This window comes from Mobula birostris, chromosome 15 (assembly GCF_030028105.1).
Source record: "Mobula birostris isolate sMobBir1 chromosome 15, sMobBir1.hap1, whole genome shotgun sequence".
NCBI lineage: Eukaryota > Metazoa > Chordata > Chondrichthyes > Myliobatiformes > Myliobatidae > Mobula > Mobula birostris.
The window spans coordinates 49,569,065-49,857,422 of record NC_092384.1 but is presented as its reverse complement, the minus strand read 5'-3'; the positions used below and the strand labels follow the sequence as shown (position 1 = coordinate 49,857,422).

The following is a 288,358-nucleotide window of genomic DNA, read 5'->3' as shown; positions in this document are numbered from 1 at the left end:
ATTTCTACTTTATATAGGCTGTGTATTTTTACATGTTATTTGGTAGATTTAGCAGCTTCATAGTTTAAAGGTTACTGGAGAGCGCGTTTATGCCAACAGCGCTTGCGTGAGATTTTCGCTACGGAGATCTGTGCCGGCAATCGTTGTAGAGAAGTATTTCTACTTTATATAAGCTGTGTATTTATCATATCATTCCTGCTTTTACTATACATTACTGTTATTTTAGGTTTTATGTGTTATTTGGCATGATTTGGTAGGTTATTTTTGGGTCTGCGAACGCTCACAAATTTTTCCCAGATAAATAAATGGTAATTGCTTCTTCACTTTACGACATTTCGGCTTACGAACCGTTTCATAGGAACGCTCTACCTTTGGATGGTGGGGGAGACCTGTATTCAATCCTTTCTAATGAAATGTGATATTGTTGATGTCTGGTGTTATTTTCACCTGGCAGAAAGGGAGTATTCATTCTTCTTTCATATCCATCATTCCTATACCAGGATTGATTATTTTTTTTATTTGTAACGTTCCGTTATTTTGGCTCGTGTATGTCTAGGGGAAATCCCGCCCAGCACCTGCTTCAGCAGTCCCCTCAGGGTCAATCGTCGCCCGAATCAATCACAAACATCAATCATCAGCCAGCACACCCAGTAAATTTTAACACATACACTTTATAGATATTACTAATTCTAGGGCATTAATATACATGTGATACAGAGAGGAAAGTAATGAAAAAAAAGGCGCCAACACTTATTCAAAGTCCAAGTTCTTCGCGCGCTACCGTTGGAGCTCAAGTTCGACGTCAGACGACCACCCGAATTCCGTCGACCCACGGCTCGGGACCACCCGAAGTGATCGACCGGAGCCTCTCCGCACGTCCGCCGTCCTCCTCGTCTCTCCTCCCGACTCCCCGCCAAAACTCAGTCCACAGTCATATCATACAGCATGGCATCCGAAAACAAAACGATACATAACCACCCATTGGCTAATAGCACCCTCTTATCACCCTCTAAACCACAATAAGCTGCTAGCGCAAACTCTCTGCAGCGTTAAAACACAACAAAGCCGCATTCCACAGATTAACATAACAAAAATCGCCATTTTAAATGTAACAAAAGAAAGACCCCGTACATATTGATTATCAAATGATTCCATTAGTTAGAGCTATTGAATATAGTGAAATAGCTGTATCCGACCATTCTGCTGTATCTCTATCTTTAAATCTTCCTGGTTTTACTCATATGAACAGATCCTGGCGTTTTAATTTAACTTTGTTATCTGATAAGTACTTTATAAAATTTCTGGAGATTCGAATTACTCTTTTTTTTGAAGAAAATACGTTGGAAGAGACTTTTAGTCTTATCATTTGGACGATTTTAAGGCATATATTAGAGGACAAATTATCTCCTAAAATGCATATATTAAGACAAAAGCTAATAAAGAAAGAACTGACTTAATTAATTAAAACAATTAGACCAGAAATATGCTTTGGCACCAGACCCTGAACTATACAAAAGGCATATTGAAATTAAAACTAAATATGATCTTCTTATAATGTATCCAATTGAAAGCCAATTTTTAAAAGATAGAAGCCAATTCTATATACATGGAGAAAAAAACTGGTAAGCTATTGGCTAATCAGTTGAAGACCTTTATAGCTAAACAGCAAATTAAAGAAATTTGTAAAACCAGTGGTGATTTGACAACTGACCATTTTGAAATAAATGACGCTTTTAGAGAATTTTATTCTAAACTGTATAGTTCTGATTTTCTTAAAGATAATTCTGCAATGAACAATTTTTTAGACCAATTAAATATTCCTGGACTTACGGTTGATAACCAAAAGCAGTTGATTCAACCTATGTCTCAGGAGGAAATCGCTGAGGCTATACATTCATTGCATTCTGGGAAATCTCCAGGGCTATATGTTCATTGCGTTTTGGGAAATATAGACCAATTTCTTTACTCAATGTTGATGCTAAGATCCTATCTAAAGTTTTGGCCCATAGACTCGAGAATATTATACCTTCTATAATATCTGATGATCAGACAGGATTTATTAAAAATCGATATTCCCATTTTAATATACGGCGATGGTTAAATGTTATGCATTCTCCATCCAAGGAAATATTGGAATGTGTGATTTCTCTGGATGTGGAGAAGGCTTTTGACCGAGTTGAATGGAATTACCTATTTAAAACCTTAGAAAAATTTAATTTTGGGCCCAATTTTATTTTTTGGATTAAATTACTTTACTTATCTCCCTCTGCTCGGGTCCTTACTAACCTTCACAATTCTAAACCAATTAACCTCCAACGTGGAACCAGACAAGGATGTCAATTAAGCCTTTTGCTTTTCGATTTGGTATTGGAACCTTCAGCAATTGCCTTTCAAGAGCCTAAAGATATCACCGGTATCTTAAGAAAAAGTACTATTCATAAAGTTTCGCTTTATGCTGATGACCTATTGCTTTTCATATCTAATGTTACAACTTCTTTACTCTCTGTTTCTTTTACTGACTAATTTTAGTCAGTTTTCAGGATATAAGTTGCATTTACATAAGAGTGAATTGTTTCCTTTAAATAATTTGATACCATCCGATATTAACCTTCCTTTTAAAATTGTAAGAAAACAATTTACATATTTGGGTGTAACAATCACTAAGACTTATGAAGATGTATTCAAAGAAAATTTTCTAACCTTAATGAATTATGTGAAAAAGACGCTTTCTAATTGGTCACCTCTCTCTTTATCATTGATTGGTCGAATTAATTCTATTAAAATGAATATTTTACCTAAATTTATATACCTTTTTCAAGCCGTACCTGTTTTTATTCCTGTCTTTTTTTGATTCTTTAGATTCAATTCATTCTTCCTATATATGGACAAACAGAAAACCCTGATTAAATAAAGCCCACCTTCAAAAAATTAAAAAGAATGGAGGCCTTGCTCTACCCAATTTTAGGTTATATTATTGGGTAATTAACATACAAAATCTCATGTTCTGGTTATATTATATTAATCGTGAGGATTGTCCAATATGGGTCTTTTTGGAAGCCAACTCTGTTACGAAATTTTCTATTATCTCTCTTCTCGGATCCTCTCTTCCTTTATCTTTAAATAAATTAACTAACAGTTTGGTGGTTAGACACACTCTGAGCATCTGTTTAGAAAACATTTCTGTTTATTGAGATTTTCTCCTTCTAGTCCTTTTTTTTCTAATTTTTTTTAAAACCATCTACGACCGATCTGTTTTTTAAAGAATGGGATAGATTACGCATTACACGATTTCAGGATCTGTTTGTTGGAGGGAATCTTTCTTCTTTTGAGTAGCTGTCAGTGAAACATAACTTATCAAATACCTACTTTTTGCCATATCTATAGGTTAGAGATTTTTAAAGATCTAAACTACATATATTTCCTACCAGCCCGGAAAAGAACATAATAGATGTATTTTTTAATTTGAAACCTTTTGATAATGGCTCAATATCTTATATTTATGATCTGTTGTTGGGACTGAGAATGGCTCCTTTAGACAAAACGAAAAAAGATTGGGAAAAGGATTTACAGGCTTCATTATCTGATGAGACCTGGAGGGCTATTTTCAAAATGGTTAATTCTTCATCGTTATGTACTCGTCATTCCCTCCTACAATTTAAAGTGGAACAGAGAGCTCACATGTCGAAAGACAAGCTCTCTTGTTTTTTTTTCAGATATATCTCCTTATTGTGACAGATGTAATAATGGACAGACTTCATTAATTCATATGTTTTGGTCATGTTTGAGCCTTGAAGAATATTGGAAAGATGTATTCCAAACTTGTTCTGTACTTTTTAAAGTTAATTTTAAGCCTAATCCTTTGACTACCTTATTTGGTATTGTTGAGGAAAGAGCTATAATTTTGGAGTCTCCTCAGTTGCGGGTATTGGCTTTTATTTCTCTTATGATTAGGAGGGTGATCTTGCTTAAATGGAAGGAGGTTGCCCCCCCCCCCACACACATGCTCAATGGTTATGCGATGTTATGTCATGTTTAAATTTTGAGAAGATTCGTCGTTCAATTTCTGATCTAATCAAGATTTTCAAACATTATGGTGACCTTTCTGAACTTTTTTGAAAATCTTTGAATTGTTATTGCTATTAAAATATAAATCTGGGCTATTATTATAAAACACTATATGGTGAAGTACTCTTTTTTTTGTTTTTTTTTTTACCAGCCAGCTTTGTCTTGGTAGTGGGTGTAGATTTTTTTATAATATAATTAACCATATTATTGTATTTCATAATTCAATTTATTTCATTTGATTGATCATGAATATGGGATACTGTGATTGTATCAGTGTGATTTATATATAGTGCATTATGTGCTACCTTATTTTGATTTATAAATATCCTTATGAATTCTGTATTTATGTATATGAAATTTAATACATTTAATAAAAATATTGGAAAAAGAAAGAAAGATACTACCACAGAATCTGTGTGGAGCTATTTCCTACAGTTTATGCTGGCCTGGGCAGTATCTTTCATCACATGAATGGTGAAGTCATTTGGTGTCCCTGATGTGAGGAAAGCATTTAATTGTTAATGTGGATAAACCTGGAAGTCCCTGGTCCAATCATGTTCCTGCTAAAACTATATCTATAAGTCCCCTGTCCTCCCCGCCCCCCCCCCACCCCTTTGATTTATTCTGGGTAAACTTGTAATTGGATTGTTCTGCACTTCAATTTTTAAGCTACAGGTAGTTCATTTTAAAAATTACCTTTGAAAGTAGTTTCTACATGATACATAAATTTCACTGTCATTTCCTTTCTATTGAGAAGTAATTAAAGATGATGCAGCAACATTTTACATTATTTTACAATCGAGGGGTTCTCACTAACTGATTCTTGATTATTTCTCGGTTATGAAGTTTCAGTCAGTAGACCTCTCATGTGCAAGTTCTTGTGCTTCACTGGTGTTCAATGTACTGACTGCTGAGAACCTTTGCTGACTGTCAGATGGAAGCAAACAGAATCAAAATGAACTAATCTGCGAATGTACAATAGCAGAACCTGGGGATTGCCTTTCCAACAACACCATAGGACAATGAACATAACTATTCAAACCATTGATATGTATGGCCAATTAAATAGATTAGTAACGTGCATTAACTCATAGCTTGCAATTACTGACCATGTAATGCATTAAACATTGCTTTTTGTGATCATTAAAAACACCTGTTTTGCTTAGTATGACCAAAGCAGATAACAGCCAAGAGTAGCCAGCTCTGGAGCAAAACAGTTTCCATGGTTACCGATTATATCTGGTTAGGCCTCAAAACATAATTGTCAAGGACTAAAATAGCTTAAGGCAATTGAATATAATCAAATTCAATGTAGATAAAATATTAAATGGAGGATCACCCGGTCTATGGTTCTGTTTTGTGATATTAACCATCAGTGGAAACTTTTTAACTTTCATTTTGAATGCCACTTATTAGAAGATCTAATGTTGTGTGGAAATGCAGTTAAAAATACAAATTGAAATGGAAGTGTGACCATACAGCAGGCTAGCTTTATGTTATGTATGGGTAATATAGAGACCAGTGGATTCTTAATGTTGAACAGGTTTTGGCTTTTGTTGGATGGCTGGTGCAAGAAGGTAGTTGTTGGAAAAAGCAGGTGCTCTGTTGTGTTGTGGAAAATGACCAACGTCTCCCCCTCAACATCCCCACCCAGTGCAGAGGCTATGGCGTCATTTAACATTTGCCAGACAGTCACAGTGTCCAGCTTGCCAGATCTGGCTGAGATAAACAGGCAAGAGTTGTTGTCAGCAAGGGACAGTGTATGACTGAAGAGGGTGGGGCCCAGGGGGAGAACAGCTCAGATTATTTATGTGTGCCAAAGGAGTGTATTGTTCATTTAATATCCACAAATATAAATCAATTTACCCTTGATGCGATCCTTCCCTTAGATTGCTGGAGATTCAAACCCGTTCATACTTGGGTGTTCGGACTCAATCAATACTCATCCTAAACAGGGCCTATCATCAGTTTACAGGGAAGTAGTCACCCCTAAGATGCAGGGGTTGGGTAGCTGGGTGACTGTCGGGAGAAGGAATGGGAAAGTGAACAGGCAATTAGCGCAGTGCACCCTTGTGGCCATTCCCCTCAATAACAAGTGTACCGTTTTGGATACTGTTGTGGGGTGGGGGGGGGGGTGACCTCCCAGGGAATGCCATGGAGACCAGGTTACTGGCACTGAGCATGGGCCCGTGGTGCAGAAGGAAAAGAGGGAGAAGAGGGGAGTGGTAATGATAGGGGACTCAATCGTCAGAGGAACAGACAGGAGAGTCTGTGTATGTGACCAGACACCCAGATAGTAGGTTGCCTCCCAGGTGCCAGGGCCAGGGATGTCTCCGATTGTGCCCACAGCATGTTGGAGGGAGAGGGAGAGCAGCCTGATGTCTTGATACATATTGATACTTATAAGATAGGAAGGAAAAACAAAGAGATCCTGAAGAGAGAATTTAGGGAGCTAGGCAGAAAGCTGAGAAGCTCACTCTCTGGCTATCCATCCCATAGGATGATGATGGTTCCTTTCAGTGAGTTAGTGGGGTGGTAACCCACTCCTCAGAAAGGAACAGCGTGTGCATGAGTGGATTTTGGGGAGTTGCACAGGTCCAGACCCATCCTCTCGACATCCCCTCCCGGATCCAGCGGCATGGGGAGGGTCCAAGACGGCTGAGATGCAAGACTTGCAGGGTAGTAACTTCTCGATTGCTACCTGCGTCATGCACCAGTGAGGGTAGAAACAGGATATTTCAGCAGATCAATGCGTGGCTGAGAAGCTGGTGCAGGGGGCAGAGCTTCAAGTTCTTGGATCACAGGGATCTCTTCTGGGGAGGTATGACCTGTACAAAAGGGATGGGTTGCACTTGAATCCAAGGGGTCTATTATTCTCGTGGGCAGGTTTGTTAGAGCTGTTGGGGAGGGTTTAAACTAATTTGGCAGAGGAGTGGGAACTAGAGGGAAGGAACTCAGGATAGGACGGATGGTGAAAAAGCAAAGATAGCTTCGCAGTCAGACTGTCAGGAAGGGCAGGCAGATGATAGGACAAAATTGCAGCCAGCAGGGTGAGTACCAGTGTATTAGGGATGCAGAATCAAAAAGGGGTAGCAAATACAGTACTCAAAGTGTAATATCTCAATACATGGAGAATAAGAAATAAGGTGAATGATCTTATTTCACTTTTACAGATTGTTGGGTATGATGTTGTGGCCATCACTGAATTGTGGCTGAAGGATTGTTGTAGTTGGGAGCTGAATTTCCAAGGTATAGGGGGTATAGGAAGGTAGGCAGAGGGGGTGGTGTGGCTCTGTTGGTAAAAACATGATGTGACCTAGGACCGGAAGATGTTGAATCTTTGTGGGTTGAGTTAAGAAACTGCAAGGGCAAAAAGACCCTGATGTCAGTTATCAGTTTCTCAAAACAGCAGCTGGGATGTGGACTACAGGTTACAATGAGTAAAGGAACCCTTCAGAGACTGTGATCACAAGATGATTGAGTTCAACTTGAATTTGAAAGGAAAAAATTAAAGTCTGATGTAGCAGTATTTCAGTGGAGTAGAGGAAATTACAGTGATATGAGAGAGGAGTTGGCCAAAGTAAATTGGAAGGAGATGCTGGCAGGGATGACAGCAGAGCAGCAATGGCTTGAGTTTCTGGGGAAAATGAAGAAGGTGCAAGATCGATGAATTCCAAAAACAGAGAAATACACAAATGGCAAAATAGTACAACCATGGCTGACAAGGAAAGGCAAAGCTAATGTAAAAGCAAAAGAGAGGGCTTACAACAAAGCAAAAATTAGCAGGAAGTTAGAGGATGGGGAAGCTTTTAAAAACCTACAGAAAGAAACTAAAAGAATCATTAGGAGGGAAAAGATGAAATATGAAAGCAAGTAATATCAAGGAGGATAGAAAAAGCTTTTTTCAAATATATATAAAAAAGAGGCAAATGAGAGTGGATATAGGATCACTAGAAGATGAGGCCAGAGAAATAATAACAGGGGACAAGGAGATAGCAGCTGAACTAAATGAGTATTTTGCATCGGACTTCACTGTGGAAGATGCTAGCAGCATGCCAGGTGTTGAAGGGTGTGAGGGAAGAGAAGTGAGTGCAGTTACTGTTACAAGTGAGAAGGTGCTTAAAAAGCTGAAAGAGCTAAAGTTACATAAGTCACCCGGACCAGATGAAATGCACCCTAGGGTTCTGAAAGAGATAGTGGTAGAGATTGTGAAGGCATTAATAATGATCCTTCAAGAATCACTGGACTCTTGCATGGTTCCAGATGACTGGAAAATTACAAATGTCACTCCACTCTTTAAGAAAGGAGGGAGGCAGCAGAATGGAAATTTTAGACCAGTTAGCCTGACCTCAGTGGTTGGGAAGATGTTGGAGTCAATTGTTAAGCATGAGGTTATGGAGTACTTGGTGACACAGGACAAGATAGGACAAAGTTAGCATGGTTCCTTAAGGGAAAATCTTACCTGATGAGCCTGTTGGAATCCTTTGGGGAGATTACAAGTAGGATAGATAAAGGAGATGCAGTGGATGTGGTATATTTGGATTTTCAGAAGGCCTTTGACAAGGTGCCACACATGAGGCTGCCTACCAAGTTAAGAGCCCATGTTATTACAGGAGAGTTACTAGTATGGTTAGAGCATTGGCTGATTGGTAGGAGACAGTGAGTGGGAATAAAAGGATCCTTTTCTGGTTGGCTGTCAGTGACTCGGGGTGTTCCGCAGGGGCTAGTGTTGGGACTGCTTCTTTTCATACTGTACATCAGTGATTTAGATGACGGAGTAGATGGCTTTGTTACCAAGTTTGCAGATGATATGAAAATTGATGGAGGGACAGATACTGCTGAGGAAACAGGAGGGCTGCAGAAAGACTTAGACAGAGTAGGAGAATGGGCAAGAAAGTGGCAAATGGAATACAATGTTGGAAGATGCATGTCATGCACTTTCGTAGAAGAAATAAATGTGCAGACTATTTTATAAACAGGGAGAAAATACAAATATCTGAGATGCAAAGGGATTTGGGAATCCTTGTGCAGTACACCTTAAAAGATAACTTAGACCATAAGACCATAAACTTGCTCCACCATTCCATCATGGCTTATCCCGGCTCTCACTCAACGTCATACATTTGCCTTCTCGTCATACCTGTTGATGCTCTGACCGATCAGGAAACTATCAACTTCCACCTTAAGTATACCCATGGACTTCGCCTTCACCACAGTCTGTGGCAGAACATTCCACAGATTCACTACTCTCTGGCTAAAAACATACCTCCTTACCTCTGTTCTAAAAGGTCGCCCCTCAGTTTTGAGGCTGTGCCCTCTAGTTCTGGATATCCCCACCATAGGAAACATCCTCTCCACATCCACCCCACATCCACCCTATCTAGTCCTTTCAATATTTGGTAGGTTTCAATGAGGTCCCCACGCACTCTTCTAAGACTTGCATGTTGAGTCGATGCTGAGGAAGGCAAATATAATGTTAGCAATCATTTCAAGAGGTCTGGGATACAAGAGCAGGGATGTGATGCTAAGGCTTTATAAGGCACCAGAGAGGCCTCACCTTGAGTACTGTGAACAGTTTTGGGCTCCTTATCTAAGAAAAGGTGCTGGTATTGGAAAGGGTTCAGAGGAGTTCCAAAAGGATGATTCCAGGAATGAAAGGGTTATCATACGAGGAACATTTGATGGCTGTGAGCCTGTACTCGCTGGAATTCAGAAGGATGAGGAGGGATCTCATTGAAACCTTTCGAAAGGCCTGGATAGGATAAATGTGGAAAGGATGTTTCTCATGGTGGGGGAGTCTAGGACAAGAGGGCACAAATAGAGATGTGGAGAAATTTCTTTAGCCAGAGGGTGGTGAATTTGTGGAATTTGTTATAGCATGCAGCTCTGGAGGCCAGGTTGTTGGGTGTATTTAAGGTAGAGATGAATAGGTTCTTGATTAGCCATGGCATCAAAGGCTACAGGGAGAAGAACGGGGAGGAGGCTGAGTAGGTGGGGCGGGGGGGAAGGATCAGCCTTGATTGAATAGTGGATTAGACTCAATGAACCTAATTCTGCTCCTATGTCTTATGGTCTTATAGTCTTATCTATAACACGCAGACACATTAATACCCACCGATAACAGCTTTAGAACATAGTGCCAGGCATCTAATTTGATAGTAGGTTGGAAAGTCTAACCACCCCATTTCGTAATCATTAATGCCAGGCAGAGGTCTGAAAGTCGATTCCATTAAACTCAAATGCTCTCAATTATATTTCACATAATTTCACCAGCATTATTCAAGTTCTTTAATATAGCAACCCTCTGATGAATATATTGAAACCATACAATTGTGTAAAGACGAGTGTCTGTGTGTGTGTCTATGTGTATGTTCTTGTATGTGTGTGTACAGTACCTATAAAAAGTATTCACCCCTCTTGGAAGTTTTATTGTTTTACAACATTGAATCACAGTGGATTTAATTTGGCTTTTTTGACACTGATCAACAGAAAAAGACTCTTTCATGTCAAAGTGAACAGAGATCTCTACTAAGTAATCTAAAATTAATTACAGATATACAGTGGCATGCAAAAGTTTGGGCACCCCTGGTCAAAATTTCTGTTACTGTGAATAGCTAAGCGAGTAAAAGATGAATTGATTTCCAAAAGGCATAAAGTTAACGATGACATTGCGGCCACAAAATTCTATTTTAACTTCATCAGTCCACAGGACTTGTTTCCAAAATGCATCAGGCTTGTTTAGATGTTACTTTGAACTTCTTGAATAGAACTTTTTGGCTGCAATGAGCAAAGGTATATTTGGAGAAAAAAGGGGGCAGAATTTCATGAAAAGAACCCCTCTCCAACTGTTAAGCATGGGGGTGGATGGATCATGTTTTATCTTGTGTTGCAGCCAGTGTCATGGGGAACATTTCACTGGTAGAGGGAAGAATGAATTGAATTAAATACCAGCAAATTCTGGAAACAAACATCATACTGTCTGTAAGAAAGCTGAAGATGAAAAAAGGATGGCTTCTACAACAGGATAACGATCCTAAACACACCTCAAAATCCACAATGGACGACCTCAAGAGGTGCAAGCTGAAGGTTTTACCATGGCCCTCACAGTCCCCTGACCTAAACATCATAGAAAATCTGTGGATAGACCTCAAAAGAGCAGTGCATGCAAGACGGCCCAAGAATCTCACAAAACTAGAAGCCTTTTGCAAGGAAGAATGGGTGAAAATCCCACAAACAAGAATTGAAAGACTCTTAGCTGGCTATAGAAAGCACTTACAAGCTGTGATACTTGCCAAAGGGGGTGTTACTAAGTACTGCCATGCAGGGTGCCCAAACTTTTTCTTCAGGCCCTTTTCCTTTTTTATTATTTTGAAACTGTAAAAGATGGAAATAAAAATGTTTTCTTGCTTAAAATATTAAAGAAATGTGTCATCTTTAACTTTCAGTTCATCTTTTACTTGCTTAGCTATTCACAGTAACAGAAATTTTGACGGGGGTGCCAAAACTTTTGCATGCCACTGTAAAACACAAAATGATTGATTGCATAAGTATTCACCCCCCCTTTAATATGACACAGCAAATCATCATTGATGTAGCCAATTGGTTTTAGAAGTGACATAATTAGTTAAATGGAGATCTGTTTTGGGAGACCTGTGTCCAATCAAGATATTCCAATTGACTGTAGTAAAAATACACCTGTATCTGGAAGGTCCTGGCAAAAATGACACCATGAAGACAAGAGAACACTCCAAACAGCTCCATGAAAAGGTTATTGAAAAGCACAAGTCAGGAAATGGATACAAGAAAATGTCCAAATTACTGAATATCCTTTGATATACAGTTAAGTCAATCATCAAGAAATGGAAAGAATATGACACAGCTGTAAATCTACCTAGAGCAAGCCATCCTCTAAAATGGAGTGACCATGCAAGAAGGGGATTGGTGAGGGATGCCATCCAAGGGGTCTATGGAGGAGTTACAAGCTTCAATGGCTGAGGTGGGACAGACTGCATATACAACTACTGTTGCCTGAGTGCTTCAGCAGTCGCAGCTTTATGGGAAAGTGACAAAAAGAAAGCCACTGTAAAAAAAAACTCACATGAAATATTGGCAAGAGTTTGCCAGAAGGCATGTGAGAGACTCTGAAATCAGTTGAAAGAAGGTTCTATGCTCTGATGAAACCAAAATTGAGCTTCTTGGCTATCAGACTAACTGCCATGTTTGGTGCAAGCCAACAACACACATCATCAAAAACACACTATTTCTGCAATGAAGCATAGTGGTGATTGTTTTATGCTGTAGGGATGCTTTACTGCAGCAGGCCCTGGAAGGCTTGTGAACATAGAGGGTAAAATGAATGCAGCAAAATACAGGGAAATCCTGGAGGAAAACCTAACACAGACTGTAGGAGAACTGTGACTTGGGAGAAGATTTGTATCCTAGCAAGCCAACTACCCAAGCATAAAGCCAAAGCTACACAGGAATGGCTTAAAAACAACTAAGTTAATGCCAAAGGTGCATCTACTAACTACTGACATGAAGGGGGTGAATACTTGTGCAATCAATTATTTTGTGTTTTATATTTGTAATTAATTTAGATCACTATGTAGAGACCTGTTTTCACTTTGACATGAAAGAGTATTTTTTCTGTTGATTAGTGTCAGAAAAGTCAAATAAAATCCACTGTGATTCAGTGCTGCAAAGCAGTAAAACATTAAAACTTCTGGGGGTGGGTGAATACTTTTTATAGGCACTGTATGTGCTTTTCTGTGTGTGTGCGTGAGTGACAGCCTGTTGACTTTCATAGCCTTCTCCACCTTTCCTTCATCACAGTAAGGCAAGAACATTATGTTGGAGAGGCATCATTTAAGGACAACTTCTGAACTTAGGACCATAAAAAACAGAAGCAGGAGCAGACAATGTGGCCCCTCATACCTACTCCACCACCCGATAAGATCATCGCTGACCTCAGCATCACTTTCTTGCACTAATCCCATATAACGATTTCTCTCTTGCATAAGCTGAGTGACTTGAGACTTCCAGCAGTTTTGGATAAAGAAGTCTAAAGATTCATTCTTCTCTGGGAAAAGATCTTTATTTTCTTCTCTCTCCTGAACAGCTTGTCCCCTAATTTTGAAACAGGCCTCTCAACAGGAACTAATGATAAAATCCAACATTTTCCTTCCTGATGTCTAAACAACTAATGGTTGTTTACGTATATGTTCATCCATTTGTCCCTCTTATGGCAATAAGCAAAGCTATTAGCTTTTTATGATTAATTTAAGAAGTCTAAATGGTCAATGGTCACATTGGTGGCCTTCTGAAGTGTTGGCCCACCATGGCTCTATGTGCTAAGTGACACAATAATTTTGCGCCATCACATGGCATTGTGAGGAAGTTTCAAAGGTTTCAGAGGTACATTTAATGTCAGAGAAATGTATACAATATACATCCTGAAATGCTTTTTTCTTCGCAACCATCCACGAAAACAGAGGAGTGCCCCAAAGAATGAACGACAGTCAAATGTTAGAACCCCAAAGTACCTCCCCCTAGCTCCCCTCCCTCCCGCATGTAAGCGGCAGCAAGCAACAATTCCCCCTCCCCCCCATTGGCAAAAAAAAGCATTGACACCTGCCACCGAGCACTCAAGAGTGAGCAAAGCAACAGCAAAGACACAGACTTGCAGTTACCCCAAAGACTTCGCGTTTCACTCGGTATTTGACATACCACAGGCTCTCTCTTTCCCTAATAAGGGTGAAGGAGGTGTCTCCATTTTCACAGCGAGGGGGGAGACAGAAAAGTAATCAACTCCTAGATAAATTTAATTATGGACCTACCAATCAAAGTGGAACTATGCTAATTCTACAAAAAATAATTTCATCTGACTTTTGTATTTGTAGTCTAAAAGAAGTCCCATGTTTTAGGAATCTTGGAATCAGAGTGCTAATAATAAGCACTGTGTATTCTATTACGCATTCTCATGGTTAAATAAAACAATATTGTCAAAGAAAGTAAAACATTGCTAAAGAATAGCAAACAGAAAGGCTGCAGAACTAAGGGGAAATGGGAGCGCGGTGGGACTAGTTGATACCTCTTTCAAAGAGATAGTACAGACACAATGAGGTAAATGGCCTCCTCCCGTGCCGTATCCATTCTATATTTCTTTGACACAACATCATCGATGCAAACAAACATAGAAAATGCTGGGACCAATCAGCAGGCCAGGCTGCATCTCCGGGAAGGAAAACAGAATCAATGTTTCAAGTTGGAGACACGTTGTCAGAACTCAACAGACCTGCTGACTATTTCCATCACTTCTTGTTCTTGCCTTAGATTTCTTGAATCTCCACTTTTTTTAATTGCCAAAGTAATTTTCAATGTTTAAGCCATTAACACTCTAACTATGTGTCCAGAAGTGGAAAACACATTGTTTTTTATCGATTATATGCTTTGGGAAAGAAACAGGAATCGTAAATTAATCAGTTGCGCAGCAATGCAATTGTTAGGGTTTCACAAGGTGAGTAATGAATTGCATTAATCTGCAAAGAGGAAAAGACCACTTTATAATACTGAATTACAATCTGTTTGAAAAGATTGTCATTAACAAAACAATCAGGACTTAGCAATGCGAAGGAAATTAAATGTGATTGATGAAAACATTACTTGAAGCAGACTTCAAGTGTGGTTTTATTAGACTTGAAAGGAATTTTAAATCTAAAGATATTTAAATATGCATTAATACTCTTTTATCAGGTCTAACACAAACAGAATTTGAGACCTCTCCCTTGTGCCGTGGCCAATATTTATCCCTCAATCAAAACCCGGCAGATGATCTGATCATTTATTTACACACACACACACACATACACTCAACTGAACACCACTCCACTCCCTTTGCAATTTTTGCTCATTTCTTTCTCAATTCCTGCTAAAACATTGTTTACATTTACATGTACATCATTTATTATTATATTGTAATTTGTCCTTTACTATGCCTACTGTCTTGTTTATTAATTATTGTACTGTCTTGCACTGTTTTGTGCACTTTATGTAGTCCCGTTTAGGTCCGAAGTCTAGTGTAGTTTTGTGTTGTTACACGTAGCACCATGGTCCTGGAGGAATGTTGTTTCGTTTTTACTGTGCACTGTACCAGCAGTTATGGTTGAAACGACAATAAAAGCAACTTGACTTGACTTGACATGACTTTCCACCATATTTCTTACATTGTTACAGTTTCAAAATTAAAAGTTACACATTAATGCACTTTGGGAACTTTTGACAGTAAGATTTTTTTTCACAGGTCTATCTTGCATAGATAACAGTATCTGTAAGTTGGACTCCTATATCAATGCTTAGTGATACTCTTCACTCTATTCAAATTCTCAGTTTCTCCTCTACTCGAAATTACAGAATATTATGTCACAGAGAGCAGCCCTTTCTCCTATCAAGTTTTAATTGAACAATCGTGCCAGCCCCATCTCCTCCTCTTTTCCTGCAGCAGATTATTCTGTCTTGTGCCTGTCTCTTCCCCTTTGAAAGCTTTGTACGATCCTCCTTCTTCACAGACACTGGCCACCTCTCCCACTTGAAGGAAGCAGCCATCCGTCTGCTTAGCTGGGGCTAATGGAGGAGCACTTCTTGGAAACGTTAAGCAAGGCAAAGGCTGTTGGAAGACGGCCACAAAGGAAATACACAAGGGTGGTTAATTATTGATGCTCCTTTCCTGCTGTTGATTGAACATATAAAATATTGCTCGGTTCTGGCTTTCATGATTTATGCAGAAAGGGGTACTGTGACGTCCATTAGCAGTGATGGAACTGAGCAAGACGTGTTCTAATCTGTGTTTCTTTTTACTTAATGGCATTGGTGGGTGTGAATAATCATGGGAGAATTTTCCAACAAGGGTAAGGAAGAGTCACTTTCCAGACATGTTGTGCCTGTTGTTGTGTTCAGGCTGAAGGAACTTTGACATTGCCACTATTGAGCATCTCAAGGCAAGGGAATGAGTAAGCCCATAACAAAGAAGTGTATGCTTCCAGATGAGGAGGCTGTTTATCCTGGAGTACAAATTACAGTTCTCACCAGAAGGACAGCAATGTTGCAAAGGCAGTCAAGGATGGACAGAGATATAGGCCTTGGTGGTAATGGGCAGATCCCAAGAAATTAATAAATATGATTAAATGCGGCTGGCACCATTGTTGCCAAGTGGATGGAGCTCATGGAAGGTTTCCCTTATGATGATAATGAAACTTTCACACGACGCTGACCTCCAGTTTGATGTCAGTCTTGGGTGGTAATGATAGTCCAAGGCAGGTTATTGCACTTTCTGTGCCAATTGTCCACTGACGTGGAGATTTCATCAGTGCCATCAGAGTTTCAATCTTAGGGCCTAGGACCGAGTCTGTGTTGATCTCTGGGATGTTTATGATGTACACAGCAGACACTGAGATGGCCCAGGGATCTGTGAGGTCACACCTGACCCACTGTGTTACGTCAATGTAGCCAAAGGAGAAGGTATCATAACTCAGTCACCACTGCTCTCCGAAGCAGAGTACCTGGAGCGATCTAGAGATCGAGATTTGCTTTACTTGACGCATGGATATTGCAACATGTAGAAAAATGCATCACTTGCATCAGAGCAAATCAGCAAGTGTTGCCATGCGACTGGCGCCGACATCGCATACTCACAATTCACTAACCCTAACCATACGTCTTTGGAATGTGGAATGAAACCAATGTGGTCACAGAGGGAACATATGAACTCCTTACTGATAGCTGCAGGAAGTGAACGCCGATCTTACAGCTGGTACTGTAATAACATTACACTAACTGCTACTCTACCGTGCCATTGAAGACTGAAGTTTTAATCTTTGGTGACTCTGAGGAATTGGTTCTCCCAGCCACAACTCCTTGCCTTTGCTCCTTCAGTCTCCTTTGGCAAGGCTTATATGCCTTCTCAACCTCTTCACTTGGTCCTGATCAAGCTAGCAATCCAGCGGGAGCATTGCTAATGGAACCAATTTTGATTGACGGCCCTTTTAAGTGGCACAGTACTGTGCCTGTGAGTGTTAGTGTTATTTCTGTATTTCGAGTTTCACATCAGCAACTCCCACTGTGCCCAATAAGTTGTTTTTTTCTTCTTCCAAGTTGTGTTCTGGGATTAAATTTGTGTGACAATCAACTGTGCAATATTTAAAGCCATGTGGAATTCATTTAAGTTTGTATTGCATAATGCTTTGACTGCAAAAAGTGGCGATGGCCCAGGTAACTGACGAAGACTGGAACAGCGAAGATATTCCACACTTTCATCCACACAACTCTTCAATTCATGGGGAAAGAAACAACGGAAAAAATGTGTGTTTACAGAACTGAGGACAAACTGTCATAGGCCATGTATCATTTGCAGATATGTGTGCAAGCTTGTGAAAAAAAGATGTCTCGCAGTAAGGCTCACAGACATTGCCATAGTAACTCTTATGAGAACATCGCAAAGATTTTAGAGCTTTATTTAAAGAGTAGGTGGTTCCCAATTTTCAGGCAGAAAGAAATGGCAGTGATGACAATGGGAGACAATATCACTAAACAGAATGGGAGACAAAGATAAATCAGGATTTCATGTGAAAGCAAGGGGAACCAGAAGGGAAATATATTTAAGCTTACTTGTTAAGTAATGAGTAATGGCCTTGGCAATGAGGTGGGCAGAAATAGCTTTTAGTCATCACATGAAGTAATATTGTAAGGAACAGAATCTCATTTTACCTTTGTGCACTCCAAATTCTCATCTTCAGATCTTAGCTCTCCACAATTACCTTGTGGAGTTCTCACATTCACAATTTGTTGGTTTCTTGTTCATTTTGGGGCAATCTAGTCTTGCTTTTTCTTCTGATTTTTCAGCCTAATGTTATCTCTGTTTGCCTTTGAAGATGTTTCAACGTTTCAAATCAACTTTAAAAATATTAAAACAATCAGCCTTCTTAAATGTGGATAATTTTTCATATATTCATGACCTAACTATTGTAACATCGATTCTTTGATGTGGTTAATCTGCAAAAGGGTTTCTCCAACTTGCTCCTGAGCGGGTACAATGGAAGGCTCTATGTAAAATATAACAACATTGGATACAGCTTCCTCCTAAGATTTAAGACAAATTGCATTGTTATTACAATCACAATTCAGTTACAAACAATTTGTACCAAGGAACGAATATTAATTCAATTAGTCTTAATTTAAAATAAAAAAAATACACCAGTAGATAGCAGTAGGTCTTCAAGTACTCTTCCTGTAGGAGAGGGATATAAGCATCTTCAGCAGGTCCTTACAGACCAGCCAGTGGGCATCAAAGGACTGCCAGTCAGTGCAGAGCAGGCAAATCAGGATGGATGGTCCAGAAAACTACCAATTTAGACAGATTCTTCTCTTCATTCTGCTGCTTTCAGCCAGCCAGGCAGATGATCCATGAGAGAGATGAATCCAACATCAACACAGAATGAAAATCAAAACTTTTGGACTTTTAAAAACCAAAATAAGTTGACATTTCCTTCCTTCACACTATGCATTATAGGGTTAGGCTGCAGAGGTTAGATGTTGATGAGTAAGGCAGCGATATCATTTAAATTTTTTATTTGTTCAATTTATTTCCACTGTTCTTAATCTTGTGTAATGACCTTTGCCCCAACTGACTCCCGTTGCCTAGGGCAGACATCCCACCCTGCAAAAACTCATTTCAGGGAGGTACCACCACCATTTCAGGGAGGTAGCACCCCCCCCCCCGCCCCTGTCGACCTTCAAGGGTGTATGTAATACTTTGTTTAGTGATCTTGTCTAATCTGTAAACCAAGTTGGGTATATGCAGAAAATGTGACATTAAAGTATGTACTTATATCATATTATCAGGTTTATTCTATTACAACTTCAAGCAAGTCTACAGGGAGTTTGGCCTCATCACGTAGGACATCAATAGCGTAGCACCTTGGCAGCCAGCCAGCTAGTTTAAATAATGTTAGCTACGCTAATGAACGAATGACACCTGTTAAACTCACCTCAACATGTCTTTTACATTTTAACCCACCATGAACAATAGAAAAGTCACTGTTGTAAAAAGTGCAGCGAGCAGCACCGTCATTATTTTTGAGGTCGACTGTAAAACCCACCCACAGAGAAAACTGATAGGTCTACTTAGCAGGGGTCCCCAACATTTTTTGCACCGCAGACTTGTTTAATATTGACAACAGTCTTGCGGACTGGCCAACCCCGGGGGGGGGCGGCGGGGGTGTTAATCATGACCGGAATGTAAGTGATAAGTCAATAGCATCATAACATTTTAAGTAACGTTTGGATATTAAGCACACAGCGCATATTTTCCCCGTATGAACATATAAAATCATTGCAACACACCAATATCACTGAGTCAGTACAAGCCCTGGGCTTGTTTTATTGCAACAAGACGGTCCCATCAAGGGGTGATGGGAGACAGCGATACTTGAAGGGGGTTCCTTATGTCCAGTCTATTCCGCAATTTAGTTTTCGTTGCATTCATTGCAGAAAACTCCGCTTCGCAGCGATATGATGTTGGAAATGGAAGCAACGTTTTCAGTGCTTTCGTGGCTATCTCAGGATATTTAGCCTTGACTTTGATCCGGAATGCCGGCAGAGATGTTATGTCAAACAAACTTTTCAGCCCGTCGTCATTTACAAGCTCGAGGAGTTGATCTTTTTCCCACGCTGACATGGATGACGTGTGCGTAATGACCTCAACAGTACGTGACAGGGAATGAGGAAAAGTGCAAATGACTCATATCGTTTCATATCGCCAAATCATAGTTTCCTCATGGCCCGGTGGTTGGGGACCACTCTTAGCATGAAGAGAGACCAATCAGGATGCTCGCTCTCCCTCTCCCTCTCCTGCACAAAAAAATCTATTTCCGGGATATTGTATATAATTTCCGGGCGTCAGGGAGCCACTATCGATATGCAGGAGACTCCCAGATCTTCTGGGAGAGGTGGGATGTCTGCTGGGGTGAATAGCCGTCGACCCCGCCAAACAGTGCAAATGCTTTGGTGCGGATACGGTGTGAGGCGCCCAATGATCAGCCATGACACAAATATCAAACAATATACCAAGTGCGAGTAAAGAATTATACTTTATAGCAAGTTTTGGTGAGGGGTTAATAGCAACAACTAAAAGAAAAGGCGTCACATAAGTAACTTATCAGTCTTGTGCACATAATATTTTAATACGTTGGAGCTCACGCTTCCAATTCCATCCACAATGTCCTTCCGAGACCCCGGCCACCATCCGAACCCCTGAGGTCCGGTATCTGCTGCCCTGGAACCGCTGTCCATTCCCTGCACGTCCGTCCTCTCTGCTCGCCTCCCGAAAAAGCCCGTGCTCCTCAACTCAGCACACATATACAAGATAACATAACATGACTTCCATTGGCTAGCAAATGAATACTCTTCTCATTATCAGTAATATAACCCAAACAAGCTGCGAGAGAGAGAACTTTCTCAGCAGTGAACATACGAGAAGCCATTTTGGTAATAAGCGATTAACAGTTAACAGTCCAGCTGATATTACTGAGAACCCTACATTCTCCCCCCACCGAAATACGTCATGCCCTCATGACATTCAGATAATTAGCCATCATTTCCTGCAGGGACACCTGGGGGCTCTCCCTCCGAGGGGCTCCCTGCCGCTCACACTCCCGCCTGAAGTGCCCCACTTTCCCGCAGTTATAGCACACGCCTCGCCTCGCGGGACCCCGGCCTCCACCTGGCCTCAGTGCCATCCATCCCGCCCGGGAGGGGCCTTCTCCACTAATCCCCTCCCGCGGAAGGACCCCCTTTTGTATCTCCCACGAGGAGCTGGCCCCAGTCATTTCACCACAAGGAGCTACTACCGAGGACTGTACCTTATTAACGGAGCCCCCTCCTGCTTCCAATTCGTCCTCCTCCTCCCTTACCTCTCTGAACAACTGAACAAAAGGGGGGGGGGATGCGCTCTACAGGACTGCCGGAGGCTCGTAGCGATCGCATCATGTCTCTGCACACCCCTGGCTACCTGGTTGATCCTTATCCGATCCACCTCATTCCCCGAAATGGCCCCCGGCGCCTCAAGCAACTTAGCCTACACTCAGTCTAGTCGGAGAAGATACTCAGAAAGCTTTTCCCTTTTCTCCTGATGCAGATTCTGAATCCCCCCCAAAAGATCCACCATGCTTCCCATCAGCCCAAGTGCCTCCTCTAGGGAGGCTAGACACTCCTTCCAAGAAGCCAAGAGCTGGTTAACTCTCACCCCTTTTACCACCTCAGCTGCTGCCTCTCTCAAACGTTCCCCCAATCTTTGCCGCTTTTCCTCCTCAGAGCACTGCCACTCACCTAGCAACTGAGAGGCATGTTCTACCCAGGACTCATAATCCTCTTCCTCGTTGGGGATGGGGATCCTCCCTGAGAAAATTCTTAACTTCTGTCGCGGACCCACCACCCTGTTCACCAGGGAGTTAATGGCTGAGGCCAACTCAGAGCCCTCCCCCTTCCGTGGGGAATGAGAACTAATTACATTCTCCAAATCCGACAACTCCCTTCCTTCATCCTTCAAAAATGATTGGACCCGCTCTCCAAAAACTCCGCCCCCAGCTTGCCTTCAAACCCTTCATCCGTGACTGCGTGCACGCCCCATAGCCCCGGCTCACCGAAGTCACCGATACGCGGTAGCAGTCCCATCTCCTTGACGTCAGCACCAGTCTGTACCAGCACAAAGGCTGAGTCCCCCGTTTTACCAATCTTTCTGCTTACAATCTTAACCTTACCGATAGCTCTGACTGTACTCAAACATCGAATTAACACATCATTTGGTGTATGTATATACACCCTACTTAATACGCAGGCATGATTAACCGGGACATCCTCGATCTCACACCAAAGTTCAATCTTATCCGCGTCCATCTCTTCTAATTTAACCCGGGCGACTTCCACCATACCTGACAGAATTCAAATCCACGTGTCGAGCCCCCACAATGTAACGGCCTTTGCCCCAACTGACTCCTGTTGCCTAGGGTGAATAGCCATCGACCCCGCCAAACAGTACAAATGCTTTGGTGCGGATACGGTGTGAGGCACCCAATGATCAGCCACGACACAAATATCAGACAATATACCAAGTGCGAGTAACAAATTATACTTTATAGCAAGTTTTGGTGAGGGGTTAGTACAACAACTAAAAGAAAAGGCGCCACATAAATAACTTATCAGTCTTATGCACATAATATTTTAATACGTTGGAGCTCACGCCTCCAATTCCATCCACAATGTCCTTCCGAGACTCCGGCCACCATTCGAACCTCCGAGGTCCGGTATCTGCCGCCCTGGAACCGCTGTCCGTTCCCCGCACGTCCGTCATCTCTGCTCGCCTCCCGAAAAAGCCCACGCTCCTCAACTCAGCACACATATACAAGATAACATAACATGACTTTCATTGGCTAGCAAATGAATACTCTTCTCATTATCAGTCATATAACCCAAACATGCTGCTAGAGAGAGAACTTTGTCAGCAGTTAACATACGAAAAGCCATTTTGGTAATAAACAATTAACAGTTAAAAGTCCAGCTAATATTACTGAGAACCCTACACTTGTAATTTTCATGTGTAGTAGTAAGCACGAAGGAAAGGAGGTACACCGATTGCCTGCCGGTCTCCTACTTGCTGAGATCACCGGCTGGAGCTGGTTGTCTGAAGTTATTACCAGGAGAAAGGTTATGAAGCATGACATAGTGGGAGAAAGGATATGAGGCAGATAGCTTTCCCCAGGTTACTCACTGTGCCATATACCAGTGTAGATAGAATAGACGACGGGGGGAACAGGGGTTGCGGTTGAAAGGTGCCAGGGCATGGCTTTAGATGCTAGGGGCATTGGGACTAATCGTGGGGACAGTGGATCCTGTATAGATCAGGTGTGCTGTATCTCAGTAGGGTCAGGAGCAATGCACTTGATGGCCATATTTAAATAATCTCAGCAAAAGATGGTCAGCTCAACAGTGAGAAGTGAAGAGTGAAATGGGTGGCAAAGCCTTACTGAGAGAGTCTGAAAAGCAGAGAAAACTCAAGTTAAAAAATTGACAATAAGAAGTCTGGTTGTGCTTAAATGTATCTATTTGTGCTGGAAGTGTAGAGAATTGAGATAACAGCAACAGTATGAAATTATAAGTATTGTAGAAATCTGCTTAAAAGATGGGCAAGACTGGAAGCTTAATTCTGAATGATTTTAAGCAAATTTCTAATCAGCATAAAAATGCAAGGACATTAATAGTGAAGGATTTAAATAGATAGATAGATAGATAGAGAGATAGATACTTTATTCATCCCAGAGGAAATTACAGTGTCACAGTAGCATTACAAGTGCACAGATATACAAATATTAGAAGAGAAGTATAAAAGAATAAAAAATAAATTACCATAAACAGTCTAACAGGAGGGGGTCATCACTCTATAGGTTGGCTCATCATAGAGCCGAATACCTGAGGGTAAGAATGACCTCATATAGCGCTCCTCGGAACAGCACAGTTGTCTTAGTCTGTTACTAAAAGTGTTCCTTTGTTCAGCTAAGGTGGCATTCAGAGGGTGAGAAACATCGTTCAGAATTGCCAGGATTTTCCACAGGGTGATCCTACTACCAACCCAGATAATGTGTAGAGAGCACAGAATTCCTGAATATTTTTAGTCAGTTGGTAGCAAGCCTAACAGGAGTAAATGTACTTTTTTTTTGTAGTGATAACAATTAAGATAGATTTAGCATAGTCATAGAAAAGGGCAAAGGTAAAATTGGAGTAATTGTTCTAAATTAAGGTAAAACTAGACTGGGGAGTGATTCAGAAAAGGCAGATGGCAAACATCATCTTGGCGGCAAATCAAGCAATGGGAGCCATTTAAAGAGAGTCAGGGAGTTCATGGTCAACATGTTCCTATGTGAGAATGACCCTCAGATGACAAAGTGCCAAGAGGATATCATAAAGGAAGCTTATGTCTGACAGCAGGAGGTCATTGTAGCAGCAAGATAACTAGAGTGTAGAAAGTGTAAGAGAAGATTTAAAGGGAAATGAGGACCAGAAGGATACAACATGAATTGAATATTGGCATGTAAAATCAAAGAAAGTCAAAAGATATTTTATAACTACGTAGGAATGAGTAAGGGCCTTTGTAACTGAGCATGGAGAAAGAGGATGGGGATGCAGTTCTTAATGAGTATTTTGCAGCTGACTTGGCAAAGGAGGTTGATGATACAGACCACATAGTTCAGGCAATTAAGTGAAATAAAGGATGGGAAGAACACAGCATAAGAGCAAGTAGCAGGAGGTTTATCCTCCTCAAGAATTGCCAGGTCTGGCTGTTAGAAGAAGCAAGAAATGGAAGTGAGGAGGCTGCAAGTTTTTCAACTCTCTGCTGATAGCAGTGGTGCCAAAGGGCTGGAGGAACATCAATGTATCTTGTTTGAAACTGGAGCAAGGTGCACCTTTAGTGGTGCACAAATGATTGAAATTCTGAAGAACAGTATTAAACTTCACTTAGGGTAATCGGGGTAGTCGGCAGGCAAACATTTAATGGAATGCTGTGTTGCTAACAAGATTACATTTTATGATTAGGTGATAAGGAAAGTTGTTGAAGGCAGAATGTTTTCGAAGCCAATGTAGATTTTTGCAAAACTTTCAACAAGTCCTTACATGGCAGGGTCATTGGAAAAAATCAAAGGGCATGCAATCAAAAGGAAAGTAACAGGTTGGATTGAAACTGGTTCAGTGGCGTGAAGCAGGGAGCAATGACTAGTGGGTGCTTTTGTGAATAGAACTCTCTGGGATTCAACGTAGGGAAGATGTTTCTAATAGTTAGAGAGTCTACAACCACAGGACACAGTCTCAGAATAGATGTGCATCCCTTTAGAGCAGAAATGAGGATAAACTTCTTTTAGCCAGTGGCTGGTGAATCTGTAGAATCATCGGCGCAGATGTCTGCAGAGGCCATGTCATTGGATATATTTAAAATGGAGGTTGCTAGGTTCTTTATTAGCAAAAGCATCAGAGGTTACAGGGAGAAGGCAGGAGAATGAATATAGGAGGAAATGGGAAAATAACAGCCATGATTGAAAGGTGGAACAGATTCTATGGGTCAAATTGCCTAATTCTCGTCTTATGTCTCGGTACTTGGACCATTGCCTTTGGTAATATATATCAAAGATTTTCGGTCAAGATAGTGCCTACGTACAATGCTCCTTCAGTCAACATTTTCTGGATAGATCATGAAACCATATATTTCACTTCCTTTATGTTTCTTTCATTTATTTTTTTATTTTGAATGTGATTCTGGAACTGTTGGAGCCCGTGATTTGCAGATTGGAGGTTGTTTGGGTGTTTCAGCGCTCTGCATTCTCTGAGAGGATTCCAGGAGGCAGAGGCAGCGTGAGCGAACCTCGTGGTGAGAAGGGGCGTGAGCCGATGTTTGACTCCATTTTGCCAATTAAGGCTTCCATTATTCGCTGATTAAAGTGACGAGGGAGATTGAAACATTGAGGCCAATGCAGAAGGTAAGCACCAGCTGACTACCTTTTGATCGCAGGTGGTATCGCTCTGCTACAGAGAGGGGAGACTGCCTTTTGATCACTCATAGTATCACTCTGCTACAGAGAGGGGAGACTGCCTTTTGATCGCTGGTGGGATCACTCTGCTACAGAGAGTGGAGACTGTCTATTGATCGCAGGTGGGATTGATCTGCCATAAAGAGGGGAGACTGCCTTTTTATCGCAGGTTGGATTGATCTGCTATGGAGAGGGGAAACAACATTTTGATCACTGATGGGATTGCTCTGCTATGATCACTGGTGAAATCACTCTACTGCTGGAGAAGAGAGACTGCCTTTTGATCGCAGGTGGGATCGCTCTTCTATGGAGAGGGAAAGATCGTGGAGAATGTTACCCAGGTTTTCAGTGTTTTGGATATGGATTTAGACTATAGACTTTTATCAGTCTTATAATGTTTTATATTCTGTGTTTTCATCTGATCTTTCTCATTTTTTTGTCTGTGGGGGGAAGGAGATTTGGGGGTTGATGTGCCTTTTCCATTTTTGTTCATGTTTTTGTGTGGGGAGGAGGGATTTGGGGGTTGTTGAATGTGCTGCCATTCTTTTCTTTCTTGGTTTCATGGCTATCTGGAGAAGAAGAATTTCAGAGTTGTATACTTTGCTAATAAACTGAACCTTTGAACCTTTGATTCAAACGCAAATGTAGGGAGTACAAGAAAGAAGTTTGCAGGTAACAGAACAAATGGCAGAGTGGCTGACAGTTAAGAACAAAACTGCAACTGCAGGAAGACATAAACTGAGCATAGAAATGGCAAATGCAAATTAATCTAGAGAGCTACGAGGCAATTCACTTATAGGGGTACTACAAGGGAACAGAATATACAATAACTGGAGTTTATTGAGAGGTATGGAGAAACAATGGGGACTTGGATCATTAGTCCACTGATCTGTAAATGTATCAGGAGAGATAAAAGAGGTTTAAAAAGGCACGCAGTATAGTTTCCTTTATTAGCTGAGACTTGGGGACATAAGAACAATGAGGATATAATCGAACACTAAGTAGCCACAACACGAGTACTGTGGACATTTCCGGTAATCAGGTTACACTAAAGGTGTGATTGCACAGGAGTGGCTATGAAGGAGATCAACAGGGATTTCTACGACTGGAAAACTGCTGAAAAGACTCAGCAGTATCAGTGAAAAGAGAAACTGAATTAATGTTCAGGTGAATAATGCTTCCTGACCTGCTGAGTGTGTCCAGCATTTCCTGCGTTAACTTAAATAAGTTAGAATTATGCTCTTTAGAGAAGAGGGAAGGAAGGAGACTTAATTGAGATGTATAAAATGATGAGGGGATCAGAGCTATAGAATTATTTTCTCTATGGGAGCATCAAAAACCAGGAAGCATGGATTTGAAATAATTAGTAGAAGCACTAGAAGGGAGATGAAGACACATTTTGTCACCTAATGGACCCTGAAAGTGATTGAGACTGAACCTCATGTCACATATAAAACATAGTCGGATATCTACTTGGAAAGCTGTGACTCTAGGGCTTTGAACCTATGTGGAGGGTGAGATTAGAGATTAGTCTGCGTAGCTTTTTCATGAAAGGCACAGACAATGGGTCGAATGCCTGACTCCTGTTTGATAAACCACCTATGATTCATGCCGGAAAATGAACTAGAGAGACATGTCTCAATCACGGGCTCAGCAAAACAGAATAAACTTGGCGCAACAGGAGGAAGAAGCTGATAGGTTGTCACATTGCACACACAATGAAGGCAGGAACTGATTTACAAAGATCCTATTTTCGTTGATAAAAAAAAAATCAGCTCTGCAATGTTGCACAGGAGTTGGGACGGAATGATGCAAGAATGCTTTGAGATTTGAGTCAATAAGGTGAAGATTTAAAGCCTAGGTAGGAGGGGCAATGTTATCCAGCACCAAGTGTTAAGATGAGTCACATTTGGGTTTTAGAAACCTGAGAAGAGGAAGATAGAAAGATTTATTGATAGTTTTATTTTACATCCCAAAAAACATCTCCAAGTACCTCACTACAGCAGGCACTTCCTTTGAAATGAAGGCATGTTCTCCAATGCTAATTTGGCTGGCAACAAATGAAGGGAAGTCGGAATCAGGTTTGTTATCGCTGACATATGTCATGAATATTGTCGTTTTGTGGCAGCAGTACAGTGTAAAACAAAAAATTACTTTAAGTTACAAAAATAAATTATAGATGATGCAAAAGAGGGAGTCAGGGAATAGTCAGGGACCGTTCTGATACCTGATGGCAGAGGGGAAGAAGCTGTTTCTAAAATGATGAGTGTGGTCTTCAGGCTCCTGTAACTCCTCCCAGTGATAGTAACGAGAAGAGGGCACGTCCCAGATGGTGAGTTTCCTTGACGATAGATGCTGCCTCCTCGCTATGTGAAGATGGTGGGTCAGGTTGTGCCCATGAAGAGATAAGTGAGTCTGCAACCCACGACAGGCAGTGATGTAGCCGGGCAATGATTGGATAGAAACATGTAACTCTGGGCCGAATTGCCTATTCTCTTAGTTTGAATTTGCTGGAGATAGTCATAGTCATAGTCATTGTCATACTTTATTATCCCGGGGGAAACTGGTTTTCGTTACATAAATAGTAATAGAACCATAAATAGTTAAATAGTAATATGTAAATTATGCCAGTAAATTATGAAATGTCCAGGATCAGCCTATTGGCTCAGGGTGTCTGACCCTCCAAGGGAGGAGTTGTATAGTTTGATGACTACAAGCAGGAATGACCTCCTATGACGCTTTGTGTTGCATCTTGGTGGAATGAGTCTCTGGCTGAATGTACTCCTGTGCCCACCCAGTACATTATGTAGTGGATAGGAAACATTGACCAAGGCGGCATGCAACTTGGACAGCATCCTCTTTTCAGACACCACCGTGAGAGAGTCCAGTTCCATCCCCACAACATCACTGGCCTTACGAATGAGTTTGTTGATTCTGTTGGTGTCTGCTACCCTCAGCCTGCTGCCCCAGAACACAACAGCAAACATGATCGCACTGGCCACCACAGACTTGTAGAACATCCTCAGCATCTTAAATAGATACCAATTTTACAGGTTGACCACACAGGTGCCAATTAAAAGGAGCTTTCATTGGCCATTAAATAGAAGTAAAAGAAAGACCTGCATTTATATAATGCACTCGAGTGGCCCTGGGTGTTCCAGAGCATGTGACAGCTGAAGAAATATATATATAAAACAACTGAGATTTCATTGCCCTCTTAATCAGAGAATCCAGTGATTTTCTACTCTCCAGGTGAAGATGCTTGTTTTCACCTCTGCGCTGAATATCCAGCAACATATATGGTGAGACTATTAATGCTGGTTATAGACGCCCCAGCAAGTGAAAATATAATTGCTGAGCTTCCCTTTGCTTGGGATTTTAATTTTTCATCCCACTCCATCTCTGACCTCTTTAGTCTATGCCCTCCTTAGCTGTTACACTGTTGGCTGTCTATCAGACCAGCTTGAATCCTGGGCACTTTCCACAGCCCTGATATTACCAACCGATAACGAAGTGTTGTCAATTGCTAACTGACCCATTAACCCATTCCACTGGAAAACTGGGCCTCACCATATCCCAAATATTCCCTGTGTTCCATCTATTCCTTCCCAAAGCTCCTCTGCAATTTTTGTTTCAGTTTTTCTTTCCTGGTTCCAATAAATAGTCTCAAAACTTACCATATTGACTTTCAACACGAGCTGCCTGACCTGCAGGGTGGTCTCAGCCTTTTCTGTTTTTATTGTGGATTGCATTTGCTAAGTAATGTAAACGTTCCGTTGGAAACCATGATCTCACAAATGACGGTGGTCAACATATTTAATAGATGAAAAAGGACTCATAATGAAGACATTAAAGGCATCATTGCTCTTTATGTTGAACAGTAAATGTAATTGTTGGTTGCAAATGGTTGTAAGTGACTGATTTTTAAATTGAGGAAAATTCCTTCCACTCTAATGTAGTTCGATCCATCTTGATTTGTGTTGTTAGTGCCTAATTTATTAGCATTGATTTTCACAGAATGCTGACAATTATTGTTTACTTGTATTAAGATAATTTCTATTGGCATTGAACAGTTCTCTCTGTGATAAATCAATTAAATAAGAGTTTTGAGCAAGAATTGACTCCATGATCCAATGACATTTCTCCAGTCACTTCACGATTGCATGGTCTTTACTAAGGGTTCCAGACAGGGACAATTTCCTGTTGGACTAAAATTAAGTAAGGCTGCATCATTGCCTTGACATTTTTACCCATATTTCCCACTGCAAGGCTGTGCCCTCCAACAAAGTTCCTCATGGAATGAGCTAATCTTTAGAAATGATGACAAACCTCTCAATCTATGGAGTTTACACTCCAGAAGCAATGCCATTCCAACTCCAGGTGTAACAGAAGATGCATATGTTTGTATGGATTTGGATGCCGAGTTCCAAATCATAATTGATTTGATCATGGAAGCAAAGGACAGATTAAGTCTTTTGCCCCAAATCCACAAGTCAAAGATCTTCTCCCATCCTGCCCGTACTTTTGAAAATTACAGGTTCTTGGTGAGACCAGGGAAAACTTGAACCATTCAGAGGCCACTAGTTAATGAAGACAGAATGGATGGCGAAATTCATCCTCGGTATACCCGTGTAGCCTTTGGCCTTCTGAAGAAAAGGTCCTTAAACTTGGCAAAAAAGAAGTTTCTCCTACCAGACTATTATTTCTGTCTTCCTGCATTCTGAACTAGCTATAGCAGGCGCCCCAGTGCACTGGGAAAATAGAATGGAAAGAGTGAGGTTGTCTGCTTTGGGACAGATGTGGTTTTACCTCAGTTTCATTTGTCCTCTTTATTTCTCTTCTGCCTCTCACGGCATGATCTTTAAACTAATTGCTATGTTGACTTCTATGGTCTGCACCCTGTAATGGACACTCTCTCAGTTTCTTCTACTCGCCCCCTTCTGCAAATGCATTTGTTTTTCTCCCTTTCCAGTTCTTTAGAAAGGTTGACGCATAATAGGCTACAGATGCTGGAATCAGGAGAAACAAACAAACAAAAAGAGGCTGGAAGAACGCAACAGATCAGGCAGTATCTGTGGAAGGAAATGGACATTTAACGTTTCGGGTTTAGATCCTTCACCTGGACTTCTTTTGACAAGGTCCTTGGTATGAAACTTTTACTCTGTTTCTCAAGTAACAGAGGCAGAACCATCCCTGTATTGCCTGTTTCTGTTAACGAGGATATAAAATTTGGCACTTGGAATATTCCCAAGGAATTCCGTTCAATTGGTATTCACTGGTGAATTATTGCTGAATGACTAAAATTTTTACTCTTTCATTGGCATATCCCATACCTCTTCTACAAGGTGAGGTAGTGGGGGAAGGGCTTTTAAAGACTTCAGGGTTTGGTATGAGGCTTAGGAGCCAATGTGACATCTGTGGATGATTTGGCAGCATCTATATTTGTGAGACATAGTTGTGCAGCCCCCATTCAAAGAACTAATCACAAACCCAGAGGCTTGTAGCTCAGTGGAATGCATAACATTTCAATGAGCTCTTAAATTGTGACAATACAACACACAGTACCTCATAGTTCAATTTTGAAGACCAATGGGTTATTTTCAATAGTTTGGTTTACGGTTATCCCTCAACTAAAGTAATACATCAGGTTACTTGATCAATCTTTGTTACCAGCAGGATCTTGCCATGTTGTAACAGGCTGCAGTCTTTCCTACATTGAAATTGTGTTTATATATTTTGTCTTTAATATAAGTGATAAAATCAAATATGTATTGTAACTGTAAGTCCATATTGTGCTATGCATGTGACACGAGAAAAAGGCAATCAGTGAAATGTAGACATCCCTAATAGAGCTCTGCTTCCTAATGATACAATTTGTGTTAGCTTTAAATGAAACAGTCCTGATTGAAAACAGTCAACTGAATGTTTCAGAGATCCTCCTTTAATCGAAACAGCACTTCACTGGCTGTGGAATAGCCTGTCATTTTGTTCTGGAAGTCACTATAAGGTAGAGATCCAAAAGGATTGTGACTTTTACACGATAAATGTGAACCAAACAAGGAATTATGTGCTTCTTTAAGAAACCGAGTTGTAAGAACGGAGTATTGTAGTCTGTAGATTATTAGTTTGAGCAATGAATATGGTGTCAAAATCAAAACTAAAAGAGGTAAAGGAACCCTTGAATAAGAGAGGGATTAAAAAAACAATAAAATAAGAAATTGCACAATTAAAAATATTGTATCTGAGGGGTGAGGCCCATAATTTTTAGTCAATGGAAAAACTGCAATATTTTCAAATGCATTTGATAACAATTTCTCGTTAAAATCTGACAATGAAGCTGCCCTTTCTGAGCTTCTGGCTGTTAGGGGTCTGTTCAAAGTGAATTAGCTGTGAAATAATTAAGCCAGTTGAACAGTCAATTATGGAATAAAATCTTCACAGAAAGGAAACTGAGAAGAAGTTTTTAATTAATTGAATATAGACTGCTAAGTAAAGATATAAATTTACATGCATTGTAACCTCAATATCACAGTTTTGGACACACTGTGGGGAATAATCATGATCCCAAGACAGAGATTAGGCAAACATTAGTTTTTGTGTTATATAGAAACTGCATTCTGTTAGAAGTAAATGAAATATCTTAAATTATTCCATTTTGAACTTGGTTTGTAAAAAAGTTGTAATGCATATTCTTAAAGTTAGAATATTGGGACAGATAATTTGATAAGCAGTAATTATAAGTACAACCTAATTAAAAGTTAGCTAGACTTTATGTAACTAAGCATGGCTTTAATGGATGTTTTCTAGAAACGTTGCCTTGTAAATTGCTGAAATTCCTGCCAGCTTAGATAATACCTTTGGAGAAGTATGCAAGCAATGCGGCCTGAGATGTTCAAGAAATAAACCACACAAGTGAGGCAATCTCAGCATGGTTATCACTTTTTTTTAGTGGTGGTAGTGATCACTGGCGCAACAATGAAGAGTTGTGGATGCAGTATGTTGGAAATAGCAGATGTTCAAATGATTCAACAGCGGGGAGGAAAATTCTGATGATAACGGATCACATAATCAGAGGTTGGATTATGTGATTTGTAAATGTGTCAAGTCAACTCAGATCAATGCAAGGGCAATCCACCTGGTCTTACTACCTGTATGCTCCCCATAGTCCTGAAAATTCAGATATTTATCCAGCTTCCTTTTAAACACTAGAATCTAATCTGCCTCCTTTGATACTCTGGCAGGGTGTTCCCCACTAACTACTCACTGTGTAGAAGAATTGTCACCTAATTTCTTGACCTCTTCTCCAAAGGGAACAAGCTCTCCCTCAGTTTTCCCTTCCTCATTTTGACAACTCTGTCAGATTTATTCTGTTCCAAGGAGAAAAGCATTAGGCTCTAAACCATCCACATAAGTGGCACTCTATTTCCTTAAAAGTTTGCGAAGATTTGGCTCCACATCTAAAACGTTGACAAACTTGTATAGATGTGTGGTAGAAAGCATATTAACTGGTTGCATCATGGCCTGCTATGAAAACATCAATTCCCTTGAACAGAAAATCTTAGAAAAAGTAGTGAATATAGCCCAGTCCATCACGGGTAAAGTCCTCCCACAACTGGACACAGCTACACGGAGCGCTGTCGCAGGAAAGCAACATCCATCAGCAAGGACCCCATCATCCAGGGCATGATCTCTTCTCACTGCTGCCATCAGGAAGGAGGTACAGGAGCCTCAGGACTCACACCACCAGGTTCAGGAACAGTTATTACCCCTCAACCATCAGGCTCTTGAACCAAAGGGGATAGCTACACTCAAGCTCACTCGCCCCATGACTGAAGTGTTCTCACAACCTACGGACTCACTTTCAAGGACTCTTCATCTCATGTTTTTGATATTTATTGCTTATTTTTATTTTTTTTTCTATTTGCAGTTTGTTCTCTTTTGCACACTGGTTGTCCATCCTGTTGGATTGGGTCTTTCATTGTGTTTCTTGGATTTACTGCGTATGCCTGCAAGTAAATGAAACTATGGTGACATATATGTAGTTTGATAATAAACTTACTTAAACAATTGAACATAATTAAAGAGGTTTGCTCCTGAACTCACTTTGACAAATATCTTCAGCACCTGTGCCAAATCTCTGGTAAAGCGAGTGTCTGGAATTGGAGTTTGGTGGCTGAACTGGAGTTTTATCTGGTATTTTTTCATGCTGTTCTTGCTCTTGCTCTCTCTGCCTCTATAAACCCAGGATATGCTTATGCTGTTTTAACTACATTCTCAATCTGCCCAGCACCTTTCAGTAATATCCTCTCTTACTGTCTACCCCTAGAACTTTCTGTTCTGAAACTTTATTAGAAATTCATCTCTGGTTTATATTACTTTCCATTCTTTAATCAAACATATATTCCTCATCTGTAAATTCCATTGACAACCTTCCTGATCATTCCATATATCCATCTGTATTACTAGGAGATACGTTATAACAATACTCACAGATAACTGCATTTCCAAGTTGTGTATCACCTGCAAATTTTGAAATTAGCTCATGTCCAAGTCATTAAAATATATTAAGAAATACTAAGAGCTAATATTTACGAATTTTTGTCATGCTGTGCTATTCCATGGTCTTCAATCTTGATGACAATCCTTTTATCTGCAACCTTATTGAATGGATTTTGAATACTTCTGTTTTCAATCTCCCTGGTACTTCAAGTAAGCTAGTTGCTGTTCAGTTAGTTGGACATAATCTCTCAAGGCATATGCTGCAAAATCCAAGCCATGCATTAAAATCTGAAGGAATAAAGGAACCAAAGGCAGCATGGTAATGTAGGGATTAGTGTAAAGCTATTACAGCAACAGTGAGCCTGGTTCAGTTCCACTGCTGTCTGTAAGGGGCTTGTACATTCTCCTCGTGACCCGTGTAGGTTTCCTCCGGGTGCTTCGGTTTCCTCCCATGTTCCAAAGCCATATGGAGTTAGTGGGTTAGTTGGTCACATGGGCCCATAGGGTTGTACCCCACTTTATTTCTACATAAAAAAATCTCCCACCTTGCTATTTACCAAATTGGCCCTCAATCCCCTCGTTTAATTTCCAATCATTCCCAGGTTCCACTAACTACACACACCTGCTTTCCATCAGAAAATACAGGATAAAGACCCTGTGATCACAACAAGGAGCTGTCAGTTTGTTGGTTGACTCTGGTGTGAGTAACCTTGTTTCATGGTTCTTAGGACTGTCAGTTCCAAGTCTAGCATCGCTCCTGGATTCTCTCCAAACCCAAGGCCTTGGGTGAGGACTCTCCTGGAAACTGATTCCACACTTGCTACAGCAATAATGCCTCCCGACTCTGCCCCCGTGCCCGTGTTCTGCACTTGGGTTCATCCACTGTCACGCTGGTGTAACAGAACGAACTGGCCACAATGAACCCAGTGGACATGGATCCCATACAACAGGCCCTCGCTAGCCAGGGTGCCCACGACCAACTACTTAGGGAGGTCACTGAAAACCTTTGGGACGCTCTCCACGAATGTTTGGGAGGTCAGTGAGCAGGTGGACCGAGTTTCGACTTCCCTTTCTCCATCCCCTCCAGGAACCCCGACTACGCAAACTGCACCGCTTGGGATGGTGTAGCCCCTGGGATCAGCAACACAGTCCCCTCGAGAGCCATACGTACCCATGACCGAACCCTATGCTGGGGACCTAGGGAGGTGCCGCGCCTTCCTGTTACAATGCTCTTTGGTCTTTGAGCTACAGCCATGTACCTACACTTCAGATAAATCCAAGATTGTGTACATCATGGGGCTGTTACAAGGGGATGCCTTGGCTTGGGCAACCGTAATATGGGATAACCGACTAGAGGTTCGTTCCTCCTTCCCCTCCTTTGTTGCTGAAATGAGGAAGGTCTTCGAACAATCCATTCATGGTAAGGACGCCACTAAATGCTTGCTGACTCTGTCAGGGTTCGCGAAGCGTAGCAAGGTACTCCATCGAGTTCTGAACCTTAGTCGCAGACTCGGGGTGGAACGACGAGGCCCTACGGGAGGTGTTTCAACAGGGTCTCGCGGACAAGATAAAGGATGAACTGGCAGCGTGGGACGACCCGGACTGTCTGGACTCTCTGATCTTGCTAGCCACTAGATTAGATTATCGACTTCAAGAGTGGCTGAGAGAAAGAACCGGTCACCCCGCTCCTTGGGGAAGCCCACGGTCCACCTTATCAGTCTCAGCCAGCCTCTCTTCCCCAGCCACTCCAAGTGTAGCTCCTGCTCCAACCGTCCCCACCCCCCTGGGGGAGGAACCGATGCAGCTGGGACGGAACTGTCTCTCCCCGGCCGAGCGACTTTGGAGGTGGAGAGCTGGGGATGTTACTATTGTGGCCTGCTGGGACATTTTCGGGATACCTGCCCTCAACGGCCAAAAGGGAAGGCCCACCAGTGAAAAGGGGGGGGCCTGGTGAGCTGGACGATACTCCCTTCAGCCCCCCAGACTCGGATGCAGATCACGGCTACTGTGAATTACCAACGACAGTCCCTGTCCCTACACCTCCTCTTACTTACCCCTGGAACAGGACCCCACCAAAAAACATCAAACCATTGTCTCCCATACCATCACCACCCTTATCAACTCCGGAGACCTTCCATCCTCCGCCACTAAACTCATAATTCCCACACCCCGTACTGCTCGGTTTTACCTCCTCCCTAAGATCCACAAGCCTGACTGTCCAGGCAGACCCATAGTTTCTGCCTGCTCCTGTCCCACTGAACTTGTATCTGCCTACCTGGACTCCATTTTGTCACCCATAGTTCAGTCTCTCCCCACCTACATCTGGGATACATCCCATGCCCTCCACCTCTTCAATAACTTCCAGTTGCCCGGTCCCAACTGCTTCATTTTTACTATGGATGTCCAAACCTTATACACCTCCATTCCCCATCAAGAAGGCCTAAAAGCCCTCCGCTACTCCTGAATAACAGACCTCACCAGTTCCCCACCACCACTACCCTCCTCCAGTTGGCGGAACTGGTTCTCACACTCAATAACTTCTCTTTTGGCTCTTCCCACTTTCTTCAGACCAAGGGTGTAGCTATGGGAACTCACATGGGCCCTAGCTATGCCTGCCTCTTCGTTGGTTATGTGGAACAGCCTGTGCTCCAAACCTATTCTGGTACTGCTCCCCAACTTTTCCTTCGGTACATTGACGACTACATTGGTGCTGCTTCCTGCACCCATACTGAGCTCGTCAATTTCACCGACTTTACTTCTAACTTCCACCCAGCCCTCAAGTTCACTTGGTCTATCTCGGACACTTCTCTCCCCTTTCCCGATCTCTCAGTCTCCATCTCTGGAGACAGACTGTCCACTGACATCTTCTACAAGCCCACTGACTCTCATACTACCTCAACTATACTTCTTCCCACCCCACCACATGCAAAAATGCCATTCCCTATTCCCAGTTCCTCAGTCTCTGCTGCATCTGCTCCGAGGATGAGGCTTTCCCTTCCAGGACATCTCAAATGTCCTCTTTCTTTAAGGATCGTGGTTTCCCTTCCGCTGTCATCAATGATGCCCTCACCCGCATCTCCACCATTTCCCGCACTTCGGCTCTCACCCCATCCTCCCGCCACCACAACAGGGACAGAGTTCCCCTTGTCCTCACCTACCACCCTACTAGCCTCCGGATCCAACACATTATCCTCTGCAACTTCCGCCACCTTCAACAGGACCCCACCACTAAGCACATCTTTCCCTCTCCACCCCTCTCCGCTTTCCGCAGGGATCGGTCCCTCCGTGACTCCCTGGTCCACACGTCCCTCCCCACGGTTCTCCCACCTGGCACTTATCCCTGTAAGTGCAAGTGCTACACCTGTCCCTATACCTCCTCTCTTGCCACCATTCAGGGCCCTAAACAGTACTTCCAAGTGAGGCAACACTTCACTTGTGAGTCTGTTGGGGTCATCTATTGCATCCGGTGCTCCCGGTGTGGCCTCCTCTACATCGGTGAAACCCGACACAGATTGGGGGACTGCTTCGTTGAGCACCTCCGCTCCGTCCGCCAAAACAGACAGAATCTCCCAGTTGCCACCCACTTCAACTCTGCTTCCCACTCCCATTCAGATATGTCCATACACGGCCTCGTCTACTGCCATGACGAGGCTAAACTCAGGTTGGAGGAGCAACACCTCATATACCGTCTAGGTAGTCTCCAGCCCCTTGGTATGAACATAGAATTCTCTAACTTCCGGTAATTCCCTCCCCTTCCCTTCCCCTATCCCTATGTCACTCTGCCCCCTCCCCCAGCTGCCTATTACCTCCCTCTTGGTTCCGCCTCCTTCTACTACCCATTGTGCTTTCCCCTATTCCTTCTTCACCTTCCCTGCCTATCACCTCCCCCACCCCTTTATCTTTCCCCTTACTGGTTTTTCACCTGGAACTGACCAGCCTTCTCCTTCCCACCCTCCCCCCACCTTCTTTATAGGGCCTCTGCCCCTTCCCCCTACAGTCCTGACGAAGAGTTCTGGCCTGAAACGTCGACCGATCTTTTCCATGGATGCTGCCCGACCTGCTGAGTTCCTCCAGCGTGTTGTGAGTGTTGCCCTGTCCCTATCTGCTTTGGTGGATTCCAGTGCCGAGGGCAATCTGCTGGACGAAGACATAACCTCCCAGGCTGGAATACCTCGCGAGCCGCTAACTGTCCCCCGGAGGCCCAGGCCCTGGATGGAAAACTGCTGGCTCTGGTGACTCACTGTATGCAGCCCTTGACCTTGATCCTATCTGGCAACAATCGGGAGGAGGTACAATTCAATCCCATTCATTCACTTCAAGCTCCGGTAGTTCTAGGGTATCTGTGGCTGACCCACCACAACCCCTACATCGACTGGTCTACCGGGAGGATAGCCAAATTGAGCCCATCTTGCCACGCCAACTGTCTGCTGTCAGCCCCATCTCCCAGGGAAGCTACCGCGACCCTGCCTGTCCCGGAACCCCTTGATTTGTCCCGAGTCCCCACAGAATACCATGACCTGGGCCTGGGCCAGGTCTTCAGTAAACAACGGGTCCTTTCCCTGCCTCCGCACCGCCCTTATGATTGTGCCATCAACCTTCTCCCCCGGGTCCTGCTACCCACTAGCCGCTTCTTTAACCAATCCCGACCGGAGAGAGAGGCCATCGCGGCGGGCATTATTCGACCTTCATCCTCCCCGGTAGGCGCCGGTTTCTTCTTTGTGGAAAAGAAGGACGGGTCGCTTCGTCCTTGTATTGATTACAGAGGCCTAAACAGTATAACAGTTAAGAATAAGTACCCTTTACCCCTCATTAGTTCGGCTTTTGAACCACTGCTTGGAAGCCACCATCTTCTCAAAGCTGGACCTTTGTAGCACCTACCATCTAGTCAGGATGAGGGAGGGGGACGAGTGGAAGTCGGCCTTTAATACGCCTCTGGGCTACTTCAAAAATTTTGTCATGCCGTAGGGCTTCCCCAATGCTGCTGCCGTTTCTCAAGCCCTAATCAATGATGTACTGAGGGATTTTATTACTCGGTTTGTATTCGTTTGTCTCGATGATATCCTGATATTTTCTAGCACCCCCCCCCCCACCAAGAACACGTTCACCATGTCTGTCAAGTCCTCCAGAGACTGGGAAAAACAATTATTTGTGAAGGCGGAGAAATGTGAGTTCCACGTTCCTTCAGTCAGCTTCTTGGATTATATCATTGAGAGCGGGCAGGTGAGAGCAGACCCCGAGAAGATCCGGGCAGTGGAAGAATGGTCTAGGCCCACAACCTGCAAACAACTTCAACAATTCCTGGAGTTTGCAAACTTCCACCGCTGACTTATCAGAGACTACAGTCGAGTGGCGGCCCCCCGCCACCACCGGGCTTACCTCGCCTACTACCCCCTTCAGTTGGGACTCCAAAGCTGACTTGGTGTTCACCGACCTGAAGAGGCGTTTCACCACTGCTCCCATCCTAGTCCATCCAGACCCAGCCCGTCAGTTCATTGTTGAGGTGGACACCTCTAACTCCGGGATAGGAGCGGTCCTGTCCCAATGATCAAGTTCGGGGCAGAACAACCGTTTGTGGTGTTGACTGATCATAAAAACCTGGGGTATATTCAGACAGCCAAACGTTTGAACTCCCGCCAGGCCCGTTGGGCATTATTTTTTGGACGGTTCAAGTTTTCCCTCACATACTGTCCGGGGTCCAAGAATGGGAAGCTGGATGTGTTTTCCCGCCAATACGTCTCCAAGGCGGACACTTCCAGCCCAGGGACTATCCTCCCACCATCCTGTGTGGTTACCACCCTCACTTAGGAGATCGAGTCCAAAGTAAAAGAAGCACAACGGGACGACCCCGACCCTGGCAATGGACCCGGCGATCGCCTGTACGTGCCCATTTCCGTCAGGTCTCAGGTTCTCCAGTGGGGGCACACATCTCTGTTTGCCTGCCACCCAGAGAGTGGTCAGACCCTAAGTGCTCCTGAAAAAAAACACTTTTGGTGGCCGTCCATGGAGGTGGATACCTGTTCCTATGTCTTGGCATGTTCCATCTGTGCCCAGGGAAAAGCCTCTCATCGGCCACCTGCGGGTTTACTTCATCCTCTACCTGTCCCTGGTCACACATCACCCTAGACTTCGTCACCAGTCTACCCCCTTCACATGGAAACACCACCGTACTCACCGTGGTAGACCGGTTTTCCACAGTGGTGCACTTCGTAGCCCTCCCTAAACTCCCTTCCTGTCAGGAAACCAGAGATCTTCTCGTCCGCCACGTTTTCCTCCTCCACGGAATCCCCGCGGACATCGTCTCCGATCGAGGTCCCCAGTTCGTCTCACAGGTATGGAAGGCATTCTGTCAAGCCTTAGGTGCATTGGTCAGCCTGTCATCTGGCTACCACCCCCAGACGAACGGGCAGACCAAACGGGTCAACCAAGACCTGGAGGCGACGCTACGTTGTGTAATGGCAAACAACCCGTCAACCTGGAGTGACCACCTCCCGTGGGTTGAGTATGCCCACAACTCTCTGGTGAGCTCTGCCATTGGAAGGTCGCCATTCACGTTCTCCCTGGGGTAACAACCCTCGCCATTCTCTGTGCAACAAGAGGAGATTGTGGTACCGTCGGTTCAGGACCATATCAATCGGTGCCTTAAGGTTTGGGTGGAGGTACACACGGCCCTACTCGTATCAGCAAATTACAATAAAAAGATGGCCGACCGACATGGGACTCCAGTGCCTGAGTACCAACCGGGGCCGATGATGTGGCTTTCATCCAAGGACATCCTGCTCAAGAACGAACAGAGGAAACTCACCTCTCGCTTCCTGGGACCATTCAAAGTCAAAAGTGTTATCAATCCCGCAGCAGTCTGCCTAAAATTGCCAAGATCTATGCGCATCCACCCAACTTTTCATGTTTCCCAGTTAAAGCCAGTTTCCGTCAGCCCCTTGTGTCCCCCGGCTGAGACTGCCCCACCTGCCTGTATCATCAACAACCATCCGGCATACACCGTCTGACGACTACTGGATGTGTGCCGTTGGGGCAGGGGTTGCCAATACCTGGTAGACTGGGAAGGGTACAGTCCAGAAGAGTGTTCCTGGGTCCCCCGCTCCTTCATCCTAGACCCTTCCCTCATCCAGGACTTTCATCGGGATCATCCAGACAGGCCTGGAGGATCACCTGGAGGCTCCCGTTGAGGGAGGGATACTGTCATGGTCCCTTCTGGCAATCCCCCACCTTGCTATTTACTTCAGGAATTGGGCCTCAATCCCCTCATTTAATTTCCAATCATTCCCAGGTTCCACTAACTACACACACCTGCTTTCCATCAGAAAATGCAGGATAAAGACCCTGTGATCACAACAAGGAGCTGCCAGTTCGTTGGTTGAATCTGGTGTGAGTAACCTCGTTTCATGGTTCTTAGGGCTGTCAGTTCTAAGTCTAGCATCGCTCCTGGATTTTCTCCAAACCCAAGACTTCGGGTAAAGACTCTCCTGGAAACCGATCCCACCCTTGCTATGGCAATAATGCCTCCCGACTCTGCCCCCGCGCCCGTGTTCTGCACTTGGGTTCATCCACCGTCACGCTTGTGTAACCGTGTCCACACTATATGGTCTTGGAGAGCAGGAAAAGTTTACTGGAGGAGTTTCAAGATTGCAGGATGAGTTATTTTATCTATAAAGCCAGACTGAAAAAGCTGCGATTGTTCTCCATCTAGATCATTCTCTATCTGGTAGAAATGTTGTACAGACAAATGCTGAAAGATTATGATGGGATTAAACAGATTTGGAAAACTGTCTCGTTGGTGGACGCTTTGTGAACCAGTTAGTACAGATTAACATTTCTGAGTCGACGATGCAGTGAAGATCTAATAATTTGACATCCTGTTGTTTGGAAATCCTGAAGGTTTGGCACTATGGAGGAGACATAAAGGGAACCAGTTAGGCATTGCATGAACACAAGAAATTCTGCAGATGCTAAAAATCCAAAGCAATGCACACAAAACGCTGAAGTAACTCAGCAGGTCAGGCAGCATCCATGGAAATGAACAAACAGTCAACGTTTCAGTCTGAGACCCTTCTTCAGCGTCATTAGCAGGGATGACGGTACAACGTCAATGGCTAGAGTTTCTGGCAGTAACTCAGAAGATGCAGGCTTGGTTTGTACCAAAGATGAAGAAGCATTCTAAAGGACAGATGAGACAACCATGGCCGACAAGGGAAGTCAAAGGCAGCATAAAAGCGAAAGGGAGGGCATATAATAGAGCAGAAATTAGTGGGAAGCTAGAGGATTGGGTAGCTGTTTAAAAAAAAACCAACAAAAGGCAACTGAAAAGTAATAAGGAGAGAAAAAAATGAAAAATGAAGGTGGGCTAGTCAAAAATATAAAACTTGGTACCACAAGTTTTTCAGATATACAGTATAATGAGTAAAAGATTTGCAAGTTTGTACATTGGACTGATGGAAAATGACACTGGAGCAATAGTAATGATGGAGAAAGAAATAGCAGGTGAACTGAATAGGCATTTTGCTTCAGTCTTCACTGTAGATGACACCAGCAACTAGAATCACTAGGTTCTGGGTAACTGGAAAATCGCAACTGTCTCTCCACTTTTTAATAAAGGAGGGAGATTTAAGACAAGAAATTTTAGGCCAATTAGCCTGATTTCAGTAGTTGGAAAGATGTTGGAGTCTATTACTAATGATAAAGTTTTGGGGTACTTGAAAGCACAAGATAAAAATAGGCTGAAGTCAGTGTGGTTAAGGTAAGTCTTGCCGACAAATCTGTTGTAATGCTTTGAGAAATTAACAGGTAGGATACACAAAGGAGAGTCAGTGGATGTTGTTTACTTGGATTTTCAGACGGCCTTTGACGAAGTGTCACACATTAGGCTGCTAAACAAGATAGGAGCCTCTGCTATTACAGGAAAGATACGAGCATGGACAGAAGATTAGCTGACCGGAGGAAGGCAAATAGTGGGAATAAAAGGGGCCTTTTCTGGTTTGCTGTTGGTGACTAGTGGTGTTCCTCGTGGTGTTCGGTAGGTCTGATACTTTTACCTGTTATATGTTAATGATCTGGATAACAGAATAGATGGCTTTGTGACCAAGTTTGCAGATGATACAAGGATAGGTGGAGAAACAGATAGTGTTGAGGAAGCAAGGAGTCTGCAGAAGGACTTGGATAGATTAAGAGAATGGGCAAAAAAGTTGGCAGATGAGATACAATGGAGGGAAGTGTATGGTCATGTACTTTGGTAGAAGGAATAAAGGCATACACTATTTTCTAAACGGGGAACAAATTCAGAAATCAGTAATACAAAGGTATTTGGGAATCCTAGTGCAAGATTCCCCAAAAGTTTAACTGGTAGGTTGAGTAAGGAAGCCACATACAACATTGGCATTAATTTCAAGTGCACTAAAATATAAACACAAGGATAGCTAAGGCTTTATAAGGTGTTGGTCAGACCACATTTGGAGGATTGCAAACAGTTTTGGACCCCATATCTACGAAAGGATGTGCTGGCATTGGAGAGGATCCAGAGGAGGTTTATCAGAACGATCTCAGGAATTAAAGGTTTAATACATGAGGAGTATTGGGCCCCTATCACTGGACTTTGTGAGAATGAGGGAGGATCTCATTTAAACCTACTGAATATTGAAAGACCTGTATAGAATGGACATAGAGAGGATGCTTTCAATGAAGGGAGAGTCTACGATATGCTTTTAGAAAAAAAGATGAGGAATTTCTTTACTCAGAGGCTGGTGAATCTGTGGAATTCATTAACATGGACAGCAGTGGAGCCCAAGTATTTGCAGTTTAATAACTTCTTTCCTATAGCAGGGTGACCAAAACTGATTGCAGTATTCCATGTGCAGCCTCACCAGCATCCTGTACAACCGCACCACAACCTCCGAACTGTTATCCTGATTGCCCTGGCTGACGAAGGCTAGCATGTCAAAAGCTTCACCACCTTCTCTACCTGTGACTCCACTTTCAAGGACCCTCTGTTCTTCAACACTCCTAAGGCCCTGCTGTTCACTGAAAATCCAACCAAGATGTGACTTTCCAAAATTCAACACCTCACAATTACAGGAAATAAACTCCACTGGCCCATTTACTCAGCTGATCAAGAGCTTGCTATAATTTTGATACCTGTCTTCATTGTCTACATACCACCTATTTTAGTGCCATCTGCACTGTATTCTTTAATAATACATTAATGAACATAGAACATAGAATAGTACAGCACAGTACAGGCCCTTCAGCCCACAATATTGTGCTGACCCTCAAACCCTGCCTCCCATATAACCCCTCACCTTAAATTCCTCCATATACCTGTCTAGTAGTCTCTTAAACTTCACTAGTGTATCTGCCTCCACCACTGACTCAGGCAGTGCATTCCACGCACCAACCACTCTCTGAGTAAAAAACCTTCCTCCAATATCCCCCTTGAACTTCCCAGCCCTTACCTTAAAGCCATGTCCTCTTGTATTGAGCACTGGTGCCCTGGGGAAGAGGCGCTGACTATCCACTCTATCTATTCCTCTGATTATCTTGTACACCTCTTTCATGTCTCCTCTCATCCGCCTTCTCTCCAAAGAGTAAAGCCCTAGCTCCCTTAATCTCTGATCATAATCTGTATTCTCTAAACCAGGCAGCATCCTGGTAAATCTCCTCTGTACCCTTTCCAATGCTTCCATGTCCTTCCTATAGTGAGATGACCAGAACTGGACACAGTACTCCAAGTGTAGCTTAACCAGGGTTTTATAGAGCTGCATCATTACCTCGCAACTCTTAAACTCTATCCCTTGACTTATGAAAGCTAACACCCCATAAGCTTTCTTAACTATCCTATCTACCTGTGAGGCAACTTTCAGGGATCTGTGGACATGTACTCCCAGATCCCTCTGCTCCTCCACACTACCAAGTATCCTGCCATTTACTTTGTACTCTGCCTTGGAGTTTGTCTTTCCAAAGTGTACCACCTCACACTTCTCCAGGTTGAACTTCATCTGCCACTTCTCAGCCCACTTCTGCATCCTATCAATGTCTCTCTGCAATCTTCAACAATCCTCTACACTATCTACAACACCATCAACCTTTGTGTCATTTGCAAACTAGCCAACCCCCCCTTCTACCCCCACATCCAGGTCGTTAATAAAAATCACGAGAAGTAGAGGTCCTAGAACTGATCATTGTGGGACACCACTAGTCACATCCCTTCAATCTGAATGTACTCCCTCCACCACCACCTTCTGCCTTCTGCAAGGAAGTCAATTCAGAATCCACCTGGCCAAACTTCCCTGGATCCCATGCCTTCTGACTTTCTGAATAAGCCTACCATGTGGAAACTTGTCAAATGCCTTACTAAATTCCATATAGATCACATCCACTGCACTACCCTCATCTATATGTCTGGTCACCTCCTTAAAGAACTCTATCACGCTTGTTACACATAATCTGCCCTTCACAAAGCCATGCTGACTGTCCCTGATCAGACCATGATTCTCTAAATGCCCATAGATCCTATCTCTAAGAATCTTTTTCAATAGCTTTCCCACCACAGATGTAAGGCTCACTGGTCTATAATTACCTGGACTATCCCTACTACCTTTTTTGAACAAGGGGACAACATTCACCTCCCTCCAATCCTCTGGTACCATTCCCGTGGACAATGAGGACATAAAGATCCTAGCTAGAGGCTCAGCAATCTCTTCCCTCGCCTCATGGAGCAGCCTGGGGAATATTCCGTCAGGCCCTGGGGACTTACCTGTCCTAATGTATTTTAACAACTCCAACACCTCCTCTCCCTTAATATCAACATGCTCCAGAACATCAACCTCACTCATATTGTCCTCATAGTCATCAAGTTCCCTCTCATTGGTGAATACCAAAGAGAAGTATTCATTGAGGACCTCTCTCACTTCCATAGCCTCCAGGCACATCTTCCCACCTTTATCTCTAATCAGTCCTACCTTCACTCCTGTCATCCTTTTGTTCTTCACATAATTCAAGAATGCCTTGGGGTTTTTCTTTACCCTACTCCCCAAAGCCTTCTCGTGCCCCCTTCTTGCTCTTCTCAGCCCCTTCTTAAGCTCCTTTCTTGCTACCCTATATACCCATCTGATCCTTGCTTCCTAAATCTCATGTAAGCTGCCTTCTTCCACCTGACTAGGTTTTCCACCTCACTTGTCACCCATGGTTCCTTCACCCTACCATTCTTTATTTTCCTCACCGGGACAAATTTATCCCTATCATCCTGCAAGAGATCCCTAAACATCGACCCCATGTCCATAGTACATTTCCCTGCAAAAACATCATCCCAATTCACACCCGCAAGTTCTAGCCTTATAGCCTCATAATTTGCCCTTTCCCAATTAAAAATTTTGCTGTCCTCTCTAATTCTATGCTTTTCCATGATAATGCTAAAGGCCAGGGAGTGGTGGTCACTGTCTCTGTTATGGACAACCTTTAGCTCATACTGGAGAATGAGGAGGTGATAGGTGCTACAGGAAGGTGGTCATTCTTTAAGTTGCAGGAGGCAGGTAGCTGAGTGACTGTCAGGAGATGTAAATGAAATAGGTGGACAGTGCAGTGTTCCCCTGAGGCTGCTCCCGTCAATAATAAGTATACTGTTCTGGATACCATGAGAACCTGCGAGGAGAAAGCTGCAGTGACCACGTCTCTGGTACAGAGTCTGGCTCTGTGTCTCAGAAGGGATGGAGGAAAGGAGGAGTGCAGTGGTGATGGGGGGGGGGGGGCGCAGCCTTAGAGTACCAGGACATCCTTTTAGAACGGAGATGAGGAGGAATTTCTTTAGCCAGAGTGGGGGGGGGGGGTAGTGAATCCGTGGAATTCATTGCCAGGGACAGCTGTGGAGGCCAAATCATTGGGTATACTTAAAGCAGAGATTGAGAGGTTCTTGCTTAGTAAGGGGGAGGTCAAAGGTTATGGGGAGAAGGTAGGAAAATGGGTTCGAGAAGAATAATCCGCCGTGATCGAATGGGTAGAGTACTTTCGATGGGCCGAATAGCCTAATTCTGCTCCTATGTCCTATAACTTTATTTAGAATGACTTTGCAGCAGCATCGGTGTGTGTTTTTTTAAAAAAAAACGGATCAGGCTTCATATGTCAACTGGGAAAGGAAGGCATGTCCATTTTTACTGGAGGATCAAGAGAAATCGGCTGTTTTCCAGCGTAGTGGCGCGGCTGTTGGTGGTAGGTGCCACTGTGCCGTGGAGACTGAGCGAGTGAAGTGCGGTATCTGAGATCCGCAGCTCCCCCTTCATCACTCAGTCTTTCACTCTGCCTCTCACTAACTGGGGATCTGATCTCTGAGAACTGAGAACCGACACGACTGAATTCGGGACTCGCCCTCCAGGTATTTTTGGTCCGAACCGTGCTTTTACCGTGATGGCATGCTATAGGAGACCGCTCGAACTATTAAATCGGGTACTGTAACGACGAAATCAAAATAAACCGGGAAAATCTGAATAATAGAATTACCCTCCCGGCGGGGGGTAAAATTTGAAGTAGTTGTAATTTTTCAGTAAACGCAAACAAATCGTCGCTTTTTATAAAATTAATCGCCGTCATATATATCATTGTATCGTTTTAACTTCCCCACATCAGCTCGGACTGTACGTCGTTTACATTTGATTATTGAACTACTTCAGATTTGGTAGCGATTTTTCCGCGGCAACTTACAATTTTTTGTTTAAAACGTATCGACTTCGGAGTGTTAGGAGCACGTTGGTATTGTTTATGATTGTGTTTACGAAGCCTTTCCATTAAAAAAACTTATTTATTGTTCATAATATTTTGTACCTGAATGGTTCTAAGCGCGGTATTTCGGCATTGGGGATCAGGACTGTTCCCTTAAGAAACTATTTTAACTGGCTGGTGATTGTTGTGGTTTAATCCGAGTACAAAAGATCGGTTCTAAAACATTGAAAACAAATTTAAACACAATCTTGTAATCTAGTGACTTTGCTCAGAAATAATCACGGAACGAGGGAAATGAACATTGCGGTGTGCAGAAATGCCACTATGTTACAGAGCAAGAGGAAGTAATGCATTTCAGCGCAGAATTTGCAATGTGGGATTGTCTGCTCATCCTCTCTTTCCTGGCACATTAATGTAACTTTTTCATCTCATGAATGAATGGTTACTATTCTGCCATATATGATACTAAACTGGTATCGGGATGTTAGCTCACAATTCAGGCTTCGGGAAACTTGCATATTGATACACACACAAAATGCTGGAGGAACTCAGCAGGTCAGGTCGCGCTCATGGAAACGAACAAGCAGTCGACGTTTCGGGTCGCGACCCTTCCTCGGGGCTTTAATTTCATACCCGAGCAACTAATCCGATGGAAGAGGGGTAATTCAGTTCTGCACCGGCTCCGGCGCTCACCTGCCCCGTTGTTGGAACTAATCTGCTCAATGGCAGTAGATGGAGACCTAAACACGAAATGAAACGGAGAGAGAAAGCGCTGGAAATACCCAAAACGCCGGGCAGCCTCGGCGGGGAGATTAACAGCATTGGGTGTTTCAAATTGACGACCTTTCAAGTTTCCCAGTAATGATCTGTGGAAGGAACTCAGCGGGGAGGGGAGAAGAGGGTGGGGGTGTGTTGGGGAGATGAGACGGTACACCACAGTTGCTGTTCAACTCGCAGACTTCCTCCACCAGATTGTTTGTGGCTCCGGATACCTCCATCTGCAGCCTCCAATGTCGCCATTTCACATTTCCAGCATATGTAATAATCTGTTTTTTTTTTGGGGGGGGGAATATAACAAAACAAATTCAGAACTAAATCACAGAGGTGATATATTAACCAGCATATTTAGCAGGATTCGGTGTGATTAAAGACAGCTTGAAACATCCCATGTTGAGCTTTGGAGGCAGAACATGCAAGTTTATCTTGAATTAATGAGAAGCACTTGCTGGAAATACCCTGCATGGACTTAGATGGAACAATGTTCCCATTTCAGTTGATGTGATGGGACAGTTTGTCCAGCCCTATGAAAGGCAACCGGAGAGATGTCACTAAATGCTGCAGTTGCCAGTAACAGCCATATAACAGAAAGTATTCCTCTATTTGCAACTGGGCAACATTGAAAAAACACTTTGGATCGCTTTCCTTACTCTTACCTCAACACTCAAAATTCTTTAATACTTAATGTAAAAATAATAAGATTTGAATTTTACACTACAAGAATCCATACCATTTTCTGATCGAGCTATGATCCCCAAGGAAAATAATGCTTTTCATGACGATGGACATTGTGAAGGTAATCCTCTCCTTTCACCAACCTTGCTTCAGATTTATCTATGTTGCATTTCTCTGCACTTGCTGAAATGAGGCTCAGTGGTCATAACTGCCCCTGCTGATGATCAAAACTTCTGTTCCTTCTGCTTGAAGTTTACGATGGAAGCCACAGTTTCCCTGAACCGATCATCCAAAGTTGTCAGAGTAACTGCTGAAGCATCAGTTGGTACCTTATTCCCGAAAGTGTTCTCTGCTTTTTTGGCTGATGTGTTCCAGCTACTTCACCTAAGCATTCATGTTGTTTTTGGTAGAATTAATCAAGTGATGCAGTCACACTGAATAAGAGAAATCACATGGAATTTTGCCATTTGCTAAACCATTACCATGTTTCTTCAGATGCATGTCTTCAACGCAACATATGAAAGAGCTCTTTGGTTATAAAATATCTGTTGAACTAAAACTACCAAATCTACAAGGGATAAGAAGGGAATGTGGTTTCATTATTTGGTAAAGAGTTTAAAAACTCTACTGATAAGCCGCATAGATTGTATTGCACTACGGCATTCAGAAAAACACATTTGCTGCTTTAAATTCAACTTTTTTTGGTTTCAACGGGCATGGTCTTCTCGAGGTAAACAATTTTAGATTTTTTTTGGTTGGAGAAGGTATGGGCTCAAGTTTAATTGAACAGAATTATTTTTCCTTCTCGCTCCTGCTTTTTAGTCAGTTGTCTGTACTTTAAATAAAAAATGCATATTTCTGCTTTTCTTAATACCCTCTAGTGTGTAACTTCATTGAAGACCTTTGGAAATTCATATATAAACTTTACCATTGTACTGGTCTCCTCATAATATTTAGCTCTGTTGGATTGCCGTGACTTAATAACAAATCCTTCTGGCTCCCTTTTGTCATTTTGTCCATTCCTCAGTAGGATTCTAGTTAATTTTCCATCTCCATCTTCCTTAAGTAAAAAAATAATTAGAAAGTTATCTGAATAGAATAAAGCAAATGCTCTACACTTTTGGAATACTATTAAAACTACTATTTTGCTATATAATTAATCTATTTCTTAACCTAGTTAAAAAAAAACAGTCATTAATTCTCTGCTGGTAATTTTATGCTCACAATATAAATTCCATTGAGATTGAAAGTTGCAGAATTAAATAGAATCACTTATTTTTCAATTATTAACCTTGAGTTATATTTAATTTACACACCGATAACAAAGTCTTCCATAACAATTAACCATTTGAGTCTCATGAATATGAAACATTCCTGTGTGTGAGAAAAATCTAATATATACAGTATGTATTAGACTTAAGTTTTTTTGGACATTACAAAGCAGGTCATGGCCAATGCACATACAGCAAAGTCACAGTAGAAACAAATGAGAGGTATATATGAAGAGTAGAGCATGAGAGATTTTTCAACTCCAGGGCAACACACACACAATGCTGGAGGAACTCAACAGGGAGTATCTATGTTGTTCCTTTTCATGCCTTGGATAACATTTTTTTTGCCATTCCCTTTGCTTGTCTGGATGTTACAAGGCCAAATTGCTAGCTCAATGCTCAACCCAGCACCAATGGAAAGTGTGCAAGGAGACAGCAGGATTTGAACCCAGGACCATTGGCCTCAAAGTTCGGTACTGATACCACTACACCACCAGCCAGCAATGAGCACCTCTATGGAAAAGATTAGACAGACAATGTTTCAGAGACGACTTTTTCAGGACTGTTAATAGGTGGGGGGAGGGAAAAATGGTTTGGCACAGCCAAGAAGGGCCAAAAGGCTTGTATCTGTGCTGTAATGTTCTATGGTTCTATGGAAGGAGGCTAGCTAGAAGTTGTTAGGTGAAGCCAGGTGGGTGGGAAAGGTCAAGAATCTGATAGGAGAGGAGAGTGGACAATAGGAGAAAGGGAAGGAGGAGGGGACACAGGGGGAAATAATAGGCAGGTGAGAAGAAGTGAAAGGTCAGACTGGTGAATAGAGGAAGGAAGGTGGGGGGAGGAAATTTGTTCACCAGAAGGAGAAATCAATATCCATGCCGTCAGGTTGGAGGGTAACCAGATGGAATATAAGGTGTTTTTCCTCCACCCTGAGGGTGGCCTCTTCTTGGCGGAAGAGGAGGCCACAGACTGATATGCCGGAAAGGGAATAGGAATCGGAATTAAAATGTTTGGCCACCAGGAATATACAGTTGATTGGCCAGAACACCATACACATTTAGAGCATTGGAGAGCATAGTAATTTCAGATTTATTTATTTATCACGTGTACACTGAAACATACAGTGAAATGCATCATTTGCATTGACGACCAACACAACCTGAGGCGGTGCTGGGGGCAGCCCACAAGCATCGGCCCACATTTCAGTGCAAACGTAGCATGTCCATAATGTTCGCAGAACAATAGCAACAAAGCAACAGCAAAAACAAGCCTCTCTCCCACCTCCCCACCAACCCTCACCCTCTCGCTCACACACACAGATAGCTCTCTAACCCCAGGGCATGATAACCAGCTGTGTGACACTCAGATTCCAATTTGACTAATTATGAAATTGAATTGAAATAAAATCTGTTAATCTGGTGGGGGAGGGGGTGGGAAATCAATGCAATTGCTTGTGGTTTGATATAGACCAAGTTTATTATTGTTTCTGCCTTCAGATAACTCTATACCTGTTGGACTGTTAATGTCTCCTTAAAAGACAATCATGTACTCAGTAATCTATTGGGTGCTAAAGTAATGATATGGCTGATGGGTTTTGATTTCTATCAACGTGTTAAAGCATTTGAGTGAAGAGCCAAATGCACCCTATTAATTGTCCCTATTATGTAATACGGAAGAGGATTTATGTTGGATTATCAATCATTCCTAAAAGAATTTAGTTCATGTGGTAATTCTTCACCATGCACAAGAATTTGTCTCATGTCAGTTCATCAAATGTATCAGCATTTTGTAAATCACTACATCTTAGTTGTAATCTTGGTATCAGACCCTCAAAAATATTGACATTTTTGAAAAAAAAATAAGAAAGTGTATCTTGCCGCTAAATTCTGAAGAATAACTGAAAAATGTTAGTAGTGAAAAATGTGATGGGGCTTGAAATTTAATTGCTTAAATCATGGACAATGCAATATATTGAACTTAGATTGCACTCACAACAGTAGAGAGCATTCAAAATTAACACGGTTTTCCTCAAATAGAGGTTATATGAATTGATCCTCAGCAAAGGAAATTAATGTCAGGTCATTTGGCTGTATTGTGCAAAATAAAAGAGCAATACAGAACAGAATGATCACTGGGATCACAAAACTGTCAATCATGGCATGCAGCTGTTAGCGATATCGTGTAGCGTGACTTTATTGACTTTATTTTAGTCTGTATGGGATGAACGCTACAGCCTTTGAATCTCTACCTGTGTTTCTCACCGAATGTGGTCGGGCATATAATGAGACAAGCTTGTTAATAGTCTCTAACAGAAATAACCTTAAAAGGCATTGAATAACCCTTTCAATATTTTGTGACCTTGTCTAAAGACTCCCAATAAATCAGAGACCATGCATTTTTAATAAGGATACGATAATATAAGATGCAATTCAGTGTATTATTCTGCTGTTACGTTGCAGTTGTATCATTTAAGGTATCCACTATCTAATTTCACTAAAAAGGGATGTCCTCTGAGTAATGTCTCTGAATCAAACTTTGCGGATTGCCACATAATTTTAAATCAAAGTTTCCTTCCCTAGGTGGTATACAACAAGAAGCAATTATTTATTTGTTTTGTTTTCTTTTTGTAGAGCATAGCAGTGTTTGTAGAACGAGAATTGCATTGCGGTATCTCAGAATCACGAAATAGCTACAGCATAGAAGTAAAACATTTGCTGCTTTGATTCTGCTCTGGCTCATTGATTCTGTATAAAAGCAATCTCACTTTTTCCAGTCCCAAGCCTCCCCCCCCCACCCCGCCCAACACTGCAACTTATTTCCTTTAAGATACTTCTCCAGTTTTCCTTAAAATCTATTGAAACTTCCCCCACCACTGCCCCTTCTCTTAGAAAAGAGAGGGCAGCCCCAGGTTCTCAACCACAATAACTAAATTCTCCCAACCCTGGAGTCACTCTAGTGACATTTCCTTGCACTATCTCTAAAACCTTTACATCTTTCCTAATACGTGGCACACAGAACTGAACATTATGATCCAGCATTTTAAAAGGTCTTTCCTCATCTTCTTTTTTTGCCTCTCTGATTTCCTTTTTTATTTTCTGTCTGTTATCTTTCTGATTCTCACTTGTTTGAAGCCATCTGTCAGCTGCGTTTTCTCTGTTTTACTCTCTACCTTTTTGTTATTCATAGCTTTAAGTTTCTTACTCTTCTCCCTCCTGTTGAAATTGTCCCTTCTCCAGTTGACCATCTGAGGTACAGGAGATGCAGAACTTTAATATTTGAAGGAAAGTGTTTGTGATACTGAATAAGATGAGTTGATCCATTGTAAATATAAATAACAGGAAATTAAAGGCAGATGATACTAGATTGTAAACACAGACAATATGAATGAACGGTTGATTTACACCTGGGATTTTATTACATCAAAATCAAGCAGGATGTAATTTTGTAATTCTGTACAAAGTGAATGAATGCATGAATCAAACTGATGAGAGCAATGAATGAGTATATATAATGAAATGAAAGCTGTAGCAGGCTATTTCTCCTCTTGTCCCTGCTCCACCATTCAATCAGATTACCGCTCATCTTTTACCTTAGTACTGTTTCTCTTTTAACTCCATATTCTTTAATTTCCTTCAGATCTACAACTCAATTGACCATTTTGAATACATAAGAACATTAGAACATAAGAAATAGGAGCAGGAGAAGGCCATCTGGTCTGTCGAGCCTGCTCTCTCATTCAATAAGATCATGGCTGACCTGGCCATGGACTCATCTCCACCTACCTGCCTTTTCCCCATAATCCTTAATTCCCCTACTCTGCCAAAACCTATCCAACCTTGTCTTAAATATACTTACTGAGGTAGCCTCCACTGCTTCATTGGACAGAGAATTCCACAGATTCACCACTCTCTGGGAAAAGCAGTTCCTCCTCATGGCCTTCCTATATCTACTCCCCCAAATCTTGAGGCTATGTCCCTTTTACAGTCAGCCTTTTAACCTCCACAGCTCACAGTGGTGGAGAACTCCAAAGATTCACTGCAGTCTGAATGCTGAAATTCCATCTCATCTTTGCCCTGAATTTTCAGCCCCTTATTTTCATACAGTTACTCCTTGTTTTGGATATCCGTGAATCAATCTTCTTAAGGCCTATGAGAATGTAAGGCATTGTCATTGATGTTAATTGATTTTCTTTCCACAGATGCTGCTTGACTGGCTGAGATCTTCCAGCATTTTTGTTTTTGTTTCAGATTCCTGTATTTGTTTTCCATAAACATTTTGCAACTTTCACTGAGATCACCGCGTATTATTCTAAACTCTAGGGAGTACAAGACCCATTTGTTTAATCTTTTCTGACCAGCTATTCTCCGGTTTCAAGGATTAATCTAGCAAGCTTTCATTGAATTTCATTTAGCACTTCCTCAGATAAGAGACCAAATCTGTGAACACCATTTTGGATACAGTCTCACCAGGTCCCAACATAATTTCACATAAAGGCTTACTGCGTCTGGACATTAACTCTTAATGATTTATGCAGAAGCTCTTCCAGGGCCCCTAAAATATCAGAATCAGAATCTGGTTTATTATCGTCGGCATGTGGTGTGAAATTTGTTAACTTAGCAGCAGCAGTTCAATGTAATGCATAATATAGAAGAAATAATAATAATAATAATAAATAAATCAATTACAATATACATATATTGAATAGATTAAAAATTGTGCAAAAAACAGAAATACTGTATATTAAAAAAATGAGGTAGTGTACAAGGGTTCAATGTCCATTTAGGAATTGGATGGCAGAGGGGAAGAAGCTGTTCCTGAATCACTGAGTGTGTGCCTTCAGGCTTCTGTACCTCCTACCCTGATGGTAACAATGAGAAAAGGGCATGCCCTGGGTGCTGGGGTTCCTTAATAATAGACACTGCCTTTTTGAGACACCCCCCATGATGATGTCCTGGGTACTTTGTAAACTTACAACCTTCTAAAACTTCTTTCGGTCCTGTGCAGTAGCCCGCCCCCCCCAATACCAGACAGTGATGCAGCCTGTCAGAATGCTCTCCATGGTACATCTATTGAAGTTTTTGAGTGTATTTGTTGACATGCCAAATCTCTTCAAACTCCTAATGAAGTATAGTCACTGTCTTGCCTTCTTTATAACTGCATCGATATGTTGGGACCAGGTTAGATCCTCAGAGATCCTGACACCCAGGAACTTGAAACATCAACACCTTTCAGTCTCACAGCCACACTCCCAACAGATATTGTAGTAAATTTGATTAGATTGAACTTGATCCCCGCATCCGGATTACAGATGTGGTGTGAACATCTGCAGTCCCAGCACCAGTCCCTGTAGCACCTCATTATTACAGTATTCCAATGTAAAGAAGATCAGAGTCTTCCAACCTCATGTCCTTTAACTTATATCCTGTCCTATGTCTGTTCATTTTGCTTCCCTACATTGACATCAGGCTAATGGTGCATAGTTCTCTTATATCTATAGGGCCGTCTGTACCTGATCAGTTCTGGTTATTATCCACCCTGTATATTGTCTTACCCATAGGTCTAATTTGCTAGGACGCCTGCCCCAGTTCATTCAAGTGAAGCCAAACCCAACAGAACTGTTCTGCCTCCCCAGTATTAGTGCCACTATCCCATAACTGAAACCTGCCTCTCCTGTTAGAGTGTTTTCTGGGGGTTAGCACATGTAGCAAATAACTTCAGCAAATTACTTCAGTTACCAGTCTTTAGATGTGAATTTTAACAGTGAATTAAATCTAAAATGCAGCTCTGAACAAGGGGCTCCTAGAAACTGTGAACCAAGTTAATTGGAAGACCAGAGAACACTGATTTAAATTCATTATTTGTGTATATTTGGGTGTCTGTTGTGTGAGTGCCAAGAGGGAGGTGTGAAGGTGGTGGGTAGTTCAAAGGAAGCATTGTAAATGAGGTATTGTCCTGAATTTTTCTTTGATCTTTAGCATATAAAATAGCTTGTAGTGTTGGGTCAAGCAGACATCTTGCTCCAAAAGGGTCGCTTTCTTTCTCCCCCCTTTCCCCTTCTCTCTCCCCTTTCCCCTTCTCTCTCCCCTTTCCCCTCTTCTCTCCCCTTTCCCCCTCTCTCTCCCCTTTCCCCTTCTCTCTCCCCTTTCCCCTCTTCTCTCCCCTTTCCCCTCTTCTCTCCCCATTTCCCCTTCTCTCTCCCCTTTCCCCTTCTCCCCTTTCCCCTTCTCTCCCCTTCCCCTTCTCTCTCCCCTTCTCTCTCCCCTTCCCCTTCTCTCTCCCCTTTCCCCTTCTCTCTCCCCTTTCCCCTTCTCTCTCCCTTTCCCCTTCTCTCCCCTTCCCCTTCTCTCTCCCCTCCCCTTCTTCTCCCCTTTCCCCTTCTCTCTCCCCTTCCCCTTCTCTCTCCCCTTCCCCTTCTCTCTCCCCTTCCCCTTCTCTCTTCCCTTCCCCTTCTCCCCCTTTCCCCTTCTCTCCCCTTCCCCTTCTCTCCCCTTCCCCTTCTCTCCCCTTTCCCTTCTCTCCCCTTCCCCTTCTCTCCCCTTTCCCCTTCTCTCCTCCCTTTCCCCTTCTCCCCCTTTTCCCCTTCTCCCCTTTCCCCTTCTCTCTCCCCTTTCCCCTTCTCTCCTCTTTCCCCTCCTCTCCCCTTTCCCCTTCTCTCCCCTTCCCCCTCTTCTCTCCCCTTTCCCCTCTTCTCTCCCCTTTCCCCTCTTCTCTCCCCCTTTCCCCTTCTCTCCCTCTTCCCCTTCTCTCCCTCTTCCCCTTCTCTCCCCTTCCCCTTCTCTCCCCTTCCCCTTCTCTCCTCCCTTTCCCCTTGTCCCCCTTTCCCATTCTCTCCCCTTTCCCCTCTTCTCTCCCCTTTCCCCTCTTCTCTCCCCTTTCCCCTTCTCTCCCCTTTCCCCTCTTCTCTCCCCTTATCCCCTTCTCTCCCCTTCCCCTTCTCTCCTCCCTTTCCCCTTCTCTCCCCTTTCCCCTTCTCTCCCCTTTCCCCTTCTCTCTCCCCTTCCCCTTCTCTGCTCCCTTCCCCTTCTCCCCTTCCCCTTCTCTCCCCTTTCCCATTCTCTCCCCTTTCCCCTTCTCTCTCCCCTTTCCCCTCTTCTCTCCCCCTTTCCCCTTCTCTCTCCCCTTCCCCTTCTCTGCTCCCTTTCCCCTTCTCCCCCTTCCCCTTCTCTCCCCTTTCCCATTCTCTCCCCTTTCCCCTTCTCTCTCCCCTTTCCCCTCTTCTCTCCCCCTTTCCCCTTCTCTCCCCCTTCCCCTTCTGTCCTCCCTTTCCCCTTCTCCCCCCTTTCACATCACTCTCCCCATCACGCTCCCTCACTCTCCATCTCTCTCTCTCTCTCTCTCTCTCTCTCTCTCTGTCTCCCCCCCCCAAAAGACTATCAGTTTATTTACGAGTGAGTATATCAAATCAAACTACTTTTCATATCGACCAAATGCATCCCTCTGGTGACCTTGTTCCTGCAACAATGTCTCCTACACCGACCTTTGAGTTATGAATCTAGCTCCCTGAACTTGTCGATGCTATGCCAATGTGCATATGGCTCTAGTTGTAATTTAATTTGGATCCCTACCTGATCACAATCTTTCAGCAGAATGACCCTAGTTCTAACCATATGATGCGTTTCTTCATGGACTAGAAAACGGATCTTTACTCTCTCACCAAGCTCCTCCTCAGCCTCATAAACCTTACTCTGGGTAAGCAACATAGTTCCTGAGACATGTTCTCACCTGCAAAGCACTGTGCTTATCTCCTGACCGATCCTGTTTCCTATCACAACTGCATTCCTTATGAACGTCTCCCCCCCACAGCCATACCACAGTGCCGTGATGGGGTTGCTGATCTTCTCTGCAGACCTTGACTTCATCTACATGAACTTGGTATCTGCAAAACATGGGCTTGGATTTCTCTAATTCTTCTTTCTGGATTTCTATACTTACTTCACATGTGGTCACAGCGTTCTGTTCCTCTAGACTGACCATTTCTGCTCCTCAATCTAAGTGGAGTGACTCTTGAACCAAATCTTTAGCCAGCACCCACCGTCAGTGGACACATCAGAATCAGGTTTATTATCACTGGCATGTGGCGATCGCAGTTCCATCAATTCTGAGCTGAAGTTGGTTAAACTGTAGACGCTTATTTCTGCATGGTTCTTAGTGGTTGCCATTAGCTGTCAGTTATTGCATCACATCGTCTGTCCGGCCATAACCATTCTAGTTTAATTAATTTATTTAATGAGTTATTAAGATATCAGCCAATAATTAGTTAATAAATTATTAATATAGTTTTATTTTATAATCTGATGACATGAACATCAAGGAGATTTGTTTAAGTGAGTTTGTTTGTCTTTATTTCCAACATCTTATCTGCCGATTTCCTTTGCTTATTTTGTTCTTCCAGCAGGGTTGAACAGATTATGTTCAGAGCAATGCTGGATAAATGTGATCGATTTAAGGAATGCAATTGTTTCACATAATTTCAGTCTAGTAACTTGAGAAAAATAAATTCACCAGAACATGAGTTTTATGACAACAAAATCTTTGTTTGATTTATTTCCAGGTGCTTCAGATTCCAGCTGAAGTGTTCTATTGTCTGAAAGTATTGCTGATGATCCAAGTTACTCTTTAATTCCTGGACTTTCAAGATGGAAGAATCGAGATATTAGCAGAGGCTGGATTGGGGGATCCTAGAGTGGATAGAAACTGATTCCAATGAAACAATCTCTACCATTTTCATATCTTCAAATGGCTTTATAGTCATTCTGCGGGTTCAACACTCCAATACAACGCCTGAGTGCTAGAATCATAGTAGTAGACTGGTCTCCGTTAGTCTCTTGTTAAGATCTTCCCAGTGCTGCTTCCTTGCTCCTGATCTGGTGCGGAGATGACTGAGCTCACAGGCAGAGTGTCGCCAAACCCGCTTGGTGTTGTTACAGCTCCCTGTGTGTCCAAGGTGGAGCTTCGTGTTGCCTGCAAGTCTTTGCTGGACAGAGATACCCTCAATAAATCTGATCCTTCTGTGGTTCTGCTGATGCAGTCTCAGGGACACTGGGTGGAGGTAGGTGACCATCAATGGCTATTACCCGACTCGAACAGTACTTCTTCTAAATCTGATTTTGCATGAGAATATATGAAAATACCTTTGAAACAACTGATTATGAAAGCTGACCAGAAATTTAATACAAAAATACCAGTTAAAATGGTAGCTTGACTTTGCCGATTAATAGACTATGAAATAATGTTAATACTTCTCGAGGGTGTAAAGAAAATAATATGATTACAAGTTCTTCTTCTTGTGAATCCTGCATGTGAGTGAGATGGAGGTGTGCAGTGCTGGTTAGTGCACCATCTGACATCCGATCCTTTAATATCCAGATTCCTTCTGCTTTTGTAAGATTCTGTATCGGAATATAAACATGGAAAGGTTTGGAAAGAGAGATGGCGGTGGACTACCAGTTGATGGACTAGTGCATGAAAATGATGAATTGAGTGGCCTCTTGATTGTTATTAAATGAGTGACTGTAATTGTTATATGGTTATATTGATGTTTTGTCATTGTAATTACTCTGTGGTTTCTAAACCGGCATTTCCTTATATTGCATTAAAATGGTTAAAAATTATGCTTTAGAAGTTGTAGTTCAGTACTTTGCATTTTTAATAGAGTAAACCATTTTCCAGGCTGTGTACGTAGTATGGTCCCTTTCATTTAGAAAAAAGAAACAACAGTACTGTACCATGTTCCATTGGTGAGGTAAAAAGAATTTACCATGATAATGGAATGCCACATTAGCTGGAGCAATTCTTACCACAGGAGATTATAATTTTAGGGAAGATTTTTTTTTCATTCTATCCCCTGATACGTTCTGAAATGTCAGTGAAAAATGACACACTGTCATCTACCAGCATTATCCGCTTATGGAGTGTCCTCAGTGAAATTATGGCTTTCTGACATTTGATTCAAACCGACATAGATGTACACATTAGACATTAGGCATAAGAATTAGAATGAAGTATGTTCTCTAGTTACATTAGGGACTACATAATTAATCTTTCTTAATGTTGATTGGATCAATTTTGTTCTCACAAAATGATCTCCTGTCAAATTTTATTGCCAGTCAGCCGAGGCAATATCAGGATATGCTTTAAAAAAATACAGGAAGGGACATCTCAAGCAAGAGAAAGTCTGCAGATGCTGGACGTCCGAAGCAACACACACAAAATGCTGGAGGAACTCAGCAGGTCAGGCAGCATCTATGGAAAAGAGTAAACTGTCGCTGTTTTGGACTGAGGGACATCTGATGGGAAAGAGGGCTTTACTCCGACTGAACTGGAATGCTTTAGGTACTCCAGAGCATAAGATCAGGATTAGCCTCTTGAATTTAGAGTATGCCGTCACTCATTTAAATTATAGGTTATCCACCCATTGCTTTGTTTCAATATTGCTTTATGCATAAAACTGATAATATTCCTTTTTCTACATGGTTAACATTCCATTAACTACACTAATAATGACTGATTCTCTGAACCGATTATATTCTATTTTCCATCCTGATAATATTGCACTTTGTACACTGAGATATTCCATTCTCCACACTTACGATAGTTCCATACCCCCATGATGACATACCACTCTATAACCTGATCATATTTCGTCCTTCACCTGATGAGATTCAATGTTCACTCTGATACTATTTCATTTGGTGCAGGTGGTGATAATGTTAATTCTACAGTGTGATTATATTCCTTCCATACACAGTGGAAATATTCCATTTTCTGTACTTCCTCCATTCCACTCTCCAACCTGATAGTATTTCTTTCTCCACATGGTATTCGTTCAGTGTACTCTACCCTGTATTCCCCTGTGCACACTGAAAATGTCTCATTCTTCAGCCTGATGGCATTGCACACTCCAAATGCTAATGTTCCGTCCTCTACACAGACACCATTTCATTCTCCACCCGGCAATATTGCATTTTCTTCATTGATAGTGTTCAATTTGCCAATCTATATACAGTATATATTGATATAGATATACCTTTCTATATATCTATATCTACACACACACACACGCACACACACACACACACACACACACACACACATACACACATATATATATATATATAAATGCATACATTTCCTCAATTTTACAACTCATCATAAACTTGGCACGGCTGATACCCTTCATCAGAACTCCCCCTTCTGAAATGGTCAATTGCATTGTCACCTTCGAATCTATGGAAGCCATTTTAGATTTCTTTAGTGTGGTTGAGTGCTTGTTGCTGTCACTGCTGCTGCACTAAAGCCAGATTCAAAAGAAATACTGGGAATTAGAAAGCCCACTCCAGAGATCATGGGATCATTGTGTTAGCTTCTACCTTGAAGCTAGAAGACTGTTGAATGGTTCTTTAGTAAGATAAATTGGACCCCTAACCTCACAATCTACCTCAGTGTGATCTTACACCTTACTAGCTAGCTGCACTGCATTTTCCCTGGAGCTGTTGTACTTTATTCTTCATTCTGTTATTGTTTTACCTTATATTACGTTAATGCACTGTGTAATATGTTGATCTGTATGAACAGTAATGCAAGACAAGCTTTTCTCAGTACCTCAGTACATGTGATGAAAAATTCAATTCCATCTTCTTGAATGTCAATGATGAGCAGTGTCACTTTGCTGCCAAGCTATTTCTATAGTCTGAAATGTTCATCCATTATATCAAATAGGATCGTTCCAAGAACTATGCATCCTTGGAATACTTTGGGTTATTATCAGGCAAATCCATTAGTGCAGGAAAATACAAATTTACTGCAAGGTAGAGAATCTTAAATCTCTCTTTAGCCAGCGCTCAGTGCTCGGGGCCAAGGTGCTGACCTTTCCTGATAAACCCAAAAATTACGGACTGAAGTTGAAGTCTTGCTGAGTATTATACCACAGCAAGCCCACAGATGGCTCTGCTACTTGTCACTGCAATTTCAAATCAACCAAGCACAGTACCTTACATCACACTAAGCTATTATATTTCTGTTTGTTTCTTTGTAGTCGCAAATACTCCAATAATGATGTTTCCTACATATTCTGGACCTTTTTTCCTCATCCCTTTAAAGATGACTAGGTTAAAATACAAAACATTGGATTTTTAGGATTCCCCAGAGGTGCTTAATTGACGAATAGACACTTGAATAGATCAGAGGTGCCCAAGCCTTTTTTATGCCTAGGAACCCCACCATTAACCAAAGGGTCCATAGACCCTGGGTTGGGAACCCCAGGTATAAATGATTACCTTGAGGGTCAGGTATAGATGTACAGAATTTCTGTTAAAGTATGCTGTGGAATGTGCTCAAGGGTAGTTTAAGCTTTATACGGTATACAGAAAGAGTAATTTGAAAAGTAGTAATACAGTAAAAGCTGGAGGAACTTGGCGGGTCAGATGGCTTCTGCAGAAGGAAATGGACAGTCAATGTTTTGGGTCAGGGCCTTTCATCAGGACTGGAAAGAAAAAGAGCCAATGTAAAAAGGTGGGGGCAAGGGGCAGGGCAAGAGCTGGGAGGTAACAGGGTGATCCATGTGAGGGGGTTAATAGGCAGGTGAGGGAGAGGAAGAGCGGGAATGATACAAGAAGCTGGAAGGTGATAGGCAGAAGTAACCAATAGCTGAAGAAGGTAGAATCTGATTGGAGAGTACAGTGGACCATGGAACTAAGGGGACAAGGTAAGGAGGGAAGTCAGTTAGAGGAATGTGTGGGAGGGGAAAGAGATGGGATGATAGGGGTTGAGGGATAAGGGAAATAAAAGGGGAGAGGGGAGTGGTTACAGGAAGTTGGAGAAATCCTTCTTCATGACATCAGGTTGGAGAGTAAAAAAAAAATTCTCCCCCCCTCACTCCTTCTTCTATCCCCTGCTCTGAATTCATACGTTTTCTCACCTGCCTATCACCTGCCCACTGGATCCCCTCTTCCTTCCCTTTCTCCTATAGTCCACTCTCCTATCAGATTCCTTCATCTTTAGCCCTTTACTTTTCCTACCCAACTGGCTTCAGTTATCTCCTTCTGGCCATCCTCCTTCCACTCCCTCATGTCCTTTTTTATTCTGGCAGCTTCACCTTTCTTTTCCAGCCCCGAAGAAGGGTCTTGGCCTGTGTATTCATTTGCATAGATGCTGCCTGACTCGCTGAGTTCCTCCAGCATTCTCTGTGTGTGTTGCTCTGGGTTTCCTCTGTAGACTTCCTGGTGTATATGAGGTGCTGCTCCTCCAAAATGCTTCTAGTCTCAGCTCAGCAGTACAGGAGGCCGTGGAGAATAGGAAGTGGAATTAAAATGGCTGGCCACCGGGAGATCCTGATTGTTATTTCAAATGGAGTGAAGGTGCTCAACGAAGCGATTTATGTTGGATTTCACCGATGTAGAGGGGACATTGGATACAGTAAGGGACACCGATGGATTCACATGTGAAGTAAGCCTCACCTGGAAAGACAGTTTAGGGCCCTGAATGGTGGTGAGGGAGGAGGTGTAGGGGCAGATGTGACACAGTCCATTTGCATGGACAAATACTTGGAGGGGAATCCATGGGGAATGATGAACGGACAAGGGAGTCGTGGAGAGAATGATCCCTGTGGAGAGAGGGGAGGGGATGGAAAAATGTGTGAAGGGGTAGGATCAAGTTGAAGATGGCGAAAGCTGCAAAGAATAATATCTTTGATGTGCAGACTCTTGGGGTGGTAGCTGAGGACTAGGGAATCCTATCCCTGTCATGACTAGTGGGAGATGGTCTGAGGGCAGATGTGCGGGAAATAGTTGAGATGCAGGTGAGGGGTGCAGCCGGAGAAAGACCCTGTTTTCTGAAAAATGGAGGACATTTTGGATTAGGGAAGAATATTTCTACCTTCATGTGAATTGTAATCAAGCATATTCTCTTGGTAAAGAAAATTGACACATACTGTAAGTGCAGCTCTCCTGAACGGTTACCTAGAGAACAACATGTAGTGAAGGAACAAAAAGAGTTTAACCTATTGTACAATAGCTACATTCATATCAGCCCTGTATGTGTGAGACATGAAGAGTAATATCCGATGGAAATATGGTTGGTTATGTGAACCCTTAAAGGACTTGTTGAGCAGAAACCTTAAAATAACTGAAATACACCATAACTGTATTCTTAACAACAGCACAGATGTATGTAAAAGAATATTTCAACAGAAACCATTCCTAAACTGCAACATCACTCCCTTAGAAAAAGCCGTGTATATCCAGCTAACCAGATTCATTTTGAAGTACTTCAGCAGTGCGCTACCAGGTTGTAGTTGGTATCAAATCCTCACTTTCCAGGTGGTAAGTTTTGTCCTCTGGCAGATTCCCAGAATGTAAAAATATTTACAGAGCACCAATTATATTTAAACAAAAACAAAAGAATACTTGCTGTTCCTGTGAATACTTAATAAGATGAAAGGAATCTGTGGTCTATGTACTGTTATTTTACTGATTGTTTTGTTTGATGGTTTCATACATTGAATAAAATTAGATCAAGGCACAAGACAGAAATAGCAGGCACCAATGTGATTTACCAAATACTGAGTAATTAATTTGTCCCTTTTAAAAATCAGCAGGAAAGTATAATATATACATTATTGACTTAAATAACTAGAGAAATACCAAGTAGCAATGTCAGATATGGAAGATCAAAGTTTCATAACAAGAAGGTTTATCCAGAAAGCTTTATTGTAAGTGTTGCATTGAATAAAGATTTTATATTGAGTTAAAATACTGTAAGTGTACCGAAGAATGCTTAGGCCCTTGAATAGAATTCTTCCTTTTCATTTGTCCTTAAACACTGCAGAGCTAAGAAAAGACAAAAATTAAGTAAGAACAAGAATACATCTGGCAGGCTTTGAACATCATATCTCCTATTTTGAAAGCAAGCAGAAGTCAAGGAACAGATGCAAAATACTGGATGAACTCAGCAAGTCAGGCAGTATCTACGGAGGGGAATAAACATTCAGTGTTTCAGGGCTGATGAAGGGTCTTGGCTCGAAACTTTGACTGCTTATTCCCTTTTTTTCCCTCCATAGATGCTGCCTGACTTGCTGAGTTCCTCCAGCATTTTATGTGTGTTGCTCAAGATTTCCAGCACCTGCAGAATCTCTTGTGTTCAGAAATTGAAGACTGTGCATGCAGAACTTTTATATTACATAAGAACATAAGAAATATAGCCGTGCGTTTAAATCAATACCCTAAATGATTTTATATTGCTGCTTAGCTCCTGACTTCTATGGTGCAGGTCTTCTACAGCTGATGGGTAAACAACAGAATATACTTGTACATAAATTTCCGAGGAATATTTGTTTATTTGAATATGTATGTTGGACAACCCTTTTTGGGTAGAATTAACCTTTATTTAGATAGAAAAATACATTGCTGCAAGTATGGCTAAGCTTCACAATTTGCTGTTGAACAGATGAATCATTTAGTACTTCACTGACAATCTAATAAGTCATGTTCACTCCAGCTTAGTGAAGTGGTTCTAATTTTATATGGCAAATGGTGTCTATAAAATGTTTAATGAATAAAATATTATTTATGTTTCCTTCCAGCTGAAAGTTTAGTTCAAATAACTAAACTCCTTTGTATAAGAATATACATGAAATGTAGAATCTTGTGACCATTAAATGTGACCTGTAATTGCATGACATGATTGGAAAAGGGGCTGAAAAAGAGGTACAAATTTTGGAACTGAAGGCTGTGTGACTCTATCTGCTCTTACCAGTAGGCAGGGAAAGAATACTTCACTCAATAAAAAAGTCCAGTGTATGTCTATACAGGCAAATCTGTATTCCACTGCCCACAAAAACATTGCAGAATCAATATCTATAAAATCTCTTCTTCCTTGTCATTAATTTGAGCATATCCTGTATGCTAAAATGCAAAGACATGTGCCAGGACATATTAGAGTCCAAGAACATTGTGCACGATGGTCACCAGGAGATAAAGTGAGTTTGAAACTGGCCATATTCTCAAGAGTAGGTACTCTATGAATTCCATAATCATTATTATTGTTATTAGGAGTCCATTCTTTTTGGTCCCAATAACTGATGTTATGGGTGAAGCCAAGCAGAGCTGCAGAACGGATGATGTTAATGAGAGAGATAATGAGAGACAACGGAGTCATTCAAAATGCTAATAAGAGAGAAGAGAGAGATAACGAGAGAGAGACACATAATTCAGTATGTTGGCGTCTGCCACAGACAGTTTGCTTTGAACCTGAACTGTTCATTAACAATCCTGCTGAGACAATAGGAAGTGTGAAGTTTGATGGACAGGTGATACCCCATCAGGATGATAAAAATAGTGGGTTTGCTAAGGCACAAATCACACGCCACGAGACCCTGGAAAGAACATTGTGCCCCACAAGTTGGTGGGAGCTTGGAGGACCGATTCGCGGGAATCAGCCAGAGGCTCACAGGGTGTAAATGTACAATCGGTGGGGACCTGTTGTGTGTCCGCCCTTGCCTGGGTGCCGGGTTCACCACGGAAGTACGGTCACATCCAGAACGGAGGGGGTCACAGTTGGTGACCACAGCGGGATCAGAAGGCATCGAAAGGTTTGCCTGAAACCTCAACTGTATCTCTCACTCACTCTCTCTCTCTCTCTCTCTCCCCAACAGTACAACAACAGCGATTGCTTCGAACTACACTAGACTGAACTGAACTCTGCTTCACCTTAAGACTGATCATTTTACCCCTAGACTGCGATAGAGTTTGGTTGATTCCTATTACCCTATGTCTGTGTATATGTGTATACTATCATTGCTAACCTGTTACATTTATATCCTTGTGGTTAGTTTACTGTATTACTTATTTTTGTTAATAAAACTTTATTAGTTTCTAGTAATCACCGACTCCAACGAGTGTTCCATTTCTGCTGGTTTGACAACCCAGTTACGGGGTACGTAACACTGAAAAAGATGTAGCATGCAGTTTCACTGTTGATATGGCCAATTCAGGCTAATGCAGACTATCCATGTTTCAGTAATATCTTTAGCTTAGCTTTCACCCTATATATATTCCATCACAGGTCTGCCATTGAATAGGTGAAGGGATTATTCTAAGATATGTAGAATATTCTCCTTAAGGAAGTTTGCTTTGCAAATCCTTACAGAGATCAATCAAAATGGTGTCTAACAAAGAGCAAAATAAGATAAGTTTGAGAGCTCAACAAACCCTATTGGCTTGGAGGAGAGTAATTATCACAAAACTATACATTTAATTGCATGCATTTCTTGCAATACTCCTCCTATATCTAGATAATAGATTCAAACACTGCAGCCAATTTGGAGATTATCCATCTCTGCAAAGATCTTGTGACTGACCTCCAGTCCTGCATTACACATGAAATTCAGCTCATCCACATCTCTCCTGTTTGATCCAATCCTTCTGGTCTCACTCACCCTTTGATCCTGCCCTCTAATATATCAGATTTAAATTACACCTTTAATTTTACTCTTGGTTCTCACCAAGGCCAAGTATATAAATTCTTGCAGTATAGTTCTCTCCTCAGATTATATTTTTCACCCATCCCCCCACACTTCATCTTACCACTGACCACAGGCATGTTCACCTTCCTGGGTCCCACAGTCTACAATTCTCTCTTTAAACCACAACTTCTCATTTTTTAACACCCTCCTTAAAACCACCACCAACCAAGCCTCAACTTGCTATCTTCTATCTCTTTCCTTATGCCCTGGAGGCTGTTTCTCTTTTTAAAGGCACTAATTAAATGCAGGTTGTTGTTTTTGTTGCTGCTGCTTTAAAATCTTAAATTCATTTACCAATTGGTTTAAAAAAAAGGTTGCTGTAAGGACAACAATATCAAATTTAGAAAGACTGGGATATCCACCAATAAAAGCAGCTGTCACATACTCAGGTGACAACACTTCTTGCTTTCTTTATCATAACAGCTGTTGTGTTACACCTGTCCTGACATATTTTGAGAAGCCTGCAATGCATGTGAGATGGGTTTGCTTCAAAATAATGCAGTGTTTCATATTCCTTAAAATGTGCATATTTCTGTGTGAAGACTTTCTTTCAAAATGAAACTTTTCCATGTGGTTGTCCTAAAACAGTCTTTGAGTGAGTCAAGAAAGAGCTTTGTTTAAGTACTGTACTGATTCGGAGTCATTGCCCTGCATGAATACCCAACCTTTGATGCTCTTCACACCTAACAATATATCAATCTCTGTTATGGTTCGACTGGGTGATTGAGCCCCCACTGCCTTCTTGTCTGGTAAATTCCTTAGATTCACTATCCTCTGGGTGAGTAAATTTCTTCTCACCTGAATGGATGATTCTATGGTTTTGAGTCTGTGACACTGGGTTCTAGATTCTACAGCCTGAAGAATCATTAACTCTACAGCCAGCCATTCAAGACCCATAAGAATTTTACGTGTTTTACTTTGATTACGTCTTATTTAAACCTCCAGAAATGGTTATAATTGCAATTTAGTCCTGATAATGCCAATTTTTTATTGCAGAGTGCTGAAAACAAAAACCTACACTATACATCTAGTTTCTAGGGTCTTGATTGATTTAAATTGCCAAGTTGTTTAGGAGAAAGACAGAAAACTTGGCCTCGGTCTGACCTACATGGCAATATTGGAAGGGGCAAAGCATCAGGCGGTCATTTTTGTTGGGTCTGAGACATTTATTTGAAGAAACATTTTAGCTTAAACTTGCAAATTTATGGACTCTTCTTCATTAAATTGTTGTGAGTGCTCTGATTTGTACTGTATTCAAAGTCAAGATTATTGTTTGGGGTAGTTAAAGGATTTGGGTTTATGGGGACTGGGCAGGAAAGTAGATTTGAGGTAAAGGGTCAGGCACAATTTTGTTGAAAGATGAAGCAGGGACAAAGTCTGGATGACCTATTTCCCCTTCTGCTTTATTGTTAAGTTGTTATATTTACTGCTCAAAGTGTACGAAACATCTGATCTGGCCTATTGCTTCAGTTTTCCTATTGTATAATTACTTTCCTTTGTTGACCCTGAAGATAACATTCTGCTCATTGTTGACTATAATATACATTTGTGTTCTTACTTTATCTGCCAGGAATGTAATGAATCACTAGTGACATTGAGAACTTGTTTATTTCACTCTCTGCTCCTGCAGTGTGAATGTTTGCATATGTCACATGTATACATTAAGAATTTACATACACCGCACTTCCTTCCCTTGTTATAAAGCGGGATTGATTCCTATGTTCACATTATTTATAGATTTAAGCTCTCCGCATGTTTTCTAAGAAACATCCATCTTCTAGTATTATTGATGTTGCACTACTAATTGAGGAAAATGCTGCTTCTTGACTCAATTCAGTAGAATTTTGCATCATTTCTTTTAAAAACTCCAAGTATCTTCTGGGCTACACTTATAATCACACAACCCTTTGCTCCTTGTAGAATTGGATGCATTGCACACCTACGCTCTGTCCGCCAGAGAAAGCAAGATCTCCCAGTGGCCACACATTTTAATTCCACATCCCATTCTCATTCTGACATGTCTATCCACAGCCTCCTCTACTGTAAAGATGAAGCCACACTCAGGTTGGAGGAACAACACCTTATATTCCGTCTGGGTACCCTCCAACCTGATGGCATGAACATTGACTTCTCTAACTTCAGCTAATGCCCCACCTCCCCCACGTACCCCATCCATTATTTATTTATATACACACATTCTTTCTCTCACTCTCCTTTTTCTCCCTCTGTCCCTCTGATTATACCCCTTGCCCATCCTCTGGGTTTTTTCCCCCCCTCCCCCCTTTCCTTCTCCCTGGGCCTCCTGTCCCATGATCCTCTCATAACCCTTTTGCCAATCACCTGTCCAGCTCTTGGCTCCATCCCTCCCTCTCCTGTCTTCTCCTATCATTTTGGACCTCCCCCTCCCCCTCCCACTTTCAAATCTCTTACCAGCTCTTCCTTCAGTTAGTCCTGATGAAGGGTCTCGGCCTGAAACGTTGACTGTACCTCTTCCTAGAGATGCTGCCTGGCCTGCTGCATTCACCAGCAACTTTGATGTCTGTTCCTCCAGAATTTCGTGTGTTTTGCAACAATTTCTGAAATTCAAATTTGTTTGGAGTTTGACTCTTCATGCTTTTTTCTTCCTGTGCCTTGAGTTATAATTTTTTTTCAGGTTCAGTTGTTTCCTTCCCACACTCCCCTCAAGACTGAGGTTTGATTGTTTTCTGTTCATTAGTACCTCAATAGGAATATAACATACCCTGGAATTTTATATTGTCTTCTCTGTTTAAAAGTGTACTAATTGATGACTGATAAACTTGAATAGCTTTGTAACATTCCCTTTTCAATGCTTATTTGATAATATTCTGTTATTTGAAACTAATCTATTGCTAAGCCGTGATATAAGAAAATGTATCTGATATTTTCAATAGTGTGCCCATTTGCAAATGGTAATTACAATATATTTCACTCCAATCCATTTTGACTGATTCCCTTTGAACTGGTGCAAGGGGCAGCGTTTCAGATTTCTGGATCAGTGAGATCTCTTCTGGGGAAGGTATGGCTTGTACAAAAGGGATGGGCTACACCTGAACCCGAGGGGGGACTAATACCCTTTTTGGGCAGATTTGCTAGAGCTGTTGCGGGAGGGTTTGAACTAATTTGGCAGGGGGATGGGAAACGAATGATAGGGATGTTGGTTTACAGACAGAGGTAGTGAGACTATCAGGAAGGACAAGTAGATGAGAGGGCAAAATTGCAGTCGTGGGATGAACTGCAGTGTAACATGGGGACGAGATTGAAAAAAGTGTCAAATACAGGACTGTTATATTTGAATGCATTCAGTATATGAAATAAGGTTGTGCAGTTAGAGATTGGCAGGTATACATTGTGGATATCATGGAGTCATGGCCAAAAGACAATTGGAGTTGGGAGCTTAATATCCAAGGGTACAGAGTCTATTGAAAGGACAGGCTGGTAGGCAGAGGAGAAGTGACTCTTCTGGTAAAACGGAAATAAAATAAGGTCACAAAAGATGGGAAGGTGTAAGAAGATGCTGATGAGAGTTACTTACAGGCTTCCGAACAGTAGCCAGGATGTGGTCTACAAATTACAGTGGGAGATAGAAAAAACATGTCAAAAAGGCAATGCTACATTAGTCATGAGGGAGGGATTTCGATATGCAGATAGATTGGGAAAATCAGTTCGATGCTGGATCCCAAGGGGGTGAATTCGTGGAATGCCTCCGAGAGGGCTTTTTGGAGCAGCTCATAGTTCAGCCCACTAGAGGATCAGTAATTCTGCATTGTGTCTTGTGTGACGAACCAGATATGTTCGGAAACAGTGATCATAATAGGATAAAATTCACCCTGCAATTTGAGGGGGAGAAGCTAAAGTCAGATGTATCGGTATTACAGTGGAGTAAAGAGAATTACAGAGGTGTGAGAGGGGAGCTGGCAAGTGTTGATTGGAAGGGGACACGAGCAGGGATGATGCCAGAGCAGCAGTGGATGGAGTTTCTGGGAGCAATTCGACAGACACAGGCTAGATACAATACATCCCAAAGAAAAGGGAGCCTTCTAAAGGCAGGATGAGACAACCGTGGCTGACAAGGGAAATCAAAGCCACCATAAAAACAAAAGAGAAGGCAGATAATTGAGCAAAAATTAATGGGAAATTACAGGATTGGGAAATATTTTAAAACCAACAGAAGGCAACTAAAAAAATGTAAGGGGGGGAAAAGGTGAAATATGAAGGTAAGCTAGCCAATAATATCAGGAATGATACCAAAAGTTTTTTTCAGATATATAAAGAGTAAAACAGAAGAAAGAGTAGATAATGAACTGTTGGAAAATGATGCTGCAGAGATGGGGGAACAAGGAAATGGCAGATGAATTGAGTAAGTATTTTGCATCAGTCTTTACTGTGGAAAGCACTACTAATATGCTGGAAGTTTGAGAGTGTCAAGGGGCAGAAGTGAGTGTAGTTGCTATTAATAGGGAGATGGTGCTTGAGAAACTGAAAAGTCTGAAGATAGATAAATCACCTGGATCTGATGGACTACACTCCAGGGTTCTAAAAGAGGTAGCTGAAGAGTTTGTAGAGGCATTGGTAATGATCTTTCAAGAACCACTAGATTCTGGCATGGTTCGAGAGGACTGGAAAATTGCAAATATCACTCCACTCTTGAAGAAGTGAAGGAAGCAGAAGAAAGAAAATTATATGTCAGTTAGTCTGACCTCAGTAGTTGGGACGAAGTTGGAATTGATTGTTAAGGTTTTGGGGTTCTTGGAGGCATATGACAAAATAGGCCAAAGTCAGCATGGTGTCCTTAGGAGAAAATCTTGCCTGACAAATCTGTTGGAATTCTTTGAAGAAATAACAAGCAGGACAGACAAATGAGAATTGGTGGATGTTGTGTACTTGGGTTTTGACAAGGTGCTGCACATGAGGCTGTTAAACAAGATAAAAGCCCCTGTATTACAGGAAAGATACAAGCATGGTTAGAGCATTGGTTAATTGGCAGGAGGCAAAGAGTGGAAGTAAAGGGATCCTTTTTGGATTGGCTACCGGTGACTAGTTGTCTTCCACAGGAGTCTGTGATGGGACCACTTCTTTTCACATTGTTTGTCAACTTTTGGATGATGAAATTGATGGCTTTGTGACCAAGTTTGTGGATGATACGAAGATAAGTGGAGGGACAGGTAGTGTTGAGGAAACAGGTTGCAGAAGGACTTATACAGATTGGGAGAAAGGGCAAAGAGGTGGCAGATGAAATAGACGTGCACTTTGGTAGAAGTAATAAAAGCACAGACTATTCTCTAAACGGGGAGAACATTTAAAAATATGAGATGCAAAGGAATTTGGGAGTCCTTGTGCAGGGTTCCCTAAAGGTTAATTTGCAGGTTGAATTGGTGGTGAGGAAGGTGAATGCAATGCTAGCATTCATTTCAAGAGGACTAGAATATAAAAGCAAGGGTGTAATGCTGAGGTTTTATAAGACACTGGTGAGGCCTCACTTGGAGTATTGTGAGCAGTTTTGGGCCCCTTATTTGAGAAAGGATGTGCTGACATTGGAGAGAGTTCAGGAGAGGTTCACGAGAATGATTCTGGGAATGAAAAGGTTACCATATGAGCAATGATTGAAGAACTAGGCATTGATTCACTGACATTTAGAAGAATGAGGGGTGTCTCACTGAAACCTATTGAATGTTGAAAGGCCAAGATAGAGTGGATGAGACGAGGATGTTTCCTTTGGAGGGGAGAGTCTAGGACTAGAGGGCACAGCCTCAGAACAAGGAAATATCCATTTAGAACAGAGGAAGAATTTCTTTCAACCAAAGGGTGGTGAATCTGTGGAATTTGTTGCCACAGATGGCTGTAGAGGCCAGGTCATTGGTTGCATTTAAGTTCGAGGGTGATAGCTTCTTGATTTGTCAGGACGTAAAAGGCTATGTAGAGAAGGCAGGAGGATGGGACTGAAAGGGAAATGGATCAGCCATGATGAAATGGCGGATGAGATGAAATGGCCTAATTCTGCTCTTACGTCTTGTAGCCTTATGGTCATTTAATATTAAGTAGTCATCAACCTTTGATTTGCAATATTCAATATGTGCTCTTTGGAAAGACCAGGTTGACTATTCCAGCTTCGTAAAGTGTGCCGTTAAATTGGTTTGATTTTGCAATCTTGAATGTTTTTGCACTTCCTTGTCTTCACAAATTCTTCCAATTAGACTGTAATCCATTTGAACCCACTTTTAAGTAACTTATTTCTATGAGAAGTGCATTTCTCTCTTTGAGCTATAATGTATGCTGCATTTCTTGATTTGCCTCTCATGATATTCAAGATTTTTGTTTGCATTTCCAGTTTTTATTATTTCATCTTGATTGGACAGACAAAGATCTATACCCTGCAATGCTTGCAATATCTTGTCCATTGTAGTTCAGAAGACTTTGGGTGTGATTTCACACCATCAGTGGCTTTCGGTTCTGAAAAACAGGGCCTTATGTGCACCAATTTGTCTTATCCATTTCTAAGTGAGTGTTTGTTGAAAACTTTGGGTCTTGCCAACTATGTAATGGGCACTGGAACCTGTAATACACTTTTATGAAGATTTATCCACTGTATTTCTTACTTTTCCAATAGTACAGGTGACTGTTATTTTGGAGAACACCTTCATGCTGAACACCTTTCCCTAGTCTAGCTTAAATTCAGGAGATAATATTTATGCATCAGTATTGGTTTATCTTTGTAAATAACCACAAGAATTGGTAGTTCTGGTTGCTGAATATTATGACTTACTATATGTATCCATGGAGAAATCTTCAACAATTTACCTGAAGATATTTTCAAGTTCACTGAATGTCAGTGGTATTTTGCTAAATGTATCAAGTTTTTATCTAATCCATGACTGATTAATCTATTACCACGTTGTTGATATTGCAGTAACCATATTTCTGCCTTGATGTTGTTCGATTTTTTGCCATTGCTGTTGGTAGTGAAAATGTTACATAAGCCCAATTCTCCAACCTGATGAAGGGTCTCGGCCCGAAACGTCGACTGTACCTCTTCCTAGAGATGCTGCCTGGCCTGCTGCATTCAGCAGCAACTTTGATGTGTGTTGCTTGAATTTCCAGCATCTGCAGATTTCCTCGTGTTTGCATCTCTATCATTTTCATTGGTTTTAATCATGTGTGAATTTTATTTCCACTACTTTTTACCTAAAATATCTTCCCTCTGTGAAGAAATCATTGTTCTTGGGTCACTTTGACTATCTCAGCTTTAGACCTGTATGCTGAAGACATTGACCTTTTCAGTTAGTTTAAGGCTTTTTGATGTTTATTTGTTGGCTGTCTTTCATGGCACCTATCACAGAAATTTGTGCCAATCTCACTGGCTTGCTTCAGATTCTGCTCTGGAGTATTTGTACCTTGAGTTGGATACAGTGGCTCAGTATTGCTCAATGCTTCTTTAATAAGGCATTGCAGCCTTGCGTGTAAGGTCAAATGTGAGCATCAGTGACTTTGGTTAAATTTGCTACATGATTAAATCTCAAAATGACATCATGCTGTACATGGTCTAAGAAAGTGCCAAATTTTGATGGTTTGGATGAGGCGATTTGCTCACTTGGAGCCTCATCTAGTTCTGACACTTAGTCCCACATTTGTAGCTCTCCGCCAAGTCTGAGGGTTTAACATTTAAGTGATGCTGTAATACTTGCACTGTTTTCATTTAACAAGCCATGTTTTGTTTCTGTGGTGTTAGGAAATTTGTTACCATACTTTAAATTTCTGAACTCAATTCAATGAATAGTATAGATTTTTAGTACAGAAATGTTGCAGGTTCTGAATTAACTGAATGAAATCACATTATAACAAAATAGGTGACTGAATGCCATAATTAAATGGTTATGACCTAAAAGCCCAGCCAGAGATATGGTTGAAGAATGACCAAGGTTAGAAAATAAAATTATCTAATATACTTAACGTTTAAATGAGATAAGCAAAATAATAAAAGGAGGTGAGATGGATATAGAAGAAGGGAGTAGAAGTAACAAAGAGGAAAATCAACTTGAATGGAGCTAAGAAAGAATAATGTATAGAAAACACTGTTGAGAGTTGTACAAAAAGCTCTTGGAACTGTAGTGATAATGTGAGATGTGGTACAAAGAAGGGAATTACAGGTGCATGTAATAGGAGTACTGTGGGAGACTTTAATTTACAGAGAGGCTAGGCACATCCAATTGGCAGAGGAGGAATTTATGAAAATATAGGAACTTTTTTAGATCAATTTTCTTTTTATTTTTGTGCAATGAGAAAGAGTTAATTGATGTTCTGGTAGTTAAGGGGTCTTTAGGCTATAGTGATCATATGATATCAGGACAATCCTGATCCTCATCGTATCAGGACTTTTTACGAAGATTGAAATTGATTTATTTCAACCTGAAACCAAGGACTTAAATCAGAATAAAGAAAATTGTGAAAGCACATGACATGAGTTGTTTCTGGTAGGTTTGGATTCTACATTAACAGGTATGAGAAAAAACAAGGAATGCCTAACTTTTAAAGAATTAATACATTGAACACAGAAACATAGAAAACCTACAGCACAATACAGGCCCTTCAGTCCACAAAGCTGTGCCAAGCATGTCCATACCTTAGAACTACCTAGGCTTACCCATAGTGCTCTATTTTTCTAAGCTCCATGTATCCTTCCAGGAGTCTCTTAAAAGACCCTATTGTTTCCGCCTCCACCACCACCACCGGCAGCCCATTCCACGCACTCACCACTCTCTGCGTAAAAAACTTGCCCGGACATCTCCTCTGTACCTGCTAGCAAGGCAAGTATTCTTTTTGGTCCAGTTGTGGCTACCAAAGGAAAGGTACTATTAGGCTAAAAGAAAAGGTGCACAGTGTTGCCAAAAACAGAAGGAATAAAGCTGAGGACTGAGAAAATTTTAGAATTCAGCAAAGGAGAAATAAGAAGCTGATAAAGAAAGGAAAAAAAAAGATGACTTGGTCAGCAAGAAACAGAAAAACACTTGTATACATATGTGAAAAGGAAAAGATTAGCAAAGTTAATGTATAGACTTTGCAGACTGAGAGGAATATATTGGGGAATTAGCGAATAAACAATTATTTTGAGTCTATATTTACAGAAGAAAACAGAAAATCTGCTGCAAATAATGTAGGTCTTCAGTACTTGAGTAAACAAGGAGCTCAAGATAATTTAACATTTGTGAAAATAACTATTATTGGAAAAATTAATGCATCGAAAACCCCTAGGAGCTCATGAGCTCCAGAATTTGTTTTGCAGAAGATGGTTATGGTTAATGCACCTTAGAAAATTCCATGGATTGTAGAATGGTTTTCAGATCAGAATATTGTAAAAGTAATCCCTTCACTTCAGAAATGAGGAAGGGATAAAATAGGGACCTGCACACCTGTAGCGGGATAATGCTGGAACCTGTCATAAGGGAAATGGTCATAGAGTGCTTAGACAATATGAATAGAACAGAACAAAGTTAATATAGACTTTTGAAAGGAAAGTACCATTTGATAATTGGCAGAAACAAGTTCGTAAAATAAATTACATCAATTTCATATATGGGGTTATTCATAGAATTTCTGAACAAACTTTGATTTATTTTGCTTGCATTACCACCCTCAATGGTAAGGGGCCTAAAGAGCGTTTTTATATATCATGCTCAGTTAAGGCTTTCATATCACTATCGCTAAGTCTTCAGTCTGACCCCAGTACATTTTCAGAAAATTTCCTGTGATCCCAGCTGCTTCCGTCAAAATTTTCGAATGTTTTGGAAGATCAAGGGCTTTGGATTCTCAGATCATTTACAAACACTAATAATGTCCATGGTCGCATCTGTTAGGGTAAGCAAAAGGAGAAGGCTCACTGGAATTCTCCTTGCAAAGTCTTCTGGTTGAAAACTGTATACTAGCTGTTGTGTTGTGTGCGTATAGACCATAAGACCATAAGACAAAGGAGCTGAAGTCAGCCCATCGAGTCTGCTCCGCCACTTTATCATGAGCTGATCCATTCTCCCATTTAGTCCCACTCCCCCGCCTTCTCACCATAGCCTTTGATGCCCTGGCTACTCAGATACCTATCAATCTCTGCCTTAAATACACCCAATGACTTGGCCTCCACTGCTGCCCGTGGCAACAAATTCCATAGATTCACCACCCTCTAGCTAAAAAAATTTCTTCGCATCTCTGTTCTGAATGGGCGCCCTTCAATCCTTAAGTCATGCCCTCTTGTACTAGACTCCCCCATCATGGGAAACAACTTTGCCACATCCACTCTGTCCATGCCTTTCAACATTCAAAATGTTTCTATGAGGTCTCGCCTCATTCTTCTAAACTCCAAGGAGTTCAGTCTAAGAGCGGACAAACATTCCTCATATGTTAACCCTCTCATTCCCGGAATCATTCTCGTGAATCTTCTCTGAAACCTCTCCAACGTCAGCACATCCTTTCTTAAATAAGGAGCCCAAAATTGCACACAGTACTCCAAGTGAGGTCTTACCAGTGCCTTATAGAGCCCCAACATCACATCCCTGCTCCTATACTCTATTCCTCTAGAAATGAATGCCAACATTGCATTCGCCTTCTTCACCACCGACTCAACCTGGAGGGTAACCTTAAGGGTATCCTGCACAAGGACTCCCAAGTCCCGTTGCATCTCAGAACTTTGAATTCTCTCCCCATTTAAATAATAGTCTGCCCGTTTATTTCTACTACCAAAGTGCATCACCATACACTTTCCAACATTGTATTTCATTTGCCACTCTTTGCCCACTCTCCCGATCTATCTCAGTCTCTCTGCAGACTCTCTGTTTCCTCAGCACTACCGGCCCCTCCACCTATCTTTGTATCATCAGCAAACTTAGCCACAAAGCCATCTATTCCATAATCCAAATCGTTGATGTACAATGTAAAAAGAAGTGGCCCCAACACGGACCCCTGTGGAACACCACCGGTAACTGGCAGCCAACCAGAATGGGATCCCTTTATTCCCATTCTCTGTTTCCTGCCAATCAGCTAACACTCTATCCACGTATGTAACTTTCCTGTAATTCCATGGGCTCTTATCTGGTTTAGCAGCCTCATGTGCGGCACCTTGTAAAAGGCCTTCTGAAAATCCAAATACACAACATCCACTGCATCTCCCTTGTCTAGCCTACTTGTAATTTCCTCAAAAAATTGCAATAGATTTGTCAGGCAGGATTTTCCTTTAAGGAAACTATGCTGACTTCTGCCTATCTTGTCATATGCCTCCAGGAACGTCATAACCTCATGCTTGACAATCGACTCCAACAACTTCCCAACCACCGATGTCAAGCTAACAGGTCTATAATTTCCTTTTTGCTTCCTTGCCCTCTTCTTAAATAGCGGAGTGACATTTGCAATCTTGCAGTCCTCCAGAACCATGCCAGAATCTATTGACTTTTGAGGGATCATTGCTAATGCCTCCACAATCTGCACAGCTACTTCCTCCAGAACACAAGGTTGCATTCCATCTGGTCTGGGAGATTTATCTACCTTTAGACTATTCAGCTTCCTGAGTACTTTCTCTGTCGTAATTGTGACTGCGCACACTTCTCTTCCCTGACACCCTTGAGTGTCTGGTATACTGCTGACGTCTTCCGCAGTGAAGACTGATGCAAAATACTCGTTCAGTTCCTCCGCCATCTCCTTATCTCCCATTACAATTTCTCCAGCAACATTTTCTATTGGTCCTATATCTACTCTCACCTGTCTTTTACTCTTTATATACTTGAAAAAGCTTTTAGTATCCTCTTTGATATTATTTGCTAGCTTCCTTTCATAGTTCATCTTTTCCCTCTTAATGACCTTCGTTTCCTTTTGCAAGCTTTTAAAAACTTCCCAATCCTTTGTTTTCCCACTAATTTTTGCTTTCTGTATGCCCTCTCCTTTGCTTTAACTTTGGCTTTGGCTTCTCTTGTCAGCCACGGTTGCATCCTTTTTCCATTCGAAAATTTCTTCTTTTTTGGAATATACCTGTCTTGCACCTTCCTCACTTCTCGCATAAGCTCCTGCCACTGCTGCTCTGCCATCTTTCCCGCCAGTGTCCCTTTCCAGTCAACTTTGGCGAGTTCCTCTCTCATGCCACTGTAATTTCCTTTACTCCACTGAAACACCGACACATCAGATTTCAGTTTCTGTTTTTCAAATTTCACAGTGAACTCAATCATGTTATGATCACTGCCTCCTAAGGGTTCCTTCACCTCAATCTCTCTAATCACCTCCGGTTCATTACACAATACCCAATCCAGTACAGCCGATCCCCTAGTGGGCTCAACAACAAGCTGTTCTAAAAAGCCATCTCGCAGACATTCTACAAATTCTCTCTCTTGAGATCCAGTGCTGACCTGGTTTTCCCAATCCACTCGCACGTTAAAATCCCCCACAATTATCATAACACTGCCCTTCTGACAAGTCTTCTCTATTTCCTGTTGTAATTTGTGGTCCACATCACTGCAGCTGTTTGGAGGCCTGTATATAACTGCCATCAGGGTCCTTTTACCCCTGCTATTCCTTAGCTCAACCCATAAAGATCCTGCACCTTCCGATACTATATCACCTCTTTCTAATGATTTAATATCTTTCTTACCAATAAAGCCATGCCACCCAATCTGCCTACTTGTCTATCCTTCCGATACACTGCGTATCCTTAGATGTTCAGCTCCCAGAGACATGCATCCTTTAGCCAGGTCTCAGTGATGGCCACAATATCATACCTGCCAATCTGTAGCTGTACAACAAGATCATCCACCTTATTCCTTATGCTGCGTGCATTTAAGTATAACACCTTAAGATCAGTATTTGATACTTTTTGCTTTGACTGCACTGCAACTTTATTGCACTGCAACTCATCCCAATGGCTACACATTTGCCCCATCACCTGCCTGTCTTTCCTGACATCTTTACTGCTCACTATCTTAGATTTATTTCTGTTTTCCCCCTCCTCCGCTCTATCATTCCGGTTCCCATCCCCCTGCCAAATTAGCTTAAACCCTCCCTAACAGCTCTATTAAACCTTCCCACCAGGATATTGGTCCCCTTCAGGTTCAGGTGTAACCTGTCCTTTTTGAACAGGTCATACTTCCCCCAGAAGAGATCCCAATGATCCAAGAATCTGAAGCCCTGCCCCCTACACCAGTCTCTCAACCATGGATTCATCTGCCTGATCCTACTATTCTTGCCCTCGCTAGCACGTGGCACAGGTAGCAATCCGGAGATTACTACCCTGGAGGTCCTGCTTCTCAGCTTCCTTCCTCACTCCCGGAAATCTCACTTCAGGACCTCCTCCCTTTTCCTATCTATGTCATTGGTACCAACACGTACCAAGACAACTGGCTGCTCACCCTCTCCCTTCAGAATATTCAGGACCTGATCTGAGACATCCCGTACCCTGGCACCTGGGAGGCAACACACCATGCAGGTATCGCTATCAGGCTGACAGAACCTCCTGTCTGTTCCCCTGACTATGGAATCCCCTACGACTACCGCATTCCTCTTCTCCCTCCTTCCCTCCTGCTCAACTAGCTGCTCTCAGTGAAGCAGTGAATAAGGAAGCTGCACTTCCTTGTACAGGCTGTCACGGTGCGGTTACTGCCTGAGTGAGACCAGTGGCCAACAGCAGGAGCTGGCACAGCATTGCTTCAGTGAAGGTCCTCATCTTCAGCTCCTTTCATGTTACCACAGGGCACATTAGCAAAATTAGACTGAAGGGAATTCATGCTTTCGGTGATCACATCATTATCAGAGCAAATTACTTCCGCGTGCTCCCAGTAGACAGCAGGAAACAGCAAGACAAGTTTCCGGGGTTCTGTAATCTCAGGCTTTTTCTCCCTGGGACATCATTTGACTGCAGCCGGCGGGGGTGGGGGGGGGGGAGTTTCATCAGACAATCTCACTGCCTTTGTAAACTGCAAGCGCTTCCACTCGCTAATAAGCAGTCGGCATACAACAGACAGCCATGTATTATGCTGGGTTTTTTTTGCCGACTTCAGTGCAGCTGCCACAGTACCCTTTGGCCATGCTCGCACAGCCTGGCAGGTGTTAACAGTAAATGAACAAGGCCACATTCTGCATGGTCAGCACAGGATTCTTACAAGTGACCTCCGAACTGATCGGACCAGATGCACATCTCGTCCCAAACCCTTGATAAGCATGAAAGTCAGTCGAAAGGAATTGAGGGCTGAGCTGAACTGATGATATCCTGTTAGCTGCATAGACCAATTGTTCATCAAATATTGCCTTGAGATCTTTAATAATAAATTAATAATCCATTTATGATATAATCCAATAATAACTGGCTTCAGCAATGCCTCAGTGTTATACCAGAGCATTATTCTACGTACTAACATATGTTATGGAGAAGAAGGTAAAATTGAAATCTGATCTGCAGATCAGGGTTCTATCAAATTATCTAAGCTTTTACAGGAGCAGGAAGCTGAAAGGCAGGATGAATCAAATATAGAATCCTTTGAAATAAATCACAGCTCCAACAAATATTGGCAAATTTAATAATACTGCATGTAAAATAGCAAGTGTGATTCATAATGTTTTATAATGCAACAACACAGGTTACAAAATGGGCACTGGAAACACAATGTGAACGGCAAAACATTATAATATCCTGAAACGTCTACAATATTAACATATAACAGATTGCTATAGAAAGATTTCTTCTTGCATACATCATTTTTAAGGTTTGTTCATTCTCAGATTTTTTTTCCATTCATGAAGATGACACAGTGGGAGAGAGCTTTTTTGCAGCTTAAACCGTTTAATCATCCCACATGCTGTTGAATTATCCAGAGAATAGACCTTAGGCTTCCGATGAACATTCTCCATTAAAAGAATATTATCACTCACTGGGGAGGATCAGACTATGTTTGTTTATGTTCAGGAAAAGGCTATACTGCTCCCAAAAGTAGCACGTGTTCAACAAAATCATTAATCCACAAGATAATTATAGCAATCACTGTGGACCTTGTCCTGCATCTCTTTATGAATTTTATACCATAAGCCTTTTATCAAGTATATTGATCATGTTTGAATTCCAAGGAGTTACCAAGTATTGATTCATCAATGGAATTTGTACTAGAATTTTCCCAGGGCCTGTAGAGCCTAGTCATGTGACTTAAGAAGTTCAAATGGTGTATTTTCATGTCTCTGTATATACACTATGTGCATTGCATTGATGAATAGTAAAAAGTAGTAAGGTGAAGAGTAAAAGTGGCAGGCAGGCAAATCCAGGGCAAAAATCAAAAAGGGCCACTTTTCAACATAACCTTAGAAAACAAGCCTGAAGGCTTTGTGTGTCAATGCAAGGATCATTCGTGACAAGGTGGATGAATTGAATGTGCAGATAGTTATTAATGAGTATGATATAGTTGGGATCCCAGAGACATGGCTCCAGGGTGACCAAGGATGGGAGCTCAACATTCAGGGATATTCAATATTCAGGAGGGATAGACATGAAAGAATAGGAGGTGGGGTAGCATTGCTGGTTAGAGAGGAGATTAACGCAATAGAAAGGAAGGACATAAGCCGGGAGGATGTGGAATCAATATGGGTAGAGCTGCATAACACTAAGGGGCAGAAAACGCTGGTGGGAGTTGTGTACAGGCCACCTAACAGTAGTAGTGAGGTTGGGGATGGTATTAAACAGGAAATTAGAAATGCGTGCAATAAAGGAACAGCAGTTATAATGGGTGACTTCAATCTACATATAGATTGGGTGAACCAAATTGGTAAGGGTGCTGAGGAAGAGGATTTCTTGGAATGTATACGGGATGGTTTTCTGAACCAACATGTCAAGGAACCAACTAGAGAGCAGGCCATTCTAGACTGGGTACTGAGCAATGAGGAAGGGTTAGTTAGCAATCTGGTCGTGCAAGGCCCCTTGGGTAAGAGTAACCATAATATGGTGGAATTCTTCATTAAGATGGAGAGTGACATAGTTAATTCAAAAACAAAGGTTCTGAACTTAAAGAAGGGTAACTTTGAAGGTATGAGACATGAATTAGCTAAGATAGACTGGCAAATGAAACTTAAAGGATTGACAGTGGATATGCAATAGCAAGCATTTAAAGATTGCATGGATGAACTACAACAATTGTTCATCCCAGTTTGGCAAAAGAATAAATCAGGGAAAGTAGTGCACCCATGGCTAACAAGGGAAATTGGGGTTAGTATCAATTCCAAAGAAGAAACATACAAATTAGCCAGAAAAAGCAGCACACCTGAGGACTGGGAGAAATTCAGAGTCCAGCAGAGGAGGACAAAGGGCTTAATTAGGAAAGGGAAAAAAGATTATGAGAGAAAGCTGGCAGGGAACATAAAAACTGACTGTAAAAGCTTTTATAGATATGTGAAAAGAAAAAGATTTGTTAAGACAAATGTAGGTCCCTTAAAGTCAGAAAGAGTTGAATTGATCATGGGGAACAAGGACATGGCAGACCAATTGAATAACTACTTTGGTTCTGTCTTCACTAAGGAGGACATAAATAATCTTCCGGAAATAGTAGGGGACCGAGGGTGTAGTGAGATGGAGGAACTGAGGGAAATACATGTTAGTAGGGAAGTTGTGTTAGGTAAATTGAAGGGATTAAAGGCAGATAAATCCCCAGGGCCGAATGGTCTGCATCCCAGAGTGCTTAAGGAAGTAGCCCAAGAAATAGTGGATGCATTAGTGATAATTTTTCAAAACTCTTTAGATTCTGGATTAGTTCCTGAGGATTGGAGGGTGGCTAATGTAACCCCACTTTTTAAAAAAGGAGGGAGAGAGAAACTGGGGAATTATAGACCAGTTAGCCTGACATTGGTGGTGGGGAAAATGCTAGAGTCAGTTATCAAAGATGTGATAACAGCGCATTTGGAAAGCGGTGAAATCATTGGACAAAGTCAGCATGGATTTGTGAAAGAAAAATCATGTCTGACAAATTTCATAGAATTTTTTGAGGATGTAACTAGTAGAGTGGATAGGGGAGAACCAGTGGATGTGGTATATTTGGATTTTCAAAAGGCTTTTGACAAGGGCCCACACAGGAGATTAACGTGCAAACTTAAAGCACATGGTATTGGGGGTAAGGTATTGATGTGGATAGAGAATTCGTTGGCAGACAGGAAGCAAAAAGTAGGAATAAACAGAACCTTTTCAGAATGGCAGGCAGTGACTAGTGGGGTACCACAAGGCTCAGTGCTGGGACCCCAGTTGTTTACAATACATATTAATGATTTAGACGAGGGAATTAAATGCAGCATCTCCAAGTTTGCGGGTGACATAAAGCTGGGCAGCAGTGTTAGCTGTGAGGAGGATGCTAAGAGGATGCAGGGTGACTTGGATAGGTTAGGTGAGTGGGCAAATTCATGGCAGATGCAATTCAATGTGGATAAATGTGAGGTTATCCACTTTAGTGGCAAGAACAGGAAAACAGATTATTATCTGAATGGTAGCCGATTAGGAAAAGGGGAGGTGCAACAAGACCTGGGTGTCATTGTACACCAGTCATTGAAAGTAGGCATGCAGGTACAGCAGGCGGTGAAAAAGGCGAATGGTATATTGGCATTCATAGCAAGAGGATTTGAGTACAGGAGCAGGGAGGTTCTACTGCAGTTGTACAAGGCCTTGGTGAGACCACACCTGGAGTATTGTGTGCAGTTTTGGTCCCCTAATCTGAGGAAAGACATTCTTGCCATAGAGGGAGTAAAAAGAAGGTTCACCAGATTGATTCCTGGGATGGCAGGACTTTCATATGAAGAAAGGCTGGATCGACTAGGCTTATACTTGCTGGAATTTAGAAGATTGAGGGGGGATCTTATTGAAACGTATAAAATTCTAAAGGGATTGGACAGGCTAGATGCAGGAATATTGTTCCTGATGTTGGGGAAGTCCAGAATGAAGGGTCACAGTTTAAGGATAAAGGGGAAGCCGTTTAGGACCAAGATGAGGAAAAACTTCTTCACACAGAGAGTGGTGAATCTGTGGAATTCTCTGCCACAGGAAACAGTTGAGGGCAGTTCACTGGCTATATTTAAGAGGGAGTTAGATATGGCCCTTGTGGCTAAAGGGATCAGGGGGTATGGAGAGAAAGCAGGTACAGGGTTCTGAGTTGGATGATCAGCCATGATCATACTGAATGGCGGTGCAGGCTCGAAGGGCCGAATGGCCTACTCCTGCACCTATTTTCTATGTTTCTATGAATACATTAAATATGGACAATGGCATTGGTGTTGATTCTCCAGAGAGCTTTTCCTGATTGTGTAGGGGTGCTGCAGATGGACTTAAACAGATTTGGAGAATGGGCAAGTCATACATTTTGGTTGACGGAATAAAAGCATAGCCTATTTTCTAAATGAGGAGGAAATTCAAAAATCTGTGGTGTAAAGGGACTTGGGAGTCCTCGTGCAGGATTCCAGGATTCCTTCAAGGTTAACTGGCAGGTTGAGTTGGCAGTGAGGAAGGCAAATGTAACGTTAGCATTCATTTCGAGAGGACTAGAATATAAAAGCAAAGATGTAAAGCTGAGGCCTTGTAAGGCACTGTTCAAGCCTCACTTGGAGTATTATGAGCAGTTTTGGGCTCCTTATTTAAGAAAGGATGTGCTTATGTTGGAGAGGGTTCAGGAGAGGTTCATGAGAATGAAAGGCTTATTGTATGAGGAGTGATTGATAGCTCTGGGCCTGTACTCACTGGAATTTAGGAGAATGAGGAGGGATCTCATTGAAACCTATTGAATGGTGACAGGCCTAGATAGAGCGGATGTGGAAAGGATGTTTCCTATGGTAGGAGAATCTAGGACTCAGAATAGAGGGACGTTTATTCAGAATGGAGGTGAGGAGAAATTTCTTTAGCCAGAGGATGGTGAATCTGTGGAATTTTTGGTCACAGGTGGTTGTGAAGGTCACCATTGAGTGTATTTAAGGCAGGGGTTGTAGGTTCTTGACCAGTCAGGGGGTGACACATTACTGGGAGAAAGCAGGAGAATGGGCTAAGAGGGAAATGGATCACCCAAGATGGAATGGTGAGCAGACTTGACAGACTAAGCTGTCTAATTCTACTCCTATATCTTATGGTCTTACTTCAATCAGTGTTAATGTGCCACTCTTTATAGGTCTTTCAGAAATTTGGGTTGGATTTCCCTGAGGCCTCAGTGAGCCTGTTATGTTAGTATAGTCATTTTATAGGTTGGACATCCTCATTGCCTGACGGATCTAAACTTTGTGTTCTTGCTTTTTACAATGATGGGAAAATGCTGTTTGGTGTTTGTAGAGTTTCAATAGCACTTAAACTCGACTTACAAGATAAGATGGACCCTTGGCCTCACAATCTACCTCATTATGAGCAACACACATCAAAGTTGCTGGTGAACGCAGCAGGCCAGGCAGCATCTCTAGGAAGAGTTACAGTCGACGTTTCAGGCCGAGCCCCTTTGTCAGGACGAAGGGTCTCGGCCTGAAACATCGACTGTACTTCTTCCTAGAGATGCTGCCTGGCCTGCTGCGTTCACCAGCAACTTTGATGTGTGTTGCTTGAATTTCCAGCATCTGCTGAATTCCTCTTGTTTGCGCTACCTCATTATGATGTTGTTTACCTGCACTGGGATTTTTATACTTTGTTCTGTCTTGTTATTGTTTTACCTTACTCCAGCTCAATGCACTGTGCAATAATTTGATCTGTGTGAACAGTTTTTCATTGTATCTTTGTGAAAATAGTAAACCAAGATCAATACCAATCCCTTCACCTTAGTCTTATATAAGTTAGGCAAAGTAACAATTGATCCAATTATCATGAATGAATGCCTTGTGTTGGCAGACCAGCACAGGTAACACTGTCATTATACTTACGCACAATGGCTTGCAACTCTCTTGTTTATGAAACTCCTAATATGCTGTAACTAGGTCTTTCCAAATTTTTTATTATTAAGCATAAATGGGAGATTTGTGATATTATTTTACAATATTGAAAGGTAAATGGGAGAGTCATGCACTCCCAGAAACACGTGCTGTGCGGTCATTTATGGTGCTGATCAAGTGTGGAATTGCACACTGCTACTTACCTTGTGTTAGTATCATGGTGACAAAGATAACTAAGTTTGGCTGCAACAATGGATTGTAGTACTGCTTTAAAGTGACGATTTTTAAAATAAATTTAATAGTTCGGTTTCTTCTATTAAGCAAGCTGCTTCTCAAGTGCATAATATCGGTAAAATTTGAACAGTCAGTGTAAGGGTGAAGTAAATGTAAGTAACAGAAGCCACAGGGTGCTGTGGTGGAGGGTGAAGGATTGGGTGTCAGTTATGTGGATTGCCCTACACTGGGTTGCGCCAAGCTTCTGCAGTGTTTTAGGAGCTTCACTCGTTTGGCAAACGGAGCATATCCCAGACTTGCATCTTACACATTTTAGGGAATCAGGAGGGGGAATGAATCAGGGCAAGATACCCAGCCTTTGACCTGCTCTTGAATGCACAATGTTGGTGCCATTGGCCAGGTGTGCTTCTGAATTGTAATTATCGTGTTGTTTAACTCCCACCGTAACACTGAAGGGAGCATGCATGAAAGGCCAGCGAGATAAAGAAATCATAAATTGTGAACGTGTGATATTCCGCAGACTTGTATGGGTTAAAGGAAATGCAATTCACCTGACCTCCAAGATGACAACCCCAGTGTCGAGGATGTTCCTGTTCATTTTAGAAGTGTGTCCACAAACTGAAGTAATATGAGATGTGATATGAAGATATGAGTAATAAGAGATGGCGGCACGACGCAGCCTCTCAGGTGAAATGATATCGTATTTGTTAAATAGGGTACCGTGCGCAATTCTGATTTGATGGAGACAGCCGTGAGAAGCATGGAGGAACATCTGGAGAGACTTCTGAAATGCCCAGTTTGCTGCCGCTGCTACTGTGCGATCAAGAATCTCTGGAGGGAAGGCCCCAAATCCTCAGCTTTGCCTGCTGCTGGCGGCCAGGGCTGGGGTTGAAGCGCTCAGCAGAGATGGTGCTCGGTACTCAGTGTCGGAGGACTGGTCAGAGGCTCGAAGTTTTCGGACGACTCAGAGTCAGACTGTGGTTGGGCATGGCAGGGAGAGTTTTCCTCCTTCTCCCATCTGCGTGAGATGTGGGACTTTCGAGAGACTTTGAACTTTTTTTTTACTGTGTCCATGGCCTGTTCTTCATCAAGTTATGGTATTGCTTGCACTGTTGTAACTATATGTTATAATTATGCGGTTTTTGTCAGTTTTTCAGTCTTGGTCTGTCCTGTGTTTCTGTGATATCACACCAGAGGAATATTGTATCATTTCTTAATGCATGCATTACTAAATGACAATAAAAGAGGACTGCATGTCCTCATAATCTAATATCCTGGCAAGGGTAAGCAAGGGTACTGCTGTTACTGTAGGACCCTCCAGTTGGGAAAGATCAGAAACTTTCTATTGTGGCTGAACTGAAGATAACACACCATTCTGCAGGCACTTTTAGGTGGGAGTTCCCTTCTTGTTTGTGGAATAGGGAAGCCTTGGTAGTTGGCTGTTTTCACACCTCTAGAAGCTGCATACCGATCTCACTATCTTTAGTTCTGTCTCCTGCAAGACCAGGAATGGGAGTAGAGAGCCAAAAGTGAATCCTCCCTCACAGCGGAGGCCATGACCGAGGGCAGGAGAGCTCTGGCCAGGCCACCCACCCGCCAGCTGATCCTGGGAGCAGTCCTCTTATCTTATCCTGCCTGAGGAGCAGCTCGTCTGGAAGCTGAGAGCCTTTGGGCCGCTGCAGACAACTGCAGATGATGTGTCCCATATGCCCCCGATTTGCAGGTCACTGCTGTACATGAGACATGGTAAATATTTGTTGCAGGAGAGGGAACTTTGTCTCCATTTGAGAAGAGGCCAGCTGGCAGTATGTGGATGTCGTTGTGCCACAAATGGTCAAATTTTCAGCAAGTGATCTTCATCTGCTGGAAAGCTCGTTGCTCCTATAATGTCCATATACAGTCTGATTGGCAACAAACTACCTTGTGGTCCATATCAAGGCACGGTTTGTTGATTGCTCTGTGCACCATAACTCAGCTGCCATGTCAAACACCATGTTGGTTTTGAGGAGCAAGGCTTTCCTCTCTTCCCTTTATTCCTCACTCATCTGGGCTTCTAGCTATTGCTGAAAATAACATCTACAATTGTGTTTGCAAGAAGCTTTATGGAGAGTGATAGTCGTGCTGGTGGACATTGCCCTACTGGGACAGGGAAGGAAGGTTGCAGGTAAAGGGGGAGCCCCTGCACTAGATGTGCTGACTTTCAATGGCAGTAGTAGTAGCCCAGTCACAAACAAGAGAAAATCAGCAGGTGCTGGACATCCAAAGCATAAAATGCTGGTGGAAATCAGCAAGCCTGGTAGTATCTATGGAAAAGAGTAGCAGTTGTTGTTTCATCAGCACTGGAAAAGTCAGAGTAAGAGGGAGGGGGAGGGGAGGAGGAAGTACGAGGTGGTAGGTGATAGGTGAAACCAGGAGAGGGGGAGGGCTGAAGTAAAGAGCTGGGAAGTTGATTGGTGTAAGAGTTAAAGGGCTGGAGAAGTGGGTATCTGAAAGAGAAGACAGAAGACCATGGAAGAAAGAGAAGCTTGGAGGCTACCCAGATGGAATATGAGACATTGCTCCTCCAACCTGAGTGTGGCCTCATCACAACAGCAGAGGAGGCAATGGACTGTCATGTCAGAAGGGAATGGGAATGGGAAGTAGAATTGAAATAGATGGCCACCAGGCGATCCCACTTTTTGAGGCGGATGGAGTGAAGGTGCTCTGCGAAGCGGTCTCCTAATCTGCGGTTGGTCTCACCGATATACAGGGGGCCACACCAGGAGCACCGGATACGGTATACGACCCCAGCAGATTCGCATGTGAAGTGGCGCCTCACCTGGAAGTGGTAGGTGAGGACAAGAGGAACCCTAGCCCTGGTGGGGTGGCAGGTGGATGGGGTGAGGGTAGATGTGCGTGAAATGGAAGAGATGAGGGTGAAGGCAGCGTTGATGGTGGAGGAAGGGAAGCCCCCTTCTTTGAAGAAGGAGGACATGTCAGTAGTTCTGGAAAAGAAAGCCTCATCCTGAGAGCAGATGCGGTGGAGACAGAAGAACTGAGAGAAGCAGATGGTGTTTTTACAAGTGACGGGTGGGAAGTGGTATGTTCCAGACAGCTGTGAGAGTCAGTGGGTTTATAAAATATATCATTAGATAGACTGTTTCCAGAGATGGAGACTGAGAGATCGAGAAAGGGGTGGGAGGTGACAGAAATGGACCAGGTAAATTAGAGGGCTGGGTGGAAGTTGGAGGCAAAGTTGATGTGATTGATGAGCTCTGCATGGGTGCAGGAGGCAGCACCAATACAGTTGTCGATGTAGCGTAGGAAGAATTGGGGAGAAATGGCTGTGTAAGCTTGGAACATGGACTGTTCCAAGTAACCAATGAAAAGGCAAAATATAGCTGTGACCCATGTGAGTGCCCTTGCCAATTACCTTTCCAGTTCTTTACCCCCTCCCTCTCCTCCAGTTTCACCAATCACCTACCACCTTGTAGTTCTTCCTCCCCGCCCCCCACCTTCTTACTCTGATTTCTCTTCCCTTCTGGTCCTGGTGAAGGGTCTCATCCCGAAACATCAACTGTTTACTCTTTTCCATGGATGCTGCCTGGCCGGCTGAGTTCCTCCAGCATTTTGTGTGTGTTGCTCTAGATGGCAGTGCCTTGCCAAATGGCTGTTGCCCGGATCAGCTGATCCTGGGGCAGAGTTAGAGAGGCAAACCCTACTGTGCAGGAATAACTCTTCAGATTCAGACTCAACAGAAACTCTAATACTTCCGCGGGACCCATGTGGGTTAGGTAAGAACATCTGAGAGATCAGTTAAGAATAATTGAATTTCTAGGCAGCAAATTCTGTTTAATAGCACAGTTTAACATAATATAATTTATCCAAGAATACAAAAATCAAGTTTTATGATTGAGGTTGGGGAAGTCAGTAACCGCTAGTAAAACTCTATAGAACAAGTATGATTATGTAGGAGTAACTTGGCTAAGATACTTCTAAAGTAATTCATTTTGTGTAGTGAAGTGTGGCAATTGCTAATTATGTTTGTGTTCTGTGTTACATTATTTATATATATTCACATAACCACTTGTGTGCCCCTTGAGCATAAATAAAAGGTATAATTCAAACAGGTTATTATTATAATTCATAACACCTACATTATTATTGATGCTATTTTTCATTAATTATGCTTTGTTCAGGTATATTCTTCATTAGTTGAAAGAAAATACCAATTTATTCAGAAATAAGAGCCATTAAAACTGAAGGGAAAATAACTGTAATAATGGAGAGGCTTGCAAAAATTTACCTGTAGAAAATAGGCACTATATTGAGAGTATTCCTGCTTTATTTGAAAATTAGCCAATTTTGCAGTGTTGCTCCTGAAGAGGCGTGATGTAAAAGGGGGAATCTCTTATTACCGGTTAGGTCACCTCTATGATTAGGTTTGTACTGAAAGATTTTCTTTGAGAAATGATTTAAAAGCTTGGCTAGGGAGAGGGAGAAATCAATATTCAGGGAAGAGAACATAGGACAGTAGAGCATAGTATGGACCATTTGACACACAATGTGGACCAACCTATCTAAATCTATATCACAATCATTCTAACCCTTTCCTTCTATACAGCCCATATCCCTCCATTTTTCTTACATCCATGGTCCATATTGCACCAGCCTCTCCCATCACTCCAGAGAGTTCCAGGCACCAAGAGAGTTTAAACAGCTTTAGTGTTCCTAATATTAACTGGGAGAAATCATCTAGTCCCATTGGATAACCTTGAGACACTGGAAGAGCCAAGGGAGACAGTGGCGAACTAAAGGAGGTGTTATCAGCCAGCATGTGGAAATGATCCTGCATTTTAAGAAGATGTCACCGAGGAGTGATACATAGCTGAGAAATGTTAGCAGGCCAAGAATAGGTCCTTAAAGAATTCCAAAGACAATGAATTGATGGGGTTAAGAAGAAAAGCAATTTCTAGTGATTCTTGGGCTGCCCTGGATGCATAGCAATGAATGGGCATGATTCTGTCCAGCTGCACAGTTGTAGAGAGGTGCTGGAGAACAATATTGTGGATACTGAAAGTGTGCAAAAGGATAAGAATGGGAGGAAAGACAACCTCTGAGGAACAGTTTCATAGTTTTTCCTTACTGTGGCTCGGATAGAATCCTTACTGGTGGGATTCAACATGTGTTCTATATAAGGTCGGTTTGGAATCCCAAGAACATTCCTTAAATCATAAGACCATAAAATACATGAGCGGAGTTCTGCCATTCGGCCCATCAAGTCTTCTCCGCCATTTGAACATGGCTGATTTGTTTTCCCTCTCAACCCCATTCTCCTGTCTTCTCCCTGTAAACTTTAGCACCCTTCTTAATCAAAAGCCTATCAACCCCTGCTTTAAAATTTGGTCTCCACATCCGACTGGAGATTATTTCCATCTGTGGCAATTAATTACACAGATTCACCACCTTTTGGCTAAAGAAGGTCCTTCTTACTTCTTCTCTTAAAGGATCTCAGTGCCCTCTGGACTGAATACTGAAAACATCCTGTCCCTGTCCACTCTGTCTAGGCCTTTCAAGTTTGGTAGGTTGCAATGAGATTCTAAACGTCAGTGTGTACAGGTCCAGAGCCATCAAACACTTCTCATACATTAACCCTTTCTTTCCTGAGTCATTCTCGTCAACTTCCTCTGGATCCTCTCCAATGCCAGTACATCTATCTTCGATAAGGGGCCCAAACCTGCTCACAGTACTCCAAGTGCAATCTGACCAATAAATGCTGTATAAAGATTCAGTATTAATGGAATTAGTCCCATGTTTGTCTTTGTTTTTCTCCTCAGAACTTTTTGGACAGTGAATCCCAGATTATTATCAGTCTCACCAATTGTGTGAAACATACGACACAGAAAGAGGTCATTTAGGCCATTATGTCCGTGTCAGTTGAGAAAGAGTCACCCCAAACTAATCCCATCTACCAGTTCCAGATCTGTCAGCCTACAATCTCAACTCTTCAAGTACACATCCAAAGGACAGTTTCAACGTGATTAGGGTTTCTGCCTGTACCAACCTTTCAGTCATTAAATTGCAGACAACTGCTGCCCTCATGGTGAAAAAATATTTCACCATTTCCCCACCTAGTCCACGGTCAATTGCTTTAGATCTGAGTTTTTGACCTTCTGCTCAAGGAAATTGCTACTTGTGTTCACTCTGCACAGATCTGTCATATTATACAATTCAACTGTGTGTTTCCTCCAGCGTCCCTGTTTGAAGGAAAATACAATCAGTCCTCATGCCCACAATGTTCCAGTGTTGACAGTGCTTTTGATGATCTCCTCTGCATCCTGTCCAGTGCAGTGACTATATTTGTGTAAAGCTCTCTGGCTGGTGTAGCAAATGCATCCTGCATAACACCCCTGTTTAATGAAAGAAAATATTCCACATGCCTCTTTAAACACTCAGCTAACCTGTTGCGGCACCTTATGTCTACCTCTACACTTCTCCAAAGGCAAAATCTCATGTTTGTGAATTAAATTCTCCTTGTCATTTCTCAGCCCAATGAGCAAGACCAGTAGATGTCATCATATAATTAAAAAAAATTAACTTTCCTCAGTTGTTTTGCCAAGAGGTTAAGTGAATAAACTCTGATTATTGGCCAGTTTTCCATTCCAAATAACCTATTTGCTTTTCATGATTCTGAACAACTCTAATAAACCTCCTCTTAACCTGTTATTCTAAGAATTAGCTTACTATCTATAAAGAATTGCTGAACGATTAGACTGGTAGCTTTTGGGGCCAAAACAGAGACTGCTGGGAACATTCACAAGGCCAGGCAGCACCCATGGAAAGAGAAAAAGAGTTAACCAACTTCGAAATCCGCGTCCAATCCTCCATCATAAAAGTCAAATTGAGTTCCTTTTCCCAATCCTGTTTAATCTTAGATAAAGGACGCTTATCCCATTGTAATAATAAATTATAAATTCTTCCAATAGAACCCTTCGTCGAAGGGTTCATACTCATAATAGTATCTAACAGGTCAGTCTCCAATATATAAGGAAAATTACTTAAATATTTAGTAAGAACTTGAAGGTATTGCAAAAAGTGTGAGTATGAAACAGAATATTTATCAATTAATTGTTCAAAAGACATCAATCTATCTTCTTTAAATAAATCCAAAAAAGAATTAATACCTTTATTTTTCCAAAGTAAAAAAATTGGATCACTCAAAGAGGGCTTAAAAAAGTAATTTCGATAAATTAAACTGCAAAACTCTTCTTCGATTTCTGCTGGTCATTCACTGATTCAATTTAAAATTGTACATCATTACCATTTGACGAAGGAGAGACTTTCTAATATATTTTCTAATGTTGATAGTTATTGTGATAGATGTAAAACTGAGATAGCTATACTGACACATATATTTTGGTCTTGTTCTATATTGGAACAGTTCTGGAAGTAAGTTTTTTCAACAATTTCTAAAGCACTTAAAATTAATCTACAACCTAATAAATTAACTGTGCTTTTTGGAATAATTCCTCAAAATATTCATGGTATTTCTGTGCCTGACCAACATGTTATTGCATTTGTTACATTGATAGCTAGGAGGCCATTTTGTTGAAGTGGAAGGATACATCAGCTCCCACTTTGTCACAATGGTTCTCTCAAGTGATGCTATGTCTTAGTTTGGAGAAAATTAGAAGTCGAACCTTTGAACCTTTATTTGATTTTGAGAAAAGATGGGGCTCATTTGCTGGTTATTATCATTTGAGCTAATTGATAGATTTTCTCCACGATCTAATTGTAAATTTTTTGGTAAATTTTTCTTTCTTGCTGGCGGTTTGATGTTTATTTTTAGAAGCTTTTTGTATGACGCATGATTCAGGGTTGTACACCTAATGGGTTTTTTTTTCTTTCCCACTTTTTCTGATTAGTAGGGTTCTTTCTTATTTTCACAAAATTTTTTTTCAGTCTTTAAGATAATGTTTTTTTGTTTGAGACATTGTAAGTGTTGTTACTTCAATGCACTTGTGTTATTTCTTTTGTATAATATAACATAAAAAGATTTGAGAAGAAAAGAGCTAATGTTTCAATAAGTGCTGGTCTTGCCAGCAATGTCACCATCCTGTGAACAAGTTCATAAAAGGACAGCTTTTATCCCACTCTTATCAGACTCTTAATCGGACCACTTCTATGATAGTCTTCAGTAAGATGAAAGAGATGATTGTGGACCTCAGGAAGGGTAAGACGAAGGAACTCATACCAATCCTCATAGAGGGATCAGAAGTGGAGAGAGTGAGCAGTTTCAAGTTCCTGGGTGTCAGGATCTTTGAGGATCTAACCTGGTCCCAACAAATTGATGTAGTTATAAAGAAGGCAAGACAGCGGCTATACTTAACTAGGAGTCTGAAGAGATTTGGTATGTCAACAAATACACTGAAAAACTTCTATAGTGTACCATGGAGAGCATTCTGACAGGCTGCATCACTGTCTGGTATGGAGGAGCTACTGCACAGGTCCGAAAGAAGCTACAGAGGGTTGTAAATCTAGTTGGCTCTATTTTGGGTACTAGCCTACAAAGTACCCAGGACCTCTTCAGGGAACGGTGTCTCAGAAAGGCAGCGTCCATTATTAAGGACCTCCAGCACCCAGGGCATGCCCTTTTCTCACTGTTACCATCAGGAAGAAGGCACAGAAGCCTGAAGGCACACACTCAGCAATTCAGGAACAGCTTCTTCCCCTCTGCCATCCGATTCCTAAATGGACATTGAACCCTTGGACACTACCTCACTTTTTTTAATATACAGTATTTCTGGTTCTTGCACACTTTTTTAATCTATTCAATATACGTATACTGTAATTGATTTACTTGTTTATTATCATTATTATTTTTATTTTATTTATTACTATTTTTTCTCTTCAAGGTTATGTATTGCATTGAACTGCTGCTGCTAAGTTAACAAATTTCATGTCACATGCCAGTGATAGTAAACCTGATTCTGATCCTGATAACATGGACTCTTGGCCTCATCATCTACCTCATTATGATCTTGCACCTTATCGCTTTCCTGCGTTGTACTTTTTCAATAACTTTTGCACTTTATTCTGCATTGCTGTTGCTTTACCTTATACCAGCTCAGTGCACTGTGTAATGGGTTGTGTATACATGCTATGTAAGGTTAGAATTTCACTATAAGTTGGTACATGTCACAAAGCCATAATCAAAATGGAGGGTGAGATTTGAGACAAGAGGTAATTCTCCTTCAGAACGAAAATTAGTGAGAGATATTATTCATAGTAACAGTTGAGAAAATATTATAACATGCTTCAACACCGTTGCTGTTGAAAGAAGATTGTCATTAGCTCTTCAGGAGACTCCATGTGGTGGTTTTGAGGTAACCCTTTCAATTTGTGGATGTCAAAACCAGAGTATGGTCTATTGATATTTTGGAGTCTGTTTTAAGTGTTAGTGAAAGGATGTAGATAATGATAGAAGAAGAATGGAGTTCCCTAATTCAAGGTTTAATGCCTTATGCTGAGCACATCGCACCAAGCACTTGAAAAGATTAATAAAGCACTGTTATAGTATAAGGGCCTCGGATTTACACCACTCTACTGCTCTTGCTGCAATAGTTCTGCTCCAGATGTAGAATTTAACATAGAAACATAGAAAACCTATAGCACAATACAGGCCCTTCTCGGCAGTGTGGAGGATCAGAGGGATTTTGGGGTCCATTTTGACCTACCAAAAGGCATACAAAGCTATGCCGAACATGTCCTTATCTTAGAACTACCTAGGCTTACCCAAAGTCCTCTATTTTTCTAAGCTCCATGTACCTATCCAGGAGTCTCTTAAAAGACCCTATCGTATCCGCCTCCACTGCCGCCGCCAGCAGCCCATTCCACACACTCACCACTCTCTGCGTGAAAAAACGTACCCCTGACATCTCCTCTGTACCTACTTCCAAGCACCTTAAAACTATGCCCTCTCATGCTATCCATTTCAGCCCTGGGAAAAAGCATCTGACTATCCACACAATCAATGCCTCTCATTATCTTATACACCTCTATCAGGTCACCTCTCATCCTCTGTCAGGAGAAAAGGCCGAGTTCACTCAACCTATTCTCATAAGGCATGCTCCCCAATCCAGGCAACATCCTTGTAAATCTCCTCTGCACCCTTTCTATGGATTCCACATTCTTCCTGTAGTGAGGAGACCAGAATTGAGCACAGTACTCCAAGTGGGGTCTGACCAGGGTCCTATATAGCTGTTACCTATTACCTATTAGCTCTTAAACTCAATCCCACGGTTGATGAAGGCCAATACACCATATGCCTGCTTAACCTGCGTAGCAGCTTTGAGTGTCCTATGGACTCGGACCCCAAAATCCCTCTGATCCTCCACACTGCCAAGAGTCTTACCATTAATACTATATTCTGCCATCATACTTGACCTACCAAAATGAACCACTTCACACTTATCTGGGTTGAGCTCCATCTGCCACTTCTCAGCCCAGTTTTGTATCCTATTGGTGTCCCACTGTAACCTCTGACAGCCCTCCACACTATCCACAACATCCCCAACTTTTGTGTCATCAGCAAATTTACTAACCCATCCCTCCACTTCCTCATCCAGGTCATTTATAAAAATCACGAAGAGTAGGGGTCCCAGAACAGATCCCCGAGGCACACCACTGGTCACCGATAGAAGATCAAATCAAATACTAACCTTTCTCAAATACTGTATGTGTTTTATGTTATGTAGATTCTCATTCTATTCTTGGGGAGAAAACAGTCAGAACAATACTCAGCGCATATGTCCAACTGGTACTGAATAATGATTGCATTCAGAGGCTAACTGGTTTGTAAAAGTGATGTGGTCACTGTGATATGGAATTGGGCATCCCAGTGGACATGGCTCCACAAGACAGGCTGTACTGAGGATTTATCAGGAAGTCGTGACTGTTAATAATGACTGTAAGTAAACAAAATGAAATTATCTCCATTAACCTACAGATGCTAAAAATTGCATTAATGTGCTGTTTTTATGAATAAACTCGAGCAATGATTCCATTAAACTTCAGAGGAGATGCATTCTCCAATGGTTCCATATGGTGGTTCAGAATTAGCTGAGCTGAAATGCACATATATGGATGTTACAAAACGATCCTTCATTCAATTGCTTTTCTCTGATTAGCACTAACCTTCTTCGTTAATCTTCCAGATTCCAGCTTTGGTAATTAAGATAGAAATCAAAATCTCTTTTTCTGCCCCAAGGAGTGAATCCACAGCTGCTGCTGAGATATTATTACTATTGTTATTATGTTTTTGTGAGTGGTTAAATATTTTATTGTTTAAGAGAATTGTGGAGCCATGTCCAGTTCCAGGCAATTCTGAAAGGCTACACTATATAGTAGAAATGAAATCAGACATTTGTATTGTATGTATCACATATTTTTTCACTAGCAGAATCAATAGTCCTGAATTTCTTTCTCTTTTTTTACAGGTTGATCGGACTGAAGTTATAAAGAGTAATTTGCATCCAGTCTTCTCTAAGATTTTCAATGTGGATTATTACTTTGAGGAGGTTCAGAAGCTTCGATTTGAAGTGTATGATATACACGGCCAGTGCAGCATTGGCACCCGGGATGATGACTTTTTGGGTGGCGTGGAATGTACACTTGGGCAAGTAAGTAGCAAAGGAAATTGTATGTCTTTTATATCATAGATAAACCCAGTTCTAACGTCTGTCATCTTTTTATCTTTTCAAACTCTTTATTACCCCATCACATTGAACTAGCAGTTAAAGGAGATGGTGCTCAAAGTTGGAAATATGCCTCTTAACCACAGTATTGCAAAAATACAATGTTTCGAATTGCCATATTTAATAAATAAAAATAGAATTACAGACACATATTTCAAAAAACAAAATTATTTGAGCAGAAAGCCAAAAGAAATAGAAGCTGCAGTAGGCATCTTTATTTGAAATGCTATTAGCTGAGAACTTTGTCCATCTCCACTGTGTTCAAATATTAATTGACTTCAATCCTGTGAATGCTCCAAGTGCACAGTCCTCTTGGTAAAGAATGCTGAGATTAATTATCCTCTGAGTGGAGAAATGTGTCCTCATTTAAGACCACCAGGGAAGTTTCCTCTTCCTGATCCTATGCCTTCTCACTGTTCAGGCTTCTGCCTTTGAAAAAACATTCTGGTCATGTATGAGTTCTTGCAGAATCTCATCTCTGTTTAATGAGATTGTCTCTAATTATTCTAACAGCAGTGAATACAGGCCTATCCAAGTGAATCTCTCCTAACAGTTCAGCCCCATCTTCTCAGTTATACTATCTGTTGGACAAACTGGACGAGCAAACCAACATAAAAGGAAATGCTTATTCTCGTACTCCATCCCATTTGCAATAAGCACAAGCATAGTGTTTCCCTTTCAGATTGATTGCTGTACCTGAACTATGATTTGTGAACCAACCCTTCGGGTCCCCATGAATACCAACAGATGCTACTTTTTCACTCTTCAGAAGGAATTTACCACTCTATCCCACAGCTCCTCTTGTATCTTTCAGCTTCTTGCTACCCATTTAACCTGATGTTATATACCTTCACAGACTCTTAATATGTTCCTTGTCTCTTACCTTCTCACCTAGCTTTGTATCATTGGTAAACAGAAAAATTAACACCTGCTCCCAATAAAAATTACAAACAGCTGAAACGTTCACACTGATCCTTGTGCATTTACCCTGTAGCATTGGTCATTACAGCCTTCAAAACCAAAAATGATATATTTGTTCCTAATCTCTGTTTTTTTCCCCCGGTAACCAATCTTCAATCCGTGCTTGATACTTAAACGAATTGTGTATCAAACTTCCCTGTAACACCACGTTAAATGCCTTCTGAACTTCTAAAGGACCTATGTGCCTTTATCCTCTCTGTTAGTTACATCCTCAGCCATCTCAAATAGGTTTGTTAAATAAATTGGAACTATGCTCACTCTGCTTAACCATATTGTGATTTTTAAGTCTCGTGACACACTTCTTAGCTTTGGATTCGTGCGTTTTCCCAAACGAGGTCAAACAGGCTGTAATTCAATCACAAAGAAGATAAAATCTGCAGATGCTGAAACAAAATGCTGCAAAGACTCAGCAGGCCAGGCAGCATCTATGGAAAAAAGTACAGGCGATGTTTCAGGCTGAAACCCTTCGGCAGGACTGAAGGAAACAAGCTGAGGTGCAGCTTTAAAAGATGGGCTGAAGGGAGAGAGAAACACCAGGCAATAGGTGAAACTGGAAAGGGGAGGGATGAAGTAAAGAGCTGGGAAGTTGATTGCCGAAAGGCGGAAGGCTGTGGAAGAAAGAAAAGGTGGGAGGAGCACCAGAGGGAGGTGATGGGTAGACAAGTTGAGATAAGTTGAGAGAGGGAAAAGGGGATGGGAAATGGTGATTTGGAGGGGGTTGGGGGGTCTTTACTGGAAGTTTGAGAAATCAATGTTCATGCCATCAGGCTGGAGACTACCCAGACTGAATAGAAGGTGTTGTTCCTCCAAGCAGAGTGTGACCTCATCACAGCAGTGGAGGGGGCCATGGATAGACATATCAGACTGGGAATGGGAAGTGGAATTAAAACGGATGTCCGCTGGGAGATCCCACATTACGGACTGTAATGTTGTGCACTTTCTGCATTTAGACTTTTCCCCAGTAGTAGCTGCTTGGGAGTTCATGCCTCCTCCACGGTACTAATTGGGCTGTATAGCACCATCGTGGTGTTATACTCTGCCTCTGAAATCCAGTTCCATTCAAGTCAATAGAATTAACACAACAATCTGATGCTACAACTTAGCATGTTTAGCTGTTCCAAACTGGGATGAATGCCTGAACTGCTTTTCATTGCCGCGTGATATTTTACTGCAAGAAAGGTTATTTAGTTTAACCTGCTTGGCAGGAAACACACATTATTAGCCTACTTCAGCTACTGCTTGATTTTATTTCGTGTTGAAGTCAGTTGGAAATAAAATGATGTACCAGGTAAAATGAGATGCTGATCTGATTATGTCAAGTTTTTCCTAATATGGGTTTAGACCATCATTAACCCCCTAGAGGTTGTTTTTGTGAGTAATGTTACAAAATTTTAAAGTGAACTTGAGGCTGTCTGTTTAGATATAATTTTCATTATTTCATTGTTTCATGAGATGTAATTACATTTTATCTTAATATCTAATTCTAATATACAGAGAGAACTGGGGACGCAAGTACAGTTACATAAGTGGATAAGGTGGTCTAGATGGTGTAAAGCGTGGGTGTTGAGGATGAAGGTTGGGAAATCAAATTGCAAGTGTATCTAACCTCAGTTTAACTACATTTGGAGTATTATGTTCAGTTCTGGTTGCTACACTTCAAGGAGGATGTGCAGACTTTGGAGGGGGTGCAGAAGAGGTTCACCCAGATGTTGCCTGGATTCAGGATTATTAGCTTATAAAAAGAAAGTCTGGACAAACTTGGATTATTTACTCTGGAGTGTGAGAGGCTGCTAGAGGTAAATAAAATCTTGAGAGGAATAGACAGGGCAGATAGAGTTTTATTTTTCTCTAGGGTGTCAAATACTAGAGGGCACAAAGTGAGACAGGGGAAGTTGTAAGGAGATTTACAAAGCAAGTTCTCTTGCACAGTGAGTGTCTGGACTGCACTGCCAGAAGTGGTGGTGGAAACAGATCTGATAGCAACATTTAAGAGGCACTTAGGCAGGCACATGAACAAGCTGGAAATCGAGGCAGCTCCAAAGTTAAAGTTGGCACTTGTTTGGCGCAGACATCACGGACTGGAGGACCTGCTCCTGCTCTAATGTGAGGGGCTTTTCCAACACACAGTTGCTTCATCCACACAGATGGGTGATTTTATAATGCTTACACTCGAAAAACGCAGACGTTTCTCTTCCACCCTGTTGGACTTGAGCTTCACAATGGGCTTCTATACCATCCATTTTAGAGTAGCTTTGATCAATATGTTTTTGCCAGTTGGGCGATTTCAATCCTCATCTCCAGACACTGAAAACTTGATCTATCCAAGCACTCCAAACTTGTATGCAAGTTTTCCAGGAACATATTTTAAAGAATCCATGGAACTATTCATATAAAATGCTGTTCAGACTTGCCAGAACCTCTTTCTGATAAATTGCTCCTTAAGGCACTTGGTCTACAAAAATACTTTCCCTTCCTTACAATTTTTTCCCTCTGTTTTTCAATAATTACTTTTGGAGAGAAATATTTAATCAGAACGATGTTAAGTTTTGAAAATTAGGTTGTGTTTCTCATAGCTTAAGAAGTAGAAATAGCTTTGCTATTATTGATCTCTGTTGCATAGGGAGATTATCAGTTCCCAACATAGATAGTTCTATGACATTAAATAGATCTGTAAACTTGTAACAAAATCACTCATTGAGCACTGGGAGAAGGAGATGTAGACTGATGAATTCAGAATTATCTACAAAATTATCTTTATATAATCACATCATTACTTGGCACTCTGCTAAAGAAATTCTTTTCATTAAGTCATTGAAAGTATTTTCAGAGACGGAGTAACATCTACTGATATCACAACGTCATATATTTAAATGATCAAGGATGAATTCCCAGGCTGTTATACTTTTGTTACCTAATTGGTTTGATCAGTTACTTCCAGAAAGTTTGCCATTAAGTTAATTAGAAATTCTCAACATTAAAATGATCAGCAAGGAGTTACCCAAAATTTTGATGCCAGATTTTTTAGAAAAAAATTCAGAGAGAAGCTTGAAGTGCACATTAATGCTCCTGATTTCACTGACACAAAGTTGATATATTAATGGTGAAACTTGGAAGCATTGTAGATGTAAACTTCCAACTATGACCAGATGGTTGGCAAACCATGCACAGAATTTGTCTTGCTAGGGTGTGCTTGAGGCTCCTCATTAACTGCATAAGCTTGGAAATTTTCTATTATTACAGAATGAACTAATGTGTTTACTTTCAGATAGGCTCTTTGCCTCCTCTTGTTAACAGTTCCTAATCTCAAACTCAAAACACTTAAGTTTGCTGATGATACAAAGATTGGAGGTGTAGTAGACAGTGAGGAAGGTTTTCAGAGCCTGCAGAGGAACTTGGACCAGCTGGAAAAATGGGCTGAAAAATGGCAGATGGAGTTTAATACTGACAAGTGTGAGGTATTGCACGTTGGAAGGACAAACCAAGGTAGAACATACAGGGTTAATGGTAAGGCACTGAGGAGTGCAGTGGAACAGAGGGATCTGGGAATACAGATACAAAATTCCCTAAAAGTGTCGTCACAGGTAGATAGGGTCGTAAAGAGAGCTTTTGGTACATTGGCCTTTATTAATCGAAGTATTGAGTATAAGAGCTGGAATGTTATGATGAGGTTGTATAAGGCATTGGTGAGGCCGAATCTGGAGTATTGTGTTCAGTTTTGGTCACCAAATTACAGGAAGGATATAAATAAGGTTGAAAGAGTGCAGAGAAGGTTTACAAGGATGTTGCCGGGACTTGAGAAACTGAGTTACAGAGAAAGGTTGAATAGGTTAGGACTTTATTCCCTGGAGCGTAGAAGAATAAGGGGAGATTTGATAGAGGTATATAAAATTATGATGGGTATAGATAGAGTGAATGCAAGCAGGCTTTTTCCACTGAGGCAAGGGGAGAAAAAAACCAGAGGACATGGATTAAGTGTGAGGGGGGAAAAGTTTAAAGGGAACATTAGGAGGGGCTTCTTCACACAGAGAGTGGTGGGAGTATGGAATGAGCTGCCAGATGAGGTGGTAAATGGGGGTTCTTTTTTAATATTTAAGAATAAATTGGACAAATACATGGATGGGAGGTGTATGGAGGGATATGGTCCGTGTGCAGGTCAGTGGGACTAGGCAGAAAATGGTTCAGCACAGCCAAGAAGGGCCAAAAGGCCTGTTTCTGTGCTGTAGTTTCTATGGTTCTATGGTTCTATATTCAGCTTAGGGTGCATGTATCAAAGGGGAAAACTTATCAGTGATAGCTTGATTGAATCAAATAAATTAATTTTAGATATTACCAATATATTTTTCACCTGCTCAGATGCATCTTCTATTCAGCAAGTTACATGCCAGTACTCCTGTTGGAACATTTTCTGTCTGACATGCTACAGTAGCTCACACATTAGTTTCACTCCTTTAAGGTAGAGGATATTGACACACAGAGCCACGTGTTTTTACTGAGGAGAAGTCTCTGTCCTCAAGCAAGGAAAAGATATCTGGCTGCCCTTTTCTGACATGGGTGAAGGGCTACTTCCATTGACTTCCATTCTCTCAGGTCTGCAATTCATTTCAGAAGCCACCGGTACCTCGCAATTGCTGAGAAGAGTTGGCGATTTTCATTTTCCAATGACAGAACATTCTTACATCTATAGTATCAGGTCAAGTGTAAATGGGTCCTGGATGATCACCAACAACCTGATGGGCTGAAGGGCCTGATTTTGCACTATATGACTTTATCACTCCATGACTGTTGGCGAGTAACTACACTTGGAAGAGGCCCTGCACAGTTTACGATTCTAATTGGCCCCCCTTTCTAATGACAACCTAAGTGCTTAAGGTGAATGTTGTCTTAATTGCTGCATTTTATGCCCCGTTGACTGTACTCCCAACTGACTTACCTGGCAATGCAGACTTCTTACAATGTGTCCAATGAGACAGTGGATGGCTCCACACATTTCTGTGATGACATTTTGAGAGATCTGTCCAACGAGCTTCCACCAGGTTAAATCTATTGTAATTTAATGCCCCTACTCAAATGAGTGGGGAAAATGGGGTGCTGGCAGAAAGGCAAGAGGAGCTTTTATTAACTAACTGCATTGCTTCAGATGTTTTGAACAGGTCCCTAGTGGTTTTGTATATTTGTGAATGTTACATTATATTGACTCCATTGACTGCCAGTGAGAGAGAACATCATCTCACTACTGGCCATTCTGCGAGTGCGGGCGGCCACCTGTGCCAAGCAGACCTTCCAGTGCCTTCTACCATTCAGTCTGCTGGAAGTTCAGGTCCCAGTGAGGACAGTGTAAGGGCCAAGTTGGACCAAACAGCAAGACCCAGGGGAAAGGAGCCAGCAGTCTGCACCGTTTCCATTTGTTAAAGACCTATGCTGACCATTGAGGCTCTGTTTTGAATATTATGAAAATGTACAGAGACACTCTATTACTCCTATGTTCTCATAAATTAATTAATTCCTCCTAGAGTCTCCAAGTCTAACATTATAAAACAATTGCTCTAGTTTTTCAATCAGAAATCCTTTAATTGGTTAACATGATTGTTAGAAAGATATTCTAATGCAATATGCTTTGATCAATAATAATTGCCAGATTTTACTTGATCATTTAATTTTTTTTCACCAGCAGTAATCATTTTTAATAAATAATAAGGATTTCCTATAGCTGCAGCATATCTGAGGCATAATGATTAGTCTGGATTGGTACTTGATGGTTGATAGGACATGATGGGCCGAAATGTCACTTACTCATTTTATGTTTTCATGACATTTCACTCATTCAGTTTTGTGCAATATGATTTTATATTTTACAGATTGTTGCTCAAAAGAAGATGACAAAGCCTTTGTTCCTAAAGTATGGAAAATACGCTGGAAAGTCTACAATTACGGTGAGCATTGGTATTTGTCGCTGAGAGGAAAATATAATAATTTTAGTAATGTTACTTGTCAGGCCTGCACAGGCAGGCCTCTCCCAGTCTCCGCCCAGCTAACAGGAGTTACCTGCCACTCGTTTCCAGCTCATCAACCTGCAGTCTATGTAAACCCAGCTCATCCACAGTCCTTGTTCACCCATCGAACCAGCCGGTCTCAACCAGTTACTCCTAGACTTGTTACTTTGCTGACTGGTGTGTTTCGTATCTGTCCTCTATTGTTCTGTGGCCCTTTGTAGCTTGTTAATTTTTGAAGTTATCGCTCATCGCTGAATCGACTCCACCGCTCTGCTTTGGGTCAAGCCTCCTCTGCAGGCCCCGACAGGACGGGTGAACCAGCGACTGACTCTGCAGCGTTTGCTCGTTGAAGGGAAGTCATCTGCCGACACGAGGAGCTGCAGGAAGCCATTGACCATCTACTTGCCACTCTCAACCAGCTCTCCGCCTCCTTACAGCCACTCCGGGCCTGCCAACTTCGTCCCTCTGAGCCCCGGATTCCGCTGCCCGAGTGCTTCAGTGATCCTCAACTCGATGCTGCAAGTGGGTTTTTGCACTTTGAGCTCCTTCCATCTCTGAATTCTACAGACTGAGCCAAGTTTGCCTTCACCATCTCTTGCCCGAATGAGCCCTGACCTGAGCCGCCTCTAACTGGAACAATAAAACCACCATTTACAATAAATACGAGGACCTCACCGTTGAGATGCGGTGGGAAGTGGAGGGGAGGCAGCAGATTGGATACTTCACTGTATTTGCGCTGGAATTCAAGGACGCTCGCGACGGAGTGCATCTGGACTGCGGAAATGCTGCTGGCCCATTATCATCACAGCCTCACTTGAAAGATGAGCTGTCTACCCGGGAAATATTCACCGACCTTGAAAGCCTCATTGCTCTGGCCCTCTGGATTGACGTGTCTTGTAGGGAGGCCCCCAAGATGACCAGCCAAAACCCCAGTTCCCCTCTCAAAACCATTCCAGGCTGCAGGACCCTCATCTGCAGTGCCTCCAGAGCCAACACAGCTATAGAGAACCCCCTTAATCCCCCAAGAGCGTGAGCATCGGTGGAGAAACAACTTGTACGCTTGCTGTGGACACCCGTGCATCAAATGCCCACTGTGTACAGGAAACGGCACCTCCAGGTAGAGGCAAGGATGCTGGAATTGAGAAAGCGGCCTGAATCACTCTCCCTGTCCTCCTGCATACCCCAACGTGCACAGGAGGCCGTGGTGGATTCCGGCGTAGCAGGTAACTTTCTGGACCGGACTCTGTGTGTGCAGCTTGGACTCCCGACTGAGCCTACAGGTATCTCTTACCCCTTCAGCCACTGACCTACATCCCTTGGGGTCCGGGATGGCCAGCGTGTGCACGCGAGCATCGGAGATCACCATGAGTCCATTCAATTCCTCCTTTTCAACTCACCCCACACTCCTCTTGTCTTGGGTTACCCCTGGCTCTCCACTCACGACCCTCACTTCACCTGGTCATCCGGTTCACTGCTGAGTTGGGGACCCGCCTGCCTGCAATGTGCAGTCGATATGCTCCCGGGCACCACACCTCCTGGGATCCAAGCCACGAATGTCTACATCACTGAAGTGCTACGGTACAGCTTCATTTAACTAACCCAGTCCACAGCCCATGCAGGATTGTTAAAAGGAAAGATGGGGGGCCTTGCCCCTGCATTGATTACCGTGAACTCAACAAAATCACCATTAAGAATTTTCACCTTCTCCCCTCGATGGGTGGCGCATTCAAAACATTCCACGGGGCCCAAACTGAATCTATGGAGCATGTGCAACTCGATCCACATCCGCCAGGGGGATGAGTGGAAGACATTGTTCATAACACCCACAGGCCACAACAAATACTTGCTGATGCCTTTTAGACTTTCTGACAGTACAGCTATTTTCCATGCATTCATTAACAAGATTTCCGAGACACGCTACACAGCTGTATATTCATCTACCTCGATGACATCCTTATCTTCTCCAAGGATCCCCAAGACCATGTCTGTCACATCTGTGCAGTCCTTCAGCGTCTCCTCGAAAACCAGCTGTACTGAAAATGAGAAAAATGCCAATTCCACACCCCAATCATTTCCCTCCTGGGTTGCATCCTTTCACCCCAAGGCATAACCATGGACCCAGAAAAAGCGTGCTCCAATGTTGAATGGGCCAGACTGCGCTCCCTCAAACAGCTACAGATCCTGGGCTTCTCCAACGTTTACTGCCATTTCATTACGAACTACAGACAGATTGCCACTCCTCTCGCCTCCTTCACCAAATTACCTACCTCACAGGTAGCCTGGTCTGCTGCTGTGGTCCATGCTTATGAGGAGCTCAAGGTATGCTTCACCATCGCTCCCATTCTCCGCCACCCGAGCCCCTCCGGATCTTTCTAAGGACTCATCTAACGTGAGCTCTAGGGGTACCCTTTCCTAGTGAGGACTGGACAGGAAGACACACACTTGTGCCTTCTTCTCGTGCAAGTTTTACTTTACACAGCGCCATTTTGGTGTAGGAAACAGGGAGCTACTCACCATTCAGTGGGCCTTGGAGACATTGGAAGCATTGAGCCCTTCCTGATCTGGATCCACTACCAGAACTTCACATCTGCCAAGTCAACCCACGTCAGCCTCGCTGTGTCTTCTTCGAGCAATTCAGCTTCACCATCTCTCACCAATCTGGCTCCAAGAGCACTAAGACAGTCATGACAGTTTGACCTAGATGAAATAGAGTTCAGCCCTCAGCCCATCTTTCCGTCTTTGTAGATCCTTTCCCCAGTCTTCTGGGATCTTGAGAACTGGATCCATCAAGCTCTACAGCATGAGCCTGCTCTGGCCAACACACCTGACAACCACATGTAGGTTCAGGCGACTGTGCGCTCTGAGGTGCTCACGTGGACCTGCTCCTCACCCCTCTCCAGCTATCTGTGATGCTGGTTTTTGTGGCCCACCATGATCACAGATGTATGTCAGTTTGTTGTTGCCTTCCCTCATTGACCAATTCCTCCAACCAGTGACCCTCTGGGCTCCTGTGCCCCCTAGCGGTCTTTTGACTGCGGTGGTCCCACATCAGCAAGAGTTCAAAGTTCAAAGTGCATTTATTGAAATACATGTATGTGAGCATATACAACCCTGAGATTTGTTTTCTTGTGAGCATTCACAGTAACTCCAAGAAACATAATAGAATCAGTGAAAGACTGCTCCCAACAGGACAGACAATATGCAAAAGACAACAAACTGTGCAGATAACTAACTACCTAAATAAATAAATAAGCAGTAAATACCGAGAACATAATACGAAGAGTCCTTGAAAATGAGTCTCTAGGTTGTGGGAACAGTTCAGTGATGGGGTGAGTGAAGTTATCTCCTCTGGTTCAAGAACCTGATGGTTGAGGGGTAATTACTGTTCCTAAACCTGGTGGTGTGGGTCCTGAGGCTCCTGTACCTCCTTCCTGATGGTTGAGGGGTAATTACTGTTCCTAAACCTGGTGGTGTGGATCCTGAGGCTCCTGTATCTCCTTCCTGGTGGTTGAGGGGTAATTACTGTTCCTAAACCTGGTGGTGTGGGTCCTGAGGCTCCTGTATCTCCTTCCTGGTGGTTGAGGGGTAATTACTGTTCCTAAACCTGGTGGTGTGGGCCCTGAGGCTCCTGTATCTCCTTCCTGATGGCAGCAGCGAAGAAGCGAGCATGTCCTGGATGTTGGGTGGTTCTTGATGACGGATGCTGCTTTCCTGAAACAGCGCTGCATGTAGATTTGCTCAATGATGAGAGGGCTTTACCCGTGATTGGCTGGGTTGTATCCACTTTTATTTTTGCAGGATTTTCCATTCAAGGGTATTGGTGTTTCCATACTAGACTGTGATGCAGCTAGTCAATATTCTCTCCACTACAGAGCTACAGAAGTGTGTCAAAGTTTTAGATGCCATGCTGAATCTTTGCAAACTTCCAAGGAAGTAAAGGCACTGATGTGCTTTCTTCATAATGGCGCTTGCGTGCTGGGCCCAGGACAGATCCTCTGAAATGAAAACACTGAGGAACTCTAAGTTGCTGATACTCTCAACCTCTGATCCCCTGATGAGGACCAGCTCATGGACCTCCTCCTGAAGTCAATAATCAGCTCCTTGGTCTTGCTGACAATGAGTGAGAGGTTGTTGTTGTGGCACCACTCAGCCAGATTTTCAATCTCCCTCCTATATGCTGATTCGTCACGTCCTTTCATCCGGCTAATGATATTTGTGTCATCAGCAAACTTAAATATGGCTTTGGATCTGTACTTAGCCTCACATCCATAAGTCTAAAGCTGATGGAGGTTGCGTCGAAAACAGGGCCATGGTGATAATGAGAGTGGTGGATCGGTTCTTCAATGCATTCCACTTCATTGCCCTCCCCAAATCCCGTCAGCTGCTGAGGCAGTGGACCTGGTTCTCCACCATGCAGCTTGCCTCTATGGTTTCCCTCAGGATATTGTGTCAGACTGGGTCCCATTATTTGTTGCCCATTTCCACTCCCTCCAGTGTACCTCAGTAATCTTGTCCTCTGGCTATCATCCACAGACTAATGCTCAGTCAGAAAGAGCCAATCAGCAAGTGGAGAAGTTTCTGTGGTGCTTCTCTGCCTCTAACCCTTCCACATGGAAGAAGTTTCTGCCCAGGGCCATCTACACACTTGCTCTGCCATGGGTACGTCACCCTTTGAAGTGCTTCATGGCTACCAACCCCTATTGTTCCCTGCAATAGTGCAGGTCCTGTCTGCCAGGGCCTTGGCTTGCCACTGCCGGAATCCTAGCTTCCAACTGTGCCTACTGCTGCCAGGCCAACCACCGATGGTGCCCAGCCAGACTACTCTGATCGGGGGTCCATGTCTGGCTGTTCACCCGAGACCTGCCCCTTTGCACCAAATTCCATAAGCTCTCATCCCTGTTCACTGGTCCCTTCAAGATTACCCATATTATCAATCTAGTCACTTACTATCACCAGCTGCCACCATCCCTGAGGATCTCACCTACCTTCCACGTGACCTGCCTTAAACCTGTTCATGCATTGACCACTCAACCCACCTGATCATGCACCTCCAGAACCTAGGATGGTGGAAGGAGGTCCAGTGTACAGGGTTCACCAGGTTGATGGATTCCTGTCATCATGGACAGTGTGTGCAGTATCTGGTCCACTGGGAAAGGTACAGCTTGGAGAAATCTTGGGTGCTGTCTAGTTTCATCTTGGATCCATCGCTCAACGAGGAGTTCCACTGGACTCATCCAGATCATCCTGGGTTGTTGCTGCCCTCTATAGGAAGGAGTGGGTCCTGCCAGGCCTCTTCCAGTCTCCACCCAGCCACTAGCTTCCACTTTGTCGCCTGCAGCCTATTTAAACCCAGCTCTCATCCACAGTCCTTGTTCACTCATATGAACCAGCCAGCCTCGAACAGTTGCTCCTAGCCTGCAGTTACCTTGTTGCCTGTGGTGTTTTATATCTGTTCTTCTCGTTTTGTGGCCCCTTGTGCTTGTTATTTTTGCAGTCTATTATTAAAGTTATCACTCATCGCTGAATCGTCTCTGTGCTCTGCTTTGGGTCAAGCCTCCCCTATATTTCCTGACATAGCTGAGAAAGATTTAAATATTTCATATTGAGTTTGTTGATTATTCTTGAGAACGGATTGGATATTTTAATGTCTCATTGGTGAGCTCTTTTCATATGGGAGAGAAGCAGTTGTAATTTTACATTCAAGTGATTGAGTCATAATTACAGAGGATGCATCGCTGTACTGCTTCCATTGCCTCTGCAGTCTGGCACTGTTCCATGGTCATTTTTTGATGGCCACATTCATAGTTAATGTCTATTTATGTATGAGTAATGTGCATCTGCTGTGGCTGGTCCACAAGCGTCACCCAGTACCCGACCCCGCCCTCTCCCTTTCCCATTGTTTCTAGATGCAGCCGCAGAGTTTCAAAAATTTAACTGCCAATCACACTCTCTCCGTGGTCACTTTTTCATTCTTTCCAGTCTTTATTCTAATTGTTACCTTCTGTTCATACAGTACTGTACAGGCAATACCATTTGCTTGTATTTTCTGCTACTGACTGGCAGACCACAGCTTGTGTGGCTTCAGAGCTGTGTGTCAGACGTGGCTGTAAACAGCACTGGGGCCCCACAGAGGACTGTATTGGCTCCTTTCCTGTTTACCCTGTATACCTCGGACTTTAGATACAACACTGAGTCATGTCATCTGCAGAAATTCTCTGATGACTCAGCAGTAGCTGGGTGTATTAAGGGAGGACAGGAGGATGAATACAGGGCCCTGGTGGAGGACTTTGTCAAATGGTGCAGCTGAATAATTTGCAGCTCGACATCAGTAAACAAAGGAGATGATGATGGACTTTAAGGAGACTAAATCTGCACTCCTCCTGTTACTCTTGATGGTGAGGATGTGGATGTGATGAGGACCTACAATTACCTGGGGGTACACCTGGATGACAGACTTGAGTGGAGCACCAGGACAGAGGCTGCGTACAAGAAGGGCCAGAGTCTCCTCTACTTTTTGAGGGGAATGAGGTCCTTTGGTGTATACAGGCCTCTCCTTCACACTTTCTACCAGTCTGTTGTTGCCAGTACAAACCTCTATGCAGTGGTGTGCTGGGGCAATGGCATCAACACGGGTGATGCCAACAGGCTCAATAAACTGATTAGAAAGGCTGGCTCTGTTATAGGAGTCAAACTGGACACACTGGAGGCTGTGGTAGAACAAAGGACCCTACAGAAAATCCTGGCAATTCTGGACAAAGACTCTCACTCTCCGCTTGCCACTTTGGCTGATCAGAGGAGTGCTTTTAGTAATAGTCTAAAATAACTGCGCTGCTCCAAAGAGTGCTATGAGGTCATTCTTACCCTCGACCTTTAGGCTCTATAATGAGTCAACCTATAGCCAGGGAAGTGATGACCCCCTCCTGTCAGACTGTTTGAGGTAACTTATGTTTTATTTTTTCTTACTTCTCATCTAATATTTGTATATTTGTGTATCAGTGCACTTGCAATGCTACAATGACACTGTAATTTTTGGGATTAATAGAGTATCTATCTATCTACTGAGACTTTTCTACACGGGCAATACATTTATTATTATCTTTGCTTGAATTTTATTAGTTATTTACTATATCACATAATATTCTCAGTCTCACAATTTCTGTATTGCTTCTTATACATTAATCTTTGATCACACTCCTCCTTTCACATTTTCAGTTATAATAGCTTCCTGGAGAGTGCACATAGGTTGCTGGGATCTGGGGGTGGGCACAGTGACAAAGTTCCATTGGGGTTTGGCATGTCGATGTTTGCTGGTCGTGTCTGCTTATGTAAAGTTTTTCGTAAAATTCTATTCTATTTTTTTCCTTGTAAGAAAATGAAGTTCAAGGTACTATATGGTAACATATACATACTTTGATAATAAATTTACATTGAACGGTCAATAAGTATGTTAAGGCCATATTTTTATGTGTGTTTTTACCATGTGATTAACAGCAGAGAATATTACATTGCCATGGATACACTTGGTAAACACCAAGTACTTCTCCCTCTGTGTTTTAACACAATGTAAGGCGATTCTTCCAGACCTGTTATTCATCCTTTCTACTGGAGTCTTATTCCTAGTTCAAAGCAGGGCAAATCAGCTCCACATCCGACTCCCTTAGTGCTGTGGTTTTCTATTGAGTTTAAGTGAATCGAGTGTAACATTAAAATAAAGAAAGTGGATTTGAAATGGAAATTGTTTTATTTACAGAGAGAACAGGGAATGGAGAATAGTTTGAGAAGCAAGTTAAATATAGAGATAATTAAGCTTCATCAAATGAAGATGAAAAACATTGTAATTCAGAACTCATAAAGGTGAGGTAAAGAAGCAGTAAGATTTTGAGAGTGAAATAAGAATAGGATGCAAATTAGGGAATAATTTTTGGGTAGAACAGGATCAGGCAAAAGATGGCTCTTTGATGGATCATATCTGTTAGCATTCAGGGTCTCATTCTGAGAAAATGTTAATCTGGATAAATGAACTGCAATATTAAGATAATTTACACCCCACGTCTCTCATTATCTTACACAGATTTATTAAAACAAAGATCTTTTTCATGAGCATTGCAAAATGAAAATTTTAATCATAAATGTGCTTTCCATGTGGCCGGTTTAATAAAGATGAATTACCATAGCATTAACAACCAATTATTATTAACTCTGTTCTCACCATCTGACGTTTTAAGTTTAAATGTTGTTTAGAATGTCCTCATTGCTGCGGTGGAATGAATCTTGTTCACAGATTGAATGAGCCATTCTGAAACCTTACACAGCTTTTCTGAGGTTGAGTGGCTGGAATGGAATGGGAAATTGGAAGTTGTTTCTCACAGGGGACATGGAGTGAAGGTAATGGAGGATAAGAAACTGGTTCAAGAACCGAACTGATGTATCTGGAGGTAAAGGATCTGGGGTGAAGGACGCTAGTGTGTTGTTTTCAAGGAGCTAAGGCCAAGAGTTAACAATTTTAGTTTGGGGTACAGGAAGAAATTTGAGGAAAGTGGGTCAGAATGTACATATGTAGAGCACATTGACACTTCCATGGAGAATGGAGGGCCCACTGCTTAGTGCCTATCAAATTAAGTCAAGTTTATTGTCATTTTGACTATATACATGTATACCACCAAATGAAACAGTATTTCTTTGGACCAGAGTGTAAAGCACAGTAGTACACATAACACACAATAACTTTGGAAAGTAAGAATTAAATCTACAAATGAGTTAAGCATAGATAAACAAAGTAAAGGGCATAAGTTAAATATTGTAGGGTACAGTACAAGTTATCTGCTGACACTTCGAATACGATGCGACAGGGAGTTCAGAACCCTAATGGCTGAGGGAAGAAACCGTTTCCCATCCTGACCATTCTTGTTTTTATAAATCGGAGGCTCCTGCCGGATGGTTGAATGTCCAAGAGGATGCTAGATGGATGGGTGGAATACTAAGGTCCCTGTGTACTCAGCGTTTCTGATAAATGTCCCCATTGTTTGGTAGGGAGACCTCTATGATTCTCTCAGCTGTTCTCTCAGTCTTTTGTGAGGACTTCCGGTCCAGTGCTCCGTAGCTCCCAACCCAGCAGCTTGTCAGGACGCTCTCAATGGTGCTCCTGTAAAATTCTGTTAAGATGGAGGGTTGTGGGGGGTTGGCTCAACCTCCTCAGGAAGTGGAAGTGGTGCTGTGCCTTCTTGTTCAGGGAGGTGATATTGAGGGACCAGGTGAGGTCGTTCAAGATGTGAGCTCCCAAGAACTTGGTGCACTCAGCTCTCTGTATGGAGGAGCCATGTATGTGCAGAGGTAGATGGTTCCATGATGGTCAAAATGGTCTGTACTTCCACGCCTGTGCACTGTAACATGCTGGGGATCAGACCTCTGTGTATCCCTGTGTCACGACTGGGTCCATGGGCATTCAGTAGTTTTAAGTGCTGACAGACTGGATACACTTTGTACTTGACCCTTCATAATTGATATGTCTCACTCTGCCCAATTCATCCCAATGGGATCAACAACCTCCATTAAAAAGTTGAGCTCATTTTTCAGTTTATTTTATTTTCATTGAATATTTATTTTTAAAGTTAATTAATAGAAATTTAGTATGTTTTATATTTTGGCATTTCTTTAGCAATTCCAGTAACTTGCCTGGTGTGTTAGGGCTGGGTGTGTCTGCACCCACACCACCCCCTGTCCTGGCGTTCCTTCTCTGCCACCTGTCCCAAGCCCCTCCCATGGTGCCCCACCCTTGCCATTTCCCAAAATCCCTTGCTTCTACAAACTCGCTCTCCACTCTACATTGACTAATATAATACTGTGCAAACGTCTTAGACCCTATATATATATACACACACACCTAAGACTTTTGCACAGTACTGTATATGTGTATTTAATAATTTAAATAAATTTCAGAGCTGATTAAAAGAATGAAATTGCTTTGGAGCCACAGTATAATCTATGTATGGGTTGGTCTCTATATTTGAGGAATAATGTGCTTGCAGAATAGTTGGGAAGGGTAGGATCGAGACTAAAATTATCTATACAAAGACAACAATGAACAAGTCTTATTGGATTACTTCTGTAATCAAACAGACTACATATGTACTGTATTATGAGACAAAGTAATAACTGCATTCTGGGTAGCCTTTGCATTATCCAAGGATATTTAGATTTATTAAGGATCTGATAGAATACAGCAGCATTGGAAATTTTCAGCCACTCCATATAGTAATATAGTATATATGCAATAAACTATATTTCCCCTCAACCATCAGGCTCTTGAACCAGTGGGGATAACTTCACTTACCCCATCACTGAACTGTTCCCACGACCTATGTACTCACTTTCATGGATTCTTCATCTCTCGGTATTTATTTATTTTTATCATTATTTCTGTTTTTTTCTTTTATATTTACATAGTCTGTTGTCTTTTGCGCATTGATTGTTTGTCTGTCCTGTTGTTTGTGGTCTTTCAATTTTTTTAAAATGTTTCTTGGATTTACTGAGTATGCCCGCAAGAAATTGAATCTCGGGGTTGTATAGGGTGATGTATGCAGTAGGTACTTTGATAATAAATTTACTTTGAACTTAAACTAACTTTTAGGAGACATGGTATATGCTTAGAAAACTGTGGTAGAAAATTACTGCCTAAAAAACCGATGTAAACAGACACAAACAACTTTTAAAAGGGATTGGAAAAGTGTTTGAGGGAGTACAATTTGCACGACATTGGGAAAGACCATAAGACAAGGGAGCAGAATTAGTCCATTTGGCCCGTTGAGTCTGTTCCGTGAAAGAGCAGGGAATGGGACCAATAGGAATGCTTTACTCAGACCAGCATAGTCTTGATGGGCCAAGTAGTATCCTTCACTGAAGTAATATTTCCAAAATCCTCAGAGAATAATCTGCAAAGCTGAACAAATCACAAGGAATAATATTAATTTTTGTGCTGAAATTGCATCAAAGCAGGCATTGGCTTGAGAGTGCTGAGAAGTCCTTTTTTTAAATGCTTCTTCAGCCCTCTCCTATCCCCCTGCCTGCCCAACTTACTCTTGATGGTGCTACTCAAAATCAAAACTAAGTGGATGCCAATTACTCCATGCACAAAATCAAGCAAATTGTGCCTCACAGTTTTGTACCCCTAATGAGTCGTAAACTAGGTTAGCTAGTTGTCTGTAGATGACATTTATTATTATCTATTTCTGTCTCAAATGTTAGACCAGACAAGTTAATTAAAGTGGCTGTAATTAAGGGGTCTCATCATGGGTAGTATTGTTATTTTTAATTTGCTTTATTGCACTCAGGGTTTCCATGTACTTTTCTCAACAGAAAAACATAAGCTGCTGCCATGTGATTATCCAGATTTCTGCTCAGTGTTTCTTATTTACTGTCACTACATGTTGTTACACCCTGCTGAAATGAAAGCAGGATTAAAGGAAGGGTTCTCAGTACTTTTAGATATATGGAGGAACCTAAATGAGGCAAAATTAGACTGGATAAACAGGATAAATTGTCGCCGTATTTCTTCTCCCCCAATAGATATTTCTGACACTAAAACAGATGGTTAATCTATAACTTCAAAGTCAGAATGAAAGCCTATCGTGATGTCTGAGATCCTCGTTGTGATCATCAGAATGCACTATTCATCCAGTGCATCTGCCTGTTCTGGATAGGATTTGGTTTAAATCAACAACTGCACTGTTTCACTAGTCCCAAGCCCTTGTCCACAATTAGATCACAGCACAGTACTAGAGTAGGCCTTGCAGCTCACGATGCCTCGGCAGCGTGTGATGGCAAATTAAACTAACCTCTTTTGCCTGTACATGATCAATATCTCTCGATTCATGTACCTGTCTAAAATACAACTTGAACATCACTATTGCCCTCTGTGTAAAAATACTTGCCCTGCACATTTCCTTTGAACTTTACCCCCTCTCACCTTAAAGCTATGCCTGCTAGTGCTTGACTGGTAAAAGAATTCTGGCTGTCCACCCTGTGTATGCCTCACAATTCTATAAATTTTCTATCAAGACTCCTTTCAGCCTCTGCTGCTCCAGGAAAAAAAACAATCCATGTTTATGCAAACAAGAGAAAATCTGCAGATGCTGGAAATCCCAGCAACACACACAAAATGCTGGAGGAACTCAGCAGGCCAGGCAGCATCTATGGAAAGGGGAACAGTTGACGTCAAACTGAAGGGTCCCGGCCTGAATCGTTGACTATACTCTTTTCCATAGCTGCTGCCTGCCCTGCTGAGCTACTCCAGCATTTCTTGTGTGTCGCCATGTTTATACAACCTCTCCTTATAGTTCATACTCTCTTATCCAGGCAGCTTCCTGGTGAGGCCTCCCCATCCTTCCAGAAATGGGCTGACCAAAACTGCACACAGCCTCCAAGTGCAGCCTACCAAGTGTTTTCTAAACATACCTTTGCAATCACTGAACTCACCCACAGCCCCAAGTAAGCCCAGCGAAGGATGGCTCATTTCTGGCTGTACCAGAACGGGTGACTAATCCCATTGACATTTGCTGCTTCCACCCGATGTAAACTCTAAGCAAGGTCATCCCATTTCCTTTGCTATGCAACCAATTGTTGTCTGACTTGAATTATGGGCCTAGGGTTTGGAAAGGACTGTTTTTGATTTTGCTCAATGTTTTGGAGAAATTAATTAACGAATTTCCAATATGAATTTTCATGAGGAAATGCTTCCTAATTGTACTTGGTTCTAATGTTTAAAATTCAAAATAAATTTATTATCAAAGTACATATGTGTCACCTGAAATTCCTTTTCTTGTGGGCATACTCTATAAGTCTAGAGAATAATCACTATTATAGAATCAATGCACCAATTGGGTGTTCAACCAGTGAACAAAAGACAACGAACTGTGCAAATAGGAAAAAAAAGAAATAAAAATGAATAACTAAACAAACAAACAAATAAATAAATGAACAATAAATATGAGAACATGAGATGAAGAGTCCTTGTAAGTGAGTCTGTAGGTTGTGGGAACATTAGAGTGAAGTTATCCCCGCTGGTTCAAGAGCCTGATGATTGAGGAGTAATAGCTGTTCCTAGACCTGGTGGTGTGAGTACTTGGGCTTCTTCCTGACGGCAGCAATGAGAAGAGAGCATGACCTGGGTGGTGGGGGTCCCTGATGATGGATGCTGCTTTCCTGCGACAGCGTGCCATGTAGATGTGATTAATGGTGGGGAGGGCTTTACCTGTGATGGACAAATCCGATGATGTCAATTGTCTTCTGGGGTCGTACATCAATAAAATTGAAAATCGTTGCCTATTTTACGCTGAGCTTGCAAGTCAATGGGCTTGGGAACTTTCAGAGCTGATCTCGAGGGTGCCCCAAATTGAATTTCTTTTGGTGGAAATTTCACAGCTGATATGCTGAACGTTTGCTGTTTTGCAAAGCATCGGAATTGATGAGGCCTGGAAGATGACTAGATTCACATTGAGCAAATGGAAAAATTGACATGAAAGTAGATGGACAAAGCAGAGTAGCAGAGGCAGATCCATACTGAATGGGTGACATGGCAATTGAAAGGTAAAGGGATTGAAACCACATCTTACAGACAGGGAAAGAAGGCAAAAACCATAAAAGGCACCAAGAATCTACTGAGATCTTCTAGGTGATTGCAAACTTTGAACACTTAGTATGGTATAGCTTTCTTACACTATACTTGTTTCCCCTTGATATATATGAATATCTGTACAAGTAGAAAACCCTTAAAATGATTTTTATTTGATATTTGACTTTCATAAAGTATTGCAAGAACTTTATTTGGAATTGATCCTCATACAATGTCAGTGAATAGGAGTGTTTGTAAGCCCTATTAGGAATGGCTTTGGCTGTTGATTATATTGACTTTCTAGGGCTTTTAACGCTGGAAATGGCTGTATTTGGTCCTCTGGAGAGATTTGTGTTAAAGGTCACTTATATCTCTATCTCACTAACTAATTCAACTGAGGAATTCTTCCTGAGGCAGGCTTTAATGTGGAGTTGTTCGTAGCGAGGTGGAGGTTCTAGTGGGAAAGCTAGGAATCATAGTCATAGAGAAGTACAGCACAGAAACAGGCCCTTCACCCCATCTAGTCCGTGCTGAAACCATTTAAACTGCCTACTCCCATCGACCTGCACTGGGACCGTAGCCCTCCATACCCCCACCATCCATAAACCTATTCCAAACTTCTCTTTCACGTTGAAATTGAGCTCACAGGCACCACATGTGCTGGCAGTTCATTCCACACTCTCACGACACTCTGAGTGAAGAAGTCTCCCCTCATGTTCCCCTTAAACTTCTCACCTTTCACTCTTAACCCGTGACCTCTAGTTGTAGTCTCACCCAACCTCAGTGCAAAAACTCTGCTTGCATTTACCCTATCTATATCCTTCAAAAATTTGTATATCTCTATCAAATCTCCTCGTAATTTTCTATTTTCTAAAGAATACAGTCCCAAAGTCTTTATATTTCCCCCCACAGTGCTGGCTCTCAGTCTGGCAGTCACTCTGATCATGAGTATTGATTTCCAATCAGTGAAGGAACACTACCACATCAAAAATCTGCAGGCTCTCCTGCGTATATGGGAGTGGGAAGGGCTTGTCTAATTCCTGAGTTTCAGTGAAGGGTGGGAATCCAAGTTATTTGATTTTGCAGGAGATGTTGGGCTTGTTTCCCTAAAGGCAGGTTATAACTGAGGTAGAATGATGTATAATATCGATCAGCAAATGTACAGCATATATTTTTCTTTAATGCTTTCATCTCTTTAACGATTCTTTCATGTGATGAATGGCTTCTCGTATTGAGGCAGTTGGAAAGAAAACAATGTTGAAGACGATTGGAAGTAGCTGCATGAACAAAGCGCCTTTGCTAATAAATAGAGGGTTTTTTTGAAAAAAAAAGGCGGAAGCTGGAAATCCAAAACAAAAATAGTTAAAAAAAATGCTCAGAATAACAATTCGGCAGTGACTATATCAGTCACAGGGCCTGTTTCTGTGCTACAATGTTCTATATCTCTAGAAGCACTCAACACATCAAGCAGCATCTGTGGGGAGGGAAACAGTTGACATTTCAGATCAGGAATTCATTGGAAAGTGAGAAATTGAGCATGTTTTAAGTTGCAGAGAGGAGAAAGTTGGGGGTTGGGGATGTTGGCCATTGAGTGTTGATGAAAGCTGTCAAAGTAGCATTCACTCTGAGGTTCTCAGAAGAGGAGCCCCTATCCTTTGAAGGCAATGGAAGATGTTTTGTCAGATCTCTATGTTTTGTAACTCCAGAAATTAATCTAAAGAAAAACATGGGGAAAATGTTTTACTTTAAGTGGGGCACGCACACATGATGCGGTGATGTCATGACGTATGTCTTTCATGCACTCTTACATATGACCTGTAATGAATTATGTAAACAACAAAGGGTGCTTAATAAAACAATATATTTACGATATTACTCAAATATTGCTGAAATATTAAATACACAGCAAGATTTAAGTATGGTAAAATATTTCAGTGAGCACTTCGAGTATAGGTTTTTGCATGTACAGCTTGGGGTCAGGGGCTTCAGTATATTGTTCAGTCGATATAAGTGGAGAAAATATAATCAAGTATTACCAGTTTCTAGTGGAATTTCAGACAGGTGTGTGCTGTCTTGGTGGGCAGTACTCAATGTTAATAATTAATCTGATTTAACGTACCGTTCTTTGAGGATGCAGAAATTGTTGAATTAGATCTTGAACCAGAGTCTAGAGCCCTAAATAATCAGAAGTCGAAAGAGACAGGTGAAGATGAGCAAACAATGACTGAAGTTCTAAATGAAAGAAATCTTCACATGGTCACCAGTGATAACCTAAAGCCAGATCCAACAGCAATCAAGACGGTAAAGGAAAACGCTGAGGCCAACAGGTGTTTGCATGCCGGTCACCCAGATGAACGTGTTCTGCAGGTTATGCAGAATGTGATGCATGGAGGTGGGAGTGAAATGCTGTCGGCTGGATGTCATGAACAAGAAGGTGAACAAGTTAGGGAGACAGCCAGTGTGACAGTTTGCTTTTGGACAGCATTAAGAGTTGCTGTCAAAATCTAGCTGGGTGTCTATGTTGTGGTGCTTCAACATATTAATGATGAGAAAGAACTGATGTTGTGGTTCTTTCTGGGAGAATTACCAAATAGCAAATAAAAGTAAATCTGCTGAAAGGAGAGAGGCATTATGCACAAATTGAGAAGAAACTACTTACTGTAATCTTTCATCTGGAAAAGTTTCAGATCCCTTATCAAGGACACAAAAGTTGAGGAAATTAATGTGGTTTCTTGGAGCATGAGATTGAGGAGTCCATTTGTCAGGATGATATGATGTTGTACTTGAAATGAGTGATTCTGACAGAATGGAAAGTGACGCAGCATGAGATTGAAACTTCGCAGATCATACTTCCAAGCAGAGGTGACCCATTCATTGAAAGGATAACTGTACCAGGTTACGAAGGAACACCATGGCTAACTGCTTTCATTCCTGATATCTAACAGTTCACCAAGTACAATGCATCCATTCTTTAAAGATAAAATTCATATTGTCGTATGTGAACTAGATGGTGGTTGGAATAGTCCATTTTAATGGCAGGTAACATAATATTATATAAAGTAGGTGAAATGACTTGAGAGAGAGATAAAGGGAAAAAAAGAAAAAGTGAAGAGAAACATTCTTTAAACTTTACAGTGATAATTAAAATCTGTATACCATCCTTGCATTGACTAGCTTTTAGAGCGATGTGGTAATTTGGCCTCAAAGGTCTGTGACTGAGCTGGGAATAAGCTTCTTCCAGACCGTTGTGCATCGTTGCAGTTCTCTACTCAAGAAGGCCTTTGAGGAAGTCACTGTGTTTTATCAAGGCAGAGTCCGGTAGATTTTTAGATAATTATGGAGTCGCAGAATTGTGGGAACTGCAGAAGGAAGTGGCACTGAACTAAAAGATCAGGCAGGAACTTAATGAATGACCGAACAGGCACAAGGGGCTGAATGCTCTTTTAAGGCCAAGATTAAAACTTATGAGTCATGAAAATTCTACAAAAAGGGACAAGACATACATGGTTCTAGGGAATTCCATGAGCACTTGTCATCTAAATGCGTCATATTCATGTGAGAACCTGTCTGGATGTTGAATCTCAGAGAGAGAGAGATACTATATTGTACTACATCTTGTACAAAGCAATGCAAACTTCATCCTGCTGATTTTCAAGCTAAACAACCGTATCCACAAGTTACTATATGGTTTGTGCTATAATAGTGGCCAACACTGATATCTCCATAATATCCTCTTCCACAGAATCAGTCAGGTGACAGCAATTGCTTTGAAGTATGCCTTTAATTCTCATATACAATTATCATTTTGGTGACTGGTTCTCTTTATGAACAATTGGACTTTCACCATTCTCCAGTTTTTCAATCCATTGTGTAAACTGTGAGATTTGCCTAATTCTAATGTAACAATCATGCATTGTCTTTTCCTGTTTATGCTCACAGGTTATTGCGGAGGAAATAAATGGAAACAATGGTTATGTGGAATTAGCCTTCTGTGCTAAGAAGTTGGATGATAAGGTATGTGGATTTAAGGCAGTAAATTGAACATAAAACATTTTAAAAATAAGAACATAAGTGGGTGATCCAATCTTGGTGTCCACTCTCTCCCCAACTCCTCCATAGTTTAATTGTTTGTCATTCTCCATCAGACTACATCCAATGACTCAGTCTGGATCAGAGAATTCTAAAGATTCACAGGCCTCTGGCAGTAAGCCTCTACATCTCTGCCTGAAAATAGCAACTCCATATTCTGAAACGATTCCCTCATAGTCCTAGGCACCGTATTAATGGAAGTGTAATTGCAATATCTAACTTGTCAATCCCCCGGGAATCTTACATTTTTCAATAAGATCACCTCATTCTTCTGCACTCCAGTGAGTTTAAGCCCAGCCTGCTCATTCTTTCTTCATACTTCAAACTTATTATCCTGTGAATTAACCTACAGAACCCCTGTGCACCATGTCTATACAGTAATTACTTCCTTAAAACCAAATCAAGGCTGAGTCCCACAATTGTGCTGTAAAAATGCATCAAAATCCCTCTATGTTTATATTCCATTCCTCTTACAAGGAAGTGAAGTACTTAGTTAATCTTCCTCATTGTTTGCTCACCTGTATGCCAATCTTTTATATTTTATATACTGGATGGAACCCTCAGAATCCTTTGTAGAATATTTTGTGGAACACTCTGTTTAAATAATAATTTGCTTTCTTATTCTTCCTTCCCAAATGGATAACCTCATATTTTTCCACATTGTTTCCATCTGTCAACTTAAGCTCATTACTGAGTCTATCTATACCTCATTGCACAACTTGCTAAACCCATCCTTCCCCTACATATTCAACAAAATTGGCTACAATGTATATAGTCCCTTCATCCAGTTAAAAAAACAGATACAGCAGTTTATGAAACAGTCTTCACAATTTTGTGATTCAATTCTATTGATTATACAATCTTGTTTACATAAATACTTGAATATAAAATGTTAACTTTGAAGGATTTTTCTTTTTGTGAAGTTAAGCATATGAGATCTGAATAAATTTACTCAAGGTATATGAGAATTAAACCTTAATGTTCTGTTGTTTCTGAATAACCAAATGTGCATTAGTGCTTTCCACCAACTACTCTCTCCACTTTAGAAACAGACTTATCTTTAATGCTTCATGACAGTCAAATAAAATTTTAATCTGTTGATTTGAGAATATGGACCAAGGAGTTCCAGTCCCACAAACAGATCCTTTTAAATTTGACCAAAATTAAAAGAAGTTCTGTCCCCAAGTTGTTTTCAGTAAAAATCATGAATAATCTGTACTGCCAAAATAAGATGATTAAATGCATCAGCTTCCCACCCACAAAATTACATTCTCCAAAATTTCCCTGCAATATTTTTAGTTTTTTTGCATGAGTTAAATAATAGTCTGGTTTTTGCTTTTACGCTGATGATGCACTCAGGGAGATGAACTTGATTACACTTTTCCATTTGCTCATTGTAACTACAACAGGCAGTGAGTGACAACTCTGCTGCCACCATATCTGCTGACGTTTTGTTGACAGAGTGGGAGAGCTGTCAAGTAATTTCACCCTCTTAGATATTACATGAAAATAATGCAAAGAGGCAGGCAGAGGGTTACAAATCAGCAGAACTTTCCACAATGGGACTTCGTTTGCATGATTTTTGTTGAATTTGGGAACCGAGAATAATTGTTTGAAATGTTCTGAAACATGAAATAACTAGGTCATAGTTAATTGGCTTGAGTTTTGTTTGCAGTATTTCTCTCTAATTGCGTAACATGTCTAAATATATTTCTATTTTCCTATGATCCATCAGCTGGTATTTTTGATCTTATTAATTTTACATCCTATGTAAATTCAAGTTGGTTCACTTGTCACATCAATCATTTCAAAATTGCCTTGAAGCTAACAATTTATTTATTTATTTAACAATATGGAGTAGGCCCTTCCAGCCCCTTGAGCCACGTCACCATGGCGACTCCCGACAAATCCGATTAATCCTAACCTAATCACGGGACAATTTACAATGACCAATCAACCTACCCGGTACTACTTTGGACTGTGGGAGGAAACCAGAGCACCCGGGGAAAACCCACACATTCCATGGGGAGGACGTACAGGCTCCTTACAGAACAGCCCCAGCTCCGAAATCTGGAACACACTGGACTGTGATAGCATTGTCCTAACCACTATGTTACCATGGTGCCCATATGGTCAACAGAAAAGCAATAAGTGTTTCATTCATATCATTACAGGATCTTTTCAGCAAATCAGATCCTTTTCTGGAGCTATACAGGATTAATGATGATAAGAGTGAGCAACTTGTCTACAGGACAGAGGTATGTAAAATATGTGAGGAATTTCCAAAATGTACTTACAGCAGTCTTTCATGTCTCAGGGAACCCTGCATAAAAATTATTAATTCTACAGCTCACAGTACTTTAGCAGGATCGGTCAGTTGTAGATATAATAATCCAAACATAATTGTCAATGCTCTTTTGAGTAGAGAATGAATTTTTAGCCAATCTTTCTTGAACAAAACAGGTGGTTAAGCTTAGCTTACCTTTCTTGAAATTAATCTCTTTTTTTAAAAACTCATAAGGCAAACATAATAAGCACACATGGATTTCACCCTCAATTGACATGAGACAATTTCTATCCTTGCTCTTGATGCTTCTTAAACAAGAAGAAGCTTGCTCACACATGTAAGAAGTTGAAAACTGCAGCAAAATGTTAATTGCTTTCCAACGAATGGCAGGATGCTCTTCTTTCACAGAAATCTAGAATTTGTCCAGAGGCAGGTCAGTCAATCTCATCTTGAGTGCATGATCAGACTGCAGCTCACAAAGTTCTTCCTCTCCTCTCAAAGTCAAGCTCTCAGACTGAGCAGAAGATTCAGAGAAAAGGTCCCTAACCCTGTCATACACTTGTGCTGAGAGGAAAGAAAAATTACTATTCAATTTTGTTCTGTAGTTCTTCCAGGTGGTTTTCAATAAGACTTGAGACGTTCTGATCCTTCCTCACTCTCAAGCCCAAGCAGTAGTGGAAGCATTTCAAGATTTCCTTTTGCAACACGATATTTCCAAAACACAAAATAATCTGCAGATGCTGGGGTCAAAGAGTGTTACGATATTTCCAAAGATTGAGTGGATATTTAGAGGCTTTTTCCCAGGGCTGAAATGGCTAGCACGAGAGGGCACAGTTTTAAGGTGCTTGGAAGTAGGTACAGAGGAGATGTCAGGGGTAAGTTTTTTTATGCAGAGAGTGGTGAGTGCATGGAATGGGCTGCCGGTGACGGTGGTGGAGGTGGATACAATAGGGTCTTTTAAGAGACTCCTGGATAGGTACATGGAGCTTAGAAAAATAGAGGGCTATGTGTGTGTTGCTTGAATTTCCAACATCCTGCAGATTTTTTCTTGTTTGTGAAGTGCCATGAAGATTATTTTTTAAAGCAAATAGTTAGGTCCTAAAGGTAAACTACTACAGATCGGAGTGGAGGCATTCAAATGGGAGCTGAATGATTATGTAACAGAAAAGAAGCTGGAGGGCATTGTGTAGAGGGTAGGGACCAGCCAGATAGTTCGAACATTAAGCAGTTACATACTCCATGGGCAAATTTGCCTCCTTCTGAGCTATAAACATTCTGTAAATAAGGAATGTGAAATATTAAATATATGAATAAACTTAGTGACAAAGAAGTGAGTGCTGAGTTGGTTCATTGGTTCGTAGGTTGTAGATCAATTTGGGATCACTAATCAGAACATGCAATGTTTCCAAAGAAGGGAAGGCAATATAGTAACTGCATTAAAACTAGGAAAAATATGCTTTTAAGAGCTTATATTGCTTTTATCATATAAATTGTGGCCCGTACAAAACCGATATATGGAAGAACTCTGACAGTCTGCTAATTGTTTGCAAATCCTGCTGGTTTTGCATCTGGTGGGACCTGGTGCAGTTCCCCACAACTCCAAGGGGTTGAATGGGCTGGCCCTGCTACTGTTTCTATTGTTCATACTGAATGTCGTAAGAAAAAAGATTTAGTCTCGTTCTATGTGATTTCATTTATAATGATCTTATATTTTTATGTCAATCTCAAATCCAAACACCTTTCAAATCTTGAACTTAACCAGACAAAAGAAAATTTCCAACATTTTCAAATAGTATCTTTAAAGGAACAGAACTACATCTTGTACATTAAATCCAGGGAAGTAAAATTTGTTCTTATATAAATGCTTTGCAGTCCAAGGTCTAGCTTACTTTGATGTTAACAAGGCTGAAAAATACTATAGCAAAGAATTTTTAGTGTGCTTGTCACTTAAATCCTTCAGTGCACTGTGATGTACATTGCAGAATAACAATTTCAATTGCTATTTTTGAAGCAAGTGCCTACTAAGACTAATAAACATATTCTATTGTTAGTTTAAAAATATTCTGTTTGAGCTGGTTATGTATGGCAGTCCTCATTAAAGCCATCAATAATAGAACAAGACAGCTTTCTAAACTTATGTAGAACGAATGAAGGTGCTTCTTAGAAATGTTGATAAAGAAGAATTGGTGTTATGCTAATCAGTTGACAAAAAAAGTTTGGCCAAAGAGATGACGGTTACGGACCAACATGAGGAAGCCAAGAGAGGCAGCAAATGTTTTTTGAGATATGCTTCTAGGGCAGGGAGTTGGAGTGGGCTGTGCTGGAAGAAGGGGAAGCTGGTAGTGATTGAGGGATTGACATGAATACATATTTCCTTTGCCATTTGTGCCAGATTTGGAAACATATTCACACAAATGCTGGAATATTTCTTAAAATCAATTTAGAATGTATAGCAGAAAACTTCTCGAAGAACTTAACAATTCAGGCAGCATCTGTGCAGGTAAAGGGGCAGTCGATGTTTTGGCTTGCGATCCTGCAGCAGGATTTTTTCCTCCAGCAGTTGTTTGTATCTTCACATTAAGCATCTGTAATCTCTTGAGTTTCCTTTGGGATGCACAGTGCTGTCATAAGATTTAAAGAAAACGATGGAAAAGAGGTTCATAATAATAACACCAACTCAGCAGATGGAAATAACATGTTGAGAAGAAAGTTATTTTATTGAACAGCTTACTGTGATCTGAAATACACTGCCTGAAGTGTGGAGGTAGCAGATTCAATAGTAAGTATGAAAGTGGAAGTAGATTTACGCTTAAATTAGAAAGAATTGAAGATTTGTGAGGAAAGAGAATGGAAACAGTTAAATAACTCTTTCATAAAACTGATATGAACTTATGAATGGGGTATATGATTGATTACTGTAATTCTATAATTTGTATTTCTCTAAATCTAAAGGCATATTTTACATGAAGTATGTGCAATTAAAATGTCTCATGAGGCATTATTAATCTATTTATAATAACCTGTTCAATAGGGTACGTAAAGATTTGATGTGATATCATTAAAATTATAGGAAGTCATGTGACCATTTACAAATTGGAAAATAATCTTTTGGACATTAAATATGAGAGAAATTTGACAATCATAATTCTATTAATAGTCTATTTTGTGGTTGTGGAACATGCAAAGTACTAATAGAGTAATTTAATTCTATAGCCTAACAGACTATTGACCAGGCAATGATTCAACTTCTCTGTTATTTCTAGCTTTCTGTTTACATGTTCATGTAAAATAATGTTCAGCTACTTTCTAGGTCAAGTTTGGCAAGGCATTATTGAGATCATCAACCCCACTGAAGCAAACCTTTGATTTTCTCTTTTGAAGCACGGTTGACAAGAACTCAGTGTGATATTGAGAGGTTCTTTTCCCTCCCTCTGCTTATCCAGGTTATCAAGAACAATTTAAATCCTGTGTGGGAGTCATTTAAAGTTTCCCTGAGTTCACTTTGCAGTTGTGATGAAAAGAGACAGCTAAAGGTAAGGATTGTAGAATACTGTCTGTTACACAAATGGTTGAAAGAGTATTTGTTGTACGGTATAACAAAAGGCATGGTTTGCTAAAGAATATTCCTGTCAGTGCTATTCCAAAATCTCATGCCTCCAGACAGAAGGGTAAAGATAATTTGTATAATTCCATGGAAACTCTTTCTCTTACAGACACCCTATAATATTTAACTTAATTCCCAGATGTAAAATTAAGCAGCAGATTAGCTTTTTATTTCATGAAGGGCCTTTAAAGATGGACACTGCAACCAATAGCAGGTATGGATGCCCCCTCATTGTGTAAAGGTGAATGTTACGTGCACAACCATGTCAGCAGTGGAAACAACTATGTTTGTATGAACATGCTGAATTTTTATGTTCACATTCTCTATGAGATGCTGATTATTGAGAAGAAATTAATTTATGTAGATTTGCAAGACTTGCACAATGTTCTGCGTCTTGCTCCACCTTTATCTATACTTTGAGAAAATGGAGTCACCACGGAGTTCGGTCTGGAAATCCCAGTTAGCTCCATCAAGATGCAAACTCATTTTAGTACTTACTGGATTAATGTAGACACTTTAATTTCATAGTCTACTTACATAACCATTGAAATCCATTTAGTGTTTGTTTGCTTTAATGATCAAATTAATTTTTAGCATTTTGACACTTTGTGTATAGCAGGTAAGCTACACCAATAATAAAAAAAAAGTACTTACTTATGCTCATCTGCAGAAAAGACCAGATTTTCTTCCTTCCCTGCTTTTGTTTGTTTCCGTTTTTATTAAACTGAGCATCTGCCACTTGACACTGCAGTGCCACACTGACTTCATCTGTCTAGATAAGAGAGCTAAGCTTTAAATGGTAGCTGATCAGAGCATTTCACTAACAATGCATGGAGCAGTTTGAGATCTTTACCAAATAGCGATGACAGCACTCTTAAAGTGCAAGTATTAAAGTCACCTGTCCAAAATCTATGGTCCACTTTAAATAGGCAGATTGCGCAGTGACGACATAATTGAAGGACTCATGTGCCAGTTTAAACTGAGTTGAAACTTGTTGGTTGCAAGAGGAGAGGTCCATCACCATTCCTTTAATTCCATGAGAAAGTCACAGGGATTCGAGACTTTGGGATTAAGACTGTCTCCCCCCCCTCCACCAACTACTTCCATTACTACATCACAGCCCTGGACCCCTCTGTGAAATCCCACCAATCCACTCGGATTGTGCCAGCTTTGTATCCCTGGTTCCCTAGGGCTGTATATTGCTGGATGATACTAAATGTTTACCAGCTGCCTCCAGGAACTTCTTGACTGTTCTGACATCCTAAATTCTGACTAATTAATTGGTCATTCTGCCTAGTTTCTACACAGTACCTAGTACCTCTTAATTGTTAACCTTTACTTTGAATATGTTATTTTTGCATTTAGGTTTCAACATTCGTTAATCTGTCTTTACATTTGCAGCCCTTTTCAGAATTAACCGAGTTCCTTACTTTTAACTCATTATGATTACCAAATTTTGATATTGTCCTCCATTTTCCCGATGTAAGGAAGCAAAAATACGTCACTTGATGCTCAATTTATTTTGTCTCTTCAGTGTTTGGTCTGGGATTATGATAGCCGTGGGAAACATGATTTCATTGGAGAGTTTTACTCCACTTTTGAGGAACTGCGGAAGGCAATGGGAGAAAACAAGGTAAATAATATTTTTGGATATTTGGATTTTTGTTCCACCTACTACATAAGTCGCTTCGTGTTATAAAAAATATCTCACCATCCAAGGTGTTTCAGTGGAGAGGCAGGCAGCAATGTGCTAATGTAGGGTTTGGGGTTATTGAAGTTGAAACAGTATGTAGGCCTCTATGAAGCTGCTGGTCTTATGTGTGTTATTAGCCCTGTGTTTATTTGGACATGAAACCTCAGCCCTTATTTATGAAAACACAGCCTGTTGCACACTAGATTGACTGAACAAGGTAATTAACAGATAAAATGTTGAATTTGTGAGTGACTGTAATGGGGTTCAGTGTTGCATTATCTGCTCTATAATCAGTGGCTGGATTTTTGTTCCACCTACTACATAAGTTGCTTCATGTTATGATCTAAATTGTTAGTGGTATTCCCCACTGCTGTGTTATTTAACTTGATGAATATTTAAATGCCTCCATCCTCAACTAACACATTGCCTGTCTTCGTGTGCATAGCAACCATTTTGTCAGCATACATTTCTAAACCCAAAGGTAATGCAGACAACATTTCGGAGCACATTTAGAATTACAAATGATCTGTTGTGAATGTCAGATTGGCTTATATAATGATTTTGTGATCCAGTTGGGGCCTTCTCTCCTTTCATCAGATCCACTGGGACTGCGTTAATCCAAAATATAAAGCAAAAAAGAGACATTATAAAAATTCTGGAACTGTCATACTGAAAGATTGTAAGGTAAGGTGAATAAGAATGATGTAAACTTTGAATTGCCTAGATGTTAGTGAAGACTGGTCTAGATATTTTTTTTCTATGAAACAACATTGGCTACAAGTTCAAAAAAGTTCAGTAGCTGGTCATCCTGGAAACGTGAAGACATGAGATTATTGTAGAACTCTCGTCTATCTTGTTCTTCTCCAAGAAATTCTCAGCGGAAATACTAGCAGCACCAACTTTGGGGAAATTTATTTATAAGATATATTTTGTTTATTCCTTCCAAAACTGTTCATAGAAGCATAAGAACGTAAGGGACAGCAACAAGAATGGGCCATCCTGTCATTCAATAGGATCACAGCTGAGCTTTTACCTCAGGGGTAATTTCTTGCATTAGCCTATTACCTCCTGATTTCCTTACTATCAAAAAACCAATTGATCTCAGTCTGCTTCTGTTTCCTCTCTTTATTAGGAAGCATTGATTTACTTGCATCTAATTTAACTCAATATCCTGATAGAAAGTCAGAAGAAATAAAAACCTATAATTCCCTCCAAAGCCTCTCCATGTCCAATTTGTGCGGTGTGTGAATTTCTAACATGCTGATGCTACTTAATTGAAAATAAACCACTGAATTAAAGAGTGATAGGCTGTGAAAAAGTTATGAATCACATTATTTCAATAGTCTAAGATTTCTATCATCAGTGTTATGCATTTTTTATGAGCAGTTTTCTAAAATTATTCAAGGAGCTTTCGCTGAAGAGATCATCCTAAGTAATATATTTAGTTTCACTCAGGCTCCAACAGTCAACAGAAAATCAGGAGGAGCTAATTTGAAAGAAAACTTGATTTAGAATGGAGTATTGTTTTAATTAAAACTGCCTATCATGGTGCAGTTTTTGCTGGACAACCTGGCATTCAAAAGTATTGAGGTTAAAATTGTGATAAAAGTTCAAGTGAGTTTTATTATGAGGAAAGTCAGTCACTTAGGACTACACTTAATCCAAACCTTTGCAAGCCTTTAAGCAAATTGTTACTCATTTATGTCAAGTAATTCTTTACCACACATTCATCCCTGACAAACTGGTATCATTAAAATATAATCAACCAGAAAAAGACACATGATCAGTTTGGACTGCATTAATCCAAAATTAAATAGGTTTAATTGACGATTATGAATCACATGAACAGGTTGAGCAGTCTTATTCACAAGAGATTACTAATCATTATATCTTGTGTATTGAACTGATTTACTTCTCTTGGACTAACAACCCATTTTTTCTGTGTCAAAGTTGCACAGGGTATATTCCTTTTTAGATTACATAATGGGAGGATGCCAGATTCACTTTACGGTAGGCCAATAGTTATTATGTTTTTAAAACTGCTTTCAGTTTTCATGTTTCTCTGACCTTAAAGATAGACACTTGATTTTACTTGAATTGTTGAAAGTGAACATCAGTTATGAGTTTACCAAAGGTTTGTATTGACACCTTCTGATTTCCAAGCTGGTTACAAAATTGTGGGGAAAAAAGTTGCACTTTTCTTTTGTTTAAGTTATGACCATGTGCAGAAGAAAAATAATCATTCTGGATAAGTGAATAAAATGAAGAAGTAGCCATTAAATGGGAGAATACTGTTGATCCTATTTGAACGTATTCATTTTGAGGTAAGGCTAGAACCCAACTCATAACTGCAGAAAGTCCTTTAACATCCTCCATTACGGTGGGAGTGGCTCCGGTCAGTGTATTCCTTTCCTCCTGGAGTTTCATTCATGTTGATTGTACTACTTCATGCATTTCAGGTAATCTCAAGGACCATTGCTGTTACTTCTCTTATGGAATTGATTTTAGTGTACTCAAGGGATGTGCATTTTGATGTCCAAAACTGTCAGAAAAATGATGATTTGAAACTGCCTGGATAACTTATGATGAAGCTACTCCTACATTCTGTTAAATAAGGAATAACATTCATGTGCCAAGTCAGAATAGTGCACACGTCCATACACCTGTTGTCTTTGCCCTTCACAGTGGGAGGGGTGGCAGGTTTCAAAGAGGCAGCTAATTTGCTTATGTTGGGGTCAATGTCTAATGAGGTTTGGAGCTGGTAGATCTGGGATAACCATTGGATATGTACGTGAGCAGGTTATTAGGGAACGAGTGCTGTTTGAGAGTCGCCACTTTGCTGAAGGGAGGAGTAATTGGCTAAATTGGATTTGTCCTTCTTGTGGTTAGGAAAAGGCTCCAAAAATTGCTTCAAGGTACTTTAATGCATTTGACACCAGTCATGTAAGTTATTTTTGATATTTGGCATGCATGCTATCAGAGCAAACCCTGTTGTGTCATGTGGTCAGTGGAATGTTCTCAAGCTCCATTTAGCTTGTACGTCTAGCTTGTAGGCTTGCTGTGGTTCCTTCACAAATTCCCCTTGACCTCTTTCCCCAAGGTGGTTGCAGTGCATAAATAGTTGATGTATTATAAATGGTGTTACAAATTTTCATTTGTGAGTGAGCATTAATTAGCCATGTGCTGTTACACAAATAACAGTAGTAATCTCTAATTTGATTGGGACTTCTACAGGAGAAGCCTACAACATCATAGAAATTGGAAGTACTTTTGTTACTCAATTTTTTTTTGGTTTGGCATAATTGGGTCCTGAATGTCCACCCACCCGTCATAATGCTGTCAGTTTTGTACTTGATAGACGAAGTGAACTTCAGAATGGGACTTGGATCTGCAACCCTTCTACGTGTTGTATTAGCGTCCCAATTCTGATGGACATGAGGCAGGTGGGTGAACACATGCCAGTAAACTTGCAAGCATCCAAGTGGCAACTTCAACCTACTCACTCTGCTTTTAGTTGGCTCCAAGCCTGATCTTGCCATTTTACCTGTGCTTATACATATAACCATCTCACCTGAATCTGCAGATGAAGGTGGATGTCATACCTGAACGGCAAAGTGCTGATGATTATTTAGAAAAAATAACTTTCTGGCTATAATATTGCTTTGATTGCATCTTTTTCAGCCTTTGTTTTCTTCTGAAGCATTTATCCTGAAATGTTGATTCATGTGAGCAGGTTATATTACTGAAACTATTTTGAAAAGCCTCCTCTAGTTTGCAGTACAAACTAGATTTTCAATGGGGATTCCCTTGTGCATTAACTGTCTCCTCGATGATGAGAAGTAAGAGCTATATAGGGAAAGATATTACTCAGGCAGCCCAGAGAAGAGGCACGGGATACTCTGTCACTGCCATAGGTAGATCATGCTGCTCCTTTTTATAATAGTTTGTTGGAGATGTGTGGAATCTGGGACCACTGGGGGAATTTCAGCTCAGTGTGAGAATCAAAGTGATGAATTGTTTCAAGGTTTGTGCACCATTGTAGAGTAATTGGAACATAAAGCCATTCTGTTTTGGGCTTGTTTGCACTGGAGCCCTGTATAACGTGTCAATTTACAGTGCCTACTTGTATTAAATCACTGATGCCTAATTTGGCATGATAGAGCTTGTGTCTCCAAGCACATGAATGGGCAATAAATGGTTACAGAAGTGCTGATCCACCTTCCTTAAAGATCTGTGCTGGGATCCCTTCACAAACCACCGAAATGGAAGACTTTCCCAAAAATCTGGGATTATAAGCTTCTTTTTCAAAGACAATATGAAACAATATATCAACAAAAAGGGATTTCACACCATAAATATTTAAGCCATTATACTTGAAGTTACTATTTCCTCCAATTGTATGAGTAGAGTGCTGAGATCTGCCAACATGGTTTTCTCTTCAGTCATTTGAATATTTTGCTTTGCTTCTTTACAAATAACAAAGATGAATAAGAAAGTGTGAGGCTCTTGGTGTATGATATCACTATAGTAATAGCACATCATAGTCAGAATTAACTGAATAACTCTGGGAGTGGGGAGGGAACGGATAGCTTTGCCGGTAACATCAGGCAATTACAGTACAAAAGCTGCAGTGCCTGTTTCCCCTTTCCACACTTTTATTTTCTGCAATGGACCAGAAGCAAATTTCTGGAGACTGATATTGACACCCTTGAAGTGGAAGATCAGGCAGAGTCAACACCAGGCACCAGGGAGGCATCAAGCAAACTGCCAAGAAAGCTTGCTTGAAGCATTTTCACTGAATGATAATCCAGTTCCTGTTACAACACATTACCAATCACACAGCTGCTTCATATTAGAACCCCTGGTGTTTTCCTAAAGTCACATTTCCTGTGTGTATCTGTCAAACCAACCACCCTGCATTAATGTCACCATGGAATCGGTGAACATACACAGTAGGAATGTACCCATTTGGTCCACGTAATCCTCTCTGGTACTGTCACGGCCTCCAAGTGCTAGCAAAACTTGTCCTGCCTTTGCTACTCTCTCCTGCTTGACGTCACCAATCAGTGATGATTTAGTACATGTGGCTTGCTGGAAGTATTCAAAGATTGGCAAGTATTTTGCTAGTACCATTGGATGTTTGATGTAAAACTCCAGCTATTGTCCATCCCTCTGATGAACAACATATTACACAGAAAAACAAGTGCATTCTGTTCATTAATCTTGAAGCTCTTTCAATTGCAGGCTACAATTTTTGTAGATGTATGTTTCAGTGTGTCTTTCAAGTCTGCTGCAAAATATTTGAAATGATGCTTTTCATTCTGACCTATCTGGCGTGCGCTTTATTTAGAACATTGTGCATCTACGAGCTTCTAAAGAGATGTAGCATCCAGAGCCTGGTGCTGTTAATTATGAATTACCACCTTCTATTTTAGGTAGCCATTGACTTCACAGCTTCAAATGGAGACCCACGAAACAGCTGTTCTTTGCATTACATCAATCCTTATCAGCCCAACGAGTATCTGAAAGCACTTATCTCCGTCGGCGAGATCTGTCAAGACTATGACAGGTAATGTTAATCACCCATCAGAAAAGAACCTCACAGTCTAGTAGCCAGTTGGTTGTAATGGTGCTCGTTAGTCTCTTTAATTCCAGGTTTCCATTTGAACTTGATGTTAAGCATAAAGTCCTGCATTGCTTTTGTTTCATCTTCTTTGTCTCAACTTTGTAATAGGCCAGCTCAGGCTTGTGAAGTGATTGGAAAATAAATTTTAAACAGAGGAAAGGAAACTGCAAAACCCCTACTACTTTTAACAATGGAAATTATAGATTAATAGGTGTGGATATAACTTACATTTTATTCAGACCAATTATAATTCTGGAGAAGTTATGCTAGCTTAATATTTTATCCTTTTATAATTGACAGTTGTAGATTATACTAGTGTAGATCCTGTGAAATAAGGCTTTACAAAAACCAGTTCATGGATGCTTACCTGCTTGCAAGTCTCCATTGCCGGCTTTCAAAACAGAGATCACATATTTTAAATGGAGTGACATCGCAGTGTAAACAAACAGTGCTCTTCTAAGCTCACGACTTCTGGGAATGTTAAACAGCAATATCCTTCTAACTTTCAAACACAGCTAATGGCATCCATTAGATTCTCAATTCTCAGCACTAATGCATGACCACTGATACAACACACTCAGTTCAAAATCCACTTGAGAATTTTATTTTAAAAATCATTGAAATTGACCTGACATAACCACTCTGAAGATTTTACAAAGATCTTACTGAGACTCTTTCACAAATACTGTAAGGCTCAGCTAAAGTAATGATTCAATCCAACACCTCTTAATGCAGTTTATCTGTGAATGGATTTGCGGAGTGGGACAGATGTAGGCAGCATACTAGTGGGGGAGTCTGTGTGACTGTGATGTTTTAAGGGGTTGGTACATGCAGAAATGTCTCAACTTAGGTGAATGATGAAATGGTGGTCTTCCTTTGCTAAGGCTGAGGTAATAAGGAGGTAACCAGCAAGGTGAAGGTAAAGACTACACAAGGTTTGCTTGTGAGTAAGTTAACTGAAGTTGATTGTGACTAGGGTTGTTGATGGTGTTCCACCTCAGCCTCCCACTCCAGCTCAAGGGGCCAGCTTGAATCTGTAGTTGCTTCGCACATCACAAGTTCTGCAAGTTCTTCATGTGACATTCCTCCTGTATCTTACTGGAAGTGACAAGATCTGTACCCATCTCACTGTTGCCTTAAATCTTACTTCCAACTGTCCCACCTTTCTCATAGTTGACCCCAGGTGAAGCCAGAGGGGACATTTTATTGGATCAAATAGGCTAAAAAAGTGTCAGCAGTTTTCTTTCTGTGATACAGACAATGCGTTGCACCCGATCATATTCCCCAGTATAGCTGCTCTAATAACTAAAGTGTAAGTCCATGAATCCTATAATTCAACCAAATGGTTCAACTGGTTCCATTTAATATCAGAAAATGCATACAGTACACAACCTGAAATGATTACTCCTCACAGACATCCACGAAGCAGAAAAAACACAAAGGATGAATGACAGAAACATTAGAACCCCAAAACATAGGTTTGAATAAAATATTGCCAACCTCCTTTTTGGGTTTCTTCATGTTATGATTAGGCAGCAGTATTTAATTATCGGTGACTTTTTCTCGGAATCAAAAGATTGTGGATTCAGGTGTCTTCTGAGATTGAAGTAATTCCTTAGGCCCTCCTTTAGGGGCGGTGTGGGTTCTGAAATGGCTGGTGAAGCCAATATGGCATCTGTAGATTTTACATAATATGGATCGGGAGATGCTGGAAGGAGGCAGTAGGAATCCTGGAGAGGGGACTCAGGGCTTTCAGGAGTTATTTCTTCGACTTTCAGGAATGTCAGCAATATGGTAGTGTTGCTATACTGCCAAAGAGAGCATCCTTAAGGCTTCCCTTTTGCCCACATGGTATTGTGTTATAATGAATTTTTGGGGAGGTTTGCTGTTAGGCATGCAAATGGTGCAACCTGCCAAGACTCTGGCTGACTTCAACAGAGCCTCAACGCCAGAGATATTGGCCAGAGAGATGACGCTGACATTGGTTCTTGCACATGGATTGGGAGGGTTTTGTTGAGATGGCACTGGTGGTATTTCTCCAGTACTTAGAGATGTCTGCTGAAGATGTCACATGTTACTGCTGGGAAGACAATGAATTTGTGTTAGGTTGGGATCTCGATTTTCCAACACTATTTTCCCTGGACAGTTAAAGACTGAAAGATGTAAAGTAATCCACGTTTTCTGTGTTGGATCTTTAATGTCAGATAATATGTTCTGCAGAGAAGAGCTGGGCTAGGCTGGTAGAGAAATTTTAATTTGCAGATATTGAGTGCAAAGCAAACATCACCTACATACTGAAGCTCAGTATTGCTGTTAGAATGACCTTGGTTCTGGAGTGGAGATGGTTAAATAGTTTCCCATTTGCCCTTCAGATTAGCTTCATTCCACAGTGAAACGTACTGGAGACAGATTTAGTATTGCAGCAAGAGGCATTGAAACAAATGTTTGGATGGTTGTGTGCCCTGCTTGCGTGCAAGTTGGCACTAACAGCGAGTCTGTGGTGGATGCACTAGTTAAAGATCACCGTTTGTATTCTCTCAACTATCTGATGTATTATGGAGACAGAATTTTGTAAGCAATCACAATTGAGGATATTTTACAGTCATTTTAAATTGGTATCAGTGATTGGTTGTGAGGTCAGTAACTGCCCCGTACAGTTGTTGAAGATGTTTCCTGTCTTTCCCTTGGAGTTATTCAGCAGTGCAGATTGTGTCTAAATTGCATGCAGTTGGAGGAATTCGCACAGTGACGATGGAGCCAGTGGTTTGGTCATGACCTAGAGGAGAACCATGGTGCTGATTTACCCTATGACACAGCAGTCTGTCCTTCGTCTCCTCGGTTGGATTTTTCACCACAGTGGCAGCTGTCAAGCCCACTGGCTTGTTTTCCTTTTCCCAAGTGTAAGGAATAACGTTGAGAAATTATATCTAAGGTTCTTTCCATTAAAGTCGTAGACTTGAGCAAAATATTGGAATAGAAGGACGTCTCTTTATGACAGAGAAGAGGAGGAATTTCTTTAGCCAGAGGATGTGTGAGTCTGTGGAATTCATTGCCTCAGACAGCTGTGGAGGCCAAGTCATTTCAAATGGAGGTCGGCAGGTGATTTATTTATTTATTTAGAGATATCGTACGGAATAGGCCCCTCAAGCCGCATTGCTCGGCAACCGCTAACAACCTCGATTTAACCCTAACCTAGTCATGGGTTAACTCACAGTGACCAGTTATCTTGCCCAGTACATCTTTTGACTGTGGGAGGAAACCAGAGGACCCGGAGAGAACCCGCATATTCAATATGGAGGATGTATAGAGACTCCTTACAGAGGATAGAACATAGAACCATAGAACATTACAGCACAGAAACAGGCCTTTTGGCCCTTCTTGGCTGTGCTGAACCATTTTTATGCCTAGTCCCACTGACCTGCACCTGGACCATATCCCTCCATACACTTCTCATCCATGTACCTGTCCAAGTATTTCTTAAATGTTAAAGGTGAGTCCGCATTTACCACTTCATCTGGCAGCCCATTCCACACTCCCACCACTCCCTGTGTGAAGAAGCCCCCCCCCAATGTTCCCTTTAAACTTTTCCCCCTTCACCCTTAACCCATGTCCTCTAGTTTTTTTCTCCCCTAGCCTCAGTGGAAAAAGCCTGCTTGCATTCACTCTGTCTATATCCATCATAATTTTATATATCTCTATCAAATCTCCCCTCATTCTTCTACACTCCAGGGAATAAAGTCCTAACCTATTAAACCTTTCTCTGTAACTCAGTTTCTCAAGTCTCGGCAACATCCTTGTAAACCTTCTCTGCACCCTTTCAACCTTCCTGTGATTAGGTGACCAAAACTGCACACAATACTCCAAATTCGGCCTCACCAATGCCTTATACAACCTCACCAATGCCTTATACAACCTCACCATAACATTCCAACTCTTATACTCAATACTTTGATTTATAAAGGCCAATGTACCAAAAGCTCTCTTTACGATCCTACCTACCTGTGATGACACTTTTAGGGAATTTTGTATCTGTATCCCAGATCCCTCGGTTCTACGGCACTCCTCAGTGCCCTACCATTTACCTTTTTTGTTCTACCTTGGTTTGCCCTTCCAAAGTGCAATACCTCACACTTGTCTGTATTAAACTCCATCTGCCATTTTTCAGCCCATTTTTCCAGCTGGTCCAAATCTGCAAACTTCAAAAACCTTCCGCACTGTCCACTACACCTGCATTCTTTGTATCATCAGCAAATTTGCTGATCCAACTTACCGCATTATGCCAGGATGCTGGGATTGAACTCTGAATTCCAACACCCTGGGCTGTTATAGCTACCTGCCATGCTGCCCCGAGCAAGGTGTTAAAGGTTACAGGGAGAAGGTGGGAGAATGGGTTGAAAGGGGTAATAAATCAGCTATGAAGGAATGATGGAGCAGATTCAATGGGTCAAATGGCCTAATTCTGCTCTTACGTCTTATCATCTGCTCCAAAGGCCTCATTGTCTTTCAGTTGACATACGGCCATTTTAGTCAGCAGGTTTATTATTGCCATGTGTACTGATGTACAATGCAAAACATGACTTGAATACCGTATATGCGGGTCAATTCACTACTGCAGTGCACTGAGGTAATGCGACGTAAAACCGTAACAGAATGCAGAATAACAGAGAGCGCAGTGCAGATGGAGAATAGGTGCAAGCTCATAATGATTAGATTGTAAGCTCAAGAAGCCATCTTATCATGCTAGGGAGCTGTTCAATAGTCCTATAACAGCAGGACAGAAACTGCCCTTGTGCCTTCAGGCTTTGGTACCTCTGCCTGATGGGAGGGGGAGAAGAGAGTATGTCCAGGGTGGGTGCTGGCTACTTCACCAAGGCAGTAAGAAGTATAGACAGAGTCCATGGAAGGGAAGCTGGTCTTTGTGATGAGCTGGGCTGTGTCCACATCTGTACAGTTTCTTGCAGTCGTGGACAGAGCAAGCCATGACACATCTGGAAAGGATGCTTTCTATGTTACTTCAATAAAATTGGTGAGGGTCAAAAGGGACATGCCAAGTTTCCTTAGCCTCCTGATGAGGTAGAGATGCTGGTGAGATTGCTTAGCTTTAATGTCAATATGGTGAAACCAAGATAGTCCATTGGTGATGTCCACTCTAAGGACTTTAAAGCTCTCAATCTGCTTCACCTCAGCACCAATGATGTAAACAGGAGCACGTACACACCACCCCTCCTTCTTGAGGTCACTGACCTGCTCTTCCATTTTGCTGACATTGGAGGAAAGGCAATTGCCATGACACCATTTTGTTAGGTTCTCCATCTCCTTCTTGTACTCCGACCCATTATTATTAGAGATACAGCCTGCTACGGTGGGATCATCTGCAAATTTGTAGGTGGAAGTAGAGCAGAATCTGGCCTTGCAGTCATGAGTAGGGGATTGAGGATGCTCCCGCGTTGAGGGTAACCTGGCAGAGGTGTTGCTGCCTATTCTTAATGATTGCTGTCTGTGGGTCAGGAAGTCAAGAATCCAGTTGCAGAAGGGGGCGTCGAGTCCCAGGTCTAGGAGCTTGCTTGGAATTACAGGTCTAGGAGTTGGCTTGGAATTACAGTAATGAAGGCAAAGCTGGAGTCAATGAACTAACATAGGTGTCTTTACTCTCCAGATGCTCCAAAGCTAAGCGTAGGGCCAGGGAGGCAGTTCTGCTGTAGACCTGATTCGGCAGTAGCTCATCTAGGAGGCTGCAGATATTGCATGCCACGACCAGCCTCTCAAATTACTTCATCGTAGTTCATGTCAGAGCCACAAGGTGATAGTCATTGGAGCAAATGAGCTTGTTTATCTTCGGTACCGGGGTGATAGTGGTCTACTTAAAGTGGGGTGAGATCCACAAATAAAAGCAGGGAGACATTAGAAATGTCTGAAAATACCCTTGCCAGCAGATCTGCGATCTAAAGACATAGCTAAGGACACTATCTGGGCCGGATATTTTCTGTGGGTTCACTCTTTGGAAAACTGATCTGATGTTTGCAGTAGTTTCTGTGGGTTCACTCTTTGGAAAACTGATCTGATGTTTGCAGTAGTTTCTGTGGGTTCACTCTTTGGAAAACTGATCTGATGTTTGCAGTAGTTTCTGTGGGTTCAGGTGAATTGCAGGTTGTTGAGCTGGGTGGTGACATTCCGATCCCATTCTGTTGAAAACTTGCACAGAATGTGTTAAGATTCATCAGGAAGGGATGTGCTTTTGTTTGCAATACAGCCTTCGTTTTGTAGCCTGTTATACCATGTGAGCCCTGCCACAACTGACAGCTGGCCTCGGATTTAATTTTGGACTGATATTACCTCTTGGTATCCCTGATAGCTTTACGGAGGTTACATCTCAATTTCTTATAAAGGTCAGGATCACCTGATTTGGTACACATTCCTGAACACTGACTTGCTGGCTGCTGGGTCTTTGAATACAGACCAGCAACTCAAAGCAGTTACCTATAAGTTCTTCTGTCTCCTCAAGCCAGTACCATATGAGTTTGTGTTCCGACTTTTCAGCATCTGTAGTTCCGTGGTGGGGGTAAAACTGGGCTGGATAGTTTGCTGTGGGGATGGTGTCAAGGCCTACATGGGTTTTCTGATGGAGCATACCATCAGGTGCCTGTATCAATTTTCCCTTGAGGCACAGTAATGTTTCCAATCCAAGAATGCCTTGCATTTGCAGTCTTTTTGCTCCCTGATCTCCTGATCATTCTCCTCTGATCATGCCTGGTGATTTCCAGTGGAAAAGCTGAAAGCCTCTTAAGTGCTAATTAAGTGTTAATACAGTCCAGGTTGGTGCTGGTGTCATTTGCTTACGCGTGTGAGCTCTCGTCTGATAAGTGGATATTTGTGGTAGGTAATCTTGAGTTTTAAATATGGATTTTCATGTTACTTGTGTTGTTTAGTGTCCAGGTTGATGGAGATAACAGACAGGATGTCACAATGCATGAAACCTATTTTAGGTTTCTAAAGATACTGGACAAAATGGTTGTTAACAATCCCAACATATTACTATACATCCTATCAGCAGAGATCTTGTATAACTACAATTAAAACTGTACAATAAGACTACATTTTCTAATTTGTTTACCATTCTGTCTACCACTTATCCCTGGTTTGTTGCATCTGCTGTTCCTGCAGGGCAGAATTTTGTTCTACAGCTAGTAAACAGGAATGTTTATGTAATCAAGGTCCCATATGTAGCATACAATAGTTTTCCTTAAGAGGCAGACGGCTTTTTAACATCTTCAGTAGATTATAAAACAATTATCATAGACTTTCTGGATCAAAGTATAACATTGATATTGCCCGATATGAGACGTAATATATGTGAACAAAGGTTTGCTATCACTTTTCTATTCTATTGCAAAACCAAGCAAGAGGGAAGCAAATCTGCAGTCCTTTAACCCAATTGCAAAAGTTTTATTTTCTGATACAAATACAGATGGTTGTCTCAGTAGTTGAACATTGGATTTGCCACAGAGATGCAAATTGGCTGCTATGTTCTGTTATACTCACAGTAATGACCAACCAAAACAGGGTTTATAACTCTGAGATCTTGAGTTACTTCCATCAGTCTTTAATTGGATATAGGCATCTTCACAACCAATCAACCTTTTGAAAGTTGTCTACCAAACCATGCGTAACATGGCCTGGAGTACACATAATTTTGGAGACTGGGGCATTTCATTGCATTGGGTACATCAATGTGTAGTGCCATTAAACACCAGTGGTGCAGTTACATCTCTCGACAGTGGGGGAGAATTTGTTGCCAATTCTCAAAATAAAAGCAATGCGGAGACTGTAACTTGGTAATAGCAAGCTGTCTGTTTTGTTAGTCTCCCCTCTCGCTGTGGAAGGGGGCAACACCTCTCTGTCCCTTGTTAGTGAGACAGAGAGAGAGCCCGTTGCAAATAGTCAGGTGAACAAAAGGTTTTGTTGGACTGCAGATCGTGGTGTCTGTGGGGGCTTTGCTATTGTTTGCTTGGTGTGTGGTGGGTGCTGATGCTTCCTGCTGAAATACGTGGGGGAGGGTTGATGCTTTGCTGCTGCTTGTATGTGAGAGGGGGAGAGGGAGCTTTGGAGTTCTAACATTTTTTTCTGTCATTCATTCTTTGGGATTCTCTTCTGTCTTCAAGGATGTCTGTGAAGTATAAGAATTTCAGGTTGTACACTATATACTGTCTATGATATTAAATGGAACAATTGATCATCTCAATGCAAGAATAATTTTTTAAAAATGAGTCATTTCAAAGTCAATATTTTTTGTGAGCTTCTTATATTCACAAAGGACGATGCCATACATTAGTAGGGAAAATATTAGAAAGAAAATCCTCGGGAGTGGATTTATGATCACTTGGAAATGTAGGGACTGGCTTGAGGAAGAAAGTAGCATTTTGTGCATCCAAAACATTGCCACACAAATCGGAGTTTGTTGAGGAGGTTATCAATAGATAAAGGCAAGGCAGTAAACGAGGTATACATGGACAAGTTCCTGCTAGGGTCGGTTGTCTAGAAAGTGAGAGCACATGGGTTCAAAGATGTTTTGGGCAAACTGGATCCAAAATTAGCATGGTGATAGGAGGCACAGGGTAGTGGCGGAGGATTGCTTTTCTGACTGGAAGTCAGCAACCAGTGCAGGGATCAGTGTTGGGATATTTTTTCTTAGTTGGATATATAAATGACTTGGATGAGAATTGCTGCAGTCTGATAAGTAAGAATAGTGATAGCTGTAGAGGTTTTCCTGATATCAAAACAATAGCTTTTCAATTTTTATGAGAATCTGGCTGCAATAGTTTTTAATATTATAACAATATATTTTCTATTGATTTGTGATTCATTTTAACCTCTAGTGATAAGAAATTTTCTGCCTTGGGATTTGGAGCAAGAATTCCTCCTAATTATGTGGTGAGTAGTTTATGCTGACTGTTTTTTGGTGTTATGTTGCTCACACTGCTCTGGGAGTGGCAGTTTCTTTCTATTTTCTCCACCTCTGTTTCCTGTGCAAGTACTTCCTTTTATTTCCTACATGTCCCCTTTTTCTCTGTCCAAGCCGGCACAGACATCAGTGAGAGCTGACTTTCTGTTCAACACTATTTCCCATTCATGAGCCTGCTGTCCGCTGTTACATGTTTTCTCAAGATCCTTGTCCTAAGCTGTAACACCACCTACTCTGTCTGCCTCTCTCTCTCTTTCTTGTCTGTCCAAATCTAATATTGGCAATGATTCTGTCGAGATACTTGAAGAATATTTGGCACTTATTTGGTAATATTTTCCATTTAATTCCACTTGCTCGTACATCTTGGCGGAAGGCCTGTCCCCATTTTTGCAAAGGGAAGGAGGTAAATCCTTACATGGTCCAGTTAATTTATTTATGTATGCCCTTTGTGTACTGACTATTGCTATTTAAACCCCAGAAGTTGCACTTAATCTAGGAGAGTTCACTACTAACTCTACCCCACACACTTTCTCTGTTGACTTCCATCATCTCAGTTCAATAAATATGTAGAATAAATTTGTCCAGTTCTCCAAACCGCTTCTTGGTCAAGATAAATTGCTTTTTTCCCTCAAACTTCACATTATACCACAATGGCTCTAAATTTGCTGTAGTATAATTTGCACATACACTTCAGGTTTATGGAAAACACATCTTTAATTCGAGATTTTCACTCTGACAGTGTATGGAATCTATTTTCCAATATTTATAAGTCACAACCTATCGCCCAGAGCTACAGTGGAGGAGGAGAGGATGTTTCCTTTTGTGAGAGAATCTAGCACAAGAGCGCTGTGGTTGAAATTAAGAAGACACCTATTTAAGATCAAGACAAGGCAAAATGACTTCTCCTAGTGGGTCGAGTGTCTTTAGAGCTAGGGAGTTGTGTGCATAGAACCAGATTCTTTGACACAGAAAGTCCGTGGCAACCATAAGCCATCAATCACCCACTTTGATTAAACCTGTACCAGTTGCTCTTTATTTCCCCACATTCCCATCAGATTCTGCCACTCATTTACACAACAGAGACAATTAGTGATTAACCTGCTGACATACATGATTTTGGACTGTAGAACTCTCTGTTCAGGGAAACAGTAAAAGCTCCCTTAGTAAATGTACAAAGGTATTTAAGACACAAATAAACTTCTGAATCTATGGGGAGTTAAGGGTCTTGAGGAAAAGGCAGAGAGGTGGAGATGACTCCATGGCCAGATCAGCCATGACCTTAGTGAATGGTGGAGCAGGCTCAACTGACAAGATGGCCGACTCCTGCTCCTATTTCTTATGTTCCCGTGAAATGTAGAGCACTGAGACATGGGAGAAAACTGGCAACCCACACAGTCACAGGGAGAAGATGCAAGCTGAACGCAGATAGCACCGCAGGTCAGGATTGAACCTGGGGTGCTGGAGCTGTGACCCCAGTGTTACTCTAAACATGTGGTGGAAGCAGAGACTTCTAAGGAACAGGTAGTCACAAACAAGAAGGTGAAGTGTCACTGCTGGTAGATGGGAGTGCAGAATCTCATTGCAGTACAGGTTTGTGGGGTTTACCAACTTACAGTCAAATAGTTCTGTTGTATACAATTGACCAAAACTGTGAAGTAGAATAGAAAATGTTGTGGTCTCTAAATGTGCAAAGCTGAATCATTACTTAAATTCAGGACTGTGCTTTCTGCATTTTCAGTATCAATACTGCATTTCATGCACTGTGCTTTTTCAGTATCCCGGTTTTTGGCAGTCCCACCAGTGGAATCTTGCACTCCAGACCTAACTTGCAAGTTTGCTAATAATTTTGAATGTTCCAAGTAGATCATCTCCTGTTAATCTAAACTCAAGAAAGATAGAACCATTCTGGTTAACTCCCCTCTTACAACCAAACTACTATTCTAGGAATCAAATGTAAATGCTTGCTGCTCTCTTTCTGATGCATGTATATCCTTCCAAAGACAGGTGACCAAAACGTTTTTCCAAATGTAGTATTACCAGGGTCTTGAATAATTCAAAACATACTTAAGTCCTCGTCCACTACAGACTAAAGTATTTTTGCCTTCCTAATTGCTTGCTATATCTGCATGTTAACTTTCAATGATTTCTATTCATGGTCATGCATGACTGCCTAACTCCAAGCCCTTTCAATCTCTCATCGTTTGAGACTCATTATTTCTACAAGGCAGATTATGATCTCACATTTTTCTGCACTATATTCCACCTGCTGTGTCCTTGACCATTAATTTGCCTCCATTAAGAAATTCTGTGACATTCCAATGAGATTCCCATTGGGCACATCTGTACATTCTATTAACATGGAAGAGGAGGTGCAGCAGATCATGGATCATGTGGCTTACAAATACAACAGGAGATAGAAAATGCTTCCCTTAAGGGCAGTTACAATAGTCCTGGGGGATTCAATCTGCAGGTAGATTGGGAAAATCAGGTTGGTGCTGAATTACAGGAATGGGAATTTCTAGAGTAAAGAAGGTATTCTGAAGGAAGGCTGACACAACTGTGACTAACAAGCCAACATAAAAATCAAAGGGATGGCTTATCATTGAGCAAAAATTAGTGGGAAATTAAAGGTTGGGAAGCTTTTAAAAACCAATGAAAGGCAACTAAAAAAGTCATTAAGAAGATAAAGATGGAACACAAAAGTAAGCTAGCCAATAATATTAATGAGGATGCAAAACGTTTCTTCAGGTACATAAAAGACAAAAGAGAGGTGTGAGTGGATATCAGACTGCTGGAAAATGATGCTGGCGAGGTAGTAATGGGGGACAATTAAATGGTGGATGAACTGAATAAGTATTTTGCATCTTTCTTCACTGTGGAAGACACTAGTAGTATGGTGGAAGTTCCAGGTGACAGGGGGCATGAAGTGTGTGAAGTTACCATAACTAGAGAGCAAGTTCTTGGGAAACTGAAAGGTCTGAAGGTAGATAAGTCACCTGGACCAGATGGTGTACCTCACAGGGTTCTGAAAGAGGTGGCTGAAGAGATCATTGGGGTATGAGTAACGATCTTTCAAAAATCACTAGATTCTGGAATAGATCTGGAAGACTGGAAAATTACAAATGTGTCTCCACTCTTCAAGAAGGGAGAGAGGCAGAAGAAAGGAAACTATAGGCCAGCTAGTCTGACCTCAGTGGATGGGAAGATGTTGCAGTTGATTATTAAGGATGCAGTCTCAGGGTAGTTGGAGGCACATGATAAAATAGACCATAGTCAGCATGGTTTCCTCAAGGGACAATCTTGCCTGACAAATCTGTTCGGATTCTTTGAAGAAATAATAAGCAGGATTAACAAAGGAGAATCAGTTGATTTGTGTACTTGGATTTTCAGAAGCCCTTTGACAAGGTGCCACACATTAGGCTGCTTTACAAGCTATGAGCCCATGGTATTACAGGAAAGATGCTAGCATGGATAAAGCAGTGGCTAATTGGCAGGAGGAAAAGAGTGGGAATAAAGGGATGACTAGTGGTGTTCCACAGGGGTCTGTGTTGGGATCAATTCTTTTTATGTTATATGTCAATGATTTGGTTGATGGAATTGATAGCTTTGTTGCAAAGTTAGCAAATGATATGAAGATAGGTGGAGAGGCAGGCAGTTTTGAGGAGGTAGGGAGCCTACAGACATATTAGGAGAATGGGCAAAGACATAGCAGATGGAATACAGTGTTGGGAAATGTACGGTCATGCACTTTGGTAGAAGAAATGAAAGGGTTGATTATTTTCTAAATGGAGAGAAAATACAAAAAACTGAGGTGCAGAGGGATTTGGGAGTCCTTGTGCAGGATTCCCTAAAGGTTAGTTTGCAGGTTGAGTCTGAGGTGAGGAAGGCAAATGCAATGTTAGCATTCATGTCAAGAGGACCAGAATATAAAAACAAGGATGTAATGTTGAGACTTTATAAAGCACTGGTGGGGCATCATTGTGAGTATTTTGAATAGTTTTGGATCACTTATCTTAGAAAGATGTGCAGAAACTAGAGAGGGTACAAAGAAGGTTCACAAAAATGTTTCCAGGTTTGAATGGCTTGTCGCATGAAGAACGTTTGATGGCTGTGGGCTTGTATTCATTAGAATTCAGAAGAAAGAGGGATGATTACAATGAAACCAATCAAATTGTGAAAGGCCTTGATAGAGTTAATGTGGAGAGGATGTTTCCTATGGTGGGACAGTCTAAGACCAGAGGACACAACTTCAGAATAGAGGGGTGTTCTTTCAGAACAAAGATTGGGAGGAATTTCTTTAGCCAGAAAGCTGAGGTTCTGTGAAATTCTTTGCCACGGGCAGCAATGGAGGCCAAGTCTTTATGTTTCCTTAAAGCAGAGGTTGATAGATTGTTGATTGGTCAGGCCATGAAGGGATATGGGGAGAAGGCAGGAGATTGGGGCTGAGATGAAAATTGGATTAGCCATGATGAAATGAGCGAGCAGACTTAATGGACCAAATGGCCTAATTCTGCTCCAATATCTTATAGTCTCATGGACAGGAGGGTGAGGTAGCATCTACAAAGCCACAACCCTCTAGCATTTTTGTAGTTACCTCATCACTATTTGCTAATAACTGTCCTGTACCATTCAGCTTGGTCTTCTAATATACCGAAACAAACTACAACTAGTTCAGAGTGGATCACATTAATAATGCATTTATTATTTTACTTGCAGTAGAAGTTCTATTTCCAAACAGATATCTGGAAACTAGCTTCGAACTTATGTCTCAAACAAAACATTTTTATACTTTTTTCAGAGAATAGTAATTTGGTTGCTCCATTCCAAAACACTCCTCTATTATCAGCATCCTTGTCCAGTTCTGACATTTGTTGTCATTACAAAAAAAAACACACACAGCTTCCTATCATAAAACACACACAGATTTGTAAGCCTCCCATCCAAACCAGCTAAGTACTTTGGGATTTCATAGATTCCATTTTGTCACATTATATTTTACAAAAGTTACAAACTCATAAAAAGCTTCAACATTACAGATATATTTCCACATAACTATATATAAATGACAAGTTCCCATGTGGGTTTGATAGGGAGCTAAGCAGTGAGAGGTTGTTTCAATCAAGTGGCAATGGATTACCATGGGTCCTACCTGGATTGCCACATGTCTATCATAATTATGTTCATTTGATTTTTTCATTGCTGTGTTATTTCACAGTGATCCAGAGTGCAGTTTGGTAATGCATTCACAAGACACACCGTTTCTGGGGAACACATCATTTTTTTTAGCATCACAACAAAGTTGGAGTTTCAAAATGGCTTTCCAAAGTCCAGGATGATATCGATACCACTGCATTTGCTTTCTGAGCCCTTGTGGATTAACTCCCTTGGCTGTATGAACTGAAAATGCAGCCAATCATTTATCACTCAGACTGTGTGTCTGAGATGGTTCCGTGAAGTAGCTGGCACTAAATGTAGCTGCCATCTCTCCCTCACAATACATCTGAAATAAGGTTCATTGTTTCCTTCTTTGGGAACTGAGTGATTTCTCCTATCGTTGTATCGAATGCAGCAGAATTTGTTTGCTTCAAAATACCTAGCTCATTGTTGGTTCTTGCCAATGTTGGGGTTCTCATTTGGAAGCCCCCATACCTCCTCCCTCCTCCCCCACCCCATGGCTGATTTCCTTCCCCATTTCCATCTCTGTAAAACAGGTGGCACTAAATCACATTGGATATCTGTACTGACAAACAACCTCAGTGCAGCAAAGTAATCTTAAGTAATTGACTGGTGCAGTCTTCATCATTCTTAGCATTACAAAAGCTGGACTGCTGCTTTTGAAGCTCCTTCACTTTAATCCTTCCCTGTTACAGGGGATTTGTGTCACATTTGCAAAAAGAAATGCAAATGTGTTTGAATTGCAATCAAGCAGAATTAGAAATGTGCATTATTGATTGCTAGAAGCAATTCCCAGCTATAGGGTGGACTGCCAGCTCCAATATCCAACTCTATGTGCCTTCTGAGCAGCATTGTCAAACCCCCAGTACCCCCTCTTTACTACTGAAGCACATGTTATAGTGCTTCAGAGTTAATATTAAATATGAAAGATTAGTGATCTCAATAATGCAAGAAAATTATGGACAAGGAATCCACTCAGTTCTTCATTCAGTGAGAATCCAATATATGTAAACCGTTTTATGTTTTTTTCATTTGCTCCATCTCCATATTTGGCATATTATTCTACCTTTTTGTCTCTTTGAGCATGAAGCATGAAATCAGTCCTAAAACTATTTGAGTCCTGAATCTTTACTTCAAAGGAAATTAAGGATTGTGCAATACGAACTCAAGGACACTGTAAAAATTTAAAAAAAAACACAAGTGAAAAGAATAATACTCAACCTATTCAGTCACTTTAATGCATAATACACAGTCCACACTCTTTTTTATTATAAAACTTCACGGAATGGAAAAGAAAACTCTTACTCTCCAAATAACTTTGTGTTTTGTTCTGGGTGAACTTGTGGAATTATGAAGTTTGAATATAGCAAGCTGGCATATTAAATTAGAAAGATAGAGATTCTGTAAATCCAAGTTCTCCCAGTGCCCTCAGTCTATGACACGTATAAAATAGGTGAGTCAGACATGTTTTCACAAAGTAATTCACTGAAAGCTCTTTAAGAAGTTACCCCCGCTTAGTCTACCCATATCTCAAGCCTGACCTTAGGCTGTTCTGTTTAATTTCAGGTCTTTTTGAAATTTTATCTCTTTGGAGTGAAAATAGTTAATTAAGCAAATTGTGTTGGTTTATTATTTTCACGTATAACAAGATACAGTGAATAACTTTTATTTGTGTGAGATTCAGGCAGAATATAGTGTAACAGCTACAGAAAAACTGCCGTGCAGGTAAACCAATAAAGTGAAAATTGGGAGATTAAGCTAAGTCTCTGAGTGTACCAATTATGACAGTGTCAGTATTAGTCTCTTCAATATTAGCTATAGGTCTACACTGAAAATCATTGAAAGCTTAGCATTCATTACTAATTTTAATGTTTCTTATATCAAGCTCCAATATCGGCGTAATTTCATCAATGAATTACTAATTGATAATTTATGCTGATATTGCAGTTTAATACAAGAAACACCAATACTTATCTTTGGAGTGTGTGACTAAGACTCTCTGGGCAGGAGCAATCAGATTCATTTTTGCATTTCATTCGGGAATATTTAAATGTGAAACAAACTGCTAGACTATTGAAAGATATTCATTTCTTTGATGCCTATATAATTTGCTTTAAACGGTGCAATTAAAAAAAAGATGAAACTGTATAAAATTATAACAGAGGTTTATTTGAATGAGTCCATCGTTAACAGCTCCAATAACCCTGAACTCACGTGACATGGAACCAGGAAGGGCTGGGAACACTCAGCAGCTCAGGCAGCATTTGTGGAAAGAGAAACTGTTCTTCCAAGTGAAACATTAACTCTGTTTCTCCTACTGCAGATCCTGCCTGACCTGCTGAGTGTTTCCAGCCCTTCCTGGTTTTTATTTGCACCATCTGGAGTGCTTTACATTTCATTAGCTGAACCAGAATTGTATGGCCAGACTTGTTGGTCAAGGCAGCTGAGCAGTGAAACTCTCCAATGATATAACAGGGCATATGGACAGACCACAAAACACTACACCCACAAAACCCTCTTTGACAGTTCAAAGAAGCCAGGCCATGCTCTCTTCTCATTGCTACCATCAGGAAGGAGGTACAGCAGCCATAGGACCTACACCACCAGGTTGAGGAACAGTTATTACTCCTCTTGCGGGATGAGGGAAGGCAGGGAGATCTCCGGTGTCCCTGACCAGTACAACTGCGGGAAGTGCATCCTGCTGCAGCTTCTAGTGTTAGGGAGTTGGAGCTGGAACTGGATGAACTCTGAATCATTTAGGAGGCTGACTGGATGATAAATAGGACATATAAAGAGGTAGTTACACCCAAGGTGCAGGACACAGGAAACTGGGTGACAGTTAGGAAGGGGAAAAGGGTTAAGGAGCCAGTGCAGAGTACCCCTGTGGCCATCCCCCTCAAAAACAGGTATATTACTTTGGATACTGCTGAGGGGATGACCTAACAGAGGAAAGTCACAGTGGTCGGGTCTGTGACTCAGAAGGGAAGGGGGAAGAAGAGGTACGCTGTGGTGATAGGGGATTCATTAGTTAGGGGGACAGACAAGAGGTTCTGTTGGCGAGAATGAGATTCCCGGATGGTATGTTGACTCACGGGTGCCAGGGTTAGGGATATCTCAGATCGAGTCCTCAGCTTTAAGTGGAGGGTGAACAGCCAGAAGTCGCGGTCTATGTAGGTACCAATGACATGGGTAGGATAAGTGATGAGGTTCTGTATAGGGAGTTCAGGGAGTTAAGTGCTGAGTTAAAGGGCAGGATCTCCAGGATTGTGATCTCAGGACTATGACCCGTGCAACTTGCTACTGAGATTACAACTAGGAAGATTATACAATTTAACACGTGGCTAAGGAGTTGGTGTAGGAGGGAGGGCATAAGATTTTTGGATCATTGGTCTCTCTTCCAGGGAAGGTGGGACCTGTACAGAAAGGGGACTAATATCTGAGTGGGAAGGTTTGTTAATGCTGCACAGTGGAGTTTAAACCAGAGTTGCAGGGGGATGGGAACCAGGGTGCCGAACAGTTCGTGGAGAAGTTGTGGAGGTAGATGTTGGTAAGACCTCAGTAAATTAGGAATCAAAATGTTGAGAATGATGCAACAAATTGAACAAGGGTGATGGTGTTGTATCTAGATGCATGCAGTATATGGAATAAAGAAGATGAAATTGCAGCATTTTTGCAGATTGGCAGTTATGATGTTGTAGGCGTCACGGAATCATGGCTTAAAGATTATAGCTGTGAGCTTAATGTCCAAGTCTACACGTTGTATCGAAAGGATAGGCAGGAAGGCAGAGGGGGTGACCTTGTGCTGTTAGTAGAGAAATGAAATCAAATCATTAGGAAGAAGTGACACAGGGTTGGAAGGTGCTGAATCATTGTGGATAGAGCTAAGGAACTGCACAGGTAAAAAGACCCTGATGGGGGTTGTATGCAGACTCCACAAACAGTCGTAAGGATGTTGCCTACAAATTACAACGGGAGATAGAAAATGCATGCCAAAGGGCAATTTTACAATAGTCATGGGGGATTTCAATATGCAGGTAGATTTGGGAAAATCAGGTTAGTGCTGGATTCAAGGAAGGAATTTTTTGAGAGTTTACGAGCTTGCTTTTTATTCTGGATTGGGTATTGTGCAATGACCCAGAATTGATTAGAGAGCTCAAGGTAAAAGAACCCTTAAGGGAAAGTGATCATAATATTATCAAATTCAGGGATCAAGTTCACCCTAAAATTTGAGAAAGAAAAGCTAAAGTCAGATGTATCAGTATTGCAGTGGAGTAAAGGGAATTATAGAGGCATGAGAGAGCAGTTGGCCAGAATTGATTGGAAAGGAACATTGGCAGAGATGACAGCAGAGCAGCAATGGCTGAAATTACTGGAAGCGATTGGGAAGGCACAGGATATATACATCCCAAAGACGAAGAAGTACTCTAAAGGAAAGATAACAAAACCATGGCTAAGAAGAGAAATCAAAGCCAACATAAAAGCCAAAGAGAGGGCATATAACACAGCAAAAGAAAGTTCCAAGTTAGAGGATTGGGAAGCTATTAAAAACCAACAGAAGGCAACTAAAAAGTCATTAAGAAGGTAATAATGGAATATAATAGTAAGCTTGCCAATAATATTAATGAGGATATCAAAGTTTCTTCAGATACATAAGATACATCAGAGAAGTGAGAGTGGATATTGGACTGCTGGAAAACAATGCAGGAGAAGCAGTAATGAGGGACAACAAAATAGCAGATGAACTGAATAAGCATGTTGCATCAGTCTTCGCTGTGGACGATGCTAGCAGTATGGTGGAAGTTCCAGGTGTCAGGGGGCAAGAAGTGTGTGAAGTTACATAGAAACAGAGAAAAACATACAGCACAATACAGGCCCTTCAGCCCACAAAGCTGTGTCTGACATGTCCCTACCTTAGAACAACCTAGGTTTTACCCATGGCCTTGTATTTTTCTAAGCTCCATGTAGCCATCCAGGAGTCTCTTAAAAGACCCTATCGTTTCCGCCTCCACCGCCACCGCCAGTAGCCCATTCCACACACTCACCACTCTCTGAGTAAAAAAACTTACCCCTGACATCTCCTCTGTACCTACATCCAAGCACCTTAAAATTTTAAAATTATGCCCTCTCGTGCTAGTCATTTCAGCCCTGGGGAAAAGCCTCTGACTATCCACACAGTCAATGCATCTCATTATCTTGTACATCGCTATCAAGTCACCTCTCATCTTTCATGGCTCGAAGAAGAAAAGGCCGAGTTCACTCAACCTATTCTCATAAGGCATGTCCTCCAATCGAGGAAACATCCTTGTAAATCTCCTCTGCACCCTTTCTATGGTTTTCACATCCTTCCTATAGTGAGGCGACCAGAATTGAGCACAGTACTCCAAGTGGGGTCTGACCAGGGTCTTATTTAGCTGCAACATTACCTTTTGGCTCTTAAATTCAATAAAATGGTTGATGAAGGCCAATGCACCATATGCCTTCTTAACCACAGAGTCAACATGTGTAGCAGCTTTGAGTGTCCTATAGACTTGGACCCCAAGATCCCTCTGATCCTCCACACTGCCAAGAGTCTTACAATTAATGCTATATTCTGCCATCATATTTGACCTACCAAAATGAACCAGCTCACACTTATCTGGGTTGAACTCCATCTGCCACTTCTCAGCCCAGTTTTGTATCCTATCAATGTCCCGTTGTAACCTCTGACAGCCCTCCACACTATCCGCAACACACCCAACCTTTGTATCATCAGCAAATTTACTAACCCATCCCTCCACTTCTTCATCCAGGTCATTTATAGATATCACAAAGAGTAGGGGTCACAGAACAGATCCCTGAAACACACCACTGGTCACCGGCCTCCATGCAGAATATGACCTGTCTACAACCACTCTTTGCCTTCTGTGGGCAAGCCAGTTCTGGATCCATAAAGCAATGTCCCCTTGAATTCCATGCCTCCTTACTTCCTCAATGAGCCTTGCATGGGGTACCTTGTCAAATGCCTTTCTGAAATCCATATACACTACATCTACGGCTCTACCTTCACCTATGTGCTTAGTCACATCCTCAAAAAATTCAATCAGGCTCGTAAGGCGTGACCTGCCTTTGACAAAACCATGCTGACTATTCCTAATCACATTATGCCTCTCCAAATGTTCATAAATCCTGCCTCTCAGGATCTTCTCCATCAACTTACCAACCACTGAAGTAAGACTCACTGGTCTATAATTTCCTGGGCTATCCTTACTCACTTTCTTGAATAAGGGAACAACACCCGCAACCCCCCAGTCCTCCGGAACCTCTCCCGTCCTCATTGATGATGCAAAGATCATTGCTAGAGGCTCAGCAATCTCCTCCCTCGCTTCCCATGGTAGCCTGGGGTACATCCCGTCTGGTCCCGGTGACTTATCAACTTGATGCTTTTCAAAAGCTTCATCACATCCTCTTTCTTAATATCTACATTCTCAAGCTCTTCAGTCCACTGCAAGTCATCCCTACAATTGCCAAGATCCTTTTCCGTAGTGAATACTGAAGCCAAGATTTCATTAAGTACCTCTCCTATTTCTTACGGTTCCCATTCATACTTTTCCATTGTCACACTCGATTGGTCCTATTCTCTGACGTCTTATTCTCTTGCTCTTCGCACACTTGTAGAATGCCTTGGAGTTTTCCTTAATCCTCTCTGCCAAGGCCTTCTTATGGCCCCTTCTGGCTCTCCTAATTTCATTCTGAAGCTCCTTCCTGCTAGCTAGCTTCTTCTAGATTCATATCATTACCTAGTTTTTTGAACCTTTCATAAGCTCTTCTTTTCTTCTTGAGTAGATTTACAACAGCCTTTGTGCACCACGGATCTTGTACCCTACCATCCTTTCCATGTCTCATTGGAACGTACCTACTCAGAACCCCACACAAATATCCCCTGAACATTTACCACATTTCTTCAGTATGTTTCCCTGAGAACACCTGTTTCCAATTTATGCTTCCAAGTTCCTGCCTAATAGCCTCATAGTTCCCCTTACTCCAATTAAACATTTCCCTAACTTGTCTGTTCCTATCCCTCTCCAATTCCTAGAGAGAAGGTTCTCGGGAAACTGAAAGGTTTGAAGGTAGATAAGTCACCAGGATCAAATGGTGTACACCCCAGCATTCTGAAAAAGGTGGCTGAAGAGATTGTGGAAGCATTAGTAATGATCATTCAAGAATCCAGAATGGTTCTGGAAGACTGGAAAATTACAAATGTCAGTTCTCGCTTCAAGAAGGCCAGTTAGTCTAACTTCAGTAGTTGGGAAGATGTTGGGGTCAATTATTAAGGATGAAATCTCAGGATACTTGGAGCACATGATAAAATAGGCTATAGTCAGCATGGTTTCCTCAAGAGAAAATCTTGCTTGACAAATTTGTTGAAATTCTTAGAATAAATAGCAAGCTGGATAAACCAAGAAGATTCAGTTGATTTGTGTACTTGGATTTCCAGAACGCCTTTGGCAAGGTGCCACACATGAGGCTGCTTAACAAGCTACAAGCCCATGGTATTACAGGAAAAGTTCTAGCATGGATAAAGCAGTGGCTGATTGGCAGGAGGCAAAGCGTGGGACTAAGGGGAGCCTTTTCTGACTGGCTGCCAGTGTCTAGTGGTGTTCCACAGGTGTCTGTGTTGGGACCAATTCTTTTTACATTTTATGTCAACGATTTGGATGATGGAATTGATGGTTTTGTTGAAAGATTTGCAGGCAATATGAAGATAGGTAGAGGGACAGGTAATTTTGAGGAAGTAGAGAGGCTATAGAAAGACAGACGGATTGGGGGAATCGGCAAAGAAAGCGCAGTTGGAATACAGTGTTGGGAAGTGTACGGTCATGCACTTTGGTAGAAGAAATGAAAGGGTTGACTATTTTCTGAGTGGAGAGAAAGTACAAAAACTGAGACACAAGTCTCAGTTGGGAGTCCTTGTGCAGGATTCCCTAAAGGTTTATTTGCAGGTTGAGTCTGTAGTGAGGAAGGCAAATGCAATGTTAGCATTCATTTTGAGAGGACTAGAATATAAACGCAAGGATATAATGTTGAAACTTTATAAAGCACTGGTGAGGCATCACTTGGAGTATTGTGAGCAGTTTTGGCCCCCTTATCTTAGAAAGGATGTGCAGAAACTGGAGACGGTTCAAAGGAGGTTCATGAAAATGATTCCAGGATTGAATAGCTTGTCATATGAAGAACGTTTAATAGCTGTGGGTATGTATTCACTAGAATTCAGAATAATGAGGGGTGACTTCATTGAAACCTATTTAATGGTGAAAGGCTTTGATAGAGTGGATGTGGAAAGTCTAAGACCAGAGGACACAGCCTCAGAATAGAGGGGTGTCCTTTTAGAACAGAGATGAGGAGGGATTTCTTTAGAAAGAGAGTGGTGTGTCTGTGGAATTCTTTGCCACAGGCAACTTTGGAGGCCAAGTCTTTATGTATATCTAAGGCAGAGGCTGGTAGATTCTTGATTTATCAGGGCAGGAAGGGATACAGGGAGAAGGAAGGAGAGGAGAATAGGATCAGCCATGATGAAATGGCTGAGCAGAATCAATGGGCCAAATGGCCTAATTCTACTCCTATATCTTATGGTCTCAGCCATTAGGCTCTTGAACCCAAGGGAATAAATTCACTCAACGTCTCACCTTAACACTGAGCTGTTCCCGTAACCTATGGACTCACTTTCAAGGGCTTTTCATCTCACGTTATTGGTATTTATTGCTTATTTATTTATTATTATTATTTTCTTTCCTTTTTTCTTTTTGTATTTGAGTTTTTGGGTGTAGAGTACTCTGAAGGGAGAGGGTGAACAGCCAGAAGTCTTGGTACACTTTGGTACCAATGACATAGGTAGAAAAAGGGAGGAGGTCCTAAAGAAAGAATTCAGGGAGTTAGGTAGGAAGCTGAAAAGCAGGACCTCCAGGGTAGTAATCTCAGGATTGCTGCCTGTGCCACGTGCTAACGAGGACAAGAATAGCATGATCAGGCGTATTAATGTATGGCTGAAAGACTGGTGTAGGGGGCAGGGCTTCAGATTCCTGGATCATTGGGATCTTTTCTGGGGGAGGTATGACGTGTATAAAAAGGATTGGTTACGCCTGAACCCAAAGGGGTCCAATATCCTAGCAGGCACATTTAATAGAGCTGTTTGGGAGGGTTTAATCTAATTTGGCAGGGAGATGGGAACCGGAGTGACAGGGCTGAGGAAGGGCAAACCAGAAATAAATCAAAGACAGTGTCAACAGAGATTTTAGAAAGAACAGGTAGAAGATGAGGCTTAATCACAGCCAGTGGCATGAGTTACAGGGCAATAGAGGCATGGTGCAGTTAAAACAGAAAGCAACAAATACTGGACTGAAAGTAACAAATACTGGACTGAAAGTGTTATACTTGAATGCACGCAGCATAAGGAATAAAATGAATGATCTTGAAATTCAGCTACAGATTGGAAAATATGACGTTGTGGCCATCTCTGAAATTTAGATTTAGATTATGAGGACACGCAGTCTTCTTTTATTGTCATTTAGTAATGCATGCATTAAGAAATTATACAATATTCTTCCGATGTGATATCACAGAAACACAGGACAGACCAAGACTGAAAAACTGACAAAAAACACATAATTATAACATGTAGTTACAACAATGTAAGCAATACTGTAACTTGATGAAGAACAGGCCATGAGCACGGTAAAAAGTTCAAAGTCTCTCGAAAGTCCCACATCTCATGCAGACGGGAGAAGAAAGAAAACTCTCCCTGCCATGCCCGACCACAGTCCGACTCTGAGTCGTCCGCAAACTTCGAGCTCTGACCAGCCCTCCAGCACCAAGTACCGAGCACCAACTCTGCCGAATGCTTCGACCCCAGCCCTGGTAGCCAGCAGCAGGCAAAGCCGAGGATTTTGGGGCCTTCCCTCTGGAGATTCTCGATTGCACAGTAGTAGCGGCAGCGAACTGGGCATTTCAGAAATTACTCCAGATGTTCTTCCGTGCTCTCACGGCTGTCTCCATCAAATCAGAATTGGCTAAAGGATGGCTGCCATTGGGAGCTGAATGTCCAAGGATATACGGTGTATCAGAAAGATAGGTTAGTAGGCAGAGGGGGTGGTGTGGCCCTGTGTATAAGAAATAATATTAAATCATTGGAAAGAGATGACGTAGGATTGGAAGGTGTAGAGTCTCTATGGGTTGAGTTAAGAAATGGCAAGGGTAAAAGGACCCCAATGGCAGTTTTATCCAGGCCTCCAAACAGCAGCCAGGATGTGGATTACAAATTACAGCAGGAGATAGAAAAGGCGTGTCAGAAAGGCAATGTCATGATAATCATTGGGGATTTTAATATGACGGTGGATTGAGAAAACCATGTCAGTACTGGATCTCAAGAGGGAGAATGTCTAAGGGATGGCTTTTTAGAACAGCTTGTTGTTGAGCCCACTAGGGGATCGGCTGTGCTAGATTGGGTGTTGTGGAGGTGATAAGAGAGCTTAAGGTTAAGGAACCCTTAGGGAACAGTGATCACAATATGATCGTGTTCACATTGAAACTTGAGAGGGAAAAAATAAAATCCAATGTGTCGGTATTTCAGTGGAATAAAGGAAATTACAATGGCATGAGAGGGGAACTGGCCGAAGTTGACTGGAAAGAGACACTAGCAGGAAGAACAGCAGAGCAGCAATGGCTGGAGTTTCTGCAAAAAAAAGAGGGAAGTGCAAGACAGAGATATTTAAGAAATTTTCAAAGGGAGGAAGGACACTACCACGGTTGACAAGTGAAGTCAGAGCCAAAGTAAAAGCAAAAGAGAGGGCATACAAGGAAGCTAGAGCAAGTGGGAAGATAGAGGATTGGGAAGCTTTTAAAAACTTGCAGAAGGAAACTAAGAAGGTCATTAGGAAGGAAAAGATGAGTTATGAAAGGTAACTGGTGACTAATATCAAAGAAGATACGAAAAGCTTTTTTAAGTATATAAAGGGTAAAAGAGAGTCGAGGGTAGATATAGGACCAATACAAGATGATGCTGGAGATATTGTAATGAGAGATGCAGAGATGGCAGAGGAAATTAGTGCATATTTTGCATCAGTCTTCACAGTGGAAGACGTCTGTAGTATACCGGACATTCAAGAGTGTCCTGGAAGTGAAGTTTGTGCAGTGAAAATTCTGACTGAGAAGGTGCTCAGGAAGCTTAATGGTCTGAGGGTGACTAAATTTCCTGGACTTGATGGAATGCACCCTCAGGTTTTGAGAGAGATTGTGGAGGATTGTGGAGGCATTAACGATGATTTTTCAAGAATGGATAGCTTCTGGGATTGTAGCAGATGACTGGAAAATTACAAATGTTACTCTGCTATTTAAGAAGGGTGGGAGGCAGCAGAAAGGAAACTATAGATCTGTTAGCCTGACATCAGTGGTTGGGAAGTTGTTGGAATCGATTGTTAGGGATGAGATTACGGCGTACCTGGAGGCACATAACAAGACAGGCCAAAGCCAGCATGGTTTCCTGAAAGGAAAATCCTGCCTGACAAACCTACTGCAATTCTTTGAGGAAATTACAAACAGGGTAGATGAAGGAGATGCAGTAGACATGGTGTATTTGAATTTTCAGAAGGCCTTTGACAAGGTGCCACACATAAGGCTGCTTAGCGAGATAAGAGCCCTTGGAATTACAGGGAAGTTACTAGCATGGGTGGAGCATTGGCTCGTGGGCAGAAAACAGAGACTGGGAATAAAGGGATCCTATTTTGACTGACTGACGGTTACCAGTGGAGTTCCACAGGGGTCGGTATTGGGACCACTGCTTTTTATGATGTACGTCATTGATTTGGACTACGGTATTCATGGATTTGTGGCTAAATTTGCCAATGATACAAAGATGGGTGGAGGAGCGGGTAGTGTTGAGGAAACAGAGAGCCTGCAGAGAGACTTAGATAGTTTAGGGGAATGGGCAAAGAAGTGGCAAATGAAATACAATGTTGGGAAGTATATGGTCATGCACTTTGGTGGAAGAAATAAAGGGGCAGACTATTATTTTCATGGGGAGAGAATACAAAATACAGAGATGCAAAGGGACTTGGGAGCCATTGTGCAAGATACCCTAAAATTTAACCTCCAGGTTGAGTCAATTGTGACGAAGGTGAATGTAAACACAAAATAATCTGTAGATGCTGGGATCAAAGCAACACTCACAACATGCTGGAGGAACTCAGCATGTCGGGCAGCATCCGTGGAAAAGATCAGTCGATGTTTCGGGCCGGAACCCTTGAAGGGTTCCGGCCTGAAACATCGACTGATCATTTCCAGGGATGTTGCCTGACCTGCTGAGTTCCTCCAGCGTGTTGAAGGTGAATGTAATGTTGGCATTCATTTCTAGAGGTATAGAATTTTAGAGCAGGGATGTGATGTTGAGGCTCTGTAAGGCACACTTGGAGTATTGTGTGCAGTTTTGGGCTCCTTACTTTAGAAAGGATATACTGACATTGGAGAGGGTTCAGAGAAGATTCACAAGAATGATTCCAGGAATGAAAGGGTTACCTTATGTGAAACATCTGGCAGCTCTTGGGCTGTATTCCCCGGAGTTCAGGAGAATGAGGGGGGATCTCATAGAAACAATCCAAATGTTAAAATGTCTGAACAAATTAGATATAGCAAAGTTATTTCCCATGGTGGTGGATTCTAGGACAAGAGGCCACAACTTCAGGATTGAAGGACGTCCATTTAGAACTGAGTTGCGGAAAAATTACTTTAGTCAGAGGGTGGTAAATCTGTGGAATTTGTTGCCACGAGCGGTTGTGGAGGCCAAGTCATTAGGTGTATTTAAGGAAGAGATAGATAGATTCTTGATTAGCCAGGGCATCAAAGCTTATGGGGTGAAGGCGGGGGTGTGGGGATGACTGGAAGAATTGGATCAGCCCATGACTTCTGCTCCTATATCTTATGGCCTTATGGTCTTATTTGCACAGTTTGTTTTCTTTTGCACACTGGCTGCTTGTCCGTCTGGTTGTGTGTGGTTTTTCATTGATTCTATTGTGTTTCTTTGTATTTACTGTGAGCACCTGCAAGAAAATGAATCTCAGGGTTGTATATGGTGACATGTATGCATCCTGATAATAAACTTACTTTGCACTTTGATCTCCATCCTTGCTGCCTGTCAAAGGCTAAAGCTTTATAATGTTTCCGAAGGTAAAACAAAATGTAATAATGAATAAAAACAAGTCCAGTCAGAGCATTTAAACAAAAAATTAACAGTCATGTACATTAATCTTCCCCTTCATCCTCACACTGTGCAGCTACCATTCGGAGATCTTTATTGGGTGAAACCTAGCTCAGGATCTGAGAACAGCAGGGAAATTGCTAGGACGGACAGGACAGTGTTAGAACTGCTACATTCTGATTGGGTTCCTCTTACTTCCAGGCATTTCCATGGGTATAATTACAAATAATCCGAAATGGCATCCATTGTAAGGGTGACCAGCTTTCTTGAATGTACTGGAGATGACATTTTCATAGTCACTGCTCATCTTCTAATAACACTTTTAATGGGAGAGCAATGAGTTGATTATTGATTTTCAGGAATTCTGCACTACAACGGGAAGTGATTCTCTTTCCTGCATCTTAATTCGCTGTCAGACAATATTAAAAGATGTTATTTGTAAACCATTGACAGACATGCTTTGCAACTAGAACAGAATTAAATTCAATGTTAGATTTATGCTGCCAGTAATTGTGATCTTCATTGCCGGTAACATGAAGGGAATTCTTCACTCATGAGAAGTAAATGGGTGTGATCCACAAGGTCTCCTTTCCACTAAAGAATTAAATTGTTAACATACATCTTTGATTAGCCACAAAAATTGAATTCCCTATGAGAATAGGTGAAAATTCATGTTTTAATTTATTTTAGTATACTTTTTCCTTTTCCAGGTTTCACACAATTTTGCCATTAATTTTAATTCTGAAGACGATGAATGTGAAGGTAAGCTGTCGTCTCTTCTATCCACCTGAGGGTATGGTGCTGCTGTCAAACTTATGTCATCTGCAAATCATTTATTCTTCGTCACAATGCAGCATCACAGTGGAGTAGACACTAACCTGGTCTAGAGTCCTGCAGTTTTCTTCCCACGAACGATACCCTCGCACATCATTTCACACTGTGGAATAGAACTCCAATACATTGAGTCAGACTAGATCTTAAAAGCCCACATGGATCAATGAACCCCATAATCTGAAGATGCTATTGCATTGTTAGTAAAAAATTTTTTTCTTAAGCAGGTATTTCTATCTCAAACTATTTTAGAATTTTCCATCTAATGACTCATCCGAAGCCAGGGAATAACAAGTACAATAGAACATTTCAAACCACAGCAGAAACTTCTGTGTGCTGATTAATTCTAAAATTACTATTCTCTGATTAATATAACAGAATGGTAAAAACCCAGGGTGGACATGGTATATATCAGCTAAATAATCAGTTGCAAGGGATCTTCAATGCTGAACAGCAAAGCTTGTTAAAAGACGCACTCCCTCCAGCTGCTAAGTATTAATTTCCCCTGGTGCCCATTTTAAATGTATTAGACGTCAATTAGAAAGATACTAAATTAGAGTTAGTGTCTTAAATATTTGACTTTACAGGCAGCTGAAGCCAATAAAGAGAGTACTGTCAGCTTATGTGTGCCTTGTTCTTCAATAACTTCCTTGTTAAAAGCAGAACAAGATCAGGAATTAGTTTTACTAGTAAGATTACCACTCGGATAACTTTACATTTAGAGCCCTTTAGTAATTATCCATGGTCTCATCAAAACTGGCACATAATTAATAATAAAAAATGATTATTTAGTCCAGTTAGAAACATGAATCCAATATTGTTCAGAAACAAGATTTCAATGCATTGTAAATCTTCAGGGATTGTGTGCTTCATTATCTTATTTTTCCATGTCACCTCTAAGCAGTGTAGAAGCAAAGCTTCATTCCCTGGTGTTCACCTCCACTAACCCTAAACTCCTCTGCCTTGTGGTTAGTGAGACACTGCATGTGGTGCTTACTTGATGATGTCATTGCATCCTCTGACCATATAGCTGTGAAAATATATTCAGTGGCAACCCATGAGAAGCTCTATTTGCAAAGGTCATTTCCTGCCTTCCCAGTTCACAAACGTCATCATCTTAAACGGCCCCTTTACTTCTGTGATTAGGACATGAGCTCATTAACAATAAAAGCTCTGCCTACCTGGCACTGGCCTCCTAGAACGTCCAGGAACCCAGCACTGTCCATCTCCTTAACGTTGGGATCATTTGTACGAGAAGATGCCATCTATCAGCAAGGAGTCGGCTAACGTCCATGGTGTTGACAAAAACTCAACCTCTTCCAACATGCCTTTCGACCCTTTTCACTAGCTGTGTATTGATAACCCAACATCCAGGCTTGGCTGTTTTCCTGTGACCTGCAGGTAAGTATAAGGAAAAGGGAGCTTTGGCTGGAGTCCCACTATAAATTCCACACTCATATCACTAACTTTCTCTTTCCCACACGATGTATACATAGTGTACGTGAAGCAGGTAACTTCACTATTTGATTCTGCTTTGCACTAATCCTCCCACTTATCCGTGCACCTTATTCCCGTCATTTCCTACCTCTGCTCCATCTCTGGGATCTCAATCAGCTTCATATCAGTTTTCTGAATTACTTTGCCACTAAGTCTGTTGTTTCTAAAAATCCAACATATTTGAGCAGCCAATAAAAATTCAACCTGGTCAAACATAGGCACGATATAAATTGAGCATTAGCACAAATAATATGGAATAAAGTATCCGGTGTCCTCCGGACTTTGGTGAGATGTAAAAGTGAGAAAGAGAGCCCAGTGGGTTTTAAAAGAGTGCAGGAAGCAGATCTTGGTCATTCAAATGACAAACCATTGGGATTTCTGAACAGTGGGATACCAAATTATCAGAGTTCCCCCCTATAAGGTACAGTATATAGTTTACCAGCACTTCGTATTACAGCATGGGATGGACATTATAAATTTAATGCAATATGCTCAAACTTTATGAATTTTTTTTACTTAACACACACACGAGAGCAATTGCTAACTTAACTCTGTCTTTGTTTAAGGAATACAGGGCGTAGTTGAATCTTATCAGAGCTGTCTACCTAAAATCCAGCTTTATGGACCGACAAATGTGTCTCCCATCATAAACAAGGTGGCGAAGGTGGCTGCTGAGGAGGAGAAGTCGAAAGAAGCCTCTGTATGTAGAAGCTTACGCTGCAGCCGTTATCTGCACAACTACATTGGGGGTGTGATTAACAGCTTGAATGTGTATATACACCCACAGGTGGTCATCCCCTCGAGCGCAAGTCCAGACCAGGTTATTTCATGGGTACACGGTAGATCACGAAGCATTAGATCAATGAAAATAAGGCATTGTTCCCAGTGCTGCAGCCAATTATTGGCACCCAATTGCCCACCATTGAGAACATCTACCATAAACACTGCCTGAGCAGGGCGACAAGCATTATCAGGGATGAATCTCACCCTAACCATGGACTTTTTACTCTCCTCCCATCCGGTTGGTGCTACAGGAGCCTCCACTCCCACACCAACAGGCACAGGAAGAGCTTCTTCCCTGAGGCTGTGACCCTGCTGAACCTCACATCACAGCGCTAAGCAGTATTGCACCCATATTGTAGTGTCTCAGTACTTTTATATTTGTCACTTACTTTTTATTTGCAGTTATTTTTTAAATAACACTATTCTTTGCATTTCTGGTTAGATGCTAACTGCATTTCATTGGCTTTGTATCTGTACTCGGCACAATGACAATAAAGTTGAATCTAATCTAATCTAATCTAAAAATCCTTATCACTAAATTAATATATCCGAGTTTCTTAGACCATCGAAAGTTACATTAAACTGGTACTGTATGTGGTAAAGTGGGGTTGACAGCTGTTGGGCCCTCCGTTAATAAAACCCAAGGCATTATAAATAATAAAATAGCATGAAGACCTTTCCTCGGTGAGGCGGGTGACAGATTGTGGGTTCATGGTAGTGCTGGTGGCGAGGGGTGGGGTTATTGAACATAATTGGTTGAGAAGGAGAGGGTGAGTGAGCCAGAGCATAACCAGAATTGAAGAGCACCGATAGTCAAATCCATGGGAAAACAGCTGATGTTTAAAAAGCAGGAACTGAAGTTCGACATGCAGAAAATCTCCACCACTCGAGTATGGTCGCCCGAGATAGTCTGACGCAAATCCAGCAAAATTCATGGAGAAGATTGTGAACTCAATCGATGTTGCTGAAGGACAAACTTCTGTCATTTTTAATAAATTTTGGAGGGTCAACAGGGCTTCGCAAATGATGGGGTTGAATATGGTCAGGTTTTGCTCTTGTTCCTGGATTTGACAGGCAATGAAGATCGTATTGATTGTCCTGCAGAATAATCTGAAACTGAACCAAGATTCCAACAGGACTTTCCTGGTGAGGGGAGTAATCAGGTTAAGAGGATAACAACAAGTCAATGTCACAATAGTTTCCATGTTGCACCCTGGCTCCTTTCTGAAAAGATGGAACAAAATCAGCATGTCTAAAGTCCTCTAGAATCTTATTATTTAATCAGATTTGAAGCTAGAGATTGCGAAGGTTCTGTGCCAGTTCTTTATCCCTACTTTGAAGACTCCAGCTGGTGTGCCATCTGGTCCCGCAGTCCTGCTACTTGTAGTTTGCATAATGGTGAGTCCTACTGCTTTTGAGGAGTGAGGTGGAGGTCAGCATGATCTGCTCCTTCAGAGTGTGAAGAGATGGATTTAGCAGTGGCATATGTCACAGTTGACTCATAGTTCAGGATGTCACAAAGTGCTCCTTGGCTTTGATTCCTCAAGGAGCATTGACCCATCTTTGGCTCAGATTGGAAACATGGGATCTCGGGCCAGAAATAATTCTGGAAAGAACTCCTCGGTTTATAAAAAATGTAAAGCTCACTCCTCCTGGCCTTCTCTTGTCACCACATATTTTTGATGACTCAACACTTCCTTCGGGCTTAAACCTTGAACTGCTGGCATGACTCATTTATTTTCCGCTGACATGGGATGGTGATTTGCCATATGTGATAGTTGAATAGTTCCTAAGTATCAGTTATCTACTTCAAACCAAACTGATCATGGTAATGGTAGATGACTTTGCCAATTGTTTTTAATGCTCCTTAAACCCATCCAGAAATTTTTATTATCATCAACTCTATGCACAGCAGAGAGCTTCTCTTAGAGGACCAGTGAATTGTTGTCTTTAAGGGACTAGATGCTGAAATTCCATTATGTCGATGTTATCTTGTTACAAGGTGACAATCATCTGTTTCATACATGCCCTTTGTGGTACACCCAAGCTTAAACTTCTAGTGAAAAGGAGTTTAAAAAGTACAAAACTTAGAGCAAAAATGTCTTCATTTTGTCTTGTACCTCACACTCTGTCCAAAGTTGATTTTGTTGATGCCAAAGCAAAATTACTCACATTTGCTCAGAAGAAGTATGCCATTAAACTTGGCCACTTTCTTTGGGTTGGCCACTAATCACACTTTATACAATAATGCAGCCAGGAGTAAATGATGCCGCCTTGTGTGGGGTGAGGCCTCCCTTGAGAGGTTAATAGAGGGGATCTCAGAAAGATAGGAAGAGAACTTATGTCTCTCTTCATCCAGTAGCAGATTTACATCTGCTGATTTACTGCCACCACCAGTTTGACATTATTATTCCTGTGGTAGAAGACAGCATATACTGCACAGTAGTTTCTTTTAAACCTGTTGTACATAAGGCAGGCACACCTTCTCGACAAGTAGGAAATCCAGAGTCGAGTGTCAAGGAAAGTCTGAGGTGACTGGAGATTTCTAACATTCTGCGGGCTTTCTCTGAGGCTCATGACTGGTCCTCACATCTATTGTGGTGGTCATGGGAGGTGCACTGCAGTGACCACTCTATCAGACAGCCCCCTAAAACCAGTGTCTCTAACACTACAACCCCACCCCCGCCCACGACAGGTTGGACTTGTGAACTTACAGGCACGGCAATTATTTTGCATGCTGAAAGGTTACACAATCAAACTCAAGACCAGACCATTTCTTTGGCCAGTTGAACTAACAATTGGTCAGGGCACCAGTACAATGGGCCTGCTGTTCTAGGAGCAGTGACTCACTGTCTGTTGCTTTGTACTGAGAAGGTGGACAGGGCTTGGTTTAACACCTGAAAGCCACAGATAGTGAGACATTATGACAGCATAAGCTCATTATAGATTAAATAGCAGGGAATGTATCTACGAGGCAACATTAACATGTCACATTTAGCAACCAGTAAAGAATAAGATATCCAATGTGTGTAGTGTGTCCATTCCCCAACACAAACTGAAATCTTCATTAGTTTCTGAGACCTAATAATAATGAGCACACTTACAATTAAACTCTGTGAAAAGCAATATAAAAGCAGACGATTGTAGATTTGCAAAAAAGAATAGGAATGCTGCAAATACCTAGCAGGCCAGGTACCACCTGTGGAAATAGAAACAGCCGGAATTTCAGGCAACATCCGTTCATTAAAATGGTTCAAAATTAGTAATGAGCAATTAATAAGATGCAGCAAAAGAGGGGAGGGGCAGAGAAGACACAGGGAAGCAAATTAATCACAAAACGTTCCTCAAACATTTTTCCACTTCTGTTGAAAGGTCACTGAATTGAAATGTTAACTGTTCTTTTTGCACAGTTTCTGGCTATCCTCCCGGGTAGGCCCTGAAAAGTTACTTGTATTTGCTTTAACATTTTGTATCGGGCACCCCGCTAATCCTAGCTCGATCTTAATTTTGTCTTTGCAGCAATATTATATCCTACTGATTCTAACAGATGGTGTCGTTACTGATATGGCGGACACAAGGGAGGCAATAGTCCGAGCATCATACCTTCCAATGTCCATCATCATTGTTGGCGTTGGGAATGCAGATTTTACAGATATGCAGATACTGGACGGCGATGATGGGGTTTTACGATCTCCAAAGGGGGAACCTGTGCTCAGAGACATTGTTCAGTTTGTCCCCTTCCGTGAATTTAAAAATGTAAGAACTTTATAGAAATGTAATAAGTGTTTGCTGAATGATAGGATCTTTTATATAAGATTAACTTCTATTGGATTGATTCTCAAAACTAGAACAGAAAGGAAACCTACCCTTTCAATTGAAGTACTAAATGCAATTGGGTACTTTATACTTTGGGAGCATATTTTTAATTGCTTATGCCTTCACACTAAAACATGAAAACACATGGGAGTCCCCAGACACTTGCAGTGGCCAAACATTTTGACAATGGTCATTTTACAGATAGACAAGGTTTCACATGAGGCTTCTCAGACACTGTTTTAAAGTCTCGACTCACACTGCTCAGGAATCTGTGGTGTCTCCTTCCACATAGATGCCCTCCTTAGGTTTTCATTACTACCACTAGTCCTCAGCCATGATCCTCTTCATACTGCCAAAGTCCTCATGCATCTGACACCCACTCTAATCATCTCCTAATCACTATCATGCTGAATAGCTTCCCTGGACCCACCACCAATCAACTCCAGTACCCCCATTCCCACATTTGAACAGCTTTCCAATTAATATACTGACCTTATGTCTGAGTATCTCTCCTGCTCCAATTGGGCCTCTTCTTTCAAGGCAGAAGGCTTCACCCTAAAGTGGAGCCTTCTTTCATTGTTGTTGAAACACATCTTTAGTCACATTACAGTTGCTGTTATATACTCCAAATGCAGTTCTTATTAGGCATTTGTGTCTGTTCAGTAACAATAGTTTTTCTTTTATATTCGCAAAGTGCTGCCTGTTAATTATTAGAAATATAAACCTCCCAATTTTAGAAGTGTTCACAGCTCTCCAAGTTGTCACAAAAATATGAATGCTATGCACTTTAATGTTAAAAAGTGTCTAAAAATAACCATATTAAGTTAATATTATTTGACTGATTATAGAAAATAGAATGAAGAACAGTTCAGCACATAAACAGGCTCGTCAGTTCACAATGTTTCTGCCAATCATGATCTGTATCGCTCCCTTCCCAGCCTCTAGACACGGCTGTCTAAATGGCTTTAAAATGTTGCTTTAGTATTTGCTCCCGTCACTTCACTCAGCATGTTCCAGGAATCTACCACTTTATGTGCTTGCCTCATCTCCTTTAAACTTTCCCCCTCTCACCTTAAAGCTAAGCCCTCTACTTTATGACATTTGCGCCCTGGGAAAAACACTCTACCTATCTACTCTATCTTTTCCCTGCATAATTTTACATACTTCTGTCAGATTGCCCTCTGCCTCCGAAGCTCCGGAGAAAGTTATGTTTTGGACAAGTGCCTTATTTTAGTAGAAAAAACCTGGAACTACATTATACAGTAAAATTGAGGTCAATATTTAGCACATTCCAATGCAAAATTTTGCTGCCGTTTTCTTAAAATTTAAAGATCTTCCTGTCTAGATTTGACAATAGTATTTTGAGTTCATTAGAATACACATTCCCAGCAGTGAATTGGGCCAGGCTGTCTGGATGCTATGCTCTTTTCTGAATGTGCTCTATTAGAATAGTTCCTTAATAAGACCATAGGATATAGGAGCAAAATTAGGCCATTTGGCCTATCAGGTCTGCTCCCCCATTTCATCACGGCTGATCCAATTTTCTACTCAGTCCCAATCTCCTGCCTTCTTCCCGTATCTCTTCCTGCCCTGATCAACCAAGAACCTATCAACCTCTGCCTTAAATATAAAGACTTGGCCTCCATAGCTGCCTGTGGCAAAGAACTCCACAGATTTCCCACTCTCTGGCTAAACAAATTCCTCCTAATCTTCATTCTAAAAGGACACCCCTCTAGTCTGAGGCTGTGTTCTCTGGTCTTAGACTCTCCCACTACAGGAAGCATCTACTCTATCAAGGCCTTTCACTATTTGATAGGTTTTAATGAGGTCACCCCTCATTTTTCTGAATTCTACGAACACAGGCCCAGAGCCATCAAACACTGTTCATATGACAAGCCATTCAATCCTGGAATCATTTTTGTAAACCTCCTTTGAACCCTCTCCAGCTTCAGCACATCCTTTCTAAGATAAGGGACCCAAACCCACTCACAATACTCGAAGTGGGGGCACACCAGTGCTTTATAAAGTCTCAGTATTACATCCTTGATTGAGTTTGCTTGGTTCTTTTACCAAGTCTAATTTACACCCTTAATGTTGAGCTTGCTTTCTTCAGCAGTCTGGGATAACTCCTCTGAGATATGGGGAGAAGGCAGAAAAAGGGTACTGATTGTGGATGATCAGCCATGATCACAGTGAATGGTGGTGCTGGCTCGAAGGGCTGAATGGCCTACTCCTGCACCTATTGTCTATTGTCTCTCTTTTGTTGAGTTGACCATGTGACTGTTCTTCTAATCCAAAGATAAGATTCTCTGGTTCAGGGTAGACACATCCTTAAAATAATTGACACACTACAGTTTTTTTGTTAACAAGTTGATTTGAAATTGATACACAGCAGATTTAACCAGAAATAATATAATTGATTCTCATACAGAAGGGTCCACTAAGGGATGGTGAAGGGTTCTTGTATTTTGCGTTGGGAGCTGAGGAGATTATCTTATTCAAATACTCCCAGAAATCTTTCAGCATGGACTGTTTATATAGTTAAACATTCAGAATGGCTTTTGACATTATTCCAAGTTTGCTCTTTATTCCCAGGTTAGCAGTTACTTTTCTTGCTGTTGTGGAAACACTAACTCAGAACACCAGAGTTTATTAACATAATACCATGGAGAGTCTGCAGCAGTCTCCACCACCACCAGAACTCCGATTTTTAGGTTATACAGAGCTCATATTTATAAAGCAAGACAAACAACTTCACATAACTTTGTTTGGCATCCCATGGTCAGTATATGATCAATCACTTAAAAGACATGTCAATTATTTCTCAGCACAAGTCTAACAGTTCTTCCTGCTTCCTGTTATCAGGGCTTATAATTTTCCCCCGGATGCATCCTCCCTCCTGGTTCCAGGGGTCTAGTATCTTGTTTATTGGACTTCCTGGTACTGCGCTTATCATCCAAGGTTATTCTCAACACGCATCAGCAGTCTTAAGCCCAGCTGTTCCAGAATGGTCAAGTATCCTATCAGACACTAGTTTTAACTATTTCTACCACACTTGCATTTTCTTAAGTTTCTTCTTTCCTCTGTAACTTCTAGCCCCTTTAACTCTATAGCACACCAAGACTGGCAGTTTTTGTTCACACGGTTTAACCAGGAGGTTAAGGAAAACCACCTTTGTCCTTGTAGGCGATTTTGTGTTCTTTAAATTTCTTTCGTACCTTTTTTCCCCAAACTTGATTCTTTTACCAAGTCGAATATATCAATCATAGTTGATATCAGTAAGACTGAAATCTTTCACAATCTTGCTTGAAATTCCATTTCCCTGCAGTCTGTTGTTCCTGTCTGTGTTGTAAATAACTAACAGGTAATAGAGACGGAAGGAAAAAAACACAGCAATCCAATTCCAGTTCTTAACACTATTTCATTTTGCCAATAAATGCACCAGAATATTACAATACACACTCATGGGGCTACAGAAATATTGGTATTGAGATCCCATGCTCAGTAGTAATTTGTGTTTCTTAATTTTCATTTACTAATAAAAACTACACTTGGGTATGTCTGAATGTGATGCATATGACTCACGGGCAATTATTGCAAAAGCTGCTTTAGGCTGTCAAAAGGTAAAATTTGATTAAGCTTCCTCATCAGATACTTTTGGATTTTTTTCAATTTAGTGGTTTCCAAATATCGTCATCTGTTTTATTGTCAAAATTATTTCCTTGTCTTCTCATTTATAAAGTGATATGAACACTAGACTCTAGATGATACATTAAAGATAGGAAATGCACACAGAACAACAAAGAAACCAAGATGAAAATGAAGGGTTTGGATTTTAACTTTTGATCTAGATACTAAATGCATCTCCGCTAGAAAAAAATTTGTGAGTGTTTCATTCCTAAGGCTCTAAAGGATTAATAAGGCTGGCATGGAGCGGTAATTATTCAAGAGCATAAAAAGAGATCAAAATGTCAGAAGTATATATTAATAAAGAGAGTTAAACATGAAGGGTATTTCATGGCTTTTAATTTAAGATGGGCTTGAAAATGAAGCTGTGATTTATTCAAAAGGAAGTGGACAACTTTGAATTCTGTTTTGAAGTTGCAGTGTGTTTTTGAGGAAGGTGAAATTGGCCTGAATGGGAGGGTGAACAGGATAAATTGGTAACAAGTCATGTCCTCCGCAGCTTATGAACACCTGACTGTACATTCAGACAAACCTTTGTGAGACTGGTGGTGTCGTGTTGCCAGTTGCAGCAGGCCTGCAACTATCTTCCGTCACCTGGGAACTCAGTTTGTGGCTCCACTTCCAATTTGTGAACTGTCCGATTTTTGACAAGTTCACAGGAACAGAACACTGCCGTGACCTGGGGAGGACTATTTTTGAGTTACTTTTTCACTAAGGCACTTTGATCTTTTATCACTCCTTTTGGTCTGTCACTCAACTACAAATCCAGTCATTGCAATCCAAAATCTGACATAATGCTGGGTTCACAAAACAGCTTCAGTAAATCACTGGGAATTTACAAATTGTCGTGAAACTTAATTTGGTTTTCACTATCTTGTCCAGGGAACTAACAGAACTAATTTGTCAGTTCTGATGGCGCAGCAAAAACGAATGTGAAAATGTCCTTTTGCCACCTTAAGTCAAAGGTGAACTGAAAAGCTTGCTGCTTGAATTTTGACAGTATTTTTGTGAGAGAATTACTCTTCTTACTGTCTCCTCCTCCAGACAACTGGCTGTGAGTACAGGTTCAGTGGGTGGAGAGTATGACCACAACTCTACATCTTCTTATTCCTCAAACTCATAGAATTTAATGGAAGTCATCCAGTCCTTCTATTTCATGTTGATAGCAATGCAGCTGGTTTTTTTCTCTCACTCTTTCCTTGAGTTCCTGCAGTTCTTTTCAGCACACCAGTGGTCCAGGCTGTACCACTTTATACTCTTGTTCCATCATCAGAGAGTCAAAGTGGTCCAAGTTTCCAGGGCTGCCTTTGGGGCTTCTGTTTCCTCTGTGACATTGTGGACAGAGGTTACTTACAATAGCATTAGTCGCTTCCTGTATGGTTGCCTTCAGAGTCTCCACTATTGCCTCCTCTTGTATTACCAGAGGCAAGATATGAAAATGCATTAGATTCCCCGAGTATCCTGACTGCACCCACACCAGCACCACAGACACTTCAGTGTGCCCTGACACTGACGCCACCTCTCTCTCTGGCCACTATCTGAGGCCTAACCTGTCAGTTCATCTTTCAATTTTCCCTGGAGGTGAGATTCCAAATTCATAATTGCTCCTTCACCGAACTATCTCCTTCCTCTACCTGAACATTGTTCCTGGCCCTGGCCTTAACACTTTTGCTGGCAAAACCCCTCAAGATTCGATTGTAGTGAGGCTCCATTGACCCACCTCCTTTCTTACACCCGCTATAAACTTCACTCCTTAAGTTACTGGCCCAGTAATGGCTAATAGCTAAGTCCAGGATACTTAGTCTATTGTTTTCTGAGATACAAGCTCAGATCTAACACTGTGACTTTTTAATTTGCAAATCTTTAATGATAAGCAACTATCAATAATGGGGATCACACAATCATCAGATTGCTATGCCAGGCTCTCTAATGCTTGCTGTCCATGCCTAGCCTGACCTGTTTAGTCCCCAGACTCACAGTATTCATTTCTCATAAGTATCATGCTGAGTGGCTCAGTAAGCCATTCAATTCACAAACAGTTGTAAACTGCTAGACAAACATAATCTGGATCTTATGGCCCTATCTATGGTGAAACTACTGCCATTACCCATTGAACACAACAGTTATTTCTCATTTCCATGCGCAGGAGGCTTTACAAACAAACCTTAAAATTGTTGGTAGTAAACCAGTGTGTGATCTGCAACTGCTGGGAATGAAGTTGAAATCATTATTTTAGGAATTAGTCCCACTGTAAGAAAACTATATATTTAGTTTCTTGAGGTCTGATTGAACTTAACAGAATACTAAGCTATGATTAGCAAACCATGTGGCCTGAGAAACACAATTTTGGATATATTATAATTTCCTTTCATGGATATGTCAAAGCACAAAGGACTTTAATATGTATATTGTTAATTATTTACAGGATATTTATACAATCAAGTATTCATTTACCAAACTTTATTTAGAAATTTGTACAACGTTAAGTTAATTAAAATTATCTCCTACCTATGAAAAAATCTTTAACATGATTGGCTGTTCAGCCAACATGATGACATCACAGTTACTGGATGCTTTTAGGTTGGGAGCTGATAGCAATAGACTTTGAAAAGGGGAACTTCTTAGCAGGGTTTAATGGAACTTGGGAACTATTTTTAAGGTCAGTGCAAGTGATGTCACTTCCGCATAGCTCACAATTTATGGGCCATGAATTGTATTGTGAAAAGTCTCTTTTTCTGAATTAACGTGTGTTTTTTTAAAACTACATTTCAGGCTTCTCCAGCAGCTTTGGCCAAGTGTGTCTTAGCAGAAGTTCCAAAGCAAGTTGTGGAATATTACAGTTACAAGGCGATTCCTCCAAAGTGTCCAGCAGTGGATTCCTCTGAGTCAGCATGCACAACTCCAGAATAAATAAACTGATGTTTGCCAGCGGAGGTCTCTGAAGACAGAAAATGATATGACAGCGAAAAATAACTTTCATATTACGTAACTGGTTTGCTACAAACATATTAATGTGAAGCAAAATAATTTTCATAACTTGAAAAAAAACAAGTTGCTATGTCCTTGCCAATGATCAACCACAGCAAAACATTTGGATGCTGAAAGATGATGTTTGGGGAACATTGGCTAATTCCCAAACACATCACAGCTTTAGTGCTTTTTCTGAATCAATGAGACAATTTAATATCCAATGCGGCACTAGTAACCTCTTAAGACAACAGAAATATTTCATGATTTAATTCCTTTTTATTCACAGTACTTTCAAAAAACAATTACATCCACTGAGAAAAATGCAAACCACATATGGAAAATTTTCTACATTTGCAACATGGCAATTAATCTGAAAAGTTGGGTTGTTTGGTTGATTTTTGAGCAAATATTCTCCCAGCAGAATTTTACAAGATTTTGTTTTGCCTGAATTATGAAACAAAAATGCATGCAAAAATTAATAGGCCTAGCACTAAAATAGGAAGATAATTTAAATCGAGGTGTTTTAAAACAAATGGGAAACTACTCCTTTGGATCAGAATCGCTAAAAAAGAAAAGAATATCGAGGGATAATTTGAATCAGTCAGGAAGTCAGCAGGTTTCTTTTACTTGCTAGAAGTAGTTGAAGATTGTTATTAATTCAAGGAAGTTTTAAATGTAAGAATGTTCACATCCCAGTAAGGGATTGATTTGATGTGAAGGATTGAAATCTTTCTAGCAGCTGACATAACAGCTTATACAGAAGTTTGACTTTCTCCTTGTTGGGTATGGTGCATGCTGGGCAAATATGCTGGATAGGATTGGGATATCTAAACCGCTGATAAATTTAAAAGGATTTTGTCTTCATAGTAAAGCTGCTGGCAAACCAATTATTTAATCAGCAGAAAGTAAGAGAGACAGAAGCCAGAAAAAAAAACAAATTTTATCCTCAAGTGATGGTTTGGTATTCCATGAAACACATTTCCCACTTGCTTTTTGTTATAAATAATCCAACAAAAAATGTTTGAAACATCAGTTCATGGATAAAGTGCCTTTTTAAAAAGGTAAGATCATTGCAGCATTCTCTACCACTAAATCTCTGAGTTATGAAGAACCGAATCCCACACATAGAATTTCTCTTGGATGGATGTAGGAGTGGTGTTGAATTTAACTGTGGAAAATGGTACCTCACGGATTTCATGGCACAAACAGTATTTATCTTTTCAAACTTTTTTTTTGTTCAGAAAGTCTTTGCAGAAAAGGGGAAGTTGATCAGGGACATAAAATAAAGTTTATTACTGTAGGAGAAAAAGAACAAAACAATCGAAGGACAGGAAGTAGTGGAGCCTGTGAAAGAGATTGAGCTGGTACAGTAGTTCATATAAAGATGAGGATGGCTGTGAACAAAGACATCAGACACAATAACAAAGGGAAAATGTGTGCACAATTAAGTTTTGTTATGTTAACACAATTCTACTGTAGAATTTCAAACTGACAGCATTTAGTTCACATTGTTTAATTTATACTGTCTGGCAAGTGCAGAATAAAGTTTTTCTTTGTATTTTTGGCAGCTACTTTATATTTTAAGGTGCAATTACAGCACAACCATTGAATCAGTGTGAAATCATTAGGTTTGCATAACATTTTCACTAATCTCCCAGTAAAGCTGATCAGAATCAGGGCCTGGCTTGCCACCAAAGAAAAGCAAAATCAGAGTTCCAATGTCTCGGTCCATTTTGTCCCACTCTCCCTTCAGGACTTTTAGCTCTAGATTTTTAATAAATAATAAGATTGTAAGGAAGTGGAACTCATTTCTCACCAGACGCCCCAGAATGCAAAAATGCTGCAGATGAAAATGGAAAGTTAAAACAGGAAGTCCTGCAGGTGGTGTCTGCAGTTCTCAGAACATCTTCTCAAATTATAGAGACAATTTAAACCTAAAGCACCTGGTGAAAATCTGATACCCATTCATCTTGGATCCCATGCAATGTCATGTTTCATTTCAAAGCATGTCTGGTGCAAAATATTACTTTCTGCCAGATAGCTTAAGTGAAAAACCACCTCAAATATTTTGCTGCTTCACTGTTTAATTATAGTCAACACTATCTGTGCATCTTTGTAGGATTCATTTCACTATTTTAAAATATCTCATCTATTCCTGATTGATTTGGCAATGAAAGGAAGGTAACAAGCTTAAAGTTGATATTATTTAAAGTGATATTTGGTTATAAAATTGATTTTAAAGATTGTTTTAAATATTTCCATCTTTTATAGTTTTACTTATCTTTGCATTTTGATTCATGAAGTTCACCAGCCATGAGGAAACAGTGAAGTTCCTAAGCTTCCGAAATAGATTGTTAGAGGCTATAGGACAACTTCATTCCTCTTTAGAAACTTCCTAATGTGATCACTGATTGGTCCTCAAATGCAAACATTTTCAGAGTCTTTACCTTCAAGACTCTAACCTTAGAATTACTTGGAGTTATTTACAATGAAGATGTAAAAGCAACAAAAACATATATTATTCTGAATAATGAGTATAAATTGCTAATTTGCATCTGTGGTGTCTTACAACTTAGTAGTGCAGATTATATATATTTTTAAATTATTGCTGCTTTAAATACAAACTGCAAACAAGTCTTCCCACACCACCCATTCTCCAGTCTGAAATGGTAACACCATCTTGTATTGCACTAAATCCTGCTTTCCACATGAACTAAGACAGTGCTAGTGACTGCATGAAGTCTAAGGGCAAATGTCACATTTATTTGGATTTTCAGACTTGATTTCATGTTGCTTTTTTTATAAATATGTGTTAATAATCGTTAAGAATTCTAGATGTAGCACTTTTAAACTAGTAGCAGATCAGTGCCATAAAGCATGACATTTATGAAATCTTCCTTGTAAAGTGTGAATTCATCAGTGTTTAAGTCTTCAGAATGAAACATTTTAGCATAACACATGTAATATAGAAACTTATCTCTAAAGTCGTTTGTAGCTCTTTTCAAACATATCAAAGTAAAATATTAAAGCATTTAAAATTTCAATAGTAGGAGGACTGAAGGAAATGGAAGTTATATTACTAGAAGAATTACTTAAGTTATATTTATCTTAATAGATATGAAGTAAGTTATTATTGATGCACAGTATCTTTATTATTTCTATATATAAAAAATGATCTTGATGTGTAAAAAAATCTTATTTTCCATTATTTAAAAAAATAATTTATACTTCTGCTCACAATTTTTAATTAGCATTTTTCATTGCAAAATTAAAACTTAAAGGCCTCATGGTCACCAGTTTACCATTTGTAGCACTGTATACTTTATCATTGTGATGCCAACAGAAATATTTCTTTGTAAGACATGATTGTAATTCAACTACATAATTTCCTACATAAAATTGAAGATATATGTGAGTGCATGATAAAATGCTACCATAAATTAATAGATTTTTGACTAGACAATCAACAAATCAGTTAAATCCTGACCTTACAACAACTTTGGTCAGCTACAGGTTTGCATTCCCCATTTTCTTTTCAGCTAAGAAATCTTAATTAAAATTCTCAAGAGAGCACCAGAGGAATGACAAAAGGGATAGTTTCTCTCTGGACTTAGCTGTAGAATTCTCAGATTCCAGGTGCATGACTGTGAGAAATGGAATAAATATGAATTAATTTTTTATAGATCTCAATTATAACCATTTTTCATATTGACTCCAAATCTCAAATTCAGAATAGTTTCCCCATATTTTTGAGATTCTTTAGTAGCAATCAATGAGTTTTGGGAGTTTGTATTGCATACCACCAGCAACTATGAAAGAACGAATGCCTCAAAGTCTACTCTTCCATATGTGCACGAACTCTGGATGGGACTGAGGTACTGGCCTGAAAGTAGTTTTCCTCCTTGGTGCTTCCGTAGTCAATAGGAGGAGTGTATAGGTTACCCACTGGTCTCATTGGAAAACTGAGTGTGGCCCATCATAGGAGGGCAATCCCATCAGTTCAGTTCGCAGACGATGAATGTTCCCCTTCTGATTCATGTGCGTCTTTGGAAAGTTGCATTAGCAGTTTAGTTTTGCTGATTATAAAGATGAACTTAATTGTTGTGGCATTTGATTTCCAGCCTGAGACTGTAAAAAGGACAAATTTTGGCGTTAACATTTCAAGTACCCGTGGATCACATTGATTGTCGTTCCACCATGCCTCTTAAAGTAGATGCCAGATACCTTGCATATATGTTCAATGTTAGCTGAGGGGTAAACTTGTTTAAAATGCCCCTCCATATGATCTTGCCACGATGACCGAACCCGTTCAGGATGCTTCTGCAGTGCTCATGTTTGTCATTGACTTCTTAACATATAAATCTAAAAAAATGAATTTGATTTAGATTTAAAGTGGCTTGAATTCCTGATATTTCACTTCCTGAATTAATCCTATTAAACACACATCTTTGAATGATCCAATTTTTGTATTTGTATGGCTAAGAGTCATATCACTGAAAAATGGATAGTGCAGATTATATGGGTTTTATGCAAGAAATGGTCTGGACAACTAAACAAGTGACTTTGATAACTAAACATATGACTATAAAGGATGATTGCTTATGCAAGAAGCTCTCATGAAAACAACAATGTAATTATGTTCAACTGATATGTGGGAGTAAGGTTGACAATAGAACTGTTTTGACTGGCAGCTAAGTAAGGTAGTGTGGATTGAGGGAGATGATGAAAGCAAATGGAATGCTCCAAAATAATCTCAGAGGCCAGCTAAAGAGACCCTAAATGGGTGAGTGAAGGCAGTTTGAAAGCAGAAGTTATACTCTCTTTAAAACTTGCACTTGCAGAAATTATTGGAATGTGTAAGACCAGGTTTCGCAGGGTTGAGCTCAGAAGTGGTTTTATTGTGGAGAAAAGAGCTTTAAAATATTTTGCATATGTTTGCTTGCTTTTTATGGAAGTGCATGCCAATAACAGGCCCATTGACCTACCCTGTATTGTTCTGATTCAAAATAACTGTTTTTTAACATGCTGTATTTCACAATTCCCAATCAATTTGTATGAACTTAGTGGGTCTTTTACATCATCTAATATAAAGACTGCATGGAAATGTATAGTCTTTGTGCTTGTGAACTGAATGCTCAATCTCAGATTATATAAAATTATATGAATTTAACATTGTGTGTTTTCATTTAAGAAATGCTGGAATATTGATCAATGGCAGTTAAAACGTTAGTAAGGGTAGGGCACAGCTCTCTTGCTTTTATACAGATCTATAATAAATACAACTAAATACCATAAATACTTCCACAAGACTTAATTTTCTTTATTTCTTCCTGTTGTTTGGTATATTAATGTTGTTATTTGTGGATTAGTGGACTCTGATACTAATGGAGAGACTACGAGTTGACTGGGGAATAGAAATAATTTCCATATCGACACTGGGATCTTTTGAATCTTTTTAGTTCTGTCTTCTCCCTGGCAACCAATCAACTGGATATCCAAACCATCGTGGCTTCTGGAGTTCAGAAAAAGGTGATGGCAACAGGAACCTTGGCATCAGGAGCAGGAGGGAGCTTGGCCATGTTAAGGAATTGGGTTGGGGGGGGAGTCGATTACCATATCGAGGAGTCCATGAAGAATGTTATAGGAGCCTTTAGGGGTGTCTCTATTTCATGATAATTTCACAATCTCTGGGAAACCTACGATTATTTTCCTACTAGCCATCAAATCATATGATAAATAAAAGTAGAGTCAAAGTCATTACCATGCTGAAAATGGCACTGGTATCATGCACAGCATGATGAGGACATGTTACAAATACGGTATATCATCATTTAACTCCACCCTCAGTCCTCCTCTACCTGTTGAAATGAGATGGTAGTTAAGATTAAGACCATAGTTTTCAATCTTCACATTACAGACGAGGGACTGTAAAGTTATTCCCATTAATTAGACTAATCTTTCTAGCTAGTTATTGGACATTAGTAAAACTCATATTGACACCAATCTGTGTTCCTTTAAAGCATAACCAATGAAATATCCAGCCAAAGTTTATGTGAGGTATCAAAGTGAGACTGCAATGACAGGGAAAATGAGTAATTCCCTGTTCCTTCACAGGCTCTGACTTTTCCGGTGGGATTGCAGAAACCAGTGTATCCATCAGCTTCCAGATCTGGAAATTGGATCTGTTATTGTCTGTTTGTTATGCATAATTGTACATAGAAGCAATTTTACCCAGGCTAGCAATCACTCCCAGGTGAAACTGTGGGCCCTGGTACAACTGCCTGTAGCATGCTGACAGCTTTCTGGCAACTGGCATGGTGCTGATGACTGTGCGTTTCTTACCCGACATCTTAAGTCGCAGTTTTTTGATTGCAGCCTCAAGCCCTTCTTGAACACTTCCTATAAAACTGGAACCACATCGCACTGAGGTCACCAGTGAGAAATCCATCAAAGGGTCAGGATTTTGGCATTGATTGCATCTGCCATCCTCAGTTTTCAACACCCCGTCATTGATTGCAGCAATTTTTACACAGATGATATCACTTAAACCACCATGAAAATCTTATTCTTTGGGAAATCAGGTAGTATCTCAACAATGACTTGCTCTTCGAAGGTGTTTCACAATATTGTCATCGAAATAAGGTTAGTAGCCTCCAAACTGATGGCATGATTATCGATTTCTCCTTCTGATAAAAAAAATTCCATCCCCCTCCCTTCTTCTTCTGTTCCCCACTCTGGCCTCTTATCTCTTCCCACCTGCGTATGACCTCCTCCTGGATCCCCTCCTCCTTCCCTTTCTCCTATGGTCACTGTCCTTTCCTATCAGATTCCTTCCTCTCCTGTCCCCTATCTTTCCTACCCACCTGGCTTCAACTATCACTTTCTAACCAGTCCTCCTTCCCCTACCCGCACCTTTTTACTCTAGTGTCTTCCCCCTTCCTTTCCAGTTCTGATGAAGGGTCTCTGCTTGTTCATTTCCATGGATGCTGCCTGACCTGCTGAGTTCCTCCAGCATTTTGTGCCTCTTACCTCAGAGGAAGGAATTGATTTTAAGGTATTTCTTAAATTAGAATAGATGATTAATTGGAAGGCTTTATCGTGGAAACTTCAGATATGTCTGCTATAAGTGAAAATGAGAAAGGGAACTTGAATACTAGAAGGGAGCATTTTGGAGGCAGGAGGATCGTAAGGACAGAGAGCATTAAAGATTGAGGTGAAGATCACAACTGTGAAAGAACTGAATGGAAGAACATGTATTTTAAAATGAAGGGATGTTTGTAACAGATGGCAACTAATCTGATTCAACGATCCATGCTGGGACCTACGTACATCCTTTTGCATTCCTATTCTACCATATCGTAGGGTAAGGCTAACAGGCTGGTTGGCCATTTTGAGAGCGCATTTAGAAATTGACTATGTTAGTATGGGTCGGGTGCCACAGACATGACTGAACACTCAAACAACATTAACAATTTCTATTTTTAAAACATTTATTAGAATAGATCAATGTAAATCATACTAGATTTTTCAAAATATCTTGACTTTTGTGGACTTAAATTAGATGCTGTTGTGAGATTTGAGTTACAAGTCTAGTAGTACTGTATAACCATTGTGCTCTTGTAGGTTGAATAAATGTTGCCTTGCTAGGAGAAAACAACATAAAATTGTCAGCGAAGAAGGTGACCATTTATTTTCATGCCAATCGTAAGGGCTGACTTCAGGTTTGATATGGTGACTTGCCAGAAGTTTAATCTATTACAGCCAGTGAGAAGATCATAACACAGAGCAACCTTCTGCTAAAATGTGCCCTCCTTCAAGGAGGTCACCTACTTGAGCAGGAAGTAATGTGGGTTCTATTTACCAGTTTGAAGCCTTTATTTGTGAGTTACTGAGAGCCTTGTATCAATTTACTTCACTGACCTATTAAAAAGTTTATAATAGAATTTCACAGCTCATTTAAAATAATAAAGCCACGATTTACACCACCCTCTGGATTTGCTCAAAGATAACCTAAGAAACTAATTTTCTTTTGCAATTTATCTCCTATGTACTAGAAAGGTCCACCTTATAAGCAATAAATATGAGGTAAAAACTAGGAAAAAAATGTGGTTACTCTTTTGTGGATCCTATTTTGTGAGAGAAGGGGGAAGCACAACAACAGATTATATTGCGGAGCCGTATTTGTGTATTGGGATGACAGATCGGACGTGAAGCAGTGAAGATCAACCATCTGCAAATAATTGTTAGATACATGGCTTGTATGGATTGTTTTAGTGCTGATGTTCTTGGCAGTGACACATGAATCAGCTCTGCACCATTAAAGAAGACACAGTGACCGTGTCTGATTGGAGAGTAAGCACATTAACTATTTATTTCAAACCTAACTTAAATCCTCTGTCATTTCTTTACAAAAACAACTTGTATGTATATGGCGCTTTGCAAAGGTACGCCTCAGTTCACTGTACAAGTGGAAGCGGGTGCCCAGCAGGAAAAATTGAAGTAGAGCAAACCAGCGATAGAGGATTTTGGATAGAAGAAGGGAATTAGAAAGAGAGTTGGTTTTAAGATTAAAAAGAGAATTAGGAACAGAAGCAGGAGCATGTCATTGGGTCCTTTGTCCCAGCTCTGTCATTCATGACTGATTCTATGCCTCAAGCCACCTTTGCTCCACAGTTTCCATCAACTCTGATTTTCATATTGCCCAAAAATCTATTGACTTCAGGCTTTTGGTCCACCCAATCACTGGGAATCTTTTGTGATAAGGAATTCCAAAGCATTACATCCCTGAAGTGGCTTCCCCTCAGTTCGGTCGTAACAATTCAAGCTCTTCGCTTGAGACTATGCGAAAGGCAACAGCCCCTCAACGTCTATTTTATGAGCTCTTCAGAAGGTTTTGTGGGTGCAGCAAGGAGTAGGCTTGCATCATTCCCAATAGTGGAAGAGAACACGGGTGATAATACAGAGCCTGTGAACTGCAAGATGTGGACTGGGAAGTGTGACTGACATGCAATGCAATTGTACATTTGGGAGGGCCAGAATAAGGCCCTCCTGACGAAGGGTCTCGGCCTGAAACATCTACTGTACCTCCTCCTAGAGACGCTGCCTGGCTTGCTGCGTTCACCAGCAACCTTGATATGAGAATTTCTCCAGACTTGTTTTCATTCTAGAGAAAAAGGATTGTGCAGTGTATTCATGCATTAATCTGTTGTAAATTTTCTTACACTACTGTTTATAGTAGATTGGTTAAAACTAACCAAAAGAATATTGTTGCCACCACTTAATCACATTGTGCATCTTTTACTGTACAATGGCACAGAACTAGATATATCAGTACAGCAGGTTGACATCTCAAAATATTTACAAACATGTTGTTGAAATTAAACTTGAAATAGTTTTTAATACAACAGTTTTAAATTTCACTAAAACATAACTGACTGACGTTCTAAACCATCTTTCTCAGTCCCGATATTCATGAGTTCTTAAGCACTATCATCATTTGTTGTTGCCGCAGCAACTACAATGACCTGCAGCATTTATTTGCCTGTTAGTTTTAGATGCACTCAGAAATGTGGGTAATTGTTTTAACAGCCGCTTGGGGAAATGTAGTTTTAATATCTTGATGATCCCAAAACAGTGTTACATGAACAAACACTAAATCTTTGTCACCAGATGAATAAAATGACTATTTTGTGGCTAATTTTCTAATGCCTGTGGTCCAGAAAATATATACACTCCCTCAGTTTCCTCTAGCTGAAGTTCACACAGAAATACTCATTAATACCATATCAATGCAGGAAAAGCTAACGAAACAAAGAGATTCTACTGTGTTATATTTTCTGCTCTTCTGCACTCTCTCATATCTAGGATAGGACTTCCTCTTCATCTTCTTCTGCCTTCCCAACTTCGCATATGACCAATCATTCTTTGTCGTTTTAGTCACATCAAATATGATGCTTCGACCAAATTACAAGGCACAACTCAGAAGCACGAAGGAATATCCTCGACACCGAATATTCATTTCCTCCATGAGCAGCATATTGTGATTGTAGTGTGTAACATTTTTAAAGTGAACCTCAGCCGCCAAGGACAAGGGCAGCAGATGCATTGACGACCTACATGTTCCCCTCTGAGTTGCACTGATTTAGAACTATATCGCTAGTTCAGCAGCTTCACAAGGAGAACCACAACAATTCAAAAAGGCAGATCATCACCAACTTCTCAAGAGCAATTAGGGATGGGCTACAAATATTGGCACGGCTAGTTACGTCCCAAGCTCAAAATTCACCCAATCACAACTCTAAGTTTCTCCTAATTTATATCTTAAACCCAGTTTAGTATCTACATTTAGTCTGCTCTGATAAACATCATCAGCTTGAGTTGCTGGGTTTGATTTGGCTCTCCAGTTGCTGGCAGTTCCAAAGTCAGTGCGACAGTGCGTTCTGGACTATTGTCTGTTTGGGTGGTGCAGATGTACAGGAAACATCTGTAGGTTGAATGTCATTGCTGCCCATGGGGTGCAGGATATCAGCAGCTTTCCATAATGCAGTGAGCTGACTGGCCACCCTGTGTATTGGCCCTTCATCTTTACACCAGCCATACTTCAGGTGACCCATGGCAGCTCAGTTCATTTCAAAGGCAAGTGTAGGTCAGTTAGCTTTTGTAGCCTTAAAACATCAATTCTCAGAATCAGAATCAGGTTTATTACCACTAATGTATGTCATGAGATTTGATGTTTTGTGGCAGAAAGACATACAGTGTAAAATTACTGTAAGTTACAATATACAAATAAATAGTGTGAAAGAAGAAAAGTGCGATAGTGTTAATTAATTTACATGAGTTTAATGTGGCTTTAAGTGGATTTATTATGACTCAATTTTGAATGGATAAATAAATTTTTTAAATCATTCAGTTTATTTTATGGCTGTGTGTGAATGCGGAAAGAGAAACAGTCAACATTTCAAAGTTGAAAGTTCAAAGCGAATTTATTTTCAAAGTACATATATGTCACCATATATAGAAACCTGAGATTCGTTTTCTTGCAGGCATACTCAATAAATCAAATAACCATAATGGAATCAATGAAAGACTGCACCAACAGGGTGGACAACCAGTGAAAAAGAAATAACAATAATAATAAATAAATAATAAATATCGAGAACATGAGATGAAGAGTCCTTGAAAGTGAGCCCATAGGTTGTGGGAACAGTTCAGAGATGGAGCAAGTGAAGTTATCCCCTCTGGATCAGGAGCCTGATAGTTGAGGGGTAATAACTATTCCTGAACCTGGTGCCGTGGGACCTAAGGCTCCTCCCGTACCACCTTCCTGATGGTAGCAGCATGAGGAAAGCATGACCTGGGTGGTGAGCATCCCTGATGATGGATGAAGCTGTTCAGCAGCAACACTCCATAGACATGCTGAATGGTGGGGAGGGCTTTACCTGTGATGGACTGGGCCGTACTTTTTGTAGGAGTTTTCATTCAAGGGTACTGGTGTCTCCATACCAGGCTGTGATGCAACCAGTCAATATTCTCTCCAGCACTTACCTGTAGAAGTTAGTCAATGTTATAGATGACAGGCTGAATCTTCGCAAACCAGAAGTATTAACTATTTCTCTTTTCCATAGATGCTGCCTGACCTGCTGAGGGTTTCCGTCATTTTCTGTTATGATTTCCAGTTTCTGGCATCTGCTGCTATTTTTAAATTCCTGCTTCTCTTTCTAAGTACGTCTGACCATCAGTGACACTCACGAGCAGTGGAAAAGTCCTTGGAGAGGAGAAGCATTCAGGAAACCGCCAGGCAAGTGTGTGATGGCCCAGTAGCTGGTCACAGTTCATTCCATTTATCATGTTAACTGCGGCAGTGACGTTGGATGGGTGTTGGAGAATATGCAGCTGAAGATGTTAATTCAACCATGGGCTAGCAATGAGGTGAGGGCTGCGTCCAGCAAGATCCAGCCTGTTACACACCCCTCTCTCTGTCAGCAGAAGCTGCTTGACCAGTCGAATGTTACTACTGTTTACTGTTTTTTTTAAATTTCAGAATGTCAGAAGTTCCAATGTCAGAAAGCAGAGAAATCCACAAACAACGAGGCTGTGAACCAGCACCTGTAAGTTACTGCTTGATTCTTTTCCAATTAAGCCTTCTGTTGTCAGTAGCTGTTTGTGATGAGATCCTGGGTTCTCATCTCTAGAGTCTTACACCACGGCTTACGTTCATGAACCCAAAACACAGCAGGAAATGGGAAAATGCACCATTTACTTCCTTAATGTTAAATGCTGTTGTGTTGCTAATTTTAGTCCCAAATTAATATGAAAGAGCAACATTTTCAGAATCTTAATTTTAAAGTTGTCTTCTTGCAGAAAAATCCTAAAATACCCTCCCAGGGCTATCTTGCTGGTTGTGAGCAAGATCATTGTAATCTGTCACAGATTAATGACATGAGCTCCCTAATCAGATGTTCAATATGGTACAGACTTTTTAATCTATATCACAGTAAGATACATATGAATCAAAATCCTCTGGTTACCATGGGAACTACCCCAAAAATGTTGTATCATTGTCGTGAGGAATGTATCTATGATATGAAAATCATGCTAATCACCGTTTTAGTTTTAACCAACAATAATCCCCTATTTCTTTCTTTCTATGGGAGTTCTTCAGAATTGAACATGCCAACCCTCCCTATTGTTCTGTTGGTTCTGAGGTGGAACCACAAACTGCTTCACTAACACCATTCCTTCCATCCCTCTCCAGAACTCCTCTCTCCAACCTTTACACCTGCCTCCCTCTATCTTTCACCTGGCGCCTTGAATTCCTGTCTCCCTCTCTGTAGTGGGCATCCCTGGCTCGTTCTGCTGGCACTGAGGAGGGTGTGCAGTTAAGAGCCAGGGACAGTCGGGTGGCCAAGAGGGGTTGTGTGGGGAAGCACTCGGGGATTAAATTAGATTATGAGGACACTCAGTCCTCGTTTATTGTCATTTAGAAATGCATGTATTAAGAAATGATACAATGTTCCTCCAGTATGATATCACAGAAACACAGGACAAACCAAGACTAAAACTGACAAAAACCACATAATTATAACATATAGTTACAACAGTGCAAAGCAATACCGTAATTTGATAAAGAGCAGACCATGGCACAGTAAAAAAAAGTCTCAAAGTCCCGATAGCCCCAACATCTCACGCAGACAGTAGAAGGGAGAAACTCTCCCTGCCGTGAGCCTCCAGCGCCGCAAACTTGCCGATGCAGTATCCTGGAAGCACCCGACCACAGCCGACTCTGAGTCTGTCCGAAAACTTCGAGCCTCCGACCAGCCCTCTGACACCAAGCACCGAGCACCATCTCTGCCGAGTGCTTCGACCCCGCGCCGGCCGCCGAGCAACAAGCAAAGCTGAGGACTCAGGGCCTTCCCCTCCGGAGATTTCGGATCACACAGTAGCAGCGGCAGCGAAACAGGCATTTCAGAAGTTTCATGAGATGTCCCTCCGTGCTCTCATGTCTGTCTCCATCAAATCAGAATTGTGCACGGCACCCTACTTGACAAATAACAGATATTCATCACTGGAGTGGCCGTGCGCGCTGTGTCGCGCCACCATTTTCTCCTCTCCTCCATCTCCGTTAAGTAGGGAACTGAGGCAAGAGGGAAGCAAACAGGAGAAGGGACATAATTGGGACATGGGGTCGGTGGGGCAAGGGGTAACAATGCGAGTGTAACAGATACCGAGGGCAGGGGGCAGCAGGCAGGCAGGGGCATTGTACTGTGCAGGAGCAGCTAGTTAACCGTTCACTGACCCACTGTCATCCCTGGCTGCCTCGAACAGGACATGGAGGGCACGGGGTGGGAAAGAGAGAGAGGGGCAGGACAGGGCAGAGAAAGAGAAATTAAGCCAAAAAGTATCCACAAATCGTTAGCTTCTGCCTGAAAGTGGAACTTCCCATATGTCAATGTGTTGGAGTAGTACAGTTAGTTCCTGACGGCAGAGTGTGCCCTCCTGCAGACAGGAGTGGCATTACCAGGGCAACCTTCATTTGATTGACATAACGATCTTAATTTTTTTCCCCCTAATTGAATCGAAGTGACTATTTTTTATTGGCCCAAGGCACTTAAGGGCTGTGACTGTCAGTCAATTTGCGGATGAAACTTCTACAGCTACTGATTGAATTTGAACTAATTGAATCTGAATTTAAAGTGATTACAGTGGCAGCTGGAGACGTACAACAGGACCAGGGCTTCAATTGACCGCTGTTCACAGCAGCTGCAGGTGATTAAGGCTGGGTTAATGTCTGTGTGCTCCACAATCTTCAACAACTGGGTGCAAGGCGATAAGCAACATCAAATGTGTCCAATCTACAATCAATTGCTGGGTTGCCCTTGTGTTCTGGACGGGAATAGTTCAAGTGAAGCATTGCAAAAAGACTGTGACTACTCATGTGTTAAGTGTTCATGAATTCAATTCACTCAAAGTCAAAACATCACCGTTTTATGCAATGCTTCATCTCATTCTGTCCAAATTCATTGTTATCCAATTGAAATCATTTGGAAACTATACCTCAGTAACAGGAAGGATGGGTGCAATGGGCATAAACTGAGTGGGGAACAGAAAAGGGGGACTCAGAACTCTTCTTGAACATATAAATAACAAAATAATAATGAAAGGAAGTTTTGTACAAAAAGGTGTTTTTGTACAATGCCTGTCGAAGTGGTGCACTGGGGCATGGCCGCTGTCACAAGCAAGCAGCTACTTGAAGCCTCAGGTGAGTGCTGAGTGTCTGATGGGGACCAAAGGTGAGTGAGCTGCTCCAGAACAGACACGACAAACCCCTTTACCCCTCCCTGGACATCCCATACACACCTCTGTTTAAAGTATGGACTACCAATATCATAATCCTGCTTGACAAAAGGCATTGAGTTAGGGCTGACCAATGTGCACCAGTAACCCCTAAAAGACCACATGAGTTGATTTAAGGACAAAATGGGCTGGAATTTAGAAAAGAATAAGCTAATAAATGAATGCCAGTCATAAATTTTTTCAGTAGCTTGACTGAGATTTTTAAAGAGGAGTAGCAGGACAAGTTGTGAAGGTTACTGAAGTACAATTGTGGCACTTTTCACAGAAATGTGAATGTTTTTTGTAAACTCGTGGTTTAGGATCAGTAGAGTATTGTGCTCTGTCCTGGGCTGCATGCTTTGTAAAGGCCATCAAGGCCATAGAAAAGGAGTAAAAGAAATTTACAAGAACAGAACCTAGGATAAACATGCAAAGATTAGAAAACCTGAGGTCATTCGTCTTGGCAAAGAAAGTTGGAATTTATTTCTCTAGTTGACACCGACCAACGCCTGCTTTCTCTTACCAATCCATAACTGGCCTTGGACCAAATGCCTTGTGCAATCATTTCAGAAAGCAGTTAAGATTGAGTTAAAAACGAAGGGTCTCAGCCTGAAACATCGACTGCACCTCTTCCTAGAGATGCTGCCTGGCCTGCTGCGTTCACCAGCAACTTTGATGTGTGTTGCTTAAGATTGAGTTAAGCATTTTTACATTGACCCAGTAGTTTCTGCTCACCATTATGAAACTAATTTCAGGATTACTTAAATTAGGAGTTTGTCCCATGTAACACAAAGACTCAGCTACTCCATTCTTGAGTATTAATTAAAGTTTAATTTGATGGAAATGTAATGGTTCTCAGAGTAAATCAGGAGAACCTGTGTCCACTGGCAGCTGACCTGATAAAGGATCATTAGCAAAAGCGTCAGATAATAGCTACAGAATTTTTTTAAGACAATAAGTTATGCTTTGAAATGCACTGAAAAACATAGTGTTGGAAGGTGATTCATTGTAAATTTCAGTGAGGCATTATTATCTATTACAAATAACTCTAATGCAATTTGAAGAATAAGTTTAAGATCTTTGGTGGACTTTTGGTTGGTCTATCAAGCAAAAGATACTTGAAAACTAATACATGTTATGGTCAGTTTGGACTTGTTAACCCTGTCTGATTGCCTGGATGACATGGGGAGCAGGTTTTGGAGTAGAATCTTGGAAGGTTTTTACCTCAATAGAAAAATTAAAGAGCTATTCTTCAAATAATTAGCATTCAGTTTCCAAATTTTCATTATACCGATATTGACCCCATGTGGTATAGGTTATCGATTTACAAATCTCTCTCTCACTGTACAAATAATATCCCACTTATCACCCACAGAAATATATCATAGCAACACAGATTTTGGCTCAGACTCTCCTCTTTAGAAATTTAATTTAATGAAAAATTCCCCAGGAATTGAGAGAGAGCCACTCTTTACAAAGGAATTGTCTAGATCAAGCTGTGTGATTGCATGATTACCTTTTTCTTTTTAACTCATCCAATGTTTTCGGAATCTTAACAATGGGTGAGGGCTAGCAACATGATAGTAAATCATCACAATTATACATGTAGATTTGCCACATAGGAAAATGAATCAAATCAATTCTCTTAATGTCATTTCCAAGAATCTCTCCAATACTTATCTGCATTTAGATAAACTTACATTGGTGAAAATATATCGTTGATTTCTCCTTGATAATAAGTGCCTAAAACCTGTAGTCTTTAATAACCCAGCCAAAATTATAAGGCCACAGTCCTCAGTGATCTTTGTTTTTGAGAACAATTCATTGCAAAAGGAACTCAATGTGATCTTTGTGGCAGATTTGATTAAGCATGCTCTAATTTTGACCTGAATGTAGTTTATATTTTTATATTTTGACAGCACCAGCTGCTTTTGATGGAAATTGTAAAAGGTTCTGTCGATGGATATTATACAGTCAGACAATGAAGATGTTATATAGAGTTCCCCATCTTCATTCATCATAAGGATTCATTCAAAGACAGGGATTTGTGTTTCATTTATGGGTGCAGGGGGTTTGTTTCTGGACCCAGCCACTGAGCTGTCAGAATTAACACCAGGGACAAGACCAGTGATAACTTCTGAAAAACTCATTTCCAAAAGGAACATTATTTTCTACCACAGGAGAGTGAGGAATTATTATTCAGTTTGGTAAATATCTAACTAGGGAGAGATTCCCACTTAAGTGGTAACATAACTCAGTTGAATTTGGGAATTCTGTAAGATTCTACAGAATGTCTTTCGTGGGTGTGATATTCTGAAGTGAAATTTTGAATGATTGCTAATACTTCTATCACTTGGCATAATGTTCTAAAAAAAGCATTCTGTAATTTTTTAGATTTCTTGGATTTGGCAGGATTTGTAACCACAGAGCATTATTACTCCCTGAAAGCAGATACACAGGTTGATAGGATGGTAAAGAAGGCACATGGCATGTTTGCCTTTATTAGTCGAGGAGCTGAGGTCAAGAGCTGGGAAGTTATGTCACAGCTTTATAAAACTCAGTTAGGCCTCATCTGGAGTACTGCATTCAGTTCTGGTTGCCCTGTTACAGGAAGGACATCGATGCTTTTGGGAGGGTGCAGAAAAGCTTCACCAGGATGCTGTCTGGATTAGAGGGCACACGCTATCAGGAGAGGCTGGACAAACTTGGGTTGTTTTCTCTAGAGTAGCAGGGGAGATCTGATAGAAGGTTATAAGGTTATGAGAAGCATAGATAGACAGCCAGTATTTTTTTTGTCCTAGGTTGATATGCCTAATACCAGAGGACATGCATTTAAAGGTGAGAGGGGTAAGTTCAACGGAGATGCGTGGGGCAAGTTTCTTTATATAGGGTTGTGAGTGCCTGGGGTTGTGGTGGAGGCAAATACAATAGGGGCATTCACGAGGCTCTTAGATAGGCTCATGATTGTGCAGGAAATGGACACTGTGCAGGCAAATAGGATTAGTTTGTGAGGAATGTGGTTACTAATTTGGATCAGTGCAACAATGTGAGCAGAAGGGCTTGTTCTTTGCTGCATGACTCCATGTTGTATGTTCTAAAGCCCCCAGATCTGCACCTAGTACACTGGCACCCCAGTCATGATTTGAATATGTAACGCCCCGCTTAAGATAATTGCTACTACAATGCTGCAGGTTTAGCAGTTCTGTAAGAGCAGTCTGTACTGCTCTCAGCTTGTCTTATATTGGCGAGACCCGACGCAGACTGGGAGACCGCTTTGCTGAACATCTACGCTCTGTCCGCCAGAGAAAGCAGGATCTCCCAGTGGCCACACATTTTAATTCCACATCCCATTCCCATTCTGACATGTCTATCCACGGCCTCCTCTACTGTAAAGATGAAGCCACACTCAGGTTGGAGGAACAACACCTTATATTCCGTCTGGGTAGCCTCCAACCTGATGGCATGAACATCGACTTCTCTAACTTCCGCTAAGGCCCCACCTCCCCCTCGTACCCCATCTGTTACTTATTTTTATGCACATATTCTTTCTCTCACTCTCCTTTTTCTCCCTCTGTCCCTCTGAATATACCTCTTGCCCATCCTCTGGGTCCCCCCCCCCCTGTCTTTCTTCCCGGACCTCCTGTCCCATGATCCTCTCATATCCCCTTTGCCAATCACCTGTCCAGCTCTTGGCTCCAACCCTCCCCCTCCTGTCTTCTCCTATCATTTTGGATCTCCCCCTCCCCCTCCAACTTTCAAATCCCTTACTCACTCTTCCCTCAGTTAGTCCTGACGAAGGGTCTCGGCCTGAAACGTCGACTGCACCTCTTCCTACAGATGCTGCCTGGCCTGCTGCGTTCACTAGCAACTTTGATGTGTGTTGCCCTCAGCTTGTCTGGGTCTGAGCTGAGATAAGAAGCTTTGTTATTCTACTTAGGAATGTGGTGTCTGCCAATCAGGTTGGTAGATTTGGGAGGAGGTTCTAGAGGACGCGGGCAGAGAAATCTCTGTTGGCGGGAGCTGGAAGAAGGCAGGGGATAAAGGTGGCTGAGGATGCCATCCCCGTTGCACAAGGCGCTTCGTGCAGATGAATGGTTTCAAGAAGGAAGAACCAATACTCCCGTGGGAGACCCGTTTGTTCAAGATGGATTGCGAGTGATGTTCGGAAGGTGGTGCGCGCTTTCACGCTGACCGAGAGTCCAGCGTGTGAATGACAGACGAGTTCAAGGCGAGCTCCAACTTAAGTGCACATTTGACTGTTTAAGAGTAATGAACCCTTTTCGTTTTTTATCTTTCTTTCACTTAATATCTGCTTGCTTAACTTAACATTCTTAAATATAATTTTTTTTAATGATGTGCTGTGTACTATCTGTTATTTCTTGCCGGGGTAGTAACTCAGACAGCATTCACACAAAACACAAACCGGGACATCTCAACCTCACAGATTTGGTGAGACCAAAGTTGTACACACCTCAGACATACGAAGCTGGATAAAGGGTGGGTTTATCGCCGCGGACTCCAGCGGCTGCTAGTGAGGGGCTAACGAGCTGGTTTTCCAGAGGCGCCCAGCAGAAGGGGGTTTCAAATATTTACGGCATTATCTGCTGAAATCAAGTCTGAACAAATTTCTGTTTCAGTAGATTTCTGCTCTGCTTTCTTTTACAACATAAAAATATGCTGTTTGCAGGCTATTTCCCCTTACTTTGCGTGGAACCTGTGGAAAGGTCCTGAAAATTGTTTGAAACTTTTTTTTTGTCAGGACTTCACAGGTAACACAATATCTGCTGACAGATTTCAATCAATACCTAGGTGTACAGCTTTTCAGGTTTTACAGTTTGTAGATGAAAATGTATGTCACACCTAAGTATTTCTTTGATGCTACTTGGGGCATAATTCCTGCCAGACTATCAGCTGTCATTGTAATTGCTAATTGTAATAAAGCAGGGAAATTATGAAAGGCATTTGTCTCCGAATGCAGTGGGAATTCTGGGCATATGCTTCTTCAGTTGTGGTTCCTTATTTATTTATTGAGATACAGTGCGAATAGGCCCCTTCAGCCCTTCGAGCCATGCAGCCCACGTCCCCCGTTTAATCCTCACCTAATCACGGGATAACTTACCAATTAACCCCGCAACTGGTAGGTCTTTGGACTGTGGGAGGAAGCCAGAGCATCCAGAGGAAACCCACGTGGTCACAGAAGAACGTACAAACTCCTTACAGGCAGAATGGCGGGAATTGAACCCGGGTCTCCCGTACTGTAAGGCTTGGCGCTAACCACTGTACTGCCATGCTGCCCTTTTGAAACTAAACTAAAAATCCTTCCTGAGTTACAGATTGTGATTCTTAGGCCTTCCTTGAACTACATGAGAATGTGACAAATTTAGTGATTGTGAAATGAGTTAAACGTCTGAATCTCAACCTGATTCAGTATCTCCAAAATAAAAATGCTAGCTTATGCCAAATGACAACCAGGATACCCTAAGTGGTTTTAAAAGCTCAAGGATACCAATAGAGTTCAAGTCAGGCATTTATGACTAGATTCAGGAGTTAAGTTTGTCTTTTATTTCTTGAAGGTGTAAATTTTGGCTTTTGTCTAAGTCAAGTATCTTCTTTCAAACCAATGCCTACTGTATCTAATCTGGGCTAATTCTTTCATGCATTATGAAGAAGGTACAATATTTCATTATTAACGATGATTTTAGATGAAACTTTGCCAAGAGTTCCTGTTTCTGTTTATGTTGTCAGATGAACATAAACATTTCTATGACATGTTTTGGTCTTATTAAAAGTTCTTGCAGTAGCCAGGCCAGTGTTAGTCCTTCAAACACAAAAAGGTTATCTTTGGTGAAATTTTACTGCTGTTTCTGTATTACTACAGGGACCATCAATCAACTGCTTAAGTCCTTGAACTTGGCATTCAACTGCAGGGACTTTCACCTAGCCACCATTTCAACCTTGTAAGTTTCTGCTATTAAGTGTGTTACGTACCCCGTAACTGGGTTGCCAAACCAGCAGAAATGGATCACTCAGTTGGAGTCTGGATTACTAGAACTAAGAAAGTTTTATTAAAGAAACAAGCAACACAGTACTCTAATTAAAAGGATAATGAATGCAACAGTTCAGCAATGATAAACATACATGTACACAGAATTAAGATAACAGGATCAATCAAGCTCTATCGTTGTCTAGGGGTAAATGACCAGTTTCAAAATGACGCATAAGTTCAGTTCAGTTCGCAGTAATCGCTGCCGTGGGAGATGGACATTGTGGGGGGAGGAGAGAGAGCAAAACAAATGAATATTCAAAACAGCTTCCACACACAGACCTTCGCAGTCAGCTTTCAGGCGAGTCCTTTGTGATGTCATCTGAGGTCACCGACCGTGACCCCCTTGTTTCCAGATACGACCGTTTTTCTGCGCTGAACCTGGCACCCAGGCAAGGGTGGACACATACCAGGTTCCCGCCGATCGTGCCTTTCCACCCTGAGCGTCTAAGGCTTGATCCCGCGATCAGCCGTCCAAAAGCTTCCCACCGACTTGTGAGAGGCGCACTGCTTCCAGGGTCTCGTTACCTTGGGTGTCGTGTGTGTGTGTGTGTGTGTGTGTGTGTGTCCTGCCTTAGTGAACCTGTCCCTTTTTATCCCCCTGCTGGGGTATCGCCTGTCCATCACTTCAAACAGTTCAGGGTTCAAAGGGGGAGCCGCTCTAGACAGCTCTCTCTCCCGTCCCTTCATTACACATCTCCAAATACTGCTCCATTGTTTTCCTTATCTCTCTCTCTCCTGAAGACAGGTGGCAGACCAACTGCTGATTCCACAGGACAGCTAAAATCTTAATCTATGTGTATTCCTGTCACAAGTGAAACATCAGATTCTCAGCAGGATAGTGAGAGCTATGTACAAAAAGGCAGGGAAAGCGAAGGGGTGGGCAGGACAAAGTTGCATTTACAAAGCTTTCTTCATTTCCTTTGGGTGTCTTTTGTTCATTAAACAACAGGATATTTTGATCCAGATACAAGTATTAATATTGAGCCAGGGTTGATATTACTTAAGGCTCGAGTTTTAGTCATGGTTGAGGAGAAACCGATGTACTGAGATGTAGTAGAAAAACTCATCTTGCATACAGTTCACACTGATCAAATCATTACAGAGTGCACTAAGGTAAAGTAAAGGCATCCGTTAGTCTTGTGAGACCATGGATCTGCGCCTGGAAAGCCTTCACTCTCCAGGGCGCAGGCCTGGGCAAGTTTGCTGATGATACTAAGCTGGGTGGCAGTGTGACATGTGATGAGGATGTTAGGAGAATTCAAGGTGACTTGGATAGGCTGGGTGAGTGGGCAGAAACTTGGCAGATGGCGTTTAATGTGAATAAGTGTGAGGTTATTCACTTTGGGAGCAAGAAAAGGAAGGCAGATTATTATCTGAACGGTGTGGAGTTAGGTAAGGGTGAAATACAAAGAGATCTAGGAGTACTTGTTCATCAGTCTCTGAAGGTGAATGAGCAAGTGCAGCAGGCAGTGAAGAAGGCTAATGGAATGTTGGCCTTTATTACAAAGGGAATTGAGTACAAGAGCAAGGAAATCCTTTTGCATTTGTACAGGGCCTTGGTGAGACCACACCTGGAGTATTGTGTGCAGTTTTGGTCTCCAGGGTTAAGGAAGGACATCCTGGCTGTGGAGAAGGTGCAGCGTAGGTTCACTAGGTTAATTCCTGGGATGTCTGGACTTTCTTACGCAGAGAGGTTAGAGAGACTAGGCTTGTACGTGCTGGAATTAAGGAGATTGAGGGGGGATCTGCTTGCGACATATAAGCTTATTAAGGGATTGGACAAGATAGAGGCAGGAAATATGTTCCAGATGCTGGGAGAGTCCAGTACCAGAGGGCATGGTTTAAGAATAAGGGGTAGGTCATTTAGGACAGAGTTGAGGAGGAAATTCTTCTCCCAGAGAGTTGTGGAGGTGTGGAACGTGCTGCCTCAGAAGGCAGTGGAGGCTAATTCTCTGGATGCTTTCAAGAAGGAGCTAGATAGGTATCTTATGGATAGGGGAATCAAGGGTTATGGGGACAAGGCAGGAACCGGGTATTGATAGTAGATGATCAGCCATGATCTCAGAATGGCGGTGCAGGCTTGAAGGGCCGAATGGTCTACTTCTGCACCTATTGTCTATTGTATGGAAGACTAGCAGTTGCCCATGCTGCAAGTCTCCCCTCTCCACGACACCAATGTTGTCCAAGGGAAGGGCATTAGAACCCATACAGCTTGGCACCAGTGTCGTCGCAGAGCAATGTGTGATTAAGTGCCTTGCTCAAGGACACAACATGTTGCCTCGGCTGAGGCTCGAACTCACAACCTTCAGGTCGCTAGTCCAATGCCTTAACCACTTGGCCACGTGCACTAAGGGAGAACAAGGTAAAACAATAACATTGCAGAACAAAGTGTAACAGCCACAGAGAAAGTGCGGTGCAGGTAAACAATAAGGTGTGATATCCTAATGATGTAGATTGAGGACAAGAGATTATCTAATTGCATGAAGAAACCATTTAATAGTCTTATAGTAGTGGGTAGAAGTTATCTTTGAGCCTGGTGGTACAGTACATGCTTTCAGGCTTTTGTATCTCCTGCCAGATGGGGGAGGAGAGAAGAGACAAGGTCTAGGGTGGATGGGGTCACTGATTATGCTGGCCACTTTACTGAGGCAGTGAGAGTCCGAAGAGGGATGTCTGATTTCCATGATGTGCTGAGCTGTGCCCATAACTATCTGCAGCTTCATACGGTCACATGCAGAGCAGCTGCCTTACCAAACCATTATGCATTCAGATAGGATACTTTCTATGGCACAATGATGTTAAAAAGTGATGAGGGATGAAAGGAAGATTCCAAATTTCTTTAGCCTCTGGAGAAAGTAGAGGTGTTGGTGAACTTTCTTGGCAATGGCCTCTTTGTGGTTGGACCAGGACAGGCAACACCACTTTCAGGGAATTATGGATCTGTATTCATATCCCCTTGTTCCACTGCACTCCTCAGTACCCTACAATTCACTCTATAAGTCCTACCCTGGTATGTTCTCCTAAAGTGCAGCATCTCACACTTGTTTGCAATAAATTCCATCTGCCATTTTTCCAGCTGGCACGGATCCTGCTGCAAGCTTTGATCACCTTCCTCGCTGTTTACTACACCCCCAATGTTGGTATCATCAACAAATTTACTGATCCAGTTTACCACATGATCATTGGTACAGATGACTAACAACAATGGACACAGTACTGATCCCTGTGGCCCACCACTAATCAAAGGCTTCCAGTCAGAGAGGCAACCAACTACAACCATCATTCTCTGACTTCCGCTCCAAAGCCAATGTCTGATCAAATTTACTACCTCATCATGAACGCCAGACAATTTAACCATCTTGACCAACCTTCCATGCAGGACTTTGTCAAAGGCCTTGCTACAATATCCACTGCCTTTCCTTTATTAACTTTCCAGGTAAGATTGGTTAGACACGACCTACCATGCACAGAGCCATGCTGATTATTCGTAATCAGGCCCCGTCTATCCAAATACTTATATATCCCGGTCCCTTAGAATAAAGTCCAATAATTCACCCACTACTGATGTCAGGCTAATCGGCCTATAATATTCCAGATTATTCTTAGAGCCTTTCTTAAAGTCTTGTTAACAAAATTCCTTATTTGTTTTTATTTTAGTGAATGTCCTGTCTGTTATTAACTTAGCATTTGCCCTCCAGTACCATAGAACCATAGAAACTACAGCACAGAAACAGGCCCTTTGGCCCTTCTTGGCTGTGCCGAACCATTTTCTGCCTAGTCCCACTGACCTGCACACGGACCATATCCCTCCATGCACCTCCCATCCATGTATCTGTCCAACTTATTCTTAAATGTTAAAAAAGAACCCGCATTTACCATCTCGTCTGGCAGCTCATTCCATACTCCCACCACTCTCTGTGTGAAGAAGCCCCCCCTAATGTTCCCTTTAAACTTTTCCCCCCTCACCCTTAACCCATGTCCTCTGGTTTTTTTCTCCTCTTGCCTCAGTGGAAAAAGCCTGCTTGCATTCACTCTATCTATACCCATCATAATTTTATATACCTCTATCAAATCTCCCCTCATTCTTCTACGCTCCAGGGAATAAAGTCCTAACCTTTTCAACCTTTCTCTGTAACTGAGTTTCTCAAGTCCCGGCAACATCCTTGTAAACCTTCTCTGCACTCTTTTAACCTTATTTATATCCTTCCTGTAATTTGGTGACCAAAACTGAACACAATACTCCAGATTCGGCCTCACCAATGCCTTATACAACCTCATCATAACATTCCAGCTCTTATATTCAATACTTCGATAAAGGCCAATGTACCAAAAGCTCTCTTTACGACCCTATCTACCTGTGACGCCACTTTTAGGGAATTTTGTATCTGTATTCCCAGATCCCTCTGTTCCACTGCACTCCTCAGTGCCTTACCATTAACCCTGTATGTTCTACCTTGGTTTGTCCTTCCAACGTGCAATACCTCACACTTGTCAGTATTAAACTCCATCTGCCATTTTTCAGCCCATTTTTCCAGCTGGTCCAACTCCCTCTGCAGGCTCTGAAAACCTTCCTCACTGTCTACTACACCTCCAATCTTTGTATCATCAGCAAACTTGCTGATCCAATTTACCACATTATCATCCAGATCATTGATATAGATGACAAATAACAATGGACCCAGCACTGATCCCTGTGGCACACCACTAGTCACAGGCTTCCACTCAGAGAAGCAATTCTCTACCACCACTCTCTGGCTTCTTCCATCGAGCCAATGTCTAATCCAATTTACCACCTCTCCATGTATACCTAGCGACTGAATTTTCCTAACTAACCTTCCATGCGGGACCTTGTCAAAGGCCTTACTGAAGTCCATGTAGACAATATCCACTGCCTTCCCTTCATCCACTTTCCTGGTAACCTCCTCGAAAAACTCCAACAGATTGGTCAAACATGACCTACCACGCACAAAGCCATGTTGACTCTCCCTAATAAGCCCCTGTCTATCTAAATGCTTGTAGATTCTGTCTCTTAGTACTCCCTCCAATAACTTACCTACTACTGACGTTAAACTCACCGGCCTATAATTTCCTGGATTACTTTTCAATCCTTTTTTAAACAACGGAACAACATGAGCCACTCTCCAATCCTCCGGCACTTCACCCGTAGACAGCGACATTTTAAATATTTCTGCCAGGGCCCCCGCAATTTCAACACTAGTCTCCTTCAAGGTCCGAGGGAACACTCTGTTAGGTCCCGGGGATTTATCCACTTTAATTTTCCTCAAGACAGCAAGCACCTCCTCCTTTTCAATCTGTACAGTTGCCATGGTCTCACTACTTGATTCCCTCAATTCCATAGATTTCATGCCAGCTTCCTTAGTAAATACAGACGCAAAAAACCTAGTTAAGATCTCCCCCATTTCCTTTGGTTCCGCACAAAGCCGACCACTCTGATCTTCAAGAGGACCAATTTTATCCCTTACAATCCTTTTGCTCTTAATATATTTGTAAAAGCTCTTTGGATTATCCTTCGCTTTGACTGCCAAGGCAACCTCATGTCTTCTTTTAGCCCTCCTGATTTCTTTCTTAAGTATTTTCTTGCACTTCTTATACTCCTCAAGCACCTGATTTACCCCCTGTTTCCTATACATTTCATACAACTCCCTCTCCTTCTTTATCAGAGTTGCAATATCCCTTGAGAACCAAGGTTCCTTATTCCTATTCAATTTGCCTTTAATCCTGACAGGAACATACAAACTCTGCACTCTCAAAATTTCCCCTTTGAAGGCTTCCCACCTACCAATCACATCTTTGCCAGAGAACAACCTGTCCCAATCCACGCTTTTTAGATCCTTTCTCCTTTCCTCAAATTTGGCCTTCTTCCAGTTCAGAACCTCAACCCTAGGACCAGATCAATCCTTGTCCATGATCAAATTGAAACTAATGGTGTTATTATCACTGGAACCAAAGTGCTCCCCTACACAGACTTCCGTCACTTGCCCTAATTCGTTACCTAACAGGAGATCCAATATTGCATCTGCTCTAGTTGGTCCCTCTATATATTGATTTAGAAAACTTTCCTGAACACACTTTACAAACTCTAAACCATCTAGACCCCTAACAGTATGGGAGTCCCAATCAATGTATGGAAAATTAAAATCCCCTACCACCACAACTTTATGTTTCCTGCAGTTGCCTGCTATCTCTCTGCAGATTTGCTCTTCCAAGTCTCGTTGACTATTGGGTGGTCTGTAATACAATCCCACTAATGTGGCCATACCTGTCCTGTTTCTCAGCTCCACCCATAAGGACTCAGTAGACAAGCCCTCTAATCTCCAGTATGCCACATTTCATAATGATTGTTGTTACTAGCTGGAGAGCGAAAATGTCCTCCTTACATGCTGCAAGAAATCTATGATTTGCTGATAATTATTATGTTGTTTTTATGGGACGCTATTGTACAAAAATTGATTTCTTACATTCTAAGACTGGTGTAAAGTTGTTCGATGAACAAAAGATATCCAAAGGGAGCTTTATAAATGCAGGTTTGTCCTCTTACCCCACTCCACATTAACAGCCCTCATTATCCACACTTGAATGCTGGTAGTGGGTGCACTTTATTTTTGCCGGTCGGGGGAGGGGGCTTGTTGCTTAATGCTGCTTACGTGCAGGAGGGAGGGGAGCTGGGTGGGGGAACTTTGGAGTTCTAACATTTAATTGTCAATTCATTCTTGGGGGCACTCCTCTGTTTTTGTGGATTGTTGCAAAGGGAAAGCATTTCAAGATGTGTATTGCATACATTTCTCTGACATTAAACTGGACCTTTGAGAATGCGATGCTCTCCTAACAGTGGCAACTTGGAAAAATGGTGGCTCGGTGAAAGTCCCTGCAATTTGAATGGATTGTATGTTTTGCAAAGGTGCCTTGTAGTTTGGTTTATAGTTTTCTTGACAGCTCTTGATGAAATAATAACTGTGCACTGAAATCAGCATGCAGTAGCTGGAAGACTGAGGTGAGTCTCGTGATAATAACACGCTCCTGGCGTAAAATTTATTAGACGGGGTAATGGAGGATTGCTTGCTGCTACTAAAGCTAATTTGTCTTCATTTTATTTTCCTTGTTTAAATAACTTGCCTTGTTTGGCGTTCTTTATAAAGGTTAGTCAGGAATTAAAAATTAATTGTAGAGATTCATTCAACCAAATGGGTGAATTCGAATATAAACGGTTCCCAGTTTCCTTGCCCTAACTGGTTCATTTTCATCATGAGTGCTCAATCTTTCTACACCTCCACCCCACACCCAGCAGGCCTGAAGATCATTCACTTCTATCTGATATTGGGTCTTTTGTCTTCATTCTGAGCAGTGACAAGCCACAGTAAGCAAAGGTCGGGTTTTTTTCTTAGCCCTCTGCTGTACCTTTGCAACCACTTAATTAAAATCAATTAAAATAATTAAATCAATTAAAATAAAAGCATGCACGCGGGAGGTGGCGTTAACTGGTGTATTCACATTCTAGTGAGAACGAGAACAACGCGCATGCATAGACATCAGATCAATGTGCATACTTAGACAATAGATCAATATGCATGTGTAGACCTCAATGGATCTGTGGTTGAGCGGGTAAACAGCTTTAAGTTCCTCGGTGTCCACATCACTGAGGACCTCACATGGTCTATACACACCAGCTGTGTGGTGAAAAAAGCACAACAATGCCTCTTTCACCTCAGACGGTTGAGGAAGTTTGGTATGAGCCCCCAAATCCTAAGAACTTTCTACAGGGGCATAACTGAGAGCATCCTGACTGGCTGCATCACTGCCTGGTATGGGAACTGTACCTCCCTTAATCGCAGGACACTGCAGAGAGCGGACAGCCCAGCGCATCTGTAGTTGTGACCTTCCCATGATTCAGGACATTTACAAACACAGGTGTAAGAAAAGGGCCTGAAGGATCATTGGGGGCCCGAGTCACCCCAACCACAATCTATTCCAGCTGCTACCATCTGGGATACGGTACCACAGCATCAAAGCCAAGACCAACAGTTTCTTCCACCAGGCCATCAGACTGATTAACTCACGCTGATCTGAGTATATTTCTATGTTACGTTGACTGTTCTATTTATTATAAATTACTATGATTGTGCATTGCACATTTAGACAGAGATGTAATGTAAAGATTTTTACTCCTCATGTATGTGAAGGATGTAAGAAATAAAGTCAATTCAATTCACCAATACACATGCGTGGACACAGATCAATACACATGTGTGGACACAGATCAATACGTATGCATGGACACGAATCAATACGTATGTTTAGTGCTGAAGGAGAGTCATTGCTCTAAAAGAAATAGATCCATACACTACATTTCCTTCCCCCTTTAGATTAATGTAACATAAAACTGTATATGTACCAAACATTCAAATTCCCTTTCATAACCCATATTCTAAATAAACATGCTTTCACAATAATGGTGCATAACTTCACTATACTAAAGGTTCAGTCTTTTGGGTGGTACTCTGTTTCTTTCAGGATAGCTCCGCTGGACCTGTGGACTGGCATCAGGTTTGACAGGTGTCTTCTCAATGACAACATTCTCATGGCACCTCTGGACCAGTGGAGCGGCATCTTGTTTGGTTGGTGTCTTGTCCAAGACAGCATTCTCAGTTGCTGGTGTTGCATTGCTGTTGGTGACATGATCGTCACTGAGTGGTAAGCCTGGTGGCTGTAATGTGTTTGTCTTGCTGCATGCAATCGACTGAGGTGTGTTCCTCAGTCGGGCCTTCAGTATCGGATCCACATGACATCTCCATATTTGATCTCCAACATCCACTGTGTACATCAGTGGTCAGTTCTTGTAGCTATCCTACCGGGTGTCCATTTGTCTTCTCAGTAATCACACACTAGGAATTCCTATCCAATCCCGAAACTCCTTGCTGATTCACTTGGCAACTGGCTGAACTGTTCATTCTGCACTTCCCTCCGTAGATCTAGTTTCAGGAGGTCTATGCGAGATCTCAGATTCCTGTTCATGAACAGCATTGCAGGTGTTTGATTTGTCATTGCATGAACAGAGTTCCGATACACAAAAAGGAAGCTGTCCACCTTGTGCTGTAGAGAAATGTCCTCCTTGCCCATCACTTTAATGGACGTCTTGAATTTTTTGCTGCGTGGTGAGGAGCTGACTTGAAATGTCTGATGCCATTTTTCTTCATGAACAGTCTGAATTCTTCTGATGTGTATTGTGGTCCGTTGTCACTCACAATTTGTTCTGGTAAGCCATTTCTGCTGATGGTAGCCCTCCGGGTGGAGACTGTCTTTTCTGAGGTGGTTGACTTCATTCGTATAACCTCCAGTCACCTTGAATGAGCATCCACAGCAATCAGGAACATGGAGTCCAAGAAAGGCCCAGCAAAGACAATACAGTGTGTACTCTTTGTCATGCTAATGATAGCCACTCCCATAGGTGTACCAGTGACTGTGGGGGTGCATTTTGAACTTAATGGCATCCTGAACTGCTTCTGGCCAAGTCTTCAATCCATTTATCTATTCTCTTCTCAAATATCTTCTCATTAGCACGAAGAGCTGTGATAGTCTCTAGTTAGTGCTACTGTTTGGGCTGCAGTTGCCTATTGATGCTACATTGAGAGCTCTGACAGTCTAGTTGGATTTTTCTCAACTATTTACGTTTGAAAAGTGCTGGCTCTCCACTTCTCAATACATAAAGCTCTAACTGCTGAGTTTGGCATCCATACATCACATTTACTTTCAGTTTGCTTTTGGGAAACACTTTTTTCACCTGTGTAGGTCTTTATCATTGCTGAGGTCTTCTCTAATAGTAGCTTAGAAAACAGTCTGTTGTAAACAACAGGAATACTGCAGGTGCCAGAAATTCAAGCAACACACATCAAAGTTGCTGATGAACGCAGCAGGCCAGGCAGCATCTCTAGGAAGAGGTACAGTCGACGTTTCAGGCCAAGACCCTTCGTCAGGACTAACTGAAAGAAGAGCTAGTAAGAGATTTGAAAGTGGGAGGGGGAGGGGGAGATCCGAAATGATAGGAGAAGACAGGAGGGGGAGGGACGGAGCCAAGAGCTGGACGGGTGATTGGCAAAAGGGATATGAGAGGATCATGGGACAGGAGGTCCGGGGAGAAAGACAAGTGAGGGGGGGACCCAGAGGATGGGCAAGGGGTATAGTCAGAGGGACAGAGGGAGAAAAAGGAGAGTGAGAGAAAGAATGTGTGTATAAAAATAAATAACGGATGGGGTACGAGGGGGAGGTGGGGCCTTAGCGGAAGTTAGAGAAGTCAATGTTCTGTTGTAGTCAGCCTCTGAAATTATTGACAAAGCTGACCCTGTGATCAGTTCCATTTTCAGTTTTTCAGCAGACACATCTTGTGATCCATATGATTTTGTGCTCTGCTTCAGTGATACTATGCACATTGTGGTATGCATTGGCACCAATGACAGGTAGAAAGAGGAAAGGGGTCCTGTGCAGTGAGCATAGGGAATTAGGGAAGAGGCTGACGAGCAGTTCCTCCAAGGTAGTAATCTCTGGATTACTCCCAGTGCCACGTGGTAGTCAGGGCAGGAATAGGATGATAGAATGAATGAGTGGCTGAGGAACTGGTGCAGGGATCAGAGTTTCAGATTTTGAAACGGGAAGGAGTGGCTCTGTAGGTAAACCATGAAATCAAATCCTAAGAAAGGGGTGGCATATGATCGGAAGATGTAGAACCTTTGTGGGTAGAGTTACGAAACTTCAAGGGTAAGAAGACCCTGAATGGAGTTATATACAGCCCTCCAAACAGTAGCCAGGATACGGGATATGAATTACAACGGGAGATTGAAAGGCATGTAAAAAGGACAATGTTGCAATAATCATGGGAGATTTCAAAGTGCAGGTAAACTGGGAAAATTGGGTTGATGCTAGATCTGGAGAGTGGGAATATGTAGAATGCCCATGAGGTGGTTTTTTAGGTAACTTGTGGTTGAGTCCGCTAGGGGAAATGGAATTCTGGGTTGGATGTTGTGTAATGAGCCAGATTTGACTGGGGAACTTAAAGTAAAGGAACTCTTAGGAGGCAGTGATCATAATCTGATAGAATTCATGCAGCAGAGGAAAAAGGAGAAGGTAAAGTCAGATGAATCAGTATTACAGTGGAGTAAAGGGGCATGAGAAAGGATCTGGCCAAAGTTGACTGGAAGGGGACACTAGCAGGGATGATGGCATAACAGCAATGGCTAATGTTTCTAGTGGCAATTTGGAAGGTGCAGGAGAGATACATCCAAATGATGAAGAACTATTCTAAAAGGGGGATGACACAACTGTAGCTGACAAGGGAAGTCAAAGACAGCATTAAAGGAAAAGAGAGGGTATACAGTATAATATAACAAAGGTTAGTGGGAAGAAAGAGAATTGGGAATCTTTTAAAAACCAACAGACAACAACTAAAAAAGTCATAAGGAGGGAAAAGATGAAATACAAAGGGAAGCTACCAATAATATAAAAGAGGATACCAGAAGTTTATTCAGATACTTAAAGAGCACAATAAAGGCAAGAGTGAATATCAGTCCACTAGAAAATAATATTGAAGAGGTAGTTATGTGGGAGAAAGAGTTAGCATGTTGTGTCAGTCTTCACTGCGGAAGACGCTAGCAATTTGCCAGAAATTGGGGAGTGTCAGAGGCAGAAGTAAGTGGCATTGCCATTACTAAAGAGAAGGTGCTTGGAAAGCTGAGAGGTCGGAAGCTAGATAAGTCACCTGGACCAGGTGGACTACATCCCAAGATTTTGAAAGAGGTAGCTGAAGAAATTATGGAGCTATATTGGTAATGATCTTTCAAGAATCACTAGATTCTGGAATGATTCTAGATGGCTAGAAAATTGCAAATGTCACTCCACTCTTTAAGAAGGGAAGAAGGCAGAAGAAAGGAGATTATAGGCCAGTAAGCCTGACCTCAGTGGTTGAAATGATGTTGGAGCCATTTAATAAGGATGAAATTTCGGGGTACTTGGAGCACATGATAAAATAAGATAAAGCCAGCATGACTTCCTGAAGGGGAAATGTTGCCTGAGAGATCTATTGGAATTCTTTGAGGAAATAATAGGCAGGATTGATTCAGGAGAGTCAGTGATGTTGTTTACTTGGATTAACAAGAGCCTGTGGTGTTACAGGAAAGATAGAAGATTGGCTAATTGGCGGGAGGCGAAGAATGAGAATAAAGAGGGCCTTTTTTAGTTGGCTGCTGCTGACTAGCGGTATTCTGCAGGGGACAGTATTGGGCCCACTTCTTTTCACATTATATGTCGATGATTTGGATGACAGAATTGATGACTTTATGGCCAAATTTGTGGATGATACAAGGAGAGGTGGAAGGGTAGGTTTTCCTTTCATCACTAGTCCCAATGAAGGGTCTCGGCCTGAAGCGTTGATTCTTTACTCTTTTCCATAGATGCTGCCAGGCCTGCTGAGCTCCTCCAGCATTTTGTGTGTGTTGCTTGGATTTCCAGCATCTGGAGATTTTCTCTTGTTTGTGGAGGGGCAGGCAGTGTTAAGAAAGCAGGGCGTCTCTAAGATGGGCAAAGAAGTGGCAGATGGAATGTAGTGTTGGGAACTATATGGTCATACAATTTGGTTGAAGGAATAAAGGCATAGACTATTTCCTAAACAGGAAAAAATGCAAAGATTAGAGGTGCAAAGGGACTGGGGAGTCCTCGTGCAGGATTCCCTGTAGGTTAGCTTGCAGGTTGAGTCACTGTTAAGGAAGGCATTGGAGTGCAGTGAACAGTTTTGGGCCTCTTATCTGAGAAAAGATGTGCTGGTCTGGAGAGGATCCAGAGGAATTTCAGAATAATGAAAGGCTTAACGTATGAGGGTCGCTTGCTGGCTCTGGGCCTGTACTCACTTGAGTTTAGAAGAACAAGGGGAGGATCTAATTGAAACCTATTGAATATTGAAAGGCCTACATAGAGTGGAGACGATATTTGCTATAGTGAGTGAATCTGGGACCAGAGGGCATAGCCTCACAATAAAGGGATATCCATTTAAAACAGAGATGAGGAGGAATTTCTTTAGCCAGAGGGTGGTAAATCACGGGCAGTTGTGGAGATCAAGTCATTGATTGTATTTAAAGCAGATGTTGATAGTTTCTTGATTAGTTAGGGCTTCAAAGGTACAGGGAGAAGGCCGGAGAATGGAGATGAGAGGGAAACTATATCAGCCATGATGGGATTGTGGAACGTACTCGATGGGCCGAATTGCTCAATACTGCTCCTATGTCTTATGATTTTATGGTTGTTTTCCTGATTGGAAGTCTGTAATTTTCAGTGTATCAGAGCTGTGACTTTTGTTTCTATAAATGACTACATGAGAATGACTGTGGTCTGATGATAAGTTAGCTGATGACAAAACAATGGCAGAGTTGTAGAAGGTGAAGATGGTTGCTAAAGGATACAAAGAGACATAGACCAGCTGGGAAGTTGGGCAGACTGGTAGCAGAAGGAATTTAATCCAGACAGGTGTCAGGGTAGCACCCTTTGGATCAACTAATACTGGCCAAACATGTACAGTATATGAAAGGGGCCTTGGAACTGCTGATGCACAGAGGGACTTTGGGGTGCATGCTCAAAAATAGTGACACGGGTTAATAGGATAGTGAAGGTTGAATTGGCTTGTATGTTTCTATGGGCATGGGTACAGAATATAAAATTTGAGCATGTTACAGCTGTACAAGACATTGGCTAGGCCAACTTAGAATTCTTTGTCACCACTTTACAGAAATGTGTGGTAGCACTTGAAAGAGCGCAGAAGCATGTTGGTGACAATGGAAGGCTTTAAGTAATATGGTGACAATGGAAGGCTTTAAGTAATAAAGGGAAGTTGGATGGGAAGGCATTGATTATTTAGTAAGGTCTCCTCACAGAGCAAGAGGCTGAAAGGTGACCCTATATTGGTTTATAAAGTTTATGAGAGACATAGATTTTTCCTAGTATTGTAGGTTTAAGGTGAGAAGGGAATTATTTCAGATATTCGAGGAGAAAGTTTTGTTTTTATACAGGATGATGCGTATATGGACAAGCTGTCAGAAGGTCGTAGAGGCAGGTACAATCACAGGGTTTAAAAAGTACATTTTTTAAGAAAGGAATGAAGGGATACAGGCCAAATGCAGGAAGATAGAATTGGCACAGAAAACAGGCATCACAATTAGCATGGATGAGTCGGGCTGAAAGGACTTTCTGTATTGTATGATGCCACAGCTTTAAGATTGCTAGGTGAAATGTACAGCTTGCATTGCCACCTGCCTTACGAACAAGCATACAATGTATTCTATTGTTAGCATCTCCCAAATCTTTTTGTTATGTGACGTTTCACTTCTGTTAGACTGAGTTTGCTGCTGAGGGCAGACTCAGCTGTTGCTGTGGGAGTGTGCAGAAACAAATGGATATGAAGATAAGGTCCATATAGACTCCAACAAAGTGCATGGTATTCAGCATTGTGCGTTTCTGAAAATCCATTATCCCATATCAATCCTCTTCTTGATCTCGAAACAATTCCTCCTGTTTGAACTAATGTCTCTGCTATTTTGCTGATCTGAACTTTGAAGTGCTGAGCTGATAACAAAGGAAAATGTAATTTATAATCCAAAAAGCTGTGCTGGTATTTCTGAACTTATCTATCTCATGATATCAGAGGAAATAAACCTATCAGAGGATTTGTCCTCATACCAACACACAAGTGTCATCACAAAGAGGACACGGCAGCACCTCTATTTTCTTAGATTTGGCATGTTACCAAATTTTATTTCTGCACACTCCTGCAGCTACAGCTAAGTCTGCCCCCAGCAGCAAACTCGGCGTAACAGAAGTGAAACCAGCACATTACAAAAGGATTTGGGAGATGCTGTCACTGGAATGCACTGTATGCTTGTTAGCCAGGCAGGTGGCATTGCAAACTGTACACCTCACCCAGTAATCTTACAGTTGTAGACTTGGCATGTCTCCAAAAACTTTGACAAACTTCTCTGGATGCGCAGTGGAGATTATCCTCACTGGTTGCATTATGACCTGGTATGGAAACACCAATACCCTGGAATGGAAAATAATAGAAAATGGTGGATACAGCCTGGTCCGTCAGAGTCAAAACTCTCCCCTTCATTGAGTATATTTACATGGAGTGCTGCCACGAGAAAGTAGCATCCATCATCAAAGACACCTACTATCCAGGCCATGCCCTCTTCTCACTTCTACCACTGGGCACCAGGTTCAGGAACTGTTATTACCCTACAACTTCAAGCTCCTTAACCAGTGAGGATAACTTCAATCACCACGACTCTGAACTGATTCTACAACCTATGGACCCACTTTCAGGTACTCTTTACAACTCTCAGCGTTATTTAGTCTTCATTTGCACATTGGTTGTTTGTCAGTCTTTGTTTATATATAGATTTTCATAAAACTCTATCGTACTTCCTTTTTCCTGCAGGAAAATGAATCTCAGGTAGTGAATGGTAACATATTTGTACTTTAATAATAAATGTACTTTGGACTTTGAACTTTAACTGCATCAGTGATGATACTACTTTTTTACAGTTTCAGGTTCCTGGCCCCAACAAACTAATTTTCACCATGGATATCTACTGTCTCATACCACATAGACCCCAGGGGTCTTTGATTCTTCCTTGAAAAGAACCCGATTTCCCTCTGTTATCTTTTGCCTGGATGAACTCTGTACAGTGAGCAACCTCCTGTAACTTTTTTCACATCCTCCAAACCAGAGCTGTAGCTCCAGGAATCCACCTGGATCCAAGCCTGTCTCTCTGTGGGGCATGTGGAATATTTCAGTCTTAGATGTTCTCTTTTTTTTTCTGGTATGTTACCGATTGTACGGGTGGTAATTACTGCTCATATAGAACTTGGAAGTTTTTTTTCATTTCTGCTCCAGTTTTCCACCCTGCACCCGCATCCACATTGCCCTTTTTTCTTTCTTTTTCCTGTCCCTATCTCAGAAAATAGGTCAGCGACAGTATTTACTATAAACTCACAGAACCACAGCTACCTTAACCGCAACTTCCTTTCATCCTGCTTGTGTAAGGATTGTCTTTTTTTCTCCTAGCGTCTCCATCACAATTGTTTCTATTTTGCCATCACCTCCTTTCCATACCAACCTTTCTGAGTCTTCCTCTTTCTCAAACCATACTTTCCCTTCCACCATAGTTGGAAAGTATTGCAACAATGCCTGTTCTTTTGGTTCCACCTCTCCTCCTGTCCAGATAATGCACTGGGTTCCCTTGTCTCTGCCTTCCACCACTGTTCCTTTCTCCAGGTTCAAGAGAACACTTCCATATTTTTGGACACATTCTAAGTGATTGTACCACTGAGCATTTTCCACCAAGCCCCTTTCAGCATTCCAAAAGGACCCGTCGCTCTTTGATCTATTAGTCCACTATCTCCTCCAACACCCACCACCATTCACCATAACATGCCCATGCAATCTACCCTTTGTCTCCTCACTCCTGTCAACTAAGGGCTCAAACATTCCTTTCCAATGAAGCTGTCATTCACCTGTTGCTCTAACAATTTAATATACTGCATTTCGTGCTTGTAATGTGGTTTCCTATGTTAAGAAACCAAATGCAGATTGTGTGTGACTGCTTTGCAGAATACCTGCGTTCAGGTTGCATGGGTAACTTTGAGCTGTCAGTAGCCTGTCACTTTAATTCCTTATCCCACCCCCAGTCTATCGCTCTGTTTTTAAACTCCCACAGTGTTCCAACAGAGCTCAGCTTATCTTGAGGAACAGGAACTCATCTTCCAACTTGGCACATTACAACCTTCAAAACCTGACATGGGTTCAAGAATTTCATACCGTCAGCCACTCCAGTCTTGAAACTCACATTTCCACCATTCAGTAATTTTCCTCTTTGATGCTTCAGATTTTGTTCATCTCTGCGTATGTACACCTCCTCCAGATCCAACTTTTGTTCCACTCTTATGCTTACTGCCTTCTTTAAGGCAACACGACCTCCCGCTTAGGTCATTCAAACTTCCCTACTATGCACCACACTATGGGCCTTCTCTTCTGTTCTCTCCAGCCCTCCTGCCTTCCTTTGCAACCTTAAACTTGTTTCATTGCCACCTTTACATACTAATGATGCAAGATTTTCAATTTGATGCCTTAACTTTGATTCTCTCTTGACGGGTACTCTCTGGCCTGCTGAGTATTTTTAGGATATTCTGTTTTCAATTTGCAATTCATACTGTTACTCTATTATTATCATCTGATTTAAATACATCTTCTCTGTAGTCTTCAGTCCAGAAAATTTGATGTTTCTAAAGCCTGAACAACAGAAGCAGTGACGGCTTAGATCATAAGTCTTAAGAGCAGAATTAGGCCACTCTGCCCATCGAATCTGCTCTGCCATTCGATCATGGTTGATTTATTATCCCTCTCAACCCCATTCTCCTGCCTTCTTCCTGTGGCCTTTGACACCCTTACTAATCATGAACTTACCTAACTCTGCTTTAAATATACCCAATAACTTGTTCCTCGCAGCAACATTTCCTCTAATTTGTAATGACTAATGTGCGCAAAAATCTTGTGTTGTACAATTTTTTTGCCCAGTGACAACAACATGTGTGGACTAAATAAAAACAGTATAAATAAGCCAGTTCAGAAATCGAAGACAAATCATTACAAACTCCATGTTGTTGATATTGTACGCATCAGAAACCAGAAAAGGAAATGTGATTGTGTACGATTGTGAAATATACTTAACACGCCAGTGAGGTAGAGAGCGACAACCTTTTGTGCACAGTTTTAGTTCCTTTGAGCGGTAGTAGCAAAAGATGTATGAGTTTGCACATACGCACACTGTAGAGGGAATATTGCTTCACAACTGTCTGTAGCAAGGATTTTCACAGATTCACCACCCTCTGGCTAAAGAAATTCCACCTTATCTCTGTTCTAAATGAACATCCTTGTACTCTGAGGCTGTTACCTCTAGTCCTCGACTCTCCCACTAATGGAATCATCCTTTCCACGTCCACACTAACTCAGCCTTTTGGACGCTTGATGGGTCAACATGGCACCTGTGTATGGGTAATGATGACACCTGCCTACAATACTCCCATGGTCGACATCTTCTGGGTAGATCATGAAACCATATATTTCACTTTTATGTCTTTTATGTTTGTTTTTCATCTTAAATGTGATCCTGGGACTGTTGGAGCCTGTGATTTGCAGTTTGGAGACCGGCTGTTTCAGTGCCGTACAGTCTCCGAGAGACAGTGTGAGTGAATCTCGGACTTACTTTAGAAATTACCTAGGGTTACCCATAGCCCTCTATTTTTCTAAGCTCCATGTACCTATCCAGGAGTCTCTTAAAAGACCCTATCGTATCTGCCTTCACCACCGTCACTGGCAGCCCATTCCACGCACTCACCACTCTCTGCGTAAAAAATCTTATCCCCTCTGTACCTACTTCCAAACACCTTAAAACAGTGGCCTCTCGTGTTAGCCATGACAGCAAGACCAAGGAACTGTTTGTAGATTTCAGGAGAGGGAAACCTAGAGGTCCATGAGCCAGTCCTCATTGGAGGATCAGATACGGAGAAAGTTAGCAACTTTAATTTCCTGGGTGTTACTATTCCAGAGGACCTGTCCTGGACCCAACGTGTGAGCGCAATTGTGAAGAAAGCACGGCAGCACCTCTGCTTCCATAGGAGTCTGCGGAGATATGGCATGACATCTGAAACTTCTATAGTTGTGTAGTGGAGAGTATATTGACTGCATCGTGGTCTGGTATGGAAACGCTAATGCCTTTGAATGGAAACTCCCACAAAAGGTAGTGGATTCAGCCCTGTACATCACAGGTAAAGCCTTCCCAGCCACTGAGCTTGTCTACATGAAACGTTGTCGTAGGAAACCAGCATCCATCATCAGACATGCCCACCACCCAGGCCATGCTCTTTTCTCACTGCTGCCATCAGGTAGAAGGTACAAGAGCCTCAGGACTTGCACCACCAGGTTCAAGAACAGTTACTACCCACAACCAAAGGGATAACTACATTCACGTGCGCATCCAGTGAGACGTTTCCACAACCAATGATTTTATTTTGAAGACTTTTTATCTTGTTATTTCATGTTCTTGGTATTTATTGCTATTTATTTATATCTGCATTTGCACAGTCTGTTATCTTCTGCACTCTAGTTGATCTTTCATTGATCCTGTTATAGTTACTATTCTATAGATTTGCTGAGTATGTCCACAGGAAAATGAATCTCAGGGTTGTATAAGGTGACATGTATGTACTTTGGTAATACATTTATTTTGAACTTTTGAACTTTGAAATCCAATTTAAAAATTGATACATATTTTCCCAATAAAATAACATTGATCTCCCCCATACAGGAAACTCCAAATGCACTTTAATAGCAATTTATGTGAGCAATGGCCTTAATTTCATTCTCTGTTGTGAATGTTACTCCGTTATCAAGATTAAATAGTAAAAAAATTATACTGTATGAACTTCATGAAGATTTTGACTTATAAAGATTGAGATTTTATAAACGAGAAAATCTGCAGATGCCTGAAATCCGAGCAACACACACAAGAAGCTGGAGGAACTCAGCAGACCAGGCAGCATCTATGGAAAAGAGTAAACAGCCGACGTTTCGGGCCGAGACCCAAGGACCTGCTGAGTTCCTCCACATTTTGTGTGTGTTGCTTGAGTTTTTGTAAATCTTTTAGGTTACGGGGAAGAGCAATGTTAAATATTGCAAGCTCTCTGCTTTCAGCATGCTATGTTCTGCGATAGGATTAATCTAGGAAGAGAATGGAGAGAATTATTAGGAGAATTTAATTCTGCCATGCAAACCTTGGGACATCTTAGACTGAATACGAAAGTAGATATTATGAGACGCTCCCAACCACAGCAGCTTCCAAAATTTAAACGCTCTAATTCTCCGGAGTATGGATAGCTGGTGTGGCCTCTTTAAGGGCTTAGGATGTTCCCGTTAATTGATAGTCATATTTTGGGTGCCGAGAATTGAGTACTTAAGGAACGCCTGAACATGAGTTCAGTGCTCAATCATAAGCCTTACCGGTGATTTTGTCTGGCATTTGTTTTGTGCTTCATTCCTGATCCATGCTTTGGATTCTCCAGCACTTGGGTCCAAGCCATCCTCGTCAAGGACTCTCGTCACAGTGTGATAGAGCTAATGTGGCCTCAGCAGGGTATCAGTGTCTACTGTCCGCTGTGACCAGCCACAGAGCCTGGAGATTCATGACTTCCAGTAAGCCATTGGTCAACTTTTGCAAGGAGGAAGCCAGAGTCGCTTGGGAGAACCAGTTGCTCCTGCTTCGGATCCCGTACGTCTTCCAACCTGGGAGAGATTTGACAGTAACCCAGGTTCTTGCCACCGCTTCCTCATTCAATGTTTGTTAATATTAGAACTTCAGCCGTCCCGGTTCCCTTCGGAGTGCGGGAAAGTGGCCTTCATCATCTCTCTCCTGACTGGAAGCACCCTGACCTGTGCCACCGTGCATTGGGAATGAAGGTCAGAGTTCTGCGCAGTTTTGGAGGAGTTTGTGGCCATCATGAAGGTGTTTCATCACCCTTCCAGAGCCAGCCGATCCTCAGACTGCCTGATGAAGATTGATCGGGGTGGGGGGGGGGGGGGGTGGAATGGTCAGCGACTGATTACGCAATCGATTTTCAGACCTTGGCCCAGGAGAGTGGTTGGAACAGGGTAGACCACCATACTATACCACCACAGTCTCCAAGACGAATTGAAGGATGCCATCACCTTGGGAGAGCAAGCAGAGAACTTAAGGATTATCATCAACCAGTCCATCCGTCTCGATAATCGTCTGGCAGACTGAAAGTGGGACCACTTCAGGAGGTCGAAGAGAGCAGGTCTGAGCCTGGTCCCTATGTATCACTGTCCCACTTCCCAATCTTGGGCTATGACCGGCCCATCGCCTGCTCAAGATCCAGTCGAACCCCTGCAGGTCGGTTGCATTGGTCTCTCTATCACTGAAAGATCCCGGCATCAGAGTCAAGGTTGCTGGTTTTACTGTGAGGAAGCAGGTCACCTGCAGGCTGAATGTCCAAAGCTGCAGTCACCTGGGGAACTGCTAAGACCCGTCCGTGTCAGGAGGACTGTGATGGTAGCAGCCTTATGCCCAATCCCACAGATTCTGGTTTTGTACTGATGGCAGAGTTCACCTGGCTAAGAACCTGAGGCAGGTGAAGGCTTCTGTGGACTTGGGGGCAGTGGGTAATTTTCTGGTTTTAGGAACTGCCTGTTGGTTCGACATACCACTGCGAAAGTTGGGCAACTGTCTTGGACGGCCACCCGCTAGGTACTGGGCAGATCCAGCAACAGACTGTGGTGTTGCAGATGGAGAGGGGATCATGTGGAAGACATTAGTTTCTACATTATTGACTCTCTACTCATACCCCTGATCCTTGGGTACGCTTGGCTGTCCCAGCATAACCCATTTGTGGACTGGAGAGAGGGGAGAATCATTACGTGGTCCAGTTATTGTAGAAGGCTTTGTTTGCGGCATGGTGTTCCGACACCCAGACTCTCTAGTGACCAATGGCCTAAAGTGGGGCAGGCTTCAGTACACAGGAATCTGAGACCTTCTGGAGACCTAGTCCAGTCCTCAAGAGCGGACAAGCAGGTTCTGGCCAACACGACCATGTGAGTTCCAACGCAGTCTGGCCAGATTTCCACAGGAGCTAGAGAGAGGGAATTTCTAGGTCAGGAGAAGACTAAGGAGATGCCCGAGCAGTCTTGGAGTTTTGCTGCTAAGCTGAAGGGACATAACCACCAGGTCTCAAGGAAGGAAAAGACTCCTTTATGCATTAGACATAAGGAGACCAGAACTGCACACAGTGATCCAGGTGCGGCCTCACCAGTACCCCGTACAGTTGCAACACGACCTCCCTGCTCTTAAATTCAAACCTTCTCGCAATGAAAGACATTCCATTTTCCTTCTTGATAGCCTGCTGTACCTGTAAACCAACCTTCTATGATTCATGCACAAGCACTCCCAAGTCTCTCTGCACAGTAGCATGCTGCAATTTTTTTTACCATCGAAATAATAATCCTGCCTTCCATTTTCCCTTCCAAAGTGGATGACCTCGCATTTACCAACATTGTACTCCATCTGCCAGACCCTTGCCCACTCACTTAACCTATCTATATCCTTCTACGGACTCTCTGTATCTTCTACACCATTAGCTTTGCCACTAAATTTAGTGTCATCAGCAAACTTAGATATACTACACTCGGTCCCCTTTTCCAAATCATTAATGTATATCGTGAACAGTTGCTGGCCCAGCACCGACCTCTGCGGCACACCGCTCACCACTGATTGCCAACCAGAGTAACACCCATGTATCCCAACTCTCTGCTTTCTATCAGTTAACCAATATTCTATCCATGCTAATACGTCACCCCGAACTCTATGCATCCCTATCTTATGGATGAGTCTTTTATGCGGCACCTTATTGAACACCTTCTGGAAATCCAAGTAAATAACGCACATCTGTTCCCCTATATCCACTCAGCCTGTTATATCGGCAAAGAACTCCAGTAAGTTTGTCAAACAGGACCTGCCTTTGCTGAATCCATGCTGTGGCTGCCTGATGGATCCACTTCTTTCCAGATGCCTCACTATTTCTTCTTTAACGATAGCTTCAAGCATTTTCCCAACTACAGATGTTAAACTAACTGGCTGATAGTTACCTGCCTTTTGCCTACATCCTTTTTTGAACAGTGGTATGACATTGGCCATCTTCCAATCTGCCTGGACCAGACCAGAATCCATAGAATTTTGGTAAATTATCACCAAAGCCTCTACTATAACTTCTGACATTTCTTTCAGTACCCATACAAATGTCACTCCATTCTTCAAGAAGTGGCGGGGTGGGTGGTGGTTAGGAAGGATGAAGAAAGGAAATTATAGGACAGTTAGCCTGATCTCAGTAGCTGGGAAGATGTTGGAGTGGTAAGGGTGTGGATTTCGGGTACTTGGAGGCACATGATAAAATGGGCCAAAGTCATCATGGTTTCTTTAAGGGAAAATCTTTATTCCAACTCTTTGCCTCTTGAAAATTAGCCAAACTTCTATCTATGCTAGTATCTTTCCTGTAAATCTTGCCTGACAAATCTGTTGAAATCCTTTGAGGAAATAACGAGCAGGATAGACAAAGGAGAATTGGATGTTGTGTGCTTGGATTTTCAGAAAGCCTTTGACAAGGTGCCACACATGAAAAACTGGAATACTGGAAAATTGCAAATGTTACTCCGCTATTTAAGAAGGGTGGGAGGCAGCAGAAAGGAAACTACAGAACTGTTAGCCTGACATCAGTGGTTGGGAAGTTGTCGGAATTGATCGTTAGGGATGAGATTACGGAGAACCTAGAGGCACATGACAAGATAGGCCAAAGTCAGCATAGTTTCCTGAAAGAGAAATCCTGCCTTACTAACCTACTGCAATTTTTTGAGACAATTACAAGCAGGGTAGACAAAGGAGATGCAGTAGACATGGTGTACTTGGATTATCAGAAGGTCTTTGACAAGGTGCTGCACATGAGGCTGCTTAGCAAGATAAGATCCCATAGAATTACAGGGAAGTTACTAGAATGGGTGGAGCATTGGCTGGTTGGCAGAAAGCAGAAAGTGGGAATAAAGGGATCCTATTCTGGTTGGCAACTGGTTCAAGTGGAGTTCCACAGGGGTTGGTGTTGGGACTGCTGCTTTTTACGATGTATATCAATGATTTGGACTGTGGAATTAATGGATTTGTGGCTAAGTTTGCCGATAATACAAAGATAGGTGGGGGAGCGGGTAGTGTTGAGGAAACAGAGAGCCTGCAGAGAGACTTAGATAGTTTAGGGGAATGGGCAAAGAAGTGGCAAATGAAATACAATGTTGGAAACTGTATGGTTACGCACTTTGGTAGAAGAAGTAAATGGGCAGACTATTATGCTCTTATGAGGCTGCTTAACAAAATAAGAGCCCAAGGTATTACAGGAAAGATAATAGCATGGATAAAAGATTGGCTGATTGGCAGGAGGAAAAGAGAGGGAATAAAGGGAAATGAACTTGCAGCACAGTTACAGATTGGCAGGTATGATGTTGTAGGCATCACTGAATCATGGCTGAAAGAAGATTACCGCTGGGAGCTTAATGTCCAAGGATACACATTGTATCAAAAGGACAGGCAGGAAGGCAGAAGGGGTGATGTTGCACTGTTGGTAAAAATTGAAATCAAATCATTAGAAAGAGGTGACATAGGATCAGAGTGTGTTGGATCATTGTGGATAGAGCTAAGGAAATGGAAGAGAAAAAAGACCCTGATGGGAGTTGTATACAGTCCCCAAACAGTAGTAAGGATTTGGCCTAAAAATTACAACAGGAGATAGAATATACATGCCAAAAGAGCAATGTTACAATAGCCATGGGGGACTTCAATATACAGGTTGATTGGGAAAATCAGGTCGGTGCTGAAATTTCTAGAGTACCTACGAGATGGCTTTTTAGAGCAGCTCGTGGTTGAGCCCACTAGGGGCTCAGATATTCTGGACTGGGTTTTGTGCAATGAACCAGAATTGATTAGATAGCTTAAGGTAAAAAAAAACACTTAGGGGAAAGTGATCGTAATATGATCAAATTCACCCTGAAATTAGAGAAGGAGGAGCTAAACTCAGATGCATCAGTATTACAGTGGAATAATGGGAATTACAGAGGCATGAGAGAGGAGCTGGCCAGAATTGATTGGAAAACAACACTGGCAGGGCTGATGGCAGAGCAACGATGGCTGGATATCTGGAAGCAATTCAGAAGACACAGGATATATACATCTCAAAGACAAAGAAGTATTCTAAAGGAAAGATGACACAACCAAAGATAACAAGAGAAGTGAGAGCCAGCAGAAACCCTTAAGAGAGGGCATATATTAGAGCAAAAATAGTGCGAAGTTAGAGGATTGGGAAGCTTTTAAAAACCAACAGAAGGTAACAAAAAAAATCATTATGAAGGTCAAGATGGAATATGAAAATGAGTTAGCCAATAATATTAAAGGAGATATGAAAAGTTTCTTCAGATGCATGAAATGTAAAAGAGTAGATATCAGACTGTTGGATAACGATGCTGGAGACGTAGTAATGGGGGACAACGCATTAGCAGATGAACTGAATAAGCACTTTGCATCAGTCTTCACTGTGGAAAACTTCAGCAGTATGTTGGAAGTTCCTGGTGCCAGGGGGCATGAAGCGTGTGAAGTTTTCGTAACTAGAAAGAAGGTTCTTGGGAAACTGAAAGGTCTGAAGGTAAATAAGTCACCTGGACCAGATGGTGTACACCCCAGTGTTCTGAAAGAGGTGGCTGAAGAGATTGTGGAGGCATTAGTAGTGATCTTTGAAGAATCACTAGATTCTGGAAGACTGGAAAATTACAAATGTCACTCCACGCTTCAAGAAGGGAGGGAGGCAGAAGAAAGAAAAGCATAGGCCAGTTAGTCTCATCTCAGTGGTTGAGAAGATGTTGGAGTCAATTATTAAGGATGAGGTGTCAGGGTACTTGGAGGCACATGATAAAATAGGCTATAGACAGCATGATTTCCTCAAGGGAAAATCTTGCCTGACAAATCTGTTGGAATTATTTGAAGAAATAACAAGCAGGATTGACAAAGAAGAATTGGTTGACGTTGTGTACTTGGATTTTCAGAAGGCCTTTGACAAGGTGCCACACATGAGGCTGCTTAGCATGTTACGAGCCCATGGTATTACAGGAAAGATTCTAGCATGGATAAAGCAATGGCTGATTGGCAGGAAGCAAGGAGTGGGAATAAAGAGAGGCTTTTCTGACTGGCTGCTGGTGACTAGTGGTGTTCCACAGGGATCTGTGTGGACTGATTCTTTAAAAGTTATATGTCAATGATTTGGATGATGGAATTGATGGTTTTGTTGCGAAGTTTTCAGACAATATGGAGATCGGTGGAGGGTCAGGTGTTTTGAGGAAATAGAGAGGCTGCAGAAGGACTTAGACACATTAGGAGAATGGGCAAAGATTTGGCAGATGGAATACAGTGTCAGGAAGCGTATGGTCATGCACTTTGGTAGAAGAAATGAAAGGGTTGACTATTTTCTAAATGGAGAGAAAATACAAAAAACTGAGGTGCAAAGGGATTTGGGAGTCCTTGTGCAGGATTCCCTAAAGGTTAATTTGCTGGTTGCGTCTGTGGTGAAGAAGGCAAACACAATGTTAGCATTCACTTCAGGGGGACAGAAATATAAAAGCAGGGTTGTAATGTTGAGACTTTATAAAGGACTGGTGAGGCTTCACTAGGAGTATTGTGAACAGTTTTGGGCCCCTTATCTTGGAAAGGATATGCTGAAACTGGAGAGGGTTCAAAGAGGTTCACGAAAATGATTTCAGGATTGAATGGCTTGTTGTATGAAGAGCATTTGATGGCTCTTAGCCTTATTCCCTCGAATTCAGTAGAATGAGGGGAATGACCTCATTGAAACCTATCGAATGGTGAAAGACCTTGATAGAGTGGCTGTGGAGAAGATGTTTTCTATGGTGGGAGAGTCTAAGACCAGAGGACACTGCCTCAGAATAGAGGGGCATCCTTTTAGAATAGACATGAGGAGGAATTTCTTCAGCCAGGAGAATGGTGAATCTGTGAAATTCTTTGCCATAGGGCGTGGTGGAGACCAAATCTTTACGTATATTTAAGACGGAGGTTGATAGATTCTTGACTGGTCAGGGCATGAAAGAAAATGGGGAGAAGGCCAGAGATTGAGACTGAGAGGAAAATTGGATTACCATGATGAAGTGGCCTATTTCTGCTCCTGTACCTTATGGTCTTATGGGGCTTTTTCCAGATGGCTGCTGGTGACTTGTGGTGTTCCACAGGTCTCGGTGCTGGGATCGTTTCTTTTTGCGTTGTCTCAGTTTTGGCCCGAAACATCGACTGTTTACTGTTTTCCATAGATGATGCCTGGCCTGCTGAGTTCCTCCTGTGCTTTGCGTAAATAGAAATGAAATAAGTAGAGTGGCAGAACAACGCCAAGGGTCTGAAAGATGTTGTCCTTTTGCTGCCTCTGTTCCTGTACTATTCGGTAATGTTTTCACCAATATGTTTTTACAGGTAAAAGGCAAGTTTGATAACCTCCCCACATCTCTTGATATTTTAAATTCATGACTCTATGTCCCAGAAGTTTCTTCCTTCCTGCAAACTAAATGGAGGGGCTGGGACAAAGAGGGTACATTTTTTTGGGGGAACAGAGGCAGTGTTATATTACAGCAGGCTGCTCATTCTCATGTCTCACATGTGTAACCTGTGCTTCCTGTCAATCAGCACCACTTCAGGGGGTTCTATGCAGAAATTACACATTGAAGGTAGGCGGCAATGACAAGCTGAAGTCATAAGTCAAACTTTCTATCATTATTGCCATAGTAACGCAGAGTACTCATAACATCAGCCCGATACGAGCTTCCAGGATTACTAAGAGCCTGCAGAATCCTGTTAAAATTGAAATCTTTCCTCGCAGACATGAATTGATCTTGCAGTGATCTGACATGTCACAGCTGGCACTTTCCTGATTAAATGGGTGAAAAGTCTGCCTTGCTCTGGAATTAAGGTATCTTACAACACAAAAGAATGTCATTCTGCCCATCACATCTGTTGTCCCTTTGAAAACATCGTCCATTTTAATCTCACGTTCCATTGGGATGGCAGGGTAGTGTATCTGCTGTAGCCACTGCTTCACAGCTTCACTGACCTGGATTCAACCCTGACCTCCAGCTCTGTCCATGTCTCCATGTCCTCACTGTTCTGACATGGGTTTCCTCCAGATGTCCAATTTCCTCCCTCATCCTTTATGAGATTAACTTCCCACTGTATATTGTCCCGAATGTGCAGATTGGTGTTTGGAATCTAAGGGGAGTTGTTGGAGAAATTGGGGAGAATATTACAAAGAAAATTGGAGGAATGGAACTGCTCCCCTTTTTGAGAGAAATATTGGGTTGAGTAGTGTGTTGCCTAACTTTGGAAAAACTGCTTTGCTTGGTTTCTTTTTCTGTTGATGTTAAATAAGGTGCAGCACAGGTTGGACACGAAACGAGGCACCTGGGGTCCTGCCTCTTGGGCCTGGCAGCCCGCATGTGAGCAGGGTCATGGAAAATTAACTTCATCACTGTCAGCAGGAATTTCAAACATCCACACAAATAAACACAGAACGTGCTGGGATACTCAGCAGGCTAGACAGCATCCCTGAGCGAAATACAGTTAACATTTCAAACAATGCCATTATTTAGAGTAACACCAAAAGTTTTCTGCATCTCTACTGACCTCTATATCATTAGAGAAATGTGATTAATAATGGATCTTTTGAAAGACAAACACAAATGAATTTTCCCTGTCTTTCTAACACATGATCTGGTGGTACTTTGTGCAAGGATCCATTGATTATTTGAATTTTCTTAGTTTCTCATTGTCCATGTGTATTGATAAAGTCTCACATCCTTTCTCCAACTATTTTCAAGTTTCTCCTTCCCAAACTGTTTGAACATATTCTATCCATCTCTTCACTAAATGACCATTCATTGTTCATCTTGCCACAAGGACAAAAGGACAGGGCTTGGGACTTTGAATGATTTTCCCACTACTTCAAGCTGCTATTTAGAGCTGACTGGAAAAAAGGAGGAGGCAAGGCCCCTGAGATGGTGCTGTGCTATGCTGAATGACTGACTGCAAGGTAAGGAACACATTCTCTGCTCCCCAAACTGTTCTAACTTGGTGTGCTGGGGAGACTGAATTTGTATAGATGCCATTCAAATGTAGAGAGCACTCTCTGTGACTTGGATCCTGTTTCATTGGTTTCAACTGATCCACTTGGCTAGATGAAACACTAAATCGACCCCAGGTTATGTTTTTGAGAAAAATCCCACTCATTGCTTCGAATTGTGTAATAGAATGAATTCACTTTGTTCTGTGCTCCGGTGTTAACTGAGTCTATGATATTTGGATCTCATTGGTCTAATTCAGCGATGACACAACAGTGGTGGCGCACATCACCAATAATGATGAGAGCCTACAGCAAGGCGGTGCAAGAGTTGAAGGTATGGTGCCAGGCAAATAACTTCTTCCTCAATCTTAACAAGACACAGGAGGTGGTTATAGAGTCAGGAGAACTCTTACCACTCACACCCCTCTTCACATCAGCGCACAGCAGTGGAAACTGTGAGCAGTTTCAGACTCCTGGGAGTGCACATCACACACAACCTCTCACGGTCCCAGCCACATCCTACGCAGTCAGGAAAGCTCCCCAATACCTCTACTTTCTTAGGAGGGTGAAGATAGCTGGACTATGCACATCTATACTCACCTCCATCTACAAATACACAGGACAGAGCATTCTAACATGCTGCATCACTGCATGGTAAAGCTCAGAGCTTAAACCATAGCAATTAGTTACTTGTTATGTAGTCAATGCACTTATATTGTCCCATTAAGTACAAAATTAAAAACTCACATTCAATGGACCATATGCGACCAATTTTTCTGAAGTTTCTTGTACTGACATAACATTTAGAGATGTATTAAAGCATAATGCTACATGTTATTTCAGTACATTTTGATTGAACCATACTACAATATTCCTTAGAGACATTGAGGAACAGATCAGGAAACAGATTTTAGAAAGGTGCAAGAACAACAGGGTTGTTGTCATGGGGGACTTCATCTATCCCTAATAGTGATTGGCACCTCCTTAGTGCAAAAGATTTGGATGGGGTAGAATTAGTTAAGTATGTCCAGGAGGAATTCTTGACTCAATAATTAGACAGGCCAATTAGAGGAGAGGCCATCTGGTGCTAGACAATGAACCAGGTCAAGTGTCAGATCTCTCAGTGAGAGAGCATTTTAGACACAGAGACCCTAACCCCCTGGCCTTGGAGAGGGATAGGAGCAGATGGTATGGGGAAGTATTCAATTGAGGGAGGAGGAAGTATGACGTTATTAGGCAGGAACTGGGGAGCATAAATTGGGAACAGATGTACACATGGAAATGCACAACAGAAATGTGGAGGTTATTTAGGGAGCACATGCTTGGGGTTCCGGTTTGATCAGCCCCTTTGAGGCAGGGAAAGGACGGTAGGATGAAGGAACTTTGGTTGACAAGAGATATGTAACATTTAATCAAGAGGAAGAAAGAAGCTTACTTAAGGTTTAGGAAGCAAGGATTAGACAGGGCTTTACAGAATCACAACATAGCCATGAAGGAACCAGAATGGATTTAGGAGAACTAGAAGGGTGCATGAGAAAGACTTGGTGAGTAGGATTAAGGAAAACCCCAAGGCATTTACACGAATATGATGAACAGGTGGATGGCTAGAGTGAGGGTAGGGCTGATCAGTGAGTAGAGGAAACATGTGTCTGGAGCCAGAGGATGTAGAAGAGGTCCTTAATGAATACTTTGCTTCAGTATTCACCAGTGAGAAGGATTTTGATAATTGTGTGAACAGCATAAAACAGGCTGGTATGCTAGGATGCGTCAACATTAAGAAGGTGGAAGTGTTAGAACTTTTATAAAACATTAAGTTAGATGTATCCTGGGACAGACTGGTTATAACCCAGGTTACTATGTAAAACAAGGGAAGAGATTGCTGCTCCTTTGGAAATCACATCCTCATTGGCCACAGGAGTAGTACTTGATTAGAGGGTGGCAAATGTTATTCCTTTGTTCAAGAAAGGGAGTAGGGATAACCTTGGGAATTATAGACCAGTGTGTCTTTCTTCAGTGGTGGGCAAATTGGTGGAGAGGATTCTTAGAGACGGGATTTTCAATTATTTGGAGAGGCATGGCTTTGTGAGGGACTGGTCACGTCTCATGAGTCTCATTGAATTCTTTGAGGATGTGACAATGTGCATTGAAGGTAGAGCAGTGGATGTGGTGAATATGGATTTCAGTAAGGCACTTGATAAGGTTCCTCATGGTAGGCTCATTCAGAAAGTCAGGAGACATGGGATTGAGGAAAAGGTGGCTGCATGGATTCAAAACTGTCTTGCCCACTGAAGGCATAAGATGGAAATAACGCACACAAAATGATGGAGGATCTCAGCAGGTCAGGCAGCATCAATGGAGATGAATAAACAGTCGACGTTTTGGGTCGATGCTCTTCTTCAGGACTGGAAAGGAAGGGGGAAGACACCAGAATAAAAAGGTGGGGCGGGGGGAGGGGAAGAAGGATGGCTGGAAGGTGAAAGGTGAAGCCAGGTGAGTAAGAAAGATAAAGGGCTGGAGAGGAAGGAATCTGATAGGAGTGGAGAGTGGACCACAGGAGAAAGGGAAGGAGGAGGGGACCCAGGGGAGGTGATAGGCAGGTGAGAAGAGGTAAGAGGCCAGAGTGGTGAATAGAAGGAGAAGGGATGAGGAGGAAATTATTCTTAACCAGAAGGAGAAATCTATATTCATGCCATCAGGTTGGAGGCTACCCCAACAGAATATAAGGTGTTGCTCCTTCACTCTGAGGGTGGCCTCATCATCGCACAAGAGGAGGCCATGGACCAATGTATCAGAATGGGAATAGGAATTAAAATGCTTGGCCACCAGAAAGTTGTGCTTGTGGCGTATGTGCAGAGGTGCTCGATGAAGCGATCCTTCAACTTAGGATGGGCCTCACCAGTGTAGAGGAGGCTGCATTTGAAGCCCAGACGCAACAGACAACCCCAGCAGATTTGCAGGTGGAGTGTTGCCTCGCCTGGAATGATTGTTTGGGACCCTGAATGGAGGTGAGGTAGAAGGTAAATGGGCAGGTGTAACGCTTTGGCACTTGCAGAGATAAGTGCTGGGAAGGAGATTAGTGGGAAGGGATGAATGGTCAAGGGTCCATTCAATGGTAGTGGATGAAGTATATTCTGCCTAGATGCCAGTGACCAATAGTGTTCTGGGGGGGCGGGGGGGGCGATCTGTTCTGGGATCCTTGCTGTTTCAGATTTTTATAAAAGACTTAGTAAAAGTGTGGGTTAATAAATTTGCAGATGACATAAAGATTGGTGGAGTTGTGGATAGTGTACGGGTTGTTGACGGTTGCATAGGGACATTGGCAAGACGCATGGCTGGGCTCAGAAATGGCAGATTTGGTTCAATTCGGAAAACTGTGAAGAGATTCATTCTGGATGGTCAAATTTGATGGTAGAGTACAGGGTTAATGGCAGGATTTTTGGCAATGTGGAGGAGCAGAGGGATCCTGGGGCCATGTCCATTAATCCCTTGAAGTTGCTGTGCAGGTTGATAGGGTTGTTAAGAAGGTGTATGTTGCCCTTCATGAGTCAAGGATTGAGTTCAAGAGTTTTGGGTTATGTTACAGCTCTATTAAAACCCTGGTTAGACCACACGTGTTCAGTTCTGGTCCTTGTGGGATGTAGTTTGAGAGAGGGTTCAGAAGGAATTTACCAGGATGCTGACTGGAGTAGAGGGTATGTCTTATGAAGATAGGTTGAGTGAACTCCAGCTTTTCTCTTTGTAGCGAAGGAGAATGACAGCTGAATTGATAGAGTTGTAGAAGATGATAAGAGGCATTGACAGAGTGGCTAGCCAGAGACTTTTTTCCCAGGGCAGAAATTCCTAATAGAATGGGGAATAATTGTAGACCGATTAGAGGAAAGTTATTTACACAGGTTAATGGGTATGTGAAATGCCCTGCCAGGGCTGGTGGTAGAGGGAGACACATTAGGGACATTTAAGAAACTCTTAGATAGGCACATGGATGATAAAAAATGGAGGGCTATATGGGAGGGAAGGATTAGTTTGCTCTTAGAGAAGGTTAAAAAGTTGGCACGACATTGGGGGCCAAAGGGTCTGTACAGTGTTGTACTGTTCTATGTTCTAATGGGTGGCTGATTATTTAAAGCGTAAGAGCTCAGTTCTTTGTTGGTTAAATCTATATCCAAAGACACTTTTTGGAATTGCATACCTAGTTAATACCTTCCCTTGTTTTCACAATTAACTACAGGATTCCAAGATGCCCGCAATGAATTATTGAAACAAATTAATACCTCTGGCATTCCTGCTATAAATTGCTAACTGAGCCTGAAAATGTCATTAAATCTGCTCTGAGAGCACTGCTAGTTTAGTACTGGATATTGAGTAGGAGACAATCACAGATATTTATTGAACCTGGAGGACTACAGTGCTTCTCAGGTTTTAACTCCTGCATTTACAGAGATGAATTGCAGCGCGTCAGGAAACTGCTCCCATAAGCAATCTTTAGGCACCAATTTTCACAGTAAAATTATTCCAGCAATTTTTTTTTATAAATCACCCTACACCAGAAATGAAGGTAATAATAATGTGTGTGACTTCAAACTTTTCAATATAAAGCAAGAATCTAATAGAATTCCATGTAATGCGACTGAAATTGAAAGTAGTAAATGGTGTAGATTCACTTGTGTGGTTTTATGTACATGGATAAAATGAAGGAATGTTCTCTGTAGATAATCATATTACTGACTGATCTGTTGCTACCAAATTATATTGGAATTATATGTATAAGAAGTTCAAATTCATAGAATGTTCCAATGTATTTTGATACGTAACTGTTCCCAAATAAGGATTGATTATAGGTCCTGAGAGGAAATCTGATGAAGCCGATAAACTAGAGGCTTTAAAGGAGGTATTGGCTAGTTTGTATATCATTTGGAGATTGTAGGGTTGGAAAACATTGTCAGAATTGAATCAAGAGGTGACAAAAACATGGATGAGGGCTTCAGAGTCATTGAAAGGAGGCTATTCAGCCGACTGAGTGCCTAGCAACTCTACGTTACTGTAATCCACTCCCACTCTCCCCACTTTCTTATAGTCCTGTGAATTGTTTCCTTTTTGTTAATTACGCTTCTTCTTTTTAAGCACTACACCACTATGCATGACAGTGCAATCCAGTCCCTAACCATTAGAGATTCTGTAGATGCTGGAAATCCGGAGTAACACACACAAAATGCTGGAGAAACTTAACAGGACAGACAGTATTTATGGAGAGGAATAAACAGTCAATATTTGGCACGATAAGACATAGGGGCAGAATTAGGCCATTCGGCCTGATAAAGTATGTAAGGGTTAACATGGTCGGTTAAACAAAGCAGCCTGTTTTTCTGCAAGAAATTGCTAATGATCAACAGGCGTACTAATCTTGCTGAGCAATATTTCTTCTTATAGCTAGGCAATTAGTGTTTCAAGGTCCCTGTCTCTTTGTGCAGTCATGCACATAGATAAGATCGGCTCCAGCCTGTCCTGTGTATGTGAGCCACTATATCTATTCTGTAATTTGTCTCTCTGTACTGTCATGCACATAGATAAGACCAGCTCCAGCCTGTCCTGTGTGGGGGTATCTGAGCAACTATATCTATCCTGCAAGAGGAACTGCTAGTTAGTTGGTGGACTGAGTGGGAATAGTCACTGACTGTTCCTGTTTGAGCGACTAACCGAAGTGCCCCAGAGGTTTTGAATAAAGAGTTTGTACTTGTACAGTATCTGAGTGAGTTTATCTGGCTTCGACTTCCACAGGCCCATCAAGTCTGCTCTGTTACTCCATCATGGCTGATCCTGGATCCCACTCAACCCCATACACCTGCCTTCTCACCATATCCTTTGATGCCCTGCCCAATCAGGAAACTATCAACCTTTGCCTTAAATATACCCATGGACTTGGCCCCCACTGCAGTCTGTGGCAGAACATGCCACAGATTCACTACTCTCTGGCTAAAATAAATTTCCTCCTTACCTCTGTTCTAAAAGGTAGCCCTTCAGTTTTGAGGTTGTTCCCGCTAGTTCTGGATACCCCACCATAGGAAGCATCCTCTCCACATCCACCTGATCTAGTCCTTTCAACACTCAGTAGGTTTCAATAAGATTCCCCCACATTCTTCTAAGTTCCAGTGAGTACAGGCCCAAAGCTGCCAAAATCTCCTCATATGTTAACTCCTTCATTCCCAGAATCATCCTTGTGAACCTCCTCTGGACTCTCTCTAATGACAATACATCCTTTCTGAGATATGGGGCCCAAGTGCAGCATATCTAATGTCTTTTAAAGCCTCAGCATTATCTCCTTGCTTTTATATTCTACTCCCCTTGAAATAAATACAAACACTGCATTTAGCTTCTTTACCACAGACTCAGCCTGTAAATTAACCTTCTGGGAGTCGTGCACAAGAACTCCCAAGTCCCTCTGCACTTCTGATGTTTGAACCTTCTCCTCATTTAGATAATAATCTGCACTATTGTTCCTTTTGCCAAAATGTATTTTTATCCATTTCCAACACTGTATTCCATCTGCCACTTTTTTGCCCATACTTCCAATTTGTCCAAGTCCTGCTGCAATCGTACTGCTTTCTCAGCACTACTTACCCCTCCACTTATCTTCGTATCATCTGCAAACTTCGCCACAAAGCCATCAATTCCATTATCCAAATCATTGACAATGTGCACAGTAGTGGTCCCAATACTGACCCCTGAGGAACACCACTAGTCACTGGCAGCCAGCTAGGAAATGCCCCCTTTATTCCCACTCACCACCTCCTGGCTGTCAGCCAATCCTCTATCCTTGCCAGAATCTTTCCTGTAATACCATAGGGTTTTACCTTGTTAAGCAGCCTCATGTGTGGCACCTTGTCAAAGACCTTCTGAAAAACAAAAAAATGACATCCACTGCCTCTCCTTTGTCCACCCTGCTTGTTACTTCCTTGAAGAACTCTTACAGGTTTGTCAGGCAAGGTTTCTCCTGACAGAACTAACCAACTTTGACTTATTCTATCACTAGTCTCCAAGTACCCGGAAACTTCATCCTTAAACATAGACTCCATACGTTCCCAACCACTGAGGTTAGGTTAACTGGCCTACAATTTTCTTTCTTTTGCCTTCCTCCATTCTTAAAACAGTGGAGTGTGTTACGTACCCCGTAACTGGGTTGCCAAACCAGCGAAAATGGGCCACTTAGTTGGAGTCTGGTTAACAGAAACTAATAAAGTTTTTAATAAAGAAATAAGTAACACAGTACTCTAATCGTAAGGATGTAAATGCAACAGGTTAGCAATGGTAATACACACGTATACACAGAACTATAGGAATCAATTAAGCTCTATCGCAGTCTAGGGGTCTCAAGTGACGCAGAGTTCAGTTCAGCTTAGTACAGTTCGCAGTAATCGCTGTTGTGCTGTTGGAGAGAGAGAGAGAATATGCAAATCTGATTCAGACAGACCTTTGATGTTCTTCGCAGTTAGCTTTCAGGCGAACCCTTTTAATGTCTTCTGTGGTCACCGACTGTGACCCCTCCGTTCTGGATACGACTGTTCTTCCGCGGTGAACCCGGCACCCAGGCAAGGGCGACACACACACCAGGTTCCCGCCGATTGTACCTTTTCACCCTGTGCGTCTATGGTCAGTTCCCGCGACCAGACCTCCAAACTCCCACCAAATTGTGGGGGCACACCACTCTTCCAGGGTCTCGTTATCTCGTGATCTCGTGGTGTGTCATGCCTTAGCGAACCTGTTCTTTTTATCCCCCTGCTGGGGTATCGCCTGTCCATCAAACTTCAAACAGTTCAGGTTCAAAGCAACAATATTGTCAATATTTTGAGGTGTGTTTCTTTCTCGTTAATCTCTCTCTTCTCTCTTATTAGCATTTTGAATGCTTCTCCATTGTCTCCCTTATCTCTCTCATCAGTATCAATCTTCTGATAACTTGGTTTGTCGTCACAAGTGACATTTGCAATCTTCCAGTCCTCTGGGACCATGCCAGAATCAAGCGACTCTTGAAAGATCATGACCAATGCATCCGATCTCTCTACAGCAAAGTTTCTCAGGTCTCTGGGATATAGTCCATCTGGTACAGGTGACCTATCCACCTTAAGCCCTTTCAGTTTGCGTAGCACTTTTTTCTTTGTAATAGCAATGGCACTCACTCCTCCTTCCTGACACTTAAGGACCTCTGGCACACTGTTAGTGTCTTTCACAGTGAAGACAGATGCAAAGTATCCATTAAGTTCATCTGCCATTTCTTTGCCCCCCATTACTACCTCACGAGCATCATTTCCCAGTGGCTCAATATCAACTCTCACCTCCCTTTTACTCTCGAGACCCTTCATCAGGACCTGATGAAACCTGACGGTAATGTCTAACCATTAGACATTTTTCATTCACTTTTGATCCTTTAGTCAATCACCTCAACTCTAGATCCACTCATTGTTGAACTTTCTAACAATGGGAATAATTTCTGTCTATTCCCTCTGTCAATACACTTTATGATTCTAAATCAGATTTCCCTGCAGCCTTCTTGACTTTGAGAGAACCATTGTAGCTTCTCACTATCCACATAACTAAAGACCCTCATCCTGGAATCTATTTGCAATTACCTTAGGTAGCTTTTCTAAAGCCTTGACAACTGCCTGGATACATTGCGCCATTCGTAGTGGAGCCAGTGTTTTACAAAGGTTCATAGAAACATAGAAACATAGAAAATAGGTGCAGGAGTAGGCCATCCGGCCCTTCGAGCCTGCACAGCCATTTATTATGATCATGGCTGATCATTCAACTCAGAACCCCGCCCCAGCCTTCCCTCCATACGCCCTGATCCCCGTAGCCACAAGGGCCATATCTAACTCCCTCTTAAATATAGCCAATGAACTGGCCTCAACTGTTTCCTGTGGCAGAGAATTCCACAGATTCACCACTCTCTGTGTGAAGAAGTTTTTCCTAATCTCGGTCCTAAAAGGCTTCCCCTTTATCCTCAAACCGTGACCCCTCGTTTTGGACTTCCCCAACATCGGGAACAATCTTCCTGCATCTAGCCTGTCCAATCCCTTTAGGATTTTATACGTTTCAATCAGATCCCCTCTCAATCTTCTAAATTCCAACGAGTACAAGCGCAGTTCATCCAGTCTTTCTTCATATGAAAGTCCTGCCATCCCAGGAATCAATCTGGTGAACCTTCTTTGTACTCCCTCTATGGCAAGGATGTCTTTCCTCAGATTAGGGGACCAAAACTGCACACAATACTCCAGGTGTGGTCTCACCAAGGCCTTGTACAACTGCAGTAGTACCTCCCTGCTCCTGTACTCGAATCCTCTCGCTATAAATGCCAGCATACCATTCGCCTTTTTCACCGCCTGCTGTACCTGCATGCCCACTTTCAATGACTGGTGTATAATGACACCCAGGTCTCGTTGCACCTCCCCTTTTCCTAATCGGCCACCATTCAGATATTAATCTGTTTTTCTATTTTTGCCACCAAAGTGGATAACTTCACATTTATTCACATTAAATTGCATCTGCCATGAATTTGCCCACTCATCCAACCTATCCAAGTCACTCTGCATCCTCCTCACAGCTAACACTGCCACCCAGCTTCGTGTCATCCGCAAACTTGGAGATGCTGCATTTAATTCCCTCATCCAAGTCATTAATATATATTGTAAACAACTGGGGTCCCAGCACTGAGCCTTGCGGTACCCCCCTAGTCACCGCCTGCCATTCTGAAAAGGTCCCGTTTATTCCCACTCTTTGCTTCCTGTCTGCTAACCAATTCTCCATCCACATCAATACCTTACCCCCAATACTGTGTGCTTTAAGTTTGCACACTAATCTCCTGTGTGGGACCTTGTCAAAAGCCTTTTGAAAATCCAAATATACCACATCCACTGGTTCTCCCCTATCCACTCTACTAGTTACATCCTCAAAAAATTCTATGAGATTCGTCAGACATGATTTTCCTTTCACAAATCCATGCTGACTTTGTCCGATGATTTCACCGCTTTCCAAATGTGCTGTTATCACATCCTTGATAACTGACTCCAGCAGTTTTCCCACCACCGACGTTAGGCTAACCGGTCTATAATTCCCCGGTTTCTCTCTCCCTCCTTTTTTAAAAAGTGGGGTTACATTAGCCACCCTCCAATCCTCAGGAACTAGTCCAGAATCTAACGAGTTTTGAAAAATTATCACTAATGCATCCACTATTTCTTGGGCTACTTCCTTAAGCACCCTGGGATGCAGACCATCTGGCCCTGGGGATTTATCTGCCTTCAATCCCTTCAATTTACCTAACACAACTTCCCTACTAACATGTACTTCGCTCAGTTCCTCCATCTCACTGGACCCTCGGTCCCCTACTATTTCTCACATCATCACATTTCATCACATTTTATTTTTGTGCTCTTTACCTCTATCTAAAAAACCCGGGATCCTGTGTGCAATTTTATCACTTTCTCAAGCTGTCCTACCACTTTCAAAAAGCAGTACACGTATACCTTCAACTCTCTCAAAGTTGCCCCTTCTCATTCTTCTTACTAATATGTAAGTAATATCTTGCAATTTTAGTATTAAACTTAATCTGTCACCCATCTGCCTATTTCACCTTGAAGTGTAATATTATCCTCTCCACAGTTACTATGCTTCCAATTATGTGCCACTTCAAATTTGGAAATTGTGCTTTATATACCCTGGTCCAAGTCCTAGAATTGTACTGCATGGAAATGGGGTCTTTTAGCCCAACTCATTCATGCTAATTGCGATGCATATCCATGTTAAAACTATTTGACTGCGTTAGACCCATATCCTTATGTCTTTTCTCTCTATGTATCTGTCCTATTCCTTTTAAACGTTGTAGTTATATCTGCCTCTATCACTCTTCTGGCAGCTTAATCCAGAAACCCATCACCTTCTGTTGAAGAGCTGACCTTTTAGATCTCCCCTCTCAGCTTACACTTGTGCCCTCTGATTCTATACTCCTCTGCTCTGGGAATAAGATTCTGATTATCTATCCCATCTATGCACATTATAAATTTATAAACCTCTCTAATGTCTCTCCTCTGCTTCCTAAATTCCACTGAGAATAAACCAAACCTACCTAATCTTTTTGTATAACAACAGCCCTCCATTCCAGGCAGCATCCAGTTGCTCAAACCACTGAATTCCCCCAGTACTTTGTTTGTTGCTCCACTTTCCAGTATCTGGAGTCTCTTGGTCTCCTGCTGACTCTCTTCTGCACCATTACTGCTACATTTTTCGGGCAGCAAACTGAACTGTATACAGTATTTCAATGAGAGTCTAACCAATGTTCTGTACAGCTGTAACATGGTGTCCCAACTTGAATTCCCAATGTCTCAGCCTATAACGTCAAGTGTACCAACAGCATTTGCCACTACCCTAACTACATGATTTGCACTTACAGCGAGCTAGGTGACGGTGACGATTGGGCGTGCAGGAGCAAGATGTATCAGCTAGTTGCAACCTTCTGTATATCAATGCTCCTAACATCCCTTGTCATTTACTTATTCCTTATAATGATTGGCACCTCCTTAGTGCAAGAGGTTTAGACAGGGCAGGATTTGTTAGGTGCTTCTAGGAATGAATCCTGACACGGTATGTGGACAAGCCAAAGAAAGGAGAGGCTGCACTGGATCTTGTACTAGGCAATGAACTTGGTCAGGTGACAGATCTCTCGCTGGGTAAGCATTTCAACTCCTGACCTTTAGCATCGCCTTGGACAAGGGCAGGGGTAGGCGCTATGGGAAATAATTTAATCGAGTGAGGATGAATTATGATGCTACTAGGCAGGAACTTGGGAGCATAAATAAGAAACAGATGTTCTCAGGGAAATGCACAACAGAAATGCAGCGGCTCAAATGCCACCTATAAATTCGCTGACAATACAACTATTGTCGGCAGAATTTCAGATGGTGATGAGAGGGTGTGCAGGAAAGAGATACATCGACTAGTTGAGTGGCGTCACAGCAACAACCTTGCAGTCAACATCAGTAAGACCTGATTGTGGACTTCAGAAAGGGTGATTCGAGGGAACACACACAAGTCTTCATAGAGGGATCAGAAGTGGAAAGAGTGAGCAATTTCCTGGGTGTCAATATATTTGAGGATCTAACCTGGACCTAACATATCGACACAGCTACAAAGTAGGCACGGTAGCTGCTATATTTCATCAGGAGTTTGAGGAGATATGGTATATAACAAAAAAAACCTCGCAGATTTCTACTGATCTACTGTGAAGAGCAGTCTGACTGGCTGCATCTTGCATGGTGTGAGGGGATGGTGCTACTGCACAGGATTGAAATAAGCTGCAGAGAGTTGTAAACTTAGTCAATGTTCACTAGCCTTCGTAGTATCCAATCTCCTTGCGGGCAGGTTTGCTAGAGCTGTTGGGGAGGGTTTAAACTAATTTGGCAGGGGGATGGGAGCCAGAGTGGTAGGGGAGAGGATGGGCCATTCAGTATTCAGCTAGATGCAATGTGTAGTAAAGCTGTGAGGAAGAACAGGCAGATGAGAGGGCAATATTGCAGTCAGTAGTATGAGTTAAAGTGTAACAGGGAGCTAACATCAAAAAGGATGATGAGTACAGGACAGAAGGTGTTATAACTGAATGCACACAGTCTTGTTGTACAGCTAAAGTTTTGCAGGTATGATTTATGGTCATCTCTATGTCATAGCTAAAAGTAGTTGGGAGCTTAACGTTCGAGGATACACATTGTATCAAAAGACAGGCAGGTAGGCAGAGGGGATGGCACTACCCTATTGGTAAAAAAATGAAATCAAATCCTTAGAAAGAGATGATGTAGGATTGGAAGATGTGGATTCCTTGTGAGTAGCATTAAGAAACTGCAAGACCCTAAAAGAGAGTTATATATGGGCCTCTGAACAGTAGCCAGAATGTGGGCTACAAATTACAATGGGAAATTGAAAAGGTATGTCAAAAGAGCAATGTCACGATAGTCAAGGGAGATCTCAATATGCAGGTAGTTTTGGAAAACCAGGTTAGTGCTAAATCCCAAGAGAGGGAATCTGTAAAATGCCTATGAAGTTGCTCTTTAGGGCAGCTTGTGGTTGAGACCAATAGGGGATCGGCAATTCTGGACTGGGTGTTATGTAATGACCAAATTTGATTAGAAAGCTTAAGGTAAAGGAACCCTTAGGAAACAGTGATCATAACATGATAGAATTCACCCTGCAGTTTGAGAATGAGAAGATAAAATCAAATCAGTTTTCAGTATTACAGTGTAGTAAAGGGAATTACAGAGGCAAGAGAGAGGAGCTGGCCAATGTAGATTGGAAGGGAACACTAGTAGGGATGATGGCAGAACATTAATGGCTGGTGTTTGTGGGGGAAATTCAGAAGGTGCATGAAAGGTACATTCCAAAGACGATGAAGTATTATAAAGGGAGGATGAGGCAACCATGACTGACAAGAGAAGTCAAAGACAGTATTAAAGCGAAAGAAAGGGCAAAAGTTAGTGGGAAGATAGAGGATTGGGAAGGTTTTAAAAACCAAAGAAGGAAACTAATAAAATGTCATGAAGTCAGAAAAAAATATGAAGGTAAGCTAGCCAATAATATCAAAGAGGATACGAAGAGTTTTTTCAGATATACAGTATAAAGAGTAAAAGAGAGGTAAGAGTGGATAGCAGACCTCTGGAAAATGATGCTAGAGGGTTAGTAATGTGTACAAGGAAATGGCAGACAAACTTAAGTATTTAGCATCAGTCTTCACTGTGGAAAGCACTTGCAGTGTCAGAAATGCAAGAGTGTCAGGGGGCAGGAGTGAGTGTCATTGGTACTACGAAAGAGAAGGTGCTTGGGAACCTGAAAAGAATGAAAGTAGGTAAGTCAACTGGACAAGATGGACTAGACACCAGGGTTAAGATGACATCAAATGGCTACCTCTTTGAGCTCATCTGCAGAAACAGCTTCAATTCCTCTCTTTAATAACTCTTTTTTTCCCTTTTCAAGGTGGCTGGGATTATATCAAAATCCCTGATCAGCAACTGCACTCAAAACTATGGTTTTTCAAGCCGGATGAGTTGTTGCTCCTGGCACTCACTGACGAGCCATTTTCTGACATTCTCCAGGTGCGAGTGGAAGTTAGCACCTCCAGGTGTGGCCCTGTGCAGCCCTGTGGACAACCGAACCCAGGCCACTGTCTCAGATGAGGGAACTTCGGGATTTCACTGCGGTAGATGTGTGGACAGAGGTCTCTATAGCCAATCGATTGCACTCTCTCTGTCTTTCTCTCGATGGTAGGGAGCGTTTGCTGCTGATTCTCGAATTGGAGAATCTCAGAATAAAAAGCAACGAGGCAGACTGTAACATTGTAACAGCGGCTGTTAGTCTCCCCTTTCGCTGTGAAGTGGGTGACATCTCTCCACACCTCATTCGTGAGAAAGAGAAAGAGAGTCTGTGGTATGTCAAACTGTCAGGTAAACAATAATTTTTGTTGACTGCACATTATGGCCTTTCTTTGGGCGCTTGGCTATTGCTTGGTGCGTGGTGGGCTCTGATGTTTTTAGCAGAAAAATGTGGGTGGGGGGAGGTTGATGCTTTGCTGCAGCTTGCGCAGGGGAAGGGGGCAGGGGGTGGCTTTGGGGTTCCAATGTTCTTTTTGTCATTCATTCTTTTGGGGTTCTTTTGGTTTTTGTGGATGTCTGTAAAGACAATTGTTTCAGGTTGCATACTGTACACATTCTCTGATAATAAATGGAACCATCTGAACATTTGAAAGAGATGGCTGAAGAGTCTGTGGAGACATTAGTAATAACCTTTGGAGAATCACTAGATTCTGGAATGCTTCTGGAGCACTGGAAAATTGCAAGTGTCACTCTATTCTTTAAGAAGGGAGGGAGGGAGAAGAAAGAAAATTAGAGGCCAGTTGTCCTGACTGCAGTGGTTGAAAAAACATTTGAGTGTATTATTAAAGATGAGGTTTTGGGGTACTTGGAGGCACATAGGCCAAAGTGAGCATGGTTTTCTAAATGGGAATTCATACCTGACAAGTCTGTTGGAATTCTCTGAGGAAATAAAGGAGAGTCAGTGAATGTTGTTCATTTGGATTTTCAGAAGGCCTTTAACAAGGTGCTGCAATTTAACAAGATAAGAGCTAATAGTATTACAGGAAAAGTACTACCTTGGATAGAAGATTGGCTGCCTGGCAGGAGGTAAAGAGTGGGAATAAAGTGGTCCTTTTCTGATTGGCTGGCAGTGACTAGTGGTGTGCCGTAGGGGTCGGTGTTGAGACCACTTCTTTTCACATTGTATGTCATTGACTTGGATGAAGGAATTAATGGTTTTGTTGCCAAGTTTGTGGATGATACGAACTTGGGTGGAGGGGTAAGTAATGTAGAGGAAGCAGGGTTCTACAGAAGGACTTGGAAAGACTGGGGAAATCAGAGGTGCAGAGGGACTTGGGGAGTCATCTTGCAGGATTCTTTAAACGTTAACATGCAGATTAAGTAGGTGGTAAGGAAAGCAATTGCAATGTCAGCATTCTTTTCAAGAGGACAAAAATATAAAAGCAAGGATGTAATGCAAAGTCTTTTAAGGCATTAGTCAGACCGCATTTGGAGTATTGTGAGCAGTTTTAAGTCCTCTAAGAAAAGATATGCTGGCATTGGAGCAGGTCCAGAGGAGGTTGATGAGAATGGTCCCAGGAATTGAATGGTTAACATATGAGGACCGTTTGACGGTTCTGCGCCTATACTCGCTGGAGTTTATAAGAATGAGCGAGCATCTCATTGCAACCTATCGTGCATTGAAAGATATGGATAAAGTGAATGTGGAAAGGATGTTTCCTATAGTGGGGGAGTCCAGAATCAGACGGGACAGCCTTAGAATTGAGGGATGTCCATTTAGAACAGAGATGAAGAAAATTTTCTTTAGAGAGAAGGTGGTAAATCAGTGGAATTCATTGCCACATATGGCTGTGCAGGCCAAGTGGTTGGGTATATTTAAGGCAGAGGTTGATAGGTTCTTGTTTAATCAGGGTATCAAAGGTTATGGGGAGAAGGCAGGAGAATGGGCTTGAGAAGGATAATAAATCAGACATGATGGAATGGCGGAGCAGGTTAGATGGGCAGAATGGCCTATTTCTCCTCCTAGATTAATCTTGGAGTAGATTAAAAGGTCAGCGCAGCATTGTGGGCCAAAGGGCCTGTACTGTACTGTACTGTTCTATGTTCTATGCTCCATGTTCTACAAGAATTTGACCTCACATTTGTTTGGATTAAATTTCATATGCCAAATCTCAGCCCAACTTTCCATCTGATCTCTGTCTTGCTGTATTCTTGGAACTTATCCATTATCTGGGATTCTGCCAATTTTTTGTGTCATCTAAAAACTTGCTAATGAGACCACTACATTCTCATCCAAGTAATCCCAGCAACAAAGGCCATAGCACCAAGCAGTAGTAGCTTGCAGTCAGAAAAGCCTGCATCCACCAATACCGTCTGCTTCCGATCACTAAGCCAATTTTGGATTCAGTTTGCCAACATACCTTGGAACCTTCGCGCCTTAATCTGCAGGACCAGTCTACCTTGTCAAAGGTCCAGGCCTATTGCTCTGCTTTCATTAATTTTCTTAGTTACCTCCTCAAGAAAAAGCCTAAACCGGATTTGTGAAACATAATCACCCCTGCACAGAACGATGGTGACTCCTTCTAATCAGTTCCCGCCTTTCCAGGTGAATGTAAATTCTGTATGTGGATCCCTCAGAACCCTCTCCAATAACTTCCCTGCCATTTTAAGGGTAGGCCTAATGATGTTAAAGTTTCCAGGCTTATCTCTATTGCCCATTTTGAACAAGGGAATATTAGCTATCCTCTGATATTCTGGTATCTCATCCATGGCTAATGATGCAAAAATCTATCTCAGAGTTCCAACAATCTTCTCCCTTGCCTACCTTAGCATTTTGGGATACACCCTGGAAAGTTATTTATTGTAACATACACCAATGGTTCTAACTCCTCCGTAAGACAAACCTGCTCCAGAATATCAGTGTACCCGCTCCAGTGTCAACCAATAAGAAGTAAACATTTAGAACCTCACGGGCCTCAGTAGGCATTATTCATGTTGGATATCTTTATAAGGAAAAACTCCCAGTGACAGACTTTATAAATTTTTTTTTTGGAAACTGCGATGGTTAAAATAATAAGGCTACAGTAGGTTAGAAGACTTTTTTAATATCTGGGACATGGGACTGAATCAGACATTTACAAACAAGATAAAGTCTACTTCAACAATCTGCATGGGTAAGCGGGGAGACCAGTAAAACTAGTAGGTTATTGACTTGCATGGTTTTTGACTTTTTTTCCATAGTACTTGATGTTAATTTACAGACACTTGCCTAAAGTAAGGAGGTAATTTATTCATTTATGTATATTAAGAAACAAAGATCTTTCATGTCAACTGGTATTTTAACTGGAGCATGAGTAGTTAGTGGGAAGGTTGAAGAGGTCAGCAGGCAAATCACAAAATATTCATTTGTCTGAGTGGGAAGCAGTTTGACAATTAAATAAATTTTCCTGCCTTTTGTCCCTAGCCTTTTGTTGCATTTTGAGGGCAGGAAACTAAGAAACCTGCTCCAAATTAGTGTGGGTCAAATAGATTTAGCTGAGTCTGTCTGCACTTGCATGGATTATCTATTTTCAATTAACACATCAAGAGGAGTTTTAATTTGAGTTGACATGGAATTGATATCAATAACTAAAGGAAAGGTCTTCCCATCCACTGCCACCTTTGCTCACTTGAGTAATCAATACTTTACTGATTTCCACTTACAAAATTGTATTTTGAATTTCACAAAGTTTTCTCATGTAGGATTTTGGCGTTGTGGCAGATGCTGGATTATTCTGCAATCTGTCAGCCAGGCAGTTTGATTTCCCAACTGGAGGTCTCGGACAAAGCTGGCAGCATAAGGAATGAATCCTGGAGACTAACTGATCTCTTGCCTTACTCTGCACAAGAACCAGCAGCAGAGAGTGAAGGTGTAGACCATTTCCAGCACCCATTTTGGCATCCCTTGATCACTTGAAATCTTTCTAGGGGGAAGAAATTCTCCAATCTCTCTGTCTAATAAAACTAAGATCCTTTAAGAAATAACACAGTCTAGTAAGTCCTCACATTAATACTAGAAATGTGGCAGAGAAAGACACTCAGTTAATAATTTGATCTAGATCCTTTCCCAAGACCATGTAAAGGGAGGGAGGAGGAAGATATCCAAATTACTTGCAATGTTATCTGGGCACCTGCCTGCAGGTGTAGGAATTCCTAATTTGCCCCTTGCTGCATAATTGCAGGACCAATTGTGAATTTTCTAAAGAATTCAAACATATCTTTGGGAAAGGGACATTCAAGGAAGCTGTGAGTCTTCCCTCTGGTAGGGACTAAAGGCAACAGAGGTGCCTCTCCAAAAGGCATTCGTTGAGGACTGTACAAAAGCAAGGAAGAATGCATGGATGTGCTTTAATGAGCATTTACAAGGGTTGCTCGATCAAAGTACCCTGCATCAAGAAACTATTAGACAAGGTACAGGTATGTGTATCAGAAGAAGGCTAACAAATGGATCAAAAACTTAAAATAAAGAAAGCACATTTCCTCCTGTTACTAACCTGGCTGTCACTGAAATAGTTACTGTATTTATATACTGTAAATATACTGTCTGCTGGTGAAGCACTTTGGGATGTTCTTGGGTGAAGGGCACTATCTAATTGTTCCTATCTAATTCAACAACAGTAGTGATTAGGGGTCAGATGATGTTCTCAACTGTACCTACGGATGAAAGGCAAATGCCTATGTTTGTAGATAATGAGAAAGTAGAAAGCATGATATTAACCTGTAGATTTGATGGTGAAATTTAAGATTTTGTTAACCAATTAATAATATGTAACTAAATAAAAATCGTGAGAGAGGTAAAACAAACAGTAGACAAGAGATCACCCATTTTAATCTGTCAAACAAAGAACAAGATTAATCAACATAGGGAGAAAAATTCAGAAGGTTCGATCTTCAGCCATTTTAAATACTCTAATACATAGGAGTTCTGAAGTTAAAATATGAAATGAGCTCTTCAAATTGTACCGCAGCTGCTCTGCATTGTCCATTCAAAGTGCCACTCTCTAATTTCACATTTGACAGTCTGGTACTACATTTGCATGAGAGAAAAATAATAGCTGCTCTCACAGGAGCATCTCTAGCAATCAATCTCCACCCACATTCTTCCTAAGTATACCCATAATAAAATATGTATTTTGGGGAGAATTTTCAAGTTTTGAAATGATTAACAAAGTTAATATTGCTTCACAAAAGTCATATGTTACAAACCTCTTGGAGTGTTTTAATATTGAAACTGAATTAATATCCAAGCATGCACAGTAATTTCATCTAAACTGACAACGTACATCTGAACTGACCTGACCTGTCTTACAACACGCTGCTCTATATTTATGAAATTACTGGCTTGCAGATTGTTCAGTAATTCCATTTCTTGTTGAACAGCTACAGGAAAGTGGCACGGCTCACCAGTGCTACCCCACTGCTTAACTACTCCAAGTACAAAGAATCCTTCATCACCAACCACACTGTCCTTTTACCCCGACACAGAAACATCCTTTTTCTCACTGTGCCCTTTGTCTCATTCGCTACTGGCAAAAGCCATCAGCTGCACACTTTGCCAACCATGCTGCTGTTTCCAAAGATCGTTACCAGAAATACAAGATGATTGAGACAAAGTCCCTCGGTAGGTTTCAGAAGTTCTGATCTCAGTTCTACAACGGGGAAGAGGACATAGCTCAACAGGGTTTACGTTACCAAATCCAAAAGTGGTGTCTCATACTCTGCAGCCAAACATCACATGGTCGATCAAGCAGCCTCTAAGGGCCATCTGCTTCAGCATTGCAAATTATCATGAAGCTTCTATAGCTGAGATTATCTCTTCCTTCATACTTTTTATTGAAGAAGATACCACATTTTAAAATGGTTTTTGGAGAATTTAAAATCAAGCAGTAAGAAACCAAAATCATCATTGACCGTATCTTTATCAGATTGTTCCAGTCTATTAAGTATTGGACTCAGAGCATTAAACATCATACAACACTCAGGAAAGAATAATGACCTTAATATTTGAATATGTGGAGCAACAGATGTTGCAGGTCAATAGGGAGCTTCTGAAATTTTATCAGTAGATTTATCATATGTGAATTTAATAAAGCTCCATAACGCACACTGCTCCCTTTATTCAAGTCTTCATTTATAATGGTGTATTTTACAGCAATGTGAGCTTCATTTTAATGGCCGTTCTAACAGAAATCAAAGGCCTTTGAGGTAGAATTTCTTAGCTTCTCTCACGTTTACTAACATCATTGTCTCTTCCTACTTGGAAGCAATAATGCACAGCTGACATCAATCCAGTTGTTTCACTGACTGAACATCTCTTTTATGTCATTGTTTCATTAAGGCTGCCGTTGTAAGATTTTGTGCTTAGTATTGATAAAACAGCACATTCTATGCCATCATATAGTTTTCAGATTTGAAGATATATTTTGAGGAGATTGATTTTATCTAAGGCTAAGCGTGGGAATAGATGTGGTATCAAGTTTAAGACCATAACAGATAGGAGCAGAATTAGGCCATTCAGCCCATCAAATCTGCTCTACCATTTCATCATGGCTGATTCATTCTCACTCTCAACCCCATTCTGCTTCCTTCTCCCTGAATTCTTACACACTCTGACTAATCACGAATCTATCAACCTCCACCTTAACTATATCCAATGACCTGGCTCCAAAGTTGCTGGTGACAACAAATTCCACAGATTCACCACCTTCTGGCTAAAGGAATTCCTCCTCATCTCCATTCTAAATGGATGTCCTTCTAATCCGAGGCTGTACTCTCTAGTCCTCAACTCCCCCACTAAGGAAACATCCTCCAACATCCAGTCTATCAGCCTATTCAATATTCAATAGATTTCAATGAGATCCCCCCACCCTATTCTTCTAAATTCCAGTGAGTACAGGCCCAGAGCCATCAAACACTCCTCATGCATTAAACCTTTCATTCCTGGAATCATTCTCATCAACCCTCTCTGAACCCGCTCCAATGCCAGCACATCTTTTCTAAGATAAGCAGCCCAAACTGCTCACAATACTTCAAGTGAGACCTCACCAGTGTCTTATAGCCTCCACTGCATCCTTGCTTTTATATTCTAGTCCTCTTGAAATGAATGTTAACATTGCATTTGCCTTCCTCACCACCACCTCAACATTGCTGTTCTGCCGTCATCCCTGCCAATCAACTTTCACCAGCTCCTCTCTCATGCCTCTATAACTCCTTTTCCTCCACTGTAATACACCTGACCTTAGCTTCTCAAATTGCAGAGTGAATTCTATCATATTATTATCACTGCTTCCTAAGGGTTCCTTTACCTTAAGCTCCCAAATCAAATCTGGTTCATGACAAAACATCCAATCCAGAACTGGCTTTCACCTAGTGGGCTCAACCACAAGCTGCTCTAAAAAGCCACCTTGTAGGCATTCTACAAATTCCTTCTCTTGGGTCCTGGTACCAATCTGATTTTCCCATTCTATTTCCATATTGAAATTCTACATGACTATCATAACATTGCCCTTTAGAGATGCTTTTTCTATCACCTGTTGTCATTTGTAGCCCACATCCTGGCTATTGTTCAGAGATTGTATATAACTTTCATCAGGGTCTTTTTACCCTTGTGGTTTCTAAATGCTACCCACAAAGATTCTGCATCTTCTGATCCTATGTCACCTCTTTATGAGCATGTGATATTATTTTTTACAAACAGAGCTATCAACCCCCACTGCCTAACTGCCTGCCCCTTTGACACAAGGTGTATGTTTGGATGTTAAGCTCCTATGATCTTCTTTCAGCCATGACTCAGTGATGCCCACAATGTCACACCTGCCTATCTCTAACTGTGCCACAAGCTTATTTTGTGTACTACATGCATTAAAACATAACACCTTCAGTCCTGTATTCATCATCTAAAAAAAAATTTCTATCCCCATGTTGCAATGCAACTCATCTCACTGACTACGTGCAATTTTGCTCTACCAGCTGCTTGTCCTTCCTGACAGTCTCACGGCACACTGCTTCTACTTGTATACCAACTGCCCAGTCAGCAGCCCTATCACGACGGTTCCCATTCCCCTGCCAAATTCCACCCCCACCCCCCAATAACCCTAGCCAACCTGCACACAAGGATATCGATCTCCCTCGGGTTCAGGTGTAACCCATCCCTTTTGTACAAGTCATACCTTCCCCAGAAGAGATCCCAATGATCCAGAAATCTGAACCCCTGCCCCCTGCACCAGTTCCTCAGCCATGCATTCATCTGCCAAATCACCCTATTCTTAGAGGTTACTACCCTTGAGGTCCTGTTTTCCAGTTTTCTACTCAACTCCCTAAATTCTCTCTTTCCTACCTATGTCATTGTTGCCAATACGTACAAAGACTTCTGGCTGCTCACCCTCCCCTTTAGAATGCTGGGGACCCAATCCGAGATGTCCCAGACCCTGACTCCTGGAAGGCAACATATCATCCGGGTACCTCTTTCACATTCACAGAATCTTGTGCCTGCTCCTCTAGTTATGGGATTCCTTGTCACTACTGCTCTCCACTTCTCCCCACTTCCCTTCTGAGCCACAGAGCCAGACTCAGTGCCAGAAACCTGTTCGCTGTGGCTCGGTGGGGGGGGGGAGGACTGCAAGATTAATACAAACTTACTGACTTTATACAAATTTGAAAAACTAATACAAAGTTACAAACTTCCAAAGAGTGGTTTGCTAGAAGACTGGGAATATTTTTGAAATCATCAGAAAACCAAAATGATTAATTTTATTAAGAAGGGAATGCAGATAGTAAGTAAGCAATAGGAAGAGCTTCTGCAAATATTAAAAGGAATAAACTAGCTAAGGTAGCTATAGGCCCATAATTGGAGAAAATTGAGTATTTAATAAGTAGGAATAAGGAAATAACAAAGGTGTTTGTAAATATTTTGTAAAATGAATACTAATTCCAATAATAGTAGAAACCCAGGGTGGATTCTCTACATTGAATTCCATCTACCACTCTATGCCCATTCTCCTAATCTGTCCAGATCCTTCTGCAGACTCCTTGATGGCAGAGGGAAAAATGCTGTTCTTAAAACATTAAGTCTGGGTCTTCAGGTGGCTGTACCTCTTCCCCAATGGTAGTAATGCAAAGAGGGCATGTCGTTGGTTGGTGAGGGCCTTTAATGATGGATGCCACCTTCCTGAGGAACTGCCTTGAAGATGGCCTCAATGGCAGGGAGGGCTGTGCCCATGATGTAGACTCATCCAGGTTCAACCTACTGAAGACTCTTGCAATCCTGTGCACAGGAGGCTCCATGTCAGGCTGTGATACAACCAGTCAGAATGATTTTCATCGTTCATTGGTAGAAATTCACAGAAGCCTTTGCTGGCAAAGTAAATCTCCAAAAACTACTTAAGCAGAGCTGCTGGTGTGCTTTCTCCATGATTGCATCAATGTGTTGGTCCCAGGATAGATACTCTGAGATTTTGATGCCTAGGAACTTGAAACTACTCACCCTTTCCAATGCCAACCCCTCTACTGTCTGTGCATGCGAAATGAAGTTAGGAAGTCATTTTGAAGGCAAATGTTACATTGAGCTTTATAGCAAAGAGCTGAAGAACAAAAGTAGAACAGTCTTGTTTCAACAAAGGTTCACTAAAGTAATTCCATAGATTAAGTGGTTATGAGGAAAGTTGAGCAGATTAGGCCTATGCTCATTGGTTTAGACGAAAGAGAGACCAGTTTCCTTTGTTGAACTATGTAAGATTCTGAGAGGAATTAATAAGGAAATCTTGTGGGGGAATTACCTAAAGGTCCTGCTTTCAGAGTAAGGAAAATAAAAAAAAAATTTGCTTCCTGAAAATTTTTAGGCCAGTATAAATAAAAAATTTGCAAGGATTAGATAATTGTTTGTGCAATCAGGATAATGTCTTACCGTGCGTGCTGAACAGGAGATTCTTCAAGTTCTGGTAGAGAAAGTAAAAGGTATTACAAGTGTCCTGGAATCTGAGGGCATGCCTGAGTTGAGGTAATTCCAGATTTGGTGATAGCACTCTTGTTATGTTATCACTAGATAAAGAATGGATGTGGAGTTAAGAGCAGAAGCCTTTCAAAAAAAAGTGTAAAGCTCACTTGGTAGTGAAACGCTCCTTGTCCACGTGTTGGTTGATATTAATGTGTTAAAGTAATGGTTTCTTGGCATAGATTGCATACAGTGGTCTGGTGTGGAGAGCAGCGTTGAACGGGGCAGTGCCTGGTGCGCTGCCCATTGTGGGGATAGAAGCCTGTGCCTCAGAAATGTGGACTTCTGTGACAAGGAGACATGAGTATTTCTTCATGATAGTGACTCCAAGTGACTGAAAGATAAACATAAGAGAACTTGTAATACAATAGGTTGTACGTTGGTTAAGAATTATTTCTGTGTATATCAGAGAAGTAGTCTGACAATGGACAGAGCTTCACTTCTGGCAATTTAATGCTCTTCAATGGAAAAATGGTACAAGCACATCTTATATTCAGCATCCAACAGAGCAACTAAATGTTCTGTCAGAAAAGTCAGGGCAGCCTTAAAGAAGCAAATACCCTAAGGATACTTGAATTGAAAATTCTGTCTGACATATTTCCTGCTGAATTGAAGAAATGCTCCCTATAACACAGTGGGGTGACCACCAGCAGAACTGCTAATGAAAAGAAGTTTAACAGCCAGGCTGAGTGCAGTGCAACTGAATCTATTTGTTAGGGTGGAGCAGAAACAAGAGTAGCAAAAGTGTAACTTGAAAAGAAATTCCACAGTGAGGAATGGTCACCACTGAGTCTATAATTCATTTACCACATGATTCGGATGTTGGAAAGCTTGTTGTATCCAATTCTAAGTGGGAACATGTCTAGATTGCTGACAAAATCAGGAGTGGTCAAGAGTACTGTATGGTTCCAACAGTAGAAGCCTCCAAATTAATCTGATTACCAGAAATTAATTTCATGACAACACTGTAATCACCGATGTCCTCAGAAAGGTCAGCACCTACAGAACAAATGCAATAGACTGCTTGGCCCAGAAGAACGAAGCTGCAGAATACAGTTGTTCAGAAATGGTTTGGAAGGGGTCAGATGGAGATGAATACTTGAATTATTGTTGAAGAGGTGAACTGAAATGGGCATGTATCATGTGACTGTCATCCAATCAAATTTTGTATTTGCACTGTCACAGATGTTAAGAGTTAGAGCAGTTCTCTTCCACAAATTGAACATAGATAATTTGAGTGCACAGCCTCTCTAATTAAATCACTAGCTGATATGTATTATTCATTCCTAACATATTTCTTAAGATGTTCCAGATCTTCTTTCATGTGGCTGGATTTAGAGGTGAAAGAGGGGCTCAGCCAGCATCTCAAATGTCTGGCGTTCAATTAGCTTCGACACAGAATCCAACTGGGTAATGTTAACAGAACCTGTCCGACCAGAAAGTGATAACCAGCTGCGTTTTTACATTCTGCTCTAACCTTGCTAGCCAGTTTACCATGTTTTCTACAGTTCCAGGCCTTACTGGTGATACATTTGTCATCATCAGAGATAAAGCCATATAGAGAAGACTTTGCTTCCACTATAAGTGCTGTCAAATTGTGGGATTGACACAATAGGCATAAGGATAGTAACCCTCATTATATCTGTGCAGTATCATTTTCATAAGCTGCCAATAACCACAGGAAGAAACTTTCAAATGGGAGGTGTGAATGTCTCCAATCACGTTTTCAATGGAACATATAACTTCCATGCAGAAACAGAGATTTAATCAGGCTGGGGGTGCACACTGTATATACACAACTTCTATATCCAAGGTTACATAACAACACCAAAATGAATAGGAGCATCATGCTGATGCCCGTGGGGAGGGTCCGAGAAGAAACAGTGGACAGGGAAACTATGTCACGACTGACTGAGAAGATTTGCTAGCTTAACTCTGTAATTGTGATCCTGTTATTGTGACCGCAATGAAGTGGCTTCTTTAAAAAAATTCTGCCTAATCAACACTGGCTCCTCTCCTCAATAGTTGCTTATGAATTTACTGCTGATCACAAGAAAATAATAAAAATACTGGGAATGACCAATGAGCCAATGAGAATCTGTAGAGGGGGAAAGGAACTTTGCATTTTGGAAATTATCATTCTGTTTCAGTATTTATAGCAGAAATAATGTAAAATGTATTCCTATTATTTTTAGCAATCCATTCTCATCACCAGCGGACAAATTATCAAGGAGTTGTTTTTCCATATGGAAGGTTGTTGGTCTCCTGATGTTCATCTGTGTCATGTAGTGGAGTTCCTCAGTATATTATTCTTGTGATTTAGAGATGTGGAGAGAAACTAACTCTCACTTTTGGTCAGCTAGTTGTTAAAAAGGAGCAATGACCTGTGATATATTTGGTAGTGAATCTTGTTCGCTGTGAGAAGGTGTAAAAAAAAGAAAAATCAATAACTCTAGGCCATTCAGGAGAAAATCCTGACATTTGAATAGGAGGTTTATGATATTCAAGGTAGATGCTGCTGGAAATGTGCTCTTAATATATACTCACTTGTATACAGAAATTAAAAATCAAGATAATATTTGTATATTATGGAATATATTAACCAAAAAAACTTGTGTTATACAATGGCCTTTGATAAATAAATCTCTATCGTCAGATTGATAATGCAGCTAGATTATGTGCTGATTCCTTTTCTACCTAATTGCACAAAAGTAATCTATGTAAATGAGTTTGTTCTTTCAATTGGGAATAGGCTCTGAATTTGGCTTCACGCCAACATCACTTTAGCTAATTGGGTTCAATCTTATAAAAGTGTCAGTGGCAAATTTAGACATGCAACTCAGCCAAACTAATCATTTTGTGCTATTATATAGCTTTCAATGTGTGTAATCACCAGTTTAAAAGGTAATACCACTGGTGGTATCTATCTGAGGCATACAATTGACCTTTAGTGTAATGCTCTCTTGTATTGCAGAATTTCAGTAATCTTCTACTTTAATTGTAAAAGTATTTGGCCGAGATGGATTTGCCAGCTGTGTCCTCAGATCCTGCACAGATCAGCTGGTAAGGGGTATTTGCAGCCATTTTCAGCTTCTTCCTCCTTCAATGAGGTCCTCACCTGCCTTAAGAACATAGAACAATACAGCATAGTACACCACGATGTTGTATTGACCTTTTCACCTACTCCAAGGTTGATCCAACCCTTTCCTTCCTTGTAGCCCTCCATTTTCCTTTCATCCATGTGCCTATCTAAAAGTCTGTTAAATGTTCCTAATGTTTCTGCCTGTATCGTGCACTTACCACTCTGAGTACAAAAAAAACCCTACCTTCACCCAAGAAGACAATTATCATTCATATCATGAAGTGCTTTGAGAGACTATTTATGGCACTCTCTAGATGACATCAACCCACTGCGATTTACCTCAACTGAAGCAGGTCCATGGCAGATCCTATTTCTCTGGGCCTATACTCATCTCCTGGAGTATGTGGACAGTAAGACGTTTATGTTAGACTATTGTTTATTAACTAAAACTCTGCCTTCACAACTATAATTGCAAGCAAAGTCAGCTCCAAACTGCTTGACTTGGGCCCCAACACCTTCCTTTGCAACTGGATCCTTGACATCCTAACCAATGGACTACAAACATTAAGAATAGGCAGCATCACCTCTGCCATAATTGTCCTCAGTTGCCTTGCACACTCATGACTTTGTGTTCAGATTCTGCTCCAATTCCTTGTACAAAGAATAAACGGAGAGGGTAACTAGGACCATTTGAGGACTGCCTGCCTGCTAGATATCTACCTTCAAACTCTCTTCTGCAAACTTGCAATTCCAAATTTTAACTTTAAATTAGATTCAACTTTCTTGTCATTGTGCCGAGTACAGATACAAAGCCAATGAAATGCTGTTAGCATCTAACCAGAAATGCAAAGAATAGTGTTATTTACAAAATAACTGCGAATAAAAAGTAAGTGCTACAGCACACAAATATAAAAGTACTGAGACAGTATAATATTGGTGCAATACCACTTAGCGCTGTGATGTGAGGTTTAGCAGGGTCACAGCCTCAGGGAAGAAGCTCTTCCTGTGCCTGCTGGTGCAGGAGCGGAGGCTCCTGTAGCGCCTACCAGATGGGAGGAGAGTAAAAAGTACATGATTAGGGTGAGATACATCCTTGATCATGCTTTTCGCCCTGCCCAGGCAGCGTTTATGGTAGATATTCTCAATGGTGGGCAATTGGGTGCTGATAATCCACTGGGCAGTTTTCACCGCACGCTGGAGTGCTTTGCGGTCCGATACGGGACAACTGCCATACCACACTGAGATGCAGTTGGTGAGTATGCTCTCAATGGTACAGCGGTAAAAGTCCGTCAGTATCCTGGGACAGAGGTGAGCTTTCTTCATGCTTTGCAGGAAATAAAGGTGCTGTTGCACCTTTTTGATCAGGATGGAGGAGTTCAGGAACCAGGTGAGATCCTTGGAAATGCGGACACCAAGGAATTTGAAGCTTGATACACACTCCACTACAGCTCCGTTGATGTAGATGGGGACGTTGCTGTTGATGTAAATTCAAGGTTGATGGGGTTCTTGCTAATCCAAATGTATTAGTGGATAAGGGACAGAGGTTAATTCATTGATGCTGTTGAATCACTGCATATACAAAAGAGCTAAATGGCAAAATAGTATTTCTATGACTACCACTAGAGAACTCTGTTAAAGTCTGTATTTCCTGGTTAGTGTTACTGTTGTGGATCATTTCTAACTTTGTTTTCCCTAGCACTGATATTGTTTCACCCAACAGGAATCTCTGCACTTTTGGCCAAAATCACAATGGCTTCGACTTCAGAGTTTTGTTCATTCTTATGGCTGAAACTTTTTAAGTGTAAACTTTAATTTTATAAACCATCAGTTAAATATTATTATTAAATTTAAAGGTGCTTGTGTAATTTGTATCTTTCCAGGTCAGAAAGTTTCTGACGAGCTAGTTTCTTGTGTATGGATTTCAGATGTTCTTTATTCATTTTGTTGAAGTACAAGCATTTCTACTGACTCTTCTCTACCCATTTTATTTAATATTTCTCCTGCTTGTCTCTGTGGAATTCCTATTGCTTCTCTCATTCCCTGTCTGCTTATCTCTTCCTCCAACACTAAATTATAAATCTCAGCATCAACAGGATAAAATAATCCATCTCCTGTAACTATCTGCAAGAAAATCAATTTGGAATCTACAATTAACAATATTTGGCATGAATTTACAGTTTTGTGAAAATCCGAAATTTTAAAGCAAAATACCTTGGAAGCTGAAAATCTGAAATCAAATTAAACAGAGTGCTGGAATTGGCTGGTGGGTTAGATAATATCTGCAGGGAAAGAAAGACAGAGATTGTTTCATGAGAGTACTTACTATGAGGAATGAATTGTGAGACCTCTTCTAAAGGAAACTTACAGCATTTGAATCTGAAAGACTATCCTGACCTTTTCCTATTTTCAGAGAGAAAAGGTTAAGAAACAGTCATGCACCTTTCACAATGAACGGGGATTTCTGGGGGCTTTTCTATAAAATGTGACATGGGTTAGGCACAGGCTGAAGGGATCTGAGCCTTCCCTGTTATACCGTCTCAATTCATTGGGCATCTGTAACGGGAACACCTATAAACTGACACTGGGACTATCATCCAGGCTTTCCTCAAACCAGGCATGGCAGCAGGCATAATCGGATCCAAAGATGTAAAGACACTTAAGAGGGGTCACTTCTCAGGACTGGAGTCTAAAGGATGCTTTAGTTCACCTTGGCTTAGAGAGGTGCAAAGCTCTCGAGATATGTTACACACTCATGACAGGAAAACCAGCTCCTTTCCTCTAATAAAACTGACAAGAAACTTCTGACTTGCCACTAATATTTCTCAGAATTTTATTCAAAGTTGCTTGCATTAGATCCAAAGCCTTCTGGTGTTGGTGGTTTAACTTTCTGCCAAAATATTTATTAATAGGTTCAATCCAGAAAATTAACACAATTAAGGGTTTCAAGACGATGATATTTTTTAGAATCTAAAACCATGAATGGAGGTTAGGAAACTAGAGAAGGCAGGTTTAAAATATTCAAGATAATGCCAAGGAGAGATTTCAGGAGAAACTATTCTGCACTGTAACTGTTATTGACAATTCACTGCCTGATGAGGCTGAGGTACCAAAGTTAATTACGAGGGGTTATTGATAAGTTCGTGGCCTAAGGTAGAAGGAGTCAATTTTAGAAATCCTAGTACATTTATTTTTCAACATAGTCCCCTCCTACATGTACACACTTAGTCCAGTGGCCCTGGAGCATACAGATCCCTTCTTTGTAGAAGTGGTCCACAGCAGTGGTGATTGATAAGTTCGTGGCCCAAGGTAGAAGGAGATGAGATATTAACTTCAATCTTTCTGCATTATCACTCAAAGAGTTGAATTGCACATGCATGTAACGAGAGCATCTTGGACCTCCAGGTGGTCCATAGCAGGGGCGATTGACAAGTTTGTGGCCTAAGGTAGAAGGAGATGAGTTATTAACTTCAAACTTTCTGCATTATCACTCAAAGAGTTGACTTGCACGTGCATGTAACAAGACAGGTGGTCCATAGCAGGGGTGATTGACAAGTTTGTGGCCTAAGGTAGAAACATAGAAAACCTACAGCACAATATAGGTCCTTTGGCCCACAAAGCTGTGTTGAACATGTCCTTACCTGAGAAATTACCTAGGGTTACCCATAGCCCTCTATTTTTCTGAGCTCCATATACCTGTTCAGGAGTCTCTTAAAAAACCCTATTGTATCCGCCTCCACCACCGTCGCTGGCAGCCCATTCCACACACTCACCACTCTCTATGCAAAAAACTTACCCCTGATACCTCCTCTGTACCTACTTCCAAGCACCTTAAAACTGTGCCCTCTCGTGCTAGCCATTTCAGCCCTGGGAAAAAACCTCTGACTATCCACAAAAATAGTGATCTTTTAGTATTTTCTTTCATATTAGTCACCAGCTTCTTTTCATAATTCATCTTTTCCCTCCTAATGACCTTCTTAGTTTCCTTCTGCAGGTTTTTAAAAGCTTCCCAATCCTCTATCTTCCCACTAGCTTTGGCTTCCTTGAATGCCCCCTCTTTTGTTTTTACTTTGGCTCTGACTTCACTTGTCAGCCATGGGAGTCTCCTTCCATTCAAAAATTTCTTCTTATTTGGAATATATCTGTCTTGGCACTTACCTCATTTTTCGCAGAAACTCCAGCCATTGCTGCTCTGCTGTCCTTCCTGCTAGTATCTCTTTCCAGTTAACTTTGGCCAGTTTCCCTCTCATGACATTGTAATTTTGTTTATTCCACTGAAATACCATCACATTGGAATTCAGTTTCTCCTTCTCAAATTTCAAACTGAACTTGATCATATTCTGATCAGTGTTCCCTAGGGATTTCTTAACCTTAAGCTTTTTTATTATGTCTGGATTATTGCACAACACCCAATCCAGCACAGCTGATCCCCTAGAAGGCTCAACAACAAGCTGTTCTAAAAATCCATCCCTTAGACATTCTACAGATCCTTTCCCTTGAGGTCCAGCAGCGGCCTCATTTTCCCAATTCAACTGAGTGTTCAAATATAAGTTTTCTAGAAATACTTCTACAATCTTCCATGCATACATAGTCATACGTGGAGGCTTCTGGACATTTTTGAGTGCCATCAATCAATGTGCAATGCTTTCCTAAAAGTTGCTGGTGAATGCAGTGGGCCAGGCGGCATCTCTAGGAAGAGGAACAGTCGACGTTTTGGGCCGAGACCCTTCGTCAGGACTAACTGAAAGAAGAGCTAGTACAAACGTTGATTGTACCTCTTCCTAGAGATGCTGCCTGATCCGCTGCGTTCACCAGCAACTTTTATGTGTGTTGCTTGAAATTCAGATTTCCTCGTGTTTGCAATGTTTTCCTCATAGTTTTGTCACAATATTTCAATGATTCACAAATAGTGCAGTCGCAGGTCTTACCTGAAGTTTGGAGTCCAGTTCCTGAAGATTTATTCTGAAGTCATAATTTTTAAAGTAAGTTCCCGAGTAGCCCTAATCACAACCATCCAATTATTAGGTGGTCATCGCACACGGTACAATACTGCATCAGCTAGAAGTACATCTACAGGGCTATAACTTACCCTATCACTCAAGGTCAATCTGTGTGAGTGGTCCCAAAAGGTCTGTGGCTATGTACAATGGCAGAGGCGGAATTGTGCACAACTTTGAGGCAATCACCGTTTGTACACGACTTATTTGCATGATGTCCATGACACTGATTTTAAAACTTATGGAACATTGCATATCATGTGACTAATGTTGGAAACAAAATTGATGCTGGCTAGAGATGTATCACTTTTAGCACATTGAACAATTCTGAGCAAATTATCTTGACAGAGGTGAAGTAACGCTTGTTCAGTTTTGTTAGTCAATTTTGCTTAAATAATGAACTCACCTTCAAATAATAACTTTCACTTCCCCATGTAGGGGAAGAATCAATTCATTTATTTTAGAATGTGGCAAGCATGCGAGCCAATTTGTGCATTTTACAATGCTCCACAGAGCTAATGTAATAAATAAAATAATTCAATGGTGCGAAATGTGCAATGGACCAGGGTCCAATGTGCACAAATGGGACTATACTGGGAACTGCACCTTAGTCGGCGTGGGCGGATTGGGCACAAGGGTATATTTCCCTGCTGTATGATTTTATGATTTTCTGTTTTTATTTCATTATAGGTACTATTCTGACTCAATGACTCAGTGCATTAGTAAAGGAGTGACATATAACAGCCCCAAGCCCACCCAGCCACTTCTTATATCATAAGCTATACAGATCTTACAACATGCTTGTGAATCTTTTCTGCATCCTCTTTAGCTTAATCGCATCCTTCCAATAATATGGAGACCAGAACCGCACATAATATTTGCGGAATGGTTTCATGACAGCCGGAACATGATATCCCAATTCCTCCATTCAATCCCCTGTCCAAAAAAATGTGAGTATGCTGCATGCCTTATTCCCACACTTGCCTATCTATGTTGTCATTTTTAGAAAACTATGTATTTGTAATCCAAGGTCTTTTCCCTGGGGCCCTATCATTCACTTTGTCTGTCCTGCCCCAGTTTGTTTTCCCAAAATATATCACCTCACACTTGGTTGAGTTAAATTCCACACCATTCCTTCACCCACATTTCCAGTTGATCTAGATCCTATCATAACATTAGACAACTAAATTCACACCTAGCCCTCCACTAATGTTGGTGTCATCTATACATCGTCTTCATTATTATCCAAATTTTTATTCATAACAAATACAGGAAATTCTCTTTAGTCTGGTCTGCATTTGTTGAAAGAAACAGGGTCAACTTTTTCAAGTAAGGGATCCTTCATCAGAACTGGAAAGGATTCAGTTTGTAAAGCTACAGTGAGGGGGAACAGGGAGATGTCCCTGATAAAATAAAATCAGGGTCCATTGGGATAAGTTGTAAACAAGTTTGTCTGGTTAGTGAGTGAAGCAAGAACATAGACAAAAGATATGGATAAAAGAATATGAGAGTGGTTGAATGTAGAGAAAGTGGCGTGACTGGTAAGTCAGGATGGTCATGTCCTCCACATCAGAGAAGGAAAAATGAAGGGAAACTGTTGTGGTCTGGCAAAATGACCTCTATCTTTCAGGGGCAAGGCGTCCTCATACCTCCCTTTGGATTATGAACCCCATCATCAAACATCATCCAGATAGATATAATATCTGCTCTTTTCTGCTGTCCAAAATTCACAAACAGGACTATTCTGGAAGTCTGTTCTTACCCCACCAAACTTATTTCTTCCTAATGGGTCCAATTCTTTCCCACATATCCAACACACCTCCAATGTTTTCAACTCCAATGAAGGAGATGAGTTATACCACTCTCGTTACATGCACGTGCAGTTCAACTCTTTGAGTGAAAATGCAGAAAGTTTGAAGTTAATAACTCATCTCCTTCTACCTTAGGCTACAAACTTATCAATCACCCCTGCTGTGGACCACTTCCTGGAGGTCCAAGACACCGATTTCTACAAAGAAGGGATCCGTATGCTCCACGACCGCTGGACTAAGTGTGCAAATGTAGGAAAAATAAATGTGCTAGGTTTTCTAAAATTGACCCCTTCTACCCTGGGCCACAAACTTATCAATCACCCCGTGTATAAGTTCCAAGAGGAAAGTGGATATATTCATGAAATGAGGTAAATTTGTACCACTGGATAAAGCAGGAGAATAGATTGCGATTTTCCTCCCCCCCCCCCACTTTCTTCTTTCTTCAGGGATCTCTCCCAAAGCGACTCCCTTGTCTGTTCGTCCCCCCCTACAGATTTCCCTCCTACTTATCCTTGCAAGCGGAACAAATGCTACACCTGCCCCTACACCTTCTCCCTCACGACAATTCAGGGTCCCAAACAGTCTTTCCAGGTGAGGCGACACATCACCTGTAAGTCTGTTGGGGTTATACACTGTGTCCTGTACTCACAGTGTGGCCTCCTGTATATCAGTGAGACCAAACATAGATTAGGAGACCGCTTCGCCGAGCACCTAACCAGAAAAATCGGGATCACCCAGTGGCCACCCATTTTAGTTCCACTTCCCATTCCCATTCCGACATGTCAGTCCACGGCCTCCCCTACTGTTGCAATGAGGCCAAGCTCAGGCTGGAGAAGCAACACCTTATATTCTGTCTGGGTAGCCTCCAACCTGAAGGCATGAATATCGATTTCTTGAACTTCTGGTAATGACCCCCTCTTCACCATTCCCCACTACCTTTTCCTTCTCTCACCTGCCTATCACGTCCCTCTGGTGCTGCTCTCCCTTTTCTTCCCTCCATGGTTTTCTGTCCTCTCCTATCAGATACCCCCTTCTCCAGCCCTTTCAACTTCTCAGCAACACTCACAACACGCTGGAGGAACTCAGCAGGTCAGGCAGCATTAGTGGAAACAATCAGTCAACGTTTCAGGCCCGAACCCTTCATCAGGACTGAAGAGGGAAGGGACAGAGGTCCTATAAAGTTTGTGCTTATGTGTTTACTTTCAACTTTTCAGCTCTTTACTTCACCCTTCCCTCCTCCCAGTTTCACTTACCAAATTGTGGTTTCTCCCCACCCCCCCAACCCACTTCCTTACTCTAATTTCTCATCTTTTTTTTCCCAGTCCTGATGAAGGGTCTTGGCCCAAAATGTCGACTGTACTCTTTTCCATAGATACTGCCTGGCCTGCTGAGTTCCTCCAGCATTTTGTGTGTGTTGCAATTGGAAAGTTCCGATTTAATTCACTGAATGTGAAGGCACATTGAACATGACCAAATTACACCCATTACAAAGCCCCTTTTCCTTTTCACCTTTCACCAACTCATCTTCATAATCATGCTTGGCTGGCTTATGCTGAATGCAAAAGCAAAATAAGGCATTTTAACATCTAACTTGATTGCAGATTTTGTATGTAGCTCCTGAAATGTGTTGCAGCAGTTGGTTGCCCTGTGGGGCTAAAGTAATTTGATGTAGTTTTAAATTAAGTGGTGGTCAACAGCATTACCAGAAGAGTCTGAAAGCTAACATTTATTTTCATTATCATTGGATTTCTTCCAGTACTCTCTTATTATATGCTTTATTCCTTCCCTTAGCTTCAGTGGAAATAGGAACTATATAAAACTGAACAAATGGCAAAATATTCCTGCGTTTACAAAATGAATCAAAAGCTATTTCAATGAGTGTTTTAAGAAATTATGTTATTGGAATTAAAGGTTCAAAGTTTTATTTTATTATCAAAGTAGGTATGCAGAATACAACTCTGAGATTAGTCTTCTCTGGATAGCCACAAAGTACAGAAAAACCATGGAAACCATTGAGGCCTCCCTCCCGCACAAAAAAGAAAAAGAAACAAAACTTGTAAACCCAAAACCCCCAACCTCTCCCTCGCTCAAAATCTAACAGATCACCCACCCAGGCAAGGCAGCTAACACATCAAATCTTTAAACCCCAAGCTCAACCCATGCATAAAAACAGTGACAATTACATCAAACATCTAACCCCTCCCTCACCCAAAAAAAAGGAACATGTCACCCCCATCCCCCCCCCCACCAAACGGCAACAAGTAAACACAGAAAACTGAAGGAGACCGATATAAACTACAGTCCACACCAATACTCACACCTTGGGATTTCGAAAACATCCTCCATCATCATCCAGGAAAGCAATAGTTCAAACTCAGTCCTTCCGTGGGGCCTTCATCTGCTGAGGTGTGGCCTCCCGACCTCCTGTGTGGAGCGACCTCCAACCCGACCCATTAAGAGTGACCGCCAACCTGGCCTCCTCAGCATTTGCCTCGATGTTTCAATCTTCCTTGATGTTTCAAGGAATCTTCCTATGATGAAACAAAATTTGCATAACCTTTCCCTGAGAAGACATTTACGAGGTACTTTTTGTGAAAGAAAATTGTATGTAAATTATTTAATTTACTAATAGGCAGAAAATCAGTCTCCTAGTACTGATAACTGCCAGCACTAGATATCCCCATGGAATTTCAGTACTGGAACAGTGATCCCCAACGTGGAAATGTATCTTGTCAGCTCTCTCAGTAGTTAATAGGTGCTGACACAATGGTCCCAGAGACAACTCATGCTGATCTTACAACATTGCAGCGCTGATTCTCTGAGAAATCACCATGAACACAATTACTAAATGACCAGGTAGAATCAAGGAATTAACCCTTCCAGACAAACCACAAAATGGAGAGCCCACCGTAAAAAAGCTGAGAAAATGAGAGAATAAATGTTTATGTAGAGCTTGTTACGGTGTTCTATCAGTAAAGGAGTTATCCACAAGATCAAAGTTCAAAGTAAAATTTATTATCAGAGCACACACGTCACCACATACAATGCTGAGATTCCTTTTCCTGGGGGCACACTTGGCAAGTCTATAGAACAGTAACTGTAAATGGGATTAATGAACAGTAAGCTGTGCAAAACCAAATATAAATAAATAGCAATAAATTATGAGTATGAACTAACAAGGTTAAGAGTCCTTAAAGTGAGACCTTCAGTTGTGGGAACACCAGAAATAGAATGAGTGTAGTCATCCTCTTCTGTTCAAGAGCCTGATGATTGAGGGGTAGGAACTGCTCCTGAACGTGGTGGTGCGAGTCCTGAGGCACTTGTACTTTCTACCTGATGGCAGCAGCAAGAAAAGAGCATGGCCTGGGTTATGAGGATCTTTGATGATGGGTGCTGCTTTTCTACGGCAACGTTTCATGTAGACGTGCTCAATGGTTGAGAAGGCTTTACCTGTGATGTACTGGGCTGAATCCACGACCTTTTGTAGGATTTTCTGCTCAAAGGCATTGGTGTTCCCATACCAGGCTGTAATGCAGTCCGTCAACACTTTCCACCGTCCATCTATAGAGGTTTGCTAAGGTTTTTGATGACATGCCGAATTTCCGCAGACACCTAATGAAATAGAGGCATTGTCGTGCTTTCTTTGCAATTATATATATATGAATGGGCCAGGACAGGTCCTCTGATGATGACACACAGGAATTTGAAGTTACTGACCCTCTCCACCTCTGATCCTCTGAGGAGTACTGGCTCATAGACATCTGGTTTCCCTCTCCTGATGTGTACAATCAGATCCTTGGTCTTACTGACATTGAGTGAGAGGTTGTTGTTATTACACCTCCCAGTTAAATTTTCAATCTCCCTCCTAAATGCGGATCCATCACCACCATTGATACAGACCACCATAGTGGTGTCAACAGCAAACTTGTACATGGTGTTGGAGTTCTACTGAGCCACACAGTCATAGGTGTAAAGCAAGTACAGCAGGGACTAAGCACACATCCCTGTGGTGCTCCTGTGCTGATGGAGATTGTGGAGGAGATGTTTTTGCCAATCTGGACTGACTGGGGTCTACAAGTGAGGAAATCCACAATCCAATTGCACACATTATTATCCTTTGACAGTAAATTGTCAAGCGTGTGCAATTAGCTGGATATTATATAATTTATATTGTTTGTGTATGAGATTGCATGTTTACTCAAATTATGCATATTTCAAGGTGGACCATAAGATACAAGACAATGTTGATCGTTTTATTTCAAATGGAAAACTAATTAGATGTTAGTCTTAATCTGAAAACAAAGCAGAACCAGAATATTTCAGAATTTTTAAAAAGTCAATCTTGGGATGTCATTGGTATGGCCACATTTATTGCAGATGAAGATCACTTAACTTTTTGTCAGGTGAGATTCAGATTAATGTACTTGACCATTGTGTTGCCACAGTAACAATATTTTCCCGTAGAATCATATCACTAACCCGATGAAGTATTTTCCAATTGTTCAGAGATTTCTACACCTGATATTGCAAATGTTTATTACAAAGATATTCATCATTCACTTTGAGTTCAAGAAAAGGTAATCCAGATTTTTGTCAGGTATATTTACTTAATACAGCTGGTGCTTAACCTTGGGAAGATAGGTTAAATGTATGTGTTCTGTTTTTGAGAGTTATGGTAATTTTTCTTCTTCAATGAATAGGGTTTCTCTTCCTCCACCATTGATGTTGCCCTCACTCCATCCATGCTCACCCCATCTTCCCGCTGCCTTAACAACAATAGAGTTCCTCTTGTCCTTACCTACCAACCCATGAGCCTCCACATCCAACACATTGTTCTCCGCAACTTCTGCCATCTCCAGAGGGATCCTACCACTAAACCTATCTTTAACTCTCCCCCACACTCTGCTTTCCAAAGGGATTGATCTCTCTGTGATTACCTTGTCCATTTGTCGATCCCCGCTAATCTCTCTCCCAGCACTTGTCCCTGCAAGCAGCTGTAGTGCTACACCTGCCCGCTCACCTCCATTCAGGGCCCCAAACAATCCATCCAGGTGAGGCAACTCTTCACCAGCAAATCTGCTGGGGTCATCTATTGTACCTGGCGCTCCCTATGCGGCCTCTTCTACATCGTTGAGGCCCATCATAAATTGCGGGACTGCTTTGTTGAGCACCTCTGCTCCATCCGCCAAAAGCGGGACTTCCCGATGGCCAAACATTTTCATTCCTATCCCCATTCCCGTTTTGACATGTTGGTCCATTGCCTCTTTTTTTGCCACATTTTTTTAAAATATAATTTTTATTGAGTTTTCAAAGTGAATACATGAAAAGATAATGTCTACCCTCCCCCCTCCCCTTATCCCTTCCCCCCGATATGTACTCCTACCTAAAAAAAAGAAAGAAAGAAGAAAAAAAAAGAACTGCCTGGATATCGGAAGGTTTCCACATGCTCCGTGGGATTCAAAATAAATTTAGTATATTTATTTATTACTTTCCCCAAAGGACCAACATCTTTATCATCGGAGCAACTAAATATGCCATCCTATCTTTTGTAAATAAGGGTGCCAAGTATTCAAAAATGTTTCATATTTATCTCTTAAATTATAAGTAATTTTTTCGAGTGGAACAGAACTAGCCATTTCATTGTTCCAACGATTCATACTTAAATACGAATCCGATTTCCAAGTAACTGCTATAGCCTTCTTAGCTACTGCCAATGCAATTTTTATGAATTCTTTCTGATATTTATTCAATTTAGGTTTCAGTTTTATCCCTTCAATATCACCTAATAGAAATAATACAGGGTTATGTGGAAGTTGAGTTCCAGTAATTTGTTCCAATAAGACTCTTAAATTTATCCAAAAAGGTTGAATTTTACAACAAGACCAAGTAGAATGTAAGAAAGTACCGATTTCTTGATTACACTGAAAGCATTGATCAGATAAATTTGAATTTAATCTATTTATTTTTTGTGGTGTAATATATAATTGGTGTAAAAAATTATATTGTACTAATCTAAGTCGAACATTTATTGTATTTGTCATACTGTCAAGACAGAGTCTTGACCAATTTGTTTCATCAATATTAATCTTCAGATCTGTTTCCCATTTTTGTTTTGACTTGTGGATTCCTTGTTTAATTGTCTGTTTTTGAATCAAATTATACATACAAGAAATAAATTTTTTATTTCACCTTTTTGAATTAAAATTTCAATTTCATTGGGTTTTGGCAAAAACATTGTTGACCCAGTTTGCCTTTTAAGTAAGCCCTTAATTGAAGGTAACAAAAGAAAGTATTATTTGATATTTTATATTTATTCTTTAGTTGTTCAAATGACATCAATATACCTCATTCATAACAGTCTCCTATAGATCTAATCCCTTTTTGGTACCAATTATATAAAAGTTGATTATCCATTGTAAAAGGAATAAGTCTGTTTTGGAACAAAGGCCTCCTTGGTAATAAAGATTTCTTTATTTCATCATCAACATTTATCTTATTCCATAGATCAATCAAATGTTTTAATATCGGGGATTCTTTCTTTTCCCGTATCCATTTAGATTCCCATTTATATATAAAATCTTCAGGTATATTTTCTCCTATCTTATCTAATTCTATTCTAATCCATGTCGGTTTCGTTCATCAAAGAAAGATGCAATAAATCTAAGTTGATTTGCTTTATAATAATTCTTAAAATTTGGAAGTTGTAACCCTCCTAACTCAAATTTACATGTCAATTTTTTCAATGATATTCTTGACACCTTACCCTTCCAAAGAAATTTTCTCACACATTTATTTAACTCTTGAAAAAATTTCTGTGGCAATTGTATTGGTAATGTTTGAAACAAATACTGTAATCTAGGAAATATATTCATTTTTACAACATTGACTCTACCTACTAATGTTATTGGTAGTATCATCCATCTGTCAAAATCTTCTTGAATTTTTTTCAACAGTGGTAAATAATTAAATTTATATAAATTCTTTACATCATTATCAAGACTTATACCTAAATACTTTTTTTTTGCCACATTGAAGCACCCTCAGGGTACAGGAGCAACACCTTATATTCCATCTGAGCAACATCCAACCTGATGGTATGAATATTGACTTCTCTTTCCAGTTAAAAAAAAATTCCCCTCCCCCCTTTTTTCTTCTATTCCCCACTCTTACCTTTTCTCACCAGCCTGTCACCTCCCACTGGGTCCCCTCCTCCTTCCCTTTCTCCTATGGACCACTCTCCTCTCCTATTAGATTCCGTCCTCTCCAGCCCTTTACCTTTTACACCCACCAGGCTTCACCTATCATCTTCCAGCCATCCTTCTGTGGCGACCCACTTTCTACGCAGGCGAACCGGCTCACAAGATGGCGCGCACGTCGGCAGAGAGGCCAGCCCCAAAATTGTGCTGGACCTTCTTCACCAGCAAGGGGAAAAAGCCCTCGCGTGGGAAGAGACTTTTGTAATGCACCTCTGACGCCATTTCCACTCGGAGAGGGCGGGAACGGAACTGTGTAAAAGCCAGTGCCGTGAAGTTTGAATAAGCTAGTCTCGAGTGCAACTTACAGACTGCGTGTCATTATTTCTAGCTCTGTGTGTAGCACATCGCTACATTGGTGACCCCGACGGTCCAAACGGGATTAGGACCAAAGATGATCGACTCTTCATCTGTTCACGCAGTTTCGCTAAAACTGCCAACTTTCTGGACACTGCGACCACGTGTGTGGTTTGTCCAAGCAGAAGCCCAGTTCCAGATTCGGCAGATATCTTCTGATTCCACACATTACTATTACGTGGTGAGCTCCCTTGACCAGGAGACAGCCACCCAGGTTGAGGATTTCATACAGTCACCCCTGGAAAAAGGCAAATATGCAGCATTCAAAATGCTGCTCATAGGGACCTTTGGCCTCTCATGGCGTGAGCGAGGTACCCGCTTGATGCACCTAGACGGTTTGGGAGACAGGCCGCCGTCAGCATTAATGAACGAGATGCTGGCCCTGGCTGAAGGACACAAGCCCTGCCTCATGTTTGAGCAGGCGTTCCTAGAGCAACTGCCCGAGTCCACACATCTGCTGCTGGCCAATGCAGATTTCAGTGACCCCCGGAAGGTGGCGGCCCGGGCAGACGAGCTGTGGAAAGCCAAGAGGGAGAGTGGGGTGTCCGTTGGACAGATTATCAAACCACGCGCCCAACAGCAGGCCAGACCAGGCCCAGCAATGGAGTGCACACAACCCAGAGGCAGGATTGAGGAGGCCAATAAACAGTGGTGTTTCTACCACTAGCCGTGGGGCACAGAAGCTCACCGTTGTCGCCCGTCCTGCAAGTTCCCGAGAAACACCAGGGCCAGCTGCCGCTAATGGCTACGGCAGCTGGCCACCAGGGCAGCCTCTTGTACGTCTGGGACAAACAGTCGGGACGCCGCTTCTTGGTCGACACTGGAGCGGAAATCAGCGTCTTATCCCCGACGGGGTACGACACCCGCAACAGGGAGACGGGACTCACCTTGAGGGCCGCAAACAGCAGCACGATACGGACCTATGGCGCCCGCACAATGCAGCTACAGTTCGGCGCCAGCCGGTTCATGTGGGACCTCACACTGGCCGCCATGGCCCAACGACTCCTGGGGGCGGACTTCTTGCGAGCTCACAGCCTGCTGGTCAACTTGCAAGGGAAAAGACTGGTTCATGCCAAGACTTTCCAGACATTCTCCCTGGGTGAAGCCAAGTTGCTGGCCCCACGCCTGGGCTCCATCACGCTGTCTGACAACGAATTCACCAGAATCCTGGCGGACTTTCCATCAGCCCTGGCACCGCAGTTCATTCATGGCAGCCATGCCCAGACACAGAGTACAGCACCACATACCAACCCAGGGACCACCACTCCACACCCGTGCACGAAGGCTCCCCCCGGACAAGCTCCGCCTGGTGAAGGAGGAGTTCAAGAGGATGGAGGAATTGGGGATCGGACGGCGGTCCAACAGCCCATGGGCCTCCCCCCTGCACACGGTGCCCAAAGCAGCTGGGGGCTGGAGACCATGCGGTGACTACCGCAGACTGAAAGAGGCTACAACTCCAGACCGCTACCCCGTGCCGCACATACAGGACTTTGCAGCAAACCTGCATGGGGCAAGCATCTTTTCCAAAGTAGACCTCGTCTGGGGATACCATCAAATCCCGGTACACCCTGAAGACATCCCCAAACCAGCACTCATCACCCCGTTCGGCTTGTCCGAATTCCTCCGAATGCCGTTCGGCCTGAAGAATGCCGCACAGACGTTCCAGCGGCTAATGGATGTGGTGGGACGTGACCTGGACTTTGCGTTTACCTATTTGGACTCATCCTCATAGCCAGCAGTAGTCATCAGGAGCATCTGTCCCACCTCCGCCAGCTCTACTCCAGCCTGAGTGATTTCGGCCTCACAATCAACCCAGCCAAGTGCCAGTTTGGACTCGACACCATCGACTTCCTGGGCCACAGGATTACTAAAGACGGGGCAACCCCGCTGCCCGCCAGGGTAGACGTGATCCGCCACTTCGCCCGGCCCAACACAGTCAAAGGCCTGCAGGAGTTCGTTGGTATGGTGAACTTCTACCACCGCTTCCTCCCCTCAGCAGCCCGTATCATGCGCCCTTTGTTCACCCTGATGTCTGGTAAAGGCAAGGACATTACTTGGGACGAAGAGGCCACGGCGGCTTTCGTTAAAGCCAAGGAAGCCTTGGCAGACGCCGCAATGCTGGTACACCCCAGAACGGACGTTCCAACCGCCCCCACAGTAGATGCATCCAACACAGCAGTTGGTGCGGTGCTGGAGCAACTCATCGAGGGATGCTGGCAACCCCTGGCGTTCTTCAGCAGGTACCTACAGCCACCCGAACTCAAGTACAGTGCCTTCGACCAGGAGCTGTTGGCACTATATCTGGCAATCTGGCATTTCAGGTACTTCTTAGAAGGCAGGCCGTTCACCGTGTTCACGGACCACAAACCGTTGACCTTCGCGTTCATGAAGGTGTCCGATCCCTGGTCGGCCCACCAGCAGCGACATCTGTCCTACATCTCCGAGTACACAATGGACATCCAGTATGTCTCAGGAAAGGACAACGTTGTGGCGGACACACTCTCCAGACCAGCTATCCAGGCCCTGTCCCGGGGGTGGACTATGCAGCACTGGCGGAGGCTCAGCAGGTAGACGACGAGATGCCCAGCTACAGGACTGCAGTCTTGGGTTTGCAGCTGCAAGACTTCCTCGTAGGCCCAGGTGAGAGGACCCTCCTGTGTGACGTGGCTACCAGCCAACCTCGCCCCATTGTCCCGGCAGCCTGGCGGCGGCAAGTTTTCAACTCCATACATGGCTTGGAGCACCCATCTATCAGGACAACCGTCTGGCTGGTCTCCAGCAAGTTCATGTGGCACGGACTTCGCAAACAGGTCAGCAAATGGGCCAAAACGTGCACGCAGTGCCAAACAGCCAAGGTGCAGCGGCACACCAAAGCCCCGCCGCAGCAGTTCGAACCCACCCGCCGGAGGTTCGACCACATTCATGTGGATATCGTGGGGCCCCTGCCAGTGTCGCGAGGAGCGCGGTACCTCCTAACTATGGTAGACCGGTTCACCAGATGGCCAGAGGCAGTCCCGCTCACTGACACCACCACCAGTTCCTGCGCCCGAGTGCTGATCGCAACCTGGGTAGCACGCTTCGGGGTACCGGCCTACATTACCTCCGACAGGGGAGCCCAGTTCACCTCCAGCCTGTGGTCGGCTGTGGCCAGCCTGCTGGGAACACAGCTACACCACACAACTGCTTACCACCCACAGTCGAACGGACTAGTGGAACACTTCCACCGTCACTTGAAGTTGGCTCTCATGGCCCGCCTGAAAGGGTTTAACTGGGTGGACGAGCTTCCCTGGGTCCTGCTTGGAATCTGCACAGCGCCCAAAGAGGATCTGCACACCTCGTCAGCCGAGCTGGTGTACGGCGCCCCCCTGGTCGTCCCAGGAGAGTTCATACCAGCCCCAAGGGGGCAAGAGGAAGAACCTGCAGCAGTCCTGGACAGACTACGCGAAAGGCTCGGCAACCTGGCCCCATACCGACTTCGCTACAGGTCCAGTATTTCTGAGACATCTTGTGATCATCTGAATTCAAAGTTAAATGCAGCTAATTAAATAAATCTGAACTAATTTCAGTAAATGATATTCCCATTGTATTTCTATCTGGCAAAAAGTAAAAATAATTTGAATGCAATCATTTATCTAACAAAAGTACCTTGTGTAACGTCTGCTCAGATTGTATTCTATGTCCTATTTAACTGATAAAATGAGAGAGCTAATGCAATTTCTGACACATCTGAAGAACATTTCAATAGCATTTAAGGACTTAAACATTTATTAGGAAATAGGTTAAGTACTCCTTGATATCTTTCGTAAATGCAGGAATACTGAAATTTTGAATGTATTCTCAGTTTTATTTCTCCCTTTCACTGAAAGAAACCTCGAAGTGGGTGGTCATGGTCGAGCTGACAATTTCGTGGGAAGACCGGACTGAGGAGGTGTTTGAGTATAAGAAAGCCAAATACCAGGAGCTGGTAGAGCAGTGTCAGAGACAGGGATGGAGGGCATAATGCGAGACTATAGAGGTGGGGTGTAGAGGTTTTGTTGTGCAAAACCTACTCTCTCCTTGGCGTTACAGGGGCTGCAAAGAAAAGAGCCATCAGGACCGTCACAGAGACTGCTGAGTGAACTGCCAGATATCTATGGATCATAAGGTGCGATCTGTAGACCAGTGCTGCTGAGACATAGGCCGGGGCCTGATAACCATCAGTGTAAACATATTTAATTCTGTACATCTTCAAAAGTTTTAAACTAAGACTTTATAAATTCATATTTGAATTTTCCTTTCATCGAAATAATAGAGAATCAAATATAACTCAAATAGACTGGATATTAATTTACAATCTTGTCATTTTATAAAGTTCTCTCCAAGAAAGTACTGGCAAAAGATCTTCCTGAACATCAATAAAACAAAATCTGCAAAGTTGTTTTACACAATTTTATTTTAAATATTTCTTTATATTAAGAACGCAGCTAAATATTTTCATGAAAACTACCTGCCACTGAAGTAAACAGTGCAGGCAAAGAAAAATAGGACAAATCAGTATTGAAACTGCAAGCAGTGAAGCAAGCTGCAATACTTCAAACCACAGATATAATCCTTAAAAATCAATGCTGATGCGAAAAGAGCGTCTCTAGAAATGGAAATCATTTTTGTTCAGATATGATTATTTAATTTACAATCCTATCACTATTCATTAACAGCAGGATGAAAAAGCATCATTATACAAAACAATTTCTAGATTTTTAATTGAGGTCAAACAGTTTTTTTAAAATCATAGTTAATTTTATCAAGTGCTCTGAATCTTATGAATTGGACATCATCAGTTTCACCTATGATTAAAAAAGGTACTGGAAATCTGACATTAAATAAAAATGTAGATATAGTTTTGCATAATTATGATATACATCCTGTTGTTACTACCACCTTCAAAAATCCCTTGCATATACTTCTCGGCTTTTAAATACTATTTTTCTAGCTTCCAATTACAAATATTATGCCTGACTGCTCTGAACTTTGTTTTTGATTATATATTTGTTAAAATATATGTTATCACTTCTGTGTCTTGCGTATTTGATTCAATGTTCTCAATCACTGAAATAAAGAATCAGCTTAAATTGGTTCTTCATATGAAACATGGATTTCATGCAATAAGGGAACATTTCATCTCAGAATTCATTAACAACTAAAAGAATGCTTCTCCCAAATCACTTAGCTCAGTCCAGAGTTTTCATTGTCTGAAGCTTACCCAACGTTTTAGATCAATCTATAATGTGAAAATGACCTTTGTAGTGTTAGTAAAAATTGAACAAATTTAATATTGGGTATATTAAATACTATTGCATATATAATATTTAATATATGCAATAGTTGAAGTGAAAGCAGATATATATGAAGAATGCAAAGGCTATCTCCTTTAAATCAAGTGACTTTGTATTGCTTTTAAACTGTTATACGTGTGGGTCCTGATGAAGTGTCCCGGCCCAGAATGCCGACTGTTCATTCATTTCCATAGGTGGTGCCTGACCTGCTGAGTCTCTCCAACACTTTGTGTGTGTTGCTCTGGATTCCCAGCATCTGCAGAATCTCTGTGTATTTGTATTGAAAACGAACCCAGACCATTCAGATGGCTGAATGTGCATGCTGGGTTCTCTGCAAAAAATTGTGCCCTTTGCTCTGCGGTGCTAAACATTGAAATTTAGTTAATGAAACATTATTTCTGAACACTTTCTATTTCCCTTGTTTTTTTTTTCTCAAAAAACACTATTTAAAAAAAAACAAGGATCGTAATAGGCTGTTCAATATGACTCTGAGCCAATTAATGAGAGGGTGAAGCTGAAAGGGGAGAAGAACATTTCAGGGAAATGGTTGGGGTAGGAGGTATAGGATTTCCTATGGGCTACAGTGGGACATTAAATTAGACCATAATACCATAAGATCATAAGTCATAGGAGCAGAATTAGGTAATTTGGCCCATTGAGTCTGCTCTGTTGTTCAGTCATGGCTGATCCTTTTTTCCCCTCCTCAACCCCATTCCCTGGCCTTCTCCCCGTAACCTTTGATGCTGTGTCCAATCAAGAACCTATCAATTTCTGTCTTAAATATACCCAACGACCTGGCCTCCAAAGCTGCCTATGGTAACAACTTCTACAGATTCATCACCCCTTGGCTAAATAAATTTCTCCTCATCTTTTCTAAATGGATGCCCCTCTATCCTGAGGCTGTGTCCTCTTGTCCTAGACTCCCCTACCAAGGGAAACATCTTTTCCACATCTACTCTGTCTAGGCCTTTCAACATTCAGAAGGTTTCAATGAGAACCCCTGTTATTCTTCTAAATTCCAGCGAGTACAAAGCCAGAGCTGTCAATGTTCCTCGTATGATAACTCTTTCATTCCTGGAATCATCCTAGTAAACCACCACTGGACCCTCTCCAATGTCAGTGCACCTTTGCTTAGATGAGGGGTCCAAACCTGTTCACGATATTCAAGGCGCAGCCTCACCAATGCCTTATAAAGCCTCAGCATCCGATCCCTGCTTTTGTATTCTAGACCTCTTGAAAAGAATGCTAATATTGCATTTGCCTTTTTCACTATTGACTCAACCTGCAAGTTAACCTTTAGGTTTTACTACACAAGGACTCTCAAGCCCCTTTGCATCTCAGATTTTTGGATTTTTTTTTCTCTGTTTAGAAAATAGTCTGCACATTTATTTCTACTACCAAATTGCAAGACCATGCATTTTCCAACATTGTATTTTATTTGCCACTTTCTTGCCCATTCTCTTAATCTGCTTAAGTTCTTCTGCAGCTTACTGATTTTCTCAACACTACCTCCACCAATTTTTGTATCATCTGCAAACTTGGCAACAAAGCCATCTATTTCATCATCTAAATCATTGATATACAGCATAAAAAGAAGCGATCCTAACACTGACTCTGGCAGAACACCATTAGTCACTGGCAGCCAACCAGAAAAGGATCCTTTTATTCTCACTCGCTGCCTCCTACCAATCAGTCAATGCTCTAACCATGTTAGTAACTTTCCCACGAACCCATGGGCTGCTAACTTGGTAAGCAGCCTCATGTGTGGTACCTTGCCAAAGGCCTTCTGAAAGTCCAAATATACAACATGCACTGCATTCCCTTTATCTATCCTACTTGTAATCTCCTCAAAGGATTCCAACAGGTTTGTCAAGCAAATTTTTTCCTTAAGGAAACCATATTGACTTTGTCCTACCTTGTCCTGTGTTACCAAGTACTCAATAACCTCATCCTTAACAATTGACTCCAACATCTTCCCAACCACTGAGCTCAGGCTAACTGGTCTATAATTTCCTTTCTGCTGGCTTCCTCCTTTCTTAAAGAGTGGAGTGACATTTGCAATGTTCCAGGCCTCTGGCACCATGCCAGAGCCCAATGATTTTTGAAAGATCATTTTTAATGCCTCCACAATCTCTATCACTACCTCTTTCAGAACCCTAGTGTGCAGTTCATCTGGTCTGGGTGACTTATGTACTCTTAGGTTTTCAGCTTTTTGAGCATCTTCTCCCGTGTAATAGTAACTGCACTCACTTCTCTTCCTTCACACACTACAGCATTTGGCACACTGCTAGTATCGTCCACAGTGAAGAATGATCCAAAATACTCACTTAGTTCATCTGCCATCTCCTTGGCCCCTTTATTTCTCCAGTCTCATTTTCTAGTGGTCCTATATCCACTCTCATCACATTTATTTTTTACATACTTGAAAGCGCTTTTACTACCCACTTTGATATTGCTTGCTAGCTAGCTTTCATATTTCATCTTTTCCTTTCTAATGATTCTTTTAGTTACTCTCTGTAGGTTTTTTAAGCTTCACAAGCCTCTATCTTCCCACTAATTTTTGTTTTGTTGTATACCCTCTCTTTTGTTTTTAGATTAGATTCAACTTTATTGTCATTGCGCTACAGATACATAGTCATAGTCATAGTCATACTTTATTGATCCCGAGGGAAATTGATTTTCGTTACAGTTGCCCCAACCAAGAGTAGAGTATAAATATAGCAATAGAAAACCATAAATAGTTAAATAGTAATATGTAAATTATGCCAGGAAATAAGTCCAGGACCAGCCTATTGGCTCAGGGTGTCTGACCCTCCAAGGGAGGAGTTGTAAAGTTTGATGGCCACAGGCAGGAATGACTTCCTATGACGCTCAGTGCTGCATCTCGGTGGAATGAATCTCTGGCTGAATGTACTCCTGTGCCCAACCAGTACATTATGTAGTGGATGGGAGACATTGTCCAAGATGGCATGCAACTTGGACAGCATCCTCTTTTCAGACACCACCATCAGAGAGTCCAGTTCCATCCCCACAACATCACTGGCCTTACGAATGAGTTTGTTGATTCTGTTGGTATCTGCTACCCTCAGCCTGCTGCCCCAGCACACAACAGCAAACATGATAGCACTGGCCACCACAGACTCATAGAACATCCTCAGCATTGTCCGGCAGATGTTAAGGGACCTCAGTCTCCTCAGGAAATAGAGACGGCTCTGACCCTTCTTGTAGACAGCCTCAGTGTTCTTTGACCAGTCCAGTTTATTGTCAATTCATATCCCCAGGTATCTGTAATCCTCCGCCATGTCCACACTTACCCCCTGGATGGAAACAGGGGTCACTGGTGCCTTAGCCCTCCTCAAGTCCACCACCAGCTCCTTAGTCTTTTCACATTAAGCTACAGATTATTCTGCTCACACCATGTGACCAAGTTTCCTACCGTAGCCCTGTACTCAATGTACAAAGCCAATGAAATGCAGTTAGCATCTAACCAGAAATGAAAAGAATAGTGTTAGTTACAAAATAACTGCGAATAAAAAGTAAGTGCTACAGCACACAAATATAAAAGTACTGAGACAGTACAATATGGATGCAATACTGCTTAGCGCTGTGATGAGAGGTTCAGTAGGGTCACGGCCTCAGGGAAGAAGCTCTTCCTGTGCCTGCTGGTGCGGGAGCGGAGGCTCCTGTAGCGCCTACCGGATGGGAGGAGAGTAAAAAGTCCATGGTTAGAGTGAGATGCATCCTTGATAATGCTTTTCACCCTGCCCAGGCAGCGTTCATGGTAGATGTTCTCAATGGTGGGGAATTGGGTGCCGATAATCCGCTAGGCAGTTTTCTCCACTCGCTGGAGTGCTTTGCGGTCCGAATCGGGACAATTGCCATACTACACTGCGATACAGTTGGTGAATATGCTCTCAATGGTACAGCGGTAAACGTCCATCAGTATCCTGGGACAGAGGTGAGCTTTCTTGATGCTCCGCAGGAAATAAAGGTGCTGTTGTGCCTTTTTGATCAGGATGGAGTAGTTCAGGAATCAAGTAAGATCCTCGGAAATGTGGACACCAAGGAATTTGAAGCTTGATACACACTCCACTACGTCTCCGTTGATGTAGATGGGGACGTGAGTGTGGCTCCCAGCATGCCTGAAGTCCCCAATGATCTCCTTGGTCTTCTGGGTGTAAAGGGCCAGGTTGTTGTTGGCACACCACGTGGCCGGGAGCTGGACCTCATCCCTGTAGGCCGTCTCGTCATCCCCTCTGATCAGACCAACCACCGTGGTGTCATCTGTGAACTTGATTATGGAGTTAGAACCATGTACAGGAACGCAGTCATAGGTGAAAAGGGAGTACAGAAGAGGGCTCAGCACACAGCCTTGAGTCACGCCAGTGTTCAGGGTGAGAGTGGAGGAGGAGAGGTTGTCTAACTTAACTTGGGGTCTGTTAGTCAGAAAGTCCAAGGTCTAATTGCAGAGGGATGAGCTGATACCAAGCTAGCGAAGTTTGGTGATCAGCTTGGAGGGGATCATAGTATTGTATGCCGAACTAAAGTCAATGAACAGCATTCTGATGTAAGAGTTGGGGCTGTCCAGGTGGGTCGGGGCAGAGTGAAGTACCGTGGAGATGGCGTCCTCTGTTGACCTGTTGGTGCGATAGGGCTCCAGGGTAGTAGGCAGACAGGATTTCAGATGTGATAGAACCAGTCTCTCAAAGCACTTTGCAATGATGGGGTTGAGTGCAACTGGGCAGAAGTCATACAGGCCCATGGCAGTGGAATGCTTCGGCACTGGCACAATGGTGGCGATCTTGAAGCTCGTGGGGACAACTGCTTGGGCCAGGGACAGATTAAGAATGTCCGTGAAGACCCCAGACAACTGCCCTGCACAGGCTCTGAGCACACGGCCAGGTATTCCATCCGGACCAGCTGCCTTCCGTACATTTACCCTGCTCAGGGTGGCGCAGACATCGGAGGTGGAAAGTGAAAGAGGCAGTTCACCAGGTGGGCGATCCGCTTTGAGGGTGACCTCCTTGTTCTCTCGGTCAGCGAGCGTAAAAGTAATTGAGCTCATCAGGGAGGGAAGCAGAGCTGGAAGGGGGCACAGTATTAGGTGGTTTGAAGTCTGTAATGACCTGTATGCCATGCCACATGTGCCAGGGGTCCGAGGAGTTAAAATGCTCCTCAATTCTCTGTTTATATATGTGTTTAGCCTGAGAGATTCCCCTCCTCAGGTTGGCCCTGGCTGAGCTGTAAGCCTCCTGGTCTCCAGGCCTGAAGGCTGAATCTCTGGCTTTGAGCAGGAGGCGAACCTCTCTGTTCGTCCATGGTTTCTGATTGGGGAAAACTTTCATTTGTTTTCGTGATGTCACTATCTACACACTTGTTGATGTGCTCAAGGACAGAGTTGGTATAGAAGTCAATGTTAATCTGAGAGTCTGTGGTGGCATGGGCAGCAAACGCGCTCCAGTCTGTGTGCTGGAATTGGTGCTGAAGAGCAGAGTCAGCACCCTCCAGCCAGATCTTAATAGTCTTCATTATGGGTTTCACACGTTTAATGACTGGGCTATACTTGGGAAGCAAAAACAATGAAAGATGGTCGGACTGTCCCAGGTGGGGGAGGGTAGTGGCTTTGTAAGCGTCAGCCACATTTGTGTAGATATGATCTAAGGTTGTATTTCCCCTTGTGGTGCATGATACATTTTGGTAAAATCTTGGAATCACGGTACGTAGGTTACAATGATTAAAGTCCCCAGCAAAAATAGAGGCTCCATCTGGACGCAATGTCTGCAGCTTGATAATAGCGGCACTGAGGTCTTTCATGGCTACTTTAGCATTAGCATCTGGTGATACATAAACTGCGACAGCAATGATGCATGTAAACTCTCATGGTTGATGAAAAGGTCTGCACTTAATAATCAGGTATTCCAGATCAGCAGAGCAATAAGTGTCAGCAATGGTAGAGTTAGTACACCATGATCGATTCATGTAGATGCATAAACTACTTCCTCTACTTTTACCTGTCGCTGTTGCAGCTCTGTCAGCCCTGAAGACCGTGCGCCCATCCAGTTCCACCACATTGTTTGGGACATCACTGTTTAGCCTCGTCTCCATAAAAAACATGACGTTGCAATCCATAAACCTTCTTTGTGTGAGGGTCCAAGTCCTTTGTTCATCCAGCTTGTTCATCAGAGACCGAGCATTGGCGAGGAAGCTGCTAGGTAGCGCTGGCCAGTGTGGATTTAGTCTTAGCCTAGCATGCAGACCTCCATGCTTCCCCCGTCTTTGTTTAGTCATAGTCATAGTCATACTTCATTCATCCCGGGAGAAATTGGTTTTCATTACAGTTGCACCATAAGTAATTAAATAGTAATAAAACCAAAAATAATTAAATAGTAATATGTAAATTATGCCAGGAAGTAAGTCCAGGACCAGTTTATTGGCTCAGGGTATCTGACCCTCCAAGGGAGAAGTTGTAAAGTTTGATGGCCACAGGCAGGAATGACTTTATGACGCTCTGTGTTGCATCTCGGTGGAATGAGTCTCTGGCTGAAAGTACACCTGTGCCCAACTAGTACATTATGTAGTGGATGGGAGACATTGTCCAAGATGGCATGCAACTTGGACAGCATCCTCTTTTCAGACACCACCATCAGAGAGTCCAGTTCCATCCCCACAACATCACTGGCCTTACGAATGAGTTTGTTGATTCTGTTGGTGTCTGCTACCCTCAGCCTGCTGCCCCAGCACACAACAGCAAACATGATCGCACTGGCCACCACAGACTCGTAGAACATCCTCAGCATCGTCCGACAGATGTTAAAGGACCTCAGTCTCCTCAGGAAATAGAGACGGCTGTGACCCTTCTTGTAGATAGCCTCAGTGTTCTTTGACCAGTCCAATTTATTGTCAGTTCGTATCCCCAGGTATTTGTAATCCTCCACCATGTCCACACTGACCCCCTGGATGGAAACAGGGGTCACCAGTACCTTAGCTCTCCTCAGGTCTACCACCAGCTCCTTGGTCTTTTTCACATTAAGCTGCAGATAATTCTGCTCACACCATGTGACAAAGTTTCCTACCGTAGCCCTGTACTCAGCCTCATCTCCCTTGCTGATGCATCCAACTATAGCAGAGTCATCCGAAAACTTCTGAAGATAACAAGACTTTGTGCAGTAGTTGAAGTCCGAGGTGTAAATGGTGAAGAGAAAGCGAGACAAGACAGTCCCCTGTGGAGCCCCAGTGCTGCTGATCACTCCGTCGGACACACAGTGTTGCAAGCACACGTACTGTGGTCTGCCAATCAGGTAATCAAGAATCCATGACACCAGGAAAGTATCCATCTGCATCGCAGTCAGCTTCTCCCCCAGCAGAGCAGGGCGGATGGTGTTGAACGCACTGGAGAAGTCAAAAAACATGACCCTCACAGTGCTCACTGGCTTGTCCAGGTGGGCGTAGACACGGTTCAGCAGGTAGACGATGGCATCCTCAACTCCTAGTCGGGGCTGGTAGGTGAACTGGAGGGGATCTAAGTGTGGCCTGACCATAGGCCGAAGCAGCCCCAGAACAAGTCTCTCCAGGGTCTTCATGATGTGGGAGGTCAATGCCACCGGTCTGTAGTCATTGAGGCCGCTGGGGCATGGCGTCTTCGGCACAGGGACGAGGCAGGGCGTTTTCCACAGTACAGGGACTCTCCGGAGCCTCAGGTTCAGGTTGAAGACATGGCGAAGTACTCCATGTTTACGGTCTCAGTGCCAGCGCCAGGCCCTTCTGGTCGGAGCGAGTTGAATGCAGGTCCATGGTGTCCTTACTAACTCCAAAGGTAGTTGGTCGAAGTTGAATGGATTACCCAAAACTGTGTTGGTGCATCGATAGTTAATGTCCAAAAGTGACTGTTACATTAGCTTTCACTTCTCTTGTCAGTCACGGTTGTACTATTTTCCTATTTGAGTATTTCTTCATTTTTGGAATACATCTATCATGCACCTCCCTCATTTTCCCCCAGAAAATCACGCCATTGCTGCTCTGCTGTCCTCCCTGCCAGCAGCTACTTTGGCCAACTCCTCTCTCATACCACTGTAATTTCCTTTACTCCACTGAAATACTGCTGCATCAGACTTTACTTTCTCCCTATCAAGTTTCAAGTTGGACTCAATCATCTTGTGATCACTGCTCCCTCAGGGTTCCTTTACCTTAACCTCCCTAATCACCTCCAGTTCATTACATAACACCCAATCCAATATAGCTGATCCCCTAGTAGGCTCAATGACAAACTGTTCCAGAAAGCCACCTTGTAGGCTTCAACAAACTCACTCTCATGATCCATTACCAACCAAATTTTTCCAATTGACCTGCAAGTTAAAATGTCCCATCACTATGATAATATTGCCTTTTGACACTTTTCTATTTTGTGTTGTAATCTGTGGTTCACATCCCAGCTACTGTTGGGAGGCCTGTATATAACTGCCATCAGGGTCCTTCTACCCTTGTAATTTCTTAACTTAACCCACAAGGATTCAACATCTTCTGATCCTATGTCACATCCTTCTACTGATTTGATGCCATTCTTCACCAGCACAGCTATGCCACTTCCTCTGCCTACCTTCCTATTCCTCCAAAACAACCTGGACATTCAGCTTCCAACTACAACCATCCTTCAGCCATGATTCAGTGATGGCCGCATCATCATATCTGACAATCTGTAATAGTGCAACAAGATCATAGAAACCATAGAAACTACAGCACAAAAACAGGCCTTTTGGCCCTTCTTGGCTGTGCCGAACCATTTTCTGCCTAGTCCCACTGACCTGCACACGGACCATATCCCTCCATACACCTCCCATCCATGTATCTGTCCAATTTATTCTTAAATGTTAAAAAAGAACCCGCATTTACCACCTCATCTGGCAGCTCATTCCATACTCCCACCACTCTCCGTGTGAAGAAGCCCCCCCTAATGTTCCCTTTAAACTTTTCCCCCCTCACCCTTAACCCATGTCCTCTGGTTTTTTTCTCCCCTTGCCTCAGTGGAAAAAGCCTGCTTGCATTCACTCTATCTATACCCATCATAATTTTATATACCTCTATCAAATCTCCCCTCATTCTTCTACGCTCCAGGAAATAAAGTCCTAACCTATTCAACCTTTCTCTGTAACTGAGTTTCTCAAGTCCCGGCAACATCCTTGTAAACCTTCTCTGCACTCTTTCAACCTTATTTATATCCTTCCTGTAATTTGGTGACCAAAACTGAACACAATACTTCAGATTCGGCCTCACCAATGCCTTATACAACCTCATCATAACATTCCAGCTCTTATACTCAATACTTTGATTAATAAAGGCCAATGTACCAAAAGCTCTCTTTACGACCCTATCTACTTGTGACGCCACTTTTAGGGAATTTTGTATCTGTATTCCCAGATCCCACTGTTCTACTGCACTCCTCAGTGCCTTACCATTAACCCTGTATGTTCTACCTTGGTTTGAACTTCCAACGTGCAATACCTCACACTTGTCTGTATTAAACTCCATCTGCCATTTTTCAGCCCATTTTTCCAGCTGGTCCAAGTCCCTCTGCAGGCTCTGAAAACCTTCCTCACTGTCTACTACACCTCCAATCTTTGTATCATCAGCAAATTTGCTGATCCAATTTACCACATTATCATCCAGATCATTGATATAGATGACAAATAACAATGGACCCAGCACTGATCTCTGTGGCACAACACTAGTCACAGCCTCCACTCAGAGGAGCAATTCTCTACCAACACTCTTTGGCTTCTTCCATTGAGCCAATGTCTAATCCAATTTACCACCTCTCCATGTATACCTAGCGACTGAATTTTCCTAACTAACCTCCCATGCGGGACCTTGTCAAAGGCCTTCCTGAAATCCATGTAGACAATATCCACTGCCTTCCCTTCATCCACTTTCCTGGTAACCTCCTCGAAAAACTCCAATAGATTGGTCAAACATGACCTACCATGCACAAAGCCATGTTGACTCTCCCTAATAAGTCCCTGTCTATCCAAATGCTCGTAGATTCTGTCTCTTAGTACTCCCTCCAATAACTTACCTACTACCGACGTTAAACTCACCAGCCTGTAATTTCCCGGATTACTTTTCGATCCTTTTTTAAACAACGGAACAACATGAGCCACTCTCCAATCCTCCGGCACCTCACCCGTAGACAGCGACATTTTAAATATTTCTGCCAGGGCCCCCGCAATTTCAACACTAGTCTCCTTCAAGGTCCGAGGGAATACCCTGTCAGGTCCCGGGGATTTATCCACTTTAATTTTCCTCAAGACAGCAAGCACCTCCTCCTTTTCAATCTGTACACTTTCCATGATCTCACTACTTGATTCCCTCAATTCCATAGACTTCATGCCAGTTTCCTTAGTAAATACAGACGCAAAAAACCTATTTAAGATCATCCACCTTATTTCTTATACTTTGTGCATGGAGATATAATACTTTGAGTGCTGTGTTTGCTCAGCTGTAAATTGAGTGGATATTCTGGCATGATAATTTATAATGGAAAATATTATCAAGAATGTTTGACCAAAACATTAAAACCTGTCTTAGTTTGTAATCAGAAGGTGGAAGGTCTTTAAAAATACGTGGATGTTGGCACAATATACCACATTATTCTATGTTTGGTTATATTTGGTCTCATCATAAGTTTGAATGCATGGGTTTAGTATTAGCCATTTGAATTAATGATACAATATTAATAATTCATCTTGTCAACAGATTAATCATCTCCATACATTATTGCCTAACCTTTCACCTTAAACATCCTGGCTAGTTCTCCGCCGCACTACTGAGGAATCGCTACAATTTCGAAAGATGAGACTAAGCTGAAGATCCATCTTCCAAGGCTGAGGTGAACTTAAGAGGTTGATTTCAAAGAAGAGTAAAGAAGTTAGCCCCATTATTCAACCCAATATTTATCAACTACTCAATGACAACCGAACAGATTATAGTTACATTATTTATGAGGCTTGCTGTGGTAAATTTAGCTGCATTGTGTTTAGCTTTACAATACTGACAACACTTGTACCTCATTTGAAATAAAGCATTTTAAGACAACCTCAAAAAATGCAAACACTTTTCCCCCTAGGTAAATGCAGAAAATTTTAACAATGCAAATTGTGAAAGTAATCTTTTTCAAAATCACTATCTTGACATTTTTAACATCAGTTTTAAAATGGTCTTTAAAAAAATTTGTTCCCAAAATCAATCAGTAATTGTAATTAACATTGGTGCATTTCCCAGGTGCTGCATTGTAATTGATTATAATCATTGCCTTAGGTTTAGCATTGTGTTATGATTATATAGTAGCATCACTAGTCAGCAGTACAGAGTAATTTCACAGTCAATAATCACTGGATTTTTATTTCCATAGAATAAACCATAGAAACTTCTTCTAGACTGCATTCAAGCAGTAATTGAGATTCAGAAAATGCACTGTCACCGACAAGATGTGAGAAGAAAAGGCACAGAGACAAAAAATAACAAAACAAAAGATTTAGAATATTTCCATCTTTTATCCTCCAGTGTATTCACTTGTTTTTCCACTCCAAATTCCTGGCAAACAAAAGTTTTTTAATCTTTAAATAAAAGCAATCACTATTAATCTTTCTTCTAACAATGTGACAGATTACTGTGAAGTTTCAAAATGGGTCTTTGAGAAAAGAATGTAAAGATCGTTGATGTTTGATTTTCTTGACTATGAAAGTAGAATGGAAATTTATATTTGCATCTGAAGCAGATTTACTGTTGTTCTGTTATCAGAAATATAAAAAGGAATGGTGAAAATGTTAATCTGTATTTTGACACATTTAAACTATGCCCACAGAATCACCATGAGGAGAACTGTGTTTTACTGAAAGAACATATTTTACTTACATTTTAGACCAGAATGCATTTAGTTTTGCTACCTTATTTTATTTTTATATTTGTAAGACAACTTTAGTTTATTTCAAATATGATCTATGAATGATACATGTACCAAATGAGGTGAGGGATGGGCCGCTTCAGCTTGATGCTCCTTGAGGTTTACTCTGTGCTAAACTGAGGCTGTGTCCTACAACTAACTGGCTCCTGAGTCGGCTGCTATGATGCTTGGCTTCGTGTCTCACTTTCGTGAACTAGAGTTCAGAATGCTATTTGCTTACTTTTATTGTTTGCACAGTTGTTTTTTTCTCTCTCCACACATTCAGTATTTTTTTTAAATTGGGTTTCTTTCTTTTGTGGCTGTCTGTGAGAAGGCAAATCTCAGGCTGCATAAAGTACTTTGATAATACTGTACGTTACTTTGAGACGATTCATGCTAGAGCCATTCAATGTGTCAGGGTCTAGAAAGTTCACCAGCCCTCCATTTGTAGCTTTAATATTCTACCTTTAAAATGCTCATGTTTTTTTGCTGCTCTCCAAAAGGATGGCTCAGTCACTTACTTCATCATGTGTTCATTGTTCAGATGTGAAATGTGGCCAGAGACAGTAAGGATATGCACATGCTTGTTCTGTGTGGGAAGTGTGCAGTCCATATAGTTGAAATGGACTCCTCTGAATGTCACACACACAAAATGCTGTAAGAACTCAGCAGGCCAGGCAGCATCGATGGAAAAAAGTACAGTCAACATTTCAGTCCGAAACTCTTCCCCTGAGTGTGTTGTTCACGCAAAGGAAGAGTAGGAAAGCTTCTCAATAGAATATTGTGAAACTGGTCTACCTTGAGAGAGGTAGCAATGGGGTAGGGCTAGGGGCATCATCAATGGAATACGGTCATTGTTGCTGTGTTTTCAGATGATGAAGCCCAGGAGTTGCGTGAGGGCAAGAAATGGGAGAAAACCAAGAACGGATTTTGGGGGAGATAACTGAGAATGACGCAGTATTAGAGATCT

At 41.8% G+C, this 288,358-nt stretch overlaps 1 protein-coding gene across 1 annotated transcript; it reads left to right on the top strand.

The window, feature by feature from the left end:
- Positions 1–59,495: 59,495 nt before the first annotated feature.
- On the top strand, positions 59,496–178,750 carry cpne7 (copine VII). The gene is made up of 15 exons (XM_072279178.1): positions 59,496–59,669; positions 99,737–99,919; positions 106,831–106,905; positions 124,511–124,585; positions 126,835–126,918; positions 130,391–130,480; positions 132,086–132,184; positions 132,842–132,928; positions 134,195–134,254; positions 137,680–137,813; positions 146,744–146,798; positions 165,937–165,988; positions 168,121–168,254; positions 171,857–172,093; positions 178,613–178,750. Exons 1-15 carry the CDS (start codon positions 59,496–59,498, stop codon positions 178,748–178,750), a joined length of 1,677 nt encoding a protein of 558 aa, XP_072135279.1.
- Positions 178,751–288,358: the final 109,608 nt, after the last annotated feature.

Coding starts and splice junctions, on each gene's coding strand:
- cpne7 (XM_072279178.1), top strand. CDS start 59,496: ATGACTGAGCTCACAGGCAGAGTGTCGCCAAACCCGCTTGGTGTTGTT. Junction 146,799..165,936: donor GAATTCCTCCTAATTATGTG/GTGAGTAGTTTA, acceptor TTCCTTTTCCAG/GTTTCACACAATTTTGCCAT. Junction 172,094..178,612: donor CCTTCCGTGAATTTAAAAAT/GTAAGAACTTTA, acceptor ACTACATTTCAG/GCTTCTCCAGCAGCTTTGGC.